Source organism: Phascolarctos cinereus, unplaced genomic scaffold (genome assembly GCF_003287225.1).
Source record: "Phascolarctos cinereus isolate Bilbo 61053 unplaced genomic scaffold, phaCin_HiC Scaffold_4;HRSCAF=312, whole genome shotgun sequence".
NCBI classification, from domain to species: Eukaryota; Metazoa; Chordata; class Mammalia; order Diprotodontia; family Phascolarctidae; genus Phascolarctos; species Phascolarctos cinereus.
The window spans coordinates 201,826,853-202,115,210 of NW_027555847.1; the positions used below are offsets into that span (position 1 = coordinate 201,826,853).

The 288,358-nt window shown below is 37.6% G+C and overlaps 4 protein-coding genes and 1 pseudogene across 4 annotated transcripts; 3 read left to right on the forward strand and 2 right to left on the reverse strand.

The window, feature by feature from the left end:
- Window positions 1–2,997: 2,997 nt before the first annotated feature.
- On the reverse strand, window positions 2,998–130,668 carry LOC110200851 (atrial natriuretic peptide receptor 1-like). The gene is made up of 25 exons (XM_078151924.1): window positions 130,524–130,668; window positions 130,041–130,146; window positions 118,269–118,406; window positions 112,943–112,946; window positions 109,215–109,345; window positions 104,588–104,685; window positions 97,128–97,230; window positions 93,653–93,798; window positions 91,576–91,648; window positions 89,403–89,424; window positions 82,515–82,646; window positions 77,771–77,857; window positions 75,839–75,982; window positions 75,080–75,201; window positions 72,335–72,476; window positions 63,031–63,079; window positions 55,911–56,015; window positions 42,992–43,111; window positions 42,575–42,668; window positions 38,143–38,230; window positions 36,753–36,892; window positions 26,468–26,620; window positions 18,657–18,755; window positions 10,443–10,534; window positions 2,998–4,880 (listed from the first exon to the last, which is right to left on the reverse strand). Exons 1-25 carry the CDS (start codon window positions 130,563–130,565, stop codon window positions 4,719–4,721), a joined length of 2,592 nt encoding a protein of 863 aa, XP_078008050.1. The 5' UTR covers window positions 130,566–130,668; the 3' UTR covers window positions 2,998–4,718.
- Window positions 130,669–145,909: 15,241 nt separating this feature from the next.
- PTGR1 (prostaglandin reductase 1) lies at window positions 145,910–190,849 on the forward strand. The gene is made up of 10 exons (XM_020976216.1): window positions 145,910–146,017; window positions 151,298–151,413; window positions 155,802–155,847; window positions 160,725–160,784; window positions 165,341–165,508; window positions 170,996–171,113; window positions 171,860–172,015; window positions 180,755–180,860; window positions 187,487–187,608; window positions 190,620–190,849. Exons 2-10 carry the CDS (start codon window positions 151,308–151,310, stop codon window positions 190,728–190,730), a joined length of 993 nt encoding a protein of 330 aa, XP_020831875.1. The 5' UTR covers window positions 145,910–146,017; window positions 151,298–151,307; the 3' UTR covers window positions 190,731–190,849.
- Window positions 190,850–200,290: 9,441 nt separating this feature from the next.
- On the forward strand, window positions 200,291–218,363 carry LOC110200848 (uncharacterized). Its single transcript, XM_020976233.2, has 6 exons — window positions 200,291–200,465; window positions 202,623–203,183; window positions 204,095–204,189; window positions 211,452–211,578; window positions 212,149–212,247; window positions 216,552–218,363. Exons 2-6 carry the CDS (start codon window positions 202,766–202,768, stop codon window positions 217,868–217,870), a joined length of 2,058 nt encoding a protein of 685 aa, XP_020831892.1. The 5' UTR covers window positions 200,291–200,465; window positions 202,623–202,765; the 3' UTR covers window positions 217,871–218,363.
- Window positions 218,364–256,275: 37,912 nt separating this feature from the next.
- LOC110200831 (uncharacterized) lies at window positions 256,276–257,450 on the forward strand (annotated as a pseudogene).
- Window positions 257,451–263,360: 5,910 nt separating this feature from the next.
- Window positions 263,361–284,048, reverse strand: LOC110200837 (uncharacterized). The gene is given in 7 exon segments (XM_020976219.2): window positions 263,361–263,638; window positions 263,640–265,540; window positions 267,434–267,529; window positions 268,087–268,213; window positions 277,291–277,379; window positions 280,356–280,839; window positions 283,715–284,048. Coding segments are annotated over 6 exon segments (2,673 nt in total). The 5' UTR covers window positions 280,759–280,839; window positions 283,715–284,048; the 3' UTR covers window positions 263,361–263,581.
- Window positions 284,049–288,358: the final 4,310 nt, after the last annotated feature.

The window sequence follows — 288,358 nt, forward strand, 5'->3', positions numbered from 1 at the left end:
TTATTTTTGCTTTAAGATGGAAGAGAGAGATTTATCATTTTCGAAGTTTCCAACTAATTCATAAAAGTTTAGTGATTATTCTTCTTAACACCAGGATAAATTTTAATCTTTTTTTTTTAAGGGTTAAGTGACTTGCCCAGGGTCACACAGGTAGTAAGTGTCAAGTGATTGGTCTGAGGCCAGATTTGAACTCAGGTCCTTCTGACTTCAGGGCCTGTACTCGATCCACTGTGCCACCTAGCTGCCCCAATCAGGATAAATTTTAAACCGCTTTTAAAAAGGGGAAATATTTTTTGAAAGAAATCCATAAAAATCTCTTGTGCGATTTTTAGAAGGCCTGCTAAATTTTCATTTGCAAGATAATTTATTACTAAATTATCACAATGAGCTGTAAAGCAGAAGAGATCTTGCTGTTTTGATCTGAATGTGTAGTCATCCCATAACCTAAGCAAGTGTTAAATTGGTTTTGAACTTATCATATGTACAAGATTCAATTCCTGAAGTATCTCATTCTTCCAGAGTGAGTATAATTAGAAAAGGATAAGCAAGATTGTAAAACAAGGATATAAATCTATCAAGTTGTGAGGTTAGTCAGGAACCTCTTTGTTTTGTTTAAGCTGAGATAGGATTGCAGGACACGAATCGGGGTCAGGATATCCTATCGCTGGCTTATTTTCATGTCTACATAACAAATCTACAAATACAAGCAGCATGATCAGAAAGATACCTGGAAAAACTACATCCATATTAAGAGATAAAATAATACAGGGATTTTATGAGATATACTTGTTTAACAAGTAGAAGTGAAAGCTTTCTTTTTTTATTCCTCACTGGTGGGGGAAAAGTGAGAAAGAAAATAAATGCCTGTTAAACAAAAATGAAGATAGAAGTAAAAAAAGAATATACAGTTAAAAAGCAAACTACAAAAAGTAGAATCAATTGACCATCAAGAGGCAACATAATATGGTGGGAAACACACTCATTTGGGAATAAAAAGACTTGGATTTTTGCCCAAGGTTTGACACTAATTTGCTTTGAAAGCTTGGCTAAAGTTACTTTACCTTTCTGGGGCTCCTATATGAAATGAAAGAGTTAAACAAGATGAACTTAAAGATCCCTCCTAATTCTGATTTATGAAATTTTATGCTCAGCATTTAAAGAGTCAAATCTCAAGAAGATTCACTCCTGCTCTAAGCATCTTTTCAGCATTTTAATATGAAAGGACTTGCAAGACACACCATTTAACACATGCACTATACATTATGTTTTACACTCAGAAAAAAGCAATTGTTCAGGAACTATAAGGGAGAGAGCAATCACCAATGATATGTTTCAGGCTGAACTGGTTTTTCTAATTACAAGGCACCTATGAAAAACAGCAATTGGATTACCTCTAAAATGTGTAATCAACATCTGTGTAATCAACATCTTTAAAAATATTAATACTCAAAACTTTCTTCTGAACTGTTGGTAAACTGATTCCCACTCTCCTCTTGTAGATAGGGCAAGTTTTGGTTTAGATTGTAACCTAAGAATGGGGAAGCTGGTATCTCTCCAAACAGCCTTTGCTCAGTTAAATGACACCTCCCCCCCGCCCCCATTAAAGCTTTCAGGTAATGTCAAAGGATAGAAAAATCAATCTGAAGCCCCTAAAGGACATCAGTTCTAATGATTTCATCTTGCTCCTGCCTTGATATCTAACTGGATCCAGCTTCTAGTTCTGACAGTGTGATGTAATGATTAGAAAGCTGGCCTACAATCCGGGAAAACCTGTGTTCAAATCCTGCTCCTTATGCATACTTTGTGACTCTAGAAATCACTTAAATGCTCAATATTCTAGACAAAAATTCTGTTAACACCGTAAGTTGCAGAGAAGGTGACCACTGGCACTGCTCAAGGGAATTTCCCACACCAATGAAATCATAGTTTGAGTTCCTGTCCTGGATTTCCTTTTTATCATAATCTTCCTTGCCTTTATAACAGAATCCCCATTTAGCTTGTGCTGGCTGACAAGAGAGATAAATGTGTTATTTACAGAGACAGAACCAGACCTGCTCATAGAACACTTCTCAAATATACCAAATTAATGACTCTATAGAAGAGTTTTTAACCTAAGGTTCCTGAACATTTTTTTGGTAGTATGATGCTATATTTCATTTTAATTTGGTTTCCTTTGTAATTGTGGATATTTTATTTTATGCCTTTAAATACATTATTCTGAAAAGGGGTCAATAGGCTCCACCAGATGGCCAAATTGGCCCAATGCACATAAAAGGGTGAAAAAAGTGATAGATTGTTTAAGAAACAAACCAGAATTTCTATATCCCAGTGAGTTAGTACCCTTCAAAATAGTTCCCCTGAGAAATAATACGTTTATTGCTTCCAGTGCTTAAAAGGATTTTGGACATAGTCGTAAAAGTCTGTGAAACCATCTTTTGAATAATTTCAATGGTGTTGGGTATACATCCTTTCAAGGGTATATCTCACTTTAGAGCAAAGGGCCAAAAGACACTCAGAATTCAGTCTAATGAATAAAGAAAATGATCAAGCCCCAAAATGCCTTTGATAAGTAAAAATGAGGCACAAATATGCTATAACAAGACTGATAGTGTTCTAAGGTTTGACCACTCATTCATAACACTGTAAGTTTTGTAGCATAATTGCTAAAACATGCAGAGGAAAAAAAGACAGCTAGATGGTAAGTGAATAGAATGCCAGGCCTGGAGTCAGGCAGACCTGGGTTCAAATTTGAATTCACACACTTACTGGCTGTGTGACCTGGGACAAGTCACTTAACCTGTTTGCCGTAGTTTCCTCATCTATAAAATGAACTGGAGAAAGAAATAGCAAACCACTCCAGCATCTTTGCTAAGAAAACCCTAAATGGAGTAACAGAGAATCATACTCGATTGAAAAACAACTGAACAACAACAGAGAAAAAAATCTAGTTTAATTATTTTCTTGTCACACCCTATATTGTGAATTCTCAGCATAACATAGACTCTCAGAATTGGAAGAAACCTCAAAAATCACCTAGTCTAACATATCTAAACAGAAATCTCTCCCCTCTACATCTGCCAGCTGGCTTTTCTGTCTTCCTTCAAGACTCAGCTCAAATCCTGCCTTCTACAGGGGGTCTCTTCCAGTCTTGCTCCCCACCTCCCCTTTCTCCACTGCTATCACTTTCCCTCTGAGATGACTGTTTTACACTGTATGAATCCTGTACAGATATAGTTGTTTGTATTTGCATACTGTATCTATCCCAAGGCATTATCTTGATGGTAAAGATCATGATTTTTGCCTCTCCTTGTACTTAGCACAGTGCCTGGGGCATAGTAAGGGCTTATAAATGTTTTTGATGATAATGAACAAGTGAACAGAAACTTCTTGAAGAATTCTAACGGCGGTGAACCCACTGTTTCCTTAAGAAGTTTTTATATATTTCTAATTGTAGGGTTTTTTTACCTCACATCAAGCCAAATACTCCTCTCTGCAACTTCCAAACACTGCTTCCAGTTCTGCCCTCTGGGACCCATCAGAACAAGTCTGATCTGTCTTTTACATGACAGTACCTCAAATACTAAAAGACATTTACCATGCCCCACCTAAATCTCTTCTCCAGGCTAAACACCCTCAGCTTCTTCAACTGGTTTCTATGTGCTGGCCTTTCAGTCCTATCAAAATAAAATTCTAGTCCCATCAAAATAAACATTAAAATCTATTTAAATGCCAACAGAATACAAAACACCTCCATTGGCCTGCCATTTCTACCTGAAATTTCAGCCTTTATTTCAGTGCTTTGGGTTAAAACATTGAATGCTACCATTAAGATGCAAATATGCTAGGGTAGGAAGAGTAACACATTAAGTTGTTATCTAGCATTGACAACTTGGCGAAAAAAAATAATCAGTGTATCAGAAAATGGACTAGTCTCAGAATCAGGTCAGCTGGGTTCTAATTCTAGCTCTTCACTAAATAGCTTTGTGACTTTGGGCAAATCATTTAACCTTGCCGGACTGCCCACTTTACACATTGATAAAATGAAGTAGATGGATCGAAAGATTTTTAAAGTCCTTTCCAATCCTAACCTCTGTGTTTCTGTAATTAGTAAGTCACCTAAGGGATAATGCAGAATAGAATATAGGATGGATACGTTTTGATAGGGAAGCTGGAGGAAGGAAGAAAGGATCTGTAACATATGCTGTAAATGTGGTATCTCAGGAGAGATACTGAGCAGCTAGGGAATACTAATCAGGCACTAGATACCTAGAGGTTAGAAAAGGGGGAGGTGGAATGCCATAAGAAATAAACTTTGCCTACTTTACAATTTTGCCCAGGGTCAGCCCTCCAGGGAGATACTCAGTGAAATCAAAGAGGTAGCTTCACAGGTCTGCTCAAAATTGGGAAGCCTCATCTCCAGAGACACAGAAGACCTCTTCTTTTTGCTGAGCAGTCTGTCACTGCCAGAGAATTGTACTTGTATTACTGCCAGAAATGGGGGAAAATAAGAAAGGGAAAACGAAAGACAGGCTGAGCTATGATTAATAACCTTTCAAGGATTCAGATGGTGTAAGGGAAAAGGAATCCATCCTTCCTTTGTTTCCAAAAGTGCCATTACAATAGGAACTTCAGGCCTCTCTGGATCTCGTGAGAGATGTATGACAAGTTGATTTAACTCTGAAAGAGTCAGAAACTGGAACTGGAACAAAGAAATGACTTTAAGCTGGACTGGAGAGTGGCTCGACAGTTAAGACTCCTGGAATCATATTAAAAGTGTTCCTCTCTGGGTCTTGAATGTTGGCAGTGGTGCTGGAGGTTCCCTCTAGGGTTGCAGTAGACTTCTTTCCTTCCAACCAATAGGTTACCATTGTTCCTTTCCCCTAGGGAAAACAACAAGAGATTTTTAATTAGGGAAGTAATAGCTACTCTGCCAGAAAGTTGAGCACAGAAAATGATGGACTCATAAATTTATGGGACATGACACCACACATCTTTAAGCATATCCTAGGGAACCCTGAAGACTCAAGGGAATGGGCACTCCCATCAAGATTTTTCTTTAATTGGCTTTCAGGTTCCCAATGGAGTGCACTTCCTGCTTTCAGGGCAAGGATGTTTTTAGTGGGCAAGAAGCCAAAGTTACTGTCTAATGAGGTAAGGTTGCCAGCATACAGACATAGAGGCCCTGATTGTCAGCTAATTTCGTAGGTAGGACATAATAGGGAAGAGGGTGAATGAACTTTGCCCCGACTGACATAGGGGTCCTTCTATGTGAGCTAAAAAAGAAGTATGATTGAGGAGCTTTATAGCACTTTTATCTGTCCCTAATGACAGTCACTAAGCAGGCAGAGATCATAAATGGGAAAACTTATGCCATTCCATCAACCAAAGATCAGTCACTCTCACATAGTATAGAATGTACAGGTCACTACTTTAGCTCACAATCTAGATCAACTCTATCTTCAGACATCGCTTTAATGCAAACTGCAGCAGAAGAGAGGGTCTATGCAGAAGTTCTTATTTGGAAGTCAGTGACCTTGGTGGGGGGGTTTTTAACCTTTGGGTAACTGTATTCCAATATAACTGCTTTCCTTTGTAATCCTGTTTTTTATTTAATGTATTTAAAAGCATTCTTCTGAGCAGGGGTCCCTAGGCTTGATCAGACTGCCAAAGTGGTGCCTGATACACAAAAGGTGAAGACTCCTTGCTCTAAGGTACACAAGTTAATTGCTATTCATCTCAAAGGAGTGAAATAGGAATTTTCACAAAGACAGATGGAAGGACAAAAACGAATTTTAGAGTTGTCACAGGAATTGATTGCTTATCTTCCACATCTCTGAGAAATATGAGGGTACAACATAGTCAAAGGGAGACAGCACTGGTTTGAAGCCAGAGAACAAAAGTTCAAATCCGACCTTTGGCACTTTTTGCATAACTTTGGGCAAGTCACTTAATTCCTCTGGGTCTCAGTATCCTCATCTATAAAATGAGTATGTTGAACTAAATGGCCTCTGAGGTTCCTTCCAACTCTAAGCCTATGGTACCAGGGTGTTACCATAGCACTCCCTCAGAAAAAAAATCCCCATTATTGTCAGGTTCTATCAATAACTGCTAAGTGGCACAGTGAATAGAGTGCTGGGCCTGAAGTCAGCAGGACCTGAGTTCAAATGCAGCCTGAGAGAGTCCTTAGCTGTATGACCCTAGACAAGTCACTCAACCTCTGTCTAACTCAGTTTCCTCAACTATAAAATGGGGATAATAATAGCACCTACCTTCCAGGGTTGTTGTGAGGCTCAAACAAAATATTTGAAAAACACTTAGCACAATGCCTGGCATATGCTATACACTTAGTAAATTCTTCCTTCTTTACTTCCTTTCTTCCTTCCTTTTTTTCTTCTTTCCTTTCACAGAAACACCCCTGAGAAGTATTTGGGCAGTACCTATTAAGAACTGAAAATCTATACATTTGGTACTATTTGTTTAGCATGTTATAGAGAATACTTCTGGATAGAGGAAATAAAGTAAAGGAACTGGATTTAAATATTGCCTGTGATACTGACAAGCAGAATAACACTGGACAAGTCATTTAATCTCTGTGGGTCTCAGTTAACTCATCTATAAAATAATGAGGGAGGGTTGTACTAGATGACCTCTAAGGTTGCTTCCAGATCAAAATCTGTAATTCTATGGGATTCAAAGTCATTTCTTGACTATGTATATAAGATCCCCTAGAATATAAACTCCATGAGAAAAAGAACTATTTTAAAGTTTTTTTAAAAATTGTATCCCCAGCTCTAAATCACTATTGATTAAAGAAATGCGAATCAAAACAACTCTGAGGTACCACATCACACCTATCAGATTGGCTAACATGACAAAACAGGACAATGATAAATGTTGGAGAAGATGTGGGAAAATTGGAACGCTAATGCATTGCTGGTGGAGTTGTGAAATGATCCAACCATTTTGGAGAGCAATTTGGAACTATGCCCAAAGGGCTATAAAAATGTGCATACCTTTTGACTCAGCAACACCATTTCTAGGTCTGTAATCCAAGGAGATCATACAAATAGGGAAAGGACCCATATGTAGAAAAATATTTATAGCAGCTCTTATTGTGGTGGCAAAGAATTGTAAATTGAGGGAATGCCCATCAATTGAGGAATGGCTGAACAAGTTGTGATATATGAATGTAATGGAATACTGTTGTGCTATAAGAAATGATGAGCAGGCAGACTTCAGAAAAACCTGGGAAGACTTGTATGGACTGATGCTGAGTGAAATAAGCAGAACCAGGAAAATGATGAACACAACAGTAACAGCCACATTGCATGATGACTAACATTGATAGACTTAACCCTTCTCAGCAATGCAAAGATTTAAGGCATCTCCAAAGGCTTCATGATGGAAAAAGCTATCCACATCCAAAGAAAGAACTATGGAGTTTGAATGCAGATCAAAGCATACTATTTGCTATTTTTTTCTTCTGTTTTGTTGTCTTTTCTCTTGTGGTTCCTCCTATTGGTTCTAATTCTTCCTTACAACATCACTAATGTGAAAATATGTTTAATAGGAACGTATATGTATAGCCTATGTTAGATTGTGTGCCATCTTGGGGAGGAAAAGGGAGAAAAATTTACAACTCAAAAGCTTATGGAAGTTGATAAATCAAAATAAATTAATTATAAAAAATAAATTGTATCCCCAGTTGCTTAGCACAGACTTATATATACTAAGCATTAATAAGTACTTGTTGATTGATTGTCTCCAACACAATGGCACCTAGCTTCACCTTGCTCAACACTCTGCCCCTCTGCCCCTAGCTAACCTCCATCAAACATTGGCCCCTCCAACCAGTTATATAACCTGATACTCAAACACCCAGCAGCTTCATAGGCAAAATTCATTGCTCCCCTCCCCACTATCTATTATTCCTCACACCTGGACTCCCATCCCACCCCAGTCTCCTGGCTACTGAAGATTCTGTGCTACTGGACAGAGGTCAATGAGGTTCCCTACTTTTCTTTCTTCATTCCTTTCCCTCTTTCTTTTTAGGGATTGGAAAGGGTGGGAAATAATGCTCAGAATGAACAGGTGTGGATGGGTTGCAATCTGAACTGCAAATCTCATTACATTCTTTTTTTCCCTTCCAAACCACCCTTCTTCTGAACTCTCCTATTTCCATCAAGGGCTCCTTCCAGTCTTTGAGGTACTCCACCTCCTGGCTCTTCAGTCAACTGAAGCTGCTTTCTTCACAATTACTAATGAGCTTTAATTGTCAAATCCAGTGATATTCTCAGTCCTGATTCTTCTTGCCCTCTATCCAGCATTTGACATTCTAGACTATCTTCTTTCTTAGATACTCTCTGCCCTGTGGGTTGCTGAAAACTGTGTTTGTCACTTACAAAAACTTTAATGTCTTCATATTTTAAAAATTGGAAACATGGTTTTCTAACTCATTTAAAAATCTTCCAAATGGGGGCAGCTAGGTGGCGCAGTGGATAGAGCACCGGCCCCGAAGTTAGGAGGACCTGAGTTCAAATCTGGCCTCAGACCAAACACTTGACACTTACTAACTGTGTGACCCTGGGCAAGTCACTTAACCCCAATTGCCTTTAAAAAAAATCTTCCAAATGATGAGTTTCAGTGGCTTTTGAACCGATTTATTAAAAATATAAAACTGTAATATGGTCCAATTAGTTTGCAGTAAGAGTTGATTGACATCAGGGAAGATGGAAACTTACTAACCAAATTTCAACAAAACTTTTGCATAACTGGCAGACAAGATTGAAAAATGAGTATCATAATTCAGTAACCACAGTCAGTGATGCATTTCCTCCATTTGGATTATATATCTTTGTGAGGTATCTTTTCCAACTGTAACAGCTATTCAAATCAAATATTAAATAAACTGAACTTCAAACCAGACCTTCGGACCACTGTATCACAAAATGTTAAACCATGCTTTTCAAAGATTGTGAAGTATATTCGCATTTCTCTCACCACAAATATCATTTTAATATTTTAGTGAGAACAAAAAGTTGCTATTAAAATAAAATACTTTTAAAACTTTATTTTGGGGCAGCTAAGTGGCGCAGTAGATAGAGCACTGGCCCTGAAGTCAGGAGGACCTAAGTTCAAATCCGGCCTCAGACCGAACACTTGACACTTACTAGCTATGTGACCCTGGGTGAGTCACTTAACCCCAATTGGCTAAAAAAAAAACCCTTTATTTTATATTTATCCCATTATTTTTATAAATTTTATAATGGAAACAGTTATGATCACAGTCATAAATATGTAATATATAAGTGTATTATATATTATACATAGATATGTATATCTAGATGTATATGTATGTGTACATATATCTATAAATGCTGTTTGTTCTTCATTCTCAAAGAGGACCATGACATCTAGGTAAAAGAGACTATTCTCTGTCTCATTTCTTACCTAACCTTAATCACTGAAATGAGCTTTGCCTCAGTCAGACTGCTCAAACTGAGACCTGTTAAAGACCTTACCTTAAAAAGGCCAAGGTCTCCCACTGCATCCAGGACCATACACACACACACACACACACACACACACACATACACACACACACACACACACAAAATGAATGTATGTGATCCTTTTACCTCTGGAGGAAATAGAAGGATTAAATACTAGATTGATAAATAAGCCCTGGAAGGAAGAAATGTCATTTATGAGCCAGTGCAACCATTAACACAATGATTTAGTAGGAATATTTTAAAACTAGATACGAGGAGGGCATTGTAGAAAAGTGGGAAGAGCATTGAACTTCTACCCCTAATAACTGACTTTATACGGTGCCTAAATTTTGGAAAATGCTTTACATATCACTTAAGCCAAAAAGTTCAGAGTCATAATTTTAGACCTGCAACGGAAGTTAACTAGTCCAGCCTTCTTATTTTATATCAGAGAGGTAAAGTGACTTGCCCAAGTTCATACAAATAGTAACTAGAAGAGGATTCAAACTCAGATTCTAGCCTGGGCTCTACCACATACCAACTATACAACCTTGATTGAATAATTTCACTTGTATGAGTGAATTTAAAAAGTGAGGGAGTTAGTCACCCAAATCTTTTCCTATTCTAAAATTCTGAGACAATGTCCTGAGATAAGGTCCACTGATACCCTTGGAAAGTCAAGAGAAATCGAGGAAGAATTCTAACATGTGAGGTTGTTCAGGTGGTTCACCTGATTCTGCTTTGTCCACAAAGTCCTTTTCACCTTTTTCTTCCGCTTTTCAGTGAATTCCAAAAACAAATTGGACTTTTTATTGATAAAGGAAAAAAAGCATAGGATTTCCAAATTCTTTTTGACATATTATCTCAGATAGCACAAATACGACAAGATATCCAGTTGGCTCTCTTCCCACATACCTGCCAGTCCACCAGAAATGCTGGGAGATCACTTACCTTGACCTGCAAGTTTCCACGGCAAACTAACGTATAGTCTCCAATTTGCTCCAACAGTTGGTAGGCACTGGAACTACATTGGATTTTAAGAGCTGGCAAAGACAAAGGATACAGAGAATGATCCAACTATCAAGGTTCTGCTCTTCAGTTCCGCTGTCCCCTACTTGTTATTTCTTGCTCTCTCTCCTTAAATTATCTTGTATTTACTTACCTATATACAAGTTGCATCTCCCAGGAGAATGTAAACGCCTTGAGAAGAGGAACAGTTTCATTTTTGTCTTTACATCCCTATTACATAATACCATATACAAACTAGATGCTTAATAAATGTTTATTGTTGTTGTTAAGTCATGTCCCATTCTTTTTTTTTTTTGCTTAGGCAATTGGGGTTAAATGACTTGCCCAGGGTCACACAGCTAATAAGTGTCAAGTGTCTGAGGCTGGATTTGAACCCAGGTCCTCCTGACTCCAAGGCCAGAGCTCTATCCACTGCACCATCTAGCTGCTCCAGTCATGTCCCATTCTTTGTGACTCTGTGGATTGTACTATCCATAAAGTTTTCTTAGCAAAGATACTACAGTGGTTTGCCATTTCCTTCTCCAGCTTATTTTACACATAAGGAAACAAAGAAAAAGCTGGGTTTAAGTGACTTTGCCCAGAATCATACAGCTAGTAAGTGTCTGAGGCCAGATTTGAACTCAGATCCTCCAGACTCTAGGGCCAACACTAGATCCACTGTGCCACCTAGCTGCCCCACTGAGCCACCTAGCTCCTTCTAAAGCTTATTTGATTGAATCAAATTTGAAACAGGCACAAGGTCTTAAGATTCCCATGAACCTGACATATTCTCCACTATACCTCACATCTGATTTTATCTTTTCTTTTGTCATCTGGTAGGGGCTGTTGACATGACAGCCATGCATACTCAAATGCTGAAACAGGACTGTGATTTTATCAATTTGGAAATTCCCTTCAAAGATACAGATTGCAACCCATAACTGTTGGTTCTGGGTGACTCTTATCCATGTTCTCTTATTAGTTCATTATGACAGTAGGGTAGTGAGGGAGACGGGGGAGATGGTCTACTCAACATGTTAGAATTCTTCCTCAATTTCTCTTGACTTTCCAAGGATACCAGTGGAACACTCTGGTTATTCACCTGATTCCACACCCTCACCACGTGACCAATCTATCTTCACTTCCTATCATACAATTTCCTGACAGTATCTTCTATTCCCACTTTGGGTCCCTCATTGGTTATATGTTATAACTTATTCACAACCACCATATGACTCTCCGTTGCTTTTCATGTGACATTTATTTTTTAAATCTTTGGAATCTACTGTATTCTACCTCTTGTTACCAGATAGCAAAACTCACACAATACTGGTATTAATAAGTACTTTGCTTTTATAAGAAGTTTGAGGTAACTAAAGGAGCTTTCCAATTTCCCAAAGGCAATTCAATTCATTCCCCTTCTTGTGTTCAACTGTAGCTATAATCTGTTATCCATCTGAACTGTTTCTCTCAGACATATTATTGGACAAGTTATATAAGTTGTCCATCTAAACCCATGTTGCAATCTGGGCAATTAGTATTCTTCACTTCATCTTTTCTGTGTGGATAGTTAGGCCAAACCCCTTTGAATGGTTACAGATCTGTTCAAAGAGACCATTTCAGAGGACTTGATACAATTAGTATGTCATTCAAAACAGATGCATCTGGAAGTCTTCACCATCCACAAGGAATCACTCTTGGCTTCTGCCCTGGACCTCCTCTATCAAAGTAGTAATCATAGTTAGTGGGCATATATCTCCCTATTTTATGCCTCCCCTGATATTTATGATTAGATGGTTACTCAACTGAGTTAATTCTGTTATATCTATCCAAAAATATCCAGGAATTATTTTGATGTATGGATGGGAGACACCTTGCTGAAAAAAAAAAGCTTTTAAGGCAACATTTCACTGTACTGAATCAAATTTTTTTTTTTTACTAATCAACAAACAACAAGCACAGTGGGAGCTTACATCCTCTACACACTTCAGTCAATTGTGACATGGTAAAGATGCAGTCCATTGTTGAACTGCTCATCAAAACTTGCATGTTCCCTACTACTATCCTCATTGAGGATGCCCTTGATCAGGCCCATGGGCCACGTGTAGCCCACCACATTGGGCAGCCCATGAAAAATATAGAAGATGAAAAAGAAAATAAAGACGTAACAAGTGCTTTGTCTGTGCCCCACTTCCCCTGCCTTCCACTAGTCACTATTGTGCCCACCATGTAATTTGGCAGGTGGGTTACGACTGTGCACTCTCCCTTGTTTGTCATGTGACCTGTGGCAACCAACCATCTTCAGTATGTCCCTAGTCTGGGATGAGGGGGGAATAGATTCTTTTCGCTGTGTTTTCAGTTGTTACTGGCATTGAACAAGGACAAGCAATGCAGCTGATGGCCACTATGCAAAGAATGGCAACAACATGAGGGCTTCTTCCCCTCCCTCAATGCACGGCCGCCTTCTAAGTTACATGAGTGTCTGGCACCCTCTCCAAGGTCAGACTTCGGTTCAGTATTTCTTTGTATGTGAGCAGTTGCTATGGAGATTTTTTGGTTCAATATTAAAGTTTTGAGGTTGACTTCATAAAATGGGTGATAAAAAGAATCGGAAGATGGAATCAGAACATAGAATGTTTAATCAAGAGTGGACAAATAGATATTTGTTTACTTACATGATAGACAAAATATTGTACCTTGTTTCTGAGAAGTAGTAGCTGTTCTGAAGGAATACAATCTTCATCACCATTTTGAATTAAAACATCCAGACTTAAGCAAATTGGACATCAATGAAAAACAAATTAAAGTGTCCAAATTGTTAAAAATCTCAGTGGGGAATAAAGGTTTTTCAGGAAAGTAAACTCAGAAAATGAGGTGGCTTACTAAGGTTAGCTTTTAGATTTCTAAAGAAATTGATGTTGCAGGGAAGTCTTTTACTGAAGGTGACTTCATAAAGAAGTGCTTGCTGATTGCAATTTCTGGATTATGTCCCAATTAAAAAAGTGTTTTTGAGAAATAGTTTAATCATTAATTATACCTTTACTTGGAAAGTGAGCCACTAAAAACCTATCTGTGGCCCAAAGAAGTTTAGCCTATTTTAATTTTGGCCCCTACCTACTGCCAAGTGGTGCAGGTCTGCCCTTGATTCATAAAGATTTTGTTAATGATAGCAGTTGACATATTGATGTTCTCTTAGTCACTTTATTTTTTTGGTATTAAGGGTTGAGATTTCCATGCCTTTGTTATCTAACATGGTTGTTGTTGTCCAGTCATTTCAGTCACATCCAACTCTTCATGACCCCATTTGGGGTTTTCTTGGCAAAGATGCTGGTGTGGTTTACCATTTCCTTCTCCAGCCCATTTTATAGATGAGAAACTGAGGCAAAAAGGGTTAAGTGACTTGCTCAGGGTCACACAGATAGTAAGTGTGTGAAGCCAAATTTGAACTCTGGAAGATAATCTTCCTGATCCTGGGCCCAGTGATTTATCCCATGCTTGCACAAGGATTTCGGGCACTCCATGAAAAATGTAGAGGATATGGAAAAAAGATAAAGATGTAATGAATGTTTTGTCCATGCCTCACCTAACCCACCTTCCACTAGTCACTATTGTGCCATTATACAACTTGGTGTGTGGGTTGCCACTGCACACTCTCCCCTGTTTGTCATGTGACCTGTGGCAACTAACCATCATCAGTCTATCTCTAGTCTGAGAGGAGTAAGAGTTGTATCTTTTCACCATGTTTTTGGTGGTTACTAAATGTTAACAGTAAGAAAACCTGAAAAATAATTTGTACTGCTTAGCAAAGTAATTTTTTTAACATTAATATGATTTCATGATAAATAAAAATCTCAAGTAATAAGTAGGGGCAGCTAGATGGTGCAGTGGATAGAGCACCAGTCCTGGATTCAGGAGGACCTGAGTTCAAATGTGACCGCAGACACATAACCCTAGCTGTGTGACCCTGGGAAAGTCACTTAACCCAATGCCTAGCCAAAAAAAAAAAAGTAATAAGTGTAATTAATTTTCATTGAAATTTCCCTTTTTAAAATATGGTTTATTTGCAACATAGTTTAATCATTAATTATACCTTTATTTGGAAAGTGAGTCACTAAAAACCTGTCTATGGCCTGAAGAAGTTTAGCCTATTTTAATTTTAGCGCCTGTCTACCACCAAGTTGTGCAGTTCTGATCTCCACTGTGCCACCTAGGTGCAGTACCTTGGTACTTCGGCCTCCTTCAAATGCTTTGTATATCAATTTCTTCACATTCTCATAATTATGTGTGGAGAGATTCAGCACAGATCTACACATACTTAGTCTAATCAAACTACTGTTTACTTCTTTGTTCTCTTTAATTCCATTGCTAAATGGCACCTTCCAAGTCATTTGAAACTTCCAAATCACTCCAGGAAACAATGGTCTATGTCTCATTTTCTTGGCCAATCAAGAAAACCTGCCCTTTTTGAACCAGATACCTTCACCTAAGTAGTCTACTCTTAATTGTCTATGGATATTGGGGACAAAGAAAGAATGGATAAGTGAAATTACCAAATAACACCACAATCTGTTTAGCCATCCTCTCCAGTAAACTCTACTAATCCTCTACTAATTCTATTACAAGCGATGGAGGTAAGTTGTCAGAGTTTCAGTTCCAACTATTGATCATGCCTGCCTACTCTCTAAATACAAATCTTTAAGACTTTCTAGTTACAAATTTGTATGAAAAACATTTAAGATGAGGAAAATGACCCAAAGTTAGGCAGAGAAGACAAAGAAATGAAAACAAAGAGACTCTCATTTCTACAGGCTTTGAATAAATGAGTAGACCCTACACTGGTTTTTTTTTTTTCCCAAGTGGGAAAAAATAGGGGGATTTATTTCCCATAATGTGGGATAACAGCACTTTAAGTACAACTTAACATTGTATTTTTAGATTACAATAGTGTGTACTTGAAGCACTTCGTGCCTCAAAACACTCAGTTTTGTGGAGGGGACAAGAAAAAGTAGCAAACAGGTAAGGAATAATTGGTATGTGCAGGCCAGGATATGTACTTTCCTGAAATGGGAAACAACTGAACTTGAAATTCCATGGCAATAGGCACAGAAGACTGGGGACAGAGTTCTTGAATAAATTACTCCTCTCTGTATAGTCTATGGACCAGCCAAACGGCCTTTCTTGTATTCCTCACAGTCTATCTCTAATCTCTATGTATTTTCACTGACTGAATGTAAACTTATTTACATATATATAAATATAAGCATATTTTAGAATAAATATGTGAACAACATAAATTTTTATATGTGTGTGAAAACATATTTTATATACATATAATTGTATTTATTTTAAAATATAAATGTATAAATATTTAAATGCACTTATATTATGATTTATATATTATACACAATTATTTTTGTGATGAAAACATCAATTTTATATTAAATATAAAATATGGGAATATTTTATATTAAATATAAAATATGGGAATATTTTATATTAAATATAAAATATGGGAATATTTTATATTAAATATAAAATATGGGAATATTTTATATTAAATTTTGATCTACAAATTTAGTTCATATCAAATATAAACACTTTATAGTAAATATAAATCTATGGATATGTTTTATATTAAATACAAATGTATGAATATATTTTATATTAATGTGACAATTAAATATATTTTATACAAATATATAGGACTACACAGAATGTATGTGTGTATATATTCTGTATGGAATTCTATATTCATATATATGTATATTCTGTATAGTCCTATATATTGAATACATTTATGATTTACATATTATATTATATAATATGATGTGTTTTATTATATTACCACATAGTACATAAATACAATGTTGTATATAACATATTATTATATATTATATTGCTATATAATGTTCCATGCATATATATATACATATATATACATATATACGTATATGTATATATATATATACATATATATATATATATATATTCTGTATAGCCCTTTATACGTATGTAAGGATGGGGTCACCCAGATATTTTAACTGGGTCAATCAGAGATATGACCAAGATGTAAATAAGACCTAGATATTACCATTGAGTCACCCCACACCACTTGAAATAACTATCTTAATCAGGTGAGAACACCTCTATTGAATCAATCAATCAATTAATCAAGGGCATTAAACTAAGTGTCCTTGAAAGCCTTGGGATGAAATGGAGTGAAACTACACAGAAGGCTTGTTGAAAGAACTTAGCTTGAAAAAGCTCAGCCATGTCCTTTGTATAAATGAGCAGACTACTTAGGAATCCAGAAGATTTGAGCAAGTAGCAAGGAGGAAGCAGCCCAGCCAAATCTCTGAGAGCAAATTGCTTTGTAAGGGGATTCGTAGAGCCCCTGTCTACTTTCCCTCCTCTTCCCTTCACCAGAGGAAAACCTTATGAACCTAGGAAGGTCAGATGATTTGGAATCCAAGGACAAACTAGACTCATAGAGGAAAGGTAGCTTCAAGGACTCTACAAAGAGAGTAGAAGAAAAGTTATAGCATACCTAAAAGGAATATCTTCAAGACTCCAGCAAAAGCAATTCTAGGAGTTGTAAGTTACTTTTTGTCACATGTGTTCTAAGCTTGAGCCCACTTTCCCCTAGACTCTGTAGATACTCATGAGAGAGTGTGTCACAGACATGGGAGGGGGGCACAAGGTATGTTTTGTATCAGTGATTCTTACTATGCATCTTAGTAAGTGTTCCTAAGTAAAAGCTAATTAAGTCTGGCTGACTAATTGATATTAGTAAATAGACACTGGGTGAAGAATACCAGGTTTTTGAGCTATATAGCACTGGAAAAACACAAAGGTTAACTCAACATTCAGAGAACATTCAGAGTCACTTTAGTGACTCATCCTGCCAATGTGAAGAGAGTGTTGGAGGAGTAGTTCCAGAGAATGTGCTATGTTACATGTTGTCTCCACCAGCAGAATGTAAACTACTTGAGAGTGGAGATTATTTCAGTCTTGCTATTTGTATCCCCAGCACCTAGCAAAGTGCCTGACATGTAATTTAATTGATTGACCTTGAAGAAATCACTCAAAATCTTAGGAAATCCTCTGCAGAACGAGAGGGATGAATCAAATGATCTTTAAGGTTTCACCCAGCTCTAATAAATACTTAGGTGGCTTCTCAAGAGGTATATAATGGCATGTTAATCATTAACATATAATAAATATAATAAGGAACAGTGACTGCCATCTTTTTAACACCTTCAAATGCTATAAAAGAGTTATAGCTCAAAATCAACACCTTAAATCAAAGGTGTACATTTCATGGAATTACAGAAAACTTTACTAGCCTAATGGATAAAGAACATTTCTTTCTATGAGCCTTTCTTAGTGAAGAATTATGCCTTTCCCTTGAATCAAATCTGCCTGGTGGCCCAAGTCCAAAGGAGGAAAATGGAAAGTTCTAAAGAATTCTGTAAAAGACTGTGTATATTCTGAAAAGAGATGTACCAGAGAGTACATTTTCCTGTATCACACTGCTCTTTAGGAGAACTCAACATTGTTCTTTGTCCTTGTTTTTCAAAGAGGACCAATAACATCATAGGCGATGTCTTGACTCATGTGTGAATTGGATTTAAGTGAAGCAGAGTTGCACAAAGTTGCCAGCCTTACTCTCTTTTCCAGAGTCATCAAAGTCCAGGGTCAAAACAAAAGTCAGGATGACTGAAGATAGCCTGCAATGTAGTGGATGACTTTGGTGTCTTTGATTCCTGACCAAGCTGTAAGCAATCCACAGTGCCTGCTTCAGCTGCCTTTGTGGCTGTTGGAACAAACTATTTTCATCTGCCCATTCTACTGGGGAAAGTCTTCAAAGGCTTGGGGTAGACACTCTGCTAACTTACCAGCAGGTTTGTGGCCTACTGGTTACCCTCAACCTGGTTTAGCTCGTCTGCCCATATGATTTACCAGCATGTGGCCATTGCACATGTTGCAGCTTCTTGGAACCACAGGTGAGAGGTGAGTGCCAAGTGGACACCACATGTGAATAAGCAGGTCTGAAAAAGGCTCAGCAAGCCCTCATACCAGGGGATAGTCCTCTCTGAATACCCCTACACCCCAAGAACTCAACATGTAAACCCTGCAAATAGTAGTCACTTATACCTTCACTTGTTGACTCCATTCTGGATGCTGTATTCACAGTGTCTCCAAATAAACAGTATCGGGGCATTTTGGTTCCAACAACTCCAGCAACCACTGGCCCTAATGAAAAAATCCATACATTGGAAAAATGTAAGAATAACAGCCAAGTTCAAATAAAGCCAAGGAAAATACACCCTTGGATACTGTCTTTGAAGCTTAGACACATCATTATTCTCTGCTCCCTAATGAATGCAAAATGAGCAAGGTTTGATATTAAAATGAAAATTCTTGCAATTGTTGCACATTAAGATGAGAAGTATTAAGGGATTCTGCCGAGGTAATTTGTATTCTACATTACCCATTTAATCATGGGACTAGGAAAATATGCTGTGAGAAGGGAAAAAAAAGGAGGATGAGAGGGAGAAAACAAATCATTAAAAGTTGGAACAGTGACCTCAAAGTCCTCAGATTGTGGCTGTGCAATAATATCTTATTCATGGAGTCAGAGTCTGGCAATGCACTCCTCCTGGGAACCATAGCAAGAGACAGGGCCAACACAGAACCTGGATGTCAGTGCTCAAGTGATTATACAGGATATGTAATATCAAACATTCCAATGAGGACTTTGTAGTAAATTTATCCAATGAGGACAATGTAGTAAAGGTGTGGAACTAACCGATTTAGGATTATGCAAAGAAAAGGGACAAACTGAAGCCTGAAACCTGCAATGGACCACCACAAGAATGAATCAAAAGCCAGGGAAAGAGAAATGAGGAATGAGGTAGGATCTAATACCAGCCACCTTGTCCAAATAAGCAGACAACATTAAATGGCACCTAGATTTCAGAGTGAACTACAGAGGATCACTTTACTCTGATGTACCCCATATATCCAATGAGTTGCAAAATCAAATAATTTCTCCTTTAATCTAGCAATATCACCAATAGAACTTTAACCCAAAGAAATCAAGGAAAGAGGAAAAGGTGCTCCACATATAGAGACATGGCTATATAAATATATGTAGTTATAAACCAATCATAATCTGTGTGTACTAGTTGTAAGCCTTCTGAAAACTCACATTGAATGTTGGAGTCAATGTTTTTAGCCCTGGGGTAAGTGAAATGAATGAATGAAAAATCATTTATTAAGTTCTAATTATGTTCAAAGCTCTCTGATAAATGCATTCAAGTGCTAATTATATACAAAGCACTCTAATAAATGCTAAAAATACAAATAGAAAAGCAAGATTGTCTCTGCCAGGGGAGAGTGGAGCCTGCTCCAACCGGAGTAGATTGTTCAATTTTCAGGGTGAGCTTTTACACTTCAGAAACTGACAAACACTTAAGTCAGGGATTGATTTACTATTTTGTTGACTGTCTAGACCTAAGAAAGTTATAGAAAAATATGAATAAAGTAGATTAAACTTAAAAGTGTGTTATATGTACATGTTTTTACCATGGAGCCAGGTGTCAAACATTTACCAGCACACCCCTTGCTCCCTGCCCTCAAGTCCACATTCTAACAAGGATAGACAACACATACAGGGGGTTTCCACTGTGAGTTAGATGGAAAGACCCAGGAATCCTTAGGGTACAGTTGCAAGGCAGATGGTAACCCATCTTCCATTAAAAAGTTTCTGATATTGAAGCATTTGATGGTTCCAAGAACTCTCTGGATCTTATGGGATCCTAGGATCATAGATTTAAAGCTGGCCCTTAGGGGCCATTGAGCCCAATGCCCTGACTCCAAAGATGAGGAAACAGAAGCACAGAGAGGTTCAATGACTTATCTGAGGTCACACAGCTATTAAGTGTTTGAGGCAAGATTTAAATCCAGGACTTCCTGACTCTAAGTCCAATGCCCTATTCCACACTGCCTCAACAGTCAGAAGGCCTAGCTATATGACCTTAAGCAAATCAATCAACCTCCCTGCACTTTGGTTTCCTCATCTGTTTTGCCCAACTAACAATTTTGTTGTGAAGTTCAAAGGAGAAACTGAAAGCATTTTATAAATGATATCATAGCTATAACAGTGTAAGGTAATACTTGAGTTTCTAGCAAGAATCAGTAAATGATTCATTGAACTGACACCATGCAAGTCATATCTGTTGAGTGTAGAATGATTTAAATTATATGAGAGAATCCTTGGAAGGTGAAAGAATGAGAGGCAATGTAGGGTACAGATACAATCCCACCACAACAAATAAAAATATCCTACATGTAAAAAATACTCTAATGACAGGAAAATAAAAATTGACAGAACCCAAAACAAGAGAGTTTTTACAGAAACAAAATCCTGAAGACCATTTCACCAGTCCATCATTTCTGGTATTCCTGCACCTGATTTCCCCCCGCCCCTGCCACCACAAACCAAGGCTTTACTGCCCACAATAGCCCCAAGATCCATGTAACTGGCCACAATTTTAGGCATCAACTTTTGAAGCTGACTCCTTGGCAGTATCCCAGGGGGTACTCTCCTCCCAATAAGGGTTGAGGCTCATGAATTAGACCAGCCCTTAAGTTCAAGAGGAAGGAAAGAAAGTAGCCATAGAAAAGTACGGAGTCCAGGGAGAAGGCTGTGGGAAAGGGAAGAAGTAATTAGGGCAGCTAGGTAGCACAGTGGATAGAGTGCCAGGCCTAGAGTCAGGAAGACCTGAATTCCTGGCCTCAGACACTTACTAGCTGTGTGACTTTGGCCAAATCACAAAACCCTGTTTGCCTCAGTTTCCTCACCTGTAAAATGAGAAGGAAATAGCAAACCACTCCATTATCTTTGCCAAGAAAACTCCAAATGGAGTCACAAAGAGTCAGACACAATTAAAAAACAACTCAACAATAGCAACAATTAGTGTGATCCTGGTTACAACTTATGATACAGTGGAAAGAACATTGGCTCTGGAGACAGAAATCCTGGCCTCAAATCCTTTCTATGATGCTTACTGCCTATGTGACCTTGGGTAAGTCATTTTGCCTCCATGGGCCTCAGTTCCCTTTCTGTTACATGAAAGCATTGAGTTAAAAGGACTCCGAGTTTCCTTCCAGTTCTAAATTCATTATTCTTTGACCAGGACACAGACAGCCATCCAGAGGAGGGAGAAAAAGGAGAAGAGGTCCAATTGCAATGGCTTCTCAAAGTTTTCCCTGAGTAATGTTCTAGGGTAGCATCTTCCAATTTGTTTCTGACCACCACTCAAGATTTGGCTAAGGAAATGAAGAAAGAAAATAACAGAAAAGAAAGTGAAACCCAGAAAATGGGGATTTAGAAAAGAAGAAAAGAAATCCAAATTCAGTGGCATTTCAGAAAACTCTCAATAGCAGGGTACCCAAGGATCGCTCTGGTCTGAAAGAACATAGCATAGGCAGGAGGCTTTGGGGGAGGGGCATAACATATTAAGCCTAGATCAAATTTATCCAGTATGATAGGGAAAGTAAAAAGCACCTATGGAGCAAAGATGCCATAGAAAGATCAGAAGAATGACTAACAAAAATCTGTGGAAAACCTGCTTGAAGTTAAGAAATGAGCAAAAAATTAAAGGAAAGTTAAATCAAATACTTTGATATAAAGAAAATTGAGTTAATAATTCCTTGAGGGAAAGGGAATTATTTCAACAAATTCTGCAAGTCCCTTCATTTCAAATGACTGTAGCAATAAAAAAAAAAAACACTGAATGGTTTGGAAGAATTAAATGAAAATATCAATGAAATAAGGATACAATTTGAATTATTAAGGAATTAATCAACAAGTCTATCAGGAGAAGAGAATCTAGAAAAAAGGGTGAGACATTTTAAAGTAACAATTTATCTGGAAAATAACAGGATGACCAAATCAGAATGTAGAAAATGCAGACAGAAGGAAAACTAATTATCAAAAGATAATATAATTGGAAGAACTTATGAGAGCTTTACAAATGAGAATGTTGAACTTAAAAATAGTATGTGAAGAGATTGTAGGTATTCCCAAAAAAATTATGGAAAAAAACCTTATACAATATTTCCGGAAAACACATAGGAAAATTGCCCAGAAATATTGGAGACAGATGGAAACATAAAAATTGAGAGAATCTGCACAAGATCAATAGAAATCAACCCCAAATTTGGCTCACTGAGCAATATCATAGTCAAATTTTGGAATTACAAAATCAAAGAACAAGCAATGAAAAGCTTTTTCCAAGTGCAACTAATTAGCATAACACAGAATTACTTCTCATTAACAAGAAAAAATCTAAGGAAATTGTAGAATGATATTCTGAAAAGCAAAGAGGATCAAATGGTACTCCAAAATAGCATATAATTACATCTTTATACCACTTTAAGGTTTGCAGAGCACCTTGCATGTTATCTCATTTCATCTTCACAACAACCCTACCAGTGAAATGTTAGTATCTTCCCCTTTTGCATGTGAGGAAACAGGCTCAGAGAGGTTAAATGACTTGCCCAGGGTCATATAGCTAGTAAATGCCTGATCCAAGATTCAGAATCAGGTCTTCCTAAAATCACATCCATCACTGTACCTATGTCACCACCTCTTGCCTACCTGAGGCAAAATATTAATGAAAATACTGTATGTTAAGCAAAGAAGAATAATTTGAGTCATCCTTTCAAAAGAATTCAGAAGCAAAAAAAGTATTCTACAAACTAATCTAAGAGAATAAAGCAATATAAATAGTGGAGATGTAATACCCAGCATTTCTCTCCATTGGGATAAAGAAACCGGGAAAATATTGGTTTAAAAAAAAAACTTAGAAAGGAGAACTAAATGGCAGCCTTTCAATTTATTTGCCTGCCTTTGGGGTTGAGGGAGAACAGGAAAAGAATATTTGGAGAGAGAAAAGGAAGATCACAGAATGGGGAACGGGAAATAGGTCCCATCAGCAGAAAGAAAATATTCTAGTAGTGTCCTGAGGTGGTTCTACAGAGGCAGGAGGGGATGAGTTTACAAACATACAACGAATTTCATTGGAGATACATAAACACGTCAGAAGATCAGTTTCTTCAAGCCAAGGTCATGCATGTTGGTATCCAATGAAGGGTGGATGTGTTAGAATGCTGGTGGGAATCAGAAGGGGAGTGGATGCCTTAAAGAGAGATAAACAGGGAGTCATATGCTCAAAGGGAGGTTGGCATGAATGAAAATAGATAAATAAGGAGGAAAAAAGTCAAAAACCAGTATCAGCCCTCCTTGGACTTGGTTCCCATTACAACCTGCTGCATGAAAACTGAAATTCCTGGAATTGGGTTCTATAGTCTCCTTGAAGGGAGAGAAGTCATAAAACAGATGGAATTAAAACAACATTTCATGGAAGGAATGTCACAAATTAATGTCAGATGAATTTAAGAAAAAAGGATAGGGAAAAAACAGGGAGATAAGGAACTACTCTAATCTGAACTGGGAAAGAGAAGGGTAAAACAAATGAAAGAGACAATAAAAATATAATCAAACTCAATAAATTAATCAGGAGGGAGAGAAGTTGAGGGAAGGAGAATGAAATCAAATTAGAATACCCAATAAGAGGAGAAAATCAAATTAGCAAAAGAAAAATTTTAAAGGTGAATTCATAAGAGAGAGAAAACAATTATCAGAAACTACTATACAGAATTTCACAGCTATTTTTACATTTTTATGTTTATCAATTCCCTTTATTTATAAATCATATCTGGTTTAGTAATTTTATATTGATTTAAATATAAGTAAATAAGAGTAATTATTAATGGTAAAGTAGGTTACTCTAGTTCACTGAATAATATTTAATGATTTGGAGAAGGGCTAAAGCTAATTGGTTAATTAATGAATAAGATTGCAAATTCATTAATGAAAAATTATTCTACATATCCATAGACCTCTAAGGAGCTCAGAATTAACAAATTAGATACACAGTAATGACTACAGTGGTAGATTGAAGTTGGATGAACTTCCAGTGATTGTAGTTAGACCCCAGATCTTGTTAATACTGTTATATATTAATAAAATCAGTGAAGATTGAATAGGAAGAGAAACTGTAAAGTGACAACAGCAACAACAACAATGACAAAAACCCTTGCATCAAATACCATTGATAAAAGTCTAATATCTCAATAGGTAAACTGTCAAAGGGACACAAATCAAGTTTTCAGGAGAACTGCAATTTATAAATGATCATTTGAAAACATGCCTCAGATTACTATAGTAGGAAAGATACAAATTAAAATAATTTTAAGATTTTACCTCACACCCTGAAAATTGGCAAAGATGACAAAAAATGAAAATGGTCAACGTTGGAAGAGTTATAGGGAAACAGGCATAGCAATACACCCTTAGGTTGCTTTGGTTTGTTGCATTCTGGGCATCAATTCAGAACTATGCAAGAAAAATGACTAAACTGTTCATATCCTTTGTACTACCAATCCCATTAACTGGCATATGTTCCATGAAAGTCAAAGACAGATTCAATATAAATTAACATATTCTTTATTCTTTATAGTAGAAAAAAAACTATAAATAGAATGTGTGCCCATCAATTGGGAGTTGGCTGTGAGTGGAGGTGGAGAGAAACTGTGACATGTGAATGTAACATAATATTACTGTACAACAAGAAATAATTAATATTAGAAATTCAGAAAAACAAAGGAAGATTTGCATGAACTGATGCAAAGAGTATATAATTACTACAATAATGTTAATGGAAAAGATCATGAAAAGGTAGAATTCTGAGTACCTGAAGAACCAATAATGGTCCTAAAAAACAGAAAATTAAACTTATTAAACTTGTATCAGAGAGGCAGTGAACTACTAGGGTGTAATGTTGTTATGTATTGTCAGATTTAGTCTATAGTGAGTATTTTTGTTTATTAAAAAAAGATTAATATTTAAGCAAAAATAGTGCCCCATGGACACGATTACTGTATCTTTAAAAGGGACTAGACTCTTGAGAAAGAGGTATTCTGTCAATCTTAAGGGAATTAACTATCCTGGGGGAGGAGGGAAAAGAGTGTGAGTCACTATGAGAAAAAATTAGAATTTCTTTCCTGAGACACTGTGTGAATTAACTGTCAAGGGGAAAGCAGTTGAAGAAATGTTTCGAGAGGACTGCACATAACTGTTATTTTGTGATGATATATCATGAAAATAATTTCCAAGAGACCTGAATTGCTATCCTAAGGGAATTGCATTTCCATAATTGAGTAGTCATTAGCAGAGTGGATGAGAATGTGGTATTCCGCATAGTGGTGCATTGACAAACATTTAATAAATGGTTCTCAAAAAATGTACACATGATATATCTTTAAGTTTAATCTGTGTTATTAATAGTTTCTCCATCACTTTCTTCAGTCTAGGCATTCAACAAAACAATAAATGAATTCCTGATTTGTAGCCTTTCACAGATTCCAAGGTCTAGTTACTCACATTGAAAATTTAACAATTGACTCCCAGGAGCCAGTATGGAGCTGGCTTCCTCCAGCATACCCTTGACTCTACCTTTCTTCTCTTTGATTTTGGAGGAACAGGGGTTATTGAGACTCATTTTAGCAGGTTTATCATATTAATATTTAAGCCCCATGGCAGTATATGATACAGAAATACTTAAATATTTTGAGGTAAGAGAAAGAGGAACAGAGAATGGATATGAATAGTACCATAAATATTTTCTGTGTTTATATGGATAAAGTGGATAGTTGAGGTAATTATTCAAGTGATTTGGGGGAAATACTGATCATTGAAAGGAGAAAGAGTGATGGAGAGCAAAATTCATTCAGCTTATCTTTCTCTGTAAATATACTGGATAAATACTCAATTCTACTTTACTTGCTTTTGTAAACAAAGTCACACTGCCTCCCGCTTCACTGGAATTTCTTACCTGAATGGATCCCAGCACGTATCATCAGCTGGACATTGGGTTTATGGGGAATCTTAAATGTCTTGCACACAGCTACCAAATCCAGTGCCATGCTAGCTATTTGCCCAGCATGGAGAATGCCATTCATTTTGGGCACTCCTGATACGACCATGTCTGAAACACACAGATGGAACACTTGAGAAAGCATTTTAAAAGTATGCACACTTCAGATATTACTTGTCTTCTTGTTTCTATGCCTTCCTTTTACATTTCAGCTATGGTTCTAAAGATCTACTTAGGGCAGAGATCCCAGAAAATTAATTCTAGGTAAGTATCTAAGAGAGCTATAAAGCCCTTGGGGGAAGGGGAGGGTAATGGAGAGGATGGAGGTAATCTCCACTATGCTTTAGCACACCCCGGATCATTTTCAATGAGAGAACAGATTACCACTTAGAAGCAGCAGTGCCAGCTTCTTGTGCCTGAAGAGCATTATTCCCTCTTCTCTTTGTTGAGTAAACACTATCACACTCAGACACAAGTTATTGGCATACGCACCTCATTCTGTGGACTCTGGCTCTGGTTTTCTGACAAACTATGAATTTTTTTCCGTATTATGGTCAGGCAACTATCTATGCAGTATTGTATTTCTCTTCTCTCTGACACACACATTAGAAATATAGGGGTTTGGGCCAATGATAGTGGGACTTGGGAAATAATTAAATACAATCTGATTCATTATAAATACTTATGTAGGCACTTGTTGACTAATAAATGTTTGTTGACTGATTCTTTGAGACCTTTTAGTGTATACAAGTAGTTACTGAATAACAATCCAATGTCCTAGAAAGAGTCAGGGCAGCTTTCAAAAGTGTGGAAAAACACAACAAAGGTACAGACATAATGATAATGACTTTTGTAGAAGTGAATTGGGAGAAGGGGAGGTGGTGACTATAACTAAGGGTTGAACAAGGTATTAACAAGGCTGCCTTTCCTGATTCTAGCAAATCAGCAAATTATTTAGGTGCTTTGGGGTTAACAAAGCCATGTATAACTCAGGGCTCCCAAGCTTTGAGATAAGTCATCCCCTATTGGCCACTGAGCAGGAAAAGCTGATGATTCATTGGCTCTTTTAAAAATGAATGATTCTACCTCTCAAAATCTCTTCTTCCTTATACTCCCCATGTAGAAAGCAATTTTCCCACCAGGAACATCTGGAGGGGGTCATCCTTTCTCTAACTCCATCAGAAATGGCAAACTGTTGAGCATATCACAGTTGAATCCTGCCTCTGTGACTCTGATCCTGGTTTTGGGGCTGCTTCTTTACTTGTTCTCTCCTGATCTTAGGTGAATGAATATCATTCCCAAGATGGTAATGTCCAGGCTTGAGGTCCATCTTATAAGTTTGACAATCCTGAGACCTCTTCAGAGTTGACTGGTAGGAAAGACATTCTCAGCAACCAGGTCAATGCTCTTCGACAAGATAACTCCCAAAGAGAAGAGACCAAACCCTAGCCTGGCTGACCAGAGGACATCTACCATGGCTGGGGTGGAGAACATGCTGGGAGTAGAGCAAAGGGAAGAACTGAATCTGGATGAAATATAAATATCAAAACCTCCACTCCACTCTTCACTCAGGAGTGAATTTACCTGAAGTTCCTGCCTCTAAGGGAAATGTCTTCTGTTCTTTACTCAAACAACCTCCTTTCTATTACTTATATTTATTTATTCATGACTTGGACTTTTGTCAAAGGGAAACCTCAGATTCAGTTTTCTATGCTTTGGGAAGTTTATAGAATATAATGGTCCATAAGATTCTTTTTCATTTAGCTCAGAAGCCCCCAGACAGGATGGAATCCTGATGAATTATACAGATATTCCAAATTTCTGTCTACTTTGTTGGTCATTCTGTCTTTAGAAACAGTTGCATCTTTTATCTAACCATAGAATTAAAAATTGATCAAACAGAAATTAAAAGTACAGCTTTAAAGCACAGGAAATCTTTGTATGTACTCTCCCAATGGGAGAAAGTATAGGCAAACTGGAAACAGTATATTAGGAACCACACAAGTTCTCTCCAAATGGGGGATGGGGGTGTGGAGGGGAGTGAAGTTTGACCATTAGACCTGTCTCCTGCCTCAACTGCAGGCATATCCCATCTGACCATAGCCATTCCATTCGATGAGGCTTCAAATGTAACTTCCTCTAATCTTCACCCAGATCACCTGGTGCTCTGACTCTCCATCATCTCCATTCACCCTCAGCTTGTAATATTGAAAGTGAAAGCTCCCCTAAAATTTCAGCTTCTCAAACTCCTGCATTATCTCTTGTTTCAATACTCCAGATGTGGAGGAATTCTCGTACAACAACCAGTGCGTGCGCGCACACACACACACACACACACACACACACACACACACACATCTTTGTACCTCTCTCTAGTAAGAGCCCAAAAAGGCAAGTTTTTGTTCTAGCTCAGAGAATTTTATCTTCCAGACTGAAAATTTTCTGTGTCAGAGAGCTACATACTGTTATACTTTCTTAGATCCATGATATCACTGACATGGCTATTTCCTCTACTGGTATTCACCAAAATCCATTTAGGATTCTCATGCCATGCAATTCTTGTCCACGTTCTAAATATTCCTAAATCATACCTACTCAATGCCTTGTACTTTTTCTATAAGAACATATTGAGGAGGCAGAGCTAAGATGGCAGAGTAAAAGCAACGACTTACTTGAGCTCTCCCACAAAGCCCTCTAAATACCTGTAAAAAATGGCTCTAAACAAATTCTAGAGCAGCAGAACCCATAAAAAGATGGAATGAAACAAATTTCCAGCCCAAGACAACCTGGATGGTTGATAGGAAAGGTCTATTGCACCAGGCTGGGAAAGGAGTGCAGTTCAGCACAGGCCAGACCAGGCATCAGCAAACCTGGAGCAGGCCTCAGGGGACTGAATCACAGGAAGCTATGGTGGTTTCCAGACTTCTCAACCCACAAACACCAAAGACAATTTAGAAGGTCAGTAGGAAAGGTCTGTGACAGCAGTGAGAGAAAAGCTTGGTCGCAGCCCCAGTCCCAGCATAGCTCTGAGGTGGTGGTTGCTTCCAGAGCTCTTGGCCCAGAGATGGAGGGGGAATAGAGTGGATGATCAGAGGGAGATTACAGGGATCTCTTCACTGGTGCTGAAGCAGGACTCTGCTTTGTCCATGCTTGGATCTGGGTCACAGTCTTGGGTGGAGGTCCTGGGGCAAGGAGGAGTGCCAGCATGGAGAAGCTTGTGGCAGCAGTAAAGAGGGAATCTTCCTGCCAGTTTCAAGGCAGAAAAGAGTCTTTGTGGTCACTCACAGACCACAGCCCAGGCCAGGAAAGAAGTAAACACTTCACCTTTGATTATGCCACCTTGGAAGAACTGAAAATTTACAGGTCCCTAGAAGTATCTCTGAAAACAGCTACACAAAACCCCTGAAGATTGGGACAGTACATTCTCCACACTGGAAGCAGAGCCCTACCTTAACAAAGAGTTTAAAACTCAAGTAATTGGGTGGGATCATGAGCAAACAGCTCAAAAAAAGTCAGACCATAGAATCTTATTTTGGTGATAAAGAAGATCAAAACATACAACTAGAAGAAGACAACAGAGTCAAAGCTCCTACATCCAAAGCCTCCAAGAAAAATATGAATCAGTCCCAGGCCATCGAAGAGCTCAAAAAGGATTTTGAGAAGCAAGTAAGAGAAATAGAGGAAAAACTGGGAAGAGAAATGAGAGTGATGCAAGAAAATCATGAAAAACAAGTCAACAGCTTGCTAAAGGAGACCTAAAAAAAAAAATACTGAAGAGAATAACACCTTAAAAAATAGACTAACCTAAATGGCAAAAGAGGTCCAAAAAACCAATGAGGAGAAGAATGCCCTTAAAAAGCAGAATTGGCCAAATGGGAAAGGAGGTACAAAAGCTCACCAAAGGAAATAATTTCCTAAAAATTAGACTGAAACAAATGGAAGCTAATGACTCTTTGAGAAATCAAGAAGTTATAAAACAAAACCAAAAGAATGAAAAAAAAATAGAAGACAATCTGAAATATCTCAGTGGAAAAACAACTGACCTGGAAAAATAGATCTAGGAGAGAAAATTTAAAAATAATTGGACTACCTGAAAGCCATGATAACAAAAAGGGCCTAGACATCATCTTTCAAGAAATTATCAAGGAAAACTGCCCTAATATTCTAGAACCAGAGGGTAAAATAGAAATAGAAAGAACCCACCAATCACTTCCTGAAAGAGATCCCCAAAGGAAAACTCTTAGGAATATTATAGCCAAATTCCAAAGTTCCCAGGTCGAGAAAATATTGCAAGCATCCAGAAAGAAACAATTAATGTATTGTGTAAACACAATCAGGATAACGCAAGATTTAGCAGCTTCTACGTTAGGGGACTAAAGGGCTTAGAAAATATGATACTCTGGAGGTCAAAGGAGATAGGATTACAACCAAGAATCACCTACTCAGCAAAACTGAGTATAATCTTTCAAGGGAAAAAATGGATATTCAGTGAAAATAGAGGACTTTCAAGCATTCTTGAGGAAAAGACCAGAGCTGAATAGAAAATTTGATTTTCAAATACAAGACTCAAGAGAAGCATGAAAAGGTAAACAGGAAAGATAAATCATTAGGGATTTATTAAATTGAACTGTTTACATTCCTACATGGAAAGATGATATTTGCAACTCATGAGACCTTTGTCAGTATTAGGGTAGTGGGAGGGCAAAAATTATATGTATAGACAGACAGACAGACAGACAAATAGATAGATAGATAGATAGATAGATAGATAGATAGATAGATAGATAGATAGATAGATAGATAGAGGGCACAGGGTCAATTGAAGATGAAGGGGTGATATCTAAAAATAAAATTAAGGGGTGAAAAAGGATTATACTGGGAGAAGGACAAAGGAAAAGGCAGAATGGGGTAAATAATCTCACATAAAACAGACAAGAAAAAGCTTTTACAGTGGAGGGGAAGTGGGGGAAGGTGAGAGGGAATGAGTGAATCTTATTGTCATCAGATTTGACTTAAGGAGTGAATAACATACACACTCAATTGGGTATGGAAATCTATCTTACCCTATAGGAAAATAGAGGGGAAGGGGATAAGGAGGGGGGAGATGATAAAAAGGAGGGCAGATTGGGGGAGGGGATAATCAGAAGCAAACACTTCTGAGGAGGGACAGGGTCAAAAGAGAGAACAGAATAAATGGGTGGTAGGATAGGATGAAGGAAAATATACTTAGTTTTTCACAACATGACTACTATGGAAGTGTTTTGCATGACTACACATGTATAATCTGTATTGAGTTCCTGGCCTTCTCAATGAGGGTGAGTGGGGAGGGAGGAAAGGAGAAAATGTGGAACCCAAAGTTTTAAAAACAAATGTTAAAAATTGTTTTCACATGCAACTGGGAAATAAGACATATTGGCAATGGAGTATAGAAATCTATCCTGCCCTACAGGAAAATTGAAGGGGGAGGGGATAAGAGAAGTGGGGGGGAGTGGTGATAGAAGGTAGGGAAGATTAGAGGAAGGGGTATTCAGAATACATGCCATCTTGGGGTGGTGGAGGATTGAGAAGGGTAGAAAATTTGGAACTCAAAATCTTGTGGAAGTGAATGTTTAAAACTAAAAATAAATTAATAATAATTTTTTATGAAAAGAATATATTGTGAATTGAATATGCTGTGAATACTAATGCAACTTGGACTTTCAATCTATAATCCATAATTCTCAATGTATGATTGATTCATTTCTTTTTCAGGTCTTGTGTACTTTATGGAGTCTTTTGTATCACTACTTGTATACAAGTCATCATTGGTAATATGGAAATACATCAAAGAAAACAGACAACAAATAGATATGAAATGGACCAGATCTGCCAGTATTATTTCTTTAGCAAGTTATTTTCTTCATGGATAAGATTCGAAGAGCCACATTTGGACTCTAACACCTCAAGACATGATGAAGATATAGAAATGTCTCTCAAAAAAAGGAAGACAAAAACAGTAGCTGTAACTGACCAAGTACACTCAGACGAAATCCATGCTGGATGTGACACAATTTTTAAAAAATATTTCAATGAATAATTTTTCAGATAGTTTGAAGAGGATAAAGTTTCAAAAGAATGGGAGTAATTACAGGTGATATTATTACACAGAGAGAAAGACACACACACAAAGAAGGAATGAAGATGTTATCAATAACCACTGAAGTAATTTAGGGATAACAAATAAAGATTTCAAGAACCCAACTGATGACCTACTTATCTGACAAAATTCTAGCACAGGAAGAAACAATTATATCTATCTATTTATCTGTATCTGTATATGTAATATAATAAATCATATATGTATGTATGTGTAAATATAGCTCTCTTAATACTAATGGTAGGGATGTTTTATATGTATATATGTATGTAAATATGTATATACATACATAAAATCCCTAGCCATTACAGCTAATGAATTTGACCTATGCAACTGTGGGGAGAGGTCTCATGATACAGTAGAAAAGGTACTGGATTGAAGTCAAAGGATTTGGGTTCAAACCCTAGCTTTGTTCTTTATTGCCTAGAGAACTTGGGAAAATCACATTCTCCTCTGCGCCTTTTTTCTCATATGTAAAATGAGAGTATTGGATTAGATGACCTCATGATTTCCAAGGATCCTTTCAGTTCTAAATCTATAACCTATGATCTGCTCAGACAAATTTTTGTCCTGTTAACTTTTTAAAAAATCCTAGAACAGTGTAATCCAACCTTGTTTCACATTTTCCATAATAGTTTATTTTATAATAGCTGCTTGATTGAAAAGTATTTATAAAAGTTATTAAAGATAACATTGCCACAAATAATATTAAGCCAAACCCAGAGTGGCAATTAAGCTAGATGCTAGAAACTAATAAATCTAGCAGTTCTTTGGTTCTTAGGTTTATATGGCTTTAAGTCTCAAATTCAGACTCAGGAGTTCACATTTAAAAGTAAGTTCCTTTCCTCTTTCCTCCTATATCTTTTCCTACCCTATTCATGTTACTGAAAGTTAAGCTGAAATTTAGGAGAAAGTTTTGACATATGTATGCATAAAAAGAAAGAAAAAAACCTTCCCAAAATCTTTACTGATTTATTTGTCTTCTTCAAGGTCTATACTATTATGTTAAATCACCTCATTTAATAACAACTTTGTGAAATACTTGGTCCTCTCACTGTATGTGATTGCCATCTTTAGATTCTCTTCCTCCCCATCCCCCCACTCCATGAAGATATAGGACAATCTCTTCTCTCTTTCACATCTGCCATCAGGGACCCAGATACAGTGGCTTTCAATCCACAGCAGTCTAGGAGCAGAATCCAACATCACTAGTTAGACAAACTTTTTTCCTGTCAAGTCATTGTGCTGCTGAGAACTTTTCACTGTGGGGCAGTGGAATCTATGTTCACATTAAAGTGAGCAAAAGCTTTTCCTTGTCTCAGCAGCAGTTTTGTTTGGAGATGAGACTACTATACGGTCACTACAGGGTTTGTATGATGTACTTATACAGGGTGATTCATGTTTTTTCTATACCTTATCCAAGCATATGGCTAAGGGAGAATAGTATGGTAATTATTCATACCAGAGGAGCAAGATCCCAGAATCAAGAGAAGAGAGCAGGGCAGGGAAGGAAGTAAGAGTCAGTCCTGCTTAAGCAGTCCAAGAAGTAAAACGCTGCCAAACCACACTTTTCTGTTCCCAGAAACCCTATCACTCCAAGTCACACTTCCATCTCCAAGGCTAGGTCTTAGTATCTCTGTTGCTGAAACTCTGGTATCTGCGTCCCCCAAATCAGCTTTTCTAGCTCCTGGTTAGGCTCAAACATGCAGCTCACAATAGAAGATACCACATTACTATCTGGAAAAGAATTTGGGCTTGGCGATCCTTTGCAAGTTTCCAAACCCTGCTGTTATCTCCACAATTTCCTTGGAAGGTTTTGTGGCACTTTTGATTTCCCTCATCCTATGTTAAGAATCTTGAGTTCTGAAACGGGGATGCATTGCAGAGGAGTAATAGATGTATGGCATCATCCTAACTCCAGAATCAGTGTGATGCAGTGGAATTAGCAATGAACTCGAGAGAGGGCTCAACTTGTCATCACTGAATGTGAGTTCAAATCTTGACCCTGCCACTTTCTACCTATGTGACCTTGGGCATGAAACTTACCATTTCTGATCTGCAGTTTCTTCGTCTATAAATTGAGGGGGTTGGACTAGATAACTATTAAGGCTCCTTCTAGTTTTGCTTTTTGTTCCCTTGTCCCTAAACAAGAGGAAATCTAAGGCAGCTTCACTGAGATGCCAGCCACTGCGTTTTCCAAGAAATCTGAATCTTACATAAAATGCAGTATCTCTATTTTAGATAACATCACCATACATTAAAAAAACTGTTGGTACGCAACGATAAAAAAGGAAGTACTCAGGCCCTTAGACACTTATCTTACATGAGCTTCTGCTGTTCTTTATAGTACAAAATTGATTGGCTTCACTTTAATTGATAGACTGTTACGACTGTTCTCTTCAAATTTAGGATCACAGAATCACATATTTAGAACTGGATGGGAACCTGGAGTTCATCTAGTCTAACCCTCTCCTTTTACAAATAAGGAAACTAAGGCAAAAGAAAGTAAGTGTCTGGTCTAAGATCACACTAAATGATCCAGCTCCACTGAACTCCAAATCCAGTGTTATTACATATGACTGTAGAAATGGGTTAAACTATATTCCATTTCTGACTATATGCCTAAGGTATCCTTATATAGCTTTATGAATACTGTCCCTCACCCTCACAACATATAACACATAGAGCTATTAGATAATTGAGGAACCAGACAAAATAATAGGATCAAGTCAATGGTTTTCCTAATATGGATCCATCCTTGTATCACTGATATAAATCCGAACTTGATCATAATGAATACTTTTTTTCATAAAAATAAGACAAAATAAACATACAGCTACTATTGGATCTAATCAGGGAGCCATTGATTTTGACATTTTGGTCAATGATTTGTTTGTATGTGTTTGTATGTGTATGTATGTGTGTGTGTGTGTGTGTGTGTGTGATTGTGCTCATGCATGCATGCACTCCCTTGTGTGCTCCAGTGTTCTTTTCTCCAGTAGATTGCTTCCTTTCTTATCCTGGACACATTAATTTTGTTTGCACAAAAGCTCTCCCAATTCACATTATTAAAATTATCTATTTTATCTGTTGTAATTGTCTCTATCCCTTATATTAAGAATTTGCCTCTTATCCATAGTTTTGAAAGGTATACGATCTCTTCATTTTTTCTGGTCTGTTTTTTTATGCTCATGTATGTTCATATGGTCATATAGCCATTTTGAAATTTTTGTGAAATGGGGTTTAAAATCTTGGTCTAAGAATAATTTTGGCCAGATTGTTTTCCGGTTTTTCCAGTAATACCTATCAAATAAAGAGTTTTTCCCTACATATAGGTGATTTCAGGTTTATTCAACTTTAGGTAATTGAGTTCCATTATTTCTGATTCTCTCTTTTTCATTGGGGAGTGCCCTAAGAAATAACTGTTCAGATGAACAGCATTAACTACATCAGCTTACAGTTAAATAAAAAGTTAACTACCATCAACTTAATAAGTCAGTGTTTTCCAGCAATAAATGGGAAACAAAAGAAAAACTAATGTTAGAATGAAAAAAAATTGACTTAAAATAAGTGACATATCCTTTTATTATAACTTATTAAGAGATTTATCATTCGACCAATTTGTCATATTGTAATTCTAGATTTGTTTTAAATTTTCAAGTAATACTACAAATTCACTTTCAGGGGCTAACTTTTAAAAGCTAGCATTTCTTCCATATTTATTTCTATAAATATATTTAAATTAAGAAAAAATATAAAATGGTTGTTTTTATAGTAATCTAAATACTTGTCACTGATTCACTGCCTACTCTTTTGAAAACCATTCAACCACCATCTTGCCAAGGTAAATATGAATAAACTAAGGGACAGGGAATCTGTACCTTTGTATCTTTGGGTGTCTGGGAATCTTACTTCAAGAAATAAAATTAGAAAATAAGTTAGCAAGAGAGCATTACTGAGTGCTTCCTTCATAATAAAATTGCCCTTAATAAGGTAGGTTGAATTTTCATATACACTAATTATTGGCTCCCATTCATCTCCAGTTTTATTCCAATTACAATTCGTTATTAATATCCCTAGGGAAACATCAGTTTGGTAATTACTCACATGCATCTCCTATTGTCTCCACTTTGTAGACATCATAGCTATCTATAATCTCGTCAAAGTTAGTATATAACTTGTTGAGGAAGTCTACAACTTGATATGGTGTGCTGGTGCTAGATAGTTGAGTGAAGCCAACAATATCACTGGAGAGGCACAGGGGAAAGAAAATAGTTAAGTCAGGCAAGGCATGTGACAAGTTCTGATAAGCATAGCTGCCTTCTTGTTCAGCACCATTTCCTTCAGCTTTAAGAAACACAACTCAGAGGGATTCAGCTGGTGACCAGCTGAATGTTTTAAAATAAAGTTATTATGCTTTTTGCAAGATTACAATGGTATAACCAAAGCCCTCCCTCAGTCTGCCCAAATGGAAGGAAAATTAGCTCCAAACAGACTGTCTCAGTTTCCCCTTATCAATTAGTTTACTTGAATATTTAAAAATTTGTATGTACAGAGGCAGTTATAAAAGGCTGAACAATTTTTTAAAGGAAATCTATTTGTTTAGACTAAAGTTTCCAAATACATAACACATACATGATAGATCCCAGCACCAAGCACAGTGTGCCCTGCACACAGTTGATATTTAATAAATATCTGTTTAATTGAATTGTTAAAGAATCGAATCCTTTTTCAGTTGGTTTTCAGTGCCTCTATTATTTTTACGTAGACATTAGTTTGGTGCTGTCTTGGGTGTTAGATAGGGGTTCTCCAATATTACCATGGAAGGCACCTCATCAATGATTATGAACAAGTTACTTGATCTCTATGCCTCAATTTCTCTATCTGTTCAATTAATATAATGACATTAACTCTTAGTATTTCTTATATGTTTTGGGTTTAACAAGATGCTCTTACATAAATACAACTTCAGGCATTTCCACATGAGTGTTCAGAGCTGAGATTTTATGGATTTTTCTCAGAAATTCAAAGTTGCCCCCAAGCAAAACGAATTCTTCTCAGCTTCAGTGATGATACTGAAATTACCAATGTTCCCTTTGTTATTGCAGTGAAAAACTGAGTGACCTATTTACTTAAAATTTTAAAATATACATTTTCTGGAGGCCAAAATGAACCTTTCTAGAGTAATTTCCTGCTGTTTTTGCTAAAATGTATTCCTTTTAGCTCACTGAAGCTAGTTTATTTTTATGTTACATCTGCCTTAAAAGAAAAAAAATGAAACAAAACACTTATAACGAAATCACACCAATCAATTTTGAGTGCTATTTAAGTGGCAGTCTATAAATTTCTGCTGATATTTTATTTAAATAGCTGCATTTTATTCTCCATTTGTAGACATTATGTATGCCTCACCTTATAAAAGCAATACACAAATTGTAGAACTAGCTATATTACTGCATTTTGAAATGTAATTCTAAATCAAGTCACATTAACATACCTGAAAAAGATGGTTGCACTTAAGTAACTTTGGGCTTGTGGGAGTTTGCCTTGTCTTAGGTCGTCTGCAACTTGTTTGGGTAACATACCTGTTTTTGGATGTGAAAGATAATTGGTAATTATCATATCTTCATGAGAAGATGATCCTAACAGCCTTCTCTGTCTCTCTGTCTCTCTCTTTCTCTCTCTCTCTCTACCCTCCTCCTCCTCCTTTCCTCTCCTCTCTTCTCTCCCTGTAGAACATTACTATTTATCATCAGCAATTGCTTCCAAATAATGGAAGTAGGTCACTTAAAATTATGTTCCCAGTTGTAACAGATCTGTACTGATCCATATACACTCTTGTGACTAATATCATACTTTGTAAAGATGGAGTTAAAGGTAAAGCAGAGACTATGGCACAGAAAGATCATAACTGGCATGATGGGGATGGGATCTGAACCCCTAAAAGGAAAAGACCACATCTTTAGGATCTGGACCCCAAAAAGGAAAAACTCTGGACTTTTACACCTGGCCAAATCTCTGGTGCTCACTTGAGGCTAGAATCCTACCAACTGGCCTTTCATTGTGGCTACACCCAATCTCCCAATTCTGTTCTGTTACCTCTCAATTGCCCCTGGCCACTTCTCAGTCTTAATCCTATATAGACTCCATTCTCCCTTGGCCAAGTGGTCCAGGTCCCTAGCCTTTTGTTTATCCCACCTTACTGGCCACTCCATCCAGATCTTCCTTAAACCCCTCCTCCAGTCACCCCAAACTACTTGACCACTTCTAGATCCCTCCCACAGACTTTCTGTATATAAGGTCTATCTTGTCTCTAGTAAGGCGCTCAGATTCTTATAATCTAGCCAAATGTTCAGATTCTGAAGATCTGGCTCACCTGCATTAGTGATACAAATGTTTAGATTCCTCAAGAGTCTGGTCAATGTGGCAGATGTTATGATAAACCTTGTCTTTGGCTGAAAGAAGGCTTGGGTCAAATTCTTTTGGACAGGACCCATGTGTTGTGATTTTGAGGTCCCAGCACCCTTAGCATCTAAACCTCAACAGGCATATCTGGGACTTAAACCTCACGCTCTAATCCAAAGAGCAAAGCAGGCATTCATTACTTTGATTTATCATTTCCCTCCTTCCCCACTCTTTCTGTGTCCACCTGGTGGAATTGTTCTGTGAACTGATATTGAACAAAGTCAGTCAAACACAGTTCCTACATTCCAGGAGTCTGCAATGCCATAGACATTTTTTCTTTTAATTTATTTTCAATTTATGGAATAAAACAAGCATTTCCATAACATAGTGCAATAAAATAGATGATTGCAACTGAAACTGTAAATCTACTATGGACAACTTGCTATTCCTTCAAATATACAACAAAATATCATGTGAATTTCTTTTTTTCCTCTTTTTTATCTTCCCTTCCCCCATACTATAGAGATTGCTACCATCAGACACAATTAGGTATATACACATACATACATACATACATATACATATACATGTATATAATTATTCTATACATCTATTTATCAGCTCTTTCTCTGGATGCAGATAGTATCTTTCCTCATATGTCCTTTATAGTTAATTTGGGTATTTATGATAGACAAAATAACTTATTCACTCCAAGTTGTTCTTAAAACAATATTGCTGTTACTATATACAGTGTTCTCTTGGTTCTATTCATTTCACTCTCCATTATTTTTTGCAAGTCTTTGCATGTTTTTCTAAAATCATTGAAGTCATCATTTTTTATAGCACAAAAACATTCTATCACAATGCTATAAACATGTTAATCATTCAGAGAACTTATGGTTTTTGAGCCCTTGACATGCATTTTGTTCTTAAACTTAAAAGAAATACCACCCCAAAACAAAGGCTGTTTTTCTGTTTGTTTCTATATGAGCAGTTTTTGTGTTTTCCTCCCTTCCTAGACCTGTCTATTGAAATGTATGAGAAGTCTTAGAGCTCACAAAAGAAGGATTTCTGTGCTAACTACAGGGTAGAAACTATAACAAACATAGCGATCTACTGAGTACATTTAGTACTCATTTGGTTTGCAAGAGGCATAAGATCCCCTGGAGGGATAGAGGATGAATATTTATTTGAGTCTAATTATAGCAAAAAAAAATCTGACTTTACCATTATTTTAGTATGTGAAATAAGGTAATATTTTCATAACTCCTTCAGGAATTTCTATTTTACTAGGTTATAGTTCATATACATATTCATAATATGCTCTGGTAGTATGCTAAATGCTTTTTAAATGCTGTATACCACTGTTCTTTTGTGAAGAACTTCATTAATCACTGATTGGACATTTAATATATTTTCTTGTGTACTGTGGCTATACTGATTTGAGACATGTATTCAAAGGAGAATATTGATGATAATTGAAGTTTTTCATGGCTGAGAGTCATATTTACAAGTTTTCAGCCATGGTGAATGCTTCAGTCCTTCTAAGTTATAATCTATAAAAACAGCTCTAGAAAATTTGAATTTGATTCAACTTACTTGCTTTTCCACATTAGCTGGTATCTTTACAAGAGGACCAACCAACCCACTGACTCAGTCAGTTATAGCAAAAATTTAGCCAATTTTATATGACTCTGTCAAATCAGGTAAGCGATATATAGATACAACCTGTTTTTATCCTCCACATATGCTATATTCATTTGTTACTCAAAGTTTTTCTTCATGCTGTTCTTTTACCTGGAATGCCCTCTTTACAACAGACTCCACAAATTATATGCATCTTCAAGGCTCGGTTCAAGTCTTATTTCTCAGCATAACCTTTCCCAATAACACCAGTTCATGTTGATGCTAAATTATTCTAAACCTTTCCTTAGATCCAAAAGTCCTACATGGCTCCATTGCTTCAATGAAGCTTAATATTAAAAGACCATTCAGGTAACTTCTTTTTTATCATCCTTTGATCTCTTATAACAAATAGAAAGCTTAGTTAACTTGGGATTTGCTAGATTTTTTTCTCAAAGACCAAGCCTTAAACTCAATTCATTCTGGACCTCATGGATTGGACAGCAATAGGTCCCTTCCCTAGCACCACTTAATAGTTATATTTTGAGCTCTCCAGGTTCAGAGTGAATGTAAATAGTAACTGTTTCACTTTTGGTCAGAGACCCTGAGGGTCTTTCCCTCCCAGTTTGATTTATTTCTAATTGAAGGGGCCATACCTTGACTCATTTCTTAAGGAGGACTATTCATGGAAAAGGCATTGCCTCACTCAAAGTGAGAACCTGAACAGACTTCAAATCTTAAAGGTTAAAAAGGCCAAAGTCTCCCACTGCATCCTGGGCCATCTCCAGTCATCTTGATCAATATATAGCCACTGGCCCCAAATGGCTCTAGAGGAGAAAGTGAGGCTGGTGACTTTGCACAGCCCTCCTTCACTCAAATCAAAGTCAATGGCAAGTTATGTCATCATCTCCCTGATGTCATGGTCCTCTTTGAGAACAAAGGACAAACCACAACCTGTGAACACTTAGTTCAACTGCAACTGCTGCCTCTTTTGGCACTTGAAATTAATTTTGAGCATTTTCTGACTTTCTTAGATCTCATCCAGCTTCTAATTCTTCTAGTTTTCCTTTCTCTCCTTGCTACTCCTTGAACAAAACACTTCATCTTCCTACTCCATTCATTTTTCAAGGGCTATCTCCACCATGCCTGGAATTCACTTACTCCTCATTTCCATTTCCTGGTTTCCCTGGCATCCTTCAAGGCCCATATAAAGTCTCACCATCTACAAGAAGTCTTTCCCAATCCCTCCTCATGTTAGTGCCTTTCCCTAAATCTCCAATTTATATTCTATATATCTTGTCTATAGATCGTTATTTGTATGTCCTCTCTCTCATTAGTCTGAGCTCCTTGAGAGTGGGAACTGTTTTTTGGCTTTCTTTGTAATCCAAGGACATAGCCCAGTGCCTAGCATGTAACAGGCACTTAATAATGCTAGTTGACTGAATGACTAATTCTCTTTTCCATCACTTATCTGACTTTCTGTTTACTGATAGGCTTGCAGTGAGCACGGTGTTTAAGTCAACTCATTAGATTTGTTCGATAAACCTAACCTTTCCACGAAATTTATCTGCTACAATCACCTACGGAGTGTTAGGTAAGCATTTCTCCACACTGGTAACAATTGTTCTATCTGAGAATAACTAGAAGTGATTCCTCCCTCCTTGAATTTCTCGGGCCAGTCCATTTGACCTCTTTTTCCTGTACTTGATTGTATTCTAATATATTATAGGTTTTTGTGTGTGTATTTTCCTCTGTTGAGCACTAGGGTTGCCTTATTTTATTTTTTTATCCTTATTGGTTAACAATGTGCCTTACATGTAGCTGATGCTTGATGTATTGAATGTAGTTGAATTTATATAAAATCAGTATAGTTTTCTTCATTTGAATAAGTAAATACTTACTATACAGCAAACGATCAGTCTTTTGTTTTTCATGCATTAGATCCTGGGTTCTTTCAACCACCAACACTTCTAGGTGTTTATTGTACTTTTCCATCTAAGCATCACAAAAAGAAATTGTTACAAAGAATCATTTTGTCCTCTATATAGAATCCATTGGATTTGTTGAAAGACTCCTAAATTGATAGTTGCCTGGAAACAGAGGAGATTCCTTAAAGGAACCTTGCCTTTGGAAGCAACATCCCTTTAAGATTCAATGTAACACATGCCTGTGGAGAACTCTGACTTTACTTTATAGTGGGTGGATCACCCAGATTAATTCTTGACATAGTAATACTAGAAAGTTGCATTATGCAAGCTCATGTTTTCATAAGTTTCAAGGTTGGCTCTTAATGAGATCTGAGCATTTTCCAAACTCACCAAAGTCATCATCATGTCCACTGGACTAACTTTGTTGGGATTCATCTTGTACAGAAGCTTCTTGATTTGTTCAAATGTTGGTCTTTGGGATGGGTTATTTTTCTTGCACTTTCTGATTAGCTGCATTGGTTAGAAAGAGCAGGTAAACATTATAATTAAATGTCATTCTAGATAGAAAGGGGCAGCTAAGTGGTGCAGTGGATAAAGTGCTGTTCCTGGAGTCAGGAGGACCTGAGTTCAAATCCAGCCTCAGACACTACCTGTGTAACCCTGAGCAAGTTACTTATCCCTGTCTTCCTTAGTTCCTCATCTGTAAAGTGAGCTGGAGAAGAAAATGGCAAACCACTCCAATATCTTTGCCAAGAAAACCCCAAATCACACAGAGAGTCAGACATGACTGAAATGACAAAACAACAAAAATGTATATTAATGTATATTATGTCATAATCCTCAACTACACTCTAAACTACAAATTAACATGGATGTAATGAAATACTACTGTAGTGTAAGAGATGATAAATATGAAGAATTCAGAGAAATGGATTTGATGCAGAGTGAAGTAAACAGAAACAGGATAACAATATACACAATGACTACAACAATGCAGAAAGAATGGCAGCAATAACAAATAATAATTAAGTTTGACTACAGAAAATAATTGAGCAAATATGCCTCCTTCCTTTCTTTGTAGAAGTAGGAGACTACTCTTGTGGAAAATTGCACATATCGTCAGATATGGTAACTTTGTTCAAAGTCCGTCTAAGCTCATGTTCATTGCTTCCATTACACCATCTATCTCCTTCTACTTTTGCCTTCAATCTTTTCCAAGATCAGGGTCTTTTCCAAAGAGTCCTGTTTTCTCATTATGTGACCAAATATTTAAGCTTAATCTTCAGTATTTGTTCTTCCAACAAATAGTCTGAATTAATTTCTTCATGTATTGACTGATTTGATCTCCTTGCTGTCCAAAGGACTTTCAAAAGTCTTCTCCAGCATCACAATTTAAAAGTGTCCATTGGCAGCCCTCAGCTTTCCTTATAGTCCATCTCTCAAAGCCATACTAGTAGCCATGCTGCTGGAAAAACCATAGCTTTGATTATGTGAACCTTTGTTGGCAAAGGGATGTCTCTCTTTTTAAGTATGCTGTCCAGATTTGCCATAGCTTTCCTTCCAAGGAGAAGCACATCTTTTAATTTCATTGCTGCAGCCATCATCTGCAGTGACCTTTGAGCCCAAGAATATAAAATTTCATGCTTCTTCCATTTTTTTTATCCCTCTATTTACCAAGAAGTGACCAGGAAGTGATGGGACCAGTTGCCATGATCTTAGTTTTTTTAATGTTTAGCTTCAAACCAGCTTTTATACTCACCTCTTTTCTTCATCAAGAGGCTTCTTAATTCTTCCTCACTTTGTGCCATCAGAGCAGTATTATTTGCATATCTGAATTGTTTTATGTTTCTCCCAGCAAACTTAATTCTTGCTTTTGATTCATCCATCCTGGCATTTCACATGACATGCTCTATATATAAGTTAAATAAATAAGGTGACAATATATAGCACTTACAACCAATCAGTTGTCCCATTGCTTCTGGCCCTGCATACAGGTTCCTCAGGAGATATGTAATATGACCTAGGACTCCCATCTCTTTGAGGACTTGTGACATTTTGTGGTGATCCATGCAGGCAAAGGTTTTAGTGTGGTCAGTGAAACTGAAGTAGATGTGGGTTTTTTGTTTTTGTTTTTTTGGAACTTTCTTGCCTTCTCTATAATCCAGTGAATGTTGGCATTGGTTTCTAGTTCCTCTGCTCTTTCAAAACCAGCCTTCACTTCTAGGAATTCTTAGTTCACATATTGCTGAAGCCTAGCTTGGAGAATCTTAAGTACAGCCTTGCTGGTGTGTGAAATGAATGTAATTGTACAGTAATTTGAACATTCTTTGGCATTGCCCTTTTTTATAATTGGGATAGAAACTGATCTTTTCAAATCCATTGGCCATTATTGAGTTTTCCAAATTTGCTGGCATATTGAGTGCAGCACTTTAACAGCATCCTCTTTTAGGATTTTAAATAACTCAGCTGGAATTTCATTACCCCACTAGCCAACCTGGGGAGCTTGGTGCTATTACTATTACTCACATTTTATAGATGAGAAAACTGAGGCAGATAGTGATTAAGTGAGTCACAAAGCTAGTAAATGGAATTCATTGGATTTGAACTCAAATCTTCCTGACTCCAAGCCCCAGCCTTCTATCTATCCATTGAATCACCTATGAAACAATCCCTATTTGCAATAAGCTTACATTCTGAATGGGGAGACAACAAAGACATTTTGTTGTCTAAAAATATTTTGCTGTCTAAAAATATTTACAGCATAAATACAAAACTGATAAATATATGTGAAATAGCTAAATGCAAGGAGAAAGGATGCTAGCAGTTAGGGAGGGGAAGGTAGATCATGAAAGGCTTAACATAAAAGTAGGTACTTAAACTGCATCTTAAAAGAAAGAGGAATTATATGAAGCAGAAACAAAGAAGGAGTGTGTTTCAGGCATATGGGACATCCAGCACAAAGGCAGAAAGACAGAATGGGGTGTCTTGTGAAGAACAGAGAAAAAGTCAGTTTGAGTAAATTGCAGAGTGTGATATGGGAAATAACATCCAATAAGGCTAGAGTTTATATTTTATCTCAGAGGCCTCTGGAATTGATCGAGTAGGAAAGTAACAAGATCAGTTGTATGCTCAAGAAAAATTTATTTGTAAATGTTATTATTTGTAAAATTTATTAATTCTAAATTTTATTTATAAATTTTATTTATTTTAACAAGGGCCATCCCCCAAATGATAAATGGTCAAAGCTCATGAATGGGTAGTTCTCAAATGGAGTGCAAGCTATAAACAATATAAAAATGCTCTACATCACTAATAACTAGAGAAATACCAATTAAAACAACTTTGAAATTCTACCTACAGATTGGCAAAATTGACAAACAAGAAAAACAGTAATTTTTGGAGAAGTTGTAGAACTCAAACACATAAATGTAATGGAGCTATGAACTGGTTCAATTATTCTGGAAAATAATTTGAAACTATATCAAAAAATTAACTGAACTATACATACCCTGTGACTCATTCATAATTCCAAGGAAATCAAGAATAAAGGGAAAAGGACCTATTTTACAAGAATATTTGTAATAGTACTTTTTGTAGTAGCAAAGAACTGGAAACAAAATAGAAGCACCCATAAACTGGAAAATGACTGAAAAATTGTGAATGGTATATTCTTGCACAAGAAAAAAAATAATGAATGATGGATTCAGAGAAACATGAGAAGGCTTTTATTAACTAAAGCAAGGTCAAATAAGCAGAACTAGGCACACAATTTGTGTGATGACAACAAATAATATGAAGAAAAACAGTTTTTTAAGATCTCAGAATTATGCTCAGAATGACAGACAATAGTGATTTCAAAAAACCTATGAGGATACATACCTCTCACCTCTTTAAAGAGTTAACAGACTACAGATTGAGAATGAAATGTGTATTCTCAAACATAACCAATGCATTGTTTTGCTAGACTATACATATTTAGCACAAGGAAATGCTTCACCTCAAGTAGGTGGGAGCCAAAGCAAAAAGGATCACCAGTAAATTTTAAATTACTTTAAATTAAATTAAATTAAATTACTTTAAATTTCACAGAATAAAACAAAAAAGGGACAGAAGGGAACACAGACAAATAGTGCAGTTTTGTAACTATCTTGTTACAGAAAGGGATAAATACTGGACCCAGAATTCCATTGTTTAGAGAACTATTAGGGGAAGTAACTTCCTCTACCAATGCAGGTTGGCTTTGTCTCTGCAATGTCTACTCTTATATGCCTGTATTTATATAAGCAACTTGCCCAGGGTCTCAGGATATGTTAGAGGCAGTATTTAAATGCAGATCTTTCTGGCTTTGAGGCAAACACTGTTTCTCTTAGTCTCTGTCTCTATCTATGTCTCTGTCTCGATAGATAGATAGATAAATAATATACATTGATATATGGACTTTTTTATTAATATTTTTCTTATTCTTTTTGGTATACTGAGATTTTCATGTTTATTGGAAAGTTCAAATTTTTTTAAAAAACCATAAATTCAATTTTTAAAAACTAGACTGGACTGTGTTGGGAGGTAGTGGATTTCACCTCACCAGAATTCTTTGAGGAAAAACTGGATTGCAGACAGGATTCTTGTTTAGGTATTGATTGGACTGGATGGCCTCTGAGCTCCTTCCTACCTTCAAGTTCTGTGGTTCTGTATGATTCTATGACTTTCTCAGTATCAAATCAAATCTAGACCTACTTACTCCCCATCCAGTACTCAACACCACATTTCCATTGCCTTTACTGAACTTACTCATACTTCTCATCTTCCCCTCTAACTTCCTCACTAGTCTTCTCTAATGCTTTAGAAAGGTAAATAAATATAATCAGTTAAAATACCCCTAAAATGATACTTACTAATCAACTGACCATTTCACAAGCATTGTTGTCTAAACATTTTTTAGTCTTGTCCAACTCTTTGTGACCCCATTTGGGGCTTTCTTGGCAAAGATACTGAAGTGATTTGCCATTTCCTTCTCCAGTTCGTTTTACAGATAAAGAAACTGAAGCAAACAAGATTGAGTGGCTTGTCCAGAGTCACACAGGTAGTAAGTGTCTGAGGCTCTGTCCATTACTCTAACCCTATTGCATTTAATAAGGGCCTATTACATGCCAGACACTACACTAAACACGGAGATACAAAGAAAAAAGTGAGACAGTACTTGCCTTTAAGGAGAAAACAACATGTGTGCATGTTAGCATGTATAAAATATATTCCCAATAATTACAAGGTAATTTCATTGGTGGTGTATAGATTGGACTTTAAAGAAAGCTAGGAGCAGCTAGGTGGTGTAGAGGATAGAATAAAGGGCCTGGAATCAGGAAGACTCATCTTCCTGAGTTCAAATCTGGTCTCAGACACTTACTAACTATATGACCTTGGGCAATTTCCCCATCTGTAAAATGAGCTGGAGAAGGAAATAGCAAACCACTCCAATACCTTTACCAAGAAAACCCCAAATGGGGTCACAAAGAATCAGGCATGACTGATAAATGACTGAAAGATAATAAGGGATTCTAGGATGTAGAGGTGAGGAGAGAATGGATTTTAGGCACAGAAAAAGCCTGTGCAAAGACGCAGGTACAGGAAGTGGATGCCATGTGTCAAGGACAGCAAGAAGTACAAGTTAACTGGACTCAAGTGTGCAAGAAGTAATCTTATGTAAATAAATAAATAAAGGCCAAAAGGGGATTGGAGTCAGGTTGTAAAGGGCTCCAGAAGCTAAATTTGTTTAGTTCTTACAGTTGTGTCTACTCTTTGGGACGCCATTTAGGGATTTTTTTGGCAAAAGATACTGGAGTGGTTTGTCATTTCCTTCTCCAGATCATTTTAGAGATGAGGAAACTGAGGCAAACAGGGTGAAGTGACTTGGCCAGGATAATACAGCTAATAAGTATTTGAGACCAGATTTGAACTCAGGAAAATATCTTCCTGATTCCAGGCCCCTGCACTCTATCCACTGCACCACCCACCTGCCCTAGATGCCAAACAGAGATATTTATATTTGACCCTAGAAGTAATAGGGAGTCCCATGAACTTATCGAATAAGGAAGTAACATGGCTAAACTTGGACTTTGGGAAAATCACTTTGGAAGCTTTGTGAAGGATGGATCTCTGAGTGGCCCATCATATTTCTGTTGTACTTTTTGGTCAAAAATGCTTTTCATGATGTTCACAACTCCCTCATGAAGTAGGAAACATGCAGTATTTTACAGATGAGGAAATTGTAGCTAAGTGATGGTACATAACTTGTCCAACAGCGAGTATCAGAACAAATTTGACCTGGTGCAGTGCTTGCCATTATATTATAACATCTCTCACACATCATATTGACATTTTACACCATATGTAGAATATAACTCCTTAGGGTCATTGACCACCTGCTGAATGATGTGTTTTTTGTAACCCTGAAACACAATAGGAATCCTGGCATTTTCTTCTTACCAGGGGTTACTAGGCTTTCCAGAAATTTTCACTCCAGCAAACTTTGGAAAGGCTCATCCTCATCCAGAATCTGAATCTTTGATCATAGGCATTGCCTTTAAACATTCTACAGCCTGTTACATAATATATATCATTATACTCTATGATAAGTGTCTTGGACTGCCAAAATGTCTAGGAATCCACTGTCATCCTAAACACCAAAAATCTATTGAGCCCCTACCATTTGATACATGCTGTCCTGAGTACTGAATCAAGCAGATTAAATATAATAGTACAACTCCTAAAGGGCATGACCTTCTGATATAAATATTATTAATGGTCATTAATGGGATATACGGATGTTGCTTCTGCATTTCACTCAATCAGAGGTTGGAGTCAGAGAAATAGTTTTTCCACAAAAAGTCTAGTGGAAAGGAATGCAGTCTAGGGGCTAGGTGGAAGTTGAACAAAGGGAGTTATATTAGAATAAGAATACACTCTTGGTGGTAAATAGACTAGAAGGTGGGAAAACCAGTTCTTGAGGTTAAGGTAGAGATTAACATCAAAAAGGGTGTCCCAAATAAGTGCCAGAGAAAGTGGGGCATGGGAGATGTAATTAGGGGCAGAGACTCACATGGGGAAATTAGGATCTTCAGGTAGGCTGTAACCTCTATGGTACCCAATGAATGGGGAAACAGGAAGGAAATTTGAATGGGGAATAGGGAACAAAAAGGTGTGCATTTGTCGATATGTGTGCTCTCACATGTGTGCTTTCACACATGCGGGAAACCTGGCCTTTCCAGGTGGTTAATAAAGCTTCTTCCTGATTCAATAATGGCTTCATGGAATTTGTGATATTGATAAAGATAACACAAGCCTAATGAAGGAGGCTCAGATAATTATGCATCTCAAATAAGGGTTCTCATTTCACCCTTTCTGACTGAATAGCACTTTATACTCCTCTGCACACTTCTATTTCAATTTGCATTATAATTATCTGTCTACCTATATTATCTTCCTTATTAAACTGTAAATTTAAGAGCAAAGACTATTCCTTATTTATCTTGGTATGTCCTATTCCCCACCCTCTCCTCCAGTCAGGGAGATCCACACCTTGGCAAATAGTCTGTAATTTAGTCTTAGAGAATTTTCTGAGGCTCAATTACTCAGTGTAATTTCCCATGGCCACCACAACTGGATTTATTTGTACCTAGATCTTCCTAACTCTAAGTCTGTCCATCTACCCACTATATCATACTCTAGCTCTAAGAAGCTATATTGCATTTAATGTACATGTTATTGTTGTTATTTAGTCATTTTAGTTGTATCCAACTCTTTGTGATCCCATTTGAGGCTTTCTTGGCAAAGATACTGAAGTGGTTTGCCATTTCCTTCTCCAGCTCACTTTACAGATGAGGAAACTGAGGCAAACAAAGTGAAGTGACTTGCCCAGGGTCACACAGGTAGTAAGTGTCTGGTGCCAGATTTGAATTCAGAGGCATGAGTCTTCCTGACTCCTAGCTGCCCGACTTGGAACATAGCAAACACTTAATAAATGCTTGTTCCCTCCCTTCTCTTATAAAATGGAGTTCTCAAAACTAAATAGAACACTTCAAAACTAATCTTCTTAGGGCAGAGTATACATTGGGAAGGGTGGGGAGACCCTTTCAATCAACAGTAATTTATTAAGCACTTACTCTGCACCAGATACTGTTCCAGGCCTGTGGTACAAAGGCAAAAACAAGCAGCCTTGTTGTGGTCTAGAGGTGCTAGGAACCCCAAAATGCAAGGGTACAGAGTAGGGTCTACTGCAAAGAATTCAACCACTTAAGCCTTCTTTCAGTCAGAGACAAAGTTTATTGTGTTGCCAATAGAAGTGGGTGGGATTCTAAGAATCTGCCCATTTGATGAGGATTAAATTGGTATTTGAATATCTGGATAGAATTAAGGAGTGGCAAGCAGCCTGGGGTGGGCCAGGTACAGGCAATGAGGACCGCAATGAAAAGGCAGTTAAAAGCATTATTGACTGGAATGGGCCAGGTGCCTTGAGCAAACACCGGGAGATCTGGGTTGCTGAAATTTGTGGGAAAGTTCAGGGACCTTTCAGGGGTTTATAATTAGTACACCATCATTCCCCCCTCAAACAAATGGGACCCAAAATCTTTTGTGGTAAAGGAGGAAGGTCTTGGCTTCTGAAACTGCTTCCTGCTAGCAAGGGGCATAGAGATGTCCCTGCCTTGAGGCAAGAGTTTGACTGGAACCAAGCATAGGCTGCATCCAGTGGGCAAAAGGGGGCGGGGTGGACATATTGGCTTTTGTTTTGTTTGCTACCAACTGTAGGTAAATGGCCTATAGTCTAGAAGACACAAATCTGACAAGCAAGTCTGACAAGCTAGTTCAATATGTATATATTGAATTATAGATAGATAGATAGATAGATAGATAGATAGATAGATATAGAGAGAAGTAAAAGTGATGTCAGAATGAGGAAAAACAAAGAAAGAAATCAAGAGCCCCATCAGAATACATTTGACCTACAAGATTATCTGATCTTATTACTTCCCCAAGCTTCCATTCTGATTCTAATTCCTTTGTAGGATCAGATGCTATTGGGAAGTAACAACGCTTTTGCAGGTAAAAGATTGAACCCCTGGGTTCAATATTTACACAAATTAATTTACCAGAGACTTTTACTCCAATTATAACCAAAGAGTTAGGAGGATATTTAAGTAATGACTTAAGCCAAATATCCATTTTTCTATAGGTTACTTCCCTCTAAGAAAACTGATTGCACTAAAATTCTCTTCCCCAAACCAAACTGAAGATGTTTCTGATTTAATTTCAGTTGTTTGGGATATAGAAAGGGAAGCATAAGCTGAATAGCTCAGATTTTAAACACACATTTTATTATCCCAGCCTTAGTCTATGGGATAATAATTCACATGACTATGCAGGCAGGCAGATGACAAGCCCAAGTAAAAATTTACTGACCATTTGCTCTAATTATAGAAATTTGTTATAAAAGGATAAAGCTGGGATAAGATTCATCAATTCCATGTCATAGCTAGACTCAGGAATAGCCAGGTGGGTAACATTCCTTTTCAAAGAAAAATAATGGGGAAACGGAACCAGGAGGATCCCATCTTAGACTAAGGCTAATATTGTCCTCTCAGCTTTTCCAGATGCAGACTTCTACCTGTATCACATTCTCTCTGAGTAGCTTGTGGCATTTCTCTCAGATGGTGTATTATTAAATATTGATTATTGGATGGATTATTATGATCTATTAGACAATTCAAAATCAGTTATAGTCCCATGAGCTTTTACCTCAAACAGCAAGTTTCACTAATCACCACTTGAGGAAAAATTTACCAAGATTTACATCTCAAATTTAAATTTGTCCAGTGTAAAAGCCAATCTTTTAAAGATCATTTCTATATACTTGCAAATTTTCAACAAGCCAAGTTCATTGTTTAGGAACTCCATAACCTAAACAAGCTTTTTGGCAAGTTTACAAAATAAAGGAGGATTGACAGGGACCCCAGAGGAGGGGCTTCCTGTTCACCCCATCTACCCTTAGAGCTTCTGTGGACTGTACCTTTTCACTAGCCCTAAGGACTGCTCTGAATGGGCAGAACCAATGTAGATGAGACTTTCATCCCCTCCTTTCCATACACACAGTAATCAATTACCAGCTTTAGGTTTTAGCATTAAAACAATAACCAAGAATCACAATTTTCATAAGCGATACCCAAATTGTTTTAGCTATAACACAAACAATAAACTTCAGATGACATCAACTGCATTTCCAGATTATCTAAAAATTATTGATAGGATGGTCTTATCAATTGCAGAGGCTGGCTGACTTCTTTACCTCGACCTATCCCCCTTCCCTTTCTCCCCACAGCTGCTGGGGGAGTGGTGATGGGGTGTGGTGGTGATGGTGGTGGTGGTGGTGAGCAGGATGTGTTGAACCTGAGTGATACTTTCAGGCTTTCTGAGTGGCTACAGGGTGCCCAGGGGCCAGGGACATTACCAGTGGGGCCCCACTGTAACTGCTGCCCCTCCCCCCTCCTTCCTTTCACCAGGTTGGGGAAGGTAATGCAATTTCCCTACCATTCTCTTAGTCTGATCTGGGACAGATCAGAAAAACCCAGGGCTTTTCGAAATCCCTGCACTGACATATTCTCTTGACTCAAGGGAAGGGAGTCGGGGAAGGTAGTGACTGAGATTATAAAGACATTATAAGGACTCCTTAATGATCAATCACAAAACCTCCAGAATCTGCTAAGATGTTTTTAGCTGTTCGAACTTTTCACTGTAGTCTTAGCCTGGTCAGAGCCAGGACTACAGGAAGAAGAGTCTTAAGAATTTTTATTTTGAACTTTTGCAATTTTTCTTGGTCCTCTAGACCATATTGAGGCCAGGAACAACAATTTTCTTGGTCCTCCAAATCATATTTAGGTAAGGCACAAAGCTTTCCATTTCAAGGTCTTGGAGACCAAGCTTTTTCCAGTTCTAAACTAGCGACAAATCTTGGGGAAATCCCACTGAGTCTGGCTTCAAGGATTCCAGTATCCATGAGGCTGGAAGAGAAGGGGAATCCTGCAAGTATAGGCATAAGAATGGAGAGTCCCTCTGTGAAGGAGGGTACCAGGGTGTAGAGGGAGGAAGTAAGCATCAGGAAACCAAAAAGCACCTGCAGTTTTCCCAATTCCCTAGCATCTGCTTTGGAAGGTGTGTTTAGGTCTGAGATAACTTCTTAACCATCTGAACCAAATAGAACCTGAGAGCATCAGGCCCAAAAAACACCTCCAAGCCTTCCTAGGTGCTTGAAGAGTGACCCCAACTGCAGAGTGAGAAAGAGATAGAAAGGAGGGGAGGCTTACATACTTTTCAGTCTTGCCTGGAGAATAGCTTGAGATTAGGCAGTTTCCCATTCCCATTGGCAATGTCCCTGGTCCCTGGGCACCTTATAGCCTACCCAGAAAGCCTGGAAGTATCACCCAGGTCAGGGAACCAAAGTATTGAGGTCTAGGAGTGCTGGGACTCTGAAATTTAAGGGCAGAAGATGTGGGTCCTGCCTTCAAAGAATTCAACCACTCAAGCTTTCTTTCAGTCCAAATAGTGAGTTTATAAAGACACTGGTTAGGATTCCTAGGGAATCTGCTCATTTGATGAGGATAATATTGGTACTTCTATACAGATAGATTGTGAGAAGATCTGGATGGGATTAAGGAGTGGCAAGTAGCCTGCGGTGGGCCAGGTAAAGACAATGAGGGTAGAAGTGAAAGGACAGCTAAAAGGATTATTGACTAGCATGGGTAAGGGTGCTTCAGGCAAATGCCAGGGATCTGGGTTCAGGAGCTGGGTTCAGGAGTGGGGTTCCTGAAATTTGTGGGAAAGTTCAGGGACCTTTTAGGGGTTCATCATTAGCACCTCATCAGCCTCTGGCCTCAAAGAGTTTACCATCCATCAGGGAAAACAAGAAGTATACATACATACATACATACACACGCAAATTTGGAAAAGATAAATTTTTTGTGAGAAAGAACTCTGATGGGGTGGAGGGAGGAAGAATCAGGAAAGGCCTCATGTAAAAAGGGATGCTGAAACTGAACTTTAAAGAAAACTGAGGATTCCAAGTAGAAGAGAGTGCTTTCTAGACATAGAAGACAGCCAGTCCAAGGGCACAGAGATGCAAAATGTTCTTACTCTAGACACTATATTTCTATTTATTACTTTTGGTAAGTAATAATAATAATAACAATAATAAGAGCTAACATTTATATACATTTACTATGTGCTAGGCACTGTGCTAACAGTTATATCATTTGACCCTCACAACAACCCTGGGAGGCAGGAGCTATTATTATCTCCATTTACAAGTGAGGAAACTGAGACCAGCAGAGGTTTAAGTGACTTGCACAAGGACACACAGCTAGTATCTGAGACCTGAATTGAACCCATGTCTTCCTGACTAAGTGGCACAGTGGATAAAGCACTAAGCTTGAAATCAGAAATACTCATCTTTATGAGTTCAAATCTGGTCTCACTTGCTAGTTCATTTACTTGCCCAAGTTCCTCATCTGTAAAATGAGTTGGAGAAGGAAATGGTAAACTGCTCCAGTATCTTTGCTAACAAAACCCCATAATGGGGTCACAGAGAATTGGACATGACTGAAACAACTCACCAAGAACAACTTCCTGACTCCAGGCTCAGTGCTCTAGCCATTGAACCACCAGCTGCTTCTATAAGCAATTTGGGCAAGTCCCTTTTCAGTGGGGAATTTGGAGAGAATCTCTACCTCAACATCAGTTATTAAAAAGAAGTGTTTATTTTCCCCTCTGAAGAGCTCCGAGTGTTTTTTCCTGTGGTAATACTAAATGAGCTGGGCTAAGTTCTTCTCTGAAGCAGTGGGCACAAAATAAAGCAGAATGCCTCATTCTAAGACATGCCTTCTTCTTTCTGACCCACCCCAACCGAATCCCAACAGCATAGAAAGACCATCCTGTTCATCCCCCAAGATGAGAGTTAAAGGAAGTTCCATGGCCTGCCAACATCAGGCAGATGGAACCACATGCCTCACCAACCAGAAGCACTGTAACATGTACCAGAAAACAAAATAGGCACTCTGTACAATAGACATCAGTGAAGAAAGAGATCTGATCTATCTAGTTTCCAGGACCTTGTTATCTAGAATTGTAGACAAAGTCACAACTTCGTGTTTTCCAAAAATGCATGGAAACATCAAGAATTATTACATGGAAGAACAGGATATAACTCTTCTCAAGAAATGAAATAAATTTGAGTAGCCAGTCTCTAGAAGACAGATGGTACATCTCTTACCTCTACATACTCTGAGGGGCAAGGGCAGGAATTTTCTGACTTGCCAGTAATTAATTCTTGTAGAGGGAGGCACAAAGCATAATCCATTGAGTGAGACTCTTCTCTCTGAAAAGAAAAAGATGAGAAAAATGGACCAATTTAGTATTATAAGGAACCAATAAGGAAGCATACAACTAATGTCACCAGAGTAAAACAATACATTTATAGCCATTTGAAAGCTAATTTGAGCTCCATTGATCTAATTCTTTCAATTGCATGAAAACAGGGAGTAAGAAGACCTTACTTCTAATTTAGTCCTGCCACCCAGCTCCCTGTGTATGTACTCTTTTCTTTTCTTTTCTTTTCTTTTCTTTTCTTTTCTTTTCTTTTCTTTTCTTTTCTTTTGTATTTTGCTAGGCAATGGGGTTAAGTGACTTGCCCAGGGTCACACAGCTAGTGAGTGTTAAGTGTTTGAGGCTGGATTTGAACTCAGGTCCTCCTGACTCCAGGGCTGGTGCTCTATCCACTGTGCCACCTAGCAGCAAGTGCGTACTCTTGAATAAGCAGCTTCATGTCCCTGTGTTTCACTTTCTGCCTTTGTAAATGAGGGAGAGGGACTAGATCAGGAATTCTGCCTGGGGTCCATGAATAGATAGATAGATAGATAGATAGATAGATAGATAGATAGATAGATAGATAGATAGATATAAAGATATACATATATATTCATATATACATATATGAGTGTGCATGTGTGTATGCATAAATGCATGTGTATGTGTCTATACGCACCTGTATGTATATGTATGTGTTTGCATGTGTATATATGCAATATGTGCCCATACATGCATATTTAACATATACACACTTTACATATATATAAAAATTTGTTTTCCTTTGTAATCCTATGTATTTAATTTTATGCATTCAAAAACATTATTCTGAGGAGACCAGAGGCTTCATCAGACTGCCAAACACACAAAAAAGATGAATAACTCCTGGATAATATGGTCTCTAAGGTCCTGCCTACCTCTAAAACCCCATCAAATTGTGAATAGTAGGATTTTCAGAGTGAGAGCTCTGTGTTGTGGAGAGCTACCACTTCACTTGTGAACTATCCATCATAACTAGCACTAAAGAAAATATATCTGTTTTTAATTCGTTTCCTACCTTCCTAACTGCAGCCACCACTTGCTCACATTGCAATGGCTCATTATGACCTGTCAATCAATCAGTCAACAAGAATTTATTAATTCCTGTATTATGTACCAGGCACTGTCCTAGGTGCTAGAGATTCAAACACAGAAAATGAAAGAATCCCAACTCTCAGGGTGCTGACAGAATCAGATCAAGGCCTACATTTCTCAGTTTGTCAGTCAGAATTCTCAATCAATTGGTCTCACTTTAACTGTACAATTGTATGTATCACTACTTCCTAACACATTTTCTTTCCAATAAGTCTGTTTTCATTACTATAATCCCTTCCATATTCACGCTCACCCCCATCCCCTACTTCATTCTCCCTACACACACACACACACACACACACACACACACACACACACACACACCATGATCACTGCTGTGGTTTTGTGTGTGGGAATACAACCTCATAGAATTAGAGAATGTCAAGGCCAAAAAGAACCTCGAGGATCAGCTCTGCCAGGAGCTCTTAACCTTTCTCGTGTCACAGACCGATTTGGCAGTTCTGTAAAGCCTATGTGGACGATTCTCAGAGAAATGTTTTTAAAAGCATGAAATAAAGAACAAAGGATTACAAAGGAAATCACACACTGAAATACAGTTATCTATCTATCTATGTCTATTTCTCTATATGTATAAATTTATAATATATATAAATATATATACATATATATATATATATATATGTATATATTAAACTGAGTTGTTTGACCCCAGGTTAAGAACTCCCAATTGGTTTCAGCTACCTCATTTAATAGAATAACAAATCAAGACCCAGAAGAGACTCATTACTCTAGGATGTTCTAGGGTTACCTCACTGCTCAGTATAGAAGTGACCTCTGAATCCATGCTTCTCTGGTACATCTGACTATATCAACCATCAGAGATTTACAATTTCAGTCAATCCTCATGGAGAGCAACAGTTTCGACTTAGTATATGGAGAAGCATACCTTAGTTGCAAGATGGATTGTAATTAATTCATTTGCTGCAAAATATATTTCTTAGAGATCAAGTAAGAGGATAAGATGGAAATAATTAAATTGGGCAAATTTCAGTAGTATAGTTTCCATAAAACACCCCCTTCATCACTGTCACAATAGGAGAATTGTTCCTACCTTGGGTACCAAGCATATTTTCTGATTGTGTCCTATTCCTTCTTTTCCCCCTCTTACCTTTTTTTATTGCTTTAACCTGGCAGTACTGAAATAAATCTATAACATATCTGATTGGTCTGATTTTCTTTGCCAGCTGCTAGAATATCTTTGTTATACTGTTCTAAGAAATTCATATGTGCTAAACAAGATTTTTTTTATTTCTGGCACTGGTATCCAAGCAATTTTTCAAGTAATCAAATGAAAGAACTGCAAGAAAATATCCTTTCCTCTGTCCTCCTCATCTACTTTGCCCTCATAGACATAATTTGTGAAGGTAGCTAAGGGTAATGGAAAGTCCTCAGGACTTAGAATCAGAAGGTTTTGGTTCTAATCCTGATTCTGCTACTCACTTATTAGTTGGATGACCTTGGGCAATCTCTTTGAGTTATGGTCTCCTCACCTGTAAAATTTATATAATAATTCTTTTTCTTCTTCCTTATATCATTTTAAGGAGGATATGAGGCAATGCCTGGAGAGTACTTTGTTAGAAAGTACTATACAAATGAAAGTAATTAGGATTTTATCTTTGTTGCAATACGTGGCTTGTGTATGGACCATAGAACATAAGATTTAGAACTGGAAGAAATAATAGAGGTTATCTAGTTCAGGGCTTCTAAAACTTTCCACTCATGACCCCTTCAACACTTCTTGAACTGTGGGTCGTGACCCCAGATAGGTTCACAACCCACAGTTTAACAGACTCATTTTATTGAAGAGGGAACGGAGTCCCAGGGAGATTTGGCATAGTGGATAAAGCACAGGACTTGGAAGCAAGAAGATTTGAATTTGAATTCTCCTTCATCACTTAGTAGCTGTATGGCTCTGGGCAAGTTATTTCTATTTGCCTCAGTTTCCTCATCTGTAAAATGGAGATAATAATAGCCCCTACTTTACAGGGTTGTTATGAAGATCAAATGAATAGATAGAGAGAAGATGTAGAGATAGATAGATATAGATATATGTATATATGTGTATATATATGTATATATATATGTGTGTGTATATATTATATACATACACACACACACACATGTTTACAGCACTTTGTAAACCTTAAAGCACTAAATAAGTGCCAGCTATTATTATTATTTATTGTCTAAGGTCATACAGGTAGTAAGTGACAAAGGTAAGATTTAAACCGTAGTCTGATTTACAAGTCATTGCTCTTTCCACTGTATCACCTTGATGTTGTAATTATATAGGTTGTTTTCCAGATTCTGTTGAGTTCACTTTGTGTCAGTCCATATAGATTTTCCCATGCTTTTTATATTCATCATATCCATTTCTCTTATAATACAATAATATTACATTATATTAACATACCACAACTTTTTCTCCAACTGATGGATCTTTACCTTATTTCTAGTTTTTTTTCTAATTCAAAAAGTGCTCCTTTATTACAGCAACTTATCACAAGAATAACATACTATAACCAGGTAGAATTTATACCAGGAATGCAGGGCTGGTTCAATATTAGGAAAACTATCAGCAGAATTGACCATATGAATAATAAAACAAACAGAAATTATATGATTATCCCAATAGATGCAGAAAAAGCTTTTGACAAAATACAACACCCATTCCTACTGAAAACACTAGAGAGTATAGGAATAAATGGAATCTTCCTTAAAATGGTAAGTAGCATCTACATAAAACCATCAGCAACCATTATATGCAATGGGGATAAGCTAGAAGCATTTCCAAGAAAATTGGTGGTGAAACAAGGATGTTCATTATCAGCACTGTTATTCAGTATGGTACAAGAAACATCAGTAGCAATAAGAGAAGAAAAAGAAATGGAAGGAATTAGAATAGGCAAAGAAGAAACAAAGCTATCACTTTGTAGATGATATGATGATATACTTAGAAAAACTACTTGAAATAATAAACAACTTCAGCAAAGTTGCAGAATAGAAAATAAACCCACATAAATCATTGGCATTTCTTTATATTACTAACAAAGCCCAACAGCAAGAGATAAGAAGAGAAATTCCATTTAAAGTTACTGAAGACATTATAAAATATTTGGGAGCCTACCTGCCAAATTCTACCTGCCAAAACAAACCCAAGAACCAAATGAACACAATTACAAAACACTTTTCCCACAAATAAAGTCAAATCTAAATAACTGGAAAAACACCAGTTGCTCATGGGTAGGCCAAGATAATATAATACAAATGACAATTCTACCTAACTTAATTTACTTATTCAGTGCCATACCAATCAAACTACCAAAAATTATTTTATAGAGCTAGAAAAAATAATAACAAAATTCATCTGGTACAACAAAAGGTCCAGAATATCAAAAGAACTGATGAAAAGAAATGCAAGGGAAGATGGCCTAGCCATAGCAGATTTTAAATTGTATTATAAAGCAGCAATCATCAGAACTACTTGGTAAAAACTCAAAGGCCTAAGAAGTTATTGTTCATAATTCAAAATAAATTAATTGAAAAATTGAAAAAAAAAGAAATAGAGTGGTGGATCAGTGGATTAGGCTAGGTACACTAGACACTGCAATCAATGACTATAGTAATCTACTGTTTGATAAACCCAAAGACTCCAACACCTGGGATAATAATTCACTATTTGACAAATACTGCTGGGAAAACTGGAAAACAGTGTAGTAGAAATTAGGCATAGATCAACATCTTACACCATATACTAAGATAAGATCAAAATGGGTACATGATTTAGATATAAAGGCTGATACTATAAGCAAACTGAGAGAGCAAGGAATAGCTTACATGTCAGATTTATGGAGAATGGAAGAATTTATAACCAAACAATAGACAGAGAACATTATGAACTGCTAAATGGATAATTTTACATTAAATTAAATTGAAAAGTTTTTGCACCAACAAAGCCAATGAAACCAAAATTAGGAGGGAAGCAGAAAGCTGGGAAAGAATTTTTACAACCAGTATCTCTGATAAAGGCCTCATTTCTCAAATATATAGAGAACTGAGTCAAATTTGTAAGAATACAAGTCATTCTCCAATTGGCAAATGGTCAAAGGATATGAATAGGCAGTTTTCAGATGAGGAAATTAGAGCTATCTATAGCCATATGAAAAAATGCTCTAAATCACTATTGGTTAGAGAAATACAAATCAATATAACTCTTAGGTACCACATCACACTAACAGATTGGCTAACATGACAAAACAGGAAAATGATAAATGCTAGAGAATATGTGGGGGAAATTGGAACACGAATGCATTGTTGGTAGAGTTGTGAACTAATCTGACCAGTGGAGAACAATTTGCTACTATGCCCAAAGGACTATAAAATTGTGCATACCCTTTGATTCAGCAACACAAATTCTAGGTTTGTATCACAAAAAGATCATACAAATGGTAAAAGGACTCACATGTACAAAAGTATTTATAGCAGCTCTTTTTGTGGTGGCAAAGAATTGGAAATTGAGGGGATGACCATCAGTTGGGGAATAGCTGAACAAGTTGTGGTAGAATGTAGTGGAATACTATTGTGCTATAAGAAATGATGAGCAGGCAGACTGCAGAAAACCTGGAAAGACTTATATGAACTGATGCTGAGTGAAGTGAGTAGAAGCAGGAGAACACTGTACACAGTAATAGCTGCAATGTGCGATGACTAACTTTGATAGATATATCTCTTTTTAGCAATGCAAGGATCAAAGACAACTCCAAAGGACTCATGATGAAAAATGCTGTCCACATCCAGAAAAAGAACTATGGAGTGTGAATGCAGATTGAAAGATATTATTAGCTCTCTCTCTTTTCTTTCTTTTTTTTTGTTTGTTTCTTCTTTCTTGTGGTTTCTCCCATTGGTTCTAATTCTTCTTTACAACGCAACTAATGTAAAAATAGGTTCAATATGAATGCATATGTAGAGCTTATATCAAATTGCATGCCATCTTGGAGTGGGGGGAGGGGAGAGACGGGGAGAAAATTTGAGATTCAAAATCTTATGGAAGGGCATATTGAAAACTAAGTGCTCCTTTTAATATTTTGGTACAGTAAATGTTTATTGATTCCTACATGGATCCTTTTTTAAAAATCATTGACTTCCTTTAGGTTTATGCCTAGTCATGGAATCTCTGGGTCAAAAAGTAAAACATTTCTGTCACTTCCTTTACAAACAATTTCCCAAAGGGAGGGAAAAATCCTTGGGTTAAAATACGTGTGTGTGTGTGTGTGTGTGTGTGTGTGTGTGTGTGCATGTGTGTGTGTGTGTGCATGCGTGTATGTGTGTGTGTGTGTGTGTGTGTGTGTGTGTGTGTGTGTGTGTATAAAAAGGCCATGTCCTATGGAATTAAGTTCAAATTTGGCTTCGGGTTTGTTTTTTATCATCACAGATCGAAATGCAGGCAAACTTATTAAATCTCAGAGGATGAGAGTGTTTTAAATGAAGCAGGAGTATTTTTAGTACCACTGTCTTCAAATTCAATACTCCTGACTCTTTGGAGTTGGGTGGTGGAGTGGGGAAGAAGAGAAGAGTAAAGCAGGAAGATAATCCTTAACACTCAAAAACCCTAAAATTTATACTATAGGATTTAATTTTTCTTCATCTCTTTCTGTCTCTTCAAACCCAAAGCCTTTGCCATTCAAAATATATGCTCTTTTAAAATTTTCATGAGTAAATCAGAGATAGCACTGTTCCCTGAATAGGGCATTACATGGGAACTGGAGAAAATTTCATTATGCTGTATGCTATGTCACAGATTTGTTTGCTTGAAAAATTTAAGAAATGGATTTTTAATGTTTTTTTAAAATGTTAAAGAGTTCCCAGGGTCTTACCTGCACTAGGTCACTTCTTGTGGCAATCTCCAATAAAATGATGGCATAGCTACAAAACGGTACAAATGTCATTTTAATATGAAAACTCTGGTCCTACACACAAATACATTGTAAAGAATTCACACAGGTTACTTGCCTTTTGTCCAAATAAAGAATTTTCATGGAAAACATTTTTCAGATAAGTTCTACTATTCTCCAATGAATAAATTTTCCAGATTAAAAAACAAACAAACAAAACCTTCTATGGGGCTACTCTTTCACAGAACACAATTAAAATTTGTCCTCAAATTAAAATACATATTATATATATGCCACTACTAAAGATAAACTTGGGGGCAATTTCTGGGATCAAAGAACGAAATGTATTAGCAAATTAATTCACTAATTGTATTTCTAATATAAAATAAAATAATTAAAGTAAGAATCTTATATAGGATTTAGGATTGGAAAGGACCTTAATGATAATCTAGTCTAGCCTTTTTCATTTATTACAGTGTTTTGAAGACTATTAGAGAATAGGCTTGAACTCACAGGTATATACCACTTTTATTTCTTACCAATGACTGGATAGTAGGTCAATATTTTTATACAAAGAATTATAATGACATGTAGGTTCTCACCTAAGCAAACAAGAAATAATAATAGCTGATATTTACATACCTGTTTTAAGGTTTGCAAAACATTTTAAATACAGTATGTCATTTGAGCCTCACAACAACCCTGAGGTAAGTGCCATCATCCTCATCATTGTCTTCATCATCATCATCCCCATTTTGGGGATGAGAAATCAGAGAGGTCAAGTGCCTTGCCCACAGTCACAGTCAAATCAATATCAGAATCAAGTTAAGTATAATACTTACTCAATAAATACTTGTAAGTACTCATAAGTAAGTAAGCACTTACTCAAGTAAGTCTTTGGGACTTATACCTAGGGCTTCATGATTCTGAGACTCTCTCTCTCTCTCTCTCTCTCTCTCTCTCTCTCTCTCTCTCTCACACACACACACACACACACACACACACACACACACACACACACCCTATGCCTTTTTATATATGTGAACTTGATCTTTGACTCTACACTGGACTTTTTGTTCTAGTCTAGCCAGTCCCTAGATGCCTCCAAATTTACAACCCCTTCATTCTTCCTGGTTCTTTTATTTGGAAAGCCCTTTCCCATTCCTGTCTACCAAATTTACACCTTGTCAGTCCAGGCCTTCTCAAGCACTCCCTTCTCTGTAAAAGCCTTCCCTGACATCTGCAGCCCACAATGAACCAGTTTCCTCTTTGTGATCTTCAATAATCTCTACTGTCTATATCATAAATCTTAGCCTTAAAATATTTTCTTTTTTCCCTAATGGCATCCCATATGTCATGTATGTTAATCTTGCCTGTGTAACCAAAATAAATCTTGAAATACAGGCTTTTTTATGCTTGTCTTAATTCTTCTTTTTCTTTTTTTAAAATTTTTATTAAATTATTCATTTTTAGTTTTCAACATTAATTTCCACAAGACTTTGAGTTCCAAATTTTCTCCCCATCTCACCCCTTCCCTTATCCCAAGAAGGCATGCATTCTGAATACCTCTTCCCCTAATCTGCCCTCCCTTCTATCATCCCCCCTTCTCTTATCTCCTTCCCCTTCTATTTTCCTGTGGGGCAGGATAGTTCTCTACCCCATCGCCTGTATATCTTATTTCCCAGTTGCGTGTAAAAACAATTTTTAACATTTGTTTTTAAAACTTTGGGTTCCAAATTCTTTCCCTTCATCCCTCCCTACTTTTCCTCATTGAGAAGGCAAGCAACTCAATACAGGCTATACATGTGTAGACATGCAACACTTCCATAGTAGTCATGTTGTGAAAGACTAACTACATTTCCTTTCATCCTATCTCCCCCCTCACCCCCCGTTTATTCTATTCTCTCTTTTGACCCTGTTCCTCCTCAGAAGTGTTTGCTTCTGATTACCCCCTCCCTCAATCTGCCCTTTCTTCTATCATCCCTCTGCTCTCTTATCCCTTTCCCCCCTATTTTCCTGTAGGGTAAGATAGATTTCCATATCCAGTTGAGTGTGTATGTTATTCCCTCCTTATACCAAATCCAGTGTGAATAAGATTCACTCATTCCCTCTCACCTTCCCCCACTTCCCCTCCACTGTAAAAGCTTTTTCTTGTCTATTTTATGTGAGATAATTTACCCCATTCTACCTCTCCCTTTGTCCTTCTCCCAGTATAATCCTCTCTCACCCCTTAATTTTATTTTTTAGATATCACCTCTTCATTTTCAACTCACTCTGTGCCCTCTATCTATCTACCTAGCTATACATATATTTTTTTCCTCCAACTACCCTAGTACTGAAAAAGGTCTCATGAGTTACAAATATCATCTTTCCATGTAGGAATGTAAACAGTTCAACTTTAATAAGTCCCTTATGATTTCTCTTTCCTCTTTACCTTTTCGTGCTTCTCTTGAGTCTTGTATTTGAAAATCAAATTTTCTGTTCAGCTCTAGTCTTTTTATCAAGAATGTTTGAAAGTCCTCTATTTCATTGAATATCCATTTTTTTGCCCTGAAGGATTATACTCAGTTTCGCTGGGTGATTCTTGATTGTAATCCTATCTACTTTGGCCTCCAGAATATCATATTCCAAGCCCTGCAGTCCCTTAATGTAGAAGCTGTTAAATCTTGTGTTATCCTGATTGTGTTTCCACAATACATGAATTGTTTGTTTCTGACTGCTTGCAATATTTTCTCCTTGACCTGGGAACTCTGGAATTTGGCTACAATATTCCTAGGAGTTTTCCTTTGGGGATCTCTTTCAGGCTGGACTCTTTCAATCTCTATTTTACCCTCTGGTTCTAGAATATCAGGGCAGCTTTCCTTGATAATTTCTTAAAAGATGATGTCTAGGCTCTTTTTTTTGATCATGGCTTTCGGGTACTCCATTCATTTTTAAATTATCTCTCCTAGCTCTATTTTTCTAGGTCAGTTGTTTTTCCAATGAGATATTTCACATTGTCTTTTATTTTTTTCATTCTTTTGGTTTTGTTTTACAATTTCTTGATTTCTCATAAAGTCACAAACTTTAATTTTGCTCCATTCTAATTTGTAAGGAAGTATTTTCTTCAGTGAGCTTTTGGACTTCCTTTTCCATTTGGCCAATTCTGCTTTTTAAGGTATTCATCTCCTTATTGGCTTTTTTGACCTCTTTTGCCATTTAGGTTAGTCTATTTTTTAAGGTGTTATTTTCTTCAGTATTTTTGGGGGGTCTCCTTTAGCAAACTGTTGACTTGTTTTTCATGATTTTCTTGCATCGCCCTCATTTCTCTTCCCAGTTTTTCCTCTATTTCTCTTACTTGCTTCTCAAAATCCTTTTTGAGCTCTTCCATGGCTGGGACTGATTCATATTTTTCTTGGAGGCTTTGGATGTAGGAGCTTTGACTCTGTTGTCTTCTTCTAGTTGTATGTTTTGATCTTCTTTATCACCAAAGTAATATTCTATGGTCTGACTTTTTTTGAGCTGTTTGCTCATGATCCCAACCAATTACTTGAGTTTTAAACTCTTTGTTAAGGTAAGGGTCTGCTTCCAGTGTAGAGAATGTACTGTCCCAATCTTCGGGGATTTTGTGGAGATGTTTGCAGAGATACTTCTAGGGACCTGTAAATTTTCAGTTCTTCCAAGGTGGTATGATCAAGGGTGAAGTGTTTACTTCTTTCCTGGCCTGGGCTGTGGTCTATGAGTGACCACAAGCACTCTTTTTTACCTTGAAACTGTCAGGGGGGTTCCCTCTTTACTGCTGCCGCAAGCTCCTCCATGCTACCACTCCTCCTTGCCCCAGGACCGCCACTCAGAATCGTGACCCAGATCCAAGCATCAACAAAGCGAGGGAATCCTGCCTCAGCACCAGCAGAGAGATCCCTGCAATTCCCTTCTGATCAGCCACTAGATCCTCCCTCTGTCTGTGGACTGAGAGCTTCTGAAGCAGCTGCCACACCTGGGGCTATACTGGGACCGGGGCTGGGACCAAGCTCTTGTCTCTCACTGTGGTGAGACAGCTCCTTCCTACTGACCTTCTAAGTTGTCTGTGGTGTTTGTGGGTTGAGAAGTCTTGAAACTGCCACAGCTTCCCTTGATTCAATCCCCTGAGGACTGCTCAAGATTCACTGAGGCCTGGTCTTTGCCTGCATGGCCCACGCTAAACTGCACTCCTCTCCCAGCCTGGCACAACAGACCTTTCCAATCAACCATCCAGGTTGTCTTGGGCTGGAAATTTGTTTCACTCTGTCTTTTTGTGGGTTCTGTTGCTCTAGAATTTGTTTAGAGCCATTTTTTACAGGTTTTTGGATGAGTTTGGGAGAGAGCTTAATCAGGTCACTGCTTTTACCACTGAAAAGAATTATGGAGGTCATTCATTCCAACACCTTCACTTTACAAATGAAGAATTTGTGACCCAGAGAGGTTAAGTAACTTGTGGAAGGTCATATAGGTAAGAAATGTCAGAGCCAGTATTCAGCCCAAGTCCTCTGACTGTAAATCCATTACTCTTTCCACTGAACCACGTTGCCTCCCTGAAAATATTGAAAATATTTTGTTCTGTTTTATCTGTCTTCATTATTGCTTAACTGTACCCTTCTTAGCCTTTTCCTTCTTTATTCCATTACTGTGTTTCAAAAAGAGCCCTATTCCTTTTACCTATCTCGCCACTACAAGTTCTCCACTGGGCTTTGGGCTTATTCTCTAGTTTTTATCTAGCAAAAACCTCATCTCCTCTTTCAGTAAGTATGGCACCACTTACAGAAAGGAAGACACAACATTTCTGTATTTCTCTTCAACGCTCTGTGATAAGATTACTTCTTATTTTCTCTCCCCATCTAGAAAGATTTGAACTGTCTTGGTTTCTAGAAGAGGATATTTTTCTCACTTGGTGTAATAGGTGAAAAGTCTCTAATTTCCCCCCTTTCAGGGTGCTATCAGTCAGAGACCTTGTTTTACTTGAATCTGTGTACAATACTAAGGTCAATGTCAGGACTAAAGGCAATTACACCATTAAGTCCCCTCCTTCCCCTCCTCTACCCTTCCCTCATACACATACTGGGGCAGGCCTACACAACCTGTGGTCACAGACTGTTGGGCAGCCGACAAAAAAAAGGAAAGGAAAACATCTACATTTTTCACTAGCCACCCAAAATCCTTTGGCAGGCCACAGGTAGTGCAGGCCTGCACTAGGGAAAGAACTCGACATTGGAAAACTTGGGAAACTTTTGGCCCTAATTCCAGAAGAACTCTTTTCCACCCTGAAGACAGAAACACAATCCCTAGAACCTACTTCTGAGAAGTTTTCGAACACATTGGTCAAAGACTTCGTACTTCTTGTTCTTCAGTCATTTTTCAGTCATGTCTGATTCTTTGTGACCCTATTTGCCATTTCCTTCTGCAGCTCCTTTTACAGATAAGAAATGAGGCAAACAGGATTAAGGGACTTACCCAGGGTCACATAGCTTGTAAATGTCTGAGGCCAAATTTGAATTCAGGAAGATGAGTCTTCTTGACTTTAGGCCTGGCACTCTATCCACTGTGCCACCTACCTCTCCCTTGGCTAACCAGATGTCTATAAAACTAGGCTACCATGCCTTTCAGTGGACGGCATAAATTTCTGCAGCATAAATTTTTCATCTTAGACTTTGTTTTTGAAGTTTGCTGTCAGTAAATCATCTTTTTTGAACTATAGGAAAGCAGTTAAACATGGAAAAAATAGAGGTTTTTAGAAATATAAATGTGTAGTTAGAAATTTGGAAAGTTTCAGAAAGCAAACCATTTTCTTATAGTTGAGGGGCACACACCTGCCTTACAGTCTAGACCACAATATTTTGTTCTCAGGCCCCAGTGAGTTGTCTTTTTCAAGAGGCAAAAGCAGGTAAAGAGAATTGATGCACAACCAAGGCATTCTGCTATAACGTGGTTGCAGCATATCTAAATTGCCAAGGCAACTCTTTTGAAAGTTGGATATTCTGCTTAAGAGCTAGGTGTCACAGTGGACAGAGCTCTGGACCTAGAGCCAAGAAAACCTGAGCTCAAATCCAGCCTCAGACACTTACTAGCTATGTGACCCTGGGTATATTCCTTAACCCTGCTTGCCTTAGTTCCCTCATCTGTAAAACGAACTGGAGAAGGAAATGGCAAACAAATAACATCTTGCTAAGAAAATCTCAAATGGGTTCATGAAGAATCAGACACAACTAAAAAACAATAAACATTATGTATGAAATTTGGGTAGCTGCCACCTAGTGAATCTGGCTTTAGGTGAATTACTTCTGGCATAGGTAACCACAAGAAAGCAGGAATAAAACTTTGCATATAGGAGATTCTTAGTAAATGGCTGTTGAATGATTGTCCTAGGTGCTTTATGTGTATAGCAGGTGCATCACAACATAGCAGTAGCAAACAGGCAAGGCTCAGTATGAATGTGCCCATTGTAGTGAGAATAAGTTTTATTACCTTAATAAGATACTAAGAATAAGTTAGTCAGCTTAGGATAAGTAACTCCATTTTGTCTTAATCCCCTATTTTGTGATTGAGTTGTTTTGGGGGTAAGTTGTTTTTTTTTTCTGTAAAATATTTTTCAATAATGAAATAAGAGCTTGAGTAGTATGATGCAGCAAACAACATGTGTATATTCTTAAATAACAGATAGACATATGTGGACCTTCTGATAAGAAAGACCACCAATATAAATATATTACAAACAACTTTTCAGTAATTTATGTAACAAACTACCAATCAAATTATATCATATAAACAACTTTACAACACCCCTAGCTAGAACCATAAAAAATGCACTGGAAACTCCAGGCATCAACCTGTTCCTATGGCTCAACCAGGATTAGCTACCACATTTCCCATGTTAGACTGAAACAGCCAGAGTTCTTTTGTGGGCAGTGCTGACTGACAGACACTTACCTAATGACCACCTCAGAGGGAGACACATGGCCTGTGGCTGGGCAGAGAAGGAACCTTGTCAAAGTCTAGTATAAATATCTCTCAGAACCTCTAAGAATCAGGCTGTTAGTGGATATTGTTTGCATAACTTGATTGCATATATTAGAGGTATATTTTAATTAGTGTTTCTGTCCACCAGTTAGCATAAATAAAGGTAATTTGGTTATGTGAGCACACCCTGTTTTATGCCCATACGCAGGCAAAGCAACATGAGCACTGAGGATTAGAAAAGAGAGAACAAAGAGGATACAACAGAGAATAGGTAAAACCAACCTACTTATTCTCTTCTATCATTGGCCCTTGAAGGGAGATTAATAGCCAGGCAAACCTAGCTCTCTTTGGGGAAAATAATATTCTGTGTGTCATTATTCAAAGGACTGAGGTATAGAACAATGTGCACACTCTATCCAAAATGAAGGTGACCATCACAGAGAGAGAAGAAAGTTAGAGTGACTAGAGCTATGAGAGCACCCAGTATCTCTTGCATTGATCATCACAGTGTAAGCAACAACAATTAATTGTTAAGGAAGTACTTTTTCTCAGCTCCTGAATGGGAGTCACTGAGAGCTATATTTCTGATATTTTGCCCTTCTACTGTTTAGGTGACTTGGATATGACCTGGGATTCAGATTATTAATACGATTATACTTTCTTTTGCTACCTTGATTATATTCTTTCTAAAGTAATGAGACCTACTGAAAAGAATCATACTTTAGCAAGTAGGTAGGGGCTGGTGCTAAGTTTAATTGATAGATATATTCCTTGGCACAGAGTTTAAGAACGACAGCATAAACACTCCCTCACTCTCCCCCACTCCTGCAACTATCAAGTGATTAATAACCTTGCGGCTACTAATGTGCAGGAACAGGCTAGATGATACTTATAATGCCTTCGTAGTAAGAGGCAAAAATATTACAAACAACTTTATCAGTAATTTATGTAGCAAATTAACAATCAAATTATATCATAAACATATTGTTAAAAAACAAAAAATAAATATGATTAATGTACAATATTTTTACAAACAATATTATACTTACTTTATAGAAGATTTTAAAGAAATAGAAACATCTAGGTATAATTTAACTTACCACCTTCTACTAAATTTGAAGGGCAACTAATTATTGTATAACTTTTTCCTTTGAGATGAAAATTTTAAATGTTTCTCACTAATACTTTGAGTGTTCGAATGGCATCTGTCTTCTCTCTCTACCTAGTTTCTGGCTATTTCATCCACTTTAACCCACTTTGATCTGCTCTATCTATTTTGTGGAATAAGGGGCATCAGAGTAGTATCAATATCCTTAGCTATCTATCATGTTTACAACTTATAAGAGACAAAAAGTTAATGACCTTCATTGTTAAGACATTCTATAAATCCAGTTACTCCAGAGAGGTGCCTTTTTTTATGTAATACCAAGCTTTCTATGAATTTGGGGTTTTTTTTATATTCCTCCAATCTATCACAGGTACTATTTTTCACTTGTGCACAAACATGTCACAGGATCATCAATGAGTTTACATCTAAGCTTGCAATGTCCTTTTTCCAATAACGAAAAGATTTCATTGGCCAACATACTTCTTTTTCAGTTTTTGTCCCCCACCTGCTTAAAAACTCCCCTTTCCAACAGTGTGTATTTCATTTTGTTATGGGGGGGCAGCTAAGTGACACAGTGGATAGAGCACTGGTCCTGGAGTCAGGAGGACCTAAGTTCAAATCCAGCCTCAGACATTTGACACTTAACTAGCTATATGACCCTGGGCAAGTCACTTAACTCCATTTCCTAGCAAAAAATATATATTTTTTTTCTCTACAGCAAAAGACAACAATATGAAATGAATCTTGCATTATAATAATGTACCTGATATCATACTATCAAGCAAATGCTCTCAATCTTCCCTGTTTTTGTACAAAATGTGAGGCTTTCTCTAGAAGCAGAATGAATGTATTAGTAACGGGCATATTAAATTATGGAAGACTTGGGTTCACTTGCTGACTTGGACACTATCTGTCTGTCCATGAACAAGTCACTTAACTTTTTTCAAACTCAGTTTCCTTACTTCTGACAGGCTAATAATGGCACTTGCTTCACGGAGTTCTTGAGAGGATCAAATGAGCTAACATATGTACATAGTTCTTTGTAAGGTTAAAAAAATAAAAAAGCACTGCCTGCCAAAGCAATCACACTGAGATCTGTATGTGTAGCTTCCCTTAGAGGCTTAAAATGGTGGATTCCAGAATATCAAAGAAACTTCTGTCCAAATATGGTCCTTGATACATAGTTCGTCAGAAGAGGCCATGGATCACCTGTATACATCTCCCAGTGCAGATGGTTCCCAGTTTGGCACTAACTGAGCTTCTGGAGCCAGATACATTTGCCTCAGGTGCTGTTGATATGAATTAAAACCTTCAGACATATTTTCCTCTCGGTATGATTTTAATCCAAAGTCTACCATTAAGGAAAGAAAGAAGTACTTAATTAGGATTCATGTAATCGTACAATTGCATATTATCACATTAATGTCATAACAATCAATCTAAAATGATGGCGATTTAGATGTCTATGGTACATAAAAATCTTAATGTCAAAAACAACCTAAGAGCACGTAGAGTACCCTAGCTGTTAAGGAAGTACTAATGTAACAAATAATGAATGCACTCAAACTGCAGTCTAAGAAAATTGTTTCTGTGGTCCATGGAATAAATACGTTATGATGTGGAATAAAGGGAAGAAAGGAGGTGAAAGAAGTGCTCCATTCCTCCCCCCCTTTGTAGAAGTGAGGGGTTTATGGGTGTGAAACACTGAACATACTGTCGGTAAACATACTGAGTAGTTAATAGTTTTGTTAGTTTTGCTAAATTGATTGTTTGTTGTTACAAGAGATGGCTTGCAAGGTGGGAGATTGGAAAGAGAAAGAGATTTAAGAATTAAGGTAGTATAAAAACAAAAGATAGGGGAAAGGATAGAAATAGAACCTGTCCTCATTTTTATTGTCATAGGAAAATCCCAAGTGAGGAAACCCCCCCTGCAGGTCAGCACCTTCTCTGCAAAGTAAATGGCCCGTTACCATTCCTAAAGCAGGGAAGTATCTGACTAAAAGATATAATTTCTCAGATTTTCTCTAGATTATTTAAATGTAGACTTTCTGCATTGCAGATTCCTCACAACCAGGTCTTAGATTATTGACAGGAGGTCTGAGTGAGGAAAGATCAGGACCAGTGTGTCTATATTAAAGAATGCATTCAAAACATACATAAAAATACTTTTGAATCATCCCTTGTTTGTTTATATTTTTTCTCTCTTTTATTAAAATTACTAAAAAATATGTGCATACATGATATATACTATATATAAAATTACTATATACAGTAACTAATAAAAATATGTGTATATGTATATACATTAAATATATACATGATTATATATTATCTTTCCACATACAACAATGTCAGACTAAAAGCTTCTGTCAGCATAATTTGCTGAAACCCATTAACATAGTTCTCCAAGAGACAAGGAGCCTGGAAATATCATTTCATTGTACTAATAAAGTTATCTTCCTATTAGGATCAGCTCAAGCACTTTACAATGCTTTTCCTCATCCACCCCGGTTGTTAGCACCCTTTTCCCCTTTATATTCATTTTGTGTGTGTGTGTGTGTGTGTAGATATGCATATGCATATACATATATATGTATATGTGTATACATATCTATATATCTATATATATCTATATGTAGATATATATCTATATAGATATAGATATAGATATAGACATAGACATAGACATAGACATAGACATAGACACAGACACAGACACAGACACAGACACAGACACAGACACAGACACAGACACAGACACAGACACAGACATAGATATAGATATAGATATAGATATAGATATAGATATAGATATAGATATAGATATATTTGTTTTCCTCCAGTAGAATATAAGCTTCATGAGGACAGGGAGTGGTTATTTTTTTCCCTTTATATCCCCACTGCCTAGCATATAGTATACTTAATAAATGCTTTTGGAATGAACAAATGAGACTCAGTGAAGAAGGCTTACTAAATTCCCAGGTTAGGTTTGATGCTTCCAGAGTGTATAGGTGAGTTTATGTTATTACCAAAAGAATGTTCCCTATCATTCCCCTTTCCTCTTCCCTCCCCGTCATCTCCTCCAACTCTTTCAGCAGACTTCTCAGAAAATATGAGCAAGTTTAGCTGGTACAATTCAAAAGGGCAGTATTAGATCAAAATGGAATTCCCAGCTTCATAATCACTTTCTCTTCATACTATTAAATTCTGTGTATGGAGCAAGAGAAGTCACCAACACAGACTAACAGAGGCACACAGCCACACTCCTCCCATGCCACAATGAAGACATAGAAAAGGAAGGAAACCCAAGATTAATCAGTATATCTTACCACTCAATGCACGTGAGCGTATTCCAGTCTCTACCCAGCAAGCATTCATGCTGCATTATCTGCCCATGCCAGGTAGTATGCATTTCACTATGTCACCAAGTAATGTCTTAACTTTATATATATATCAGACTACTCACATATCAACCCAGCACTGGAACAATCCAATCACTCCTTTCTTCAGTTGCCCTCTCAACTCAGGGAACTTTCCCTCTGTGTAGGAACAATAGCACTTACTGTCTTTCTCTTTAGCTCTGCTCCCTAAATCTCAACAACATTCTGATCTCTTTAGGACACTTACTCCTTATTTCCTATCTCCTTCATAAATCACAATCACACATAAATCAGCTCTGTTCTTTGATTTCACTACCTACGAAATGGAAGTGGTGCCATAAGCTACATTCACCAACAAGAAGAATTCTTATTCTGTGTAGATCTCTGCATTATGCAGTGGGTGAGGTACAAATTTCAGATGGAAAACTTTCCTTCCCCTTAGGGGGTTTATTTGTTTGATAGGAAATTATCATGAGGTGGAAGCACTATAAGGATCAAACACATCAGGTTGAAGGATGGAAAATACTCAATTGACATGAAAAACACATCCCAAGCATTCGTTGGATCCCTTTACCTGAAATTTTGCACACCCATCGGTCATCTATCACACAGTTGGTAGACTTCAGACGTCCATGGAATATCTTGTGCTGATGGAGATAAGCCATTCCATGGGCAATGTCTGTAGCAAAAGAAAACCTGAAACACAAATAAGGGCCTGGAGTGATCACAGCATAAAACCATGGACCAGTCTCCAAAAGACAGCATTCAAGCAAAGTTATACAATAGAAACAAAGCTCGAAATCACAGAATCTTAGCCTTGGAAGGGGAACTGTTTCAACTTGGTTCCTGAACAGATATTCTCTCTATGAAATCTCCAATAAGTGATCATCTGACCCCTTCCAGACCACCACCCCAACCCCAAATCCCTATATGCCCAGATATTTGGATAATAATTATTTTAGTGTTGTTCTGATTTAATTCCCAACAAGGAGGTGGTCATAGCAATAACTTGGACAAATGGAGAAAGAGCTAGAGAGGAATAATAATTCGTGTGAATATTTTGCCAAACCCTACTTAATTTAACCTCCCACGTATGGTGGATGTGCACTAATTCACCTACTCTGTGAGATTGAAGAGGTTTGGGGGGGGAAAGGAAAATGTTGCCTAGCAACCTGGATCACAGCTGCTTCCAGTATAACTCCTTGGGGACAGCAGCAGATAGCAAGCAATTAATTATATACGTTAACAATAATGAAGCATAGTCACAGGATTTCACAACTCAGTGGCCAACCTAATTGTCATATCTCCATTCATTCCATCATTCATCTTGTACCTGAAACCCCAGTTGATAGGAATGTCCTCACTGAGCAGAACATCATTCAAGCTTCCCTTTGGACAGTACTCAGTCACAATGGCAATGTTAGGCTCTTCGATGCAGCCTCCAAGGAATTTACAAATATTTGGGTGATCCAGTTCTCTACAAAAATCAATATAAATGAGATAGGGTCTGTCTAGGGCATATTTCCTAATTCCCCTTTTTCCCTTAGTTTTTTCTGACAATATACATTCCACCTCCCATCTCTATGCCTTTGCACAGGTTGCTTATCATGCCTGGAATGCTCTCCCTTTTTATTTTAAAATAAAGTGCTTGATCAAGAAGCGTTGTTAAGTGCCTACCTCACAGTTAACTACAAGGCAGAGAGGGCATTCATTATTCCATCTATTGGTCTGCTTAGTTTGTACTTGAAACAAAATATTCCAGCTTACAGTACCCCCTGGTATCCCTAGCTTCCTTTCGTGTATTGGTTTCCCCCATTAGATTGTAAGCTCCTTGAGGACAGAGACTGTCTTATTTTTTTTTTAAATTTGTATTCCTACAAGTTAGTGCAGTGCCTGACACATAGTAGGCATATAAGAAATTTTTATCGAACTGAATTAAATAGAAGGTTGAATTTGACCTACATCTTGAAGGAAATGAAGAACATGAAATACCTAGTTTCCTTCAAGGCTCAGGTGTCACTTCCTGTATGAGACCTTTACTGATCCCCAGTTGGAGATCCCATCCAGCTTTGCTGGGAATTATATTTTCTTTGTTTATATTTTACATATACTTATCTGTGCACATGCTTTCGCCACTCAATAAAAGGTTAAGCTCCATAAGCACAGGGGCTGTTCCTTTTTTTTCTTTTTTCTTTTTTATCCTTAGTACCTCGAAAAGTGCCTGGCCCATAATAAGCACTTAAATGTTTGCTGAATTGAATTAAATTGAATATAAAGGAAAGAATGTACTTTTAGAGCTAGCTATTGGTGTTAAAACATATGTCAAAAAACATTTGAACAGCCAAACAGTGTGATGTGACCCTAATATATATAAGAGAACAACTTTGAAAAAAATGGTTATTAATTCTGATTAAGGTCTTATCATCTGCAGCCATTACTACTTTGCTTCATAAGGAGATTTGAATGCTAAGGCAAAAACCTAGAAGTATTCAGGGCTGAAAATAAACAAGCTGCAAAACAGCAAGATAAGAAATACATTCCTCTTACTCCTTAATACTCTGTAAAAAGTCTGCAATACCAGACACATTTCATTTATTATTGAGGGTGAAAGCCACTCAGGGGAAAAGTAATAGCAGGGTAGCACAGGAAAAGGAAAATTCTCATCTCTGAGGAAAACATGCCTCCCAAATATTAGTAGTGGTTCTGCTACCCATTTTACCCAGTGGTTCTGAAAACAAATGGCAATTTTTCCCCCACAGGCTTATTGGGTACCAGTTTGCTTCTCCCCACACCTGATTCTGATGTATTAGCTTTCATTGAGATTAACATCCCTTGGACAAGGTCTGGATTCCTCTTTTCAAAATTTCATTAGCTGGATGCTGACACTAACAATGTTGATTACCAAAATTCTTCACTGTCAGCAAAACAAAATATTGTAGCTTTTATGAAAATCTGGCAATTTCGTCCAGTCAGAATTTCATTACCTTCTTCCCACTCCCACCTCCAATCTAGAAATCCTTGGTTCAAATTTTAAAATGGTATTTTCCAAAGTATAACTCAGTAACATTACTTTTCAAGTTCTTTCTAAAGTTCCCGGAAACAATCATTCAATCAGTAAGCATTTATTAACCACTGGGTAAAATGGGTAGCAGAACCTAGAGAGGTTAATTCAACTTCCTCATCTGTAAAAAGTGAATAGGTTGATCTCTAAAGGTCCTCCCAATTTGAAATCCTACAATTCTATTATCCAACATTTTCTATTTACCTTACTTGCTTCACTTCTTTACGTATTATCTTGGAGAGTTTAAATGTCTTCTTTGTTATTTTCTTGATGGCTACAATCTTTCCATCACTGCAATGAGAGAGGAAAAAGTTATTTAGATCCTAATTATATGAGAACAATATTATTCTCATTTTTTCAGGAGGACCAAGCTAGGGGATAATATGTAGAGTGCAGTCCTAAAAAAAAAGAAGCCAGTTTGATCCCCCAAGTATTTTGAGCAAGTATTTTGTGGAAGATGCTCTTCAGTTGTCTGGAGAGGTCTGAAAGAGAAGGTTGTAACTTGCCATAGCTTTGTACTTGTAGTAGAAAGCAATATTATCCAGCACATATACTAATCCTGACTTTTCCTTTAGGTCTTCCATAAAAACAGAGTAAAAGAATAGAGAGCACTAGACAAAGAGAGACTAAAGGCAAGAATTGTACTGAGTAAAGCTGCAGTAGTAGGGAAAGAAGGGGCAGTAAAAGAAGGAGGAGTCAGGAAAGAAATATGGCTAACAAAATATTTTCCATGGGTCATAATCTTCATACATCCAGACACTGAGCAGCTAGATGATCTGTCCACATTACTACTCCTTCCCCGGTTCCATTTTGCACTTACTAATTCTCCAAAGATCATAGATTTTGGATTGGAAGGAATGTCCATTGAGTCCAACCACACACACACACACACACACACACACACACACACACACATTTTCCAGATGAGGAATCCAGTGTCATACAACTACTAAATGTCTGAGGCAGAATTTGTGCCTAGAGTCCTTCTATTATTGGGTTGTTAGGTTCTCTGCCACAGCACAGTCATTAATGATTCGAAGGTAAGCCAGGCTGAACCTGAAGACTAGCAGTTCACACAAAGGAAGGAACCAAGACCTTTCCCATCTCCCACCTCTTCAAATAAAAATTGTTCTCTGAAGGAATACATGGTGTAGGATTTAAAGAATTCCTCTACCACCTCTAGATCTCCTTCTTTTTAAGGTGAGGCTTATAACTGATAGCCTTCAGTGATGTAAATAATTCCACTAAGTTGCTTAAGAGATATTCTTAAGGGAACTTAATTAGAGAGAAAATAGAGCACTTTATGGCTCCTGAAGGATATAGCTAGTTGGCATAGTGAATACAGTGCTGGGCCTGGAGTCAGGAAGATTCATCTTCCTGAGTTCAAATCTGGCCTAAGACACTTACAAGCTGTATGATCCTGGGCAATCACTTAACACTCTTTGCCTCAGTTCCTTATCTGTAAAATGAACTGGAGAAGGAAATGGCAAACCACTCCAGTATCTCTGCCAAGAAACCCCAAATGGGGTCACAAAGAGTTGGACACAACTGAAACAACTCAATAAGAACAAAAAGTGTGTGAGGCAGGATTAGAACTCAGGATCTTACCTTGAAGCCCAGTGTTCTATCTACTATACCACTCAGCTGTCCAATGCTAATGGCATGTATTTCTTCACACTTGTCATCCAAGTGTGGAGCAATGGAGGGGGTAGGGGTTGGTCAGGGAATGATGGAAACAAGTGACAACCATCAGGGCAAACAAATAGGTAAATGTATTTGGGGGGAAAGGCTGAAATGAGGCTGGAAGCCAATTCCCCACAAATCCTGAAAGAATTCTGTTAGAAGTGGAGCCATCTAGTCCAATTAATTCATTTAAAGAAAAGGAAATAGAAGCCTAGGAGAGAGGAAGTCACTTGCCCAAGGTCACAGAGAAAGGACTTTGTCCAATTCTCCCATTTTAAAGAGAAACCACCCCAGATTTAGTGGCAGACAGGGGCTAAAGGTCTAGTTCACCAGCAAGTGTTCTTTCAGCCAAGCTGTTGAAGTTTGGTCTTACTTCAAGGGCATCAAGCCCCATAGAACAGTGGTCCTTGGCCTCATGATTCAGGACATACAATTTAGCAAGGAAGGTGGAAAACGGATGGGTGTTGGGGGTAGTTCAGTTCAATTCTATCAGACAGGCTCTGGCTGCAACTTCACCTCACCTCTGGATTCCATCTAGTTTTAAAAAAACAATAAGTTCGAGAAGCCTGAAAAGGCAAATCTTGTAGGGAAAGGAAAAGTCCCTGGGATGGGAGATGTAGAAGGATAGAAGGGTCCAAAGGAAAGAATGACCCCTCCAATCAGGAACAAGACTATATACAATCTTGGACTTTGCCCTGCCTGAAGTCCTGCTACCCTCCCTCCTCTTTGAAGAAAGCTCTGAGAGATAATCCCTGAAAAGCCACCTGCATTCCAGGCCAGGACGGGAGGCCAGACCTCAAGTCTATCAGCCAAGACAACCATTTTCTTTCTTTGTTTTTTTTTTTGTTGGGCAATGGGGGTTAAGTGACTTGCCCAGGGTCACAGCTAATAAGTGTTATGTGTCTGAGGCCAGATTTGAATTCAGGTCCTTCTGAATCCAGGGCCAGTGCTCTATCCACTGCACTACCTAGCTGCCCCTAACAACCACTTTCCAAACCCACCATTGTCAGATGAAACCTGAAAGATAGATCCAGAGCTGCAGTCATGTTACTTCCCTGTAAAAATCTCCCTCTGGCCCTCCACTGAAAAAATTCTGCAAATGGCTTCGGCATCTCAGTACTTTACTGGGTAAAATGTCCAAGGAGGAGAATAATACAAAACTCTGTGAGTTTTCTGAGAAATGGAATCTTCCAAACTTCCTCCAGAGATGTTTGGACTGCTTTCCCCTTTCCATGCTTTTGTTCACATTGTTCACCTAGAATACTCACATTATCATCTCTCTATTAAAGCTCTACTCATTCTTTCGAACTTCAGCTCAGGTTCCACGGCCTCCCTGATCTCTACCCTCCTCTCAACAAACAGCACTTTGTTGGTACCTCTCCTGTGCATTACATTCTGATTCCATTAAAGCAGTGTTTTCTTCCCCAAGTAAAACATGTTTGCCAAGACTCTAAGTTTTTAAAATGAGGAAGAAAAATGAAAAAATAGCCATTTTTGAAAACTTTTAAGTTTATTATTTTTAAGTACTTTAAAAACTGAAGAAGTTGAAGTATATGTAGCATATATGTAAATGGATGAGAGATACATACATTGCCTAAAAAGATATATATATATACATAGATGATAGATGGATCAATAGATGGGTAGATGATGATGGAGAGAGAGAGAGAGAGAGAGAGAGAGAGAAAGAGACGGAGAGGGAGAAGGAGAGACAGGGAGAAACAGAGAGAGAGAGAGAGAGAGAGAGAGAGAAAGAGATGAGATGAGACATTCAGTATCATGGATACAGAGTTGGTCTCAGAATCAGATTTGTGCTCAAGTCCAGCTGCTGATGAATACTGGCTGTGACCCTTTAACCTCTCTTTGTTCTAGCAATTCTCCAAGACTATAAATTGCACAAAAGGTGGCAACCGTATCCACATTGGTAAAGAAAGTTTCTCACAGGAAGCTCAGTACAATAATGAAATCAGCCTATCATATGCTATAGCTACATAGTTATATTGAAGGGGGGGAGTGGAGGGTGGGGTGAAGAGGGTGATTTATAGATTCGTGTAGGTAAACCACACTATATTAAGGAAAAAGCAAAACTCAAATGAACTTCAGCAATAAGGCACACAAATTAGGTAGCGTCACTAAATGCAAACTATTCATTTGCATCTGCTTACTAATCAAAAAAACAAGGAGTAGAGAGGACTTGAGATAACCTTTCTGTAAGCAGGTCAAGGCAAGGCAAAGGCATGTCTGAAGTTGTTGAAATGGTCATCTGTTCACTTCATTCTCAGCTGTAACCTCAAAAGCTCAAAGTGAACATGCAGATGTGTGATGTCTGAAAATTTTGTCAACGATCATCAACTGAGGGAGGTTAAGTGATAGGTTAGGTGACCTGACCAGGATCACATAGTGCCTCTGTTGTTGCTGCGGGTTTTTTTTTTATCCCAACTTGTGATTTCATTGGTATGAGGAGGGAAAAAGTCCCTTTTGCCATAAAGCTCTCTCTCTCTCTCTCTCTCTCTCTCTCTCTCTCTCTCTGAAAATTATGGTTTTAATATGAGTAGCATAGAGAATTATTAGCTATTACCTGCCTGTTTCCAGCAAACAACATGTGTGTCTCTGTATTTGGCTCTTTTGGGGATAAGGAACTCCCTGACTCCTTTTGGCCATACACAGGCAGGGAATGTCTGCTACATAGCTTTAGGGAATTGCTCCTGCTGAGGGAGGTACTGACAGGTTAAGTGACCTGTACAGGATCATATAGTGTGGTCAAAGACAAGATTTGAACCCAAGTACTGATTCTAAGGTGGCCTTTTTATCTGCTCCATCACAATGCCTCATACTGACTAAAAAATCATGCACACAACAACACTGGTTACCTGTGAACCCTGTTTTATCTCTACTTGAGGGCAGGGACTGTTTCCTATTCATCTCTGTATCTGAAGTGCCTAGCACAGTCATTTAGAAATGTTTGTTTCAATGAATTGTAACTAATAACTGTTAAAAAAAATTACTTGTATAACTTATCATAATCATCCATGTCACATTGCTGTCTCTAATCTAATAATCCATTTATATAGAAAAGACAATCTAATACTTTAAGAGGAATACCCAGGCTCTTCCCTGGTGAGAACAGAATCTTCTATCCAGGGAATAGTAGTTATGTCTTCTGCTTAAAAGAAGGTTAAGCGAGCTAGTGTTAAGCAACATAAATTGGAAGTATCCTTACCCTGTACAGAGACAACAACAACAACAACAAACAGAGAAATCTTACTATATCCCCGTCTGGGTGAAGTACTGTTTTTTAGAAGCATAGAGAGTAGTTGTGCAAGAGCTGATGGCAGTAATGGAACCAATGTTGGAGCTGCTGGCCACAAGTGGCATGCTGCTGTCACTCCCCATCCGCCTCCATGGATCTAAGTGAAAGAAATAAAACAGCAGCAGTCAATCAGGATCTGAGGCTAAGGAGTGACCAAAAAATGGGAAGTTGATGAGGGGAAATCCCAAACTCTTCTCTTGAACAGAGGCAACATGGATATATTCAATAATCAATAATCAATTTATTAAGTGCCTACTCTGTGCCAGGCAACATGCTAAGTGCTGAGGACAGAAAAAAAGAAAAAAGAAATGCAATCCCCAACCTCAAGGAGCTTATTATCTGATGGGGGAAGACAACAAACAAAAGGAAACTGGAAAAACTGGAAGAGTAATTAGAACATGGTGCATGGGAGAGGTACAAACCAAGTACTTGAGAAATCTCAGCTTACTAAGGTAGAAGACAACTTTTTTATTTGGCATTGTGCAACTTACAAGTCCATCCGGGATGCTTAAAGTGTCTAAAGAGTGTACTAATGGCAAACTACACAATGGATAATTTATAAAGAAAAGCTGAGCTGAATTAATCTGCCTTAAGAAAAAGTAAAACCAGCTATTAGCATTGTAATAACAACAACAACAATAGCTAACATTTATGCAGATCATTGAGATTTGCAAAATGCTTTCTATGTATTATCTAATTAGTTCCTTACAATAGTCTTGTGAAATAGTCACTATTATTATTATTATTGTTTCCATTTTGCAGATAAGGAAAATGAGGCTAAGAGAAGCTAAGCAACTTGCCCAGGGTTACACATGGCTAATAAGTGTCTGATGTGGGGTTTGAATTTAGGTCTTCCCAGCTCAAGGCCCACTGTACCACATAGCTGACTCATCTATTTCCTAAAGCCTTCATTGAAACACACACACACACACACACACACACACACACAAACCAATATACTACTATTTCCTAGTCATCAAACAGTACAGAGTTGTACTTTGAAAAATTAGACTTTGCTCAGATTCAGACCACTTTGAGAATACTGAAAGCTTGCAGGTTCCCAGTCTACACCTGAGATCCTGGAATAACACAACATCCAATATTCCAAGAAAGCAGCAACAGGATCAAAACAGACCTTCTCTCTAGATATGCTGCAGAGTACATCCTAAGTTCAAGTTGGAAGTCAGGAAGTAAGCTGGAACAATGGGCAAAACCAAAAGAATCATCATTAGCTATTATGATGGCAGAGATACTCAAGCCAAAATGCAAAAGAAGAAATTACTCCAAAACATCAGTAAGCAATGTCTATGAGAAAATAACAGATTGGGCACAAACTCAACTAAAATTCCTGGAAGAGATAAAGTAAGAGTTTTTTAAGAGGTAAAATATTTTTATAAATACAACAAAAGTGCTTAAGGAAAAATTGGAAAAGAAATAAGAGCTATGAAATAAAGAATTAGAATGGGAATTAACAGTTTGATACAAAATCTTGCCCAAGAAACAAATTCCCTGAAAAGTAAGGTGGACTAAATAGAAGTCAATGACTTCATGAGGCAACAAGAAATGTAAAAACAAAGTCAGAGGCTGAAAAAGTATAAGAAAATATAAGTATCTCATAGCAAAACCAACTAAACTAGAAAACAGATTGAAGAGAAAAATTTAAGATTCACTAGATTATCTGAACCCCACAGCCAAAAAGGAGAGCCTAGACATCATATTTCAAGAAACCTTAGAAGAAAATTGCACACATCTCTTAGTACCAGAGGGCAAAGTGGAAATAGAAAGAATCTACTGTTCACCTCTTGAAAGAAACCTCAAAATGAAAAATCTCTGCAACGTGACAGACAAAGCCCAGACCTTCTAAGTCAAAGAAAAAATACTTCAAAAAGTCAGAAGAAAGAATTCATGTACTTAGGAGTCACAGTCAGTATCACAAACAATTTAGCAACCACCACTATGAAGGATCAGACAACTTGGAATATGATATTCCAGAAAGCAAAGGATGTGAGATTACAACCAAAAAATAACCTACCCAGCAAAAGTACAGTGCTACGGGGGAAAAAGGAATCTTTAATGAATTAGAGGATTTCTGAGCATTTCTGGTGGAAAGACCAGAGCTACATAAAACTCTGAAGTTTAGACATCATACTGAAGAGAAACATTAAAAAAAACCCAATAAAACATAAAACAAAAAGAACCATAAAATATAAATGAACAATGATAAAGGACTAAACAAGAATAAACTGCTGACATTCAAATACTATCATCAAGCTTCAAAAAGAGAGTCCAATTAGACAAGGCCCAGGCATAAGGAAAAAACAAAAAAAGAAGAAAAAAGGAATACACTGGCAGAGAGCAGGGAGACAGAAGGGAAAGGAAAGTTAGGGGAAATTACTTCACATAATCAGGATGCAAAAGTAGATAATTACACAAAAAAGAAGGAGGTGGGAGGCATGTCTTCACTGTCATCTGAACTGGTCAAAATAAGGAAGAATATGGAGAGGGAGGGAGAGAGGAAGGCAAAGAGAAAGTGAGAGTTGGATACAAAAATCCATTTCACTCAACAGGAAAAGAGGAGATAAAAGGGAGAAGGAGATGGAAAATTAGAGGAAGGGTAGATTAATTAGTCTTAAGCAAAACAAATGCTAAAGACGTACAAAAAAAATCTAAAGCTCTTTTGTTTTTTTAAAATTTATTTTATTTTTAATTTGTGGAATAAAACAAGAATTTCTATAACATAGTACAATAAAAAAGATGATTGCATATGAAACTGCAAACCTATTATGCTCAACTTGTTATTCCTTTCAAATATACAACAAAATTATGTGTAATTTTTTTTCCCTTTTTTTTCATTTCCAACCCCACCCCCCACCCCTGCCCCAGAGATGGCTCTCTATAAGTTAGGAAATAGCTGACACATATCTGTATATAAATGTGAAGGAATACTATTGTGCTGAATTCTTATCAGTGTAATGATCAACTAGGGTTCCAGAGAACTAACAGTGAAATGTGGCACCTACCGCCTGATAGAAAGGTGAAGGACTCAGAATGCAGAATGAACCAATTATTTTTTAAGCATGGTCAATGTGGAAATTTGTTTTGATAGACTATGTACGTATGTAATGAGTTTTATCTTTCTTGTTTTCTTAAGATCAAAGATTAGGAATGAGGGAAAGGGAGGAAGAAGATCTTGGCTGATTAAAACAAATTGTGTGTGTGTGTGTGTGTGTGTGTGTGTGTGTGTGTATGTGTACCAGGTACTGTGCTAGGTGCTATAACGACAAAGAAAAAAATCAAAAGGCCCTTGCCTTCAAGTAGCTTATATCTATGGGGCAAAATGTGTATTTAAAATCACATATAGAACATAGATCAAATAAATACAAGCTAGTTGTAGGGAAGGGACACTAAGTTTGTTCTTCATTCTTGAAGAGGACCATGACATCAGGGAGTTGATGACATGACTTGTAATTTACTTTAATTTGAGGGAGGAAGGGTTGTACAAGGTCACCAGCCAGCCTCACTTTCTCCTCCAGAGCTATCTGGGTCTAGTGGCGAGATATAGATCAGGACAACTGCAGATGGCCCCAGATGCACTGAGAGACCTTGGCCTTTTTAAGCTGAGGTCTTCTCAAGTTCTCACTTTGAGTGAAGCAACACCAATTCAGTGGATAGGCCTCTTTAAGCAGTGAGTCAAGGGATGGCTAATTTAATAATAATTAAAAAAAAATCAAACTGGGAGACCCTCAGGGTTGCTCACCAAAAGAGAAACAGCTTCTATTTACCTTCCCTCTGAACCAGGAGGACCCAAAAATAACCATTAAGTGATGGAAAGATCAAGAAAGGCTTCATTTAGAAAGCAGTACTTCAGCTGAGTCTTACAGGACACTAGGAATTCTAAGAGGCTGAGTACAGAGGAAGGTGCCCATAATGGGCATTACAAAGGCAAGAAGACGGGAGACAGAGTGTTGTACATACAGAACAGTAAGAAAGTGAACTTGGTGGGACCATAGAAGGTGTTATAAAACTTGGAAGGTGGGAAATGGCCAAGTTGAAAAGAAGTTTAAATTCCAGGCAGGACAGTTTATTCATGATCCTGGAAGTAACAGGAAATCACTAGAGTTTATTAAGTAGGGGAGTACCATAGTCAGACCTGTGCTTTAGAAAAATCATTTTAACAGTTCTATGAATGATGGATTTGAGAGGAGAGAGACTTGAAGCAGGGAGACCAATTAGGAAGTTATTGCAATTGCCTAGAGGAGAGGTGATAAGTACTAAATTAGAGTGGTAGGTATAGGAATGGAGAGAAGGGGAAGGGTGCAAGAGATGAAGGAAGAAACTACAAAAAATGGCAACTGACTGGATATGTAGTTAACGAGAATAAGGAATCAAGGATATCAAGGTTGCAAAGTTGAGTGACTGGAAGGATGGTAGTACCTGCAACAGAAATAAGGAAGTCTGGAAAAGTGTTCAGTTTGAGGAGAGAGATAATGAACTGTTTTTGACATGTTGAGTCTGAGAAGTCTATGAAATAACCAGTTCAAAATGTATAACAGGAAATTGATGATGTAAGACTGGAGATAGAATATATGGATGTGAGAATCATCCATACAGAGATTACAATTAAAACCATGGGAGCTGATGAGATCACCAAGTGAGAGAGTATAGAGAAGTTTCCCGATTGAAAAAAAAAAAAGAAATCTGTCTGGTTTAGGGAATTTCTCGGAGAACTTGCAGCTGGTTGACTCTGCTCTGGGCTTGACTCTCTTATCCAGCCTAATACACCCTCCCTGCCTTTTCTGAGAACTTCCATGCCTCACGCTGAAAACTCATTGGCCAACCAATCAGATGCACTTGAATGAGGGCTTATCTTTCACCTATAAAATTTGTGAATTAGTCAGTCAGGCAACAAGCACCTACTTTGTGCCAGACTCCATCATCAAGTTGCTCTTAGGCAGATGAGACAAACGTCTCATTGTATTGAGTATCATTGATTGACTAGGAGTTGTGTCAAGAGCTCAATAAAACAGGTATGCCAAATTTCATGTCAGTTTCTTCTAGGAAAATTGGTCTAGAGACCATAATTCCTAAGAGTCTAGAGGTTTCCATGGTTGTTTCTTTATTTGTCCTTGCCCTCCCTGCTCCCATCCCAAGAATATTGTTAGGCTTTGAGGCAGCTAGACGGTGGGGTAGATAGAGCAGCGGGCCCAGAATCAAGAAGACTTGAGTTCAAATTTGGCCACATACTCCACTAGTTTGGTGACCCTGGGCAAGTAATTTAACTTCTGACTATCTCAATTTCTTCATCTGTAAACTAGGGATAATAATAGCACCTACCTCATAGGGTTGTTGTGAGTGTCAAATGATATAATATTTGTAAAGCACCTGGCAAGTTGTAGATATAGTAGGCACCTAATAAATGCTGATTCCCTTCCTCTTTTCCTTCATGGGAGTTAAGACTCCTACCATAAAGTTCTAAGAGCTTTATACATTATTGGCCTGTCTGAAATCTGAAACCCACTCTGAGTCCCAAAGTTGCTTCTGATGGGAACAAATATAACAACATTCATTTCAAAAAGCATTTATTAAGCATCTCCCTTGCGGTAAGCATTGTTCTAGAGGCAAAAATAAAGACAGTCTCTGCTCTCAAGGGGCTTACATTGGCAGAGGTGTGGGGGGGGTGGAGGTGGGGAATGGACATTTATACAGATAAGTAAACATGAAATCTATCCAAAGCAGATACAAAGTACTTCTGGGGAGAAGTAGAGCACTAATAATTGTGGGGATCAGGATAGGCCTCATTTAAAGTGTTTAATGAGTTAGTTTCGGTATCATTCAAATGGCAGTGCCTCACGCCATCAGTTTATCACATTTGAAAGGAAGGACTAAAATGGCTCTGGCTACATGAGTGGAATAAAGTCTTATTTCTATTAATTCAGAAGTTGACATTAGGCATGGAAAAGAGACATGATCTTTTCAGCCAGACCTTGTGAAGGAAAAACTTGAAATGTTTCTATCTCCTTAGGCACTATGGTCATAGCTGACAGTAGGGAGAGTATTGGCATGGCTCCCAGAACACTATATGGCAGGCAACACAAAGAAGCCCTTGGCTCACTTGGTGCTCATCAATAAGGGCTGGCTCTACCTTCTTTGAGGGAGGCAGGGAGTATGGGTGACACAAAAGCCTTAAATCCATGAGCCAGGTGAAAAGGCCACTCAACCAGAAGGAAAGGGACCTAAATAGTACCACAATAAATGTTGAGAGTAATGAGGTCTGTGCTACTTTGTTATCATTTCACACCAATACTATAATTAATAGATATTATTGGGGTTTGCTAGGACCAGCTCATCCTGGTCCTTTCAAATTGTCCATCAGCAGGAACAAATATGATCTTATCAGTCGAAATGACATTAAAGAAGAAACATTGAAATCTGCTTTGCTGCTGCAGCCTAAGGAATACAGAATCTTTCCATCTGACTTGTAGCTGAAACCTTCCACATGTGGTATTTCCCCCATTTCAATGTGAGCTCCTTGAGAGCTGGAGCTGTCTTTTTTCTATCTGTATCTTCAGATCTTAGCACAGTGATTTGCATAAAGTAAGTACATAATAAATGCTTCATTCCATCACCCAATTCCATTAGTCACTTACTCCTCCCTATTTATGCTCATCTCCAGGATAATCAAATTTGGCTTATTTATTGGGAACCACATGACCCACCCACTCTCCTTTGTCAGTCATCTCTCACCTCCTCACATTGAACCTCCTCTATCAATCCATTCTTCCCAATCTCTTCCAAACTCCTGGACCTTGAAACTGATCAATGAACTCAGAACCTGATCTGCACATGTTCTTTCTTCCCTCTTGGTCTAAAACCCCAAATGTTAAATTTGGCACCTGCAGCCTATGACTTGAATGTCTCTCTTAAGACAATTGGATCCTCCCAACACATCCTCCTAATATTCATTGACTCTTCCTGGCTGTTCTACCTGACTCAATGTATCCCAATTCATCTACAGCCATCAGAGGACATTTAAGGCTACCTTGTATCTAATCCAGGTAATCCAGTGGACAAAATGGCATCCTGTAACTTGGTCCTATTTAGGAGCGTAAATTTTTATTTGTGCCATTTACTGTCACACAACCATAGCTACTACAAGGAAAGAGTAGACTACATAATCTTGATCATGTAAACTTGGGTTTAGAATACATTATAGTCTTTTAAAATATAAATTTACTAGCCTAATCATCTTATAATTAGAATAACATTCAAGTTAATTGTAATTCCCTGAGCAGCAACAGCTTAACAAGGGGAATACATGGCTAGAGTATATTAAAGTCAGTTGCAAATGCAATTTTATTGATATAATTCAGTTGTACATTATCTGATTTGGGGCATTAGCCAAAAGAGCTCATTCTTAAAAAGAGGGTTCTACTTAACCAGAAGGTAATTCATCCTATAAGGTAATGAGCATTTAAACATTTTTCACCCTATGGAAGGATGGAGCAATCTGGAAACTGCCTATACTTGTCATAATTTTCTGGAGACAAGCTCCATCCTGATCCTTGTACTTTTTCCCTCCTTCGCTCCCCCTTCAAACTCCCATAGCATTTTCTTTATGCACTTATGTCTTATTTATATTTGCATTTTACTGGACATTCAAAGAATGCTTTAAAGGAAATAATGATTCCTAAAAAATATCCTGTAGTTATAATTTGTATAGAAAAGAATTACCTGTGTATGAGCTGTATATCCGTATTAGATTAGAAGCTCTATAAGGGCACAGAACTTGTCTTGTTTAATCTTTGTATCTCCCCCAATGCCTAGCTCAATGATATGCCCATAATAGACGCTCAACAAATATCTGAAGAGCTAATTGAATCAGAGACAGATCAGCCTTACTAAACAACTTTTTTCCTATGGAACAAGAAGACTGGTTGTGGCATAAAGCTTTATCCCCGAGAAGTAGATTTTATATACATATATGTGTGTGTGTGTGTGTGTATACACATATATGTGTGTGTGTGTGTGTATGCATGTGTATGTGTATATATATGTATACATTATATTCAGTGATACCTGAGTGATAAGAACACAACCTCAATTCTATGTCTCTGACCTAAGCAGTGGGGTTTCCATGAGAACTCACAGAGACTCCCTTCTCAGGAGAGCTTGAATGCACCATAGTATGGAGAAATGGATCCTGGGACTCTTGGAAACTGATAATAAGAAGCACTAGGTTAAATAGATGGAATCATTGTCAAGAGAACTGAAGAAAGAGAAGTCTTTCAGGGCATTTGTGTAATCTGAACTGGAGTTGTGATACTAATGTGATTCTAATTCATGATACTAAGTTGTGATACTAATGAGTTGTGATGATGCTCAATGCTTTATTTACACCTATTTTTACTCTTTTACACTTTATTTACTTATATATAGTAGCATGGAGAAAGTCTTTTTTAAGTGGAATGAACTTGAATTTGATTTCCGAAACTCCAGACAGCATTCACAGAATGCTATAAGGAAATAAAGATTCTTAAAGAACCCACCTATTGTGAAAATTTTTATCAGCTTCCAAATAGAGAATTTACCTTTTGGCCTGTCTCCATCCCACTCCTCATTTTCCCAGTTGTATTGGTAGTTAACTACAAAAATGTATTTGAGGGAAGATAGATAAACTTCTGTGATGTCCTTGCAAAAAAGTTAAAAGTTCTTATGACAAAAGTAATTTTTCACTCATCCTTGTCTCCAGTGAGCATTTTACAGCTAAATGAAAGACACAGGTGGCAAATTTTCATGTATTCATGCATCTTGGGTTACTTTCCGATAGCCTTGCGTAGAGATGAATTAATGTGATTTTGGACCAAAGGGTCACATGAACAGAGCTATTAAGACAAAATAACATGAATCCAACCATACAGCCTGTCTTATGTAAATTTTCATTCAGCTTCTTTTTAAGTTATGAAGATACAAACTGTAGGTGGCTTGGAAAAACTATTGCCTATAGTCATTTACAAACCTTGTTTGATGCGGGTGAAATCTATAATCCAGCTTTCATCCCAAAACATCTTTTGCTTCTGATACCAAAACCACTAAAAACAAAACATCCATAATAAGGAAACTGTCCATCAAAAAATGTATTAAGCACTTATTAGATTCCATACATTGTACTAAGTTTTGAGAATACAAAGAAAGACACAAACACAGCCCCCACCCCCAGGGAGCTCACATTCTAATGAACAAACAACAAATATTTGGACTGTTGTGCTATGAAAATTATGAGCATTTCATGCATAGCTCACACTAGTGGGCATTGTCATTGCTAAAACTCATAAAGATAATATTATTAAATAAAGACAAGCTGATTATAAATAATCCAATAGAGGAACCTATGTATAAACAATAATAAAAATGAAAAACTAATAAACGGAACAGTTGAGATAATGCCAGTTTACTTGAAATCACTTTCGTGCGCCTCTACATACTTTGCCTCCATATTAAGATAATAAGATTGGTAATAAAAATTGCTGACACTTGGGTAGCTAGCACTTTGCATGCATTATCTCATTTAATACTACTGACTTTCCTCTCTTCTGATATATTTGGAAAATTTGAAAGGAGGAAGACTATGGCACAGGTAAATGAGTAATAGGCCTCAAATACAATCTCTTTTATCTGAAATAATGAAAAGGAACATGATCTCAATAACCCCAAACAGCAGGATATCCTAAATTATTAATATTTGGCTTTGGAATACATTATACAAATTTTGGAGGTTAGCTTCCCTACTTTAGGTGGAGGTGCTTCCCTATTTTAGAATAAGATCCAAATGAATTCACATTTCCTAAATATATACTAATTGACTGCAGGGGAAATACTGAGAAACCACAGTGGACTACACAGGTCAGATAAGTGACTAGTGAACAAGCTTTTTATATGTTTCCTTTGCGTGTTGTTTTCTTTTCGTATATATTTTTCATGTCTCTGTATTACACGATAAAAAAAAATTTAAGTGTCCCTCTGTACAGTGGAAAGAGTACACTGGATGTAGGATCAGAGGATCTGGGTTCAAATCCTACCTCTTATGGTTACCACATGTGTAATCTTTAAATCACTTAAAGTCCCTGGGCTTCAGTTTCTTCATCTGTAAAATGAGAAGGTTGGACTTGAGGCCCTCTAAGTTCCCTCCCAGGTCTAAATCAGTGCTCCTATAATCTTCTGAGATGCTACAACACGTTGTATTGTGCTCTGTACATAGTTGTAATAAATCAAGTCCTTTGGGAGTTAGGGACAACATTCCATCTAACTTCCAACAGTATTTGTGAAATGGCCCACTTTTGTAAAGCACAGTGCAAGTCTCAGGCTACCAGGAGTAATGTGCTACTGGAAAGGCAACAGAAGAAAACATTGAAGATCATCAATGAGTGATCATCTATGTGAGGGAGCAATATAAATAAGTGAAGAGAGAAAGTGTGTGAAGAAAGAGGGGCAAATCACTTTAAAAGGCTCTTATTTCATCAAGAAATTATAGCATTTGAGTTAGAAGGGACCTCAGAGACCATCCAATCCAAACCTCTCATTTTACAGAAGAGGAGACCCAAAAAAGTTAAATGAGCAAACAACTTGCCCAAGGTAAGAAGTTCCAGATGTCAAATTTGAATCCAGGTCCCCTGACTCTCACCCCACTAATCTTTACACTCTACTATCCTGCCTCATTCCTCCTGGGATCTCACATAAGCATCACCTTCCTCTTTTCAGCTCTCCTTAATTCAGCTAAATGAAGCCAAAACCAAATGGAGAGGGGAGCAGTTATTGGATGAGTCTGGGCTATGACAAACAACATTTGGAATTACTGGGGCCAATCACAGTTACTCTGTCTCCTAAAGAGGGCTTGAATTACATGGAAGAATAGTGATTTGCCCAAGGTCAAACAACTGGTTAGAGGCAGATCTGGAGGTAGGAGGCTAGATTTAGAAACTCTAGACATCTTTCTATCAAACCATTCTACGTGTGATGAGATGGCAGGTCTAGACAAAGGAGAAAGCTAGAAAACAAGTAGCTAAGGAAAAATAACACAATTGTTAAGCAAAACCTACCATGATTGTCAGAATGAAAGCAGTACAAACCAAACAGATTGGCAAAGCAGTGGCTACCCAGACATCTGTAGTAAGTGGGCATTCCCCACAGTCCACTGGGCATATGGAACATCCCTCATCCTCTTCACACAGGCCATCCCCGCATACTGAACAGAAGGGAGAAAGAACAACAACAGAATGTTAGGAAATGAATAATTTCAGAGCCAAAGAGAGGAGAGCCAATAAAACAAAAAGCAGAGTATGGCCTAGGGGGCATGGAGCCCTGGGTTCTAATTAATGGTAAACCAGGCCCTGACACTGACTAGAGTGGGCCAAGCATTTCATTTCTCAGTATCTCATTTTAATAAATTATAAAATGGGGATGGGGGCAGATGATCTCAAAAGTCTTTTCCAGCTTCAACCTCCTATGATAGGGGCTTATAGTGCCAAGCTTTATTCCGAATATTTTTCTAAGGAGACAGTGTGGTGTCATGGGAAAAAACCATGAGATTCAGAGTTAAAGAAGCTAGGGTTGAATTATTGTTCTGTTACTTATTATCTATGTGATCTTGGTCAAGTCACAACTTTCTTGGGCCTCAGTATCCTCCTCTGTAAAAATTAGAGGGTTGAACTAGATGATTGTAAATAAATGTTCCATCCAGCTTTGACTCCTATGAATTCTAATTCTATTATTTTTTTTCACCCAACATTTATGCTGTTTCCAAAGTGACTCAGTTTATAAAAACAAAGTAAAAAACTATGTCTTGCTTATTTGGGTAGTTCTCCAGGACATTTTGCATTTCACTGAACAAGAATAAAAACTTGTAATTTATAATGGTAAATTGATGAGAACTTTCACACCGATTTCTTTGTAAATTTCTTCTAGTTCTATTTCTAACAGTATCCTCAGAGCATGTTTAGAATGAAGCTATTCTATCCCCAAAACTCCTCTTTCTGGGATAGATGAGTAACTTTCTCCAAAAATGTACTAAATGGCTCTCATTGGTCTCAATGCAGCACCATTTAGAATGTTAGCACATCAGTGAATGAAATAATTTCTGATCATTTCAGAAGTTATTACAGTTACTGGGTAGTAGCTTAAGTACTGGGACAATTTAGTCCAATGGAACAAATAATATTCCAAGGACTGATTATACAAGAATTCAACATGACTCCCTTCTAAGGGCCTTGCAATTGGCATCGGACAAGGCCCAACCCACGCCTAGTCTGGCAGTAAGTAAGAACATGTAGCTCAGAATGCATTCCTGCTGGCAGAGAAGTGGCTTCAGTCTTCCATGGTGCCAAGGGTATGGTTTGTAATTACTTTCAGAAGCCCTCAGGGGTTCTGGCAGTTTCCTAAAAGACACTGAACACAAACACTATTCAGACATATAGGTTAGTTTTAACCTTCTTGTACTCCGGTGATCTGTGTGATATCAAAAATAGACATTTCTGGGGCAGCTAGGTGGCCCAGTAGATAGAGCACCAGCTCTGGAGTGAGGAGGACCTGAGTTCAAATATGGCCTCAGGCACCTAACACTTACTAGCAGTGTGACTCTGGGCAAGTCATTTAACCCCAATTGCCTCATCAAAAAAAAAAAAACCAGACATTTCTTCAAACTACTATGGTATCTCAGAGACCACTGCCTCTCCTGAGTCTAAGGTTAAACCATCTGTTACAGGGTCTTTCTATTGGACTCCCATAGAAGCCACCATGTGGAAAAACTACAAGGATCTATTCATAAACCTTGAGGGCAGTTGTATATGCAACACACTTCCTTGAGGACTCAAGGTCATGCTGCTTGGCATCCATCCTGTGCTTAGGAATCCTGTTGACTAGAGTCATATTGAATATAGAATGAGGCCAGCATTTATAACAGAATTTATCTGTAAGCTCCAGTCTGTGTGCATGGCAGCCATCAATGGGGTCTGAGTCACTACCTATTGTCTTCTCAATGTAGAGCACACATTTAATGGTACAGGAATACTCTACTAGCCTTTCCTTACTGCTACAGAATATCAAGCAGACTCACCAGAGAGTCTGAGACAGGGGCCTATGAACATGTATCAATAAGAACTGAGAAAAAGAATCTATTAAAGACACTTCACTCCTTTGACCCAGAAATATCACTACTATGTCTATATCCCAAAGAAATGAAAGAAAAGATAAAAGGACCTATATGTACTAAAATATGTATACCAGCTCTTTTTGTGGTGACAAAGAATTGGAAACTGAAGAGATGCCCATTAATTGGGAAATGGCTGTGGTATGTGATTCTGATTGGAATACTATTGTGCTATAAGAAATAATGAGGGGATGGTTTCAGAAAAACCTGGGAAGACTTATATGAACTTATGCAAGGTGAAGTGAGCAGAACCAGAAGAACATTGTACACAGTAACAGAAATATTGTTAACAATAAACAACTGTGAAAGCCACTCTGATCAATACAATGATATAAGACAATTCCAAAGGACCCATGATGAAAAATGCTATCCACTTCCAGAGAGAGAGAAATGATGAACTCTGAGTGCAGATTAAAGCATACTTTTTTCACTTTGTTTTTCTTGCTTGTTTTTCCAGCATGGCTAATAGGGAAATATGTTTTACATGACTTCATATGTATAATTAATACCACATTGCTTTCCTCCTCAATAGGTGAGGGAGGAGCTAGAGAAAGGGAGAGAATTTGAAACTCAAATTTTAAAAAAATGAATGTTAAAAATAAATAAATAAATTTTAAAAGAGAAAGACTTCACTGTAGGGGACAGACTTACTTTTATTTATCCCATTTTAAACTATGCCTTTTGTTTTTATCCTTATCTAAACTTATCCCTCTCCTCTTCCCCAGTGATCCATCTCTCATAATAATGCTTTTAAAAGAAAAAGACAAAAAGCAATTCAACAAAATCAGCAACATATCAGCTACTGACAGTATATGCAATATTTGTGGAAGATTTAAGTAAACAAAAAAAAATTAGAACTATGAAACTGATGGGGATCTTAGGAATCAACTAGACTAACCACGTTGGTTTACAGAGAGAATGGAAGAGGGAAAGAAGGGAGGTTGGGGGACAGAGTTGGAATCAGTAGCAGCAGAAATCTGGGTTCAAATCCTGCTACTGATGCTTGCTAGTTGTGTCATCATAATCAAGTCACTTAATTTTTTAGAATCTCAGTTTCTTGTCTATAAAATGGGAATGATAATAACTGCTATACCTGCCTCCTAGGTAGGCTCCAAAAAGATATTGTATGTCAAGTACTTTTTCAACTCTAAAAGACTATGTAAATGTCAGCTGTTATTACAATCCAGGTCACACGACTCCTAGTTCTGTCCTATTACAAAGTGCCTCCACAGAGACTTAAATAGGAAATCTCTGAAACAGTTCCCTTGAGAAAAGTTCACAGTTAGTGGCCCATCATGGCCAATGATCATTCACACACCCCAGGACAAATGCCACAGACCCTTTCTTTGTGCGATAAGAAACTATCTTACCTGTTGCATGCAGTACTGTGGTTTGGGCTTCCAAAGCTACCTGCATCTTTCCAACTCTGATATGAGCAATAAGAGAAGTCACACCCACATGGACTAACACAACCTAGAAAAGAAAAAGACAAACAATAGTAAACAGCATGACTCCAGCGTTGTTAATTCATTCATTTCCCTTTGTTCATGGGATGGTGCTTTCAAAGGATAATAATGATCCATATCTGCCTCCCAGGCACTTGGATCAGTAGCATCAAACTCTGCCTCCCATTCAAATGAACAAAACATACAGAACATTAAGGTCACCCTATGAGTACTGAATCGGTACAAACTGAATTTGATTCTTCAACTTGCAGCTCTACTTAGCTGCTGAAAATAACTTCTTTCTTAAGGGGACACTTGACAGTGAGAAATGACTGCTCTCATTTCTCTTGATCTTGACCTTACAACATTACTTGGGAATACAAGTTTCAGAACAGATGTACACAGTCAGATGCATGTATTATCACACACTAAGAATGGGAATGGAACCTATGTCTTTTCCTCTGCCTCCCCAAAGGATTTACTGGGAAAACATCTTAGATCATCTGGCCTCCTATTCTTCAAAATCACAAGAGAAGGCTCTTCCACGTCTACTATTATATGTGCAAATTTCTCTCAATTTATTGGATTTTAATATTTAATTCATTGCTTCCCCAAAACTAGACTGTGTGTACTCTTGATCTCATCTCTCCTGTCTTCTCCAGAAGATCATCATCACTATAATTCCTCCTCTTTCTCTACTATTCAAGTTCTCCTTATCCACTGGTTTATTGCTTGCTGTCTGTAAATATTCACATGTCATCCATCCTAGAAAACCCCTGCTAGCTCCTACCATTCCCTCAAAATATTGTCTTATGTCTCTCTAGATTCTTGGCTTCTGAGTTCATCACTTAATTGAAAGTGCTCTTTTCAAAGTTACTGATGATCTCTTAATTGCCAGATCTAAGGACCTTTTCCCAATCCTCATCTTTTTCAACCACTCTGAAGCATTTAACACCATTGTTCACCCTTCAACACTCTCTCCTCTCTGTATTTTTGTGATTATTTGTTTCTTCTTGTTATCTTCCTGCTTGTATGACTACTCCTCACTCTTTCTTGCTGGATCATCATCCATCTTATGCCCCCTTAACTCTGAGTATGCCTCCAAATCTCTGTCTTGGGCTATCTTCTCTTTCCACACTTTCTCACTTGGTGACCTCTGTAGCTCACATAGATTTCCCTGTCATCTCTATGATTTCTAAATCTATAAATCCAGTACTAGCCTCTTTCCTAAGTTCCATCATACATCTTCAGTCACTTATTGTACCTTTCAAAGTCACACTCAGTACATCCAAAGTAAAACTCAATACAGTATTTCTCCAAAAACACACTCTGCTTCCAAACTTCTCTAATTCCATTTGAAGTCACCATCAACTTTCTCAATGTTAATGTTATCCTAGATTCCTCATTCTCACTCACCCAATACATCCACTCAGTCACCAAATCTTATCCATTCTTTCTTCCTCTTTGTTCTTAATCGCATTATTCATTCAGCATAGGAAAACCTCATTTTATGGAATGAATGCCTTCCTGGAAAGTTGCCTTAGAAGATTTTTATAAACTTATATAGAACAAAGTAATCATAATCAGGTGAACAATTTATACAATGATCACAATAATGTACATGAAAACAACTTTAGAACTTTGATTAATGCTGTGACCAATTGTGAATTTAAAAGGATCAATGATGAAGCATGTCTCTACTTTCTTGTCATAGAGATAGTCGATTATAGGTGTGAAATGAGCCATATTTTTCCAGAAATGACCATGTTAATTTGTTTTGCTTAACTGTACTTCTTTGTTATAATGAGGAACTCTATTAGAAGAGACAGTCGTTGGTAAGTAACAAAAAATGTTTCCTTAAATTTATCTGTCTTTTCACATTTCCTTTTTAATATCTATTCTGTTTTCCCCAGTTGATCTTCAATGGGTATATTTCTTTGAAATATATTTTGGTCATAAGATGTAAGTCAAATTCAAGAATTCAGCAAACTTCTTAAAATCATATAACTTAAGGAGAAAACAATTTTCAAAAACATCATGATTAAACAGTTCTAGTTAATTTTGAATTCATATTGTGCATTCTGTATGGCAAAATGACTTAAAAATCTAAGGAACAAACAACAATTACAGCTTAAGAACAGAACTCACTATATTGAAAAACCACTCAGTTTCTAAACAGCCCTTCCTCAGTTATGGTATGGCTAAGGTAACTAAGGTTTCTTTTCTTGTTCAGAATCTGTTTCCCAGCAGTTTGTGTGTAATAAGTTGTTAGCTTATAGAAATGAGTAGATTGACCTGGGTGAGTGAGGAGATGGGGAAAAATAGTGTAGAGATTAAGGGTATAAAATACAGTAATAAATAGATAAGCAATAATAGCAATCATTTACATATTCCTTTCTCTTTTACAAAGTGTCTTCCCAGGCATTCTCTTGGGTGATTAGTAGAACAATTTGAGGCAGACAGAGCAGGTATTTAGATGAAGAAATTATTAGGTATTATAGATGAAGAAATTAAGATTCAAAGGTGCTTTGAATTTTTTCAGGTTCAAATGGTAAGCAGCAAAGTTGGGTCTAGTACTCAAATCTCCCAGCCCTGATCTACCAGTGACCTTTCTACTACACAATGCTACCAAAGTTCGTGGTGGGGCTGTGAAAATGTGTTTCATATATTGCTAGGCAGCCCAAGAGAAAGGCAAGAAAAAGTGACTTTGGAGTCAGAGGACTTGGGTTTCTTTCCTAGATGCCATTCACTCTATTTGGGTGATCTTGAATAGTTACAGTCTTTCTGGGACATTGCTTCCTCATCTGTAAAATGAGGATCAACTCTAAACCTATGGCCCCATTGTACCATTTTCTAGTAGCAAAACGTTATCAAATGTGAAGTGAGGCTTTCAAGATCCTGTATTCATATTTTTCGTAATGAACAAAAAATGGTTTTTATTGATAGACAAAGTGTTCATTATAAGGAAGTGCAGAGGGAGGAGATAATTTCATAAGAAGAAATGCCTCCTAGCAGACAGAAGGGGGAAAAGAAGAGAAACTCGATACAGGGGTCCTGAGAAGAATCTAGGAGAATCACCAGACTAGGCAGTAGCAATAGTAAAGGCTATTTCCAAAATGTTCTAGATGATAGTTAGGCATCTTGGGAATTGTGGCATGTACTTCCCACCCCCCTCCTACCCTCTCTAGCCTAGGAGAAGATAGAGGAATCATGTGATTTGGGATTTGGGGGTATGATGTCTAACACTTGCAGTGTAACACCTAAGGACTAATACTTTATAGCTGTGTGAGTATGAGCAATTCATTCAACATCTCTTTGTTTCCTTGCCTGTAAAAGAGAAATAATGCATACTTGTAAATTGCTTGTAAAAGGGAAATAATAAAACTTGCAATACAGATCTCACAGAACAATTATGATGAAAGGAATTTCTAAATCTTAAAGTACTATATGAACTGAGGCTATTATTATTATTACTTTAAGGGATACTAGTTTCTTTCTCTCTGATTAAAAAAGAAAAAGAAAAGACAATTTCAATCTAAAAGCTAGGCAGTTCACTTGAAAAAAGGGCAGAGGGGTCATCAAGGCAGTATAATGAGGAATATTTTCACCTGGAGCAATACAGTTGAGGAAATGAGGGGGTGCATCATGGGGTGGGGAACAAACAGAGGTCAGTCCTCCTATGGATGGAGCTTTGCCAAGGAAAATAAGATGGTTGGGGCCCCCATGACAGGAGCACCATTACAATGAAATCCTGGCCACAGGGTGGTTGCGTTGCTTATGGTAAAATGTTGATAAAGGATGGGAGAATCACCACTGAAGAAAAATGCACAAATTGATCATCTTCCCCCATGTGTCTTCTATCTATCAGGGGCAAATCTAGTTATAGTTCAGCTTCTGGAGATGAGATGAAAGTGAGCCAGCCATCCTGGGGACAAAACAGAGGGCACCTCTATGAAGTATAACCACTATTACTATGGTTTAGTTTGTGATAATTACAGCTGGCATTTATACATCACTTTAAAGCTTTCAAAGCATTTTACATATATTATCACTTTGAAGCATCACAACAACCCTACGAAATAGGTACTATTACCCTCATTTTACAAATAAAGGAAACTGAGACTGAGACAAATTAAGTGACTTGTCCAGGGTCACACACCTGGCAAGGATCTAAGGCAAGATATGAACTCATTTCTACCTGATTCCAGGTTCGGGACCATTCATAGTATCATCTAACTGCCTACAACAGTGGATCCTGGTGACTTTCTTAACTATTTACAGTGCATACCTTTACATTCTCACACTGCAATAGATTTTGCACCCTAACCAGCTGCCTATCTATCATACTGAAAAACTGCTATAGAGAAAGAACACATATAGAGAAAGTCCCCAAGCCTAGACTTGAAATCTAAGGAAGAAAAAAGTCCTCATTTCTTGAAGCAAGGGATGGGGGGGACTAGATTTATGATTTTATAATTCCCAATAAGGAAACTCTCTTCATAGAGATTGTGCCATCTGCTCTGCTTAGTCTTAGAAAGTTGCTTAGGGCCCTGAGACGTTAAATGATTTTCCATGGGTCACACAGCTGGTTTGCGTCAGAGGAAAGACTTAAATCTAGGGGGCGGCTCTCTATCCACTGCTTCTCAGTACCTGGTTGACAGCTTCAAATGACAGAGAGTTTTCTCCACAGGAACCCTGGTCTATAGAACTTATGGTATTTATCCACAAGAGTAAATGAAATCATAGGGAGTACCAATTTACAAAAACACGTGGCCTAATGGACCTTAAATTCAGCTGATGTATATCAAATCTGATTTCTCAGTTATTTAACAGAAAATACTAATAGATATATTTCCTACTGATGAAATATAACTATATTACAGGGAGTTTTGGAAATAGGTTGTCAGACTAGATCCCCGAACAGACATCACAGCACAGCAGGTTTATTTCTGACTATACTTGAATTTGTTGGTGAAAGCAAGGGTCTCAGCATTGTTTTTCCCCTGGGGCTTTCTCTAGCAATTGTACCTATAACTCTAAGCTCAGGCAAGCTGCCCAAATTTTTCTGACGGTTTATAAGTCCAATATGATGGAAGTGACAGAATAATGAGATTATCACTAGAAAAAAAGTATCCTTCCTAACCTTTAGCTGTCCAGAAATGTCTATTTAGGGTAGTTTTTAAGGTATGAATGAACAAATACAAAATGTATTCAGCATCTAATGGTATCATAGCCTTATTTTCCACAAGATTTCTGAGTGAAAAAATTTAATAGACTCCTTTTTTCCACTTTAATTCTATGTACAAAGAGGAATACATTGACCTCCCTTGAAAATAATAATATGACCCATCTCAGCACACAAAACCAAAGCCACACAGATGCGTGCTTATACTATACCCCTAAGTACCAGCTGATTGGCCTGGGAATTCTAACTTTGTGAGTGATAGAAAGTGCTGGGATTGCAGTCAAGAAGACATTCCCTGGAGACTTACTTAACAGGGGCTAAACAGTAAGCTTCCATGGAACGTTCTGGCAAGAGCACACCCCTGTGGAGTACTGAGCCGGCACTGTAGCCTTTTCAGCTCAGTACTGAAGGCTTTGGCATGACCCTGAGTGGATCTTTGGTCCTTCCCCCACCTGGTGACAGCTGGAGAGGAAGAGCAATATATCAGTTAAAAAGAAGGGAGAGCTTTCAGCTTCCTTTGACTCAGTGTCATTTGATCAGCTTCCTGTGAGCAATGAGGAGGAGGAGCAGTACCTTCTCCTTCACCCTGGCAGCACGAAGGCTGGAAGGCTGCGGCCGCATGGCCACTAAACAAAGGCTTGGCTAGATGAACTGAGCCTGAGACTTGAACCCCGGCTGCCTTTTCTGCTTTGGGTTTCTTTCCTCAGTACAAGTGACTGAATGGTGATCCTGAGACAGAACCAGTTTTCTGAGTTCAAAAAGTCAACAACGATTCTTATTGTTACAATTCTATGAGCTGTTGCAAAATGAAGTAAAAAAAAAACAGGGAAACAATATATACAGCTGACTACAACAATATAAAAAAGGCGAGGGGACAAAACCGAACACTGTGCAAATATAATAACCTCAGTCTGACCTCTCTCCCCTCTTGGCAGAGTAGGCGACTTGGAACGCCAAATACGTGTATGTACATGCTGTCAAGTACGGTAAATATGTTGCTTGGTTTTGCTAAATGTTAGGGTTTTTTTTAAATCTTTGTTACAATGTATGACTTTCTAGGGAATGGGAAGAACATAAAAAATAATGTGTTATAAAACAGGCATCATAGGATCAAACCTTCAATGCTAAAAGAGACCTTACAGGACAGCTAGTCTAACACTTGCAGGTTTTGCAGGTTAGGAAACTGAGGTCCAGAGAGCTTAAGTGACTTTCCCAAGGTCACACAGGTAGTAAGTAGGAGAGTCAGAATTTGAACCCAGGTCCTTTGACTACAAATTTAAGAGTTTTCCCCCTGTGCCAAGCTGTTGTTTGTTTGTCTGTTTTTTTAAGGTGGGGAAAAGAGAGAAGAGGGAAGCAAAAGGCTTCACCTGAAGTCATAGATGAGTTATAATTCTAAAGCATTCTGTACATGGGCAGAAGGGAAATAAGAAACACAACTCAGGTGTCACCCTGAAGTTAGTCATATCCTCTGTTAAAATTAGTTGGTATTACTTTACCTAGATAAATTTGTATTTACTTATTTGTGTTTACTCCTCCTGCCCCCTCATCTAAGTAGAATGTAAGCTTCTTGAGAACAAGGAAAGTTTTGTTTTTGTATCCAGAACTTAGTACATAGTAAGTGCTTAATAAATGCTTGTTTAATTGAATTTGAATGGATTGGATTGGATTGGACTAGATCAGATTGGATTGGGAAAGCAAAGCAGAAGGAAGTCATTTTATACTGTGGTGGCTTGACTTGATTCAAATTGCTCTTTGAAGTAATTAATAAGATTATCTGTAGAGGTACTTCAAGAAAGAGACACCAGAATTGGTCCTATGGAAGCACTTCTAGCACTAGGGATAGACTTATCAAAGAGAGGCTCATTGCAATGAAGGTTTCCAGACAAGGTCCTCAAGGGATCGTTTATTCACATTTATATAGTGCTTTAACATTTACAGCATACTATGTATGCTTATATATATAGTCATAGGGAAAGATTTGGGGGTGCTAAAATTTGATTTCCATATGTCAAAATCTTGACCCTATATTTGCAGCTTTTTTTGACCATCTGTTTTCCTTGTTTTCCAAACACCTTCTGTCAGAATATCCCATATCTGACACACAATCACTCTCTATGATTGGAACACTCTGAATCTCATTCTTCTCTACTGAGGCCATCACAATGTTCACACAGCTCAGGAGTCCACAGACAGATGATACCTTGGCTGTCCAGTTTCTCTGTGTCATTTTCCCAGCAGTAGATAGGGTGTGAGTAAATATCTGTCCATCATCAGGGATCCATGGGCCACATATTCTACCTTTCCCCTTCACAAAAAAAAAAAAAGATAAGCTGGTTTATTAGCTACAGAGACAGGCAAGAGAACTGATTAGATCAAGTTGACTGAACAGTGAAAAGCAAGTGAAAAAGAGGGGGGAAAATGTTATCACCAATGGAATCATTTAAACCCCATCTTCTGATAAAGGCTAAGCTTTCAACAAAATGTGCTAGAATCATTCTGAAGAGCTCTAAGAATGGCCCTGTTATTTCAGTCCCTTTGTTTCTTCCTCTAATGCACTCAGAAATCTTTTTTTTTGCTCCAAACACATTTCATGCCTTTTGTTCTCAAAGAACATCACATACCATTCTGTAGAATCATTATCCTGAGCAAGTAAATGTTATATTCTACCTGCCCACTGAAAAGCATTTGATTTGGATTTTTTTTTTGTTTTTGTTAGAAAACAGCAGGAGGCCTCCTAGAACAGCCATAGTAGTTTCCACCTTTCAAGTAGGTTATTCTGGGAAGCTAGCTCCTAGCAACTTAGGAGTCAATTGTTAAATTTTCAATGTGAATATTTATACTTCAGAAACTGGCAAATGCTACAAATTAGGGTTTGATTTATTGTTCGTTGATTATGCGGACTTCAGAAAGTGATGGATAAAATGCTAATGATGCAGATTAAATTTAAAAGTGTGTCCTGTATACATTTGAGGGGGGGAGGGCTGGTTATTTAACATTTACCAGCACACCGCCGATTATCACCAAAACAAAAGTCCTGGACCAGGCTACATTTCTACCACACTACATTTGAAGGTAAGTTTCTCTAAGGGATAGTGTTATTTTGGTCTTTGTATCTGCAGCATTCAGCACAGTGTCTAGCATTCACAGATGCTTAATAAATTGATTGATTGATTTGACTCATTCTTGCCTAGTGTTGAAATAATCACAGTATCTGGCATTTACATAGTGCTTTAATGTTTTTCAAGAATTTTTCATCATACATTATCTCATTTGATCTTCACAACAAACCAGTGAGGTAGGGTGCTATTATCATATCCATTTTACAGATGAAAAATTGAGACTCAGAGAAATTAATTGACCTACTCAAAATCACCCAACTAGTAACTGTATGAGGCAGAATTCAAACCCGTGTCTTACTGATTCAGTCCATCAACAAGTATTTCACAGGATCACAGATTTAGAGCTGAAAGGAACCTTAGAAGTCAAGTCTAACACTTGAATCTCAAAGAAGTTAAATAATTTACTCTGGGCCACATAGCCAGTAATTGTCTGAGGGGACAGGATTTGAATCCCTCTTCCTGACTCTAAGTGCCTTATATACTACAAGTAACATGCTTTGTAAATTGTATAAAAAGCTCTGTAAATTGGTAAATGTTTTATAAATTGTAAAGTTATATATGTGTGTGTATGTGTATAAATATGTGTGTGTATGTATAAGTATATATTGGGAAAGAAACTGCAAATTGAATAATGAACTCTACCTTTCTTCCTGAGAAAGAGAAATGTCTATCATTCTCTGAATGTTAGTGTATGTTTATATATTTGTGTATGTGTATATATATGTATATATGTGTGTGTATAAATAGATGTGTATATATATATATATATATATAATATCCATATATATCATTATTAAAGGCATAGCTTTAGAAATGGAAGAGAATTTAGAGGTCAACTAATCTAACTTCCTTCATTTTAGATATGAGGAAACAGAATCTCAGACCAGGATTCAAACCCAGGCCCTGGGACACTAAGTCCAGGACTTTCTGCACTGTTTCTTTTGTCAGAATTGGTTGACTTGATTCTAAATAGAGAGTTACAACTGAAATGTACCAAATAAATGAGCATTTACTCCAGTGGTATCAAACTCAAATAGAAACAAAGGTCACTAAACCAAAAATAAGGATCCTTAAGAGCTGCTTAGAAAACCAAATATTAACAATAAAACATTACCTATATTTTATTGTATTTTTATCAAGTATTTAAGTAGGCTTTTTGAATAAAAAACAAAAATTAATAATATAATAAAACATAGATTATGTTTTAAGTATCTTCCTCTGTTGAATGACAGGTACTTGGTTGAGTTAAAAATGTAGACACACTTTAGTTAAATACTGCAGGCTAGGGAGTGAATGAACCATTTTAAGGATGAATTTTATTTCATTTGTTCAATGGTTCATTTAAATGAACCATAATTGAGGATTAACATTTATTCTATCTATTTATTTATTCAGTGACTATGTCTATACATATATGCATATATGCTGCTTGATGATAACTGCTTAGGCTAACATTCAGAGAATGATAGACTTTTCTCTTTCTCAGGAAGAAAGGTAGAGTTCATTATTCAATTTGCAGTTTCTTTCCAAATACTTCTAAAAATTCACTTCATATGTAGAACTAAGGTTTTGATGGTGCATGTATATATATATAAATACATATATATGTGTGTATGTTATGAGATGCTCTTAGTCTATATCAGCAAACGACCTTTCTAAGCCTTTGTTTGACTACTTGAAAAGAATTATTGCTTCCTAAGATAGAAAGCAATAGAGTTATGCGTCTGGGTATTTCTACCTTACTCAGACCTGGAGGGAAGAAGCGTGTGATATGGTTAGATTTGTGCACAAATAACTTTGACAACTGGCTGGAGGGAGTGAGGCCAAGAGGTTAATTAGGAGGCTATTTCAATTGTCCAGGCAACAGGCTATGAGGGCCTGAACTGTGTGAGTGGAAAGGAAACATATACGAAATACCTTGTGAAGATTTGATCCAACAGATGGGTATGTGAGTTGAGAGTGAGGAATCAAGAATGATATCTGAGTTTCAAGCTTAAATGACTGACAGAATGACAATAAGAAAGTTGGGAAGAGGCACGATTTTGGGGGGAAAGATAATAAATTCTGTTCTGGACATATTGAGTTAGAGAGGCCTACATATCAATTGTCAATCTGAATTGATAAAGTAATTTCCTTACTTCGATTTCCCCATACCAATGAAAACGCAAGAGGTTGATTAAATTACGTATGTGTGTATACGTACATACATATATTTCATATATGTGTGTGTGTTGTTCCTAAATAGAGCCTCATAATTCTCTTCCAATGATTTCTATGAATCTGGCACTGGACCCTGGGTTTGGGCTGGTGACTATACTTTCCAAGGCTTTCCCCACAAAGGGAGGTTTGTAACTGTTGGGGGAAAAAAAATCCTATTCACCCACTTAACAAGTGCTTGAGTGTTTTCCAAGTGCATTGTGCTAGGTGTCCAAAAGATTACTTTGAAGTATAATATATCACCCCTGCCCACAAGAAGGTTACAATTTAATTGGAAAACAAAAGAAGGGAAACAGTAGTCATCATACTTTCTTAAAAATTTAAGTGCCCACTATATTCACAACATTGTTCACTCTGGCTGATACAAAGGATATAATCTTGTGGAAGATTCTGACTATATATAATGTTATAGTATAGTGCTTGATGAATACTAAGCACTGAATAAAAGCTTTTTCATTCTTTTATACTGAGTACAAGAATATGAATACAGTTACATATTAGAAACTATGTTGTTAGTTACAGGAATTAGAATACAAAGAAAGGAATAGATTCAGATGTGTTGTAGAGTAATAACTGGCAGTTCTAATGTTTAATGAGAGGCAATGTATAGTGGAGAAAGGACCTTGTAGCTGAGAGACCCAAATTTGAACCACAGACAGCTGGGTGTCATAATGGATAGAACCTGACTCATTCAAATCTGGCCTCAAATACTTACTGGATGTGTGACCCTGGGCAAGTCACTTAACTGTTTGCCTCAGTTCCTCATCTGTAAAATGATCTGGAGAATGAAATGGCAAAACACTCCAGTATCTTTGCAAAGACAAAAACAAAAACAAAAACAAAAAAACCTAATAGAGTCAGAAATAGTTGGACAACTGAATATAACTGAACACAAAATATGTGATCACAGGAGTCATTTCACCTTTCAAAACTTGTATTTCCCCATCTGTAAAGTTGTGATGATGGTACTTATAGTACCTATCATCCAAGGCTCTTAGGACAATTAAATGAGATAATGTAGGTAAAACGCTTTGTGAATATTAAAATGCCATTAAAGTCACTTGTTATTATTAAATAAATATTTATTAAGGTCCAACTCTGTTCTAGTCAACTTGCTACATATAATAAGAGCTAACTTATATAGTACTTCAAGGTTTGTAAAGTAGTTCACATAAATCAATTCATTTATTCCTCACAACATCCCTGTGAGGTAGATGCTCACCCATTTTAAAGGTGAGGACACTAAAACCAAGACAGGGTAAGTGACTTGCCCAGAGTCACACAGCTAGTAAGTGTCTGAGGCAGGATTCAAATTCAGGTCTTCTTGATTCCAAGTCTAGTACTCTGCCTACTATACCACCTCTGTCCCCAGCCCTGGAGATTAAAAATATTTAAAAGTCCTTCCCTCCAGGAGCTTATATAATCTTGTCATTCAATAAAAGGCTTCACCCCATAGAAAAAGCCTATAGAAATCATCACACTACTAATTGCTACTAACCATGAAAGCCAGAGGACAAGAATGAATGTTGGCATGGTGGACACAGCAGTTCTCTCCATTTGCTTCCTTCCAGTTGGCAGGGCACTCTACATCTTCACAGAATTTCTTTGCAGCAGTTGCATTGCTAGACAAACAAAATGTTTTAAGGTTGTTTTTTTTCTCTCATTTCCTCCTTGTACTATCCCTTTGTCCCCTTCCCTCCCTCATTTTTACAACTTGTGTTCCTAGATCCAAGAGAGGCCAATCCATGCCCTATTCATTAAACCACACGTAAAAGTAAAAATCAATAACCCGACATGGTTTATTTCAGTCACAACAAATAAGCCACATCTTTAATCTCTATTTTGATACCCAGACTTGGCTTCCTCTGATGGACACTGTCCCTTAGATGCTGATGCCTAAATGGAATAGCAAAAAGTTCTTCAAATAGCAGGTACAAAATGTGAAGCCTTATCTGAAAATTGAGCCAAACAACCCAATGTTAATCGTAGTGGACTTATAATAGGCTGGGCTAAATGAAACATTCTCTTGGGAATAAGAGTATTCCTTCTTTGTTGGAGATAACATACCTTTTCTGGAGCACCAAGTTGTAGGGGAAGATTCCACGAATGAAAGAACACTGACCCTCAGAGAAATTCGCACCATAAACAGCATGTAAGTATCAATTTAGCAAAACAATCAGCATTTCAAGAAGATGCCTTCTTACTTATTCCATTTGGGGTGACTATCTACATAGGCAAGGTAGAATGGAAGAATTCAGAGACCATTGGAAGGATTACATTGGAAGGAATTAATCTAGTCCAGCCACTTCATTTTACAGATAAGAATACTGCAACTCAAAGAGGTTCAACGATTTCCTAAGGTCACACAGAAGTGAGCAGGAATGTACAGTTAAATTTTAAAAAACCTGATAAATTTTGATAAAGGATATAACTAATTTTATCTAGTGTTTACCTACCAAAACAAAATACACAAATGAAACTCTTATTTTTTTTCAATGTTATTTAAGACTGCATCTCATTAATAGCTTCAACTCACCACTCGCCATTTTGGTTGTGTAGACACAGCCATATAGCAGGTGTCATACAGTGGCCAATCAGGAAAGTTGCAACTAGGAGGTGAACATGTGTTGATGTACAAAGAGCAAGAAACACTTGGTCCTTTGTTAATGGTGAAAATGGTTTCAGATAACATGTAAGCAACTCCCATCAAAACTGCAATAGACCTGAAAGCCCTGACAATCTCACTAGCTTAAGTACAACTTTTGTGGAGGGCACAAGCGTAATAACCATTTCTAACTCAAGATTGTTCACTAAATACTTTAATCCATTTTTATTCTTAATATACCAGTCAAATGATTTCTGGGGAGGTAAAATATTTGAAGAGACTTTGCTATTGAGTAACATTAACCATCAAGTCAAGGCAGAGATGAAGAGGGAGACTAATATAGTGAAAGGAACATTAGGTCAATATTATCCAGCTCAAACACTTATTAGCCATGTGGCTGAATAAGTTGCTTAATCTCTCATCTAAAAAACAGGGAGAATATTTCTTACAATAACTATTGAAGAAATAGTAATGATAACTAACATGAATATACTAATATAATACAACATATATTTTACTTATATGTGTGTACATATTACCATCATTGTTCCAATACTTCAAGGATTTATGATAGTATTGATGAGTACTCCCTTTACCAGTGAAGATTGAAATCTATCTATAATTTCTATAAATGGTCTTCAAGAATATCTGTGGCAAAATAATGATGATGATGATGATGATGATGATGACAAGCAGCCTTCAAACAATATGTTAATGTTCAGTTGTTTCAGTTGTGTCCAACTCTTTGTGACCCTATTTGGGGTTTTCTTAGCAAAGATACTGGAGGGGTCTGCCATTTTCTTCTCCATTTTACAGATGAGGAAACTGAGGCAAATTGGGTTAAGTGACTTGTCAGGGTCACATAGCCAGTAAGTGTCTGAAGCCATATTTGAACTTAGGAACATGAGTCTTCATGAATCCAGGCCGAGCATTCTATCCATTGTGCTCATAATTGCCCCAATATGTTGATGACCTTTTCCAAACTTAACCAAGCTGGTCCTCATAAGACAAATATAGTTCATCACTGGATATATATTCAGTGTCTTTCTAACTTGGTAAAACCCTCCAAAGTTTGAATTCTCTTGGTATATTATTTGGAAAACTACAGTAATCAACCAATGAGTGGGAATATAGTGGAACAGACCTGGATTCTACCCTGAGAATGCTTAGTGACTCTGGGATCTTCAACAAAACACTTATCCTCTCTGAGCTGCCATTTCCTTTTCTGTAAAATGTGAATAATAATACTTGCTCTGCCTACCTCATAGGATTTATGGTGAGTATAAAATAAAACAATGCATATGAAAACTCTTCATAAATCAATAGTGATAATGAAGACCATATGTAATTCCTAAGTCTGTGCTCCCTAAGAACACACCACCAAGCCAGGCAATTTGAAACTAAGGTAGCTTTGCTCTCTGTATCACTTTTGTGGTTTATCTGTTACTTTCATTTTCAATCTGAATAACATCATTCTACAGGAAAAAATTTTTGTTCAGGAGTCAAAAATGACAATTTTGGTTAATTCTTCACTATCCCATAATGCATTTCACATAATCTGAAAAACTGTGGTATTTTTTTCTAAATCATGTTCATAGCTGACTGAATCACAGCAATTTAAAAATACCTGAATTTTCCAATTAAGTTTTTAAAATAAAGGAAATCTATTTTATAATCTGGCTCAACTCTTACAATGAGTTTATCTTTGTGATTCATGCTATAGATGCTCTGCACAAATGTAAGAAGAAAAAGACTCAAATTAAAATGTCAAAAGAATTTCAATGAGGGAAAAGCAGTGTTTTCTATGTGAGTGATACAAATTCCTATTCTACTTATGTTGAAACTGGTTACAGTAGGTTTCAGAATTGGCTCAAGCCACTTAATTTGATTGAAATGGATGGACCATGTAGTCCTACCTGATTGGTATATGGGATCATTTAAAACAATAGATGAAAAAAATCTTAGCAAAATATTTCACCAGTTGGCTTCTGTTCTTTCCCTCCTTCCCTATGTAATCTCTCCTCCCATTTAAATTTTACACCATGATTTAATGAGTAGTTAGCTTCAACAAGGTTCTAGTACTCTAACAAAACCCATTAATTTATTTCACTGAATAGAAATCAGTAGTCAAAAAATGAAAAAGGAAAGAAGGGGCAGCTAGGTGGCACAGTGGATAGAGCACCAGCCCTGGAGTCAGGAGGACCTGAGTTCAAATCTGGCCTCAGACACATAATACTCACTAGCTGTGTGACCCTGGGCAAGCCACTTAACCCTGATTGCCTCCAAAAAAAAAGGTAAGACAGGGCTTTAAGGGAGCTGGTATTCTGTACAGATCATTTAATCTCTTGTATTTTTGAGCCTCCTTTGTTGTGGTATCAGTGGTTTCAGTCATGTCTGACGCTTCATGACTCCATTTGGGATTTTCTTTGCAAAATAATAGAATGGTTTGACATTTCCTTTTCCAGCTCATTTTATAGATGAGAGTTAAGTAATTTGCTCAGGGCCACACAGCTAAAAAGTTATCTGAAACCAGATCTGAACTCATCTTCCTGACTTCAGGGCCAGCATTCTATCCACCACACCACCTAACTGCCCTATTAAGCTTCCTTGTGACCTAACTTTTCAGCCTTGTCACTAAATTTCTAAAGATTTTTTACTCTCCTTTCTCTGGCTACACTGAAGGGCAACCATAGTTGTCAGTCAGTCAGTAAACATTTATTAAGCACCTACTATGGACCAGACAGCGTGCTAAGAGTTGGGAATACAAAGAAAGGTAAAAGGAAGTCTCTGCTCTCAGAGAGTTCAGGGTTGCTTCTGGGAGAAAAAGTGAAATTCAAGCATTCCACTGATATTCCTGGGAAAATGAATAGTGTAAATTCTTTCAAATGTACAATGACACAAAATATGGAGACATTTAGAAAGTTATTGGATTTTAAGGTTGAAAAGTATTTTTGAGATCTTTTATTCTACCTCCCTCAGTGAATAATTGAGAAAACTGAGGTCTTCAGATGCAAAGTGACTTGTCCATGGTCACACATTAAGTTAGTGAAAGAGCTGGGACTAGAAACCAGGTTCTTTAGACACCTAGGTGAGTGCACTTTCTATTATGCCATGTTCTCTTTCTTTATTAGTCATTTGCACTGATTAATTGTCAAGTGTGATAATGCTATCAATTGTCTTCCTTATTCATAGTATGCAGAATACAGTCATCCCTTTGACATGGGGGGAGGGAGGGGTTAGGGATGTGGTGCCTCATGTGAAAAGTCCAGGAAAAATTTTTTGGCCCTCCCTTCAAAACAGAGAAGAAGTCTGAATTAGGATGTTATTAAAAGATAAAATATGGGGAGAGGGCAGAGCCAAGATGGCAGAGTAAAGGCAGTGACTTTGCTTCAGCTCTCCCCCAAACCCTTCCAAATACTTGTAAAAAATGGCTCTAAACAAATTCTAGAACAGCAGAACCCATAAAAAGACAGAGTGAAACAAATTTCCAGCCTAAGACAACCTGGATGGTTGAATGGAAAAATCTATTGTGTCCGAGCTGAGAGAGGAATGCAGTTCAACATTGCTGCCCAGGCAAAAACAGGGCCTCAGTGAACCTGGAGCAGTCCTCAGGGAATTAAATCAAAGGAAGATGTGGTGATTTCCAGACTGCTTAACCCATAAATGCCAAATAAAACTTAGAAGGACAGTAGGAAAGCTGTGTCTGACCATGGTGAGAGAAGAGCTTGGTCCCAGCCCCAGTCCTGGCACAGCCAAGGAGTGGTGGCTGCTTCAGAAGCTCTCAGCCTACACACAAAGGGAGGGATCTAGTGCCTGATAAGAGGGGGATGGCAGAGATCTCTTTTCTGGCGCTGAGGCAGGATTCCCTTGCTTTGCCCATGTTTGGATCTGGGTCACAGTTCTGGGTGGCGGTCCTGGAGCAAGGAGGAGTGCTGGTGTGTGGGAGCTCATAGTGGTGATGAAGAAGGAATCCTTCTCATCACTCCAAGGTAGAAAAAAGTGCTTGTAGTCATTCATACACCAGAACCCAGGCCAGGAAAGATGTAAACACCCCTTAAGGTGTAAACAGCCCTTGGTCATACCACCTTGGAAAAACTGAAAATTTACAGATTCCTAGAAGTATCTCTGAAAACAACTACACAAAAACCCTGAAGCTTGGGACAGTACATTCTCCACACTGGAAGCAGACCCTTACCTTAACAAAGAGTTTAAAAGTCAAGTAATTGGCTGGGAATATCAGCAAACAGTGCAAAAAAAAGTCAGACCATAGAATTTTCTTTGGTGACAAAGAAGATCAAAACATACAACCAGAAGAAGACAATAAAGTCACAGCTTCTACATCCAAAGCCTCCAAGAAAAATATGAATCAGTCCCAGGCCTTGGAAAAGCTCAAAAAGGATTTTGAGAAGCAAGTAAGAGAAGTAGAGGAAAAACTGGGAAGAGAAATGAGAGTGATACAAGAAAATCATGAAAAACAAAGCAACAGCTTGCTAAAGGAGACCCCAAAAAATACTGAAGAAAATAACACCTTAAAAAATAGACTAACCCAAATGGCAAAAGAGGTCCAAAAAGCCAATGAGGAGAAGAATGCCTTAAAAAGCAGAATTGGCCAAATGGAAAAGGAAGTCCAAAAGCTCACTGAAGAAAATACTTCCTTACAAATTAGAATGGAGCAAATTAAAGTTTGTGACTTTATGAGAAATCAAGAAATTGTAAAACAAAACCAAAAGAATGAAAAAAATAAAAGACAATGTGAAATATCTCATTGGAAAAATAATTGACCTGAAAAATAGATCCAGGAGAGATAATTTAAAAATGATTGGACTACCTGAAAGCCATGATCAAAAAAAAAGAGCCTAGGCATCATCTTTCAAGAAATTATCAAGGAAAACTGCCCTGATTTTCTAGAACTAGAGGGTAAAATAGAAGTGGAAAGAATCCACAGATCACCTCCTAAAAGAGATCTCCAAAGGAAAACTCCTAGGAATATTATAGCCAAATTCCAGAGTTCCCAGGTCAAGGAGAAAATATTGCAAGTGGCCAGAAAGAAACAATTCAAGTATTGTGGAAACACAGTCAGGATAACACAAGATTTATCAGCTTCTACCTTAAGGGACTGGAGGGCTTAGAATATAATATTCTGGAGGTTAAAGGAGATAGAATTAAAGCCAAGAATCACCTACCCAGAAAAACTGAGTATGAGCCTTCAGGGGAAGAAATGGACATTTACGGAAATAGAGAACTTTCAAGTATTCTTGAGGAAAAGACCAGAGCTGAATAGAAAATTTGACTTTCAAATACAAGACTCAAGAGAAGAATGAAGAGGTGAGCAGGAAAGAGAAATCACAAGGGATTTATTAAAGTTGAATTGTTTAGATTCCTACGTGGAAAGATGATATTTGTAACTCATGAGACCTTTGTCAGCATTAGGGTACTTAGAGGGGGAAAAATTATACAGATAGATAGATAGATAGATAGATAGATAGATAGATAGATAGATAGATAGATACATGACACAGGGTGAGTTGAAGATGAAGGGGTGATATCTAAAAAATAAGATTAAGGGGTGAGAGAGGATTATACTGGGAGAAGGATGAAGGGAGAGGTAGAATGGGGTAAATTATCTTGCATAAAACAGACAAAAAGCTTTTACAGTGGAGGGGAAGTGGGGGAAGATGAGAGGGAATGAGTGAATCTTATTCTCACTGGATTTGGTATAAGGAGGGAATAACATACACACTCAACTGGGTGTGGAAATCTATCTTACCCTACAGGAAAATAGGAGGGAAGGGGATAAGAAAGCCCAGGGATGATAGAAGAGAAGGCAGATTGGGGGAGGGGGTAATCAGAAGCAAACACTTCTGAGGAGGGACAGGGTCAAAAGAGAATAGCATAAATGGAGGCGGGATAGGATGAAGGGAAATATAGCTAGTCTTTCACAACATGACTACTACGGAAGTGTTTTGCACGACTACACATGTATAACCTGTACTGAGTTGCTTGCCTTCTCAATGAGGGTGGGTAAGTAAGGGAGGGTGAAAATTTGGAACCCAAAGTTTTGAAAACAAATGTTAAAAATTGTTTTCAGATGCAACTGGGAAATAAGATATACAGGCAATGGGGTATAGAAATCTATCCTGCTCTACAGGAAAATAAAAGGTGAATGGGATAACAGAAGGAGGGTAGGGGTATTCAGAATGCATGCCTTCTTGGGGTGGGGGGAGGGTTGAGATGGGGAGAAAATTTGGAACTCAAAATCTTGTGGAAGTGAATGTTGAAAACTAAAAATAAATAAATTAATAAATGTTTGAGATATATACATACACACATATATGTATGTGTATATACATACACACAGACATACATACGTGTGTGTGTGTGTGTGTGTGTGTGTGTGTGTATAAAGAACATTCACACCTTGGAAGTTGGGAAATACTATAAAAAGCCATGACGGTAATTATTTTATTCCTTGCTTTAATATAAAACTATTTTCAAATAAATTATCTATTAACCTCAAGAAAATAAAATATGTTGATATTATACAATACTATATTTAAATTTTACGCACTTTTAAGTTTCTAAACTTTTTCTGTGTTGTCTACTGGCCTTCACATGTCATCTGTGGCTTCCCCAAAATTCCCATTAAATTTCTTATGCCAGTGCATGGATGGGGAAAGTTGCAATGTGGAAGGAATAGCTGTATATCATATCCTGTATGATTGTGAGTTTTAAATAGATGTTGTGCTTTCCACCACTGTTTTCTCACCATTCTTTTGGTACCATGTGTTATGTGTCTTTTCTTTTTTACTTTCTGTTAAAAGGGAGAAAGCCCTGAGAGGAAAGGGAGTAAAGAAAAATGGCTAATGCACTAAACTAAGAAAGTTTTCAGAGTGTTTTATCAAGCAGATGGGAGCTTCACTTCACTCTCTGGTAGAAAAATATCAAATCATTTCGTTCAGTTCCTTCAATTTAGTTTCAATTCATATCCATTACAATGAATTCAGTTAAAATGAATGCCAAAGGCATTGGTGCCTCAATTCATCCATTTTGTAGAATTGCATTGTATGTTGAATATCACTCAGAGTGGATGGGCCATCATGAGAAGCACAGGCCCTTTCCTCATCCCTCACCCTACGATGAAGTATATAGTTTTATCGAAGAAAAGATTCTTACTTTGGGCATAGTAGGGTCCATCTTAACAGCACCTCTTATCCTCACCCATTAACCCAAGCAGAGTGGTAAGAAAAGAAAGGGAAAAAGAGAGGGCTCCAGTTTAAGTCTGATCCAGGACAGGGTATAAAGATACAAGAAGCTTTATGCAGGGCTTTTCTGAAAGCAAATTCTTGAGATACCACCAACTAAAATTAACTACTAGAGTTCCCACTGATTTTGCTAATGATATTCAAGTAAACAGGATTTGACCTGTCATTTACAGCAAACTCTCAGTTAAGCAGGCATTTATCAGACACTTTATTAATTTTCCAGGTTTTATTTCTCTTGTTCTATCTTTGGGGCATTCCAGAGCTTATAGCATCTTAAATTGGAGGAGCAGGGAATAAGTGTACCTTTGGTTTTAAAAGGGGGGGGGGGGAACGGGTGAGTTGTAATAGGAAAGGATATTGAAGCCAAAATTGTCTGAAGTGATATATTTAGTTTATCTGAAGATGATATCCTCCACTATCAAAGATAATTTATGTGACTGATCCTTAGACAGAGACCCCTGGCTCATGTTACCTATTTGCACTAACTTTCCATTGATTGTAAAAAGATCTGTGAATATCCAAAACCAATCTGTTCAGATGGGAAGAGGTCTGAATTCAATAATCACATGCACTGCAATTTATTTCCACAAGTAGGTCATTGTTGCACTTATCAGAGAATACAGGAAATGCATACCATTGGTAAGTATTTTGAGACTTGAAGAAGCCCGTAGGCAAGGCTATACCTGTGGGAAAAGATTCCATTTCTGATAGCATAGTCATAAAAGTCATCTGAAGCAAAGACAGCATAGATCACATTAAAAGGTTCCCCACTGATAGCCTTCTCTGGTGGCCGCTGGACCCATGACATCTCTAGACCTAGAAAGAAAGCATAGCTAAATAGCATTAATTATTCCACACTAAACAATAGCACAGAACAAGATTTTAATGTGCTAACCCAGGAATTCTGAGTGCTTTATTTTTAAAAAATAATTTACAACGAAAGCGGATCAAGAACACAAAGAGCTGGTTTCCCACCCATTCAACCCCACCAGACCACCCCACCATTTTCACCAGAAATTACAATGTCAGTGTTACTGACTGCTGGCGGTACCCACTGATCACAACAAATTCTCAGTCTTCAGAAGAACAGTGTTTCCTAATGATTTCATGTGGCTTCTGAACAATAAATGTCCCCAAACTATTCTTTACACAAAAGAAGTTATAGCTCATCTTTGGAAGTCCAATTACAAAAGTGTGAGTCTGATTCCCTCCAGTAATAGAGAAGATGTTTCCTGACACTGGGCAATTTGTACTTGTAACAAAGAAAAATCAACATATTTGCTTTCTATTTTCAAATAAGAATGTTAACTTACATTGGCATGATGTTATTAATAATGGCTTAAAACACATTAAAAATCTCCTTTTAAAAAAAGATAGGCTAGCTCTTTCTACATGATTTTCATTCATACTTTAAAAAAAATCCAAAGCCATTTACAGTTGCTTCCCAGAAAATAAGAAAAAGTTAGAGAAACAAAAGCCAGATTGGTACTTACACTAAAAGGCTTCCTTGTTGTTGTTTTTTTTAAATACATGTTCTATTGATTTTGCTGTTGTTGTTCAGTCATTTCAACTCTTCACGACCCCACTGGGGGTTTTCTTAGCAAAGATACTGGAGTAGTTTATCATTTCTTTCTTCAGTCCATTTTACAGATGAGGAACTGGGGCAAACAGGGTTAAGTGACTTGCCTAGGGTCACATAGCTAGTAAGTGTCTGAAGTCAGATTTTAACTCAGGAAAATGAATCTTCCTGACTCCAGGTCCAGCACTCTGTGCCATGTAGCTGCCCTGTTTTATTGATACTTTTTAAAAATATTGCTGTCACTTCCCACGAAACAATGTTTCTGGGACTCAGTTTCTTCACCTGTAAAATGAGGGAACTAGACTGGTTGGCTTCTGAAGCCCCATTCTAGCTCTATAACTATGATCCCTTCCCCTCCAAAGAATTCCCCTGCTAAGCAAAGAAATTCAATTAAGCCAAACAAATCAACAGACTGACCACATATAACAGTACATTCTTCATCTCACACTCATGTGTCCGGTAGAAAGAGTGTAGGATTTGGAGTTGGAGGACCCCAAATTCTGGTGGTGGTTGTTGTTGTTGTTGTTTTCACTTTCTACCTATTTGAAGTTGGACAACTAACAACTTCTCTGGTGCTGGCCATAAAATACAAAGACGAAAACCTGAACATCAACTGTTATATTGTACTATAAAATCATGATGCCTTCAGGGATCATTGCAGATCATTGTCCCTGTACTAGATGTCCTCAAACTGGTTAGATTTGGAAATATTTGTATCTGCTCTTTCAGTCTTTTTTGTCTCCTCCCTTATAGCTGGGGCTATAAGCAATCACATATTATTGTACATATGCTTGCTTATAGCATCTACCACTCCCCTCCACTATATATGGGCTGGAAAACAAAATAGCCAAGACTTTGTCCAAAATAAGAATTAAAAGGTCTGAGTGAGGCCCCAGAGAAGGAGAAGGGGGAGGAAATATGCTTTATTTGGACCTACTATGTGCCAGGCACTGAACTGAGTGCTCTGTGTGTGTGTGTGTATGTGTATGTGTGTGTATATATATATATGTATATTATATATATGTATATGCATATATACATATATATGTATATTATAAATACACACACACACATATTATATATAATCTTATCCTCACAACAACCCTTTGAGATAGGTGCTATTATTACAGTTTTTACAGTTGAGGAAACTGAAGCTAAGCAACTTGCCCAGGATCACACAGCTTATAAATGTCTGAGACCAAATTTGAACTTAGGTCTTCCTGACTCCAGGCTAAGGATTCTATCCACTATACCACCAGCTGCCTCTACAGAAGTCTATCATTTGAATAAAGTACATGATTTTTAGTGCATGAATTCTAATGATTCTCTTTCATATTCTCAGGGTCCTTTTTTTTTTTGGCTTTCTGCTGAGTTCTCACCTGTGTTTCTCAATAGTTTGATTACTATATAAATAATGACTACTACTGTATATTGTTGTACTACTGAATATTGTCATTAAAACCTGTTAAAATTTCAAGTGATTAATTTCTTTTTACTCCCATTACCTCTCTCAATGGACTTAATTAAACTCCCAGAATACATAATAGAAAAAAAAGAAGATACTATGAAGAAAGCATATGGTAAAACATATACTTTCATTTAAATAAATAAATAAAGCCCAGATGTTGAGCTTTGAGGTATGTCCTTGGACAGATTCCCTAACCAACTCAAGGGTTCTTAACTTTTTTTATACCATAGACTCCTTTGGAAATCTGGTAAAGCCTTAAGATCTCCTTCTCAAAATAATGTCTGTTGCCATACAGACATTAAAGGAAATGCTTAATTTCATTTAGATATTAAGGAAAATAAAATGTTAATTTTTTTCATTCAAATACACTAAAATTTATCCAGTTAGGAAGCCATGCTCTAAGTTCTTGCAATTTGTGTGATATTCATAGTTTGAATGAGTTCTGTCATGAAGTCTGCTCCCATTTCACATGAGCAGAGCTGAAAGTAGTCCTAGAGGCCCAATGACAGCCCCTGATTTGTATGTAACAGTTAACATCCTACTTGACATTACCCTAAAATTCATAGTGGAAAAAATTTTGTTTGGAAAAGCATGTTGACTCTAAATCATGAGACTTGGAGTAGCCAATAGGCTACTCTTTCATAGGAAGTAAACAAGGACATATAAATTTTTTTATAAATGTACATATTTTTAATTCCAGAAAAGTGTGTTCTTTGGAGCCTGTAAGTATTTATTCTGTGATAACTCAAGTTGATTTATAGAGGATTAAAACCTCTGGTGGATAGTAGAATATTCAATTTTTAAACTTTGCCTACATTGCACAAATGCTTTGCCCCTGTTCTATCCTGGTTAGATCTGCGAAGAGAGTTTTGCAAAAGCCTTCCTTCTGAGATTACCTCCCCTCATTTACACTGTATAGATCTTGTATGTATATATCCTAATGTCTCTCCCATTCAAATGTGAGTTCATTGAGGGTAGAGGCCAGTTTTTGCCTTCTTTGTATCCTCAGTGTCTAGCACAGTGTCAGGGACACACTAAGCACTTAATAAATGCTCGTTGACTGACCAAATACAAAAGCAGTCAGGCTTCCCAAGAGAAAACAGCCATTTAGTATAACACAGGCAGGACTCCTATAGATTAAACAGGGATGTTTCTACAAGAATATTTATACTTTTCTGGGGGACCACAAGACCCACTCCTGGCATAAATTCCATTTCCTGTCAGCCTGCCACAGTGTCTGAATATTAGAGTCCTTCCTCTGGGTTAGTTCCTGGAAAGCCCCTATTAAAATGAAAACGTATTACCTAAATTGGGAAACATGTTGACCCATGTTATTGTGAGCTAGCTGCACTTTAGCCTTGATTACAGGTTATCAGAGCAACTGGCTTTAGAAAATAAGGCACTCAGGAAATGGGACAGATTTTGATGGAAAGGAGAGGGGAAGAGTCTTGGCACTGCTCAGCAAAGACAGGCAACCATGAAGTGCCACAATGAGGGCTTTGGTGAAGAGGGGTGAGGGTACAGGCAGTGCAGAATGAGGAAGGCAAAAGTTTCAAAGGCAAATACAAGAAAGACAAACAACCTACTTCAACATTTGTCTACAGTCAATTCTGGAAACAGATATTTGAAGTCATTATAACAATAGGCATTCCTCCCCCTCCCCCGCACAAAAAGCATCTTAGCTTCTGAGCATCCTCAGACTTAGTTTTCTACAGGGGCAAAGAGATGACTAGAAAGAATACAGCCAGAGACAAAAGCATTTAGCACAGATATTGAATTCAAAAAAGTTGTGGCAGTTCAGAGTCAGAAAGCTAAGAAGGGATGTGAAGAGCCACTGGGGAAACTACCACCAATATGATTTAGGTTTATCCTTGTTTCCTGGCTTTTTTGAATTTCCTTTCTTTATTAATCTCTCTCCCAACTCTGTTCTTTGATCATTTAAGGTTGTAAAAAACTGCTTACTTAAAAATGACCCTCACAAAGGTATAGGAATGGATCTTTACAAAACCATGTTGACTATTTCGAATCTTCATGAAAACAAAAAGCATAGAAGCAGGAAAAGCTGACTTGGGGCAAATGGCATGACAGATTTGGGTATCATATCTAAAATTCTTGCACTCAGTGCAGATAAATGTTACTATAACAACCTTAAAAATGTACATTTAATGTTTAGGTTTGGAATATATTAACACTTTAATATAAATCAAACTGTGTAGGCTTATTTTGCTTTAATTCTGACTTATTTAATTTCAATTTATTTTATATATGTGGAAAAACCTAGCTATGTTCTGTTAAGTTTAAGTTTCTTTGTAACTTCAAGCTCTTTAACAGATGGTAGCTTCCATTTAATTTTGTGAGTTAAAATAAGGGGGCCTCCTACTTCCCTGAGATCCAGGCCATCTTTGTTAACTCCTGTATCACCTTCATGCTCACTGTAATGCTTTAACAACCTTACACTTAGCCTGTCCTCCAGTTGTTCAGCCTCAGGAAGAATCATCTCTCATCCTCTCTAAAGCTATTTGTGTCCTTGACCCCATCCCTTCTCGACTTCTAGAGAATCATGCTGCTACACTTCTACCATCTTTCTCATTCTAAATTGCTGTCTTTGTCTCTGTGTCTCTGTCTCTTTCTATCTCTCACTGTCTCTTTCTGTCTCTACCTCTCTTTTTCTGTCTCTGTGTGTTCTCACTCGATCTCTCTCTCTCTTTCCTTCTTTCCCTCCTTTTGTCTCATCTCTCTGTCTTTGTCTCTGTCTTCCTGTCTTTGCTGCTGTCTATCTTTGTTTCAACATCTGTCTGTCTCTCTTTTCCTCTCTCTGCCTGTCTTGGTCTCTATTTCTCTCTGTCTGTCTGTCTGTCTGGTCTTTATCTATCTATCTATCTATCTCCCTTTTCTTATAGGTTGCTATCTCCTTCATCTATAAGTATTCTCCAGCTCTTCCTTTCCTTTCACTTTCACCTTTTCTTTCTACCTTCCTGCAGCCCCCTCCATTACTTATATTTTCTCTTTATGCACTCAATATTTAAGCCTCTGTAATCTGACTGTTATCTTCCCCTCTCCAAAGACATGTCTTTCTAAAAGATACTTTTTTTTGACAAATGCAATGTATTTTTTTTATCTCCTCAGATTCTCCTACACTTTAGTACACCACCTTAAAATTCTCCTACACATTGGTACACTTTCTTAAAATTCTTTCTTCGTGTGACTTCTGTGACATTACTGCTCTTGTTGTGTTATCCTATCCTATGTTATGCTAGATTTATCTCTATTTACTTGGCCCTTTATTTAGAGCCAGTAATATTATTTTGTCAATAGTTTGTCTATTTCACTGATTCCTTTTCTTCTCATCTCCATTAAATGTAAGCTTTCCTTGACATTTCTACTTGGTCCCATGCTTATTTCTCCATATAGTCTCTCTCCCCCCCGAATTTGTTCATTTTCATGGCTTCGCTTCTCCTTTCTGTGCTAATGACTCCCCAACCTTATTTGCTATTCCAATCAACCTAGACTACATACACCCTATCTTCCACACATAGTCTATCTGCTGCCACCTGCAAGGCTTTAGGCAGTCTATATAGGGCGCATAGAACAAATTCTCTAAGGAAAGTATTTTCTACCCATGGTCTCTTTGTTTTAAGTGCCTTTGACCTGCTATTGTGCTCGTTTGCTTAATTTGTGGCCATGTAGGACCTTGCCTTGGCTTCTGGCACTTCTGTATTTCCCAACTCCCAATTACTAAGCTAGCTTCTGAATACCAGTTTCCATTTCAGCTTCTAGCTTCTGAGCATTTTCTGGATCTAGCCTCCTCCGGTGATAACTCTTACCTTTCATTTTTTACCTTAATCTTCACTAGAGTTCTAGTTTGCCTGTACCATGTCAGGGTTCTACCCCTTTCTATCACGTTAGTATGACACTATATTGATGACATCATTTCCCAGTTACCCAATCTCAAAACATTTGATATGCTTCTCCTTCATGTCCCGTATCCAATCTTCCAACATCTTGTCAATGTTTCCTTTGAAATATTTCTTGTCTATTCACCACCAATGAAGTGGAAATTAAAACAATAATTAAGAGCTATGTTTCCTAACTGTATGCCAATAAATTTGAAAATCTTAGTGAAATGGATGAATATTTACAAAAATTTAAATTGCCCAGATTAACAGAAGAGGAAATAAAATACTTAAACAAGCCCATTTCAGAAAAGGAAATTGAACAAACCATCAATGAACTCTCTAATAAAAAATCTCCAGGGCCAGATGGATTTAAAAGTGAATTCTATCAAACATTTAAAGAATAATTAATTCCAATATTATATAGACTATTTGGGAAAATAGGCAAAGAAGGAGCCCTATCAAATTCTTTTTATGGTACAAATATGTTACTGATACCTAAAACTGGAAGAATCAAAACAGAGAAAGAAGATCATAGACCAATTTCCCTAATGAACATAGATGGAAAAATTTTCAATAAAATATTAGCAAAACAAATACAGTGACTTATCACTATGACCAGGTAGGATTTATACCAGGAATGTGGGACTGGTTCAATATTAGGAAAACTATCAGCATAATTGACCATATCAACAGCAAAACTAACAGAAACCATATGATTATCTTAATAGACGCAGAAAAAGCTTTTGACAAAATACAATACCCATTTGTATTAAAAATGCTAGAGAGCATAGGAATACAGGGAGTCTTCCTTAAAATGATAAGTAACATTACCTAACACCATCAGCAAGCATTATATGTAATGAGTATAAGCTAGAAGCATTTCCAATAAGATTAGAGGTGAAACAAGGATGTCCATCATCAGCACTGTTATTCAATATGGTACTAGAAAGGTTGGCTTTAGCAATGAGAAGAAAAAGAAATTGAAGGAATTAGAATAGGCAAAGAAGAAACTAAGTATCACTCTTTGCAGATTATACAATGATATACTTAGAGAATCCTAGCAAATCAAATAAAAAAACTGATTGAAATAATAAACAAATTGAGCAAACTTGTAGGATATAAATAAATCCACATAAATCATCAGCATTTCTATAAATTACTGACAAAGCGCAACATCAAGAGATAGAAAGAGAAATTCCATTTAAAGTTACTACAGACATTATAAAATATTTGAGAGCCTACCTGCCAAAGCAAACACAATTACAAAACACTTTTCAGTGTCAGATAATAAATAAATAATATCAGATCTAAATAATTGAAAAAACATCAGATGCTCATGGGTAAGCCAAGATAATATAATACAAATGACAATTCTACTTAAATCAATTTACTCATTCAGTGCCATACTAATCAAACTACCAAAAATTATTTTATAGAGCTAGAAAAAATAATAACAAAATTCATCCAGGAGAACAAAAGTCCAGAATATCAAAAGAATTAATGAAAAGAAATGCTAGGGAAGGTGCCCTAGCCATACCAGATCTTAAATTGTATTATAAAGCAGCAATCATCAAAACTACTTGGTACTGGCTAAGAAATAGAGTGGTGGATCTGTGGAAATAGGTTAGGTACACAAGACATAGTAGTCAGTGACTGTAGTAATCTACTGTTTGATAAACCCAAAGACTCCAGCTTCTGGGATAAGAACTCACTATTTGATAAAAACTTCTGGGAAAACTGGAAAACATTATGCAGAGGCTAGGCATAGACCAACATCTTACATTGTATACCAAAATAAAGTCAAAACGGGTTCATGATTTAGATATAGAGGCTGATACTATAAGCAAACCAGGAGAACAAGGAATAGTTTACTTCCAGATTTATGGAGAATGGAAGAATTTACGACCAAACAAGAGAAAAGAACATTAAGAAATGCAAAATGAATGATGCTGATTACATTAAATTGAAAAGTTTTTGCACAAACAAAGCCAATGGAACCAAGATTAGGAGGGAAGCAGAAAACTGGGAAAGAATTTTTACAACCAGGGTCTCTGACAAAGGCCTCGTTTCTCAAATATATAGAGAACTGAGTCAAATTTCTAAGAATGCAAGTAATTCTCCAATTGATAAGTAGTCAAAGGATATGAACAGGCAGTTTTCAGATGAAGAAATTAGAGCTATTAGTCATATGAAAAATGCTCTAAGTCACTGTTGATCAGAGAAATGCAAATCAAAATGACTTTGAGGTACCACATCACACGTATCAGATTGGCTACCATGACAAAACAAGAAAATGATAAATGCTAGAGAAAATGTGGAAAAACTGGAACACTAATGCATTGTTAGTAGAGTTGTGAAATGATCCAACCATTCTGGAAAGCAATTTGGAACTATGCCCAAAGGGCTATAAAACTATACGTGCTCTTTGACCCAACAACACCACTTCTAGATTTATATCCCAAAGAGATCATACAAATGGGAGAAGGACCCACATGTACAAAAATATTTATAACAGCTCTTTTTGTGGTGACAAAGAATTGGAAATTGAGGGTATGGCCATCAATAGGGGAATGGCTGAACAGGCTGTAGTATATTAATGTAATGGAATACTATTGTGATATAAGAAACGATGAGCAGTCAGACTACAGAAAAATCTAGAAAGACTTGAATGAAGTGATGCTGAGTGAAGTGAGCAGAACCAGGAGAACATTGTACACAGTAACAGCCACATTGGACAATGATTAACTTTGATAGATTCATCTCTTCTTAGCAACACAAGAATCTAAGACAACTCTAAAGGACTCATGATAGAAAATGTTGTCCACATCCAGAAAAAGAACTATGGGGTTTGAATATAGATTAAAGGATATTATTTGCTCTCTCTCTCTTTCTCTTTTTTTTTTTGCTTGTTTCTTCTTTCTCATTGTTTCTCTCATTGGTTCTACTTCTTTACAACATGACTAATATAAAAATAGGTTTAATATGAATGTAAATGTAGAGCCTATGTCAAATTGCATTCTGTCTTGTGACAAGAAGGGGAGAGATGGGAAGAAAATTTGAAACTCAAAATCTTATGAAACTGAATGTTGAAAACTAAAACTTAATTAATTGTTTTTAAAAAATATTTCTTATCTATCACTTCTACCAACTGATTGCCTCACCTCTTCCAAGAACTTAATCTCTGTTCTTCTCTTCTTGAGGTTTTCTCCTTCTAATCCATCCTGCATATTAGCATATTACTGCCAAACTAGTCCTTCTTAAACACAATATTCTGTTCTATTACAGGCTTTCACATAATTCTATTCCTACATTTCTGCGACTCATTCACTAACTAGTAAGTGCTCCCTCCCTCAGCCTTCTCCCTATTGCTCCTAGTTCTGCCCAGTAAGCCTAAACAAGATAAATTTCATCCCTCTTCCATATTACAGACTTTCAAATTCATGAAAAGAACTATTGCTCCCTTTTCTAGGCTAAATATCCCCAGTTTTTTTAACCCCTTTTAGCACTTCCTCAAGAGGTCCCCCAAAGCATAAATTTTTAGACTCATTAAAAAATGATAAACATATGAGCCTCTTTGGATGGCTAAATAACAATGAGGACAATAACAAGATTTTTTTTGTTGGTGCTGAATCCAAACAAACAGAATAAGAATATCATTGGAGGAAATTCTTTTCTACTATAATTTGCCCTGAGCGTTTTCTTATACAGTGGGAAATGACCTATACAGTTGGGTAATTTCAGTAAAAAGAAAAAATTATAATTTTCTTTCAAGAAAAAGGAAATCACAGTGAATAAGGCAATGGACCTTATATATGGCAAGTCTACAACATTTTGATTTATAAATCAAGCTCCTTTTGAATAAACCTGCACTTAAGTAAATGTAGCATATGGAATAATAAACTAATTTCAGGGTGGAAGCCTAATATAAAGAGAGAAGTGGACATTGGAGTCAAGACTCTGAAAGACTTAGGTTTTCCCTAAACTCTGCAACTTCTCAGCTGTGTAATTTCAGAGAAATCATTTCACCTCCGGTCCTTAGTATCTTAATCTGTAAAAGGGGGAAGGTTGGCCAGATGTTCAGTTCTGTTATTTGGGATTTATGTACACATGGTCATACTTATATTTGATGGTGACCCAAAAGATGTGGTAGTGGTACTGATGCTGCTAGTCATCTGTAAGGTTTTCAAAGGGAAATGGGGTACTTTGAGGATAGAGTGGGGAATAAGTAAAGCATTCAATTCTTACATGATACCAAAAGTAATGAGAAAATGGATGCGAGGAGAAATAGGGATAATTGTCATTATCTTGCTCTTAATGATGCCAGTGTGTGTGTGTGTGTGTGTGTGTGTGTGTGTGTGTGTGTGTGAAAATTCACTGGATGTTTTGAAAGTATGACAAAGAATAGATTAATGAACTAAAAGCAATTATATACCCACTACAATGACAGGAATTATGCAAGTACTTAGAAATGACACATTTCTCTATATGCATAATTGAAATCTTAAAGTTTTACCAAACCACTTTAAGTTGCCTGAACAAAATTGCTATTGATGTGGAAAATAGTCATCACAACACAAACGTATTGATGACATGTTAAATTTGAGCACCTGGCACACCAAATATTTTAAAACCTAATTGTCTAAGTCTCCAACCTATCAAATTATCTCTTTCACTTTAGGCACACAGCAGTTTATTGTTACTTTAATATAGCAGCTGGGGAGGGCAAGGACTACTCTATTTCCTTTCTATTAATCTTCTTGAATTAAAAGTGAGTGGATTTAGAAACCTTGAGTTACAGGATAGTATGGTTGATTCAGCTTCATTCATGATATAGATATAGATATAGATATAGATATAGATATAGATATAGATATAGATGTAGATGTAGATGTAGATGTAGATGTAGATATAGATATAGATATAGATATAGATATAGATATAGATATAGATATAGATATAGATATAGATATAGATATAGATATAGATATAGATATAGATATAGATATAGATATAGATATAGATATAGATATAGATATAGATATATGAAGAAATCTCTAGTTTAACCTATTTATTACTGGGCATCTCTTTTTAAAATCAAATCAATATAAAGAAATATGTACCATATCAATTTATCAGGAAGGATTCCTATATCTGACACATATAATTGCTGTTAAATGTCATGCTTGCAAATATGCAACGTTCAATTTCAGTTACTTTTGCTAACTTAAAGGGCCAGAATAAAAATCAATCACACCCAGTAGAAGTAATACAAATGTGGATGTGTTGATAACTAGCTACGAGTTTACCAGAAAACCAGCGCTGGAGGTCTGCGTTGACAACCCAGAGACACAGATGAATTCAGGACACTGCTGTCCCATATCTCTCTAGGTGTTTGCCCTCCTCCAAATTATGCACTCACGATCAAGGATAGCTTAGGGCAAAAGATTTTTAGACCAAAAAATAAAAAAGCAAACAGGGCACTGTTCCCACCAGAGTACCCCACTCACCTCCACAATCCAGCATATTCATCTCATCAGGTTTCTCCAGGGGCCAGCAGTCAAAATTGGTGTTGTCCAGGTCATGCCACCCGTGGGTGTTGGCAATTAGAAGCACCTGCCAGGGGGCCACATGAAATCTATAAGCCAAGTCTGTGCAAGAAGTCTATTTTCTTTCTTTTTTTGCATCTTTCCTACTCCCTACCCTTCTCACCAACTTTGGAGGAAAGTTTAGTGAGAAGCATGGAAGTTTAAAAATCAACCAGCCTTCAAAGATAGCTTTCCATGGGACACTCTGAACTGACTTGGAAAAGATTCATTTAGGTCCCTTCATACTGCTAAAGCTTTTAACCCATACTCAAATGATGGCCATTTCCCTCTCCCATACTGGTATTCCCTCTTCCCCTGTTGTAGAGTGCCATCCGATGATCCCAGACACCCAGGTCTTTTTCTAGTAGAGTATGCCCTCCTTCCCCAGCTGCTGCCCTCACCCACCAGTAAGCTAGAAAGGAAACTGAGCAGCAGAATAGCTTTCATGCTGCCTAGAAGGTAAAAGGATCCAGGAAGAGACTTCTGTTGTTTTGCACTCTCAGTGACAGTCTCCTCTTCCAGAGAGCTAACCTTTCTCTTCTCAGCTCTCCATCTCCCAGCCTATTTCTCCATTCTCTCTTGGGATAGAGGCAGCCACCAGCTGTGCCAAGGGGCGGCACTATTGGGTAATCCACTGTCCCTCCCCCCCCCTTCCTTGCAAGCTTTTCCACTCCCTCTTTCTGTTTGGAGGGCCAACCTTATGACCAACTAGCATCACCTCAGCACCTGGACAGCTCCTATGTCTCTAAGTGTTTTTTCCCAGGGGTTATTAGCTGTCTATTCTGCCTCATGTTCAATCTGTTATCTAAAAGTTTAAAGCTAAAAATTGAGGAGAAATTTAATTAGAATCCAACCTTTATAAGCTGATTGTCCTTTATATTCCTCTCCTCTTTTGATGTCGCCAAAATGGGACAATCACCTTCAAGAGCTGCAGGTTTTTAAGTTAGATAAGTAGAAAAGAAGTTTTCTACATATGGTCTTAATTTCAGGAACAACTACCGCTGTTCTCAACATAAATTAGCTATTCTCAACTTTAATTCATATATTTCTTGTATGATGAAAAGGGTATGCGATTTCATCAATGTGGATGTTTCCTTTCCCAATACAGAATGTATCCCTTCCAAGCCTTAAGTAAATAGTCTTTGTGAATTGCCATAGTATTAAAGATTAATCCCAAAGTGGCAACCATCTACTGGTGAGCTGCTCAGCATTTAGCTGGACTGATCTTTGGGTGACAGAAATTTAATAATAGAGCCAGAGTATTACCCAATGCCTTCTAGACTCCACACAATAAGGAGGCACTGAACTAGAATTTTAGTGTATTCAAATCCAAAATTATGGAATTGTAAACAGAATCAAGAACAACAAATCTCTACTACAACCTAGTCGTCTTTTAGAGAGGAAAGAAAAACTAAAGAATGCAAGTACCTCATTCCAAACACGTCCCTCAGAATATGAAACAGAATTGTGAATGTATTATGAATAAAAACTACTTCATGTACTTCATAAGGCATGGTAGGTTCTAGAATGGTGGGTTCCCAGCATAGAAAAGTCCAAAGAAGTGATGAGGGGTAGACAAAAAGAAAGAGGGGAAACTTTCTCTCCTTCCCAAGAGCAGTCTGACACAGAACAGTCTTATGGATCTTAAAGGAGTCAGAAAAAAAAAGGCTGTGGAATTTTTTTTGCTTCCATACATATCTATTCTTTCAACAAAAATTTATCATGTGCATCAACATTCTTGCTATAAATGAAACCAAAACACACTAGTAATTTGCAGCTAGATTGAATAATAGTTCATGGACTCTCCCCAAAGTAAATAAAGTTGTTGATAGAATCGGTTTCTTCATGTACTGCAATGGCAACAAGAAACTTAATTTCATTAGACCCTCTTTTGTGATGTTGACAATAAACATAAGCAAATAGAACACAACAATAACTGCTGCTTATGTATATGTGTCTATTGTAGACTACAAAGAGTGAATAGGAAGAAAACTTGACAAGATCTTCTAAATTAACACACACTTTGTAGAGGATGAAAAATGGAACAATATGAGCCATACCACTACACACACACACACACACACACACACACACACACACACACAAAGCAGCTGAGAAAATGAGTTCAGAGAAGATGGCATGATATCTAGATAAGCCAAATGATTCCAAAGAAGGAAACAGGTATTTATTAAACACCTACTATGTGCCAGCCATTGTGGAGAATTCTTTCCAAGTATTTGATGCTCACAACAGTCCTGGGAGGTGGGTTCTATTTTACATTTACATTTTATTTTTACATATACATTTTACAGTTGAAGGAACTAAGTTTAAGTGACTTGCTTAGGATCACACAGCTTGTAAGCATCTGAGGCCAAATTTGAACTCAGGCCTTCCTGACTCCAGGCCCAGCACTTTAGCCACTATACCACCTACCTAGCTTACTGAAGTGTATTTGTTCATGAGACTGGAAAGATAATAGAAAAACACAAGTAGAATTATCCTGCTATACTACTGCATTTCTACAATGACCTATTGAAAATGATGACAGAACAATTGCATTTGGAATCTATGATTATTTACCACAAGAGGAAGGAGGGGCGACCACTTCAGAAGATAAAGTCATGAACACCTTACCAAAAACATATAGAAGAAATTGATGCTTAGAGATTCCATTTTGAAGAATCTCCAGTCTGAGAAATACTAGTAGCTTCCCCCACCCCCCACCCGAGACCTATGATTTAATTGCTATTGGGAACTCCTAATGAGGTAACTTCCTCTACCATTGCAGATCAGCAACTGTTCTACAACTTAGAATTTTGAGGAGTTGCTTGGTGCAGGTGCTGTGCTTACCTAAACAGCCATGGTCTATCTCAAGTGCTGTGATGGGTTGACAAATCAGGTGGGAAGATGATGACATCACACCTCAATAGCCAATCCTCTACCCCAGAAGTATCAGCTGCCCACAACACTCTCAAGTGTGCCCAAACCAGATTAAAATATAATTGATAAATAGTTAACAAAGTAAATAAAAATAAAACAAAATACAGATAATATAACATCTTAAAACTAAGCCAATTTGTGGCCCTCAAAGATTCTTATGTAGTTTAGTTGGCCTTGTTTCATCTACATTTAACACCATTGATCTACACTATTCTTTTACTCATCGTTGCTAAACAGTGTCCAGTTCCACTCCCTCCCACCTCTGACTTCCTGTGGCTGCCCTGAGTGTCAATTTAGCTGTAACCTAACTGGAACCTAGGCACCCACAGTACCTATGCAGGCCCAGATCACCTCATTTCTGCAACAAATGCTGAGGTCTGCACCCTCCCCCCACCCTTTTCCTTTTTTATGGAACAGTAAGTTGAATCTCACAAGATGAATAGGCACAGATGGGATGCAATCTGCACTAGAATTATCATATTTCATATTTTCTTTTCCCTTCAAACCCATCCCTCTTTCAAACTTTCCTATTACTTTCCAGAACACCCTGCTTTCAACCACTGGATGTCAGCCTTTCATATTCACCATCTTTTATTTTATACACCCAATTGGTTGCAAATTTGTCATTTCTAACTCAATAACAACTCTCACATATATCTCCTTCTTTTACTGTACAGTCATCACCCTACCAGGTGATATCACTTTTCCCTTGGATTATTGAAATAGATTCCTAATTAACCTCATGTCTCCCTACTCCAACCTGGTCTTCACCCAACTATCACAGTTTCCCAAAGCATAGGTTTGACTATGTCATTCCCCTACAAATTAAACTCCAATAACTTCCTATTGATTCCAAGACCAAATTTTAGAAATCAAAGATTTTGCCTTCATGTCATACTTTTTATTTCAATTTTGTATAAAATCTCTGATGTATATGATTACTAGTATAGTAAGACATCAATTTAATATCTGTGACTAATATACATATATTAGGGGTGTGTGCTCAAAATTATTTTACTGATATGGATGTAAGGAGGAAAAAAGCTTAAAGACCACTAACAGGTCAAATAACTTATCAGTGGTTTCAAAGCCAGAGGAAAGTCTTGAAACCAGGTCTTCTGTAGCTTGAGAACACTTCTTTTTTTTTTTTTTGAGCTAGGCAATGGGGTTAAATGACTTGCCCAGGGTCACACAGCTAGTAAGTACCATGAGTTTGATGCCAGATTTGAACTCAGGTCCAAATCCAGAGCCCATGCTCTATCCACTACACCACCTAGCTGCCCCTTGAGAGCAGTTCTTTACCCAATGTACTACAACACTACCTTGTCTGAATAGTCTTCCAAATACCCGAGTGCTAGAATTTGTTTTGCTTAACTACATAGAGTTGTTTTTCTTTTTTTCAAAGGTGGCTTGAGAAGGTAGAAAGGAATGGGGTAGGAATAGGGTTGCCAAAAAAAAAAAGAAGAAGAAAAAGAAGAAAGGGCCATTGAAGCATTTTTATGTACGGAAGAGAACAGAAAGCAGGCCAGAAAAAAATCACAGGCAATCATGAGTTATTTAAGAGTTACAGATCAAATTTATTAGATACTTTAAAAGAACATGCTGTACACAAGAGAGATGTTCAGTTTCATGCACAGCCCTCTTTGTTTTATATACACACGCATATATACAGAAATGCAAATTGTTTTTGGTGTTAATGTTAAGTTCAAAATGGAAACATCAAATGGTCAATACCATAGAATAATTTTTTTTCTTCTAACTGGAGGTTTTGTTTTGTTTTTATTAATTAGATTCTAATAATGGAGAAAATGAATATTATTCCATGACTGCCACCTAGTGGTCAGAGTCTGAATATTGGAATTTTGAACTATTTGAAATCACAAAGCACTGGAAACCAGAAGGGGCTTTAGCAATTAACTAATCTAATCGCTTTATTTTAAAGAAAAGGAAATTGAGACCTAGAGAAGAAGTGACTTGTTCAAAATCACTTAGTTTGGCAGAGCTGAGAGTAGAGCCCATATCTCCTGACTCCCAGTACTGCATCCTTTCCAACATATCAAAATTTAAAGCAATTTTTGCAAGAAGAATTGTATGTTGCAAAAGGTAAAAATTAAGTTAAGAAAGTCTTTCCTGGAGGGGTGGAGCCAAGATGGCAGAGTAAAAGCACTGACTTGCTTGAGATCTCCCCCCAAACCCCTCCAAATATCTGTAAAAAAATGACTTTAAACAAATTCTAGAGCAGCAGAACCCACAAAAAGACAGTGAAACAAATTTCCAGCCCAAGACAACCTGGATGGCTGATAGGAAAGATCTGCTGTACCAGGCTGAGAGAGAAGCAAAGTCCAGAATGGGCTGGCCAGGCAAAGACAGGGCCCCAGCAGACCTGGAGCAGGCCTCAGGAATCTGAATCACAGACAGCGGTAGCAGTTTCCAGACTTCTCAACCCACAAACACCAAAGACAACTTAGAAAGTCTGTTCTCTACATATAATTTGGGATTATTATATCTATGCATCCCAAGTGTTTTATTGTTTGTTATTAAACATCGTAAAGCAAAATCATTTGTGCAATGTTGAATTTAGGAAGAGAAAAAAATCTGCTTAGCATGAGTATTAGTTATATCAAGTTGTGATGAATCTCTTATTGTTATCAGTGTGAGGTTATAATCAATACTTTTTATCTAGGATATGTTATCCTTGAAAGCTGAACCCACCTGAAGCTCTGATTATTGGAACTTGCTATTTTAAGACTTTATGGGACTGTTAACTGATATTATTCTTGAATCTGACTCCAGGTACGAGCATTAAGGAATGCTATTGAGCCAATGATCGATGGCGCCAGCGACCCTGTGGAGTTTCGCATCTACAAACGGCAAGGGGTGTTCTCATAGGAAAGATTGGGAGAAGGACTATTTGCATGAGCTGAGGTAGGATTCTCCTGACTCAATTTCCCCAATATGAATATCCCACCTAGCTGACTTTAAGCTTGGCCCAATGCAATTGGCCATTATATAACTTTTACCTGGAATTGACATAAAGTTAGGGAAGCATTATTCCCTTGTTGTATAGTTACGTCACTATTCTTCTTTTATAGAAAATTTCTATAACCAGAACAAGAGATCAGTAAAAAATATGAGCGCGATGCAAGTATGTGACATCTTGCTATTCTCAATATGAATGTGTAGTCATTCCATATCCCAAACAAGTGGGTAAATTTGTGTCTGGGCTTGTCATCTGCCTGCCTGCATAGTCATGTGAAAGATTAAATCCCTGGAATAAAACATTCTTTCTGAATGATGTGGAAATAATTAGACAAAGGGAAAAGACGTTTGTGAAACAAAGGTACAAACACAATGTTGAATCACTATCCCATACTGCTGAACTACTATTATAAAACGTGTGTTTAAGATCTGAGCTATTCAGCCTAAAATTATATTCTTTCTATATCCTAAACAACTTAGTAAATGGGTATCTGACCTAGTCATCTGCCTATTACTAGATAGATATATAGATAGATAGATAGATAGATAGATAGATAGATAGATAGATAGATATGCATGGAATTAAGATCTTTAAATTTCAAAATGATGTAAGAATAACTGGGTGTTGGTACAATCTATTTTAAAGGACCTAGCTGTTATTCTATTGATTACTGAAACTAGATCAGAATCATCTTCTGTTTGGTTTGAGGAAGAGAATCAATTTCCTTACAGGGAGGTAACTTATGGAATATTTTGACATTAATGCAAAAGTCAATTTTATTCAAAGTTTATTACTATTGTGGAAATAATACCTGTTCATACCATTTATATGTTTGTCCTATGGTACAAACATGTTTTATTATAAACAACTTATTGATATGCAGTGTTTTAGAATTAATTACTTAGTATCCTCCCAAGTCTTTTATGATAAATGCAGTAAAGTCAGACTCTTATAAGCAAATTCATTTGTATAACTATTGAACCCAAGAGTGGAAAGCTTCTACTTGCAAATGTGTTGTTATTTACATTTACATGTGTGAGGTTGGATCATCAACAGCATCTGATCTTCCTAAAGGAACTGGAATCAGAGTGAAAACTTGTGAGAAAATAACAAGATCAGATAATCCTGTATGTCAAAAGTAAATAAGAGCATCATGGGACTCTTGGTTTCTTTCTTTGTTTTCCCCCATTCTGACATCAACTTTAATGTTTCCTGTATTTGGGACCTGCGTATTGACCTTGCTTGTCAGATTTGTGTTTCCTAGACTATCGGCTGTCCACCTGCAGATGGTCATGCAACAAGAATACCAATCCTTTCCACACTCTCTTCATCCCCTAGATGCTGCCTGAGCCTGGTTTTACCTCCCTCCCACCCTCACTCAGACAGGGACAGCTCTATACTCCCTCCCAGTAGGAAGCAGCTCCAGAAGAAACCTTTTGGTTTGGGTGGATGTTTCTTGAGAGGGGAAATGATGTGACAGGAGTGTTCAAGGCAGGTGGAGCAAACAGGATGCAGGATGTGAGATATGAGACAGAATGCAGGATGTGACCAGCCAGAAAGTGCTCATAGATCACAATCTGACCTCAAGAAGACTATGCATTGAAGCCCCCCACAGTGGGCTTATCTGTATGCATTCACAAAGATACTGCAGACTACCTGACATTCCAGACATTCCAGAGCAGCGCTCCCCTTCCCCCTTTCTTGTTCCCCTTGCTTATGTATATGGACTACATGACATTCCAGAGCAGCTTTCCCCCTCCTCTTCTCCTGTTCCCCCTCCCATTTTTTTAAAGCCCCCCCTCACTCTATCCTGTCAAATTATGTATGGACCAGACACATAACCCAGCTCAGTGCTCTGTCTCCCATGGGGATCAGAGCCCACTGCGTACTATGGCCTCCTGTAAAGAACAGAGTCCACTGGGTACATCACCCCCAATAAATGCCTTTACTTCACTTGGAAATGGTCTTAGCAAATTCCTTAAGACAACACCATGGCACATGTGCCTATTCTGCACCACTAACTACTCTCTTGAGCCTGCTGATGCCTTTGTAATGTGTTAGGTCTGGCCAAAGCCTACCAATACCTATTAATTATACTGTGACTACTATTAATAATAATAGCATGTGGGATGCCACTCAAACTAAAAAACAAAACACAGAGGTATCCAAGGAGAAACAGAAAGTTAATTTATTATTTCAAATCTCGAGATTTGGGTGTCCCTCCACCAGTATGCTCTGATGCGGGAGACAAACACAGAAACAAAGAACCAGATTAAATAGCCCTAATGGGCAAATCCCCCCTCCCACCAACTGTCCATTATGAGAAACTCTACCATAGAATAAAGGAAATAGTATAAATCTCTATATTTCTCAGTTTGCTGAGATAATGTCAAAGAAGCAATTAAAAATGTGCAGTCAAGCTAGACGTTAGCCAGGTCACCATGACAGAAACATAGCTTACAAATGTAACAACTAAACAGACTTTAACTACTGATATATGTTGTACTGTGGAGCCAGGCCACCATGACAGAAAGATAGTTTACAAATGTTAACACCTAAGTGCAGGGGGGGAGGTTTCAAACTTTAGCTACTGATATGGCACTAAAAAAAAAAAGAACTTACAGAAATCTATACCTAACCCTATCCTACCTCCTGAACTTATTACCAGATTTAGGATAGTCTTATCCCAAACTTTAGTTACACTGAGAAGTCTTCACTGGGACATCCCATTCAGTAGCTAACATGATACCTCACTTTAAAGTATATAAAACACTTTACCTCATTTGAGCCAGAAAACAGTTCTGCCAGGTACTACAAGTGGTATTTTCTTCATTCTGTATAGATGAGGAAACTGAGACTCAGAGAAGATGTAAGTCTTGACCATTGTCACTCAGCTATTAAGTGTGAGTGGAAGGATTTGAAAGCAGGTCTGACTCCAAGTTCAACATTTAACCTATTACACCACTGCATTCATGAGCGCACACACGTCCATTTTACAAAAACAGGTTTGTCACAAAATAATTTTATAACAGGCTCTTTAGGGACATAGTTCAAGTGTATCACTTTATAAACAAAATTGGCTTTATGGGTTAATAATATTAAATAACATAATAGTTCAAAAGATTCATTCTTTGTCAATGGAGTCATCCAGATCACAACCCCACTCCCCACCCCAAAGCAGTTCAATGAATTGCAGATATAAAGATATGGATTACCAACCTTCTGATGCTGAGGTTTGTCAATCTTAACTAAACAGATCATTGTATTAAAATCTATTGCTGGGCCTCTCACAAAGCCATTTCCATCCGAGCATGGCCTCCCACTTCTTGTTGCACTCTGCTGACTTAGCCTTCAAGATGACTTGGTCAATTCCATTCCACAATGAAGCATCAAAGTAAGACTTTGGGTATTATGATTTTTTTTTATTTTGAAAATGAAAAATGTCTGAAAATACACAACAGGGCAAATTTCAGTAAAATAAGAAAGTAAAATGTCTATTTTAGCCACTTTGTGCCTATGTTGGAAAATATAGATTAAAAAATTAAATCAATCCAATTTTTATTTTAATTTGATTCTACAAAATCATTTCCAGGGAGCACCTATGTAAGGTAATAAGATTGAAAACTAGAAAGGACCACAGGGGTCATCTGTTCCAGAGGGATGTTATATTAAGTACCTTTGTTTATTATTTTTTTCTTTCTTATTAGGGAGGATTCCATTAAAAGGTAGGAGTGGACAGTGAAGAGAGAGATGTTTTCAGTAATTTCTATGATATAAAGAAAGAAAGCAATAATCGAATATATTTTAATTTAAAAAAGAAAAAAATAGGATATGTGTCAGATATAACCTATAAGCTTTTGGCTTCTTTCATTTTTTCTTTTTTACTTCTTTTTTTAATATTTTCCAGTATATTTTTCTCCATTCTCCCACACAAGCCCACTTTTGCACTGATTTCACTGAGTGTTAAAGTATATGTTGACTCTTAAAAAGAAAGGACTACGCCTTCTTGACTTGACTGCAGAGGAGTCTGAAGTATGGTGAAGTAAAAAATGAACCTTCTGTTTCACAAAATTTACTTACTGACTTCAACCTAAAAAAAAAAACAAAAACAAAAAAGGAAAACTTGAGCAGAAAGCAACAAAGCCAGGAGAGGCAGCAAGGCTTAGTGGAAAGAACCTCAAGTGGGAAGTGGTTTCAAATTAATCTTGGATTTGCATTACATTAAAGGTAAGGAAATTATTCTAAAGCCATTTATATTTTGATCATTTTTTCAGGCACGGAAGCCAGTGTTCTTCTTTACTGGTTAATGATTGCATATCTGCATGAATTACCTCTATGCCTCATGTACACAGTTTTTATCTGTTGAAAGTAAACAGCAATTTACCTACGAGTCACAATGACTAAGTAAAATTTTTCTCTACTGTCACTGGCCACCTTTTTCTGTGCCGTCCTGCTTCCCTCCCTTCTTCTCTTCCCTCCCAACCTCCCTTACCAAGTACCCACAAAAGTGAAAGCAAATCAGTATGGTTTAGAATAGGTACTGCTGATAAATTAGATAAAATATTAAGCACTTAGGTGAGGAAGAAGAGAATCCTAAATAAGAATGATCAGACTATAAAATGTTAAGCAGCCTCTGAGCAGAAACAACTGTGAAGCCAGAGACAGTCATGTTATATGTGTGTGTGTGTGTTTGCAATCTCAGAAGTCACCTTGTTTGACCTATACATGAGCATTACTTCTAATACATCTTGAGTGAGTGGTCATCCAGACCTTTTTGAAAACTTCCATTAATGGGGAACACCCTGCATCCTAAGGCATCTCAGTCCATCTTGAGACAGCTCTAATTAGGTTACTTCTTTATAACAAGCTATATCTAGGCACCATGGTTTAAGAGAGACGTTGATAAGCTGCTGTGTTCAGAAGAGAGCAAAGCTGGTGAAGAGCCTTGAGTCTATGTCCTAAGAGGAGGGGGTAAAGGAACTGGGAATGTTTAACCTAAAAAGAGTAGATTCAGGGGAACATGATAGTCAACTTCAATTATATGAAGGTCTATCATGTGGAAGAGGGAGGCATTACACTTTTCTGTTTGACCTCAGAAGAAACAACTAGGAGTAATAGATAGCAGCTGCAAAAATGCAAATTTAGGCTTAATATCAGTCAGACTGACAATCAACTAGCATGTGCCAGTTACTGTTATAAGCACTAGGGATATAAAGAAAGGGAAAAAATAGCTCCTACTTTCAAGGAGTTCACAATCTAATGGAGGAGACAATATACATATAACTTGAGGGAGTACTAGGATAGGCTCCTTGAAGAAGGGGGAAAAATCTGAGTTTGACAGCATGCACACAATTACCAGGACAATTATACTAAAACAGTATTCCAAATATCATGAATGAAGGCATTCTACCACAGCATCTGACAAAAAGTGTAAAAACATTTCAGGACCGGTATGAAAGAGTACATGGAGCAGTTAACCCATGATAAGATGTTCAGGAGAGAAAATAGAACTATAAAGGAATATGCCTAAGAATAAGTAATGAATGCCACTGTGACAGAAGTGACCTGAGAGAAATATTGAAGATCTGAGGAAATACAAAATTACATCCATATCTAGCCGATACATATAGTAGGAAACTTTAATGCTTTGAATACTTGAATACTGCCCAATTAAAGGTGACAAAAAAAGAAATATGCACATAGGAATCTTGGGATAATAAGCATATGAAGAATCCTAGATTCCCTTAATCAGGAAGTGAAAGTAAAAATTTTAATTTTACAGTAATCAAGAAGACAAAGGAGCTTTAATAAATAAAAATAAACTATTTAACATCAACTAAAACCTTTACTGAAGATATTTGAGAAATAGAGAAATTAGGGGTAAGATAGAACCCCTGAAGAAAGAGAAAGTGGGAAATTTCTGGCTATCTATATGACCACAGTGAGTCCCACACAATGGAAATAGGATTTGGATCAAACAAGACACAAGAAGTTTGAGCATCATTTATATAATGAAAGCTAGGAGTAACTGAAGTAGAAGTTGAAGTAGAAGTAACTGAAATTTTAGTATCATTTGTTCAAGCATTGCATGGGGGTTCATTAATTACTAGTGTAATTCATTCATTACCATCCCGTGAAACATGTGTAAATTTGCCTTTCCTGCTTCTGGCCTACCAAATGGCATACTCTTCGAATACTTCCAACCATATGATGATTCAGTACTGAATGAATGCTCGTTGGATATTTAGCATAACATAGCAAAATCTGAGTCCTAACTGGAAAGTCCAAAAACCTAGGTACTACCCTCCCGACCAATGTTGTGCTAAGAGAGCCAGCTCGTACCTCCTAACAAGAGCCAACTATTAAATTTTCAATGTAAGCATTCACACCTCAGAAACTGGTGGACTACAAATGCAAACCTATTTAATTGTTCAGTTGATTGGTTAGCCTTTAGAAAGTAAGACACAACATGTCTAATGTGAAAATAAGTTTAATAGGAATGTACATATAGAACTTATATCAGATTGCATCTTGTCTTGGGGAAGGAGGCAGAGAAGAAGGAAGAGAAAATTTAAAATTCAAAAGCTTTTGGAAGTAATTGTTGAAAACTAAAAATTAATTAATTAAAAAAGAAAAAGAAAAACAATATTAACAACATAAATTAAACTCAAAAGTGTATCATATGTACATTTTTTTTATGAGCCACTTTTAAAACATTTACCAACACATCCCAGCTCCCAGTCCATGAAAATGGGGTAGGGAAGGGACAGTTGCTACATCAATTAAAAAAGAAGAGATACTTTCTGGATTGTTTTCGTGTTTTGACTCTTATGTGGTGAATAGAGCTCTCTGTCATTTAATTCCTCCTCCCCCAACCCCATCAAGGGATAGAGGACGGGCAATGCTGTTTTCCCCTAACACTCCACACGAAGCATTGGTGACCTGGGCCCCTCGCTCCATCTTCCAAATATCATCCTTGAGAAGTATATGTCCATTCTCAGAGGTAACTTTTGAATTCAAGAGGTCTAGAGATCCTAGGTCTTAATGGAATAAACTGATGGCATTGGAAAAGACAACAACTTCCAAGAGAAGCCGAAGCCTCGCTCAACAAAAGACTTTGTGCTTCTGCAGACTGTACTTTGAAGAAATCAAGTCAACAAGCATTTATTAAGCATCTACTATGTACCAAGCACTGTGCTAAGACACAAAGAAAAGCAAAAAAAATCCCAACTCTAAATGGAGGAAACAACATGAAAACAACTATTTACAAACTTACACCCTAATGCTTTTATTCAACTACAAGAAGCATTTTGTACATCTATGTAACATGCTAATTATTAAATGTAAAACAATAATAGGATAGAAACTTTTCTAACACCACTGAAAATGATGAGAATAACAAGATGAATAACAATAATAATGGTAATGATGAGCAAGTTTTATTTATATATTATTTTATGGTAATAAAATGTTTCTAGAGAATCATACTGAGGCTCACAACAATGCAACAACAACAGCAATAGTTATATATCAGACCAGACCTGGTGTCAGGAAAACCTGGGTTCAATACCAGTCTCTACTCTGGGACCTTTGTTTCAGAAAGATACTTGTTAAAGAGGGTGTTTGAGGCCTATACCAAGGAATGGTCCTTCCCACTGTGGGTGTCATGCATATGCTTGCTATGTACTTCTTTGGCTCTGGATTAGCGGAAAACTACAACAGAAGAATCTAGATAATGTATTGAATTATCCCCAGCTGTTGGCAACTGGGATGCTATCTGGTATGTTCATAACAGGAATGATGACCCCCTGGAGAAAGAATCAGGTGTCTAATACAGATTCAAGCTTCTTCAGGAGAAACAAAATACACCAGGGCTTTAGACTGTGCCAAAAAAAAAAAAAACCCAAAACTGTATCGGGAAGCTAGAATGAGAGAAGAAGGTGTCACATCCCTGTCATGAATGAGGGAGTATAAATTGAGGGTGTGGGAGAACGCTTTCGTCACACTTTCCTCTGTGATGAAAGATACCTTTTTTTCTCTGTGAAAAAAGAGTTAATGATGTCATTGTGACTGGCTTAGAAAGCCCACAAATTAAGCCTCAGGAGTTACAGTCATGAGTAGATATGTATTTTCCCTACTCAAGGATTATCCCCTCAGAATCTGAAAGGGTGTTGTAGCCATGTGGCCACAATGACTGCCTCTATCTACCCCCAGCCCAGGAAAACTGTTTGGACTTGCCAGAGTGAATTCAGATTGGTGTGCGTGAATCAATCCAGAAAACAAGAATGGGGTTGTAGGTGCCATGCCAGGTGTCATACCCTTTACAATAATGGTATGCTACAATAGGGTTTACTACAGTAATGTTATAAAGGAATGTGGGAAGTAAAAGTTCTGATATACTCTGCACTGGTCAGATTACATCTGAAGTATGTGAGCACCACATTTAATGAAAGATACTGATAAACTGGACAGTGTCTAGATTAGGGCAACCAAAATGATGAACAATCAAAGGATCATGCCATATAACAATGAATTTAAGGAATCTGGGGTGTTTGACCAGAAGAGAAGACGCTTCAGGGAGAGTAGACAAGTTAACTGTTGCCAATTACTTGATAGGCTATTATGGGGGGGGAAAGGTTATATTTATTCTGTTTGGTCCCAGAATACAGAACTGGGAACAATGGGTAGGCGTTATAAAGAGACATATTTAGGCTTGATGTGATGAAAAACTTGCTAATAATTAGAAGCATCGGAAGGTAGAATTGTCTCTGACACATGTGGCTGTGTGCCCATGGATAAATCCTTTAACTTCTTCTTGCCCTCAGACAACTTTCTTACACTATTATTTGTAGAAGAGTTGGCCATTTGCTTTGATAGAATGACCTTCCTCTAGGGTGCCTATGTCACTGATATCATAGATCTAGTCCCAAATTTAAATACAAAATACATAATCAGAAATAAAATAACATCATCCCTTCCCTAGCTCCCTGTGCAAGAACTACTACAACAACTTCACAGGGACTAGTCACCTAAGCAAAAATGTTTGTAAAAGTTCCTATATGTTAAAAATGGTATTTTGTATAGGAGACTCTTGTTCAGGTATGGGTGGGATTCTGAGTTTTCTTCTCATCTAACATGGCATTAGAGGGATAACATAAGTTGATGCCTTATTGAAAAAAAATCCTCAGTACAAGAACTAAGGTTTTCTAATCCACTTTAACCTTGTTAACAGAGAATTAACCTTACAGAACCATATAGAAGATGAGAAAAGGATTCAGGAGAGCTTTATCAAATTTTTCCTGGGCTCACCAACTACAAAGCTATAATGGTGATTTTCTGTACCCAAAAATAAAAATGACTTCTCTCCTAGATTTGTTCTCCCCAGGCAAAGGTGATACTGTGGAACTTAACAGCACACTTGGTCTCTACCTTAACAGATGTATGTAGGTAAATTAAAACATAAAAAAAAATGCTGAATTTGGACAATATCAAAGAGAAAAATAATGGGGCTATGGGACAAAAAGTATTGATGTAAGCATTTCAGTGTAACAGTTCCCTAATAAGTAGATTAGAATCCTTAGATCTTGAACTCCCACCTGATAATCTACAGCCTGGTTTGCTGCCACCATACCCTTTCCTCTTCCATGTCATTCTAGTGTGTTAGGCTTTTGATGGAGGAAGGAGTGTAGACCCTTCCTTCAATCCAGCAAGGGATTTCTCTGTTACAGTTCCTCCCTCCTCTTTGCACTTTCCCTTATAATGACAATTCCACAGAAATGAAAAAAAAAAAAGGCTCCTTCTCCTCCTTGGAAAATTACTGCAGACTCCTGCTCATGCGTCAGAGAGTGTGGGAAAGGGCAAGCTCCAGAAGAAGCCCCACCTCTTAATAACTGAGTTATAAATACACTGTGCTGTAGTGTACTCTGCAGAGATCTTTCTTGCTGATTCTTTCTCTGGATTGCTTAACCTGTGGAGTTCTGTAAGTAAACACTTTTTCTGATAGTTTTTTTAAAAGTCTATTTTAGAGATTTATGCAAAAGTCACAGCCTTTAGTTCCTGGTCCAGAAGCAGGATTTCTGAGTTCTATATACAGATCTTTAATTTGACCTACTGAAATAGTTGAAATCTTAGTACTCTAGACACTGGAGTAATACACAAGACTAACATACTGAAATTATACCCAAACCTAGGAGAGTGTCTTGGTTTTTTGCGTGTGAGAATGTTTACCAAGATTGTAGCTTAGGTCACTAGTCCCTGTAACGTTGTTGTAGTTAGGTGCTAGAGAGGAGATGATATCATTTAATTTCTGACTGCATATTTTATATTTAATTTTAGGGCCAGATATGTGATATCATTGGCATAGGCCCCTGAAAGAAGGCCATTCTACCAAAGCAAATGACCAATTGTTCTACAACTAATAATCTTAGAAAGTTGTCTGAGGGCAATGAAAAGTTAAGGAATTTATCCAAGGGTACAGAGCCAGCCTGTGTCAGAGGTAGAAGTTTAACCAAGCTCTTGCTGACTTTGAGAGTAGCTCAATGTTCATGATGCTCTGATGCTTCTCTTAATTTTTTTTTTTACAACTTAATCAATGGCTTGGCAGATAAATAGATGAAATGAGGGAGGGGCAGGATGGGTTCTTGTTATCAAGTCATTGGTAATCTTTTTGAGGGTCCCGGTTATCTTTTAAGACAATGTCTATATTCTCTTTTACATCTGTGAGGGGCAAGAGAAGCTAAAGACAGAAAAGATTGCATGTATTAACCATACTGCCATAATTAGTAATTATAACCACTGTATATTAAGGGTTTGGTGGGGAGGAGAATATTCACTTGAGCTAAAATAGAAACCTGTATCTTCTCAATACCATGGTCATACAAAGCCCTCACCCACGTTTGAATTTCCCTGGAATATGACTTACGTGGATTCCCTTATCCTAATTGATTTACTACCTTTTGGCTTAGTTTCTGAACTAGTATGACTTTTATTAAAACAAAAGACAACATTGCTCACCTCAAGAGACAAATAAGAGGAAAGAAGCACATTACGGTGACTTGTACAATGAAAAGTTTTAGCCACAGCCCCACTTTTGAAATTCTGAAAAGCTCTTTTTTTTCAGTCCCCTCCTTGAAATCAATTATTTGTTACTGTTTGTTTGCTGTTTCACAATGCTTTGTGCTAAAGGCACAACCTTCCTATGACTCGTTAGGTGGAATTTTAGTTAAACAGTAAAGATACTGATAAGAAAAAAAAAAACCAGTATAGAAGTATGAAAAAGTAAATAACTTGTGATAACACAGCCACCTTGTGGTAACACTATTACCTAAGTTACCCTATTCTCCCTACCCATGATCCAGACACACTACACTTGGACAGAACATGTTATTACAGCTTTCCATAAGAGCTCACTTCATGCTGATATAAACTACATGAAGAAAAATACTAGTTAGATACTAGTTATCAGTTCAACTTCCTAAAAACTAACATTCCTAATGGCTAATATTCATATAATGCCTTAAAATTTATAAAAGTTCTTTATAAATAGTATTTCATTTTATCCTCAAAGCCATCTTAGGATGAAGGTACTATTGTTATCTCTAATTTATAGATGAAAAACTGAGGCATATAGAGGTTAAGTGATTTGCCTACGGTCACACACCTAGTAAATGCCTGAAGCAGTATTTCAATTCACTTTCCTGATTTCTAGTACTGCTACCAAGTTGCCTCAATAGAGCCCTCCTTTAAAGTTAAGAAGTACACACCAATATACTGACCAAAGAAGTTAGGCTAAATGACTTGCCTATGGTTACAGAAGTAATAAGTGGCAAAGTCTAGATTTGATCCCAAGTCTGACTCCAGATTGAGTGCTCGTCCCACTGTGTGGTGCTATGGGTACCCACATGCAATAAAATTTGATTGTGCCCTATAAAAATTACCAATATGAAAAATACAAAGAAATACAGGGAAATTTATGAAAAGTAATTCAGAGAGAAAAAAGGTAGAGTCAAAACAATACACATACTGACTACAACTTATCTCTAATAATGATAGAGGAAAAAAATCAGGAAAATTCACAAGGGAATAACTATTTCAATGGGAGAAAAATGAAAGTGAACAGGGTATTTTTGTTATGATCTTGTTAAAGTTAATGTATGTGGGGTTTTTAAAAACTGAACAATGAAGTTTATGCTTTCAAGTAAAATAATTTTCTACTCTTATTTCTCTTGAGCACTCAAAAGAAAACGGAAATGAACCAAGAGCACAAAAGAAGTCAGCTTGGTTTTCCCTTCTATTTTAAGTGGAGGAAATATTGCAAACTAAGAAAATAAATAAAGAATGGAAGCTGTTGGGTTGGTTTTGTTTTGGGTTTTTTTTTTCACCTTTAGAATTTATGGACTAAGAATAATAAAAACCAGTTAAGCAAAGGCTATGAATTGAAAGTTCACAGTGCCATCTTGTGGTTAAGTAGTATTAATATGACCTCTCCATAGAAGTCAGAGTTTCTTTAAAGGGAGAGACATAGTGTGCAAAAATTAGTTTGACCACATTAATTTGATTGAGAGTAAGGAAGCAGAAAAACTAGCAGTATCTTCACATTCACAGAGGCAATATTCATAGGATTTACAACTGGAAGGGACCATATCTAGACCAATTCTCACCCTACCTACATTTTATAGATGAAAAAACTAAGTTCTAGAAAGATAAAGTGACTACCTAAGGTGACACATTCAGTCAGTGGCAGAACTTGGATGCTTTGGGGGTTTTTTTGAGGCAACCAGGGTTAAGTGACTTGCCCAGGGTCACACAGCTAGTAAATGTCTAAGGCCAGACTTGGACTCAGATTCTGCTGACTTCAGGGCCAATACACTATCCATTGTGCCACCTAGCTGCCCCAGAGCTGGTATTCTAACATAAGCCCTCTATTCTGAATCCAGAATTTTCTGGGCCAGGCCACAGTTGCCCCTTCAGTGTTGCAAAATAAGAGCAACCATGGTAGGGTCTGTTTCTGTTAACTGCAATCACTCACCAAATACTTATTAAGTGCCTACTATGTTTCAGATACTGCTAGGAACTGGGAATACAAATGCAAAAGTGAAACAAACACTGCCCTCAAGAAGTGTACATTCTACCACAGATAAAGTTTTATGCAAAATAATACACAGTGATGAGGGAAGTAACAATTTGGGGGATCAGGAAAGGACTCTTAAGGGTGATACATCTTTAGTTGAGTCTTGAAGGGAGACAGGAATTCCAAGAAGCAAAGTCAAAGAATGATAGCATTCCAGGCAAGGGAGGAGAAGGTGAGATTTTATGCACAGGAATCATCAAGTAAACCAATTGGGTGGAACATAGGCCATTCACGGTGAAAACTCCCAATGCAAATCACCAAAGTCATATAAAAGGTGGCATTGTAGAGTGTGAAAGCTGAACGAGACCTTTAAAATTACATAATCTTCCCCTCTTGTTTTAGAGTTGAAACAATTTCCACAAATTTATTTTTTAAATTTATTTACTTATTCTTAGTTTTCAACATCTACCTCCATAAGATTTTGAGTTTCAAATTTTCTCCCCATCTCTCCCCTACCCCTACACCAAGACTGCATGCAATTTGATATAAGCTCTACATATACATTCATATTGAACCTATTTTTACATTAGTCATGTTGTAAAGAAGAACTAGAACCAATGGGAGAAACCATAAGAAAAAAGAAACAAAAAAAAAGAAAGAAAGAAAGAAAAAGAGAGAGAGAGCAAATAATATGCTTTGATCTGCATTCAGACTCCACAGTTCTTTTTCTGGATATGGACAGCATTTTCCATCACGAGTCCTTTGGAATTGTCTTGTATCCTTGCATTGCTAAGAAGAGCTGAGTCTATCCAAGTTAGTCATTGCACAACGTGGCCGTTACTGTGTACAATGTTCTCCTGGTTCTGCTCACTTCACTCAGCATCACTTCAAGTCTTTCCAGGTTTTTCTGAAGTCTGCCTGCTCATCATTTCTTATAGGACAACAGCATTCCATTACATTCATATACCACAACTTGTTCAGCCATTCCACAACTGTTGGGCATCCCCTCAATTTCCAATTCTTTGCCACGTCAAAAAGAACTGCTACAAATATTTTTGTACACGTGGGTCCTTTTCCCATTTGTATGATCTCTTTGAGATACAGATATAGGAATGGTATTGCTGACTCAAAGAGTATGTACAGTTTTATAGCCCTTTGGACATAGTTCCAAATTACTCTCCAGAATGGTTAGATCAGTTCACAACTCTATTACCAATGCATTAATGTTCCAGTTTTTCCACATCTCTAGCATTTATCATTTTCCTGCTCTGTCATGTTAGCCAATCTGATAGGCGTGATGTGGTACCTCAGAGCTGTTTTCATCTGCATTTCTCTAATCAATACTGCTTTAGAGCATTTTTTCACATGACTATAGATAGCTCTAATTTCTTCATCTGAAAACTGCCTGTACATACCCTTTGAGTGTTTGTCAATTGGGGAATGACTTATATTCTTACAAATTTGACTCAGTTCTCTATATATTTCAGAAATGTGGCCTTTATCAGAGACCCTGGTTGTAAAAATTCTTTCCCAGTTTTCTGCTTCCCTCCTAATCTTGGTTGCATTGGCTTTCTTTGTGCAAAAACTTTTCAACTTAATGTAATCAAAACTATCCATTTTGCATTTCATAATGTTCTCTATCTCTTGTTTGGTCATAAATTCTTCCATTCTCCATAAATCTAACAGGTAAACTATTCCTTGATCTCCTAGTTTGTTTATAACCTTTATATCTAAATAATGTGCCCATTTTGATTTTGTTTTGGTATACAGTGTAAGATGTTGGTCTATGCCTAGTTTCTGCCATACTCTTTTCCAGTTTTCCCAGCCATTTTTGTCAAATAATGAGTTCTTATCCCAGAAGATGGGGTCTTTGGGTTTATCAAACAGTAGATTACTATAGTCACACATTTCAGTGGAGAGTCAATGGCAAAGCCAGGACTCAAACTCAAATGCTTTGAGGCTAATTCCAGTGGGTTTTTTCCCCCACAACAACAGGCACAAGTGTATTTTGTGGGGACTGCTCCTCCTCACAGTGTGAATCATGATTCTCCCAAAAACCTGTATTTGTATGTAATCAATCAAAGGTCAAAAAAAAAAAGAGAGAATTGGGCTTTGGATAAAGGGTAAGTAACCATGGGGAAGCCAATTACTGGGTTGTAATTTAAAGATGTGTTTCTATTTCCATTCCAGGAGCTTCAGGATGGTTTATGCTAAGTGCTGGACACTGAAGAAGCACTTTGTAGGACTACCAAACAAAAGTGACTTTGAGCTAAAGGAGGTTGAGCTACCAGCCTTAAAAAATGGAGGTAAGTCGTATTTAATTTCTGGGCAGTCCAGTCAATTAGCATTTATTAAGAATCTATGTACTAGGGATTGTGCTAAGTGCTGGAGATACAAAGAAAGGCACAAAATAATCCCTTGTCTCAAGAAGTTCACACAGTCTAAGGGGGGAAATAACATGCAAACAACTACGTGTGTACAGACAAGCTGTATAGAGGATAAATTAAAAATCATCTCAGAGAGAAGACACTAAGATTGAGGAGGACTAGAAAAGGCTTCTAGCATAAGAGGGACGTTAGCTGATATTTGGAGGATGCCCAAAAACCAGGAGGCAGAAATGAGGAGGGAAACAATTCCAGACATAGTGAAAATGCTCAGATTAGGGAGATGGAGTGTATTATTCAAAGAACAAGAAGGCCAAATTCATTGTATCATAGTTGTGGATAGTAGGTGTAAGAAGATTAGAAAGGTAGGAAGGGGACAGATTATGAAGGGCTTTATAAGCCAGAGGGTTTTCTATATTTCATCCTGGAGGTAATAGGGATCCACTGCAGTTTATTAAATTGGAAAGGGACGTGTGATACGATCAGATCTACGCTTTTCTAAGAAGATCAAGATGGTGCCAGAGAACATGTCATTATTTTGTTCTCCTTAATGATGGAAATATTAATAATAATAATAATAATAATAATTAATGTTTTCCTTAATTAAGAAGTTTACTACCTAATTGGGGAGGATGAGAAGAGCAAAAATAGGTGAGAAGAGCAACATGAAAAGAGCAAATGGTTTGCAATAAGAAGACTTGGGCTTAAGTCCTAGTTCTAATAACTTACTAGCTGTATGACCTTGGGCAAGTCACTTAACAGCTCTGTGCCTCTGTTTCCTCATTCAAAAAACTGAGATATTAATACCATGATATGTTGGAAAGAGCATTGGACTTAGAATCAATTTAGTTCAATTTAATCAACCTTATTTAGGTTCCTCCTCTATAAAAAGCAAAAAAAAAATTGTGGGCTCTGGGGATAAAAAGACAATAATTAATACTTTTTCCTCAAGGAATTTATATTCAGAGTTAGAGTACTCACTCTGACACTTACTAAGTGACAGGAGGCCAGTCACTGAACCTCTCTTACTTCTTTTTTCCTCATTTATAAAAATGATATTTAAATGGCAGGGTATAAAGTTCATATCTTACTCTTAAGGGCAATAGTGGTAGCACAGGACTGACACGGTCAAATCTTTATCAAAAACAATTAATTTGGCAGCTATAGAAGGATGATATGTGTGTGTGTATGTATACACATACATATATACATATATGCACAATATGCATATATATACATACACACATGTATACACATATAGGTCACTGAACTATGGTAATGGCTTTGTGAACAAAGAGAAGGAGACAGATTCCCAAAATGTTATAGAGGAGAACTTACAAAACTTTGCAACTGGTTGAATGCAGGGGAAGGGCGGAAAGGGAAGAGAGAGAGAAACAAAAGTGAAGAGTGGAAAACAACTCTGAAATTTGAAAACTGGATGACTAGAATGATGGTGGTGCTCTCAGGACCAACGGAAGATCAGTGACTTGGGAGTCAGTGGACCTGGGTTTCCTATCCCACCCCTGACACTTACTTACCCAGGTGATCTTGTGCAAGTCATTTTAACCTCACTGGGCTTCAGTTTCCTCATCATTAAATTGTGGGGATTGGACTAGTTGGCCTCTACAGATCTGTTCCTCCCAGCTCTAAATCTATAATCCTGCAATCTAAAGAAATAGGGAAGTTTAGAGGAGCATTAGTTTTAGGGCAAACGATAATGAATTGTTAAGAAATTACTTTTGGGTGAAGCTAGGTGGTGCAGTGGATAGAGCACCAGCCCTGGAGTCAGGAGGACCTGAGCTCAAAGCCGATCTCAGACCAGACACTTGACACTTACTAACTGTGTGACCCCGGGCAAGTCACTTAATCCCAACTGCCTCACCAAAAAAAGAAAAAAGAAATTACTTTTAAGCCCACAAATCACTCTGTAAATGGAGGTTGGTGTGGTCAATACCTACTTAATAGAGTTGGTATGAGTATTAGGAAAATAATGCATATAAAAGTGTTTTGTCACAGTAAAGCACTGTAAAAATGATAGGTATTGTTGTTATTCAGAGATATTGGAAACTCCACGCTTAAAAAAAAATTCCATTGCATATCTTTCTATGACATGTCCTTCACAGTGAAAAGCAATCATACAATTAAGTAATTATGGTTGTAGTTCCAGGTATGCACTATTACTGCACCTTTCTTCCCAATTCTTCATCTTGAGTAAGACCCTGGTTAGCTTTTTTTTCCTCCTTCTTTTTGTCTCTTCTGCATGAGAGTTCCAAATCACTATTATAATGACTGGATGGGCCAGTTCACTTTTTTTCCAAGGAAAGAGCCTAATTTATGATGAGAAAACTCCTGATACCATTTTCATCATGGGCTTCAAGAAAGGTACATGGGTTTACTCTAGAAATAAGAATGGTTAGGCAAAGAGGGAGCTTGGCATCACAAATCTCTAATTCTAAAATGTCCTCAAAAAGCATAGTCAATATATACCTGATGTGCCAAAATAAAAATCAAATGCCCTTCTACGTAAGTGGAATCACACTACAGTGAATTCTTGGAACTCTCTTTGTTCCTGAATTTCATACAGTAAAAGCATCATATAGAATAACTTAAGGAACTTAGAATCCCAGAATCTCACAGGGGCCCTTCAAGACCATCTATTTGGTTGACCACGTCTAAACAAGAATCCTCTCTACAATAATGCCAACGGTGTTCTGCTTGAAGACTTCCTGTGAAGGAAAAAATACTACTTCCCTACGTAGTCCACTCTGAAGCAGTTCTTTTTTTCAGCATAAGTTTTTAGTGGAATTTTCTGTTTCTTATATTGTCATAGTTATACCCAAGTATTCCTCCCCATCCCAGAAAACCATGTAACAAATATTTTTTCAGAGAGGAAAAAAAATCAGCACCTATTGGTTGAAAAAGTCCAAAAAGACATACAATGTGTAACACTGTGGACCTCTCACCTCCATGAAGGGATGGGATGGGGGTGTCCCCTCATATCTCTGCATTCGAGTCCTGCTTGAGCTTTATAATTTTGTTATATTTATTTTGATTTTTTTTGGTGTGTAATTGTTCTTTCCATATGTATAGTTTTCTTGGCTCTGTTTATTTCACTCTACATCAGTTCATATATTCTATATGAACTACTATATATTCACACATCATTGCTATAGTGCAATAACATTCCATTATATACATGCCCTACAGTTTGTTTAGCTGTTTCCCAGTTGATGGGAATCAACTTTGTTTCCAATTCTTGGCTATCATAAAAAGTGCTGCCATAAATATTTTGTAACACATGAGGACTTTCTTATCAATGGCTTCTTTGGCTTATAAGCCCAGTAATGAAGTCTCAAGTTCAAATAGTATAAACAATTTAGTCACTTTATTTCCATAATTTCAAGTTCTTTTCCAGAATGGCTGAACCATTTCACAGCTCTACCAAAAATGTATTAATGTGCCTATCATTCTACAACCCCTTAAAAACTTCTTATTGCCATTTTTGTCATTTTTGCTGGTTTTTAGGGTGTGAAATGAAACCTCCAGATTGTTTTGGTTTGCATTTCTCTTTTTATTAGTGATGTAGAGTATTCTTTCATGTGGTTGTGAAAACTTTGCAATTCTTTATTTGAGAACTATTTGTTCATATCCTTTAACCATTTATTTATTGGGCAATGGTTCTTAGTCACATATATGTATATGTGTATATACATACATATATATGCATATATATCTCATGAATAACAAATCTTTATCAGACAAATTTGATGCAAAGATTTTTTTTCCCATTCTACAACTTTGCTTCTTATCTTACATACATCAGTGTTGTCTGCGCAAAAGCTTTTCAATTTCATGTAATCAAGGTTATCTATTTTGTCTTTTATACTTCCATTTATCTCTTTTGGTTAAGAACACATATCCAACTCATATTTGTAAGAGTTTCACAAAGTTTTATTATTTACCTGTGTCCCTCCCCAGGAAGATAACTGAACCTCCTAGTGGCCATCTGCTGCAATAACCCTCAATGAACATGTGTATGTGTAAGTCAGGAGTCTGTAGCTGTGAGTTTGTGAACTTTAAAAAAAAACATTTTATAAATGTATTTCAGTACAATTAATGTCTTTGTAATCCTATGTTTTTTATTTCATGCATTTAAAAACAATGTTCTGAGAAGGGGTTTATAGGTTTCACCAGATTGCAAAAGAGGACTAGGACATGCTAAAAGTTTAGAATCCCTGTTCTAAGTAAGCATACTGTATTAAAAGTATTTTTGTTCTTAAGTTAATAAGTTCTGAAATTTTGTTTTGCAGAAGTCCTCCTTGAAGCTTTGTTCCTCAGCCTTGACCCCTACATGAGGTATTATTTTTTTAAAGCATAAAATCCTTTAAAATACCTTTTGGCATAAAAATGTTCTCATAGCAGTCTGTTTGTTCTTTCTACTGTAATCTGTGGCTCAGAGTCCTCAAAGCTCTGGTTTCACATGGACTAGGTTTGTCCTTGGGGATTATCTCAAAAAAAGTCATTATCCTTGGCATAAGACATCCCACTCATATATTAACTACTTGGGGTAGTGTTTTAATATAATTTGTGTCTAGCTGATGTGTGTTGTTGTTGTGTTGTTGTTCAGTCATGTCCAACTCTTTGTGACCCCATTTGGGGTGTTCTTGGCAAAAATACTAGAGTGGTTTTTCCATTTCCTTCTCCAGCTCATTTCACAGTTTAGGAAACTGAGGCAAACAGGGTCAAGTGATTTGCCCTGTCTGAGTACCTGAGGCCAGATTTGAACTCTGGTATTCCTGACTTCACGCCTGGCCCTCTATCCACTGACACCTAGTTGCCCCAGCTGCTGTGTAGGCTTCTACAAATATGGGTAACCTAATTCCTTTACAAGTACTCAGTGCAAAAAAAAGATATAGATAGATAGATAGATACACATACATACATGCATGTGTGTATTATGTACATGTTGTGCATGCATACATACACACATACAAACACACATGTGCATGTATGGATGCAGATTGATGAGATGTAGTGTATGACCTGGCATGATATGACACGACATGACATGATACATGATACGATATGATATGATATGATATGATATGATATGATATGATATGATATGATATGATATGATAAAGGCAGCATTTATTTAATTCCCTGGAACTTTTTGGTCTTAAGACTCCTTTGTACTCTCAAAAATTATTGGTTTTTGTTTATGTGGGATATATATGTGTGTATATGTATATATGCACATACATGTATATAATTTATATATGTGTATATGAATTTTCCCTATTAGAAATTAAATATCTTGTTATTATTATGAAAATACTTTTAAACTCAGGGACCCCCAGAGGTTGCTAGACTACACTTTGAGAACAGCTGCCATAGAGAATACAGCAGATGCAAAGGATGCACCCACATGAGCCTATAAATAAATATGGGAAACAAAATATCCACAATAGTTCATAAGTAATCAGCACAATTCTCTTCCTTCTCTTGTGAATGTCACTTTTCCAAAGGGTCCTACACAGCCCCTTCCAGAATCATGGTGCCACTCCGTAGTTTGGACTCTCCCTGTAAGGCAGACACACGCTGGAGCTGCTGAACTGTGTAAATCACTTACAGTGATAACAAGGAACAAAATACAGATCTTCTGCCCTCTACTTCCATGTCGTGGCTTTAAGTCCTTTATTATTTCCCCATTTGGAAAACGGGTGAAGGAAGGAGGTGGGATAATATTCAAGGCAACCTTCAAAGGTAGCACTGCCCAAGAAATCTCCTTTCACTGGAAGACCTCCTAGCAAATCAAGTTTTTCCACCTCCAACACACCCTCATCATAGGAGATTCAGAAACATGGTCCATATACTCCCCTCTCAGACCCAGAGTACAAGCACAAGATAGCTTCTGCTAGGCATTTGTGCAAGAACTCTTGATATCCCACCACCACCCAGGCTGCTTCCATCTTTGGGGCTAGAAAAAATCCAGCCCCATTTTCCAGTCTTTGAACTATATTCTGAGAGTGAAACAGAGTCAGAAGGTACCAGGAATTCCCTCTCAAGCCATGTCAACAGAAAGATGCAGCTTCCAATAAGTTTCTGCTGAAAGGCAACTATTATTGATCCCTGGTAAGGGAAGAAAAGGAAGAAATACCCTCCTTCCTATCCACCTGTACTAAGGAAAAAGGGTACAAGGGATAGATAGATGCATGGATAGTTAGAAAGATAAATGAATGAATAAATAAATCAATGGATGATTGGATAAATGGATTGATTAATTAATAGCATTTATATAGCACTTTAAGGTTGGCAAAGCCCTTCATAAATATCATCTCATTTGATCTTCACAACAACCGTGGGAGGCAGATGCTATTATATTCCCTGTTTTACAGTTGAATAAAATGAGGTAAAATGATCTGTCCAAGATCACACAGCTAATAAATATGTGAGGTCGAATTTTAACTCAGATCTTCCTCACCATAGGCCCGACATTCTACATACTATGCCATCTAGCCACTTCAAAGAAAGATCTGTGGGGCATTCTCTGCAAGCTACCATAGACCAGCAGCCATTCTGAAAATAATCTATTCATCTTCCCAAGAATCTTATCCAATCAAATAATTATGGTAACAATTCTAGTCACTAAAACCCATACTTTGAAAGCACCAAGGGGTTGCTTTAAATGAGCTAAATCATTCTGGGACAACCAAAGTTCACAAGATTCAATCAATAGTTGTCCTGGTCCTCCCTGCAAGGACAATGGCCATATCCCCAGTTCATAAAGAGAGGTACTTTCAAAAATCCCAGATAAGGTTTATCACTCTGCAAGCCCATGCTTTGATCAAGTGAACGTCCACAAGAAACTGAGAAGAGGATAAGAGGAAGAAGTGGGAAAATTCAAATCACTCTAGCAAAAGATTTTAGCATCCGAAGGAGTTAGAAGAAAGAAGACATTCACAATTTGCCTTAGCTATGGAATACTTTCATTTATCTATACTAACATTCTTCCCACTTTCACACAATCTACAATTAACTGTAGTAAAATATTTATGTTCTCAAATCCCTTAGACTGAAGACCACTTTAGGAACCTACTCCCTCTCGCTACTAGAGTGGAAAAAACAAAAACAATACAACCTCACCACCTAATGCTCCCCACCCCCAGAATAAGTCAGCTACAATTATATTTGGCCTAGATCTATACCATAACCAATGTTTTATTATATTCATTTACAAATTAAAATCTGCAGTAGAAAATGCTTTTTTAAGAAAACATCCCCTTTATTTTGTGAGAGTACAACAAAAATTTATTTAAGGTCATATTCAGGTCAACAAAAATTTATTAAATATTTTCTATGTGACAGGCATTATGTTAGATGTTGGGCATACAAAAAAAGACAAAAATGCAGTCTCTTCCCTCTAATATTACATTCTAATGAGGGAGAAAACATGCAAACAAAATACATACAAAATATATACAAAGAAAGAATGCAGTCTGAGAGAAGACCTCCTAAAGTACATCAAATTTAAGCTGAGTTTTGAAAGGAAGCCAGGGAAGCCAAAGACAAAGGGGAGAAGGTAAAGCATCCCAGTCCCTGGGAAAGGACAGAAGAAAAGGAGAGAGGGAGGGAGGAAGAAAAGATTTATTAAACACCTCCTGTGTGTCAGGCACAGTGCTAAATGCTTTACAAATATTATCTCATTTGATCCGCACAACAATGCTGAGGAGTAGGTACTGTTATTATCCTCATTTTAGAGATGAAGGGGAAGCTAGGTGGCACAGCAGATAAAGCATCAGGCCTGGAGTCTGGCAGACCTCAGCTCAAATCTAGCCTTAGACATTTACTGAGTGACCCTCAGCAAGTCCATTAACTCTGTTCGCATCAGTTTCATCACCTTTGAAATGAGCTGAAGAAGGAAATGGCAAACCACTCTAGTATTTTTGCCAAGAAAACCCTAAAAGGGATCACAAAGAGTCAGAAACAACTGAACAACAACAACATAGATGGGGAAACTGAAGCAGAAAGAGATGAAATGAATTAATTGCTCACAGTCACACAACTACAGAAGTGTATGAGTTCAAATTTGAACTTAGATCTCAGTGCTCCATACAAAGGTACAGAAACGGGATGAAATGCCATATTTGAGGAACTGTAAGTAAGCCAGTGTTGCTGGAATATAAAGTATATGAAGAAGAATAAAATGTAAGAAGTCTAGAAAAGTAGGAAGGACACAGGTTATGATGAGCTTTAAATGTCAACTAAAGGAGTATATACTATATGCTATGAGTAAAAGCAAGCTGCTGGAGCTCCTTGAGCAGAAGGTTGACATGGTCATACCTACTCTTTAGAAAACAATATCATTGGTATGTAGGATATATACACTTATGTATGTATCCTTGATTACTCATATGTGTATACATGCATTGTGCATATACATGCATGTACATGTGTGCATGTGTGTGTGAACATATGCAGTCGTATATGTGTGTTGTGTTTTATGAACACAACATTGTGTTTATATTGTGTGGTATACATGTGTTGATGTGTATATATGCATAATATAAATGTGTATGCACAGGTGCACACATATATACATACATACACATAGAGAAAACCAGTCTCTGAGACAGATAAAGAGAGAGAGAGAGACAGAGAGAGAGACAGAGAGAGAGAGAGAGAGACAGAGAGACAGAGAGATGTCGAAGACTGGATTTCTCTGTCTCGCCCAGGCTGAAATGCCATTCATCACTTATCTCCACTGATGCTTGGGACAACTGGTTAGCTTAAGCCTGCTCAGAACTTCTGATCTCCTGTACTGCAGCCTCTTTTTCCCCAGTAGCAGTGATTATAGGAGTGCACCACCACATCCAGCCAGAGGCTGCAGCTTGAAGAATATTATTAGAAACTCATTTGTGAATGTAAATGATACCAAACTCATTGGTTATTTCAGCAAAGGGGGGAGGCGGGTATTTACCAAACTAGTTCTTTGGCATCAGGCACAGCAGACATATTTATGTCATTTTGCCATCATGTTGACATCATCTGAGTAGTTTTTCAGAACCATTTCAGAGTGACAGGTACAGATTCCTTCTTCCCAGATTTTATGAAATAACCACAAATTGAATATGAACAGGCTTTTCATTGTTACTTCAAACCCAAGGTAAAATATTCCAATTTACCAGGGATATATTAAAAAATGTATTACTATAGATGTTTCTATTTTTCAGACTTGGTGCGAAGGTTTATTTGAAGGAGGGTGATACAATTATGGGAAGCCAAGTTGCCAGGTACTTAACTACTTTTGGTTTGTCTGTGTGCTCTTCAAAAAAAAAAAAGCTGGGGGCCCTTTTGTGTGACCTCAACCTTGAGTCTCTGAATCTTTAGAGTCTTTCTGAAACACTCTCTTTGTCACATTGCTCCACCTCCCCCCACCCCCGCCCCAACCATGGAAACACATACATACCTTTGCTTGCTAAGTTTCCTCTCTTCTCAATTATTCAAAATACATGAAAAATTCTTCAACTTTTCTCATAAATCAGGAAGAAGGGTGGAATTTTCCCCTATCTAGGTTTAATTTACCATGATTCCTATGTCCATTGACATCACTACTAAATTCTTGTACTTGGAACAAAAGTTATTTATGTTTGCATTTATTTATTAAGGGTTTTTCCATTTGTATTCATTCTCCAGATAGATAGATAGATAGATAGATAGATAGATAGATAGATAGATAGATAGATAGACAGACATAGATACATATATGTATGTGTGTGTATAAACACACACACACACACACCATTTGGCTTAAATGATAAACTATTAGATTAATTGGATTGGGGTATATTATTGGGTTCCTTAGAGTCATAATCAATTAGTATTTTTAAGCATCTTCTAGATATAAGGCACTGTGCTAACATGCTGTGTATATAAGACAAAATTAAATAGTCTCTACTCTTAAAACACTTATATTCTAATGAGAGAGAGAACCTATACATATAAGTATATAAAGAATATATAAAATTAATAAAAGGCAGTTCTGGGATAACTAATAATAATTATTACAATATTAGCTGACATTGACATGGTGCTTTAAGGTTTGCAAAGTGCTTTACAGGGGCAACTAGGTGACATAGTAGACAGAGCATTGGCTCTGGAGTCAGGAGGACCTGAATTTAAACCTGGGCTCAGACATTTACTAGTTGTGTGACCCTGGGCAAGTCACTTGATCCCAAATGCCTCCCAAAAACAAAATGCTCTACAAATAGTATTTCATTTGATCCTCATAACAATTGTGGGGGAGGTGCTATTATTATCCTCATTTCACAGCTGCAAAACAGAGACAAACAATGGTTAAAAGACTTATCCAAAGTCACACAGTAACTAACTAAGGCAGAATTTTAACTCAGGCCTTCCTAACTCTAGGTCCAGCATTCTATCCACTGTATTACTTAGCTAGTAGCTAGTAGGAATAGCTGGGGAGATCACAAAAGACTTCATGTAGAAGGTGGTGCTTCAACTGAATCTTAAAGTTTCCTTCAGGGAAGTTGTAAAGCATCCATTGGGGATTCCAAAAGGCAGGGATGGAAAGACCGTTTGGCCCAGACATGGTAGACAATTAGTGCAAAGATTTAAATATAGGATAAAGAGTATGATATGAAAGGAACAGTGCCAAAGGACAGTATAGCTAAAATTTTGAGCTCATGGAAGTTATTAAAGTATTTTTTAAAAACTCTAAAGGTAGAAAGGACCCAGGTTACGAAGAAATGAAAATGCCAAACAGATTTTCTTTGATCCCAGTGTAAACAGAGAGTCACTGGAAAACTCCAGAGAGTAGGAGGTGGATGACATGGTCAGACCTGTACTTTTGGAAAATCACTTTAGGGCTATTGGAAAGGGGAGACACTTGAGGCAGGGGGTATAAGTTGAAGGCTTTTGCCAACAAAAGGTAATAAGGCCCTGAACTAGGGTGGTGGCCATGTGAGTGGAAAGAAGATGAAATAAGCAAGAGACATTATGGAGACAGAAACAAGATTTGACAGCTGGTTGTGGCATGAGGGACAGTGAGGAGTCAAGGATGACATCAAGATTACAAACCTGGGTTGCTGGAAAGATGTGGAGGGAAGGGTATGAAGGGAAGAGAAAGAAACAAGCATTTATTGAACAGCTTCTATGTACCAGGCACTGCGTGAAGATTTTTAAACTATGATCTTGTTTAATCCTCACCACAGCCCTGGGAGGTAGGTATTACTATTATCCCTTTTACAACTGAGGAAACTGAGGCAGGTAGAGATTAAGTGACTTGCCTGAGATTATACCACTATTAAGTGTCTGAGAATGGATTTGAACTCAAATCTCCCCTGACTCCAGGCTTAGCACGCTATCCACTGGGCTATCCAGCTGGCACAGCGCTCTTAACAATTACAGGTTTTGGAAGAGAAAATGAATTGGGTTGAAGAGAGGAGGGAAATGTAACTTCTTTTTCGGATTTACTGAGTTTGACATGCCTACAGCACATCCATTTCAAATGTCTAGCTTGTCATACAGGACCAGAGCTCAAAAGAATGCTACTCTAACTAAACTAACTGTGTGAACACAAGATGACCTAATATCTCTGGGCTTTAAATCTCCAATCTATAAAATAATAGAGTTGAACTAGATGCTTCTTAAGGTAATTCTTTGAGCTCTTCCAATTGTCTGCCCCCCAGACAAGGCTCAGTTAGTCTTAGTAGTCTTATTTTCTCTCATTTTCTTGTATCTGAATTTCAAAAAACGTTTCCAAAAAAGCAGCACTTGGAATTTTACCTGTCACTTGTGGCCTGAAAAGGAGATGCCTTCCCACAAGGAGCCCCTGCTCTGGACTCAGGTTTAGTCCTCAGGGAGCCTGACTCCAAGGAGAGGCTTTTTCTCATCTCTCTGGGTAAGCATGACTCATATTTATGGTCTCCCCTAAAAGTGATTAACAGGGTCTGTGTACCGATTGTAAAAAGTAGATATCAGGTACTGGGTAACTATTGTCTTTATCACAAAAGAAATTATTAAAAACACAAAAGACTCACAAACAAAGTTATAAAACAATAATCTATTACAACTTTTATATTCTGTTGGGAAGTAAAGACAACTTTGTAGTTGGCTGGAATAGATATATTCACTTTGTATCTGTAATCTCCTGGCAATTCACAGTGTCAGATCCACTGATGAGCTAGGCATGACCCTTTAATCCTTTTAGGTCCTGGATACTGCTGCTGGTGATCATCTTCTCTAAGAAGTATAGTTACAGAAAACTTCTCCCTCAGTGGGGCCAACACTGACTAGGATACTCCCAACCTCTTGAACTCACTACCAGGGCTGAAAAATTCCATTCTGAGGATTATGTTCAGTGATTGGGGCTTAGGGAAAGAAAGACAAAAGTACTTGAGACCCAGTCTCAGGCTCATCTAGGCAAGCACATGTTCTTGCTACCATATGTTCATGTTGTAGTTATTCTTGCTGTTGAGTGAGAAGAGAAGGGAAATTGTTGCTCCCCTCACTGGAAATTCACTGGATCTGTGTACAGAGAGGGTAGTCCAAATGAGATAAGAGGTGGAACCTTTCCACAAGTCATAAAGCCTACTAAACAAGTACATGCCTGCACAGGAATCTATTCCTTTATAATGCTCAGTGTCCAATCTTCTTTGACACAGCCTCCAGGGGGCTGTGTCATAGGGGCACATGGGAACAAATCAAGATTATCATACCCTAAGCAAGAGGCCAATATGTCTAGTGATCCCCAAAACCAAAGTGATGGGTTCACTGCTATATAAGGTGCAATAGAAAATTTGATCCCCAAAGACCTAGTTCTATGACCTAGATCATCAAAAACATGCTGACCCTCACAGAGGAAGAAGCAACTCTGCTGATCTTTTGCCATCTTTCTTGCCACACCCTTCACCCTGTTTCTCAGATCTTTTCTTCAGAGATGAATGTAACTTCCCAAATTTTCTTACTTTACTTGTGGTATGGTATGGCCTAAATATATTATGATCCTTATTACTAGCCTTCATCACTTTCCCTATTTCTGTGTATTTTTAAAAAATATTAAAATAACACTGAACATCAGTGCAAGTAAATAAACTTTCTTTAAGACTAAGGGTAATCTCTCTACTTGCCCATTTTATCCCATTCCATTCCATTGTTTGCAGTGTCTTACTCCAGCAGTCACACCATCTTTATCATACATTTTCATTCTTTCCCTTTCCACTGATTTCTTATCTACAAATATACTCAGTTCTCGCCAGCCTTAAAAAAGAACTCTTTCCTTGACCCTCCTAACCCTTCCAGCTTCTGTTTCATCTTTCTCTTCCCCTTCATTGTTAAACTTGTCTTCTTTTGTCATTTTAAAAAGTTTTTGATGGCCTTTCTTTTTATACAACAATCATTTCCTAATTATTTTTACACTCACATAAAACTCTCACTGCTAAACAATTTTTTTTTAATTGTGTACAAAGATGGCTTCACTTCCTCATTACCTGCTCTATCCCCAAGTTTTTGTAATGTGTCTTCTGCTTCCCAGTGTACTAGTGTTTTCTCTAAGGTCACCAATGACCTCTCAATAACTAAAAGTTGTCAAAGTGGGTGGGAGTTAGACTGAGTCTAAAAGAGCTAAAAAAAAAAAAGAGCAAAGAAATCAAGACTTGTTAATGCAAGTTACTGTTAATATAGTTTTTGGATAAACCTTAACATTCAATAGTTGCATTACCACACCAGTATTCTTATGAACACTAAACAGTTATCTTCCCATTTCTCTTAGAAAAAGAGAGAAGGAGAATTTTATAAATTTCACTGATTTGAATACTTTTTCTTTCAGAGTTGTGGAAAGTAAGAACTCAGCCTTTCCAGTAGGTAGCACTGTGGTGGCTCGTTCTGGATGGACAACCCACTCCATCTCTGATGGAAAAGACCTAGAGACTTTGCTTGCTGAGTGGCCAGACAAGTTACCTATATCTTTGGCTCTGGGGACCATTGGCATGCCAGGGTGAGTCATCTGGATTTGTTTCATTTAATTCAACACAGTAAAATTCAACTGTCCCAGGCTATTAATCTGGGAAAATATGCTTCTCAGAAATGTAAAAATTATCCGAAGGGAAGGGATTTTGTGCTTTGCAAAGCAAAAGGAATGAGAGCAAGAGAAAGACTAGGGGAAATAGGCTTATGCTATTAGATACAGCATAAGGGCTTAGAAGAGGTGAGGAGAAAGTAGGGCAAAGAGATAATAGTAGTAGCATGTAACCTCTAGCACAGGCACTACTGAGAGAATAAGAAAGGGCATGGAAGGTATGGTCAAAAAGATGCACCTGTTAACTGACTTTGTAGCAGTCATTATTACTTAAGCTTTGATGTGCTTTGTGCCTCAGATAGATTACAGTGCAACCTAGCACAAAAGATTTTCTCTGGGACATGTCCAACATACAGAAACACAAATATAGAAACACAGAGAAAGCCACATAAGTAACTAGACTGCCCAGAGTCATATGGCTGTGCCATGAAAAACTCTCTGTTGGCTCTCTAGCTTTCCCTCTTTCTAATACAATTAGTTCTGTAGCCATTGTATAAAGGCAAATTTAGGAATACCAATCCAGAGGCCCAGACTCACCCTGATTACAAGCATCCTGCAGGCAGCCTGTGAGTGTATGGGGGGGGGGGCTGATACTTACACTGGGGTTATATTCAATAGTTCTTGTCATTTCTACCTTCCATGGCTCAATTGCCTAGCCTTCCAAAGTAGCTGTTTCATGTATTTTCTACTTTAAAAAATAAGTAGTGACATCACCATGTCATAAAATTCTCACAAACTGTCTTGGATGACGTCATTGTACTGAGATAATCCCCATTCACTTCTGCCCCCTAAAATGTTCCCTTCCCCTATAACATGTCCTCAGTGAGATCTCTGGGTACCTCCCCTCCTCTCATACCCACACATTTTGCTGACTCCCTGACATACACACACACACGCCAGAAATATATTAAAGAAGTTAAATTTGGCAGAAGTTATGTCAGTCATTGGTTTATGTTTTTAATGTGTCAAATTTGGTTGAAATTAGGTATCCCTCTACCTAATGTTAATAAACTGAGAAAAATGATGAGGTGAAACACAATTATATGATGTAATTGTTTCCATAATTACAGTGTTATAAATGGAAAATTGGATATCAAGTAGTCAAATCAGGCTATAAATGCATAAATGCAGAGATCTGAGACCATAATAGGGGAAAATGAGGAGTAGGCTGGGCAGAGAAGGATTGCTTAGACACAATACCAGATATGATATAGAAACTGGGAACCCCAATTCATCAGAGGGATCTCTGAGGTTTGTAACTCAAAGATGAGAAGTATGTATGAATTTATGTGAAAGTAAATTATCACCAAAGTTAAATAATAATAATAATAATAATAGTGACTTTTATAGCACTTCAAAGTTTTCAAAGTGCTTTACATATGTTATCCCACTTGATCATCACAACAACCCTATGAGTCAGGTGCTATTATTATCCCCATCTTACAGAGGAGAAAACTGAGACTTACAGAGATTAAGTGACTTCCCCAGGATCAGACAGTAGATGTCTGACATGAGATTTAAACTCACATCCCCAAGTCTATTGATCTATTTGATGTACCATCTAGCTGCAAAAGCAATCTGGTGAAGTCCTAGAAAGGGAATGAGAAGACAAACTATCTCTTTCCTCTCCTAGAATCTCTTAAACTCTATTTTAAGATCCAGCTAGAAAACACAGAATGACAGTATCTCAGTGTTGGAAAGAACTTCAGAGTTACAAGTAAGGCATCCAGCCATTGTTTGAAGCCCTCTGGTGAAGGCAACACCATAGCTCCAAAGAAACATCAATTCTACTACAGGATAGCTCTGGTTATTAGCAAGTCAATCAAATCTAAACCTGCCTCTTTGAAATTTCCATCCTTTGGTCTAATTGGAAGGATAAGGAAGGGGGGAATGGAAGGGGAGTGGAACAAGTCTAATCCCTTTTCCAGGTGACAGCCTTTCAAAAATACTGGAAGGCAACATCAGTTGGTACCCCTAACTTTTCCCTTTTTCAGACTAAAGGTCTCCAGTATCTTCTGCAATTCTCATAAGACATGACCTTGTGGCCCCTAATCAATGTCCTTCATGAAATGTGAAATCTAGAAAGTTTTGAATATTGTCTCTCAAAACAAGCATTTGAAATGCCCACAGCTGGATTCAATCCATTTCTCCCAGAGGAACAGAGCAATGGAAAAAATGCTGAGCCCTAGTACAAAAACATTGAAGCTGGAAGACAGTAGATTAGAGCCTGAACTTGTAGGTTTAACATACAAATTTCCCTATTGAAGAGCCTGGAAGACCAGAGCAACAAAAGGGATAGCAACTTTGAACTTGTACAAGTGAGGCAAAAAGCTGTTAAAACTTGAAGATTTTTTTTTCCTTTTCTGTTTTCCTTTATGTTCCAGAAGTAAATAGGTGGAAAATAGCACTTGAAGGCTCTTTGTTATGAATAGAACTCCAACTGTTTATGTAAAGCCTTTAAAATCTTTTGTGGTATTTAATTATCCTAGTGAAAAACAGAGACTGACAGGAATGTGGGGTTTCAGTTCCATTCCCCAAGAGCGTGGCCCTGGGGCGGGACAGCTGCTTCCCGAGCTTCCGGCCCACAGACTGAAGGGGAATCCAGTGGCTGATCAGAGAGGGATCTCTTTGCCAGTGCTCAGGCAGGAATCTCTTGCTTTGCCCCTGTTTGGATCTGGGTCACTGTTCTGGGCGGTGGTGCTGGGGTGAGGAGGAACGCTGGCGTGGTAGAGCTTGGAGTGGCTGTGGAGAGGAACCCTTCCTCACAGTTACAGGACAGAAAGGAATACTTGTGGTCACAGGCCAGGAAAGGAGAAAACACCTCACCCCTTATCATTCCACCTTGCAAGAACTGAAAATTTAGAGGTCCCTACAAGTATCTCTGAAAACAGCTGTACAAACCCCTGAAGCTTGGGACAATACATTCTCCACATTGGAAGCAGACTCTTACCTTAACAAAGAGTTTAAAACTCAAGTAATTGGCTGGGATCATGAGCAAGCAGCGCAAAAAGAGTCAGACCACAGAATTGTACTTTGGTGAAAAAGAAGATCAAAATATACAACCAGAAGAAGACAACAAAGTCAAAGCTCCTACATCCAAAGCCTCCAAGAAAAATATGAATCCGTCCCAGGCCTTGGAAGAGCTCAAAAAGGATTTTGAGAAGCAAGTAAGGGAAGCAGAGGAAAAACTGGGAAGAGAAATGAGAGTGATGCAAGAAAATCATGAAAAACAAGTCAACAGCTTGCTAAAGGAGACCCAAAAAAATACTGAAGAAAATAACACCTTAAAAAATAGCCTAACCCAAATGGCAAAAGAGGTCCAAAAAGCCAATGAGGAGAAGAATGCCCTAAAAAGAAAAATTGGCCAAATGGAAAAGGAAGTCCAAAAGCTTACTGAAGAAAATACTTCCTTAAAAATTAGAATAGAGCAACTGGAAGATAGTGACTTTATGAGAAATCACGACACAGTAGAACAAATCCAAAAGAATGAAAAATTAGAAAACAATGTGAAATATCTCATTGGAAAAACAACTGACCTGGAAAATAGATCCAGGAGAGAGAATTTAAAAATTATTGGACTATCTGAAAGCCATGATCAAAAAAAGAGCCTAGACATCATCTTTCAAGGAAAACTGCCCTGATATATTAGAACTGGAGGGCAAAATAGAAATTGACAGAATCCACAGATCTCCTCCTGAAAGAGATCCCCAAATGAAAACTCCTAGGAATATTGTAGCCAAATTCCAGAGTTCCCAGGTCAAGGACATTAAAGGACCACAGGGCATGGAATATAATATTCCAGAGGGCAAAGGAGATAGGATTAAACCAAGAATCACCTACCCAGCAAAACTGAGTATAATCCTCAGGGGGGAAAATGGTCATTCAGTGAAATAGAGGACTTTCAAGCATTCTTGATGAAAAGACCAGAGCTGAATAGAAAATTTGACTTCCAAATACAGGACTCAAGTGGAACATGAAGAGGTAAACAGGAAAGAGAAATCATAAGAGACTTATTAAGATTGAACTGTTTTACATTCCTGCATGGAAAGATGATGTATATGTAGATAGATAGATAGATAGATAGATAGATAGATAGATAGATAGATAGATAGATAGAGAGCACAGGGTGAGTTGAAGATTAAGGGGTCATATCTGGAGAATAAAATTAAGGGATGAGAGAGGAGAAGAAGAAAGGGAGAGGTAGAATGGGGTAAACTATCTCACAAAAAAAAAACAGAAAGAAAAGTCTCTTACAGTGGAGGGGAAACAGGAAGGTGAGAGAGAATGAGTGAATCTTATTCTCATAGGATTTGGCTTAAGGAGGGAATAACAAACACATTTAATTGGGTATGCAAATCTGTCTTACCCTACAAGAGAGCAGGGGGATGATAGAGAGGAGGGTAGATTGGGAAAGGGAGTATTCAGAAGTAAATACCTCTGAGGAGGGACAGGGTCAAAAGAAAGAATAGAATAAATGGGAGGGCAGGATAGGAGTAAGGGAAATAGAGTTAGTTTTTCACAACATGTCTACTATGGACGTGTTTTGCATAACTGCACGTGTACAACCTATATTGAGTTGCTTGCCTTTTCAATGAGGGTGGGTGGGGATGGAGGAAGAGAGAAAATTTGAAACCTAAAGTTTTAAAAACATATGTTTTTAAAAAATGTTTTCACATGCTACTGGGAAATAAGAAATACAGGAAATGGGGTACAGAAGTCTATCCTGCCCTACAGGAAAATAGAAGGGGAAGGGGATAAGAGAAGGGGAGAGAGATAGAAGAGAGGACAGACTAGGGGAAGAGGTATTCAGAATGCATGCCATCTTGGGGTGGGAGGAGTGGGGAGATGGGGTATAAATTTGGAATTCAAAAACTTGTGGGAGTGAATGTTGAAGCTAAAAATAAATAAATTTATATTAAAAAATTTTTTTAAGTTAAAAAAAAAAGTAAAAGAAAAACAGAGACTGAAACTGAGATACCAGGATGACTTCTGATCCATTAAAGCATGTTGCAATTGGTACTTGAATTGTTAATGACATTACTGTGAAATAACAGATTTCTGTGGAATATGCTTTTATTTCTAAATGGCTTACTAGCAGTTTCTAGACACCAGTATTCTAATATTTAAATGCACAATTGTTTCTAAAAAGAACACCCATCATCTATCCTGGGAATCATAAAGGGGTGCATTAGAGGACATAATAAAAGATTAATAGCATGAGGGAATACCAAGTAAAGATTGCTTTTTCTATATCTACTTCCCTTTTTTCCTTCCCCTTCTCCTCTTCCCATTCATCCCATCCATCCCATCCCTTCATGAACTAAAGCGAAGAGACTTTTATTGCTTTATTTGATTAATGAAGTCCATACATTGCAGTTACCAGGATGTTTGCTTGCCTCTCCTCAGCTTAACAGCCTACTTTGGGCTCCTTCACATCTGTGCTCCGAAGGAGGGAGACACTGTGATGGTCAATGCAGCCGCAGGAGCAGTGGGCTCAGTGGTAGGACAGATTGCCAAGATCAAAGTAAGTGATAGGACAAGTCACTTTGCATGTCAGGGCCTCATTTACCTCATCTGTAAAGTGAAAGGATTGGCTAATGTTTTCCTTAAGATCCCTTCCAGTCTGGAAATTCAATGACTGTGAAGCTATTATTCCATCATTCATTTCAAATAGAAGAGATCATTTACCCTGTCAAAATATGAATTGGAAGAGAGGGACCATGGGGAATCAGATCCGAGTCCTTTTAAGATAAATTATATGCTGTTATTTGTGAAATCATCACACTCAAGTCCAAACTGTATTTCTCTAACACAGGAGTCCTTAGTCTTTTTTGTGTCCTGGGATTGGCAGTCTGGCGATGCCTGTGGACCCCTTTTCAGAATGCTTTTAAGTGACTAAAAATAAAATACATAGGATTTCAAAGGAAATCACTACCTTGGTCATTTCACTTTTTTTTTTTAAGTAAGGGCATATTCAACACTCTAACAGCCTACCAAAGAGATGGTGGCATCTCTGTTCTGGGGTTTTGTTGCATGAACAAGCCCAACAATAAAGTATTGAATAATCTTGAATGGTACAGGCCTCGCATTGCCTCCTGGTTGGAAGATTCTATGAATACTTAAAATTTCTAAAGCCTTTTTCTTCCAAAGAAATGGAGCTGCTATTTAGAGTGACTTGGAATTCTTCTGGGGCTAGGTAAGATTGAGTTATAGGCCATCTTTGAGTCTTTTAAAAAAGTAAGTAGTTTCTTTTTCTCCTTTTCTCTTTAGGGCTGCAAAGTGGTTGGCTCTGCTGGCTCAGATGAAAAGGTTGCATTCCTTAAAAAAGTTGGTTTTGATGTTGCCTTTAACTATAAGACAGTAGGATCTTTAGAAGAAACACTGAAGAAAGCTTCTCCAGATGGCTATGATTGCTATTTTGACAATGTAAGTCCAAATCATTTTCACCAAAGAGGGCATCACCTTAACCCATCACAACAAAGCACTGCGCCTGGGTAGACATTTCATGGATCCTCATATGTGGAAGAGAAGAAAGTTGTAGAAAGGGTTGTATGAGGGTTTTACAAAGTCTCATTAAGCTTGTTCCCATGCCCTTGTGTGGGACAAAGGAATGAAGATTTCTCCTGTGATTAATCCAGAGAGCTGTTATAGAAATTCAAATCCATTCTCAGGGAGCCAGTAGCTTTGATTTGCCTGTGAAGTAAAAATTATTCATAAACTTTATATTTGGGAGACTTTGAGGGGATTTTGCAATTATTTCAGAAAAACCCAGAAGGTAGACAATTCCTGGTGTACTTGAAGAGTCCTTCTATGAGAGAGAAACCTCCAACTTTGCCCTGCCTCTCTGGTGTGGGAAGTCTCAGTTTCTACTATGGAAGCCTTTCAGCCCCAACCCATGACAGGTTCCACCCACAGGACCACTTAAAGAATTGGACATAAGAATGAACCTTTAAAAAAAATTTATTTATTTCTGAGGTTTTATATATAGCTGTTTCAGTGAATGCTAATGCATCTCTGCAGTGGAAGTTGCACTTAGTAAGTGCTTAAGACATATGAAAATTAATGAAGTCATGATACAACTCATCTCTATTCACAGAATCTCAAGAGTTGGAAGTTATCTCAGAGGCCATCTAGTCTAACCTATCCTTCAGAAGGAATCCCCTTTACAGCATCCATGGTCATCCAATCTCCACTCAAAGATCTCTATTGATGATCTCTATTGTTATCTGCTATATATCTCGAGGTAGCCCATTCAACTTTTAAGCAATTCTATTTGACAAGAAGCTCTTCATCACATCAAGGCAAAATCTGCCTCTTTTCAAGGCATTTTTTTCCTAGTTCTATCCTCTGTAGTCAAACAGAACAAAGCTAGTCCCCTTTTGTTCAGCATTTCAATTGTGTTCAACTCTTTGTGACCCCATTTAGGGTTTTCTTGGCAAAGATACTTGGAGTGGTTTGCCATTTCCTTCTCCAGTTCGTTTTGTAAATAAAAAACTAGGGCAAACAGGGTGAAGTGACTTGCCCTAAGTCATACAGCTAGTAAGTGTCAGAAGCTGGATTTGAACTCAGGAAGATGAGTCTTCCTGGTTTCAGGCCTGGCTCTCTATCCACTGTACCACCTAGCTTCCCCTATAACTATCCTTCAAATATCTAAAAGCTATTGTGTCCCACTTTTACCCTTCAAGTGTTCTCTAAGTCAAACATTCCTAGATACTTCAATAGGTTCTAATATGGTATTGTCTCCAGGAACTTACCATCCTGGTCACCTCTTCTGGATACAATTTCATCTTCTCAACATTCTTAAAATTTGGTACCCAGAATTTAACACAATATTTCAGATATAGTCTGACCAAGGCAAAGTATAACAGTGCTATCAACTCCTTCATTATAGACATGATATATAGCTATCAATGAAGCCTAAGATACAATTGGCTTTTTGTTCTCTCTTTCCATGTCATGCTTTGCTTTTGATGACTATTGAGCTTGAATTCATTAAAATTCTCAGACTTTTTCCCTCAAAAATTTATCCTCATTAGGTTTCATCTCATTAGATTTGGCCTATCACTCTAACCTATCAAGAATTTCTGAGATCCTGAATCATCCTGTAAATGTGTTAGCTATGCCTCCTAGCTTGTGTCATCAAATCATTAAACATTCATTAAGTGCCTACTATATGCCAGGCACTGTGCTAAACCCTGGGGATATAAAGAAAGAAGAAAAAAATTCTTGCCTTTAAGGTGCTTAAGGTGTCAAGAAGACAACATGAAAATAACACTATGCAAACAAGATGTATGAGGGTCAATTATGAGAAAGTCTTTTTACAGAAGACAGGATTTTACTGAGACCCGAAGGAAGAGACAAAAGAGGAGAAGATTTCAGGCTAAAATGTTCGTAAGCATGAAACATTATGTTTTCATCCATTTCATTGACAAGTGCAAGGTCAAGGGTAGTTCCCTGAGGAACTCTAGAGACCTCTCTCTTGATGTCTCATTAACAACTACTCTTTGGGTGCAATCATTCAACTAGATCCAAGTCTGCCTAAAGCTATTGTAATCTAACAGTCATCCATTCACCTTGTCTACAAGTATAATATGAGAAAAATTACCAAGTGCTTTGCTGAAATACAGATATACTATGTCTTTGCTGATCTATCAATCAAATTACCATGTAAGAGATATATGATGATAAGTTAACATATTCCTAATGAAGTTCTGTATGCTTCTCTTCTATATGCATATAAATCATCCTTTTAACCATGCATAACACTGCCGTCTAGAATTTTGCTAGGAATCAAATTTAAACTCACTGGTCTACAGTTTGGAGAAGCTAGGCTATTTCCTTTTTAAAAGAAGAACATCTGTTCATCTCCATTCTCTGGCTTATGTAAGGAAAGAAATGTTTCTAGACAAAGTGGAAGAAACATCCCAGCAAGGAAGCCAGAAAAAAATAATCCTGAGGTGATGGAGATAAATCAGTATTAAGAGGAAGATGAATAAAAGCACATGGTGAACAAGCAAAGAAAAACAGACAGAGAAACTCTGAATTATTCTATGCATTCTAAGATTGAATCCCCAGAGGACAGATGCTATTCCCTGGTTCTAAAGGCTCCTTGCCTTTCCTATTTATGTATGACCTTCAAAAGAAAGAGGTCATATGATAGAGAGCTGGCCTTTGAGCTAGAAAGCCCTGGGTTCAAGTCTTATCACTGACACACACTGGCTGTCTGATTCTAGACAAGTCACTTAACCTCTAATGTTTTAGGCTACTGCTAAAATTATAACTTGCAAGGAAGGTGCCAACTTGACTTAATAGAGGAAATTCCCTTATCTGGAAGTTCTCTATAAGAATTAAAACTTAGGTCTAGTCCCTATCCCTAACCCAATAACCTTGGGTAAATCACCAAATCTCTAAACTAAGGAGGCTGGACTAAATGATCTTGAAGGTCTCTCCCAGATCTAAGTTCTATGAGCCTATGAAGTCCAGAATATGTTAAACATATAAATTAAGAGGTAATGAATCACTTGGTCAAAATAATTCACTGAAATGTTCTATTAAAACCAGGCAGTGCTGTTACATTTTCACAACTACAGAATTTAATTCAAAAAATTAATTTCACTTAAAGAAATCTGATTTCGAGGCATCTAGGTGGCACAATGCATAGGGCACTGGCCCTGGAGTCAGGAAGACCTCAGATACTTACTAGCTGTGTGACCTTGGGTACATCATTTAACCCCTATTGCCTCCAAAAAAAAAACTGATTTATACATATCCTTTTGGGAATAAGCCTATTGTATGAATCAAATTATCCATTAAAAAAATTGGTTTTCTGTGTGCAGTACCCACTCTGGGATATTCTTCCAACTTGAGCTCATCTTCCAAGGTCTACCCCCCAGAGGGCAGTTGCTACTCCTATTCTCTAAAGTATCCTCTGGGTCTGAACTTCTGCCACTATAGCCATGAACTCCCACTGGTGTACTTCCCATTGTGCCAATATACACAATGAGCTCTTAACAAAAGTTTTTAATAAGATGGCATAGCAAAAACATTAGCTACAAAACATTCCTCCAATAAGCCTGGATCATACTCTCACAGAAAACCACGTATCAGAGTGAGGATTCTGGAAGATGATGGAGTAGGTCAGAAAATTCCAAGCTCTCCAATTTTCCCCCACAGACAAGACAAAATAGTGCTTCAGGGTGAACATAGAATGGTAAAAGTAAACGAGAGTTGTGGCAGAACAGTAGTCCTCCTGGGACAACCAGGAGAAGACTGGAGGAAAAATCCTAGGACCAAGGTTTGGTCCCTGTGAAGTGTAAACACCTCCAGGCTAGTTCTGCTGAAACAGCAAGTGGTGAGCCCTGGGGCTAGCTGGGTTAGAAGGTAGTCTCAGCCCCACCCATAGGAATTTTTACCTCCTGGACAGTGTGAGGAGTCAGGTATCTGAGCTGGGGAAGATTGAGGGAACCTTTGCTGATAAACGATGGCAGACCCAGCTGTGCTACCCAGACATGGCCCTGGATGAGAAGGAACCAGCATACCCCTGGTGAGTGCAAAAGCAGTGGGGTGGGAACACTGCTGGCTGTGGGGACTGACAGGAGAGCAAAGTTTTTGGTTTTGGTTCCAGGCCATAGGGGAGAACTGAAGGAATGTCTAAAGCCACAGGCACCATCCCCGATGCCCCAGGAATACAGGTGATTACAACAAGAAGCTGCTACAATTTTTTTTTAAATGAGCAGGCAAAGGAGAAAGAACTCAACTACATAAAGTTACTAGGGGAATAAAGGAGACTGGGGTTCATCTTCAGAGGAGGATACTGAAGCAAACTAAGCAAAGAGTAATGTCAAAAGGTCACCTGCCCTGAAAGAATTCATAGAACTTTTAAAAGACTTTAAAAATCAAATGAGAGAGATTGAGGGAAATTTTTTTTAAAATAAGAACAATCCAAGAAAAACAAGAAGATTATGAAAAGAAAGTAAACCAACTGGAAAAGGAGATCCAGAATCTTAAAGAAGAAAATGACTCCTTGAAATGAGAAGTGGGCAAGGGAAGCTAGCAAAGTTATAAGAGACCAAGAAAAAATAAAACAAAATATAAAGAATGAAAAAAAATAGAAGAGAATGTGAACCATCTCGCAAGAAAAAGAACTGATCTGGAGAACAGATCAAGAAGAGAAAACATAAGAATAAGCAGACTACCTGAAAGCTGTGATCAAAAAAAAGAAAAAGAATCTTGATACAATAATACAAGAAATAATTAAAGAAAATTGTCCTGAAACCTTAGAATAAGAGGGAGAAGTAGAAATAGAAAAAAATTCATCAATCACCACCTGAAAAAATCCTACGAGGAAAACCTACAGAAATATCATAGTCAAATTCTGACACCCTCCAGCTTAAGGAGAAAATAGTTTGAGCTACAAGAAAAAAAAAGAATTTAAATACGGTAGAGCCACAGTTGGAATCACACAAGACCTAACAGCAGTGACCCTTAAAGACCCATGGGTCTTGGAACACTGTATATTGAAGAGCAAAAGAACATGGTTTGTGGCTGAAAATATCATACCCAGCAAAGTTAAGCATAATCCTCAATGAAAAAAAAGTGAATATTCAATGAATTGCCAGACTTTCATGATTTTGTTGCCAAAAAAACCTTGAACTTAATAGAAGATTTGACACACAAGATCTAAGAGAAATATAAGGTACACATCAAAGACTAATCACAAGGGACTCAATAAGGACAGACTGTTGACTTTTTATATGAGGAAATATAAAATATATGTCTAAGATTTTTATTAGTAATTGGGTAATTTGAAAGAAAGATTGGGGTAGACCTGAGTATGATGTGATTCTAAAAATTAAGACAATTTAGGAAAAGGTAAAAAAAAGTTATGATCTTATACAAATGAGGTGTGAGAGGAAGAACTTTCACAGAGAAATTAGATGGGGCAGGAGGGCTGGTAGTTGTGAAACCCTACTCTCATCAGGAATGGGTGAAAGAGGGAACAACACACACACATATGTATGTATATATGTATAAAAATCTTCTAAATTCAGAAATAAATAAATAGGCTAGGAGATAGGAAGGGGGGAGATAATAAAAAAGGGATTTTTAGAGGGAACCCTACTCACATCAGATCTGGGTTAAAGAGAGAACAATATATACATTTAGAAAGGAATAAGAGTCTTCTAAAGTTAGAAAGAAATAAGAGGGTAAGGGAATAGGATAAAGGGGGATAAAATTATCCTAGATTATTATCCTAGAATTATCCTAGATTAACAGGAATGGGATATGTGAGTGTGTGTGTGTGTGTGTGTGTGTGTGTATGTATTTGGAAGGCTATAAAAGTCTTCTAAATTCAGAGAGAAACAAGACAGTAAGGGGAAAGCATGGGGGTGGGTAATGGATAAGGGAGCAATCTTTGGTGGGGGTAGGGTAAGTAATAGGAGGGCAAGGTAGCATGTAGAAGTAAAGTAGAACAGTGAGGAGGAATAGGAAATAAGAGATACAAATACAAAATAAAGATCAGGAGTAGATTTATTAGGAAAAAGAGCAGGGATAGTAACCATGATCTCAGACAAAGTTAGAGGTAAAATAGACTTAATCAAAAGAGAAAACTAGGGAAGCTACTCTATAAGTCAGCCATATTAATCAATATTGCTTTAGACTATTTAAAATAACTAGTCAGTACAAGGTTGGAATGTTGCTGTAGTGTAGGAAATGATGAGTTGGTGGACTTAGAAAAATATGGAAAGACTTGGACTGATGAAGGAAGATGTGTGATAGCCACCTTCAGAGAAACTAAAGACAAACAAGTATAGTACGGTCTTACATTGATATGTATGAATGTATATATGTATATATGAGTATAATTATAGATATCTAAGTATATGTATGTGTATGTAAGTGCATGTGTGTATGTGTATATGTATGTATATATATATGTTTGTGTGTATATGTATTATGTGTGTTTATGTGTATACACACACATACACACACACTTGTAGACTTGGAGGGGGAGGGGAAAAAAGAACAAAGTAAAAAGTACACAGCACAGAACAAAAGAAAACTTACAAGGAAACAAAGAAAAGATGGACAGCTCTGAACACATGTGTAGTATTTATTATATAAGCCTTTTTTTGAAATGGAAATTTATTGCTATATATTTTGAATCCTCTCTTACATTCTGCTGTTCACATAGTAATGCTTTTTTTTCTTTTCTTCTTTTGTATTTAAGTTTTAGCATTTAAGTTTATAATGTTTCTTTTTATTTTCTTATTGTGCATTTCAGTTTCAGCATTTAAGTTTACAATAAATTAATTTAAAAAATAAAAAAAACCACATATTTATGGGAGGAGTAGGTATAAACTTTGAATATGCTGGAGGTGAGGAATATGTGAAGGGAACATGTGTCTGAGCTGACTCACATTTCCAGAACTTCAGGGTCTTGGTGTCCATTCTATCCCAGTGGAGTCCTTATTATCAGGAGTTAACCCCCAATCAAAACATCTCAGCTAGAAGTGCTACTCAGCTGTGTTCCCAGAGTTTGCTCCTCTCTAGATTGCTGGCACTATTGCTCTAGAGTTCATAACCAGCCAGGAGTCATACTCCTTGACACTACTTCGTCCCCTGTGTGACTGCCTTGCCATATCCATGTCTGATCAGAGGGAGTGTTTTTGTTCCCATAGGCACGTGCCAAACTCTGTACACCTGACTCTATAGTTGGTGAGTGGGATGTTCCTTCTGACAGAGTGGCCTTGCTGCTATGTCCATGGAGAAAGAGAGAAACATCTCTTCCCTGAAATAGAGGTCTCTTTCATAGGAAGCTTTCATCCTACATTCACCTAAACTACTGAACTCAGCTAGGACTTAACTGTTTAACTGCTGAAAGCCCTGCAAACGAGTGTTTAATATTAACTTATTGAAGAAGAATATTCACACTTCACATAGGGATCAGAGAGTATTAATACCTTATTAAACACATTAAATAAATCTTACCATCTGAGACCATTTCCCACAATTACATCAACTGGGTTAGCTGGTTGTTGTCCATCATTCTCAAAAAGGACCAAAATGACATTACTATGTTAGAGTCAAATTATAGTGTATCCGTCTATGGCTGATCAGACCTATACGAGCTCTGAATGCTCTACTGTAGGTAGGGCACAAATATGAGAACACTTGGAATGGATTCTCTAAATTTATGCATTTCAAGTTTCTTTTGAGCTATTTCAATTCTGCTTTGCTCATAGAGCATATCACCCTCTCTGATGAGGTCAGTCCCTTGATAGGCAGTCCTGTGCCAGTGTCTCCTATATCACACAATTCCAAGTTCTTAAGAGAGATCTTGAGAGTGTCCTTGTATCACTTCTTCTGACTACTATGTGAGCATTTGCCCTGTGTGAGTTCTCCATAAAATAATCTTTTTGGCAAACGTATGTTTGGCATCCAAACAACATGGCCAGCCCATAGGAGTTGCATTCTCTGCAGTAGAGTTTGAATGCTTGGCAGTTTAGTTTGAGAAAGTACCTCAGTCTGCTATTTTATCCTGCTAGGTGATCTTCAGAATCTTCCTAAGACAATTCAAATGGAAATGATTCCATTTTCTGGCATGCAGTTGGTATAATGTCCAGGTTTCACAAGTGTACAACAATAAGGTCAGCACAACTGCGTAGACCTTCAGTTTGGTAATAGAGTGTGTTCAAAGAAGACTAGTACTTCTGGTTTGAGGACTGCAGAGCCCTTATCAGAGCTGCTTTCCACCTTTGGAGTCCGCCTGATTCACTTAACTCTCACCTATGGCTACAAGAAGCTGTAGCATGCACAGCAGCCATCCCCTGGGAAATCATTTTGGCAGACAGGCAAAATCAAGTGAGAAGAGGGGTTAAGACTAAATGTCCTTTCCATTACATGTATATCATAGATAATTCACAAATCTTATGAATGAGTGTTTGAACATAACACTCTGGTCATAGAGTTCTAGAGCTACCCACAGAAGGCATGCTAAAAATGCACTCGCTGGCTAGAAGAGGAAAGACAAATTACTGCTCTATTCTTCTACTATTTTGTTAAGTCAATAACTACTTGGGAATCTCAGTGGCCATAAGACAGGAATTACACTGATACTTGTAAATATTGATCTTTACTCTGGTTTTGTCTTTGATGCTTTAGGTAGGTGGAACATTTACAAATGCAGTTATCCCCCAGATGAAGAAATTTGGAAAAATTGCTATATGTGGAGCCATTTCCACGTACAACAGTGAAGAGCCTCAACAAGGTAAGGTAATAACGTACAGTCACAGATGTGGGTTGAACAAGTAAAATTGCATGAACATGATAATATGCCCATACCTTTGGGCATGGATAATTGTGTTATAGGAAATAACTCCATTTTAAAATAAGCTTCTATTGTGGTATAAACAGGCAGCTATGTTTAACCACATCCTTCATCCCAGTTCTTGTGTAAAGGAGAGTCAAAAAACAAGACAATCTAGCCTTTCTCAGACTTCTGAGGTCAAAAACAGACTAACAAATTAGAAAGTATCTGACTGATCCTCTGAAATATAACAAAATATCCCCGAGGCCAGTTACTTACCAACTTAAACCCAGAATGACTATGTATTAGCTGTATACTGTAAGTAGCTGTGGAAAATCGTTTGCATTGAAAAACTATTTGCCTTATAAGGATGAACCTTCCCAGTGGACTAATTGATCTTTCTCTTTGCTTTGGGTTGTCACTATAGATAAAATAAATTCCAAATTGTAAACAGTTTTATTGCCATGAGAGTTTAATCCATATCAGCATTTCCCCAAAACACCATCCTATCTGATTGTTCCATTCACCTCTTCGTTTCTGACTGTGGTCAACAACAAGGCCTCTGGCTTCCTCCCTTCCCTTTCTCTACCTCCTATTTCTAATTTCTCTTTTGAATGGAGTAGGGGGAAACAATATAGAATAAGGAAAGTCTCATTCTCTTCTTTGACATTTCTCTTACCTTTAAAAGGTCTCTTTCAATTTAATTTAATGGCTATTTTAGGAACAACTCTGACCACTTGGCTTATTTTGACCTCTTTTCCACTTAAAGAATACTAATGCCTCTCTCAGTGAACCTGGAGCAGTCCTAAGGGGATTGAATCAAGGGGAGTTGTGTCAGTTTCTAGACTTCTCAACCCACAAACACCAAAGACAATTTAGAAGGTCAGTAGGAAAGGTCTGTCAGACCTCAGTGAGGGAGGAGCTAAGTCAGGCCCCAGTACTGGTATAGCCCCAGGGTGGCAGCTATCTCAGGAGCCCTTGGCCTATAGACAGAGGGGGAATCTAGTGGCTGATCAGAGGGGCATTGCAGGGATCTCTTTGCTGGCACTGAGGCAGGATTCTCTTGCTTTACCTGTACTTGGATCTGGGTCCCAGCTCTGAGTGGCACTCCTGGGGTGAGAAGGAGTGCTGGGATGGTGGAGCTTGTGGTGGTGGTAAAAAGGGAATCCTTCTCACAGTTCCAAGGCAGAAAAGAGTGCTTATGGTCACTCATAGACCAGAGCACAGGCCAGGAAAGGAATAAACACCTCGCCCTTGATCGTACCACCTTGGAAGAACTGAAAATTTACAGGTCCTAGAAGTATCTCTGAAAACAGCTGCACAAAACCCCCCAAAGCTTGGGACAGTACATTATCCACACTGGAAACAAACCCCTACCTTAACAAAGAGTTTAAAACTCAAGTAATTGGCTAGGGACATGAACAAACAGCACAAGAAAAATCAGACCATAGAATCTTACTTTGGTGACAAAGAGATCAAAATATACAACCAGAAGACAATAAAGTCAAAGCTCCTACATCCAAAACTTTCAGGAAAAATGTGAATCAGTCCCAGGCCATGGAAGAGCTCAAAAAGGATTTTGAGAAGCAAGTAAGAAGAGTAGAGGAAAAACAGGGAAGAGAAATTAGATTGATGCAAGAAAATCATGAAAAACAAGTCAACAGCTTGCTAAAGGAGACCCCAAAAATACTGAAGAAAATAACACCTTAAAAAATAGCCTAACCCAAATGGCAAAAGAGGTACAAAAAGCCAATGAGGAGAAGAATGCCTTAAAAAGCAGAATTGGCCAAATGGAAAAGGAAGTCCAAAAGCTTACTGAAAAAAAATACTTCCTTAAAAATTAGAATGGAGCAAATGGAAGCTAGTGACTTTATGAGGAATCAAGAAATTGTAAAACAAAAGCAAAAGAATGACAAAATAGAAGACAATGTGAAATATCTCATTGGAAAAACAACTGACCTGGAAAACAGATCCAGGAGAGATCATTTAAAAATTATTGGACTACCTGAAATCCATGATCAAGAAAAGAGCCTAGACATCATCTGTCAAGAAATTATCAAGGAAAACTGCCCTGATTTTCTAGAACCAAAGGGTAAAATAGAAATGGAAAGAATCCACTGATCACCTCCTAAAAGAGATCCCCGAAGGAAAACTCCTAGGAATATTATAGCCAAATTCCAGAATTTCCAGGTCAAGGAGAAAATATTGTAAGCAGCCAGAAACAAACATTTCAAATCTTGTGGAAACACAATTTCAGGCTTCTATATTAAGAGACTAGAGGGCTTGGAATATAATATTATGGAGGTCAAAGGAGAGAGGATTACAACCAAGAATCACCTACCCAGCAAAACTGAGTATAATCCTTCAGGGGAAAAATGGATATTCAGTGAAATAGAGGACTTTCAAGCATTCTTGATGAAAAGACCAGAGCTGAATAGAAAATTTGACTTTCAAATACAAGACTCAAGAGACGCATGAGAAAGTAAACAGGAAAGAGAAATCATAAGGGACTTATTAAAGTTGAACTGTTTACATTCCTGCATGGAGATGATATTTGTACCTCATGAGACCTTTGTCAGTAGTAGGGTAGTTGGAGAGAAAAAAATTATGTGGATAGATAGATAGATAGATAGATAGATAGATAGATAGATAGATAGATGGCACAGGGTGAGTTGAAGATGAAGGAGTGATCTCTAAAAATAAAATTAAGGGGTGAGAGAGGATTATACTGGGAGAAGGAGAAAGGGAGAGGTAGAATGGGATAGATTATCTCACATAAAACAGACAAGAAAAAGCTTTTACAGTGGAGGGGAAGTGGGGGAAGGTGAGAGGGAATGAGTGAATCTTATTCTCATCAGATTTGGCTTAAGGAGGGAATAACATATACACTCAATTCGTTATGGAAACCTATCTTACCCTATAGGAAAATGGAGGGGGGGAAGGGGACAAGAGGGAGGACGATGGTAGAAGGGAGGGCAGATTGGGGGAGGGGGTAACCAGAAGCAAACACTTCTGAGAAGGGACAGGTTTAAAAGAGAGAATAGAATAAATGGGGGGAGTAGGATAGGATAAAAAAAAAGAATAGTAATGCCTCCTTTCCAAAATATGGGATGACATGCTAAGAGTCTTCAAGTATATGAAAAGGCTTTATTTGCCCAGAGGGTAGTAAGCAGTTGTTTTTCCTCTCTACTGAAGATAGAATGAAATGGAACCAAATGAAGCAGAAGCAAATTAATTTAGGTAAAAGAAAGAATTCTCTAAAAACTAGATAGCGGAGGTAAGACTAGAAATAAAGTAGGAAGTTACCTACAATGCAATATGCTAGGAGTGAGGTAGAGGGGAAAAGATACTAGAAGGCACAAGGAGGAGCACTTCTCAATATACTTTTTATAAATGCATGTTTTTAATGTCAGAAAATTCTGCTATCCTGGTTATTTTGTTAAGAAAGTGCCAAGCCCCCTATCACAATAGGAAAGGCATTTAATGGGCCCATAGGGGACACAATTTTCAAACTTTCCCCTAGAGTACATAGTCCTAGCTATGGTGATAGGAGCAGAGACTGGGCCTGTGATTCCATAAACATAGGGAACTTTCAGGTGAGGAACTCCCTTGACCAATATAGATTAGCACTTTCTCTGAAACTTATAGTGAAGAGAGTTGCCTGGAGTACTAAGAGTTTACGTGTTGCCCAGAGTCACTCAGTCAGTCTGTGTAAGAGGTGGAACTGGAACCCAGGTTTTCCTGGCAAGGTGGGCTCTCTGTGCACTGCTACAAGCTGCCCCCAAGCTATGGTACAAGGGGCCAAAGACTGTAGCTAGCAGGTGACTCAGGTGGCTTGTTCAATTTCTCTTCTCAGAGTTATTTCAGGCCCTCTACAATTTGTTTTTACCTTTTCAGGATTATTTCATACTATTCTCCTTTGCAAACTCTACATTCCAGACCAACTGGACTACTAACTTGTCCTTCAACTCAACACTCCATCTCCTATCTTCATGTATTCACACAAATTCAGAAAGTACTCCTTTATCATCTCTGCCTCTCAGAGAAAGTATATATGGAATGATTTTACATATATATGTTTATAAATATACATATATATACATATATTACATATTTGTGTCTAATGGTAGCCATCTGTAGGGTAGAAATGGGGAAGGAGGGAAGAAAAAAAGGAAAAAAAGATAACTTTATTATATATTTAAAAGGAATAGCAAGTTGTATATAATAGATTTGCAGTTTCATGTACAATCATCTTTTTTATTATACTATGTTATAGGAATACTGGTTTTATTCCACAAATTAAAAATTAAAAAATTTAATACCTTTGTTTTTAAAACCCTTTGTAAAGCCATCCCTGATTCCCCAAGGTATTAGGGCTCTTTCTCCCTCTATTTTCCTTATTTGTAAACATGTTGTATTTCCTCTCCCCCCTCCCAATAGAATATAAGCCCTTTGAAGTCAGGGACTGCTTCCATTTTGTCATCATATCAATCAGCAAGCATATAATAAGTAAATACTATGTGCTAGGCACTGGTGGAACATACTGGTGGAACATAAAGACAAAAATAAAAACAGTCCCTCCCCTCATGGATCTTATAAGCTTTGACGAAGGCAACAAAAAACTAAGTATGCAAAATTAAAATCAGGTTAATTTAGGGCAGGAGGAGGCACTAGTAATTAGAAGCTCAGGGAAATTAAGACAGGGCTCCTGTAGAAAGTGATACTTGAGTAGAGCTTTGAAGGAAGTTAGGGATTCTAAGAGGCAGGGCTGAGGAGGGAGTGCATTCACAAGCACAGGAGATAGGCTATGCATAGGTCTGAGAAAGGAAACAGTGTCATATAAAAATAGCAAGAAGGCCAGATTATTAGGACTGAAGATTTAGTGGAAAGCAACATATTATAAGGCTGGAAAGGTAAGCTGGAGCCAAATTGTGAAGGGTTTTAAATCCCAAATAGAGGAGTTTGTTTGTTCAGGCCCTCCTAGTGGTAATAGGAAGCCCCTGGAGTTTATTGAGGGACATGGCTAAACCAATAAAGGATGGATTAGAAAGAGGGAAAACACAAGGCAGGGAGACACCCAGATAAGAGAGAACGAGGAGGTGAACCAGGATGGCTATGTAAATAGGAAGAATATTTGAAAAAGAAAGAAACAAAGTTCAAGAGATGCTGTGGAGGTAGATATGATAAGATTTGGCAACTAAATGGATATGTGGACAGTGAGGAGCTAAGGATGACTCTGAGATTGTGAATGTGAGCAATTAAAAGGATGGTGGTAACTTTGACAGAAACAGGCAAGTGAGGCAGAGGGGTAAGTTACGGGAGGTGGAAATAACAAGTTCTGTTTTGGACATTTCCCTAGGTGTTTAATAAATGTTTATTGATTTGGATTGAAGTATAATAACCTAGAGAACCACTTGCCTGAGATTCTTTGTAGTAATGATCAGACAATCTCCACAGTTCTCTTTCAGTGGTCTGGTTTTATGCTACAGTGCAAGTCAGCCACTGACAACCCAAATAAGAAACAACCACACTCCTACACCAATTAAGAGGCTTATCCACCCCACTTAACCTTTATTTGGGCTCTTTGTGTAGCTGGGCAACAATTTTCCTAGAAGTAATTAGAAGATAATGATACTAATCTTTTAAAAAATTGTATTTAATATGCTTTAACAAGGCCCTTTGTCTTTATCTCATAGTAATTTCTGGGTAAGAGAAAGAACACTGGGCCTGGAGTCAAGATGACCTGAGTTCAAATCCAGACTCAGATATTTACTATCTGTGTGACTCTATGTTTCCTCAACTGCAAAATGAGGATAATTATAGTACCAACCTCACATGGTTGTCGTGAAGATCAAATGAGATAATATTTGTAAAGTGCTTATCACAGTGCCTGGCACACAGTAAGCATTATATAAATGGTTCTCGCTTTCCCTACCCACTCCAGCTTATAACATCCATTATGCCAAAGAAAAACTTTTAAGGAACACTCTTACCAGCAGAGTAACTGAATCTCACAATGCATATAACATTCTGCCCTCGTAGTCCTCTGCCTCTGATATAAAAAGAGAAGCATGTTTCTTTAACTGTTCTCTAGAACCATCCCTGGTTTTTCACTTATTAGGAATTTAGCTTACTTTTAATGATCTTTTATTTACATTGTTGTAGTTATTATTTATATTATTCTTTTGGTTCTGCTCATTTCACTCTGTGCCAGTTCATTGAAAACTTCCCATGTTTCCCTGAACTCCTCATATCTGGCATTTCTTGCCATGTGATAATACTATACTACATTCATATACCATATTATATTTTTAACTATTCCCCAGTTGGTGGGCACCCACTGGGTTTCCAAAGAGTACTACTATTAATATTTTGGTATTTTTTGGACTTCTGTTTCTGTCTTTGACTTCTTGGGTTTATATGCTCAGTAATATTACTGGGTCAAAGCATATGGACAATTTAGAATGAAATTGATATTTGATAGAAAATGTTAAGCTTTCTTTGTTTTTCCTAACCTTTTCTTTTCCTGTGTGCTTATTAAGCTTTATCATTAATTATGTAAATATGCCGTGTGCTCTTCCTTACAGGAATCTATATCCAACTTCCCTTTATCTATAATGAGCTACGTATGGAAGGATTTATTTTCAGTCGCTGGCAAGGAGACATCCGCCAGAAAGCTCTAAAAGACTTGTTGAAATGGGTCTTAGAGGTAAGACAGTACAACCGAGATACCTCTCTTCTGGAAGTTAATGCTGGAATTTTCTATGACAACTCCTTCCATAGATATATTTCTTTTATACACAGTCTAAGAATTATACGAACTTGGGATCTTTAAGCTTTTACAATGGTGTATCTTGGCAGACTGTACCAAACAACTCATTCTCTCACAGGTCCTTTGAAAACAGAAATAAAAAAATTTTATCTTAAAAGTTAAAACTTCCAATTTACTTCAAAATGCCTCATTGTGATATGGGGATAACTCTGATTATGTCTGTGAAGCTCAAGTTCTGGCAGGCTTTTTTGGCAGAGTACTGACTGTCAGTACCATCCAAGCTAAATTCAGTATCTGCTCTGCAAGGAATAGCATAGGTAAACAGAGTAAATCATTAACTAAAAGCTGGCCACCGGATGATGGTTTGTCAATGCCAGCAAAGAAAATTACAAAGTGGGGCTTAGTCCTGGGTATTCCCTTTCAACTTCTTCAATAATTCTGAAGTAGAGTGAAAGGAAAAGGAAAAGTTTCTAAGAATTACATAGTTTTTAAACTATAAATATTAATTTAGTCAACTAATTAATTTAGTCAACTTAATCTAACTGTTGATGTGAAATCCTTGTCGAGTGATCAAATGCACATAACTCTGGAGAAAATAAATCATCATATGAACATTAATGTTCTTATTAAAAATAAAACCAGGAGACAAATGGAAATAGTAGTTAAAGAGAAAGATGGCTCATAGGTCCTTCTTGGAAAAACAATGACAGGAACTAATAGAGTATGCATTCACAGGCTACAATAAACATTTTAAGGGATGCTGTGGTCATCATATTGAAGTGCACAAGATGAGCATTTCTAAAAGACCAACATGAGGATAATTGTGGCTTGTGTGCCAGCTTCTGTTGCAAAGGATATGAAAATAGAGGATGTGAAGAACTTGACAGGAGCATTCAAATTATATCAATATGTACTTTAATACCTGATGATGTCAAAGCAAAGGAGTGCACTGTAGAAGATGATGAAACATAGACTGGAAAATATTGTTCAGGTATATTCAATGAAAGAGATGAAAGGCTTACAGACTACACAGATGAATCACACAAATATGTCCAAAACACCTTAAAGAAGAAAGTTATGGGGCAGCTAGGTGGCACAGTGGATAGAGCACTGGTCCTGGATTCAGGAGGACCTGAGTTCAAATCCGGCCTCAGACACATAACACTTACTAACTGTGTGACCCTGGGCAAGTCACTTAACCCCATTGTCTAATAAAAAAAGAAGAAGAAGAAAGCTATAAGGCAATGGACATTGTGAACATAGAATTACATCACAAAAGAAGTGAAATGTATTATACCTTGACTCATTCAGGAGACATTTCCAAACTGAATGCTTGTGTAGAGTTGGATCATTGACTTGTTAAAGCAAAACAAAAAATTAATACTAAATTAGAATAAGAGAAGGAGGCATATTTGAGAGAACTTGCAAAGGTGAAATTGACATTATATTATACGTGGGGGTAAGAATGAAGACAGGAAGATGATACCTAGGTTGCAAGCCTAGGAAATGAGGAGATGGTGGTACCCTCAACAGTCATAGGGCAGTTTAAAGGGGATGGGATTAGATGGAAAGATAGTAAGTTCCATTTTGGATATATTGAGTTTAATATGTCCACTGGACATCAATTTGAGATGTCTGCAAGGCAATTCGAACTATGAGATTGGAGGTCAGCCGAGAGGTTAGGGTAGGATAGGTGGATTTGAGAATGATCAACAAAGAGATGATTAAATCCAAAAGAGCTGATGAGGTCACAAAGTGAAGTAGCATAGAAAGAGAGGAGAGCCATATGGGACACCTGTGGTCGGAAGATGTGTTCCGTAAGAGGAAACAGCAAAGGAGACTGAGAAGGATCAGTCCGATAAATAAGAAGAGAACCAAGAGAGAGTGGCCTCCCTTTAAAACTATAAGTCACAGATAAGGTATCAACCTGAATTGGTAGAGGGAATATATTCACCAGGGAGTTCCCTATGCCAGTGAGATCACAGGTTCAGCTCCTATCATTACATTCTTAGAGCTTACAATTTAATAGTTATAGATATGGCATGTCTCATAGCTTTCTATGCTCCATGATGCCATGCAAAATGGGATTTTAAGAAATATTTATTGATTTAATTAGGTTATGGTTCAGTCATTTCAGTCATATCTAACTCTTCATGACCTCATTTGGGATTTTCTTGGCAAAGATACTGGAGTAGTTTGCCATTTCCTTCTCCAGTTCATTTCACAGGCAAACAAGGTTAAGTGACTTGCCCAGTCAAACAGCTAGTAAGTGTCTCAGGCTGGATTTGAACTCAAGCATTCCTGACTCCAGACCTGGCACTCTATCCACTGCACACCTAGCTGCCCTTATTAACTGGGACATGGTTGTAATTTGGAGTTGGTTTATTCCCGTTGAGAAGGAATTTATAATTTTCATATTAATCGATATGATATGTGTAATGAATATGCTAATATAGTTTTCTCAAGAGCTGCCTCTCTGGCTCAGGAGTCAGAGCTCACAATGCAGCTTAAACTGACTAATCAAAACTCTGACAATGCTCACAATCACTGAACTGTGAGTGAAGTGAATCAAAAATTGTAGAACCTATTCCCATCACAGAACTCATTCTATACTCCAGGGGAGGTGGTCACAATCCCCAAAGACTTGACTCCAGAATTTTTGTGTTGTGGGACTTGTGGGTTTCTCATGGAAAACAATTGTCTGTTTGTAATCCACCTTCCTCCCTCCTTCCCATCTTGTGATTTAAGTATGTAATCTGGGTTTCACTTCAGCAAAGAGAACATTCCTCACTCTAAAACTGATTAAACTACTTGATTAATGACTGATTCAACTATCTGGTTACTGGTACCCCCCTGCTTTATGTGACTCTGAGCACTCTTGGGTTAGAGACTGGCTCAGTAAAAATCCTATTAAAATCTTTTATTTTGTTTGTTCGCTCTTCCCACAGGGCAAAATCCAGTACCGAGAATACATCACCGAAGGTTTTGAAAATATGCCAGCAGCGTTCATAGGAATGTTAAAAGGAGAGAATTTGGGGAAAACATTAGTGAAAGTATGAGTGACCCAAGAGTACATCACACTGGAAATCTGGAGAACATATTAGTGTGTTTAAGTTCCCTAAAACCTTGTGGAAATATGTGCCTATTGTATTAAAATACTAAGAAACACCAACTGTAATTAATTCTGTGTTTAGTCTACTTAACAAAATGTGTTAAAAATTTGTTATATAAAAATAACGAGAAATGAAAATTCTTTAGTCAATGAACAAACACCCATCCCTACCTCCTAACTACAGCCCTCTTCAGGATAGTCTAACTGCAAGATATAAGATTATAATAATAACAGCTCATATTTAACAGCATTTTGTAATTTCCAAAGGCCCTTTGCTCACTCACCTATGAGGCAGACAGTACAAGTTTATTTCTACCCATTTTACAGATAAGGAAACTGAGGCTTAGAGAAAGTTTTAAATGAGAACACACAGATGACGGCAGAACTAAAACTTAAATTCAGGTTTCTAGGGATTGATCACCCTGATGAAAAAGACTTCCACAAAAACTTATTTAAAAAACAAACAAAAGCATTGATCACATATGTCCTTTAGCAAGGGACCAATGCCTGTGACACACCTGCAGGGGCAGCTGGGTGACACAGTGGATGGGCTCCTGGGCAGGGAGTTAGAAAAACATGAGTTCAAGTCTAGCCTAAGACACTTGCTAGCTGTGTGACACTGGGCAAGTCTCGTCTGTAAAACGGGGATAATAATAATAATACATACCTCCCAGGGTTGTTGTAAGTATTAAATTAAAACATAATTTTAAAGTGCTTAGCACAGTGCCTGGCACATAGTAAGCCCTATATAAATGTTAGTTATTGTTATTTATTGTTATTAGGGGTCAGAGCACATGATTAGTTCCATAAGAAGTGCCAACAATCCATCAGAGGACTCCCTGCTACAAGATCATGGTGTCTGGTTACGTACCAGAGGTTATATCTAGTTCAACCTCTTCATTTTGCCAATGAGAAAACTGAGGCTTAGGGAAATTTGACTTGGGTAAGGTCACATTATCATCAAAGGACAGTGATGTGGCCATGCCTGTAACTTCAAAATATCACTTTGGCAGCAATTCTAATTTGCTTCTGTTCTCAATTTGCTAAAAGAATAACATGGGATATACTGATTAAGACTTGACTACAGAGAAAAACATTGTCCCATAGCAACAAACCTGATATTTGGCAATTTCTGTAACCCACAAGGTTTGCACACTTCCCCATTTTCTTTTCTGCTGATGAATGCTGCTGATTGACTTTGTACTATAAACAAGCCTAAAAAACTATAAAAACCTCATTTGTACTCTAAGAAGTTGAAACTGCTACCAGCCCAAGCAGTTCTGCTTAGCATACTAATAAATTCCTTTCCCTTTCATTCTGGCTTCTCACTTTGACCTCCCTTCCCCAATCTTGCACACTTCATGGTATATGAGATACTCCCTAGAATCTCATGGAACCCAGGCTGGGAAGTTTCCCCATGGTACTTTTGCTAGATACACGTATGAGGACTATGGGCCATATACTGCAAATACCAGGGGAAATGGCATTTATTAACAAGGAATAATGAACAATTTCAGTGACCAATTAAAGGATCAATATCTTTCCCCATCCTAAAGCACTGGGGAATAAAGATACAAAGAACTGTTCTAATGGAGGGCATATTTTGACTGGTATATGCCTTTTCAAGCAGTAGTGAAAGATTTCAAGAAGACTCCTATTAGATGCATTAAATACATTGTAATAGCTAGTAACTGTGGAGTTTCCAGCATTTGGTGGTATGCAGAAGACTTTTCTCTTTCTATGAATTAGCAGAAAGAATTTGCTTTGGTAAAACCTTGACTGAAAGAGAAAGCCATGTTTGAACAGAAAAAATTCTAGAGGAACCTTACTAAACTTGATATAATGAAAAAGATAATCAGACACGTAAGGAACATAAAAACATGCCTTAAAAACAAGCAAGATGTCCTAGATTTGTTTTTAGTTGTGTATAAGGAAACATTCCCTAAGTGTAAAGCTTCAGGCTTGCTTTATAGGCAAGGAAGATACTGAACAATCCTGAACATTGGGACTAGAGCGACTTTTGGACCCTATGTGTCTTTCACTAGAGGTCAATGGGTAGCATTTCTAAGCAGCAGTGGAAATATTTCAAGAAGATACCTATTAGCTCTAGAGGAAGGCAGCAGTTTCTTCTGGGTCTTGGAATATTTCTAGGAAAGGGACTTTTGCTGAAATCCCCATGCTTCAGGGTAAGTGCAGAGGACTTTCATTCAAAGGAAATGCTTATTCAAGCCAGAATGAGGTAAAAAACATTGAATTCAACAGTGCACTGCCATTAAATGAGATACAAGAAGATGACTTTTCAGCATTTTGTTGGGAAACAGAAAGGCATGAAGGCTGACCCATGTGATTTAAGTCCCTTTCTATTTTTTGCTGATCTATCAATGCCTATCTCTAGTTGGATCAAACGAACCGCTTTTCTCAAAAGGAAAAACTTAGTGTGCAAAGTGTGGTAATTCTTCAGGTACTGTTTTGTTTCATTAGACTCCATGCATTGCAATAGCTAGAAACTGTGGAGTTTCTAGCATTTGGTGGTGCACTGAAGATTTTTCTCTTTCCTCAAATTGACAGAAAGGATTTGCTTTGGTAAAATCTTGACTGAAAGAGAAAATCCCATTTGGATAGAAAAGAGTCTATACTTACTACCTTACTAAATTTGATATGATGAAAAAGATAATCAGAATCAAGGAATGTAAAGACATGTCTTCAAAACCCACAAGATGTCCTAGATTTGTGCTTAGTTACATTTAAGGAAACATTCCCTATGTGTAAAGCTTTATGCTAGTTTTATAGGTGAGGAAGATACTGAACTACATTATTTACCATAGTGACTAAAGCAACTTTGGAACCTATGTTTCTTTCACTTGATGTCAATAGGTAGCCCTTCCAAGCAGTAGTAGAAAGATTTCAAGAAGATACCTATTAAATATAGAGGAAGGTAACAATTTCTGCAGGACCTTGGAATATTCTTTGGAAAGGGGACTTTTCCTGCAATTCCCCATGGGGTGAGGTTGAGTGTAGAAGACAGTCTTTCAAAGGAAATGCTTATTCAAAGCAAAATCAAGTGAAATAAATTGAATCCCGTGATACATTGCCAAGACAAAAGAAGATGACTTTTCAAAGTTTTGTTGGAAAAAAAGAAAGACATGAAGTATGATTCATGTTGTGTAAGTCCCTTTTCTATTTTTGCTGGTCTGTCAATGCCTATCCTAAGTTGTGTCAAACAAAATGCTTTTCTCAAAAGGAAAAACTTAGAGGGCAAAGTGTGGTAATTCCTAAGGAATTATTTTGTTTCGTTGGATTCAATGCATTGCAGTACCTAGAAACTATGGAGATTCTAGTATTTGGTGGTGACCTAAAGACTTTTTTCTTCCCCTGAACTGGAGTGAAGGATTGGCTTTGGTAAAACTTTGACTGAAAGAGAAAATCCTGTTTGGATGGAAAAAGATTCTATGGGAACCTTACCAAACTCGATATAATGAAAAAAATAATCCAAATCAAGGAAGATAAAGACATGCCTTCAAAACCTGCAAGACGTCCTTGATTTGTATTTAGTTGCATTTAAAGAAACATTCCCTTTGTGTAAAGGTTTAGCCTAACTTTGTGAGTAAGGAAGATACTGAACTGCCTTACTTAACCTTGAGACTAAAGAAACTTTGGACTCCATGTGTCTTACACTGGATGTCAACAGGCAGCCTTTTGAAGAAGTAGCGGAAAGATTTCAGGAAGACTCCTATTGGATCTAGAAAAGGTAGTAATTTTTGTAGGACCTTGGATTATTCTTTGGGAAAGGGACTCTTGGTGCAATTCCCGTGCTTCAGGTTGACCGCAGAAGTCATTGTTTCAAAGGAAAAGCTTTCACATAATCAAGTAAAAGACACACAACCATTAAATAATTCAAGGGTGCACAACCATTAAATAATATACAAAAAAGATGATTTTTGAAAGTTTTGTTGGGAAAAAGAAAATCATGAAGCCTGACCTATGCCGTTAATTCATTTTTCTATTTTTGCAGGACTGTCAATTCCTATCTCTGGTTGTGTCAAATGAAATGCTTTTCTCAAAAGGAAAATCTTAGAGTACAAAGTGTGGTAATTTCTCAGGAATTGTTTTATTTCATTGGATTCCATGGATTGTAATAGTTAGACATTGCAGAGCTTCCAACATTTGGTGGTGTGCTGAAGACTTTTTTCTTCTGAATTGGCAGAAATTATTTCATTTGGTAAAACCTTGACTGAAAGAGAAAATACATCTGATTGGGAAAAGTCTATAGGAACCTAACTAAACTCAATATAATGAAAAAGATAATCAGAATGGAGGAGGATAAAGATACGCCTTCAAAACCCGCAAGATGTCCTAGATTTGTATTTACTTGTATAAAAGAAACATTCCCTATGAGTAAAGCTTTAAGTTAGTTCAATAGGAAAGGAAGATACTGAACTGCCTTACTTACCGTTGTGAGTAAAATAACTTTGGACTTTATGTATCTTTCACTGGATGTTAATAGGCAGCCTTTCCAAGTAGTAGTGGAAAGATTTCAAGAACACACCTATTAGATTTAGAGGAAGGTAATAATTTCAGCAGGAATTTGGAATATTTTTGGGAAGTAGGCTTCAGGTTAAGTGCAGAGGACATTCTATCAAAGGAAATGCTTATTCAAAACAGAATCAAGTAAAAGACATTGAATTCAATGGTGAATTGCCATCAAATGGGATACAAGAAGATGACTTTGCAAAGTTTCACTGGAAAACAGAAAGTAATGAAACCTAAACTAGGTTGTTTAAGTCCCTTTTCTATTTTTCCTGGCCTATCAATTTCAATCTCTAACTATGTCAAATGAAAGGCTTTTCATAAAAAGAAAAACTTAGAGGGCGAAGTATAGTAATTCCTCAGGATTTTGTTTCATTGGATTTCATGCATGGCAATAGCTAGAAACTGTGAAACTTTTAGCATTTGGTGGTACGCTGAAGGCTTTTCTCTCTTCCTGAATTGGCAGAAAGGATTTGCTTTGGTAAAATTTTGACTGAAAGAGAATACTGAATTTGAATGGGAAAAAGTCTATGTGAACCTCAATAAATTCGATGTAATGAAAAAGATTGTCAGAATCAAGGATGATGAAGACATGAAAACCTGAAAGATGTCCAAGATTTCCGTGGAGTAGTGTTTAAGGAAACATTCCCTGAATGTAAAGCTTTGGCAACTTTGCACACTATATATCTTACACTGGATGTCAATAGGCATATTTTCAAAGAGTAATGGAAAGATTTCAAGAAGACTCCTATTAGATCAAGTGGAAGGTAATAATTTTTTCTGGATCTTGGACTATTCTTTTGGAAAGCAACTTTTACTGAAAACTCATTGTTTCAGGTTGAATGGAGAAGGCATTTTTTCAAAGGAAAAGCCTATTCAAATGAGAATCAAGTAAAAGACATCGAATTGAAGGATACATTGCCATTAAAGTAAGAAATAAGAAGATGATTTTTGAAACCTTTGCTGGAAAAAGAATGGTATGTATCCTTATTTATGTTGCTGATGTCCCTCTTCTGTTATTGCCTATCTCTGGATGGGTCAAGTGAAACATTTTTTCATAGGGAAAAATTTAGAGTGTAAAGTATGGGAATTCCTCAGAACTTGTTTTGTTTTATTAGATTCAATGCATGGCAAAAGCCAGAGACTGTGGAGCTTTCTGCATTTGGTAATGGCGTTAAGATTTTTCTCTTTCCCTGAATTTTCAGAATTGATTTGCTTTGGTCCAGCCTTGACTGAAAGAGAAAACCACTTTTGGAGTGAAAAAATGTCTACAGGAACCTTAATAAACTCGATAAAATCAAGAAGATTATTAGAATCAAGCAAATTAAAGATGTGACCACAAAGTCTGCACGATGTCCTAGGCTTCTGTAGAGTTGCATTTAAGGAAACATTTGCTGAGTGTAAAGCTCCACGTTATAACTTCAGAAGCTATTGAGGCTGTGGAGAAAGTTGCTGTTGCTGCTTCCTGTGGCAACAGGGCCACCATGCTGAAGAGGTCTAGAGGCTTGGGGTGCTGCTGGGAACCCCGAGATTGTGACACCAATCCCTGGCTGAATGAATTCAATTTAAGTCTTCTTCCAGCCAGAGAAAAAGTTTATTAGTGATAAATCATATAGGCCAGGTGACACCTGTAAGGAAGAGGGCATGAGAAAAGCTCAGCCTTTGGGGCATGAGAGATTCTCAGCATCTGAATGGGGGCCAGGGTAGATCCCACATATACTCAAAGTAACTTTGGGTGGCCAGGGAAGGGGCTGGGAAAAGAGTCCAGGCAAGAACTCCTACCAGAAGGCCCAAGAGACCTAATAGACCATGGGAATAGATAACTAAGGGAACTAGAAGGTAGAAGCCCAAAAGGCATCTTCAGAAGATCAAAAGGTGGGGCCAGGGCTTTCAAAGGGAAATGAGGGGAGTCGACAAGGAACCTAAAAGTTTAAGGGTTTTCTGGGACCCATAGACAAACGGGAGCCAGACTCTTTTTATGACAAGGGGCAAAGGTGCATCTGAATAAGATCAAAAGGTAGGGCTAAGGCCCTCAAAGGGAGATGAGGAGCTGGGGCCTCAGAAAAATGGGAGCCAGATTCCCTTGGGGCAAGGGGCTAAGATCTGGGCTTGGGCCCATACCCCATCAATGCTGCTCTTCCTCTTCATCCTCACCTTAGTTTTTAATCCTCCTCCTCATCAGCTCCTGGTGTGTTCTTCGCATCTTCCTTGAAGCATACCTTCATATGTCACTATAGAACAATTTGGTACCCTACCTGTCTTATGTTGAATGTCAGTGGTCATACGTTCAATGAGGTAAGGAATAATTTCAAGAAGACAACAGTTTGCTCTCCTGGAAGTCAGCAGTTTCTGCAGCCCCCGGGATATCCTTTGCCAAAAGGACTTTTCCTTAAATCCACTTGCTACAGGTTGCTGAAGAAGTCATTCTTTCCATGGAAAAGCCTATTCAAGGCAGAATTAAGTCAAAGACATTGAATTCAATGGTGCATTGCTGTTAAAGGGAGAAAGAAAAGGAGGACTTTTGCTCTTTTCTCATGAAGAGATTGGTATGAAGTCATATTGATGTCAATGATGTCCCTTCTCCAATTTTGTGGGTTTATCAATGCCTGTCTCTAGATGGCTCAACCAAAGGCCATCCTTCTGTGGAAATCCTAAGAGGAGAAAGGACAGGAATTCCTCATGCCTTGTTTGGTTTCATTAGATTCAATGTATTGCAATAGTTACAAACTGTTAAGCTTTCTGGCTTAGTTGGTTGCCTTGAGACCTGTTCTTTCCCTTGATTTGCATAATGGATTGGCTTCGATAAACCCTTATCTGGAAGAGTAAAAGACATTTGATTGGAACAAAGGCTGTAGGAATTTCAATAAACTCGATATAATGCACAATATTAACAGAATAGAAGAATATAAAGATGTGTCCTGACCACCTGCAAGATGTCCAAGATTGATGGGCAGCTTCCTGGAAGGATACCTTCTGTTTGTCAGTATTGAACAATTTGGTACTCTACTTTTCTTACACTAGATGTTAGTGGTCATACATTCAATGAGTAAAGGAAAGATTTCCAGTAGACACTTTTTAGAACAAATGAAGGCAGCAAGGTCTGAAGGTCCTTGAAATGTTCTCTGGGAAAGGGACTTTTGCTGCAATCCACTTACTACAGGTTGAAGGAAGAAGTCGTACAAATAATTATGTGAAATGGAAGGAGGGGCATGCAAATAACTAGGTATATGAAAGGTATATACAGAGTAGACAGAAGGTAATCACAGAGGGATTGACTGGCACCTGGAAAGTCTTCCTGCAGGAGATAGGCTTTGAGCTGAATCTCAAAGGAAGTCAGTGAAGGGTAGGAGATGGAGGTGAGGAGGGAAAGTATTCCAAGCATCTGGCATAGCTAAGGCAAATACAAGAAGCTGGGAGACTGGAGTCATGTGTAAGGAACAACACATAGGCTAGTATGGGTGGATTGAAGAGTACATGGACTGGAAAGGTAGGAAGAAGCCAGGCTGTGAAGGGCTTTAGATACACACATAGGATTTCATATTTGATTCTGGAAGTAATAGGGAGTCACTGGAGTTTGTTGAGTGTATGTGTGTGGTGGTGTTGGGGGAGGAGGGGCAGGATATATGGTCAGATCAATGATTTAGGAAAAGCGCCTTGTCATCTGAATGAAAGATGAATTGGCATGGGTGGAGAAAGGGCAGGGAGACCAATTAGAAGACTATTGCAACAGTACAGGGGGAAAAAAAAAGAGCTGCAGACCTGCAAGAGTGCAGTGGCTATGTGAGTTGAGAGACGGGTCTTTTACAAGAGCTGTGGACAATAGATTTTATATGGAGGGTGAGAATAAGGAGCCAAGGATGAAAGTTTGGGAGAGTGGAAGGTTTAGGGAGAAAGATATTGAGTTCTATTTTGCACATATTGAGTTTGAGGTGCTTATATGACAACCAGTTGGAGAAGTTCAATAGGCAGTTGGTGATGTGGAACTATATACACCTCAGGAGAGAGACTGAGAATGGATAATTGTACCTTGGAATCATCAGCATGGCAGTGAATGAGATCACCTACCAAAAAAGTAGGAAAAAAAGAAAATCTCAAGAAAAAAGCCTTGGGGGATTTCCTTGCTGAGTGGATATGATTGAAGATGGAACAAAGGCAACTGAGGAATTAGGTAAGAGGTGAACCAGGAGAAAGCAACGTCATCAAAACCTAGGAAAGAGTTTAATCCACAGCATCAAAGTTTGCAGACAGTCAAGCAGGGTGAAGATTTAAGAAAGGCCATTAAGACTCGACAATTTAGAGGATCATCACTAACTCATGAGTACAGCAAGCTGTAGAATGTATTTCCTGTATTCTTGGCACTTGAGGCATATTATTTAACTTAGAATATTGATTTCGTTTGTGAGTACTTTTTCTTGGCCCCCAACCTGGAATCTCACTCGTGCTGAGAGAATTTCACTGGTGGAGAGAGAGTTTCAGGTGAATGGTGAGGTTAGAAGCCACACTGCAGAGGCAAGAGGAGGGGAAGTAGAGGCACCCAGAGCAGGGGGCTTTGAATTTAATGTCTTTATTTCTTATGTGCAAAGTAAAATGTAAAACTTATTTCCTTTCTTGCTGAATAGAGGAAGTTTTTTTTCCTTATATGCATATTAATGGAAAACTGAAGAATATATTTCCTTTCATAATGAATTGAGAATAGGAGAAAGTTGTACTGAAAACTAAGGGATAAGAGGCCCGAAAAAGTTTAGGAACTACCCTGTGCTTTTAGAAACAGTGCTTGCCTCAGTTTCCTCATCTGTAAAATGAGCTGGAGAAGGAAATAGCAAACCACTCCAGTATGGAAACCCCAATTGCGGTGACGGAAGAGTCGGACACGACTGCAAAGATTGAACACCAGTTGAGAACCCAGGAGAGTGAAGGGAAGGTGCTTTTACAGAGGTTTCTGGGAATCGTAGTTCCGAGACCACGAACTGGCGACCGGCAACGATGAAGCTGAGTGCGCACGATCCTACCCATTACGGTAACTGCCTCCCCAGCAGCTGTTCCAGTGAGCTTTTGGGGCCTGGGAGAAGTCAGAGCGACCCCGCCAGTCCAGGTGTCCAACCCCTAAACTCGACTCCCCGCAGCGTGATTGGGTCCGGCGTGATCTGGCAGCAGTGTAAGGAGTTCACGTGTGTGCGTGCGTGCGTACGTATGTGTGTGTGGTGTGTGCGTGTGCACTTTTGTGTGTCCTGGGGGTCTCGCTTCTAGGCAAGCAGAGGAAAACCTCAGCCCGGTTCATTTGCCTTGGGAGCGCTGCGAGAAGGACCCGGGGGAGCCTCGCACTGGGGAGGAGGAGGGTGGACCCGGGAAGCGCTGTGGACTCAAGAGGCGCCCTCCGCCTTCTGCATAGTTTTCCCTTCACCTGCCCATTTTCCCTTTCAGATTCTTCGGGGCCACAGACGCTGCACATCCCTGGCGGGGAGGAGGGGAGCAGTAAATAGAAAAGGAGGGGGGGAAGGATAAAAGAAAAGGAGAGAGGGTTGTGTGAATTTTCACTCTGCCCAGATTTGGAATTAGGCTTCTTGGTGACAATTGGAGTAGATGGATTGGGACTCTTCAGTTTAGCAGGGTTTCTTAACCCTGTATGTGTGTGTCTGTGTGTTATTGTTGTTGTTTTTTAAATTTAGAATTGTATTTCAATACAATTGGGTTTTTTAAATAAATTTTATTTTATGCATGTAAAAACATTATTCTGAGGAGTCCAAAAGCTTCATCCAACTTCCAGAGCAGTACATGACACAAAAGAGGGTGTGGCCTTTCTCTTCCCTGTTTCCTTAGCATTTGAGAGGTATTATTTAGCCTCCAATATTAATTTCGTTTGTGAGTACTTTTCTTTGGCACCCAACCTGGAATTTTCACTGGTGTTGAAACTCTCTCTTCTCGGATGGCTAGGTACTTGCTGTTCGACTGAGAGGAGATGGCATTCTTAACCTGTAGGCCATGAGCTCCTACTGTTTTTTAAAACATAAAAAAACCAAGACATTTTGATCAGTGTATTTTATAATTTTATATATGTGAGTATATAATTGATTTCTTTTAGATATTTTTTATGCATTTAAAACATTATAACAAAGGAGTCCACAGGTGTCACCAAACTTGGGAAGGGGTGCATGACACAAAAGAAGGTAAATTGTGAGGGATATCGAGAGGTTAAATGATCTGCCTAGGCTCATAACCAATAAGTGTCAGAAGTAAGACTTGAACCCCTGTCTTCCTGACTGGGAGACTGATTTTGTATTCACTGAGCCAGGTAGCCTCTTAGGACACAAATCACTTGTGAGTACACACAGTACCTTGGGTCACTCCTAAATATTGCCTCTGATTCTGTCATACTCAAAAGGGGTTTTAAAAGAGTGCACAAATTTTCAGTGTACTAATTGAAAGTTGCTAACCTTGATTTTAAAACGACAAATCAAAGGCTAGTTCCCATTTTTCCACAGAAGTGTACATTTAGGAACCTCCCCTACCTGAACTACCTAGGTTTTTCTAGTAAAGGAATGTGGGAATTCCTCAAATTGTGAGTGGTTTTCTTGACTGTTAAGGTACTTTCCAAATAGGCCCCTATATTGTGTGCAATGAGTGAACATATTTTTTAATGGTTTTATTCATCACCTTGTAGGTAAGTACAGTCTTTCCCAGTTTTTGATTCTTTGATCCAAACCTGTACTCTTAGCCAGTTTCTTTGATGTTTCCAATGACATTTCTACATTCAACAAACATTTATACAGTACTCACTATGTGTGCAAAGCCTAATACCGAGTGCTATGTCAGATTAATGGAGGAATAAGATAGTCTCTGTCCTTGTAAATTTTGTTTATAATGAGGGGAATGCATGTATCTTTCAGCTCTGAGTGGCATAGATGTGATAGGAGGCAAAATCAATTTCTGTATTTGTCTCTATCTGTATCTTTTATAGACCAAGAGACCTAGATACATTTGACTAGATCTATGTATATTTGACTAGACCAAGTCAAATTTCAAGTCTTGGTCCTGCTATTTTTACTTGTATGAAGTTGAGTGAATTATGCTGGCTAAATCTTAGTTTCTTCATCTGTGTGATGCAGATGATTAGATTTATACTATGTAGTTGATGGTGTGATTGTGAGGAAATTTATGTAAATTGTAAAGCACTAAATACCTATGAACAATTATTATGTATACTTGAGCCAATGCTGAAAGCTAAATATCTTTCTTAACAACAATATCCCACTGCAGCCCGTTAATCACTTTGTTTGTAGTTTGCATGTCTACAGTGTCTTATCGATCTCTACAGGGTCAGATGATATTACTGGTGCTTCTGGGTCTCCCCAGCCGACCATGATGAATTTCTACCTACAGTATACATCAGGGATGTCTGTAGGTGTTCAACTTGAAAGGAAATGACTCCTTGCTAAGAATACAGATTTGAAGTCCCTCATGATTGTCTCCAATGGAAAGATGCTGACCCTGAATAAGATGATGACTCTAAGTCCCCAAATCCTGGATGTATATGAACAAGATAGATTACTGAGAGCAGATGCCCCCAAGGAAAGGGTAACCATTCTAGGAAAAGAGAAATTTAACCATGAGGCTTCTCGCCAGAACTTCAGATTTTTCCCGTACCCAGAGAAAGCTGGACCCCGTGAGGCTGTGAACCAGCTCTGGGAACTCTGCCTTCAGTGGCTGAGGCCAGAGATTCACACAAAGGAGCAGATCCTGGAGCTGCTGGTGCTGGAGCAATTCCTGACCATCTTGCCCAGTGAGATCCGGATTTGGGTGAAGTCACAACATCCAGAGAACATTGAGGAGGTGGTCACTATGGTGGAGGATTTGACCCAGATGCTTGAGGAAGAAGGTGAGAGTTACAGAAGAAAGAGAGTAAAGTCTTTTCAGGACATGAGAACAGGAAATGTGTAACTTGAGGTATCCTTGGAGAAACAGTAGTGAAAGGAAGAAACAGTAGAGGAGAAGGGAGATCTCTGGATTGATGGAGGAGAAGAGGCAAGCACCATCTACTTTGTGGGTGCTGAGAACCTTTTTAGCCTCAACGTTAGTATTCTATCTCATTTATCTAATTCAATCCCCTCCTTACAGCTTTACAAAGCATGTTTTTTACTGGCTATTTTTTTTGGTGGAAAAGCAAGGAACAGTAAACTCTTTAGCTCTTCTGTGAACTTTCACAGCTTACTTTCAAAGGTTTATTGGAATTGCCATCCGTCAACCAATGACTCTGAACATTGGGTTCCATAATAATACCTTGAAATTATAAAGTTTTTTTATCCTTTGAAGATCTCTGTGGGCTAAATAATTACAACTATCACAATTTTAAAAATTGGAAAAATGAAGGTAAATATAATCAACTGGCTTACTCAGGATTACATAAGTAAGGCAATAATTAAGGTTGGTCTTGGTCCCAGGTCTGTTTACTTCAACCTTTTATTTTTTATTTTAATGATAAATAGAAGATATTAAACTCTTCTGAATTAATTTAATGTAAAAGGAACCTAGCAAATTGATCATTTCATATTTTCTCATTGAGTGGAGATGTTTCTGTTGCAAAGAATTTTATTACACATTCCAGAGGACATATTAGATTAGAGACAGAATTGTGAAATTAAACCACATGTCTTAAATCCCAAACCAGACTTCTGTCCTTGGAACCTATTTAGACCACACAGACAAACTCAGGGCCCCAGGTAGCATTATCCTCTTTTAATTTTTCTGAGCTTGTAGACTAATCTTATTTCCATACTTCCTCCTTCCCAGCTCTCTGTTCTCAAGATTCTGTCCTTCCCCAAGAGGGAGACAGAGACAGAGAAAGAGAAGGAATGCTGACTGTGATCCCAATAAGCAGATCTCAGGTAAGTTAATTTCCTCTCCCTTTTCTGAAGAGTTGGTTGTGTTGGTAGACACTTTTCCTTCCTTTTCCCTGGAGTTTCTTTGTCCAAAAAGAAACTTACAAAGAGGTCTGAACCCCTCTTTTTGGGTCACAGGAGACTAGGCATATCTTAGTAGATGATGGACACTATAGAGCAGTACTCATTTACTAGTACCTTCTTTTCTCTACCCAGCATTTACTTCTGTCTGCTTTGTGCTCAGTACTATAATAATCATCCTGAAGTTTACAAAAAGTCTTGGATTCCAAGACTTCACAGTGCCAGAAGGTGTGATACAGAAAGTAAATTCTATATGAGATCAAAGAATGAAGAGATCTACATGGATTGAAGAACAATCCTGAGAGATGACTAAAATTTAATTAAATACGGCATATGGGACAGTAGATTCCAGATGTAGGTAATACCATAAGCTCATGCGTAGAAGTGGACTTGAACATGTTTTCTGCAGTAGCCATTGTAATATAGTGGCCTGGCTAGATTAGAAAGGTAAGATAGTGGGGAGCTAGGTTTGAAGATGGTCTCTCAAATGCCATTGTGACTTCATGTTGGAGCCAGTAGAGAACCATTCAAGTTTTCTGAGAAGGCAATTGAAATTATGAAAATAGAGTGTTAGGAATAAATGATGATTGTTTGGAGGGTAGGGTGAAAGATAATGAAGAGTCGAATTGCCTGGAATAATGATGTTATGTGTAGTTTTCTTGAGTTTGTCTGACTGACTATTTCAGGCTGTTGAGAACAGGACATTCTACTAACCCTTATCAGGTCAAGCTTCTTTCATACCCAGAGTTCAGTTCATCTGGACAGCCCTGCATTTATATGGTTCTGAACCTTCTAGCTAGCTGACAGGAGCAAGCAGCTGCCTAGTAGATCTCCAACTAGAGCAGGCCTGCACCTATACTCACATTAGGACTGAGATCATGAAAAGTTCAAACTGGGGTGGGGGGGGAGGGAAAGGAGAGCGGGAAGGGGGCCGAAGCAACAATCAGACTTTTCCCTAGATCAGACCCCTTAAGACATGCTGAAAATTTATAAATACCCAGCCTGAGCTACCACTTAGATCTTTGAAGAACACAATAGTCTACCCAGAAAAAAGCAGCAGCCAAATCCCAGAGAATGAATAGCATGACCAAACAAGGCCCCAAACATTCCCCTCAGAAATGTGCAGAGCCTGTTCCTAACATAAAATCCCAATTCAGGAAGTAGGTTTGAAACAATGAGTAACCAAAGACACCCACAAAAAAAGAGCCATTATGGAGCCAGGGATGCCAAAGACACAAACCTCTAAGAAGGGGTTAATTCCAAAACATCTATAAGCAAAGCCTCAAAGAAAAAACTTGGCCACAAGGTCATGTAGAATTCTTGGAAAAAATGAAGAAAGAGTTTAAAAATCGTAAATTAAATGAAAGCTTTAGAGAAAAGAATTGAGAGCAATAGTGGAAAGACTTAGAAGAACTAACAAGTTAGTATGAGATACAAAACCTTACCCAAGGAACAGATTCCCTAAAAATTAGAATGAACCAAACAGAAGTTAATAAATCCACAAGACAACAAGAAATACTAAAAACAAAGCCAAAAGCCTGGAAAAAAAATAAAGGAAAATGTAAGTTACCTAATATAAAAAAAAACTGACTTGTAATGAGATCAAAGTGAAGTCTAACTATCACTGGATATGAAAAAGCCCAAAACAACTCAAAAAAACGTTTTAATACCATATCTAAAAAATGATGAATGAAGTCCAGACTTATTAGAACCAGAAAGAAAAATGAAAATAGAAAAGAATCCTCTGGTCCCCCTCTGAAAGAAACCACAGAATGAAAACTTCCAGGATCGCCCTAGCCAAAATCCAGAGCTCCCAGCTTAAACAAAATTTACTTCAATTTCTAGAAAGAACATTCACGTACCAAGGAGCCTTTGTCAGGATCACACAAGATTTAGCAGCTGCCATAATGAAAAAGTGGAGAGCTTGGAATACAGTATTCCAAAAGGCAAAAGATATAACCAACAATAATAACTCAGTAAACTATACTAAGTAAAACAGTGTGATCCTATAGAGGGAAAAAAAAATGGACCTTTGGTGAGATAGATGACTTTCGCAAGAGGAAAATTTAGTTTGTTACATACTTTCATCAACAAAAAAAGAGAACAGATAAGTGAATTGGGCATGCAGCTAAAAAACTACAAAACTAACATTAAAAAAAACAACAAACAACAAAATAGAAATTCTGAGAAAATTAATTTGATTTTTTTTAAAGAGTAAAAAAATGAAAAGGAATTCACAAGTAAATAAAAAAGACAATTATTAGAAAGTATTTTGTCCAAATATATACCAATAAAACCAACAACTTAAATGAAATTCATGAATATTTGCAGAAATGAAAACCAAAATAGGAAACCGACATAACCCAATCTCAGAATAAAGATATTAAATAAGCCAAAAACTAACTCCCAGGGTGCAGGGGTTAGGAATCCCTCAGATGAGATGGATTTACAAGAGAATTCTATGAAACACTCAGAGAACAATCAATTACAGTATTATATAAACTGCAAAAATATCCTCCAAATTCTATTTTAAAACTGTGATCTCTATATGTAAACTAAGGAGAGACAAAGCGGGGGGGGGGGAGCGGGGAATTAAGACTGATAGCCCTCGTGTATGTTAATGCATAAATTTTAAATAAAATGTTAACAAAGGCTATAGAAGCACATCACAAAGATTACATATAGTTATTAGATGTATACCAGAAATGGATGGTTGGTTTTTTATTAGGAAAATTGCCTACGTAATAGACCATATTAATAACAAGAACAACAAAAATCATATAAATTTAAAAATTTCTGACAAGCTATACCCATTCCTGTTTAAAAATACATTAATAAATGGACCTTTCCTTAATATAAATAGTATCTATTTAAAACTTAAGAACCAATATTATGTGTAATAGGGATAAATTAGAGGCCTTTCCAGTTAGGTGAGGGGTAAAAGCAAGGATGTCTATTATCACTACTACTATTTAATTAGAAATGCTAGCTAATGACAAGAAGAAAATAGTAAATAAACCTTAGCAAAGAGGAAGCAAAACTGTTGCGGGGGGGGGGGGGCTCAGACTGCATAACAGTTTATTTAGAAAATCCTGAGTCAACTGAAAATTAATTGAAACAACTGAGGACTTTAGTAAAATCAAAGGATATAAAATACATCAATATTATTATTTCTATATATTACCAAGAAAACTCAGCAAAAAAAAAAAGAAATTCCATTTAAAATAATTACAAAATATATAAAATACTTGGAGAGTCTACCTACCAAGACACATACAAGAACTATACAAATACAACTACAAAACACTCTGTAGAAATAAAGACAAACGTAAATAACTGAAGAAATATTCATTGTTTATGGACATCTATGTCTTAAAAATGACAATACTACCCAAATTAATTTACTTATTTAATGCCATACCTATTAAACTACAAAATGATCATCTTATGGAGCTAGGAAAAAAATAATAAAACTTACCTGGAGGAACAAAAAATCAAGAATCTCAAGGAAAATACTGAAAAAAAATGGGAAAGAACAGAGTGTGACAGTAATCTTAAGCAATATGACAAAGCAATAATCATAAAAAGAATTGTTAGTGTTTAAAATATATAGATAGAGGCTGATTAGTGGAGCAGATTAGATATGGAACATATGGTAGCAACCCCAAAATCCCAACAATTAGGATTAGTACTCTCTATTTGACAAAAACTAATAGAAAAACTAGAAAACAGTCCGCTAAAAATTAGGTTTAGACCAACAGTCACACTGTATACCAAGACAAGGTCTGAATAGATAATCACTAAGATATGAAAGGTCATGTCAAAAAAACTGAAGAATGAGGAAGAAATTAACTTTTAGATCTATAGATAGAAAAAATTCATGCCCAAACAAGGAATAGAAAGGATTACATAAGATAAAGTTGACAATTTTCAATACAGAAAAAAAAAAAGGCAGAGAAGTGAAACAGTTAACTGGGGAGAAATCATTTTAGCAAGTTTCTCTGATAATAGTGTGATTCTTTCCCAATTGATAGATGGTCCAAAGATATAAAGAGGAAGTTTTCCAGAAGAAGAAAGAAATCCAAGCTATCAACAATGATATTTTTTTAAAAAGATCCAAATCATTATTAATTAGAGATAATTAAAGCAATTCTAAGTATAAAAGGAAAATGAGAAATGTTAGTGGTGCTACAGGAAAACAAGTCCACTAATGCATTCTACAAAACTGCTTAGAACTTCAAATGGAGAATGGCTTACCAACTCATCATATATGGTATCATATGTAATGGAATATTTTGAGGCCATAAGAGATGGTGAAAGGGACAGTTTCAAGAGACACCTGGGAAGACATGTATGAATCAATGTAGATTGAAATGAGTAAAAACAGAACAATATATACATTAACAACAGCATTGTAAAGAAAACCAATGTTGAATGGCTTAAAAACTTTGATCAGTGAAGTGACCAAATCATAGTTCCAGAGGACTGATGATGACGAATGAGGCTACCCACCTACTGTCAGAGAAGCAAGGGATTCACCATGCAAAATGAGGTGTACATTCATAGACATGACCCAAGCAGGAATTTGTTTTGTTTGATCATGTCTGTTTGTTAAAAGGATTTGTTTTTTTTTCTTTTCATTTGGGGGAATAGGGATGAGAGGAGAGAAAATAAATGGCTTTCAATTGAAAAAAGTTAAAATGTTTAAAATTTCATACGTTTTTGTTATAGATTCATAGGGCTTTATTATCTTTGATGTTATGAAATAGCATAATCAGTTCTCAGTTCTTACTGTTGATATAGAGCAGGATACTGTGGGAAAATCAAATTTAGAAATAATCATCAAACCGTATTTTTGTCATCGAACTCCTAGTATTCTCTTAATAGAATTTATAGTAATTGGCAAAAATGGACCCTGCCGTTCCTGTGGTGCAATAAGTAATAAAGTACTAAGTAAAATAAAATATAGATAGAGAAAATATATATATATATATATATATATAAATAAAAAGATAGAGAAAGATAGAGATTCTAAAGACCTGTATGATCCACAATTTGAATAATACAATCCCCTCAAAATAATTAAGTTCAACTATATTAATAATGCAATTTTATTAAACTACAATGTATAGTAGAAAGAGAATTGAAGCCAGAGGTAGCACACCTTAATTCCACTTATACAAACTAGCCAAGTGACCCTGAGCAAGTCAGTTAATTTCTCTGGGCTTCTATTTTTTCACCTGTAAAATGAGGGCTATGTGATCTCTAAGGAACCTTCCATTTCTGGCATTTTATTCTTTTAAATATATGATCGTGAGTCTATTTAACTACTCCATCTTTCTCAGTTTTCTTATTTGTGTGAAAATCCATGTGTCTGAACAGGCACATTACTCCATTGTGGGTGAACCGGTAAATGGCTATTCTGGAATATTCTGGAATTCAATTTGGAGTCATAATACAAAAAGTTATTTAACAGTATATGCCCTTTGACCCAGACATAGGCTTATGCCCAAAAGAGATCAAGAAAGAGGGAAAAGTCATATATGTATGAAATTATTTATAAAACTCTTTTTGTCAGGGCAAAAAAAAAACCTAGAAAGCCCATCAATTGGGGAATGGATGAACAAATTATGGTATCTGAATATGATAAATGTTATTGTGCTGTAAGAAATGAGGAAAGAGATGATTTCAAGGAAACATAGCCATATATGAACTGATGCAGAATGAATCAGAATCAGAACAATTTCTACCATAACATGAATATTCTAAAAATGAACAATTTTGGAGAGTTATAAACTGATAAAGAATGAAATAAGCAGAACCAGAACAATTTATACAATAACAAGACAGTAAAAACAGTATTAAAGGTATAAGAACGATGATCAATACAGTGACCACCCATGATTCCAGAGAATTAATGATGAAACATACTATCTACCTCCTGACAGAGAAGTGATAGATCTTGGGTACAGAATAAAACATGTTTTTAGATACAGACAATGATGAGATTTGTTTTCTGCTTCACTATGCCCTTTTGTTACAGGAATTTGTTTTGGTTTATTTTTTTTCATTGAGGAGAGAGGTGGGAAGGAGAGAGAATTGATTTCTGTTCATTTTTTTATTTAAAAATGGGGTGTTGTTATAGTTGTGAAATGTTGCATGATTTTGTAAATGAGGTCACTATATTATTACTTTTGTTTAATTGTTTTGCTTTACTACGAGACCTCTCATAGAATGATAATAATCTGTAACTTTTTTAATATTAAAAAAAAAAGCCCATGGGCCCAGGAGGTGAAGGGTGAAGGTTGACGCCTTCATCTTCTAAAAAGTCTCAATTCTGGGTCACATGCACCTGGTTCATGTCCTGGGGTATCCTGACCCCAGAGTAAAGAGATCAAGCACTTCTCACACACTATAGCTTTTTACCATCCCTTTCCCCTTCCATGGAGCCCCAGAGACAATCTTTTATACCCTAAGAATAGCTCTTGCATAGTGCCAATCAAAAGCATTTATTAAGTGCTTACTATATTCCTTCATAAAAGGGATTAACAGAGTCCCTAATAAGAGGGTAGATACTTTGTACAAATAGATCAGATATAGGAAAGCTATTTCCTTCCCTATCAAAGAAATGCTTAACCCAAAACTCACAAGCACACACTGATAGATATTTAAAACACTATACAGTAACCCATCACATTATACGCTTCTACAAATGATTGATGGGCAACTAGGTGGCACAATGGATAGGGTACCAGACCTGGAGTCAGGAAGACCTGAATTCAAATCCAGCCTCAGACAAGTGGCAAGACACTTACTGGGCAAGTCACTTAACCTTGATTGACTCCGTTTCCTCATCTGTAAAATGAGCTAAAGAAGGCAGTGGCAAACCACTCTAATATCTTTGCCAAGAAAACCCTTAATGGGATCATGAAGAGTCATACATGACTGAAATGACTGAACTAAAACATAAATAAGAACTTAAATATAAAAATATGAAATACATAGTGAGACTACTAAATAGGCATTTCGCCTTCACCTGGGCTCTCTCCATCTTGTCCAAGATTATATATTACAACTGACAGAAATTAGAAAAGGGAATTCTCTTGTTAGGAAGAGAGTGATAGAGGAGAAGTTGTAAGTATTTCAGGGAGTCTCATGAATGAGCACAAATGTGTTTGGTGTTTCAGAAATCAGTGACATTTAAGGATGTGGCTCCAGATTTTACCTGGGAAGAGTGGGCACAACTGAACCCTGTTGAACAGGCCCTCTGCAGAGAAGTGCTACTGGAAACTTATAGGAACCTAGTTTTTCTTGGTAAATATTTCCCTTATTACTCCAAATCTTTACTTTGGTGGTATTTTTACTTTGTAGATTTTTTAAAACCATGGGATATTCAAAGTATTTAGCTGAATTTGGTCTTAATTTGTAGAAAATACGTTCTAAAATGCTTTTGGACCAATCAACAAGATACTTATTGTATGTTTCTAAATGAAAAATAAATCTCTTTGCCTTAGAGAAATAAAAATGAGATAACTTAACTCATTCATATCCCTGATGCTGCATTTTCCACACGCTCTACTCCTCTACACGTCAAACACTGTCTGCTGATACCGAGTACAGATAACTCAGCGGAGAAATCTATACCCTCCTAGAAGGAAAGATTAGTAACTTAAGTACCTTTCTCAATCTAAATCCACTCCATGGACACTTAGACTTTGTGGGAACATGATATTGGATACTCTTCCGAAGTCCTTTGAACTGCTCTTTGGACCTTCTTAGCATATCCGCTCTTCTTTAAATATGAAGGAGCCTGAATTATATTCTGGCATGTCTCTTTTTTTAGGAGAAAAAACAATGTCTATTTCACTTCTTTTCCATGAACAGGTCTTTCAGCAACCTCCAAACCAGATGTTATCTCTCAGTTGGAAGATGGAAAAGTTCCAGGGATGTTGGGTAGTGAAACTCCAAAAGGCACCAGTTCATGTGAGTGAATGAAAACAATTCTTACAAGCAACAGATTGGGCAGTGCAGTTAGTGAAGGAGAATACGCTTCTGAAATGCTGGCCTAGGAAGTTCTCCTCAAAGTCTTTCAGGAGTGAGAAGAAGAGCAGAGGCTCATTTGAACTCTCATATGTTTTTTCATTGTCAGAAAATAGTTTATTCCTGTGCCTCTGCTTCCAAATTCCCATTCCCTTCTTAACCTCCTGAAAGGTGGCTTCTACCTCCATTTATTTTATGGAAACTGTTTCTTCTGTATGTTCTTTTCATATTTAACCTCCCTGCCTCCTTTGATGGTACTGAGTAGAATCACAGAGGCTATCAAATCCAGCCTATATCTGAAAAAAGATCTTCCCTTTCCCTGGGAGTTATCACCCTGTCTCCATTTGAAGAACTGTTATGAAGAATACACTATATCCAGAGGCATCTCATTACACTTTAGTCAGAGGTGTTTTAATTTACCTTTTAGGTCAAGTGGAGTACCATTGGTGGATGATGATATAATAAACGTATTGTTGTAGAAATTTAATCTGACAATTGAGTGTAAGATACATTGGAAGAGTACAGGTGTAAGGTGAAGAGGTCTTACATTCTAATCCTGTTCTCATTAATATTTGCTTTATATCTACTTTGTGTAACCTCTGCCTTTGTTTCCTTTTCCCTTTTCTAAGTCTCTTCATAGATAGAAAGTCTATATATGGGAACAATCAATACTGACAATAACTCACAATTATATGGCATGTTTTGCTTTTTTAACCTCTTTTTACTAACAACCTCTTTTGTCTTGAGGTTGCTAGTAAAAAAAAATCTGCATATTATGCTGTAATTGAGACATTGTGATGATTCAGAGTTAGAAAACTTGATTTCAAATCTTGGTTCTGCCATTTATAATCTGTGTAACTTTGATCACTTAGCCTCTCTAGACTTTATTTTTTTCACCTTTTAAGTGAAGAGAATGGATTATAAGACTTCTGAAGTCACTTTCTGCTCTAAATTTTTGATGCTATGATATAAATGAGTATATGTAACTAGCTCACTCTATGTAAGCATGTGTTTTAGTGTCCTACTTATTTTTCCAGAGAAGTAAGGGTTACTTTGGGAGTTTGTAGAAAATAATTAATGTTGAGGATTGATCAGATTCTTATATTCACATTATTTTCTACATTTAACAGCAATTATTCTCCAAGTGAGTCATTAGTAATAAATTACTCTGTAGTCCAGCCTAATGAAGGAAAAAAACAGGCCACATTCATAAAACTTAGAAATCTAAATTTCACTGAAGGATGTTCTTTATAGCCAATAGAGATCTCAGCTGTGGTAAAGCTAAGATGATTTGCTCCTCAGGTCAGTGTTTTAAGTTTGGTGTCTACCAGTTGAGACCACAGGGACTCAATATGCCAGATCAGCCAGTGGAGGACAGGAGGATGAGAAAGGGCAGCAGCTCCTCAAGGATCTCTGTTGATAAAGTGGTGGATGGTGACCACCATAGGTTTCAAAGAAGGTTGCAGGACCAGAGAAGGGTTTCCTTCTGCTACCTGGACAGCATGAAGTAAAGTGAAGAAGAGGGAGAATAGCAGTTCAGAATCCTTCCAAAGATGGCAGCAGCCAATTATTAAGCGTCTCCTCAGTGCCAAGCACTGTTCTAGGACCTGGAAATACAGATTCTTTTGGGAGAAACAACACATGCAGAAGTAAGTGGGCATAAAAGGGAATGGGGAGGCAGCTGGAGGAATCAGGAAAGGCTTCATGTGGAAGGTGTTGTTAAACAGTCATCTGAAGGGATTAAGGGATTCTAAGAGGTATAAGTGAGGCAGTATATTTCAGACATGGGGAGCAACCAGTGCAGACTCATAGAAGTGGGAGATAAAGTCTAATATGTGAGGAACATCAAGGAGGCCAGTTTGGCTGGGACTAAAAGTGCATGAAGGGGAGTAATATATAATAAGTTTGGAAAGGTAGGTTAAGGCCAGGTTGTAAGAAGCTTTGAAAGCTATAAAGAGGTGGTATCTTAAAGGCAAGAGGAAGCCATTGGAGTTCATTTAGTTGGGGAGTGATATAGGCAAACCTATACTTAAGGAAAAAGGGCAGCTAAGTGTTGCAGTGGATAGAGCACTGGGCTGGGAATCAGGAAGACTCATCTTCCAGAGTTCAAATCTGGCCTCAGACACTTACAAGCTGTGTGACCTTGGGCAAGTCACTTAACCCTGTTTGCCTCAGTTTCCTCATCTGTAAAATTAGCTGGAGAAGGAAATGGTAAACCACTCCAATATTTTTGCCAAGAAGACCCTAAATGCGGTCCCAAAGAATTGGACATGACTGAAAAAACAACAATATGAGGAAAATCATTTTGTCATTAATGCAGAGAATATGTTGAAAGGGGGAAAAACCTGAAGCAGAGACACAAGTTAGGAAACTTTCAACAGAAATGGAAAATTTTGGAAAGGTTTGGGGTGGGGTGGGGGGAAGATAATGAGTTCATTTTTTGATATGTTGAGTTTGAGATGCCTCTGGGACGTTTAGTTTGAAATATCTAATCAGCATTTGGAGTTGAATGACTGACACGCAGAAGAGAGATTAAGGTTGGACTGGGCAGTAATTTGTATAAAGATGATAACCAAATCCCAGGAACCAGAATTCACCAAATGAGAGAATAGAGAGAATAAAAGAACCAGGACAGAGCCTTGAAGAAAACCCAAGGTTAGCAATGTAGATATGGTTGATAAACGAACAAAAGAGACTGAAAAAAGAGGAAGAAAACCAAGAGAGAACAATGTCATGAAAACCCAGAGAGAGAGTATCTAAGAGGTCAACAGTATTAAATGTTTCAGAGAAATCTAGAAGGAGGAGGATTGAGGAAAGAGCAACAGATAGAGCAGTTTCAGTTGAGTGATAAGGTCAGAAGCCAGATTGCAAAAGGCTGAGAAGTAAACTAGAGAGGAAATAGCTTTTACTTGTGGTTTGACTGTGAAGCGAAGGAAATATGTAGGGGTTATCTGGAAGAGTTGGTATTGTCTATGAGGTCTTTTTCAAGGTGGAGGAGACTTTCCAAGGCTGCCTATAGGTAACAGGGAAGGAACCAATAGATAGGGAGAAATTGAAGATTAGAGACCAAGAGGGGATGATCATGGGGGCAGTCTGCCGGAGGATGCAAGAAGGATGCAATCAAGGGCCCATGTAAAGGGGTTGGCCTTAGCAAGAAATCTTTTTTAAAGACTACAGTAAAGGAGAAGATGAGTGATGACGTCAAGTGATTTTGTGATATAGAAAAGGGGAACTTGTGGTGAATGGTCTGTTTTCTCAGTAAAGTATGATTTAACATCCCCAGCTGAGGGAGAAGGGATTACCTGGAGGATAGAAGGAAAGGTGTAGAACAGTTGCTGGGGCAAGTGAGATAGAGACTCAATTAGGGAAAAGTAAATAACTGTCTTCCTGTGGTGAAGGCTCAGTTTAGACTAAATGACATAAATTTGTAGTGAATCCAGTCTGCTAGGTTGGATTTAGAGATAGAGATAAGAGTAATTGGCATAGAGATAATTAAATACATAGAATATGATGAGGTCACAAAGTGAGAAAGCATAGAGAAGGAATAGAAGAAAGTTCATGAGTTTTCCCTTTTTATACAAAAAGTTCCATCTATGATACTTTGCAGATTCTAGAGTAGTGATCATCTCAATGGGATGGTGAGAGTGAGAGTAGAGAGTTCATCAGTCTCTCTGTTTAGCATTTTAAAGCTATCACCTATGAGAACTAGTGTGCTACAAAAATTACTTCAATTGGTCTGGCCAGCTAATTATCACAATTTCAGAAATGGAGAGTTTTTGTAAAGGGCTTTATGGATTGAAGGGGAGAACATGGGTAAGCAGAAGACAAAATATCCTAAGCTGTTTTTTTTTCCCTGTTGCTAACTAGCTTGATCACCAAAAAAAAAAAAGAAAAGAAAAAGAGAAAAAAAAAGAATTTAAATAAATTTAACGTATTTTACTTTAGACCAGAGACTCCTAATACTTTTTGTGTCATGGACTCTTTGGCAGTCTAGTGAAGACTATTAGCTATGTCTCAGAATGTTTTTAAATACCTAAAATAAAATGCATAGGATTACAAAGGAAACTAATTTTATTGAAATATAATCATTAAAATACTATTAAAAACAAGTTCATAGACCACCAAGTTATGAATCCCTGTCTTAGACATTTTTTCCACTTTGTTATTCTATTCCAGTGGCAACAGTTTTTTTTTCCTTCTGGCATGAGGAAAATTTACATATATACATATATTTTTTTTTCTTTCAGATTGGAACACTGTGCCTAAAGCCAAAGATTCAGTTACAAAATGGGACACTTTTGCAAAAGAATCATCTCAGAGGGTGATAATGGAAAGATCCACAAGGCATTGCTGTTGGCACTCTGAACTGGGAGAATCCTTTATACATTATGATACATTAGTAAGGCAACACATCCACCAGGAGAAACTGGTAAAGCAATCAACAATCACATCTCAACAAATATCAAGTAAGGAAAGAAGCTTTGAAAGAAATGAATTTGGGAAAAACTTCAGTCTAAGGTCAATCCTAGTTACACAGGAGAGAGTTCCTACAGTAAAGAGTCTTTGTAAGTGTCATATGTATGGAAAGAGCTTCAAAAATGATTCGTACCTAATTAAGTGCCCAAGGATCTATGCAGGAAAGAAATCTTTTAAGTATACTGAATGTGGGAAAACCTTCAGCCAGATTTCACAATTTAATCTTCATCAGAAAATTCATTCAGAAGAGAAACCCTATAAATGTAATGAATGTGGAAGAGCCTTCACCAAGCGGGCAAATCTTACTCAACATCAAAAAATTCATTCTGGAGAAAAACCCTATAAATGTAATGAATGTGGGAAAACTTTTAATAAACGAGCAAACCTTACTCAGCATCAGAAAATTCATTCTGGAGAGAAACCCCATAAATGTAATGAATGTGGGAAAGCCTTCTCCATCAGATCACATCTTACTCAACATCAGAGAATTCATTCTGGAGAGAAACCCTATAAGTGTAATGAATGTGGGAAAGCTTTTACTCAGAAGACACACCTTAATAAACATAAACATACTCATATTGGAGAAAAGCCATTTAAATGTACTGAATGTGGAAAAGCATTCAGTCTAATTTCACAACTTAATCTTCATCAGAGGATTCATTCTGAAGAGAATCCCTATAAATGTAGTGAATGTGGTAAAGCCTTCACTGTCAGATCACGGCTTGCTGAACATCAAAGAATTCATGCTGGTGAAAAACCTTATAAATGTAACGAGTGTGGGAAAGCTTTTACCAAGCGGGCAAACCTTACTCAACACCAGCATATTCATGTTGGGGAGAAACCATTCAAGTGTAATGAATGTACAAAAGCCTTTAGCTATATTTCACAATTTAATCTTCATCAAAGAATTCATTCTGGAGAGAAGCCATATAAATGTAGTGAATGTGGGAAAGCCTTCACCAAGCGGGCAAATCTTAATCAACATCAGAAAATTCATTCTGGAGAGAAACCCTATATATGTAGTGAATGTGGGAAAGCCTTCACCATCAGGTCTCGCCTTACTCAGCATCATAGAATTCACTCTGGATAGAAATCCTGTAAATGTAATCCATTTGGGAAAGCCTTTCCCACCAGGTCTCATCTTACTTAACATCAAAGAATTCACATTATAGAGTAACATTATTAAAAATGCAGATGATCAGAAAGGTCTCTGTTGTGTGGCAGTAGTATGACCTGAGAACATACTCCTCAGCATCAAAGGAGGTGTATTGAATATTGAACTTCATAAATTTAATGACTATTCTAATCTTTAGCCAGAGTTCATTTCTTTCTTGAAATCACAGAATATCAAAATTTGTAACATGAATTCATTTCATTTAAAAACAAAAACCTAAGAACTGGAAGGGACCACCAGAATCATCCAATTTAAGCAATAACTGATCAAGAATACCTTCTGTAACATTCCTAACAAGTGATTATCCAGACTGTGTGAAGACCTACAATGAAGGAAAACCTTCCAAAGCAACCCATTCCCCTTTTGGAATAGCTCACATCATTAAATTTTTCCTTCCATGAAACCTAAATCTGAGTTTTTGCAACTTCTAGTCATTGCTCCTAGTTGTCTCTCAGGCCAAGTGAAACAATGTGATAATTGATTAGCAAGGGCTTTGTCCTGGTTCTTCTACTTTCTCTCCATTCTTTTTCAGATATCTCATCAACTACCATAGCTTCAATCATTAAGCTACATGATAGGCCTTCAGATATTTAAAGACAGCTTTCATGTTTGCTTTGTCTTTTTGTTCTTCAGGTCAAACCTTCCCATTTACTTCAGTTCTTATTTGGCATGTTATCCTGTCCTCCCACTGTCCTGATCACATTCTTCTGGAGATGTTAAATTTGTTTATGTCTTTTCTAAAATGTGGTACTTGAGATGAGGCCTGACTGGGATAGAATGTAGTGGAACTATTAGCTTCCTCATCTGAGATATTATTTCACTCTTAATGAAGCTTTTTATTGCCAAGGCATACTGTTGTCTCATTGAGTTTTCAGTCCACATATCCCTCCAGATCTTATTCACAGGAACTGATCTCTCCACACAACACACACACTTCTTTGGTATTTATAGAGTTGGTTTTTCAAACCCAGCTGTGGAACTTTACATTCATACTGATTGTTTCATTGTATTTGGTTTATCCTACAGCCTGTTGAGATTTTTCTGAATCTAGATTCTCAACTGACATGTTAGTTATCTGTTGTAGTATTATGTCATTGTCTAGCTTGACAAGCATACCACCCAATGCCATCTTCCAAGTGACTGATAAAAACGTTTGGTAGCAGAAGGCCAAGAACAAATCTGTGAGACACTACTTAGTAAGTAACTTCTTTCAAATAAATATCAATCAGTTATTGAGTATACTTTGACCATGGTTGGTCATTTGGGTCCATGTCTACCTACTGTATTTTTATCTAGCATATATAGCTCAATCTCATCCACAAGGACAGTATGTATAGTGGTCACACTACCCACACAACTGCACTTTTCCAGTATCATTTTCAGGTTCACCAATCATACTTTCCCCTCTTAGCATTCCTATCTATTAAAATGTAAGCTTCTTGAGAGAAAGGGCTCTCTTGCTTTTGTATTTTTACCACTGCCAGTTAGCAAAGGGTCCAGCATGTAGACACAATAAATGTTTGTTGATTGATCAGCATGGGTATTCACAAGACTTTGGTCCTGGGCCTTCTGCTTTCTCATAGTTCTTTCAGCTGTCTCAATTACGTGGGTTCAAGTATTATCTCCCTGCTGATGACTCCCAAATACATAATCTTTCTTCTGAATTTCAGTCCTTCAATGTCAACTACTTACTAAACAGTTCCATATAGATGTCATGTTAGCTTCTATAACTCAGAATGTTAAAAAAAAGTTAACTTAGCATTTTCTTCCCAAACTGGGATATCCCACAAATTTGCCTATTTTTGTCCAAGGCATTACCATCCCTACACTTGCTCAGTTTCTTAGCCTCAGTGTTATCCTTGACTCTTCCCTGTCCCTTACCCCATTCTCCCTTCCCCCAAATCCAGTCATTTACTAAATCTTGTTGATTTTATACAGGCAACATTTTGTCTTGCATTAATCCCCTCTTTTTCATTCACATAGCCATTACATTAATTCAAACTCTCATTACTCCTCTCCTGAGATGCTAAAAATGACCTAATTATCTTCTTGTTTCCAATCTTTCTTCCTCTTCAAACCATCCTCTAAAAAGCTGTTAGAATAATATTCCTAAGGCACAGGTCAAACCATGTCTCTCCCCTGCTTAATCCCTCAGTGATTCTCAGTTGCCGATAGGATATAATGTAAATTCATTAGCCTGGGTACTATATCTGAGGGGAGCTTTTTCTCAGACACGGGAAAGGTGATCAGTCACTAAGACTTGTTCTGCCATTTAGTAGCTATAGCTCCTCAGAGAAATGAAAGACTGCCTGCACACTAACCTGATATATCCTAGCAAGGTTTATTGAAGGCTATTTTTCATAGCTAGCCAGGATCCTGTATAGCTAACTAAAGGATGAATACGTAGGCATGGTAGTTTTCTTTCAAGTGCTTCTAGAACTGGAGGACTTAACCTTTTTTGTGTAGTGAACCCCTGTGGCAGTTTAGTGAAGGCTGTGGACCCTTTCTCAAAATAGCATTTTTAAATGCATAAAACCAAATATATAGTGTTACAAAAGAAGCCAATTATTTTTAAACGCAGTTATTGTATGTGCATGTGTGTGCATGTGTCTGTGTATACACACACGCGCGCACACACACACACACACCCCAAGCTGATAGACCCCGAGTTAAAAATCCTTGTTCTAGAAAGAAGAATGTGTCTTTCTCTAGCCCTATAGGTAAAGAGAGTCTTATGCTTGCCATCTGTGCCATGAAAGTACATAGCTCCTCAGACTGCTTTATGAGACACAGTAGCATAAAAATGGCTTTCCAGCCTTCCCCCTAAATACAGAATGTCTCATCTCTGATGTGTGTTGCTGCAGCTTCACTGATTTTCCTGTATCCCGTGTATTCTGGGGCAGTGATTGATGAGGATGCAAGGTATTGTCTCTTGTCTCTGATCCCAAATCTTTATTTTGTGATCATTGAACGTTACACTATGTTGAGGCAAAGAAAAGGAAAAAAAAAAAGAAAATAGAAAGAGTGGCTCATTCCATGATTGACCTTGCAAATTTAATGTTCATTACACAGACATTTGGGCTTCTTGTCATGGTCTTGGCTGGCATCTATGACATTTTTTAAACTGTATAATCCCAGAGCTGAGGGTAAAAATAATAGCAAAAACCAAAGATTTTGTCCACAACTTTAGGTTCTCAACTCTTCAACCTCTTAAGCCAGTCTCTGAATTTTAAAGCATGCTATCAGAAGTCTAAGGAACAAATCACAGAACTAATCATAATTCTAATTTCAGTCTCTAGTGTACGCAGTTTCTAGGAAGACGTATATTTAGTTGGGAGAGAGAAAGAAGTCTGTTGGAGAGTCAATAAGAAGAGCAGGCAGTAAAGGTTGTGTGTACAACCCTTAAACAGTGTGTACAAATGTAAAGATTTCCTAATACGATTAGTTATGTTATGTCTGTGGCAGAAAAGAAAGCAATTCTCACTAAGGATAGGCCAACATGTAAAAAGTGCCTTGTTTTGTTATTGCTTGGATCTACGTGTGTTCATCATTCTGTCATAATTCTGATATCACCGCTTAAGTAATGGTTCCCTTGAGGGGCATCTAGGTGGCACAGTGGATAGAACACTGGCCCTGAAGTCAGGAGGACCTGAGTTCAAATCCGGCCTCAGACCAAATACTTGACACTTACTAGCTATGTGACCCTGGGCAAGTCATTTAACCCCAAATGCCTTAAAAAAAAAAAAAGTAATGATACCCTTTACACATTTTTTAGCTGTTTATATTTTAGAGATTGATAATAATGAATATCCTACTAAAGGCTACTGGAAGAATGGCTTCCCAAACTGGCCCTTTGGGATGACCTCAGTTTGTACAATGATGACAGTTACCAGTTCAATATTTGCATGCCAATAACTTTTACAATATTCAGTTATCCCGTTTTTTGCATCTTGATCTCATTCCAAATATTCAAAGTTCATGTGATCTGCAATATTTTTAAGAGGAGCTCTGTGTTCTTTCCTCATGTCTTAGGGTCCTCAAAGGTGGCACTACAAACTCCCTCTTTCAAATGAGTTGTTAGAAGATCTGAATGTATTTAGAATCAAATCAAATCTAATAAACTACTACAAAATGAACATTCACCCACATGAGGGAAAGGGCTCAAATAGTCTTAGGTATAGGGCAGAGGTTGTTAACCTTTTTTGTATCATGGCCTACTTTGGTAGTGTAGTAAAGCCTATGGACTCCTCAACGTAATGTTTTTTAAATGTGTAGAATAAAATATATAGGACTACAAAGGAAACATATTGAAATAGTTACCAAAAAAAAATCAAGCTTGCAGACCCCAGATTAAGAGCCCCTGGTAGAGAGGGAAAATATTCACATAGACAAGCTTTTATTTTAATATATATATTTACAAAATCCATGTAGCCTTTTTAACTTCCCAGTTATGTTCAGTATTTCTATTCAAATGTATGAGTTTTCTTTTCCCTATATTTTCCAACTCCTCTGAAACTTCATGAAAGTTGTCTTTCTTTCATAAATATTGACAGCAGATAGGACCATATACAAATAGACACATAAGCTGGATATGATTTATGCAAGGGCTCATGTACTTTGCAATTACTGGAGAAATATTTTCTCAAACCAAATTAACCCATGACACACTGACATACCTACATTTAAACATTAGACATAGGGCCACAGAAGCTTTTATAATAATCATTTGTTAGACAGAGGGTACCAAGTCCCTCAACTGAATGTTCACATCATGATTGCTTCAATATCTTTTCCAAATCCATATCAGGATTTTAGCAGCTATGAAATTAAGCTTAAAAATAATTGGGAAGTTTTCCCCATCATCTACTAATCTCATGTGATGTAATTATTCATAATTTAGGGCTACTATTACACGAACACAGTAAGCAGGAGGCTGACTCCGACTTAAAGAAATAGCTGCTGATAGAATAACAGTTATAGAAACACCCTTTAAGTGAAACAAAAAATTGCAATAGATATTTCTCATATATTATCTTAATCAGTCTTTCCATAATTCTGTGAGGTAGACAAGATAAACTACAACAGATGCAGAAAAATGAGAACCAAGAGGTTTTAGTTATGTGGCTAACAAGCATAGACATCTTAAACTCAACATGTCCCAAACAACTCATTATCTTCTCCCCATAACACCACTCCTCTTCCTAATTTCCTTATTATGTTGAGGGTACTACCATCCTCTCTGGCTCAAAACCTAAGTGTCATCTTTGACTCCTCATTCTCATCACCCATCTCCAATCTTTTGCTTAAGTTCTTTAGAATCCACCTCCACAATATCTCATATGGCGCTGTCTCTCCTCTGACACTGCCATGACCCTGGGAAAGGCCCTCATCATCTCATACCGGGATTGTTGCCTTTTGGGTAATCTCCTTGCCTCAAATTTCTCCCGCTACAGCCCATCCTCCACCCAGCTATTCAAGTGATCTTCCTAAAGTACAAGTCTGACCATGTTGCACCACCACCACTCCCCTCAATTCAGTAAACTCTAGTGGCGCTGTAGTATCTTCAGGATCAAATACAAAATCTTCTATTTGGCTTTTAAAGCCCTCCGTAACTTAAATTAGGCATGGAGAAACTTTTCATGTTAGAAGGCCACATTAATATTCAGCTATAATCAAATAAGGCCATATTCAAGAAACTTCAATTAGATATACTTTAAAATGTACATTATTTTGTAAAAATCTAACCAATATGTACTTAATAATTTCAAAAAATGAAAACTCTTCATTTTAAAGTTAACTAACCTTTTAATGACTTTGTTGTGTCTGCTTTTTGTTAGAAATTATTTGAATATTTGGTTGAAGCATGGAGGTCCACAGTTTCAGTTGATCCTCTAGATGGCTATCAGTCATTTGTGACCTTGAGGGAATCTTGTTTTGGGTAAGGTAGGAGAATGTAGATTCACAGCAATAAGTGGTTGTAAGGCAAGAAAGCATTTTTTGGGCATGTTGCCAAAGTCATGGATGTTCTACTGTATTTTTCCATATTTCAATTGGATCTTTCTTAGCATCAAATAATAGCTTTAAGATGTCGTCTACTGAGAGCTCAATCAATTCCATCTGTTGTTCTTTAGGTGCCTTGGTAATATCAACTAGGTGAAGCTGAAATGCTAATTTGAGTATGATGTCATGATTCTCAAAGTCAGTGTATTCTCCAATTAATAGGTCTATAACAGCTGCATATTCTTCAAATGATTTGCATATATCATCCTGCTCATCAATGACCTTTGCTAACTAGGGGAAATGTTCAACTGAAATTTCCTTTTGAAGAAAAAGTGTTTTGAAAAAAGATAGCATTTTTCAAAATGCTTTGACTTTTTGCCCCATATTATATGTATACTTAGTTTTACCTTGCAAAGAAATATTCAAGTCACTTTGATTTGACATGATATCACACAGAAATGCAGCATTCCTATAGAAATTTTCTTTCAATAATTCACACTTCCTATTCTATTTTTCATGAAATTTAACTATCTATTCTCCCAGAAATAAACTTTTGGCTAACACCTGCCCCCTCAATAGCCAATATGCTTTAGAATGATATGGCAAATCCACACTGAATACATCATCTTTCAACTTTATCAGGTTATGAAACTGAAGATGCCATGTTGCATTTGTACGAATATAGTTAAATATTTATAACTTGTTGCAAAGTGTCACTTAAAATAGTAGCTTTAGCACAGAGATTTTGCTGATGCAAGACAGAAATGAGAGCATCTGGATTTGTTAACACTTATTTTTATCTGTGCAGTAAGCCCTTCATGTTTTCCTGTCATGGAAGGTGCACCGTCTACACATACACTCACTAAATTTACCAAATTCAGTTCAACTTCACAACATTTATCTTGAGAGCTACTGAAGATATCTATTCCCTGTGTTCTGTTCGCAGGAGTGCCCAAAGTAACTCTTCATGGCATAGAAAATCTTCTTTTATCACCCAAATGAAGTCTAAAACCTGCACCAAGTCAGTAGTATCAGTTGATTTATCCAAAACGATTAAATAATATACATTTTCCTTTTGAAGTATTGCATGAAGTTGTTCTGTTAAGTTCAAGGCCAATTCATGCTGCTGATCAGTTATGGTTCTCCTTGGAAGATGCAGTTGTTTGTACTAAATGTTATCAGGGTCTAGGCATCCTACGACTTCAACAATGCATTCCTTCACAATTTTCACACCACTAAATTCCCTTTTTTCCCCCAAGTAGATAAGCTATTTTATAAGTTGATTTAGTGGCATTATTTTCAGGTCTTATTGCTGCTTGAAAGAATTGTCTTTGCTTTTGCTTTTCATCTTCTAATTTCTGCAATACAATGCCTCTCCCTCTAATTTAAAATATTTGTGGTCCTTATAAGTGTTGTAATGTTAATGGGCATTGAATTTTTTTAATGTTGATATTACAATATCACAAAGCAAGCAAATCATCTCATCTTTACCAGAAACACAATAATATTGCAATTCCCAATCCTCATTTAAAAAAAAATCTGTTTTCTTCAGCTTTCTCTTGGTTTTCTTTGACATGATGGGCTGTTTAGCAGACAGAATTAAAAAATACTGTCGATCTGTGCAACTATTCACAAATTCCACCTCAAACAGAAACACAGTGTACCATTAAAGCTGATAACAGATTGGCGTACTCGACTCCCATATACTCTCACCAACCAACCTCATGCGGTAGTGGCACCAGTCAGGTGGGGGAAGTTGGAACTAAATAATGAGCATAGCAGCCATCAAGTTAGCCCTTATGGCTTTATAATATTCTAATTGTGACAGTCAATCTGGGAGGATTATTTCATTGAAACTTATTTTATTCTTTGGTATTTTAAATATGTTCATTTTAAAAATAAAATAAAAATATAAAAGATGAACAAAAATGTATTAGTAATAAAAATAAAAGGATTTGTTCTGTAAAATTTGGATTCAGTCAAAAAGCCACACTTAAGGACCTAGAAGGTGACATGTGGCCTTAAGGCTGTAGGCTCCTTACCTCTGACTTACACTCTTTCTACCTTTCCAGTTTTCTTTAACTTTATTCCCCCTTAAAGCACTCTATGATTCAGTCAGGTATGTGTTTATACAAACATATATACATATATATAATACATATGTACATGTATATATTATACATACATATATATAACATATATAGGTATATGTATACCTATATATGTATACATATATACATACATATATGTATACATATATATACACAAACATATATAGGCATGTGTTTATACAAACACATATATATAAGACGTATATATACATATATATGGATATGTAAATGTACGTGTGTATACAATATATATAAATATATGTATTGCATATATATGTAGATGTAGGTGTATATATACATATTTTTAAATTATATGATGTGCAAATTTATATATAATGATATGTATGTGTGTGTATATATTTCATATATATATGTATATATTTGTAGTACATAGTTGTTTGCATTCTATCTTCCCCATCATATTATAAGCTCCTTGAGGCCAGTGACTTGTTTTGCCTTCCTTTGTATCCTTAGGGCTTAGCAAGTGCCTGGTACATAGTAAGCACTTAATAAATGCTTATTGTTGAGAAAGCCTGAACCCATCTCTTCTTTGTCAAAATTCAACATTCCTTTTAATGTTGCCAGTACCTATTTTTTTCCTGAAACAAAAGTCTATTATTTTTATTTTTTCTTTTAAAATTTGGTATTTCATTTTTTCCCCAGTTACATGTAAAAAACAATTTTTAACATTCATTTTGAAAACTTCCTCCCTCCCTATGCAACCTCATTGAGAAAGCAAGCAATTCAATATAGGTTATACATGTGTAGCCATGCAAAACACTTCCATAATACTCATGTTGTAAAAGACTACCTATATTTCCCTCCCTCTTATCCCACCCCCCCATTTATTCTATTCTCTCCTTTGACCCTGTCCCTCCTCAAAAGTGCTTGCTTCTGATTACCCCCTCCCCTAATCTGCCTTCCCTTCCATCACCCCTTTTCTCTTATCCCCTTCCCCCCTACTTTCCTATAGGGTAAGATAGATTTCTACACCTAATTGAGTGTGTATGTTACTCCCTCCTTAAACCAAATCCAATAAGAGTAAAGTTCACTCATTCCCTCTCACCTCTCCCCTTTTCCTCTCCACTGTGAAAGCTTTTTCTTGCTCTTTTGAAATAATTTACCCCATTCTGCCTCTCCTCTTCTCCTTCTCCCAGTACATTCCTCTCTCTCACCCCTTAATTTTATTTTTTAGATATCATCCCTTCATATTCAACTAACACCTGTGCCCTCTGTCTATATATACTCCTTCTAGCTACCCTAGTAATGAGAAAGGTCTTATGAGTTACAAACATCATCTTTCCAAGTAGGAATGTAAACGGTTTAACCTTAATAAGTCCCTTATGATTTCTCTTTCCTTGTTACCTTTTTATGTATCTCTTGAGTCAAATACAATTTCAAATACAATTTGAAAGTCAAATTTTCTATTTAATGCTGGTCTTTTCTCAAGAATTCATGAAATTCCTCTATTTCATTGAATATCAGTTTTTTCCCCTCATGGATTAAATTCAGTTTTGCTAGGTAAGTGATTTTTGGTTTTAATCTTAGCTCCTTTGATCTCTGGAATATCATATTCCAAGCTCTCTAATCTTTTAATGTAGAAGCTGCTAAATCTTGTGCTATCCTGATTGTGGTTCCACAATACTTGAATTGTTTCTTTCTGGCTGCTTACAGTATTTTCTTCTTGACCTGAGAGTTTTCCTTTTTGGGATCTCTTTCAGGAGGTGATTAATAGATTCTTTCAATTTCTACTTTACCCTCTGGTTCTAGAATATCAGGGTAGTTTTCCTTGATAATTTCTTGAAAGATGATGTCTAGGCTCTTTTATTGACCATGGCTTTCAGGTAGTCCAATAATTTTTAAATTATCTCTCCTGGATCTATTTTCCAAGTCAGTTGTTTTTCCAGTGAGATATTTCACATCATCTTCTATTTTGTTATTCTTTTGGTTTTGTTTTATAATTTCTTAATTTCTCATAGAGTCATTAGCTTCCACTTGCTCCATTCTAATTTTTAGTGAATTATTTTCCTCATAGAGCTTTTAGACCTCCTTTTCCATTTGGCCAATTCTGCTTTTTAAGGCATTCTTTTCCTCATTGGCTTTTTTGGATCTCTTTTGCCATTTGGTCTAGTCTATTTTTCAAGGTGTTATTTTCTTCAGTATTTGGGTCTCTTTTAGCAAGCTGTTGACTCATTTTTCATGATTTTCTTGCATCACTCTCAATTCTCTTCCCAATTTTTCCTCTACTTTTCTTACTTGCTTTTCAAAATCCTTTTTGAGCTCTTCCATGGGCTGAGACCAATTCATATTTTTCTTGGAGGCTTTGAGTGTAGGAGCTTTGACTTTGTTGTCTTCTTCTGAGTGTGTTTTTGATCTTTCTTGTCACCAAAGTCAGTTTCTATAGTCTATGGAGTTTTTCATACTATTTGCTCATGTTCTCAGCCAGTTATTTGACTTTTAAGCTCTTTGTTAAGGTAGGGCTCTGTTTCCAGTGTGGAGGGTGAACTGTCCCAAGCTTCAGGGATTTTGTGCAGCTGTTTTCAGAGATACTTCTAGAGACCTGGAAATTTTCAGTTTTCCAAGGTGGTATGATCTAAGGAGAGATGTTTACTCCTCTCCTGGCCTATGCTCTTGTCTGTGAGTGACCACAGGTACTCTTTTCTGCTCTGTAACTGTGAGGACAGTTCCCTTTCCACTGCTGCCACAAGCTCTGCTATGCTAGTATGCCCCCTCACCCCAGGACTGCCACCCAAGGTGTGACCCATATCCAAGTATGAGTCCTGCTTCAATGATAGCAAAGAGACCCCCATAATATCCTTTTGACCAGTTGTTCGGTCCTCTTACCATATGTGGACTGAGAGCTCCAGAAGCTGTCACTGCCACTGCTGATTCAGTCATTCCCAGGGCTCCTGGTTTCCTGGGGCCAGGGCTGTGTTGGGCCCAGGGCTGGATTGGGCTCCTCTCACGCAAGTCCAACAGACCTTTCCTACTGACCTTCTAAGTTGTCTTTAGCATTTGTGGGCTGAGAAGTCTGGAAACTGCCACTGCTGCCAGTGATTCAGTCCCCTGAGGCCTGGTCCAGGTTTGCTAGGGCCTGGTCTACACTGCTGCGGCCTACACTAGGCTGCACTTCTCTCTCAGCCTGGTACAACAGACCTTTCCTGTCGACCTTCCTTGTCTTGGGCTGGAAATTTTTTCCACTCTCACTTTTTGTGTGTTCTGCTGCTCTAGAATTTGCTTAGAGTCATTTTTTAAAGGTATTTGGAGGGGTTTGGGGGAGAGCTCAGGTGAATCCCTGCCTTTACCATGCCATCTTGGCTCCACCCCTGCTAGCACCTTTTAAACAGTTGTGGATAGAGGCTTCTTGTTGCTAATTTCTTGAAACTGAAACTATTTTTGGCCTTGGATTTCTCTTTAAAACTTTTTTCCTATTCTTGTAAGAATTTTTTTAATAGCACCATGCCAAGGTTCTAAGTTCTCCAAAACTTAAAAGGTTATTAAAGGAATTATTTTTAAATACCAGAACTGTCTGTTTTGTTAATATTTTACATTTATATTAAGAGTAGACAGACTCAAGATGATGTATATCAGATTTTTATATGAAGATTGTTTATTTTGCAATTTCAATAACAATAGCTAGCAATTACGTAGCACCCACTGTGTGCCGAGCACTTTAAAAATATCTCATTTAATCCTCACAACAACCTTGGAAGGTAAGTGCTATTATTCTCCTCATTTTACAACTGAGGAAACTAAGGCAGATAGAGGGAACATGATTGGCCTAGGATCACACAGCTAATGGGATGACCCAGATTTGAACTTAGGTCTTCCTGACTCCAGGCTTACTGCTCTGGCCACTGTACCTCCTACCTGACACTATAACTGAAGTAATCAAACAACTGATGAACATTTATTAAGTGCATGCTGTGTGCCAGACCCTGAGCTAAGCATTGGAAATACAGAAAGAGGCAAAAGACAATCCCTGCCATGAAGGAGTCTGCAATATAATGGGGAAGATAACATGCACACAAACCAAGCTATATACAGGATAAATGGGAAATAATTAACAGAAGGAAGACACTAGAATTAAGATAAATTGGGGAAGGCTTCCAGTAAAACATGAGATTTTAGTTAGGCCTTAAAGGAAGCCAGGAAGGTCAGTAGCTTGATCAGAGGAGGGAGAGTATTCCAGGCATGGGGGGCAGCCATAGAAAATGCTGGATCCAAGAGATAGAGCATCTTGTTCTTAGAACAGTCAAGAGGCCAGTGCCACTAGATTAAAGAGTACATGGTGGGAAGTAAGGTGTAAGAAGGCTGGAAAAGTAGGAGAGGGCTGGGTTATGAAGGGCTTTGATTGCCTAGAAGACCATTTTGTATTTGATCCTAGTGGCAATAGGGACCGTTGAGTTTATTGAGTGGGGGTGGGTGGGTAGGTAGGGTTTGACATGAATTTTAGGAAAATCACTTTAGTGGCTGAATGGAGGTTGGATTGGAGTGGGGAGACACGTGAAGTAGGCAGACTCACCAGCAGGCTATTGTAGTAATCAAGGCATGAAGTGATGAGGGTCTGCAGCAGTACAGGGGTAGCAGAGTCAGAAGAGAAGAGAGGGCAAGGGATTTTGCAAAGGTGAAATCTACATGCTTTGGCAAGAAATTAGATAGACAGGTAAGAGTCCAGGATGACTCCTACGTTGTGACCCTGAGGGACTGAGGTTGGGGGGATGGTGTCATCCTCTACAATAATAGGGAAAGTAGGAGGTGGGGGAAGGTTTAGGGGGAAAGATAATGAGTTTCATTTTGGACATACTGTGTTTAAAAGGTTTACTTGACATCCAGTTTGAGATGTCTGAAAGGCAGTTAGAGATACAAGATTGGAGGTCAGTAGAAAGTTTGGGGAGGGGCAGCTAGGTGGTACAGTAGATACAGCTCCAGCCTTGGAGTCAGCAGGACCTGAGCTCAAAACCGGCCTCTGTGTGACCCTGGGCAAGTCACTTAATCCTGATTGCCTCACCAAAAAGCAAAACAAGAAAGAAAGAAAGAAAGAAAGAAAGAAAGAAAGAAAGAAAGAAAGAAAGAAAGAAAGAAAGAAAGAAAGAAAGAAAGAAAGAAAGAAAGAAAGAAAGAAAGAAAGAAAGAAAGAAAGAAAGAAAGAAAGAAAGAAGAAGAAAGAAAAAGTTTGAGGCAGGAAAGGTAGATTTAAGAATCATCAGCATAAAGATGATGATTAAATCCATGGGAGCTGATGAGATCACCAAGTGAAATAGTATAGGGAAGAAGAGAAAAAGATCTGGGACAGAATCCCAAGGGACACTTATGGTTAGAAAGGATGATCTGGGAGAGTTTCCAGCAAAAGAAACAGAGAAGTAGGAGAACCAGGAGAAAGTGGTGTTCTGAAAATCTAGAGAGAAGAGAGTATCAAGGACTAGAGAATGATCAACAGTGTCAAAGGCTGCAGAGGTCAGGGAGAGTGAGCTAAGAAAAGCCATAGGATTTAGCAACTAGGAGATCATTATTAACTTTGGAGAGAGTAGTTTTGGTAGATTAATGAGATCAAAAGCAGGATTATAAGAGGTTAAGAAGAGAACAAGAAAGAAAGTGGAGGGACCTATTGTAGATGGCTTTTTTAAAGGGGTCAGCTACAGAAAGCAGAGGAGATATAGGACAATAGTTAGCAGGGATGGAAAGCTTAAGTGAGGATATTTTTTCAAGATGTGGGAGGCATGGTCATGTTTCTAGGCAGTAGGGAATGAGGTAGTAGACAGGGAGTGATTGAGAAAAATGAAAGAGTGGGGCAATCTGTTGGAAGAGATCAGTTGGAATAGAATCATTTGAACAAATAGAGAGGTTAGCCTAAGGAGTCACCTTTCATGTGAGACATGTGAGGGGTGAAGAAGGAGATAGTGGCAGAAGGCTATATGAGTAATAGGAGATGAGGAAAAAGGGACCGAAGAGGAAGCTTATGGTGAATAGTCTCAATTTTTTTCTATAACAAGGTTCTCAGCTGACAGAGTGGGGGTAGGGGAAGCCATAGGTTTGAGGGGAGATGAATAGGTTTGGAAGAAAACCACTATGGAGAGTAGGATAGTGAGTTGATGAAAGAGGTATAGAAAGACTGCCTAGCAGCAGTGAGGGCCCAGTTGAGGTTGTGTAATACAAGTTTGTAATGGACCCAGTCAGAATAGTTGCATGTTTTCTCCATCTTCATTTAGTAGCACATGCATCTCAAATCATACCACCCAAAATTTCCCATTTCACACACATAAAGACAGTATCAGTACATCTAGTCAAGACATTCCCCTGAACTATTCAGGGGAATGCATGGACAGAATGACTTACACGTGTTCCAAATGTCTTACAAACTTGGAATCCTTTAGCATTAGCAATAGTGTACCTTGGCATATTGTACCCAGCTACTTAAATTTCTTCCCTGACTTCCTTCAACTTCCAGCTAAAATCTCACTTCTATAGGAAGACTGTTCTGATCCCCCTTCATTCTGATGGTGTCCCTCTGTTGATTATTTCTCATTTATCTTGTATATATTTTGTTTGTGCTTGTTACTTGCATGTTATTATCCCATTAGACTGTGAGCTCTTTGATGTCAGGGACTGTCTTTTACCTTTTCTTGTATCCCCAGTGCTTAGTACAGTGCCTGGAATGTAGTAGGCACTTAATTAGAAAGTTGTGGTTGTAGGTTTGTCATTCTCTAAGAGGACCATGCCATCAGGGAGATGATGATGTGACTTGCAATTGAATTTGAATTGAGTGAAGAAGGGTTGTGAAGCCAGCAGCCTTACTTTCTCCTCCAGAGCCATCTGGGTCCAGTGGCCAGATATCAATCAAGACAACTGAATCAGAAAGTAATGTGAGGCTCAAATGAGATAATGGATATAAAGCATTTTGCAAAACACTCCTGAAGCTTAATAAATGTTTATTGACTGACTGAATAATGTAATGAAATACTATAAATCCATCTCAGAAGAGTAAGTTGCCTTAAAAAAAAATAAACTTTTATTGCTGTCTTTTCTTTTCCTGTAATCTAACACACCCACCTTCCTTTCTTCCCTCTCAGGGACATCCCAGATAACAAAGAATTTAGTAGATTGCTTTGAAGGGAGGCAGCATGGTGAAGTGGAAAGAGTGGTGAAAGTGATGTCATGACACCAGAATTCCAATCTTACCACTATTATTGTATGGCCTGTATGACCCTGGGCTAGTCACTTAAATTCTTTGGGCCTCATCTGGAAAATGAGGAGATTGGCCTAAATTACTTCTTAGGTTCCTTTCCATTTCCATAGAGCTATGATCCTATCATCTTAATTAAGACCTCTAGGAGGGGGGAGGGGAATGTGAAGGAAGCAGAATCGGAAGAATGGAGTACAAACTAACTACAATCATTTGAGGGAAAAGTGAATGAGAAAAATGGAGAAAGCCTGAGTTCAACGTTAGAGAGACGTTGATCATTTGAAATTAAATTATGTGTTAAAATTAGACATCACTGTCATAACCCCTAAGCGTTTATTTGTTTTGAGAGGGGAAAAGGTTTAGCACTGAAAGGTTAAATGATCTGTCCATGTCAGTCTGTGTCTCGTAGGATGGACATAAAATGTTTTATTAGAAATTTAATAAATAATCATCAATAATATCAATAAAATTAGTCCTGCCCTTATTTTTACTGATGTTTAATGTTAAGTTCGTAAAAATGAATGAATGAATGAATAAACGAATAAATAAATAGATGAGTAAATAAATAAAAACAAATAAATGAATGAATGAATAAACCTTTAAAAAAAAAAAAGATGCTGGAAAGTGCGTGGCTAGCGAATTCTAGGAAATGTAGTCCCGAAAGAGGTTTGCTCTTGTTTCTTCCTCCCCCGCTTCCTCCAACCCCCGCCACCCCCATTATACAGCAGAAGCTGCCCCTAGGGGTACTTCGTGACCACCATTACCGTAAATGTCTCAGTGGAAGCGGCTCTACTTTGCGGTAGACGCGTTGCGCTCCAGTCGGCGGACCCAGCAGCAGTCTCAGTGGAAGGAGTTGGGAGGAAGTGGGGGGAGGTGGTGATAGCAGTAGTGGCTGGTGGGTGTGTGTGTGTGTGTGTGTGTGTGTGTGTGTGTGTGTGAGAGAGAGAGAGAGGTGTATGTATGGGTGTGTGGGAATGGTTGTGGAGTGTGTGTGACGGGTAAGGGTGCATATGTGTGTGGTTGTGAAGAAGGATGTGTGTATATAGTATGAGTGTGTGGGTTTGGTTGTGAGGTGTGGTGTAGCGGTGGGAGAGGATGTGTGTTATGCGTGGGTGTGTGCGTGATGTGTGGCATGTGTGGATGTATGCGTATGTATGGGTGTGATTGTGGGCTGAGGGGGTATATATGAATGGGGATGTGACTGTGGGATGTGGGTGTGTATGGGAGTGTGAGCCTAGCTGTGGGGAAGATGTGTGTATATTTTATGGGTGTGTCAGTGTGATTGTGTTGTCTTATATAGTCAAAATATCTTTTTTATGTTTTATGATCTTTGTCAGCCGTGCTTCCCCTAGCGTAAATGTAAAAGCAGTCTGACCTAATTCTCTTCGATGTGACCTTTTATATTTAGTTTCTTTTCCATTTGCTTTTATTGTAGTATATGACATAAGATGTTGGTCTAAATATTACTTTTGCTGAACTGCTTTCTACTTTTTCCAGCATCTTTTGTTATGAAGAGGACTTCTCCAATATTTTATGTTCTTGATTTGATCAAACACATTGCTACATTTTTATTTCATCTCTTTCACTGATCTACTTTTCTGTTTTTAATCAGTGCTCCTTACTTTTTTTCTCCCTATTATTTCCCCTTGAGATTCTAGATCAGGGGTGGGGAACCTGCGGCCTTGAGGCTATATGTGGCTCTCTAGGTCCTCGAGGGAGGCCCTTTGACTGAATCCAAATCCCCTTTAATAAAAGGATTTGTTCACTAAAACTTGGAGTCAGTCAAAAGGCTGCACCTAAGGACCTAGAAGGCCATAGTTTCCCCACCCCTGTTCTAGATCTTTTGTCCTTTCCAATGAATTTTATTTTTGTTTTGTCTGTTTTTAGAAAATATCCTTTAAATCTGTAAATTAGTTCTGGTAGTATTGTTATTTTTATTATGTTGGGTTGGCCCAACCACAAGCAGTGAATATCTCTATGATTATTTGTCTTTATTTCTGTAAAGAATGTTTTTGTAGCTGTGTTTAAATAAATCTTGTGTCTTAATAGGTTAACTTTGAGAAATGTAATGCATTTTTTAGTCATTCTGAATGAAATTTCTATTTTCTTCCTTGTTTTTTGTTAGCACTATACCAAACAAAAAGCATTTATTAAGCACTTGTGCTTGGCACTGGATATCAAATACAGAAGTGAGACAGTGCCTACTTAAGGAGATTACATTCTGTTGAGGGGATGTAACATATTCATAGATAAATAGATACTGGAGGTATACAAAATGAATACACAGTGATAGGGAAAGAGGCATTAACAAGTCAGAAACTTGGAAAGGCTCCTTGAAGGAAGTGGCATGTGGAGCTGAGTTTTAAAGTTTTAAAGAAGAGGTAGAGATTCCAGAAGTTGAAAGTGAGGATGCAGAGCTTTACAGGCTTGGGGAACAGCATGTTGCAGAAGACACAAGTGGGAGATGGAATGCTATGTACTGTATTGTGGGTGGAAGGAGGGAACAGGACAATAAATAGGCTACTTCACTGGAGCAGAGAGTAAGTGTAGGGAAGTAATATCTAATCAGTCTGGAAAGATAGGCTGGAGTCAGATTGTGAAAGGCTTTAAATGTGAAACAGAAGACACTGTAGAGAAACACTGATAGCTTTTCATATTTAATTTGCATCCTGCTGCCTTACTGAAACTAAAACCTCAATTTATTCACTGATTCTATGGAATTTTCTAGGTTCACTATCATGTCATTTGCAATTAGGGATAGTTTAGTGCTGTTTATGCTGCTAATTTTGTTCCCTGATCTTATTTCTATAACTAGCATTTCTCAAATTATTCAAGGGGCAGCTAGATGGCACAGTGGATAGTGCACTGGCACTGGATTCAGGAGGACCTGAGTTCAAATCCAACCTCAGACATATAAATACTAGCTGTGTGACCCTGGGCAAGTCACTTAACCCCATTGCCTAGCCAAAAGAAAAAAAATTATGTTGTTCAGGTGGGAAGAGGTAACAGTCTTTCTTTGCTTCATTTTTTTTTTACTGGGAAAGCTTCTAATATTTTCCCAGTACAAATAATGCTAGTTTTGGAGTTTTTAATGTGTGCTTTTGATCATTTTTTCTGAGATTTTTTATTTTTATTTTCAGTTCCAAATTCTTTTCCCTCCCTCCACTCTTCACACCCATTAAGAAAGCAAGAAATATGTCTATCATACAAATGAAGGGCGATACTAAACACTGACACATTAGCCATGTTTTTAAAAAAGGCAAGGAAAAATGAAGAGAAAAAAAGATACTTTAATCTTTACTCTGAGTCAATCAGTTTTCTATCTGGAGGTAGGTAGCATTTTTCATCATGAATCTTGTGGTGAGTCACTGTATGGATCAGTTACTAAATCTTTCACAGTTGATTATCTTTGCAATATTACTGTTACTGTGTACATTGTTTTGGTTCTGCTCAATTTACTTTGCATCAGTTCATACAAGTCTTCCCAGGTTTTCCTGAAGCCTTCTCCTTCATGATTTTTTACAGTAAAATAGTATTCCATCACAATCATATTCCATAACTTGTTCAGCCATTCCCCAATTGATGGGCATCCCATAGATATCCAGCTTTTTCCACCACAAAAAAAAGTTACTATAAATATTTTTGTACATATGGGTCCTTTCTGCTTTTTTCTTTGATCTCTTTGAAATATATAGACCTAGTAATGGTAATGCTGGGTCAAAGGGTATGTGCAGTCTCATAGCCCTTTTAGGCATAGTTCCAAATTGTTCTCCAGAATTGGAGACTAGTTGGACTAGTTCATGTCTCCACCAGTAGTGCATTAGTGTACCTATTTTCCTATATCCCCTCCAGAATTTGTCCTTTAAATTTACTCTCTTGTCCAATGTGATATCTCCCTCAAGGAGTTACTGTGTCAGCTGCTTAATAGCACAGATGGTGTTAGGGGCTTTGCTCTGTTCAGGTTCCATGTTAGGACAAAATGAGACATTAGGCTTCTCTGGTTTGGGGCCTCTCTTGTCTCCATGTGGAAATAAATGTGTCCAGTCAGCTAAGCAGGATATAATGAAGGATATAGAGATTGGCATGGTCTTCAGAAAACTATCAAATTGGAGAGACCCCAGCTCCACCTGTGTGGGACTTTTCGTGCCCTTAGGTTACCAGAAAGCTAGGTTAAGGGAGATAGAGGCCAATCAAATTCCAAGGATAGATTTATTGCCTTTTGGGAAAATTAACAATCTGTGTTGTGAGAAGCAAGGAAAACAAATCCCTATTGCAGTAAGTGAGGGGACTCTGGTCCTACTACAAATGGGTCCTTTTTTTTATATTCCTAGTGCCTTGCATGGGATTTTAATGAGTACTCAATCCATGAATGGATTGGATTGGATTGAACTGGACATAGTATAATGTATTAAAGACCTCACTGGAAGTCAAGAGATCTGTATTCAGGTGCTGGTTGTGCTACATACTTGTAAGTATCTGAGTGTCCTTTTTTTAGCTGAACAATGAAAAGCATATTTGTACTCCCTAGCTAAAAGGTAATTAAGAAGAAACTGTTCTTTTAAAACAGGTTATAACCAGTAGCATTTGTGTATGTTTGAACCAATGCTGAGACCATAACAGTTTGCTTAGGAAGTGTACTCCACTGTGCACTACTTTGTGGATGATATACATGTCCATGATCTCCGAAGGGCGCTGACATCAGATGGTACGACTACAATTTCTGGATTCCTGCAGCTGACCATGATGCATCTATGCCCACTATATCTTTGAGGAATGTTTACAGATTTCCAGTCTGTAAGGAACTGACATTCTTTTGATTATGACATTATTATGAAGAATAAGAGGATAATGCCAGATGGAGACATACTGGCCTTGAATAAGATGATTATCATCTCCCTCAACCCCCAGATGTTGGCTATATATGAACAAAACAGGTTACTGAGAATAGATTCTCCTGGGGATCAGATAACCATCCTAGGAAGAGTTAAATTTAATGCAGAAGATTCTCGCCAAACCTTCAGATGTTTTCCTTACCCAGAGAATGTGGAACCTTGTGAAGTTGTGGGCCAGTTCTGGGGACTCTGCCTTCAGTAGCTGAGACCAGAGATTCACACAAAGGAGCAGGTCCTAGAGCTACTGGTACTGGAGCAGTTCCTGACCATCTTGCCCAGCGAGATCAGGATTTGGGTGAAGTTGCAGCATCCAAAGAGGATTAAAGAGGTGGTCACCTTGGTGGAAGATTTGACTCAAATCCTTGAAGAGGAAAGTAAGAATTATACAGGGGAAAATATAGAGGGTTAAATTTCTTCAGGATGTGAAAAGGGATAATAATCAACACAGTGATAAGGGTCCTTGGAAAACAAAAGGGAAAGAAGGAAACATTAGGAAGGAAAGGGAAATCTCTAGATTGGTGGTAAGTGAACAGGCATTGCCTACCTTATGGGGACAGTGAGCGAGAATCTTTTTTACCTCAACATTGTTCCCTTGTCTCATGTTATCCAACCTAGGCCCTTCTTTGCAGTGGATAGCACTTCAATTTTCAAAATATTTTCAAAGCATTTGGTAATGATAATAATGATGTTCCTAAAAGCGGGTAGGATTTGTTTAGTTAGAGAAAATGAGGAACTTTATTCCAAGGGGAAAAGACTAGCACAAACACATGATCAGAAATAGATGTGAATATGATATCTACAGTAATATCTATGGCAGCAAGGTGATGCAGTGGATAGAGCCCAAGGCCTAGAGTTAGGAAGACTGAGTTCAAATCTATCCTCAGACATTTACTGTGTAATCATGAGCAAGTCACTTAACCTTTGCCTGCCTTAGTTACTTCAGCTCTAAAATGGGCATAACAATAGCACCTACCTCCCAGGTTTATTGTGAGGATCCCTTAACACAATGCCTGGTACACAGTAGACACTTAAATTGTTGTTCCCATTTCCCTCGCCATCTCCCATCCACGGACCAGTGTGAATGTAATTACCTAACTGGAACAGAAGGCTTGTGGAAGGGAATTTTAAATGGCTGTGTCTCATGCAGGAGACAATGAAGAGCTATTTAAGTTTTTTGAGAACAGAATTTAAATGAGGAAAATACTGTGTTATGAAGAAGTGGTGAGCTGGGGAACTAAGGATACAGAATCTTCATTTGTTCTTAGATGTGGTCAGTATGTTGGTTGGTTTTAATGTTTCTTGGTTTTGTTTTTTTACAAGGAAAGGCTTTGTTATAAGGAAAGGCTCATTGAGTAGGAGAATAAGAAGGGGTATGTTTAGAAATGAATGTTAAATAAAAACAGAAGGCATCAATAAAAAAAATAGAAGAGTCAAAGACAACTCCAGGATTTTGAGCCTGGGACGCTGGTAGAAGAGAGTCACAAGCAGTAATCTTACAGTTCTTAGGCTGACTATTGTAGATTGTTATGAGCAGATTGGCCAACTATGAGCCGTATCTCTTTCCCCTACTCATGTCAATTCTTCACAGAGAGCATATTTCCTGCCTCTTTGAAGAACTGACATGCGAAGGAGAAAGAGATATGGCTCATCCTTGTTCTCAAAAAGCTTATATTATACTGGGAGACAAGTACATAAGTGTATGAAGAATAAATAAAAAGAGAATAAACACAAAATATTTAAATACAAGGTAGACTGGAAAGGCAAACACTAGCAGTTGGGGATAACAGGAAAGGCTTCATGTAGAAAATAGTGGAGAAGGGGTGGGGTCAAGATGGTGGAGGAAAGGAAAACATTTTTGCCTAAGTCATTCAGCATCTCTTCTACAACAACTTAAAAGAATGCAGCAGACTGAATTTTGATTGGGAAATTGAAGATAAAATCAGTGAGTAATTTTTCCATTCTGGGCCAGCTTAGAAAGACAAACAGAAAGGTCTATGGACACTGGGGCAAAGGCTAGCCAGAAGTGCAGTTACAGAGGTGGCAGTGGTGGGGTGCCAGTGGCAGTGCCCAGGGATAGTAAAGGGGCTGAGACTCAGTACCAGTGTAGGAAGCACCACGAAGAAAGAGATCACAGAGGACACCTGAACTAACACTGGGAACAGGATTTGGTGCCAACTGGCAGCTCTGCTGCCTGTTACCCAGTTAGGCCCTAGCTGTGTACAGAGGAAAAATTAAGTTTCATAAACTTAGTTCTTGAGACTCTGAGCCCAAGAACAGACCAAGGACTTGGCTCTAACCTTTCCCTAGCACATAAACCTGCAGTGGAATGACCAGGGCAGGAGACCAAGACGAAAACCAATCACTCTGAACCTGCAGAACCCCACAGCAGGCTAACAATGAGTGAGACCAGTAACAGTCCACTGCAGCTCAGCCTTGCACAAGCCAACAGACCCAAACTTTGGCGAGAAACTTACAGTGTTCAGATCTGGATAGTGAACAGACCTCTCCTCTCCACTTTGAAAGTGTCAAAAAATTGGACCCCTCAGAATGAGCTATGAGAGAAGCAGGAGGACATAAAATGACAGTCATTCTAGCCAGACATTTCCTCCCAGAAGTGAGCAGAGAACTGACATAACAGAACACTGACATAAAGTCCATAGTCAAGGAGTAGGCTGGAAGAATGAGCAAACAAAAAAAAAAGACCATTAAGAGCTACTGTGATGATAGGGAACCTCAAGACACAAAACACAGAAGAAAACAATGACTTGAAAACATCTACAATTGAAATCTCAAATAAAATGCAGATTGGACACAAGCCCAACAAGAAAATGGTGCTTAAGCTACATATGGAAAGAAGAGAGAGATTTTGTTGGATTGAGGTGTGAAGAGAATTCAGGCATTGACTATGGATTATGGAAATATGCATAAATGAGAGATAGGGTGCCATGTGTGAGGAATGGCCTTCTGCCAATTTGGCTGGATGGCACAGGGCAGGGGTGTGTGTGTGTGTGTGTGTGTGTGTGTGTGTGTGTGTGTGTGTGTGTGTGTGTGTGTGTGAACTAAAGTATAGTGAAGAAAGGAGAATAAATACTTCGGAAGAGGAGGAAACTTTAAGTAACTGACTCCCTGAAAACTGAATGGAGCAAACAGAACTCAAAGAGTCCATGAGACAACTAGAAATAGTAAAAAACAACAACAAAAAAGAAAGATTTTTTAAAAGGTCAAAAAATAGAAATGTTAGGTATATACTATGAAAAATTAATGAAAATAATGACCTGGAAATCAAATTAAAGAGACATAATTGAAGAATGATTTGACTCCCCGAATGACCAAACAAAAGAGCAGGATGCCATATTCCAAAAATAGTAAAAAGTGAAAACTGCCCAGATTTACTAGAACCAGAGGGTTTAGAAAGAGGAAATAGGAAGAATCTGCCAGTCATCCTGAAAGAAACCCCCAAATCAGATTTCCTAATAATGTCATAGCTAAAATCTGGAGCTTCTAGATCAAACAACAAAAAGTACTGCAAATGTTATTCTGTGCAAATCATTTAACCCCACTCAGTCTAGGTTTCCTTATCTATAAAATGAGAATAATAATAGCACCTACCTCACAGGATTATTGTGAGGATCTAGTGAAATAAGGTAATAAAGTACTTTCCAAAATTTAAAGCATTGGTTTTTAAAATTTCATTTTATAACTAATGAGCATTTATTTTCTCCCCCCCATTTAAAGAAAAAAAGAACAAACACCCTGAAACAAATATGTATAGTCAAGCAAAACACATTTTCATGTTAGCTATATCCCAAAAATATGTCTTAATTTTCATACTCATCTGACTGTCAAGAAGTGAGTAAGCACAGATTATCTTTACCGGTACTCTAAAATTGTAGCTGATCATTGCATGATATGATATCTTAGGTCTTTCAAAGAAGTTTGTCTTTACGATGTTACTGTACAAATCGTTTTACACCTTTCACTTATCATTAGTTTGTTATTTTTTCGAGGTTTCTCTGAAACTGTCCCTTTTATCATTTCTAATGAGAAGATATATTCATTCTGTGACATTTGTATATCATAATTTCTCCAGCCACTGCTCATTTGATAGTTTCTAGTTCTTTGCCATTTTAAAGAGCTGCTATAATTATTTTTGTAACATAGGCCTCTTTGTCTTTGATTTTTTTATTGAATATGCAGACTTAGTATCATGGGCCAAAGAGTATACACAGTTCGGTGACTTTTCAGTCATAGTTCCAAATTGCTTTCCAGAATGGCTGGACTGTTTCACAGCTATAAAAAAGTGCATTAATATACCTGTTTTCCCACAGCCCCTCCAACTTCAGAGTTGCTTTAATTTACATTTCTCTAATAGTGATGTGGAACATTTTTTCATATGGCTACAGATAGCTTGGATATCTTCCTTTGAGAAATTCCTATTCATATCCTTTGAACACTTAATCAGGGAATGATTCTTATAAAATTTGAAGGAGTTCCTTATATATCTTAGAAATGAAACCTTTGTGAGAGAAATTTGCTACAAAGGTTTTTTTTCCACTTCCATTTAACTATTTCCCTTCTTGTTCTAACTTTTCTTTTATTTGGACAAAAACTTATGCAATCAAAATTGTACATTTTTTCTGTTATCCTCTCCACCCCTTGTTTGGTCATAAACCCATCCCCTATCCATAGATCTGAAAGTAAAATTTATTGTTCCTCTAATTTGTTTGTGATGTGACATTTTATATTTCTCATGTGTCATTTAGAGTTAATCTCAGTTTATGATATGAAGTGTTGACCTAAACCCAGTTGCTGCTATATTACTTCTCAGTTTTCCCATGTAAGAGTTAAAATCAAGGTAGACAGAGGCACAGAGTTCACAGCATGATCAATTTATTAGTAAAGGGTAAATATACCAATAAATAGGATCTCAGCTTCCCTGGTTAATATCCTAAATGAGGAGGCAGCTCTCTTTTATAGTTTTGGGGAGTACAGAAAAAAGGAAGTTTAGCATCATAGATGGAAGAAAATATGATTGTGTGGAAATTTGGGAATGAGGGCTAGCAACAAAGTCCCCTTTCCTCCTGTGACTGAGTGTTGTTTGAGTATGACTGCGTGTTGTTTGAGTATGACTGCATCTGCAAGGATAGACATAGCAAACCACACTTCTTTGCATAACAAATTAGACATCCTTGAAGGTAGCTTGGTGGTATAAAGATATTAGACCAGCCTTGGTGTCGGCCTGCTTCCTTCAAGTGCAATAGAGTTCCCTGACACAAAAATGGAACAGCGGGGGCGGAGCCAAGATGGCAGCATGAAAGCAGTGACTTGCTTGAGCTCTCCCCCAAACCCCTCCAAATACCTGTAAAAAAAATTGGCTCTAAACAAATTCTAAAGCAGCAGAACCCACAAAAAAGACAGAGTGAAACAAATTTCCAGCCCAAGACAGTTTGGATGGTTGATCAGAAAGACATATTGCACAAGGATGGGGACGGGGAGCAAGAGGAGCACAGTTCGGGGTGGGCGCGCAGGCCGCAGCAAACCTGGAGCAGGATTCACAGGCAGCTATGGCAGTTTCCTGACTCCTCAATCCATGAATGCAGAAGACAACTTAGAACGTCAGTGGGAAAAGTCTGTTTCTGTGGTGCTGAGAGAGGAGCTAGATCAGAGCCAGCTCCAGGGTGCATAGCACAGAACCGGGGCGCTGGGGCGGTGGCTGTGTTCTGAGCTTCCGGCCCACAGACTGAGGGGGAATCAAGTGGCTGATCAGAGGGGGACCGGCAGGGATCTCTTTGCTGGTGCTGAGGCAGGAATCTCTTGCTTTGCACCTGCTTGGATCTGGGTCACAGTTCTAGGTGGCAGTCCTGGGGTGAGGAGGAGCACTGGCACATAGAGCTTGTAGTGGCTGTGGAAAGGAAACCCTACTCACAATTCCAAGAGAGAAAAGACTGCTTGTGGCCGATCACTCAAAGACAAGAGCACAGGCCAGGAAAAGAGTAAACATCTCGCCCCTTATCATACCACCTTGGAAGAAGTGAAAATTTACAGGTCCCTAGAAGTATCTCTGAAAACAGCTGTACAAACCCCTGAAACTTGGGACAGTACATTCTCCACACTGGAAGCAGACTGTTACCTTAACAAAGAGTTTAAAACTCAAGTAGTTGGCTGAGATCATGAGCAAACCTCATAAAAAGAGTCAGACTATAGTATCTTACTTTGGTGACAAAGAAGATGAAAACATACAACCAGAAGAAGACAACAAAGTCAAAGGTCCCACATTCAAAGCCTCCAAGAAACATGTGAATCCATTCCAGGCCTTGGAAGAGCTCAAAAGGGATTTTGAGAAGCAAGTAAGAGAAGCAGAGGAAAAACTGGGAAGAGAAATGAGAGTGATGCAAGAAAATCATGAAAAACAAGTCAACAGCTTGCTAAAGGAGACCCAAAAAAATACTGAAGAAAATAACACCTTAAAAAAATAGCCTAACCCAAATGGCAAAAGAGGCCCAAAAAGCCAATGAGGAGAAGAATGCCCTAAACAGCAAAACTGGCGAAATGGAAAAGGAAGTCCAAAAGATTACTGAAGAAAATACTTCCTTAAAAATTAGAATAGAGCAATTGGAAGATAGTGACTTAATGAGAAATCAAGACACAGTAGAAGAAATCCAAACGAATGAAAAATTAGAAAACAGTGTGAAATATCTCATTGGAAAAACAACTGACCTGGAAAATAGATCCAGGAGACAGAATTTAAAAATTATGGGACTATCTGAAAACCATGATCAAAAAAAGAGCTTAGACATCATCTTTCAAGAAATTATCAAGGAAAACTGCCCTGATATTTTAGAATCAGAGGACAAAATAGAAATTGAAAGAATCCACCGATCTCCCCCTGAAAGAGATTCCCAAATGAAAACTCCTAGGAATATTGTAGCCAAATTCCAGAGTTCCCAGGTCAAGGAGAAAATATTACAAGCTTCCAGAAAGAAACAATTCAAGTATGGTGGAAACACAATCAGGATAACACAACATTTAGCAGCTTCTACATTAAGGGACTGCAGGGCATGGAATATAAATTCCAGAGGGCAAAGGAGATAGGATTACAACCAAGAATCACCTATCCAGCAAAACTGAGTATAATCCTTCAGGGGAAAAAAATGGTCTTTCAGTGAAATAAAGGACTTTCAAGCATTCTTGATGAAAAGACCAGAGCTGAATAGAAATTTTGACTTTCAAATACAAGACTCAAGTGGAACATGAGGAGGTAAACAGGAAAGAGAAATCATAAGAGACTTATTAAGGCTGAACTGTTTACATTCCTGCATGGAAAGATGATATTTATAACTCATGAGACCTTTGTCAGTATTAGGGTGGTGGGAGAGGAAAAAATTATATGGATAGATAGATAGATAGATAGATAGATAGATAGATAGATAGATAGATAGATAGATGGTACAGGGTGAGTTGAAGATGAAGGGGTGATATCTGGAGAATAAAATTAAGGGTGAGAGAGGATTACTAGGAGAAGAGAAAGGGAGAGGTAGAATGGGGTACATATCTCACACAAAACAGACAAGAAGGGGTTCTTACAGTGGAGGGGAAACATAGGAAGGTGAGAGGAAATGAGGGAATCTTATTCTCAAAGGATTTGGCTTAAGGAGGGAATAACATACACACTCAGTTGGGTATGGAAATCTGTCTTACCCTACAGGAAAATAGGGGAGGAAGGGGACAAGAGAGCAGGGGCATGATGGAGAGAAGGACAGATTGGGAAAGTATAATCAGAAGGAAGTACTTCTGAGGAGGGTCAGGGTCAAAAGAAAGAATAGAATAGATGGGAGGGCAGGATAGGATTAAGGGAAATAGAGTTAGTTTTTCACATGTCTACTATGGAAGTGTTTTGCATAACTGCACATGTATGGCCTGTATTGAGTTGCTTGCCTTTTCAGTGAGGGTGGGTGGGGTGGGAGGAAGGGAGAAGGTTTGGAACCCGGAGTTTTAGAAACACATGTGAAGCTGGGAAATAAGAAATACAGGAAATGAGGTACAGAAATCTATCCTGCCCTGCAGGAAAGTGGAAGGGGAAGGGGATAAGAGAAGGGGTGGGGAGAGATAGAAGGGAGGGCAGATTAGGGGAAGGGGTATTCAGAATGTGTGCCATCTTGGGGTGGGGGGAGGGGCAAGATGGGGTGAAAATTTGGAATTCAAAATCTTGTGGAAGTAAATGTTGAAAACTAAAAGTAAATAAATTTATATTTTAAAAAAATGGAACAGTGATTAACAAGAGAACTGGATTTCTAAACTCAATGCATTACAAACCAGCTGAATTCTGAACTAAGTTCAGAGACAAAGAACCATGACTTAAGCAGTTACAGGACAAAATCAACTAAATGTAAATAGGATCAATTAAAAAATTATGCAGAATCAAGCTGATTATTTCACCCAGCAGTATCGAACACCTAGCTACTAGATTTGTTTGCTTATGTATGTTGTGTCCCTTATCTATAACACAGAAAAAACTTTTTTTTAACTCAGCACTAAATTGTTTTGATGATTACTGCTTTGTATATAGTTTGAGATCTAGTACTGCTAGGGTCCAGCCCCTCCCCCTTTTTTCCCCATTATTTCTCTTGATATGATGAATTTGGTTATAATTTTTTCTAAACCCATGAAATAACCCTTTAGTAGTTTGATTGATTTGACACTGAATAAATAAATTTACTTTTTTTTCCCTCTCTTTTTAGGCAACTGGGGTTAAGTGACTTGCTCAGGGTCACACAGCTAGTGTCAAGTGTTTGGTCTCAGGCCACATTTGAACTCAGGTCCTCCTGACGTCAGGGCTGGTGCTCTATCCACTGCGCCACCTAGCTGCCTCAAAATAAATTAATTTAGATAGCATTGTAACTTTTATTATATTAGCTTGGCCTGCCCATGAGCAATTAATATTTTTCCAAGTCATTTAGGTCTGTCTTTATTTCCATAAAGTGTTTTGTATTTGTATTCATATAGTTTCATTATATATCTTGTGGGCATACTCTTAAATGTTTTATACATTCCATAATTGTTTTAAATGTAATTTATCTTTCCATTTTTCTGCTGGGTTATGCTGATTTTACATATATATAATATATTTATATGATTTATGTAGATTTATTTTATGTTCTGTCACTGTTGACATTATTGCTCCATTTCATTTTCAAATTATTTTTTTCCTCTCCTCCCCAGGAAGAAAAACAAAACTCCTCTTATAAACATGTTTAATCAAGCAAAACTCCCCAAAGGCAATATTAAAAAATGTCTCTATCTGCAGTCAATTACCTGTCAGGAAGTGGACAGCGTATTTCATCATGGGTCCTCTGGAATTGTGGTTGGTTAGAATTCTAAAATCAAAGTTGTTTGTCTTTACAATAACATTATTGTAGAAATTATTATGACTCTACTAACTTTACTCTCCCAGGTTTTTCTAAAACCATTCCCTTCATCATTTCTTGTGGCACAGTAGTATTTCATTATATTCATATATCTTAATTTGTTCAGCCATTCCCCAATTGATAGGCACTTCCTCATTTGACAATTCTTAGCTACACAAAAAGAGCTACTGTGTATATTTTTATACATAAGTTCTTTCCCTTTTTCTTTGATCCCTTTGGAGTACAGACCTAATATTTGAACCACTGGGTCAAAGAGCATGCACAATTAAATAACTTTTTGGGAATAGTTGCAAATTGCTTTCCAGAATGACTGGACCAATTCACTGTTTCACTAACAGTGCATTAATTAACCCGTTTTTTTCCATAGCCCTTTGAACATTTATCATTTTCCTCTTCTCAGCTCTCCAAACCTCACAGGAGTGAGTTGGAACCTCAGCTTTGTTTTAATTTGTATGTATAGTGATTTAGGGCATTTTTATCAATGTCTACTTGGATTTTTTTTCATCTGAAAAGCCCCTGTTCGTATCCTCTGACCATTTATCAGTTGGAGAATTGCACTTATTCTTGTAAATTTAAACCAATTCCCTTTATTTCTTATAAATGAGACCTTTATCAGAGAAATTTGCTTCAGGAATTTTTCCCCATTTACCTGCTTGTCTTCTACTTTTAGCCACAGTGGTGATATTAAAATAAAAATTATCAATAATTTTTAAACTGTTTTTAAATGGTAATGAGCAATCTTAGTTCCAGGCAAATGATAATTAAGCATAGTTCTGTCTTAGAGGACCATGCATGTAAAATGTGGCATACACTGTCAAGCATGGTCATTGTATCCATTGTCTTTACTTAAATGTTTTTTCTTTGATGAAAAAGAGGATTTAATGGAAAGTGTCAATTTAAGAACAAATAACTGTAGTGTAAAAAAAAAGGCACCAGTAATACTTTTTAAAGAAAGATAATGACAGTGACATTCCTCTATTATGTCTTCTGGCAATGTAAAGTGTTAAATGTGAAGTGATAAATAAATATCAATCAAAGAAAATTATTTGTCCTCACTGTGCAACCTGAACCATATCAGAACCACTTTCTATATTTTTTATTAATTTGTTCAAAACTATCCACCTCAGTATATGAGTAATGAAGGTAGCTAATTTTAGAAAAGCATTAATGTTTTTTGGTGTTTCAGGAATTAATGACTCTGAAAGATATAGGTCCAGACTTTACCTGGGAAGAGTGGATACAACTGGATCTTGTTCAGCAGGACTTATACAGGGATATGCTGTTGGAGAACTACAGAAATTTGATTTTGCTTGGTAAATCTTCTCCTTATAACTCAGCCTTTACTTTGGAGTGTTTTAACCTTGCTGATTTTTAAGGACTGTGGAATGTCAAAAGTGTTTTGTCAAGTTTTGTCTTATTGTGTATTAGTCAGAAATTTTTAACCTCTTGGAAACAATGAACAAATTTTTTCTGCATCGTTTTCCCTAGTAAAATGTCTTTGCCTTGGAGAACTAAATACTCTACCTCTGATACTGTCATTTCCCTATCAGCCATTCATTCCTTTGTGTCCAGAATTCTCTGCTAAGATTCCAAGTCAGGCCTTTTTACAGGAGTGAAGGATTTGTAGCCTGCTAGCAGAAGGGGCAAATGAGCTAGGGACCATAGGATCATAATGTAGCTTGAAAGGACCTAAAAGGTCATTTTTGCAGATGGTAAAATTCAGGCCCAGATAAGTGACTTGTCCTGGTCACACATCTGTAAGCTGTCAAATGCAGTATTTGAATCCGGGTTGTTTGACTCCAGAGCTATAGATACTTCCATTGTATTATTCTGCCTAAGGACTTTTTTCTGCACAAATCAACTCCCTCATCCATCCCATTATGTTCCCAGGGAAAAGAATACTGAATACCCATCAGAAGTCCTTTGAATAACTCCTTTCTTAGTATTTTCTTCATTAATATGAAAGATCCTGATGCAGTAATTCTTTTTCAGTAGCTGAGATACCGATTTTGCTTTTCTTTTATATGAGCAGGACTTTCAGCTTCCAAACCAGATGTGACCTCCCAGTTGGAGAATGGGGAATTATCATGGATGCTTAAGAATGAAGACACAAGAGGGGGGGCGGAACCAAGATGGCAGAGTAAAAAGCAGTGACTTGCTTGAGCTCTCCCCCACACCCCTCCAAATACCTGTAAAAAATGGCTCTAAACAAATTCTATAGCAGCAGAACTCACAAAAAGACAGAGTGAAACAAATTTCCAGCCCAAGACAACCTAGATGGTTGATCTTAAAAGATATATCATGTTGGGTGGGGGAGGAACACAGTTCGGCAGGGGTACACAGGCAAAACAGGCCTCAGTGAACCTGGAGTGGTCCTCAGAGGACTGAATCACAGGCAGCTGTGGCGGTTTCCGGACTTCTCAACCCACAAATGCCAAAGACAACTTAGAAGGTCAATAGGAAAAGTCTGTGACTGTGATGAGAGAGAGAAGCACAGTCCCAGGCCCAGTACTTGTGTGTGCTTCCAGGCCAAAGACTGAGAGGGAATCAAGTGGCTGATCAGAGGGGGGATTGCAGGGATCTCTTTGCTGGTGCAGAATTCTCTTGCTTTGCACCTGTTTGGATCTGGGTCACAGTTCTGGGTGGCGGTCCTGGGGCAAGGAGGAGTGCTGGCGTGGTAGAACTTGCTTGTAGTGATGGTGCAGAGAAAAACCTCCTCACAGTTCTAAGGCAGAAAAGAGTGTTTGTGGTCACTCATAGACCACAGCCCAGGACAGGAAAGGAATAAACATCTTGCCCCTTATCATACCACCTTGGAAGAACTGAAAATTTACAGGTCCTTAGAAGTATCTCTGAAAACAGCTGCACAAAACCCCCAAAGTTTGGGACAGTATATTCTCCACACTGGAAGCAGACCCCTACCTTAACAAAGAGTTTATAACTCAGGTAATTGACTGGGATCATGAGCAAGCCTCGCAAAAAAAGTCAGATCATAGAATCTTTCTTTGGTGACAAAGATCAAAACCACACTCAGAAGAAGACAACAAAGTCAAAGCTCCTACATCCAAAGCCTCCAAGACAAATACGAATCAGTCCCAGGCCATGGAAGAGCTCAAAAAGGATTTTGAAAAGCAAGTAAGAGAAGTAGAGGAAAAACTGGGAAGAGAAATGAGAGTGATGCAAGAAAATCATGGAAAACAAGTCAACAGCCTGCTAAAGGAGACCCAAAAAAATACTGAAGAAAATAACACCTTAAAAATAAGCTAACCCAAATGGCAAAAGAGGTCCAAAAAGCCCATGAGGAGAAGAATGCCTTAAAAAGCAAAACTGACCAAATGGAAAAGGGAGTCCAAAACCTTACTGAAGAAAATACTTCCTTAAAAATTAGAATAGAGCAATTGAAAGCTAGTGACTTTATGAGAAATCAAGACACTGTTTAAAAAAAAAAAGAATGAAAAAACAGAAGACAATGTAAAATGTCTTATTGGAAAAACAACTTGACCTGGAAAATAGATCTAGGAGAGAGAATTTAAAAATTATTGGACTATCTGAAAACTATGATCAAAAAAAGAGACATCATCTTTCAAGAAATTATCAAGGAAAACTGCCCTGATATTTTAGAATCAGAGGGCAAAATAGAAATTGAAAGAATACACCAATCATCTACTGAAAGAGATCCCCAAAGGAAAACTCTTAGTATTATTGTAGCCAAATTCTAGAGTTCCCAAGTCAAGGAGAAGATATTGCAAGCAGCCAGAAAGAAAAAATTCAAGTATTGTGGAAACAAAATCAGGATAACACAAGTTTTAGCAGTTTCTACAGTAAGGGACCGCAGGGCTTGGAATATGATATTCCAGAGGGCAAAGGAGATAAGATTACAACCAAGAATCACCTACCCAGCAAAACTGAGTATAATCCTTCAGGGGAAAAAATGGGGTACTCAGTGAAATAGAGGACTTTCAAGCATACTTGATGAAAAGACCACAGCAGGATAAAAAATTTGACTTTCAAATATAAGACTCAAGAGAAACATGAAGAGGTAAACAGGAAAGAGAAATCATAAGGGACTTATTAAGGTTGAACTGTTTACATTACTGCATGGAAAGATGATATTTGTAACTCATGAAACCTTTGTCAGTATTAGGGTGGTGGGAGAGGAAAAAATTATATGGATGGATAGATAGATGGATAGATAGATAGATAGATAGATAGATAGATAGATAGATAGATAGATAGATAGATAGATAGATGGCACAGGGTGAGTTGAAGATGAAGGGGTGATGTCTGGAGAATAAAATTAAAAGGTGAGAGAGGATTATACTGGGAGAAGAGAAAGGGAGAGGTAGAATGGGTAAATTATCTCACATAAAACAGACAAGAAAAGGCTTTTACAGTAGAGGGAAAATTGGGGAAGGTGAGAGGGAGTGAGTGAATCTTATTCTCAATGGATTTGGCATAAGGAGGGAATAACATATACACTCAATTGGGTATGGAAATCTATTTTACCCTACAGGAAAATAGGTGGCGGAAGGGGTCAAGAGAACAGGGGGATGATAGAGGGGAGGGCAGATTGGGGAGGAGGCAGTCAGAAGCAAACACTTCTAAGGAGGGACAGGGTCAAAAGAGAGAGTAGAATAAATTGGGGGGCAGGATAGGGTTAAGGGAAATATACTTAGTTTTTCACAACATGACTACCATGGAAGTGTTTTGCATGACTACACATGTATAACCTGCCTTCTCAATGAGGATGGGTGGAGAGGGAGAAAGGGAGAAAATTTGGAACCCAAAGTTTTAAAAACAAATGTTAAAAAAAATTGTTTTCACATGCAACTAGGAAATCAGATATACAGGAAATGGGGTATAGAAATCTATCCTGCCCTACAGGAAAATTGAAGGGGAAAGGGATAAGAAAAGGAGGGGAGAGATAGAAGGGAGGGCAGATTAGGGGAAGGGGTATTCAGAATGCATGCTATCTTGGGGTAGGGGGAGGGATGAGATGGGGAGAAAATTTGGAACTCGAAATCTTGTGGAAGTGAATGTTGATAACTAAAAGTAAATTAATTTTAAAAATTATAACTATTAAAAAAAGCAGACAAAAAAAAAGAATGAAGACAAAAGAAACATCTGTCCATGTGAAGTGAATGAAAAGTTAGCACTTAACACTGTGAGCAACAGCTCATCTGGTTAGTCAGGGAGAAAGCTCCTTTCAAAATTCTTCTAGTCTATGAAGAAGGTCAGAGGCTGTGCTGAATTCTACATGTATTCTGTATCAAAAAGTGGTATTTGCCCACTGCCTCCACTTCTTCAACCCAATTCTCTTAGCATACCGGAGCACGACTTCTGCCCCTCATTTCTTTTTTTGAACTAAACCTATGATTTCATTATGAGATGTGTGAGAGTCAGGTAAAGGTTAAATTTCCACAGAGAAAGAGAATAATGCAGAGATTTAAAGAACAAAGGTCCCAGGAAGTGGTACACTGTAGGTGGGTTGTGCTTGACCAATAGGAAGTAAGTGGATTGTTCCAAGAAGACCCCAAAATCAAGGTAAGGGTCAGGCCAGCTCAGACCAGTTGGGGTCAACCTGAGGACACCTGAAAAGTGCTAGTACACCTGCTTCATGAGCTTCATTACTATTATCTGACACACTCCGCATAAAATTGGAGCCTGATTAACGAGTCATGGGATGTATGACCAGGGGAGGGGGAACATACTTGAGCATGTCAAGGGGAAACATGTTAGGAGGGGTGTGGCCTGGGAAGGGATGGACCAATCCCGGCCTGGGAGGTTTCGGGCTGAATTCAACTGCATAAAAGCACACTTGCCCTTACACTCAGGGCCCACCCCTTCTGAAGAGGGGTGGAGCCTGCTTCTGGCCAGAAAGGTCTAAATCCTCTGGACTTTCTTTATAATAAATTTTCTTGATACTAAATTTTTGGTGTCAAGTCTATTTCTAACAGATGGAAGCTTTCAAAGAGGCAACTCCCTCCTCCAATGCAGATGGGTACTTGCTATGCCATATAACCCAGGTACCTTTTATAGTTTTATAGTTATAAAAAGGTCCCTGGGGCACTAATAAGTTGAAAATTGCTCAGGGTCACACAGCTAGTATTTTTTAGAGGTAGGATTTAAACCTAGGCTCCTAACTCTATCCACTGTGCCACACTATCTTTTTTACTTTATGGAAATTGCTCCTAAACCTCATCACTGATTTCGTATAAATGCTTTAATGCAGAGAAAGTGGTTTCCTCACCACAACTCTGTGAGTAAAGTAGTATAATTATTATCACCATTATCATTTTCTTGATGAGGAAACAGGTTCTCAAAGAAGTTAAGCGCTTTTCTCATGGTCAAATAGCTAATAAACAACAGAACTTGGAATAGAATACAGGTCTTTTGTCTCCAGTTCCAGAGCTCTTTGCATCGCAAGAAATAGTATAAGCTTCGTACAATCTATCTCACAAAGAAAGCATGCTATTTAAATACCAGTCAGCTAGCATTTATTAAGCATTTACTATCTGCCATACACTTGTTGATAGCCCTCAAATACTTGCCACTGTAAAGAGGTTCAGAGTGTAGGTAGAGATTACTCTGCGTCCCTAAATACCTTTCTCTGCACAAAACTCCCCAGCTCATCTCATTATGTTTTCAGGGAACAGAATACTGAATACCCATCAGAAGTCCTTTGAATTACTCTGCCATTTCTTAGTATCTTCTTCATTAAATATGAAAGACCCTGGTTATATTATGGAGTAATTCTTTTTCAGTAGCTCAAACATCCATTTTGCTTTTCTTTTACATGAGCAGGGCTTCCTGGTTTTCCAAACCAGATGTAGTCTCCCAGTTGGAGAATGGGAAATTTTCATGGATTGTTAAAAAAGAAGACACAAGAAACATCTGTCCATGTGAGTGAATGAAAAGCTAGTACTTTCATTGTGAGCAATACCTCATCTGATTAGTCAAGGAGAAAGCATTATACTCCATAAAATAATCAAAGTCTTTCATATTTAATGAAGAATATACTAAGAAATACCAAAGTAATTGAAAGGACTTCTGACAGGTATTATAATAATTAAATACAAAGCCTATTTCATAGTCTGCATACTAAATCTTAGTGTCTCATTTGATGGCATTGAGCAGAATCACAAATTATCTGAGTTGAAAGAGACCACGGAGAACATTTAGTCTATTCCATATCTACATAAGAAGTCCCTGTATAGCACTCTCAAGAAAAACTCACCACTTTTGCTTGAATACCTCTTCTAAAGAGAAACCCACTACGTCCGTTCCACTTTTGGCCTAATAATTTTATTTACCTTACAGGCCAAATGGAAGGACATTCATTGGTGGTTTATGATATGATATAACTAGTATTATGGTAAGTGTAATGAGAAGCAACATGGCAAAATGGATGCCTCAGAGCTACAAAGACCTGGTTTCAAGGTCTACCTGACACACCCTGGTTGTGTGACCTTGGGCGATTCATTTAACCTCACGGTGTTCCAGGCAGTTCTTGAAAACTATAAATTGTAGAAAAGATACAAATTGATAATTTGTAACTCCTTACCCAGGAGTTATCTATGCATTTGGAATCACAGGCCTAGGCCATTAATTTTGATAATTCTATGCAAGATACATTGAAAAGTAATAAAAAAAATAAACCTACAGAGATCATCAAGTCTGATATTTAAAATATATAGCAAATCAACAATACATAAAGACAAAGAGCCATTACCCAATTGGAAAGTAATTAAAGGATTAGAATTTTTCTGAAATAAAAATGAAATGATTAAGTCATGTAAAAATTCTGAGATCCAATCTCACATCCATCAAATTGTAGAAGACGATAAAAGACAAAAGTATTTTATGTTGGAGGGACTGTGCACACTAATGCACTACTGGTAGAAAGAACTGTGCAAGAATGGAACTCAAAACTTTTTGAAAAAATGAATGTTAAAAATTACTTTTACATGTAGTTGGGGAAAAATAAAATATTAGTTTTTTTTAAAAAAGAGATCAGTTTTAAAAACTTATTCAAGGAAAGTCATTAAAGTTCCTACCCTTTGACCCAGTGATCCCACTACTAAGCAAATATGAAGATGTCAAAGACAGAAATAAATATAGCACCTATATGCTAAAATCTCCATAGCAACACAACGAAAAACAGGAAACAAAGTCAGTGCTCAAATATCAACAAAAAATTGAAATAAACTGTGGAATATACATGCAATGGAATATTATTGCATTGTAAGGAAGAACAAATATGAGAAACTAAGAAAAACATGAGCTCATGATCCTTGTTCACTTTCCTTCACTCTGAACCTCTTTACAATGGCAAGTATTTGAGACTATCCAGTGTCCGAAAGACAGTAAATGCTTAATAAATGTTAATTGACTGACATTTAAATAGCATGCTTTCTTTTGAATTAGGTTGTATAAAGCCTACATACTCTCAGTTCTAATCCAAGTTCTGTTATTTACTAGTTATTTGACCATGAGAAAAGCACTCAACTTCTTTGAGAACCTCAGTTTCCTCATCAAGAAAATGGTAATGATGATATTAATTGTATTACCTTCCTCACAGGAAAGCAGTATCTCTACATTAAAGCATTTATATAAATATGAACTAATTCATTAAAGACATCTTCCCATTTTGTTATTCTGTTCCTACAATAGCTCTCTTTCTTCTACCATAAAGAGATTTATATTTTTATATTTCTTTTATACTTTTTTATATTTCTTTCAGATTGGAAAACAAGGCTTCCATCATAGGAGTCTATTCTAAAGCAGAAAACTTCTGTGGAAGAGTCATTTCAGGAGATGATAATGGAAAGAACTACAAGACATACTTGCTGGAACTCCAAACCAAAAGAATCCTTTAAATGTTATGGCAGACTAGTGAGGCAGCACGGTCACCAGGAGAAACATTCGAAGCAAGTCACAGTCACATATTACGAAACATCAAGTAAAGAAAGAAGCTCTGAAAGTAATGAATGTGAGAGAAGCTTCAGTCTGAGATCAATCCTGGGTACACAACAAATAGTTTCTATAGTAAGAAGTCTCCATAAATATGATACTTACAGCATTAGAGGTGATTTGCATCTAACTGAATGTCCAAAAATCTTCACAATAAATAAACCTGTTAACTATAATGAATTTGGGAAAGACCTGAACCTGATTTTATAGCTTAATGTTCAGAAAATTCATGCAGAAAACCAGACCTACAAATGTAACCAATGTGAGACAACTTTTAACAAGCAGGCACACCTTACTCAGCACCAGAAAATTCATTCTGGAGAGAAATCCTATACATGTAATGAATGTGGGAAAACTTTCACTCAGAGGACACATCTTACTCAACCATCAGCATACTCACAATGGAGAGAAACCATTTAAGTGTACTGCATGTGAAAAAGCCTTCAGTCTAATTTCACAACTTAATTTTCACCAAAGAATTCATTCTGAAGAGAACTCCTATAAGTGTAGTGAAGGTGGTAAAGCCTTCACCTTCAAATCACAACTTAATGAAGATCAGATGATTCATGCTGGAAGGAAACCTTATAAATGTAATCAGTGTGGGAAAACCTTTAAAAAGCAATCAAATCTTACTCAACATGAATATACTCATATTGGAGAAAAATCATTTAAGTGTAATGAATGTGGTAAAGTCTATAACTCCTTTTCACAATTTAATCTTCATCAAAGAATTCGTTCTGGTGAAAAACCCTATAAATGTAATGAATGTGGGAAAGCCTTCATTAAGTGATCAAATCTTATTCAACATCAGGAAATTCATGCTGGAGAAAAACCCTACAAACGTAACGATTGTGGGAAAGCCTTTACCAAACATTCAAAGCTCAGCAAATTCATGCTGGAGAAAAATCCTAGGAACACAATCGATGTGAGAAGGCTTTGCTCAGCAGCTCACAACTTCCTGAACATCTGAGAATTCATAAAGAAGAACAATATTATTAAAAGTAATAATGGTAATAACTTAGTTGAGGATGAACTGCTGATTTGTTAAGAAATTCAGGAAAGAGTAAATTAGAAGAAACTGGGTTTAAACTAGTGGTGTCAAATTCAAATAGAAATAGGACCACTAAACTGTACATAAGGATCCCCATGGACTACATATTGACTTAGTTTTAAATGTAATGTCGTCTATATTTTATTGAATTTTTATTTATTTTGTTAAATATTTCCCAGTTACATTTTAATCTGGTTTGGACTGCACTCAAAATTGTTGTGAGCCATGTGTTTGACATCTCTGGTTTAAACACCTTACACAATATGTCACAAATGAGCTCAGAATGGATATGTGACCTGAGTATTAAAAGTCACATCAAAAAAACTAGGTAAAGTATCTTTTACAGCCATGATAAGGGTGAGAAGTCTTTAAGCAAACAAAAAATAGTGGCAATCACAAAAAAAAGATAAATAATTTCAATTATATGAAACTGAAAAGCTTTTTCACACATAAAATCAGTGGACTTAGAACAAGAAGGGAAATGGTTTATTGGGGGGGGGACTTTGTATCAACTCTGATAAAAATTTGATAGCTAAAATATGTATGGAGCTGACACAAATATATTAGTCCAAGATTTATTTCCCAGTGAATAAGTGATCCATATGAAAAACTGCTCCACACTCCAAGCCATTTCCAAATCATTACACCTGCACTCCAGCCATTCTCCTTATTCCCCAGCTTACTAGGGAGATTTTGTAATTAAACCTTCATCTTATCTTGCCAGGAACTGGGCCTCCAGAACACTTTCTGGCCCAGCCAATACACATATGCCTCTGCCCAGTACCCACTGTCTAGTTGCCCTTTATGTATTGTCTTCCTTCATTAGAATGTAATATGTTCCTTAAGGGAAGGGATTTTCTTGCTTCCTTATGTTTGTCTACCCAGCACTTAATATTTCATCATTTATTCATTCACTAATAAAAAGAGAATTACAAATCAAAACACTGAGGTTTTACCTCAGACTTACAAAACTGTCATAAATAAGAAAAGTGAGAATGGTAAATGTTGAATGGATTGTGCAAAGATGGGTACACTGAAACCACTACTGGTGTCTAACCATTTGGAATTAAAATTTTAAATTAATTAAAATGTCCACATTCTTTGACCAAGAAACATCACTGCTAAACACCTATTCCAAGGTCAAAGATGGAAAATTCTCATTTATACCAAAATATTTATAGCAACACTTTTTTGTAGTAGCAGAGAATTGTAATATATTACATTTATGCAACACAATTTGTTTAACATTTACTCCAATGAAATGGTGTGTGTTGTGTATTTGGTATAACGTCAGAAGAAATTATGAAGAATATGAACAAGTAGGGATAATCATATTAATGGGTTGAAAGTGAAGTAGAGGGGTAGCTAGGTGGCACAGTGGATAGAGCACTGGCCCTGAAGTCAGGAGGACCTGAGTTCAAATCCGGCCTCAGACCAAACACTTGACACTTACTAGCTGTCACCTGGGCTAGTCACCCCAATTGCCTAAAAATTAAAAAAAAAATTTTTTTAAAAAAGAAAGTGAAGTGGAACCAAGATAATATAATGGTAATAATGGAAATGAGAAGAACAAAAAAAAATTAAACTAAAGACTATGAAATTATAATGACCAAGACTGGCTCTGGCAAGCAGATATAAGAATGTACCTCCCTTCCTTCTTTCCAGAGGCAGAAAACTATAGAGGTGCAACATATCATATGTTGTCAGAATTGCTTTATGTGTTGGTTAGTTTTACAGAAACATTTTTTCCTATGTGTTCTTAAATATAAAGGATGGCACTCTGGATAGAGGAATATATTAGAAAATGAAGTTGATGTAAAAGCAAAAAAAAATCAATAAAATTTTAAAAATAAATAAAAGTAATGATAGTGAGTCTTCAAATTGATGGTACATCTTACCACGAAAGCAAGCATACTGAAAAAAAAAACCCTCTGAAAATGTAATGAATGTGTTGTTCTGTGCTTTGGCCAGCTTATGCCTCGCACAGAATATCAGAATCTGTCTGCAATTTAAATTCATTGCCCCAAATACTTCTTTCTTTGTTAAGTAAAACAAACAAAATAAGAAAACCTAAGAACTGGAAAAGACCCCTAAGGCTATCCAGTCCAACCCATAGCCAAGCAAGCATCCCTTCTACAAAACACATAAATGATCACCTAGACTCCGACTGAAAATTTCTAATGAAGGAGAAAACACTGCTTTCCAAGGCAGCCCAATCCATATTTGTGTGGCTCTTGCTTTTGAGAAAATTTTTCTTATATCAAGCCTAAGTCTGTCTCTTTTTAGCTTTCATCCATTGCAGTTTTGCTTTCTAAAGCCATGCAGAACAAGTCTGTCTCTCTTAACAGCCCTTCAGATAATAGAAAAGTTATTATGTCCCACAAAAGTCTTTTGTCCAGGTTAAATATGCCTACTTCCTTTTACTGATCATCATACTCTCCAATCTTTTCACCATTACCATCAACCTCTAATGGGTATGCTTAAGCTTTTCTTTCCCAAAATGAACTCCAGATGTGATCCAACCAGGGCAAAATGTGTGCCTCTCAACAAATGCAGTCTGTACCGCCATTAGCTTTTCAGGTTCTTTTGTTTCTGCCATATCACACTGTTGACTCACTGAGTTTGCAGTCTATTAATGCCCCTCCATCTTTAAAACTCATAAACACATACCCTACTTCTCTAGTCATGTGTCACCACCACGTATTTTCAAAGTTGCTCTTTTTGAGGCTGACTGCAGACTTTTACATTTAGTAAACTTCACCTTCCTTGATTTGACCTATTGTTCTATTCTATTGAGATCAGTTTGGAATTAGACTTGTACGTATATATATATATGTACCTACATATATATATGTAGGTACATATATGTGTACATATATATGTATGTATATGTGTGTGTATACATATATACTACCAGATTATTAAGCATACCACATGCCTTCTTCAATGTCATTAACAGAAAATTTTTAACAATATACAGCCAAGGACAGCATATCTGCATCCACATTAATTTTCCCTGATCAGTAATGTATGCTGTGATTCAATTGGCTAATGCTTCCACCTATCATTGGAAACCAATATCTAACTTGGTATTGGTCAGAATGTGAATAGATCATTGTTATTCCACACTTGCAACTTCCCTTTTATATACAGTCATTGAATTTATGAGTAACAACCCATTTTAAAGAATTGTAGATTGTGTATGGGATAATGAGTCTGACTGTCTTTTAAGCCTCTGCTGGCAAAAGTAACTGGTTTTTGATGACCACCACCCTCTTGGAATAAAACTGTTCCTAAGTTCTCTAAAGCTGACACCGAAGTGTGTAGTACAAAAGGCTCAGTCTACCTAGGCCTAATGTTCTTATGACCAAACTTCTGAAACCCTGTTCAGATCTATCTGCCCACTGGTCTCAAAAAGGGTTTTCTGATTTTAACGTAACTGTATTTCTTGCCCTTCTACCTATCTCTTCAGTCACGTATGCTCAAATGACATCATTCAATGGCTTAGGAATAGCAACATAGTTTCTAACAAATTTTGTGGTTAACACCTGCCAAATCTCAGAAAAGTCACTAGATCTTGAAAGTTCAGAAGTGCTTCTTTCTCATACTTTGTTGCAATACTATGCTATCAATATACTTGACAAAACCGGCACTTTTCAAATCAAAACTTTAGGACATTTTTCCCAAGCAAAGACTTTCATCAGTCTTTATTCATGTTCTTCAATGATTTTCCTAAAGACAATGATGTCATCAAGTTACACCAGCACTTACAAATAGCTCTATCTCTGACTGTGTTCTCCACTAATCTTTGGAAAGTGGTAGATGGCTACAAGATACCTTGAGGTATATGGCCAAACTGGTAAAAACCCAGCCAAGCAGATGAAAGAAGTCTTTTTATTTGCCATAGGAATCTAGTAACAGTCACTGAACATAGAAACTACTAAGAACAATTGGTTGACTTAAACCAAAAATTCAGAGCACTGGTCCACTTCAAACTCTTGGTATGGTATACTGGGCCATTTTGGTGCTTTTGTCCAAAGCCCAGTAGTCTTACACACAAAAGATTCTATTCTTTGGTAGTACCCCCTTATGGCCAGTTTTAATGGAATATAAATGCCTTTCTGGTCTTTCTCCTGATGGCAGTATTCATAGGACATCTGTCTCACACCTTTCCAGGTGGAACAGGTCTATTCCAGGTCTACGTCCCACCAGATTTTTTAAGTTTCTCCATTTAACAGTGCACCTACAGGGCTGTCCTCTTGCTTAGTTTCCTTAAACCATGCATGAATAGATGTTCCTAAGGTGATGGAGTGGCATATATGAGTGGGCCTTTTATTGAGCTTTTCCATTAGCTCATATGCTTTCATGAGCTGTTTTAATTTCTTACATGACCAATGCGGCATTTTGCTACAGCATCATTTAGGGATACCAGTTCACTACTTGGTTTAATCTGTTCCTTTTTTTTTTTTTAAGGACTAACCCTTTCTGTACTAGGCTAACAAAGTGTCTCTCTACCCATGCCAAAAATTGAGATGGTAATTTCCCTTTGTACTGAATACTGCCAAATTCTGAAGGTACCATATCCTCTGATACTTCAAAGAGACACAGAACATCTCAATCTTTTAAATATTCTAAATATGTGATTCTGGGGTTTCTATAGATCCCACAAGTAATCAAATATGGGGCCTTTGGGATTTTCCATCAAATAGCCCATCATTTCTTTATCTGATGCTTGCCAGCCCTTTAGTAGTAGCTTTATTGAACATGTGGCCCAGATCTATGCTGAGTTCCTTTATCTGTAACATGCTTTCAAGTGATACAATCAGAAGGTCTGGCTTTCACATGACATGCCAATGAACCAATTAGAGATTTCCACTAGAGTAGACCTAGCTTGAGGTACTCATGCAATTGTCACACTGCTACCTGGCAGAAGGAAGTCAGCCTTTCATATAGGGCCAGGTAAAGCTTTACCCAGAAAACATGGAATTATCATTCACAAATGAAATCTGATGATAACAAACTGTTTAGTTTTCTGTGAAAGCTCAAGCGCTGTAAAATGTTGTACCTCAACTTTTCTGTTACATCAGCTTCATTAATGAATATTGTTATATTTCTATAGTGCTTTTCCAATTCTGAGAATAGATTACTAGCTAGCTCCCTGGTACTACTCTCTATCTGAATTTTATCAAGTATTTTTTAAGTGGTCAAATGAAAGAGTAATTCAAAGAACACATCCTTAATGGATTTTCCTAACTTCATTCCAATAGAGACTATTCCACAGTCCTTCAATTCTTTCACTTTGTCAGAAGATCATAGATTTTGAGATGAATAGGATCTCAGAGACCATCAAGTCCAAAACCTTTCATTGTACACATGAGGAAACAAAGGCACAAATCAATTAAGTGATTTGCCCAGAGTCACACAGCTGATGTCTAAGGTCACATTTGAACCCAAGTCTATGAGAACTATAAGAACTCCAAATCTAGTGCTGAGTCCACTATACCCCAATGCGTTTCAAGACTTCTATTCCATCCTCAGTTCCATACATGGAGTCTACTTCATATATCCATAATTCTTAATAAATGCTAAAATTCATCAAGTGATATATTCTTTAAGTATCACACTTATATTTTCACAATACTGATTCATAATACCAACATTTAATGTATTATCAAAAGGCAAATCACCAACTGACAAAATAATTTAGTCAAACTCCAAGACAATGATGTTTGTAAAATATCAGCAAAAAGAATTACACAAACTAGCAGTAATAATAGCAACAACACGTGTTAACAATTTATTAATTACCAGCAAAGTGGACAAGCAAATAAAGATGCCACAAGAGCAATGACATTTCACTTGCACAGCAGAACAAAGAAATGCTGTAGACATGAGACTAGTTAGTTTTCAGCAAAGTGTTTTAACTTACTTCATTTGTAATTTGTAATTCACAAATATTCATTAAATGCCTATGATGTACAAAGCATTCCTCTTATGTGGAATAACAAGTGCTCTGGGTAAAGCTTTTTCCATATACCTTACACTTAAAGTGATTTGACTCCATTATAACTAAGTTGGTGGTGAATAAGTTGTGTCTTCCGGCTAAAAGCTTTCCCACATTCAACACATTTGTAGGATTTCTCTCCAGAATGAATTCTCTGATGTTGGGTAAGGCTTGTCCGAGGGGTGAAGGCTTTCCCACACTCACTATATTTACAAGATTTTGTTCCAGAATGAATTCTCTGATGTCTAGCAAGTCTTTTCTGCTGGGCAAAGGATTTTCCACATTCCTTACACTTAAATGGTTTTGCTCCACCACACTGATGTTGAGTAAAGTGTGTCCTCACACTAAAAGCTTTCCCACATTCAATACATTTATAGGATTTCTTTCCAGAATGAATTCTCTGATGTTTAGTAAGGCATGTCCTCTTAGTGAAGACTTGATCACATTCACTACATTTGTAAGATTTCTCTACAAAATGAATTTTCTGATGCCTAGAAAGGTTTGTCTTTAGGTTAAAAGCTTTCTCACAAACATTACATATATAAGGTTTCTCTCCAGAATGAATTTTCTGATGTTGAGTAAGATTTGCCCTATAGGTAAAGGCTTTCCCACAATCATTACATGTATACGGTTTCTTTCCAGAATGAATTCTCTGATGTTCAGTCAGATAAGCCTTCTGGGTAAAGACTATCCCACAATCATTACATTTATAGGATTTCTCTCCAGGATGAATTTTTTGATGTTGAGGAAGGTCTGGCTTCTGGGAGATAACTTTTCTAAAACCATTAGGTTTAAAGAATTCTTCTCCAAGGTGACTGACTTGATGTTGAGAAAGTTGTGTCTTCATAGTGAAGACCTTTTCACAATCATTACACTTATAGAATTTCTCTACAGAATGAATTTTCTGATGTCGAGAAAGGTTTGTTTTTAGAGAAAAGGCTTTCCCACATTCATTACATTTATGGGCTTTCTCTCCAGAATGAATTTTCAGATGTTGAGAAAGGTTTGTCCTCAAGCTGAAGATTTTCCCACAATAATTACATGTATAGAATTTCTTTCCAAAATGAATTACTTGATGAATATTAAGCTGTGAACTCTGGATAAAGGCATTTCCACATTCATAACACTTAAATAGTTTATCTCCACTATGAGTGAACTGATGTTGAATAAGATGTGCCATCTGGGTGAAGCCTCTGCCACATTCATTACATTTATAAGGTTTCTCTCCAAAATGAATTTGCTGATGTTCAATAAGGTCTGCCTGTTTGTCATAGGTTTTCCCGCATTCATTACACTTATGGAATTTCTCTCCAGAATGATTAGCATTATGAAGATTAAACTGTGAAATGTGACTGAAAACCTTCCCACATTTATTACATTTATAAGGTTCCTCTCTAGGAAGAATTCTATGATGTTCAGTAAGGTTCGCCCACTTTTTGTAGGCTTTCCCACATTCATTGTACATATGGTAGTTCTCTCCAGAATCATTGGTATGATGCACATTACGCTGTGAAATCTGGTTACAGGCTTTCCCAAATTCTTTATATTTTAATCTATACTTCCCTATGTACATTCTTTGACATTTATTTGGTTTTGAATTATCTTTGAAGGTCTTTCCACATGTATCATTATTATAAAGACCGTTTTCTTTCTGCTGTGTAATTAGGGTTGACCTTAGAATAAAGCATCCCCTAAACTGATTAATTACAGAGTCTCCTGCTTTATTTACAGTTTCTTCATGTGTGATTATTATTTGTTTCAAATGTGTTTCCTGGTGGTCCTGCTGCCTTTCTAGTGAGCCATGATATTCAATGGTTTCATTGCCCATTTCAGGATCCAAGGAACTATGCTCTGTAGTTTTTTCCATTATTGTCTCCTGAGATGATTCTTCCACAGAACATTCCCCCTTTGGATCTGATTCTTTGGCTTCAGGTTCAATGTCCTTGTCTGAAAGAAATTTAAAAATATAAATGTCTCGTTAGCTAGAAGAGAGAAGATTGCTGTCATGGCAATGGAAAAACAAAATGGGAAAAATACCTCTTGAAATAACTCATATTTGGGGCAGGCAGGTGGCACGTGGATAGAGCACCGGCCTTGGAGTCAGGAGGACCTGAGTTCAAATCCGGTCTCAGAGCCGACACTTGACACTTACTACCTGTGTGACCCTGGGCAAGTCACTTAACCCCAACTGCCTCGCAAAGAAAGAAAGAGAAAGAACTCATATTCTACAGCCTCTTTAATAGCAACAAAGTACTTTCCTCACAGAATCACTGAGAGATATATATTACAAGTTTTATCATCATAAAGAACTCTATTCTACTCCATGCTCTACCTTCTCACTACCCTGGCAAACAAAAAAGTTTGGGCTGGGACAGCAGGGAAACAACAAAATGAAATGCAACAGAGCTCAGTCAGATAACTGAGTAACAAAGAGTACTGGGGCAGAACAAGTATATGGCTGTATGCCCCTTCACAAAGACTGAAAGAGCCTAGCATCTATCTGGAGCCAGTCCTATCCTCTCAGAAGTCATCTGGGGCTGAGACTGAAATCATAAAATGGTGAATTATCCAGTGAGGGAGGAGGCTGACACAGCTGTAAGGTCCAGCATTCAGAGAAACCACAATCAAAGGAAGAGAAGTCAGAGAGTAGGTGATAAAGACTATATGGGAAAAAAGACTGAAACTGCCAAAAATCTCAGGAAGAAGAAAACTCTAATTAAAGATCTTGAAGCATAAGCAGATAAGCCAGCAAGGAAGATATTAATAACAAAAGAGAAAAAGTTGAATCTATGGTGACAAGTTTTATTAAAGGAACAAAAATGAGAATAACTCATTAGAAATGCAAATATAAAGATGTAAAGAATGATCTGAAAGAACAGAAGCAAAAAGCAAATATGATCTGCATACAAGCAAAATATATTGATATGGAAGACACGATGTGTAGAGACAACTTAAGAATTATAGGTATCCAAGAATAAAAATGAAAAAAAATACTTGAATACTGTAACGCAAGAAATAATATAAGAAAAACTACCTAGAACTTACAAACACAGAAAACTTCACCCTTGGATTCTATTACACTGTATTTTTCACATGTGTCAGATTAAATTATAGCATTAATTTTACCTAGTCACAATACAATATCCTTACACTTTACCTATAAATTAAATAATAACTCCTTAACTAAAAATAAAATGGGCCGACTCAGGAGGCTGCATGTTCCTTTTCATGAAAAATATTCAAGCAAGGCTGAATTACAGTCAGTGGCCATGTCATAGAGAGTATTCCTGTTCAAGTATGAGTTGAAGTAAATGGCCTCTAAGGTCCCTTTCAATTCTGATATTCTGTGATTCTACTCAACACCATCTAAGAAGGCAAAGAATTTTAATATAAGGATTACAAAAAGATCCCTAGATTTAAACAGGAGAAGCCAGCGATGACTTTTAAGTGCAACTTTCATAATATAATCAGGCTAAAAAGTCAGGTTTCAGAATTTAAAGAAAGCAAAGTGACCAAAATAAAGTTACTTAACTTCTGAGCATCAGTGTCCTCATTTGTAAAATGAGACAGTTGGAGTTGGCCTCTAAGACTCCTTACAGCTCTAAATCTATGATCCTAGGAATGAATGTTGAGGATTCAAGGCACTAGGCACACATTACTTGTTGATAATGTAAATATATGCAATAGTTCAAACCAGTTGGCTTCACCCCTTTTCCAAAAACCTGGAAAGTTTTATGGAGGGGTTGCTGGAGCAATATTTTAAAAATGTTTTCTGCCTGACTAACCATCTAAGTAGAAACTGGTTATTAATTCCCATTTGATAGTTTTTCGTTCACTTACCTGGACAGACACCTCTTGGGGCTTCACTCCTCGGCAACCATGGCATTTCTCCATGCTCCAACTGGGAGATCACATCTGATTTAGAATTTGAAAGTCCTATACATTGAAAAGAAAAGCAAAATGGACACTCACACGACAGAAGAAGTCATTTTAGAATATGATCCAAATAGTTATGGAAAAAATCTGGAGAAAATTTGCTAAGGACACTCAAAGGGTACTTAAAAAGATTTTAGAAGCATATTCAGTAATGGATTTTTAAAAGTTATAGAGAAAATAGACACAGAATTGATTTCAGTTCAGAAAGACACTTAAGTCCTCACTCAGAGTCCTCCACTCTTAGAGGTATCTATACTAGGATCCTGGCAGAAAATCTTGGACAGAGAGAAGCAGATGATTGGGAAAGGATATTATCAGGGATAGCAATGGGCAAGGGAAGTGGCTCCATTTTTAGTTCTACAAGGTAAAAGATTTTTAGCCAGGGAAGAATGAAAATAAAAATCCTGTGAAGTGACCCAAAATGAACTAAAATTTTCTGGTTCCTATATAGTAACACAAAATTGAGCTAAGTACTTCTGATATTATATAGGTTTTAATAATCAGTGAAGCAAAAACATCCCAAAGTAAAAATTGGGAGTCACAAAGGAAAGATTTACCAACAAAGGCCAAGTTGCTATAGTTTTCCATCAGCACATCCCTACAGAGGTCCTGCTGACCAGGGTCCAATTGTGCCCACTCTTCCCAAGTGAAGTCTGGAGCCACATCCTGGAATGTGACGGTTTCCTGAAAGAGCAAACACATTTCTGCTTACCTGGTACAAGCTCCCTTACAACACTAGTGATGAAGAATGGTAGCAGTAGAGAAATGAATAGGGTACATAATAAGTAACAGTCATTTTTAGCATGCAGACTGATCCCAAATCATTTGTCTATCTATAATGTACATAGTTTTATTTAACCCTTTATGGCAAACATGAAAGAAGAATGTGACAAAACCTATACTCTTAAGGAACTTGGAATTTTTTTTAAAAAAACCAATGAACCAATGGGAACCTACCTTTCATAATCAGCACTACTGGTTATTTTGCTGAAGGATCCTCAGGTGCACATAGTGGATAATGCTATTAACTTGGTGAAAAATTAATTCATGCTTTCCTTCCAAAATTCCATAAGGCCACCAATTTAACAAAAGTCATCATAAGATGTATTTGGTTAATATCAATCATATCATCTTATGATATTATATGATGAGACATATCAATCATACTTCAAATATTAATTTCCAATTGAACAAAATGTAGCAATTCTACTCAACTATGAAAGATTATTCATTTGTTCATTTTTTCAATAAAAACACAATTCTCAGACATTTTCTAATTAGAAAAATTTTCTCATCACGTATTTATTAACATCTACTAAGTACCAACACTCTGCTGGAGGGAAAGGATATAAACACAGGAAAAAAACTATACCTGTCCTCCAGGAGTATAGTCTTTTGGGAATATAAAAAATTAGAGATAATACGTACAAAACATATACAATAAAAAATAAGAAGTAACTAAGGGAGGATGAGTGTGAAGAATGCTAACAATTATGGAAACTAGGGAAGGCATGCTATAGGAGGTAGTACTTGAGCTGAAATTTGAATGCATCTACATATTTCTGGAAACTATAAGTGAGGAATGAAAACATTTCAGTCATGGAGAGTAGCCTGTGAAAGATACGCAGGTAGGAGATGGAATTAACAAAAGTGACAAAACAGAAGGCCAGTTTGACTAAAATGTAATTTTAATGTTTGCCAGCCAAAACCTACATAGGTTTTGATTTTCCATTCATATTTATATACTGTGAGGAAGGGTGAGACAGACTAGGAAGGAGCATGGCCATGATGGTCCAATAGGGATGACAGAGGTTTGCATTCTATATATGGAAGAGACACATGGAGATGATCAAGGAGGTATAAGACCTTGTGAACTGGAGAAAAGGGAGGGAGGGAGGAAAAGGAAGAGAACGAAATGTGCATTTATATAGTACCTACTATGTGCCAGGCACATGCAAATATTATCTCATTTGATCAGGAAGGCTATAAGTCTAGCTAAGTAAATGGGGCTCCACAATCTGGAATCTGGACCAGACTGAAGGCACAGAATACAAGTGTGTTCTAGAAACAGGACCCAAATATGGTGTTTGTATAAAATCTGTATAAAATCTGACAGTTGTCATCTTTGGTGTTTGACCAACCAAAGAAGGACAATGTGGTTGAGGTTGGAAGTATGATTAAGAAGGACAAGCAAAAGTTATTGTTCAGAGTAATAAGGCTAGAGAGACTGATTATCTAGAGGAATAAAAATACATATAGTATGGGCACCCAGGAATAGAAGACTAGAGAAGCTCAGCCTCAGAGGAACTCTGATAGAGTTTCAAGTTTTTTTGGGAAAGCATTTGAAGGGATGAAAGGGTAGAGAAGAATCAAAGTCAGCTAGGAACAAGATACTTAACTGCTGTTCAGACCTCTGTCTTGGTTACACACAGATAAGACACTCGAACCTGAGACTGGGTAATAGAAATGTGAACTGAGCATTTTAGGATTACAAATGTCCTCACATAAGCTCATCAGAGAAGACCCACTCCAAGTGTTAGGGGACTTTCTTCCCTTTCCCCTGACACCTTAAGGATACTATAGGGCACTCAAGCTGTCTAGCTAATACTTATATACACTGCTTTAAGGTTTGCAAAGTTCTTTAGATATGGAAACTCTAGTATTATTCACACACTCAGGGATTTCAAAGGGAAAAGGAGGAGGAGGGAAGACTATTCTTCACTTGTTTCAAGTCACTGCCTAATCCGTAAAAACAAGTTGAAAAATTTCTTGGAAATTATAACTATTGATAAGTTACCAGGTACTCCTTCTTTAGTTAGAAATGAAGTCGAATACTGCCAAGTAAGTTAAAGTTACATTTCCAAGAATATTGCTTGGAGTAATTTCCACTCTAAGCAGCTGAACTTGGATAACTACCACACTAAAACCAATGGATTCTCTTAACTGTTCCCTATTTTCAGAGTTTAAAAAAACCAGATTTCTTCTTTTCAAAAAAGCTAGCAATATGTGAAATTTGTGGAGAGTAACTGTCTAAAGAGTATAGAGGCCTAAGAAAATCTTTTTATTATGATGTACAATGTGAGTAGAAGGTTGACAGCATCCATGATGAACTCAGGCTCCCTGAGGCAGGAGGGCTCCCAATTCACTTTCCATTCAAGAGAAAATGAATTCAGAGCATGGGAGAGACATGGCCCAGAAATGGGGATAAGCAGACCGATCTATTCCTAACAATCTGACATAGCTCTATAGTCAGCCTCACATAGCCATGATCGCAACATATAATGCCATTCTTCTAGTCTGGAAAGTTAGAAATACTAGAGTTGATTTTGACTCTTCTTTACCCTTTCATCCCTTCAAATGTCTTCCCCAAAAAACTTAAAGCACTATCCACTGCCTCCTAAATAAAATTCAAACTGCTCAAGCCAGTATTCAATATTTTCTTCAAACCTAGCTTGAAGAGAATATTGAATACTGCCTTGAGTATTAAAAAACTATTTAAAAAGCCTTCTACTCTAGCCAGGAAAGTATATTATTCACACTAGTTATCACAGATAACATGTTCCTTATCTTCTCTGTGTTTGTCCTATTCTTTTCACTTAAAATCTATTTCCCTATCCTTCCTAGTAAAATACAATCATTTTTTCATAATCTACTTCCTACACTGCAACCCATTCTTGATCTCTCCCTTAACTGATAGCACTTTCTTTCTGGATTATGCATTGTGGGATTCAGTTATGCACTTTCACTTATTTTCCTTTTTTCCTATCTGTAATCTTGTCATTACAACAAGGCTATAATTTCTTTGATTCCACAGACTGTGTTTATGTTTCTTTTATATCCATCAGAGTGACTGCCGCTACAATAAACATATAATAGTTACAAACGAAACTTGGGTAGAAAAGGGAGGACACAGCAAAACAAGGGAATATTCCCTATAGGATCCATCATCTTCAGAAGCACAGCATAGGTCCAATTTAATTTAAAGAAAATTTAATTAATTTTAAATTTAAAGAAAACAACAGAAGTTTGAAACTTTTAGATCATATGACCAACAAAATGAAGATATTTTCTGTGCTTCCTACATCCAGAACCTCTCCAAAACAGAAATTATCTGTCAAAGATAAAGAAACTTCATCAATTTCCACGGTCTAGGACACTTAGAATCCAAAAGAAGATTAAAAAAAAAAGCTGCAGAAGTTTACTTGGATAGTTTGCTCAGGAAGCAACCAAAAAATGGCCAGCGTTGTGTCAGCGCTCCAGGCTGCAGAACCAGCCAGGGCTACAACAGACAAGTACTGCTATAGCACCAGCATGGTCTCTGCAGAAGAGCAGAACAGAAAAGCAGGACCGATGTTCAAGCTATCAAAAGACATCAAACCTCACACCCCACAAAACCCTTCCTCCCAGAGCCTCAGAGACCCAAATCAACCTCATAGCACCACATGGTAGCTCTCTGCTAGTACTGGACCACAGTAGTAAGTGGAACTGGACACTGAAATAAGACATTCAGAAAAGTGGCAGGGAGGATCTGGGGAGAACTCAGTATCCAGCGAGCCAGTTCCAAAAGTTACTTGGGCCAGAGATCTAGGCTGCTAAACTGTGAATTGCCCAGTGTGGGAGGAGGCTGAGATACTTCAAGATTCAAGGAAACCACTATCAGAGGGGAAGGAGGAAAATAAGGAGAAAAAAAAAAATCCACTGACACTACCAAAGATTTCAGGAAGAAGAAAACTCAAAGACTTTAAACATAAGCAGACATATTAACAGAGAAAACATCAATAGCAGAAGGATGAACAAATACTACAAAACAAAGGGAAACCATTCAACATTTGATGAGACAGAGGACTCTGTGGAATTTGAGAACGTGGAACCACAACACACTGTTGTTGAGTGGTTTAAAAGAGAAATGAGAATTTTGAAAGCAGAATTAATGACTTGCTCAACAAAAATAATGGGCAGAATAGCAAAACCTGAATCTGTGATGGCAAGTCTCAGCAAACAAGAGAGGACAATAAATTGGGAATACAAATACACAGAAGTGAAGGACAATCTAGAGGAAGAGAAGCAAAAAAAACAATTAACATCAAAAGATAATATGCTCACTATCCAAAGAAGACATAGTGATCTCCAAGACAAGATGCATACAGACAATGTAAGGATCATAGGTCTCCCAGAAGACAAGACAAAAAAACCTCAGCAATAAGTAATACAAGAGAACTGCCCAATCCTTCTGAGACCAGAAAATAAAATACCAATTAAAAGAATTAATAGATCCCTCCAGGAAAAAATAAAAAAAAACCAAGGCTGCCAATTTCAAGATATATAGTAGACATATTTAACGATTCAATTCAGAAACAAGTTCTGCAAGCCATCAGGCAAAAGGCTATCAAAATCAAAGAAAAGGAAATTCAAATAGTACAAAACTATTCTGCACCCACCAGAAAATGTAGGAGGGAAATGGAATAATGTGTTCCGAAGAACAATGAAGCTCATGATGCAGGCCTAAAATAAGCACAAAAGAGGAAATATTAAAAATTAGAGAAGAAATAGATAAATTAGAAACAAAAAAACATATAAACCATAAAAAGTAAATTCTAGTTCTTTGAAAATGCTAATAAAATTGATCAATATTTAGCTGTCATTAAAAAGAAGAGGGTTATTAAATCAATAAAATAGTAAATGAACAAAGTGAAATCACAACAAAAATAGAATAAAAAGAATAATCATAAAGTATTACGCACAGGTATGTGGTAACATAACTGAAAACAAAAAAGAAAGAAGTGGCCCAATAAAAAGTACCCAAATTGTGAGATATCAGAAAAAGATCTTAAATAACCCAATCTCAGAGAAGGAAATACAACTGTGATGTATAAAAAGTTTGAGAGACATAGTTTCTGGGTAGTTAATCATTTTATTAATCATGCTAGCATATAATTAATAAAAGGGGTTACTAACACTCTCAAATGCCAAAGACCTCTTATGGAACCCACTCAACACTTATATGCCCTTGGAAGAGTGTATGTTCCTGATGATGGCAATTGATTCTGTTTGGTTAACAAGTAGTGAGAGTGAATGAGGTGGACCTATTCTAAAGAGAGGCTGGGGAGAGGAGGTGAAACATGACTTTGATCAAGTCCTTCACTTCCAAATCATCCCCAGCCTTGAGCAATCTAAACAAAGGATCACCCAAACCTAAGTAGAATATAATGGGCTGGAATTCAACTTAGATTAAATTCTTTGTAAAGTTTTCAAACTGGGTGAAACAACAACTCCAACTATGTAGGTAAGATAGTCTAGGTGGAGTAAATTTTTCGGAAAGATCAGAGATAATAATTTGCTATTTAATAATCATTTCTCTCAGATCTAACTGTAAAGAAACTATGAAAGATAAAAACTCCCAGTTCTGATGGATCCACAGGAGAATTCCATCAAACTTTTAAAGAACACTTAGTCTCCAGACTTCATAAATTATTCTTAAAAATTGAGAAAGAAAGCACTCTACCAGAATCCTTTTATGAGACAAATATAGTCCTAATACCAAAGGAATACCATGAAATGATAAAACATAGAAGGAAAATCATAGGCTAATATTATTAATGAATACTGACTCAAAAATTTTTAAACAAAAATCTGTCAGATTACAGCAATTTATCCAAGAAATCACTCATTATGACAAAGAGATTTAATGCTAGGGATGCAAGAATGGTTCAACACTAGGAAAACAATCAACATAATTAATCATATTAAAAACCAAAACATGAAAAATCTTATGATTGTTTAAATAGATTCAGAAAAAGCCTTTGACAAAGTATAGCACTATTCTATGCTAAAAATCCTACACAGTATAGGTATAAAGGGACTTTTTTAAAATATCATAAAAATATCATCTAAAACCAAAAGCAAGCATCATATGCAATACACCAAAACCTTTTTCAGTAAATATAGGAGTGAAGCAAAGATGCCCATTCTCTCCACTATTATTTGACATAGTTCTGGAAATACCAGCAACATCAATAAGAGAAAGAAACTAAAGTCATAAAGATAGTTAGGAAGAGATAAAAAATATCTCTATTTGCTAATGATATGATGGTATACTTGAAAAATCTTAGGGAATCAGCAAACTGAGACTAACTGAGACAATTAGAAGCTTCAGCAAAGTCACAGGCTACAAAAGCAAACCTCAAAAACCAATAGCACTTCTGTATAATAATAACGGAGTAGGGAGCAAGACTTAACTAGCGGTCTGGGTCCTCAACCCTAGCAATAAGAGACCCAGCAGGAACACTGACATCATTTGAAAAATATGCCAGCAGGAGCTCTCAGGCTATCCCCTTCCTGACAAGCCCCTGGGAGGGAATAAAATGCCCAGATTGCAACAGCACAAATGCTGACCAGGCATAAGAAGGCCCTTTATGACTTACTGGGGCAGTACCCTGCCTCTCCATTACTGTGCAATTAAGAGAGAGAGAGAGAGAGAGAGAAAGAAAGAGAGAGAAAGAGAGAGAGAGAGAGAGAGAGAGAGAGAGAGAGAGAGTGTGTGTGTGTGTGTGCGTGTGTGTGTGTGTGTGTGTGTGTACACCCCACCCTATCCAGTCATTCCCATCCCTGTGACTTTCCTTCCTTGCAAGGCTAATAAACAGTTGTGGTAGTCAGTATTTCCAGGTGTCTCTCCTTCCTTGAGGAATCTGAACCCAATGGCAAGTTTAGCTAGATCACCAAGAAGCAAAAATAGAAATGCAAATATCATTAAAAATAACTACAAACTGCATAAAATATATCAGGATCAACCTAGAAAAGCACACAAAAGACTTGTGTAGATTCAGTTACAAAGTGCTTCTTAAAGAAATAAAGAACAACCTAAATAGCAAAAGGAATATTCAGTACTCAAGGTTAGGCTGTGCCAATATAATAAAAATGCCAATTCTGTCAAAGTCAATTAACATTTTTAATGCTATACCAACCAAACTGCCAAAGGGACACTACATAGAATTTAATAAAAATAATTACAAAATGCATTTGGAAAAACAAAAGATCTAGAATATCAAGGGAAATTATGTAAAGAAAGCACTTCCAGATTTCAAATCATATTAAAAATCAGCAATAATCAAAATCATCTGGCATTTGTTTAAAAAATAAAAGAGAGAGAGAGAGATAAATAAGAAACACACTAGAAAGAAATAATTAGAAACCACAGAACTCAAAAACACAGTGTTTGACAAAACAGAAAACATAAATTACCTAGGAAAACACTCTGTAAAAAAAAAACTCCAAAAGCTTGAAAAACAAAAAGCGGCCTGGCAGAAATCAGATTTAGGCCAATACCTCATATATACCACATTCCAAAATATATTATAAATGGATATGTGACCTTAATATAAAGGATCATACTTTTAAAAAATTAGAAGGGAAACAATCATATACTTCTCACAGCTCTGGGTAGAAGATCTATTCTTAACCAAATAAATGACAGAAGCAATTACATGAAACTGAAAAGCTTCTACACAGACAAAATTAATGCATCTAGAATGAAAAGGGAAGTGGTTGAATGGGGAAAAAAAATCTTTATATCAAATTTCTCTGATAAAAGTTTGGTATCCAATGTATATAAACAGTGCTTACTTAGCACAGTACCTGGCACACGGTAGGAGCTTGATAAATGTTTACTGATTAACAATAAATATATGATTAAAAGTAATTTCTTAATATATAAGTGGTCAAAAGATATGAACAGATGGTTCTCAAAAGAACTCCTTAAGTATTCACAACTACAAGAGAATACCCCAAATCATTAATAATAAGAGAAATGAAAATCAAAACAACCCTGAGGTTTCTCTTCCCAATCTGCAAATTGGCAATGACAAAAAAAAAAAAGATGGCAACAGTTAATGTTGAAAGGGTTGTGAAACGACAGGTACACTAATACACTGTTGGTGGTGCTATTAAATGGCACAACCATTTTGTAAAACAATTTGGAATTATGCAAATAAAGAGACTAAAATGGTCATACTCTTTGAACCACTGTTATTGGGCTACAGCCCAAGGAGATGATCAACATGAAGAATATCCCCATATACTCCAAAACATTTATAGTGGCACTTCTTGCGATAGCAAAGAATTAGAAACAAAGTAGATGCCATCAATTCAGGAATGGCCAAACAAACTGTTAAAGGAAGTGTGTGATGAATACAAAGAAGCATGGAAAGATCTATATGAATTGATGCAGAGTGAAGCAAACAGAACCAAGAAAACAACATACACAATAACTACAGCAATGTAAACAGAAAGAACCAACCCACCAAAAAATCAAAAGTGAATGAAACACACCACAATGGCTTCACCAAAAAAGAAAATGACCATCAAAAAAAAAAAAAGTGAACGTAACAAAATTATAAAGATCAAACATCACTCAAATGAAGAGATACGACAGAACACTCCCAAACCATCTTCATGCAGGTGGGAGGTCCCCAGGTATTATACCATGTTTTCAGACTTTTTCCATACATTGAGTAGTTGTGTTGATTTTTTTTTCTGTTAAAAAATATTACTTGTAATATGATATGGCTCTCTTGGAATAACTATAAATAATGTAGGAAACAAATAATACTAATAAAAACTTATGGGGGGGGAAGAAAACAATAGGAATTTGCATCTCTGGACAGGCCTTTCCTGGGAAGAAAAACCACAGGGCAAAAGGATGGAAAAGTATCCATACTGAGGCCTAAGATGGCATTGCAGGAAAGACAAAGGACATTTCAACTTACCTGAAATCTGGCTATTGGTAACACAGAAGATATTCCTGCCTTCTCTGTGCTTCCCTCTTGGAGAACAGAAGAATCCTGAGAAATCGGAGCTAGGTAGACAAAAGGATGGAAAAATAATCAGTGACTAGGCTATAACAAATTCAAAGCAAAATGGCAGTGCCACATGGGGCCTTGACTTGATGTCCCTGTGACGACAGCAGGTTTTAAGGTCTGGGCTACTGAAATAGTCTTTCTGAGGCCTACACTATTGCAATAACCTTCTGGCTGGTTTTCCTGACTCAATTCTCTCCCCATTTAATCCATACCTCATTCAGCTATCAATTTGATCTTCCTAATGTAGAGTTTGACCACCTCACCCCCCCACACACTTCCTATCTGATAAACTCTAGTGGTTCCCTCAAACCTCTCAGATAAATTTTTTAATTCTGTTTTGCTTTTAAAACCCTACGCAGACCTTTCCTACCTTTCCAGTGTTCTTATACTTTATTCTCCTCCACATACTTTACAATACGGTAACTCTGGCCTTCCTGCTGTTACTCACCCAGGACTCCTGTTAGTCACCCAACTCTTGGCATTTTCACATACTGTTTCATATAATGGAATGCTCTCCCTCCTCATCTCCACCTTCAGCAAGAATGCCCTTTAATGCTAGTGCCTTCCCTCTGAGATTATCTCCAATTCATCCTGTATATATCTTGTTTGTACACAGTTGTTTGCAAGTTGTCTCCCCAATTAGATTGTGAACTCTTGTTTTTGTCTTCCTTTGTCTCCCTAGCACTCAGCCAAATGCCTGGCACTATAGTAGGCACTGAATAAATGCTTGTTGACTTGATTAAGGAGAGAATGACAGTTTGAAAATCAAGATACCTGGACTAGTTTCACCATTATATCTCCAATTTGATGTATAATCAGTTCACTGAAAAAATTGCTTCCCAGAAAATGGAGAACTTTCTATTTATTACACAGCAAGTAATAACTTGTGATAACAGCACGATTCCAGGTAAGGAAACCTGGAATCAAGATCAAGCTTAATCACTTCCTTGATGTATAAACCTGAGCATGTCAATTGATCATACTACACCTTAGTTTTTCTCATCAGTAAAAGTGGGCTAGTCATATCTGCTTCGCTCATCTCAACAGGCAATTAAAGAATTAAAAAGCATGATAAATACAAACTTTTATTGCTGAACACTATCATTCCCCACTCCCTCATACCAGACCACTGTCAGCCTTATTCTGCCTAAGTGTCTATCCTATTCTACCCATCCTTCCACTATGCCTTCTTGAAGCCTCATTCTATTTTTATCATGTTAAACCTAATTTCATCTTTGAAATTACAGAAACTTCTTTCCACAAGACCTTGCATTCCTAACCATCCATACTTGTACTAAATGTATCTTCTTTCATTTTCCTTGACACACTGGGTCAGGAAGACGAGTAGCCATGTTTCTTACTTTTTACTGACATTTCCAGACATTCCTAATATGATCACTCTGTAACATGTCCTCTTCTGAGGTTCATTCTTTCCAGATATACCACCATGTCCATCCTGGTTACCAGCAATGGGTTAGGCTCTCCACCCTTCTTTCTCAAGGAGTTCACAGTCTTTCTCTCTATTCCAACCTATGTCCTTATATTTAGGGACTTTAATTTACATGCTGATGTTCTCTCAGTTAACTTTGCTTACCAGTTTATCCACCTCAATAACTCCTATAATCTAAATTCTCACTCAGTAACAACCACACACAGGCAGAGTCAGGTCCTTGATTTTATCATCTTCCACAGGTGTTCTGCCTCCATAAATTATAACTCTGAAATTTCTCTCATCTCCTCTTCTTCCATCTCCCCCTGTGCCTCACTCCTTCTAAATCTATTTTTAACCTCACCACTTCCCATCATTCTTATTTTTCCCTTATTTCATAGGATTACATCATCCCTCTTCTGGTCTCATTTTCTTCCCCTCTAAAATCTTGACTATTTAGCTAGCCAGTTTATTGTCCTTGATCCTTGAATCTCACGTCTCATTCTCCTATTGCCACTCAACTCTTTCCAAACCCAGCCCTGGAGTACTTTCCCCAATTGCCTTCTTAGCTCCTACTGTGGTGCTTTTATATGCCAAAAGAATTCAAACAACAATCCTGACTAGGTTAACTAAAAATGAATCTTTAAATCTGAATTCTGCCTTTATTGCTACAGACACAGCCTTTTATTCTTCCCTAAAAATCTACTATCGCACTCCCCACAGAGATTGTTCCAAACCTCTCCTCTTTTCAAGACACCTAAGCCACCTCCCACTTCTTCTTAACAGAGGACCTTGCCTCATAATTCCCAGAAAAAACAGAGGCCATCTGTCCCTAGTTTCTTCTTCCGGTTCACATTTCAAATCTCCTCAAAAGCATGTATCTCCCATTCTCTCCTCCTCTGCTCTGATTTCAAAGGATAATCTGGCCCTTCCCCTTGCCAACTTAAATCCCTAAAAAACATTCACATAACCCTACTATCCCCTCAAATTATTGCTCTATATCTTTCCTCCTGGTGACAGTGAAATTCCTAGAAAAAATTGTCCATACCCATTGCTACCTTGAAGTCTAGCTTCCATCCCTACCACTTGACAAAAACTGCTCTTCACTGATAACTTTTCTATTGCTAAATCCAATAAAGAAACTTTTTTTTTCCCATTAAAAATCTCTTTATTGCCAATGCCAATAGACTTTTCTCAGTCTTCACCCTTCTTGACCTCCTTATGCAGTATTTAACAATGTCAACCACCTCTTCTGGGATATTTTCTCTTCCCTGGGTTTTTGTGTTACTTCTACTGCATTGTTCTCCTAGTTTTTTAATTGATCCTTCTCAGTCTCCACCTAAGGCATATGCAAATAACACAGGTCTCCATCTTTTTTTTTTTTTTTTGCTCTATGCTCTCTTTCAGTGATATCTGCTTCCTCAAACCTATCCATCAAGGGACCTTCTCCTCTGGAAGGGCCCCTCTATCTGTGTTGTGTATTTTTCCCACTTGTACCCTGAAGAGACTTTGCTCTCTCCCTCTATCCTTCTGCAGCTCTCACCTTCCTCCTTAAGCATTTGAGTCAAATCCTCCACCAAGGTGACTGCCTCCTCAATGTTCTCCGGATGCTGTGACTTCACCCAAATCCGGATCTCACTGGGCAAGATGGTCAGGAATTGTTCCAGTACCAGCAGCTCCAGGATCTGCTCCTTTGTGTGAATCTCTGGCCTCAGCCACTGAAGGCAGAGTTCCCTGAGTTGGTTCACAGCCTCACGGGGTCCAGCTTTCTCTGGGTATAGAAAACATCTAAAGTTCTGGCAAGACCTTTCAGGGTTAAATTTTTTTCTTTGTAAGGTGGTTACCTGTTCCCTCAAATCATCTCTATTTTGCTCATGTTGAGGGCTCAGAGACATGGTCATTACGTTATTCAGGGCTGGCATCTGTCCATCAAGGACTGATATCATGGACTTCAGATCCACCTTCTCACTCAAGGACAAGTTCTCTTCAGATTTAGGATGGTCATCTATACATAGTCCTGAAGTTTGCTGTGGGCAGAGATATAGCATAATTAGGTGGGGGGACAAAGATTCCTCAGTCACACCATTTTACCTACAAAGGGTCTTGGGGGCAGCTGGGTGGCACAGTGGATAGAGTCTGGGCTGGAGTCAGTAAACTTGTTAAACTGACTAAAAAAGTCAATGTAAATTAAATTAACTATTATTATTATTACTATAGAGATTGTTAAATGATTGTGGACATACAAATGGCCCACAAAGTTAATTAGTAGCTGGGCAGCTAGGTGGTGCAGTGGATAGAGCACCTGCCCTGAAGTCAGGAGGACCTGCATTCAAATTCGGCCTCAGACCAAACATTTGACATTTATTAGCTGTGTGACCCTGGGCAAGTCACTTAAGCCCAATTGCCTAAAAAAAATTTTTAAATTTAAAAAAAAAATTATTAGCCAACAGTGGAATACTGCCATTAAGGAAGGTATTAAGCTCACAGCATTGGCTCAAACATATAAAGTGACTCCTAGTTATAGTGTTTTTTAATTTACAGAAGAGTTTCCTTAACCTATGATATAGTAGGTACAAGCCTATCATTTGCATTGTACAGTTGAAGAAATTGAAATTCACTTGGATTAACTGACTTACCCAAGGTCATAAAAAAAAAGCAACAGAACCAGTTCTTGAACAAAGATCTTTGGACTCTTTGTTCAATGCTCTTTACACTAAAACTGTATCTCTCTATAGAAATACATACATAACAGAAAGAAAATAAATTCTCTTTCCCACCACATCCCAGCTACTCAGAATTGAAAAATAAATGCCTTTAACTGTATCTTTTTTTTTCCTATGAATCTGCCATAGGACCTGATATAACATTTTGAACATAGTATACCATATCATTTTTTTTATCACTGTTTGTTGAATGTCATTTGAAACAGATATGTCCAAAAAAAGCAGCAAAAGTTCTGAATCAATGAAACCATAACTGGAACAAAATGCATTCATTTACAAGATATCCAATTTTGACTCGGCGGGAGAAAACACTGTGCTAGAAGGATTTAATTGTTTCACTTAATAACTGCATTAGTATGCCAATATGCATAGAAAACTAGTACTTGGAGAAAGCAGTCCTCTCTTACCAAAAATGAAATATTGCGGGTCCCAAGTAACAGCTCTATGTGAAAAAAGAGAATTGTGAGAGATGATCTCTCAGAACTGAAGCCTCCTCAAAGGGTCATTAGTTCTTGTTAATGGTTCTTGCATTGTTGCTTTCCAAACCCCTCCCCCGCTCAGACCCTGTTTTTAAGTAAGTAGCAAAAAGAATGGCCCTCCCCACAACCTGAACTGCTTGCCCTTGCAAAACTTCCCGCCTTTTCTTGTCTCTGGGCAAACTTGTGTAAGTGACTTTGTTCTCTGTTGCCGGGGAAGATGTTCACGAATAGAATGGGATAAGGGGAAGGGGGTTAGGGAGGAGGAGTTCCAGTTAGGGTGTAAAATAAGGCTTCCTGGCCGGCAAAGGCGTCTAGGAGCAGTACCCTTTCTCATGAGAAAGTAATGAACTTCTTTCTACTTCCAAGGCATCTAAGTCCTTTTTTTTTATTTTGAGTAAGTGGGCTCTGTCCCACACAGAATCAATCTTTAAATTATTTTAAGACCACCATCTAGCTCCAAAATTTGCCATGAAAGTCAGTCCATCAATAAGCACTTTGTTAAACTGGTTGCATACCAGGCATTGTGATTGATAAGAACTGGGAATATAAAGAAAGGCGTCTTACAGATATGCAAAAACAGTCTCTATTTTTAGGGAGCTCCCATTCTAAAGGAGGAGGCAAACATGAAAACAGCTGTGTACAAACAAGGCATGCATGGAACTGACGCTAGCAACGTGAGAGGTATCAGGAAAGGCCCTCTGCAGAAGGCGGGAAAGGAAACCAGGAAAAGCAAAGACCGGAGGAAGACAGCATTGCAGGCAAGTGAAAAGGGAGGGAGACTGGCAAGAGAGCGTCAAGGAGACTGGATACAAAGTGTGGTGCGGAAGAGGAGCAGCAAGTAGACCAGGGCGGCGTGAAGAAAGAATAGCGTCTATTGCTATTCAGTCGTGTTTGTGATATGGTGGACCATACCCTCCTGGTGTTTTCTTAGCAAAGATACTGGAGTAGTTTGTCATTTCCTTCTCCAATGGATTAAGGCAAACAGAGGTTAAGTGACTTGCCCAGGGTCACACAGCTAGGAAGTGTCCAAGTTAGCATTTGAATTCAGGTCTTCTGACCCCAGGCTCTGCTCTACCCACTGAACCACCTGGCTGCCTCCAAATAAAGTGTAAGAAGACCAACTATAGATAGTATAACCACAGACGCAGGCACAGATATGGCAGTGTGCTCAACTGATGAAAATTCCCCATCTACGGGAGGCTTAACCCTGAAGCGGGAGTTGTAACAAGACTGGCCCTGGGGGAACGTGCCAGAACATAGTCACACTAGGAAAGGATCAGATTGTGAAATGCTTTAAATGCCAGGCATAAGACTTAATATTTGATCCCGGAGGCAATAGGGAGCCATTGGAGCTTATTGAGGAGGGGAAAACGACGGGAACGGAGAAAATATTTGGGAGCCATTTAAGGTTACTTTTAAGTACTCGCCAAAGAAAACACTAATATGAGGTTAAATTCTAGCCCTCAAGGAAGAAGGGAAAGAAAGTACCATTTTTCTGAAATTCAAAAGAACCGGAAAGAAAATGCACCGCAGGCAGAGGAAGGCGAACCTGCACCGGGGCCGAGCTGGCCTCGGGGGTCACACACCCCCGCCCACAGCCCCCAGGTCTGCCTTCGCCCACGAAGCCAGGGACCACCAGGCAGCCTCTCCCCAAATACGAGCGGGATAGAACTCCACCCTCCCTCCCCTTTCTTCTCTACCTTTTCCTCCAGTCCACCCGGCCGGCGTCTCTCTCTCCCCTCCCGGGGACCCGAGGTCTCGGGCAGAGCCGGAGAACAGCGCTGGGAAAACACCTGGAAGACCCGTAGTACGGAAAGCAACTTGGGGCAAAAAATCACGAAGCGGAATTTGCCTGGAGCTTTTGCCTCATCGGGGTCCAGAGACACGGACGCTGCACCCCTCCCCCAGCCAAAGAACCTGCCTGCAGCGATGCCCGAAGCGCTCCAGCTCTTGGAGCCTCGGGGCCCTCGCCACCTGTGGGTCGAGTCTCCCCTGAGCTTCTCCGCGAGTTCACCACACCCCGCTAGTGTGAGACTGAGGGCAACCTAACTGCGCGCGCACCCAGAGGGGTGTGGCCTGAGTCCACTCTTCCCGGGAACTACGTCTCCCAGAAGACTCTAGGCACATGCTTCTTAGGTGCAGTTTCTGCAGCTTGAGGGAAAAAAAACCTAGATTTGGAGTCAAAAGCCTTTTTTTTTTTTTAATTTTCTCCTCTCCAAAATGAGGGAGTTAGACTAAATTATCCAAATTCCCTTCCAGTTCTAACATTCTGTCATGATGAAATGTCTTAGCCCTTAGCACGGTAACTGGTAGACTGACTAGAGAGAGAAACTAAAGTATAAAAAAGTTGTGACTTCACTAGAGACATACAGCATTAGCTTATTAAAGGATGAAAACTTGGACCCGAACTCAGGTCTCCTGTGAACTAGATGTCCTCTAAGGTACCTTCCAGTTCAAAATTTATTGCTCTATGTTGGATTGTTTTGGGAATAGTGGAACTGCAGTATACCAAAGTATAAAGCAATAGGTAGAGCAGCAAGCAGTAGGGATCACTTTTTTCTTTTTTTTGTTTTTTAAGGCAATTGGGTTAAGTAATTTGCCCAGGGTTACACAGCTAGTTAAGCGTGTCAAGTGTTTGGTCTGAGGCCAGATTTGAACTTAGTTACTCCTGACTTCAGGGCCAGTGTTCTATCCATTGCACCACACTAGCTGCCCCTCAATAGAGATCACTTTTATCTTTCAGGAAAAAGGCAAAGGTAGAAGAACTACATTTCCCATGATGCTTTGCCATAGCCTACCTAAAAGTAGAGGTGTTACACTAATGAAGAGGTTTGGGGTGCTGGGACCCCAAGAATGCCAAGGCACTATCGCCTAGAATGAATTCACACACTCAGACTTTCTCTTAGTCAAGTGGAAAAAGTTTATTGCGATGCCAATACAAGCGGGCAAGAGTTCTTAGGAAACCTGCAAGCTAGTGAGGAGGATGCTGGAGCTTATATGGAAAATACAAAGGATGCTAATTAGGTAGTGTAGGGACCTCAAGGGACATATTGGGGGTCCAGGTGTCTTTGGGAGCCAGGGCCTATAATCTGTGGATGGGAAAATACAGGGAATCTGCATAGATAATTTTGTTGTGTTAACAAGATTTAACCTGAGAGTGCTCAGAGTCCCACAAAACAACAGTTCTGGAGTTAAGCCTTTGGGGGTTGTGACCACCTCCCCTAGGGTATAGAACCAGAGTTCTGTGACTGGAACAGGTTCTACAATCTTTGATTCAATTCACTTAATGTCTAGTGATCATGAGCTTTGTCAGAGTTTTGATTAATCAGTTTAAGCTGCATTGTGAGCTCTCACTCCCAAGTCAGAGAGGCAGCTCTTGAGAAAACTAAATTATTAGTGTATTCATTACACATGTCATATCGATTGATATGAAAATTATAAATTCCTTTCTCAGCTGACACCAGACATTGAGGGAGAAAAAACAGTTTTTGTTTAGTTACCCTCTGGCATGGACCTTGGGGATCTGATGTGTGGGAGAGTCCTTGGGCCAGCCTGGGACAAAAAAATCTTTGGGCCAGTATCCCTGTATCTGTTTTGATAAGGGAATGTTTTTTTGCAACAAGGGAAGATTTTCTCACAGGACAGGGGCCTACTGAGAGTTTGGGGAGGTTTCCAGACACATGATCTTAGGGCTGAGGCCCTAATGCTATTAAAAATGCAACTGTGACAATTGTAAAGGAATATGGAAAGATATTAAATAACCCAGATTAAAGTCAGGAAAATCACCAGACAGGAAAGGATTTTATGACATAGGATGAGGAAAACAAAAGGAATTCTTTATGTTTTAAAGATTTAAGGACAGGGCAAGGGGACACAGGTTAGAGATAAAGGATAAAGGCAGGTTAAAGATTAGAGACAGGGTGGAGCACAGCATAAGGGAGACAAAAGCAATTTTTTTGGTGGTTAAGGAGAAGTTTTATAGTATTTCAAGATAAGGGGAGAAGGACTTTAGTATGCCCTCAAATTACAGGATCTCCAAAGTACTGGAAAAGCAACCCTTAATATTCGTTTCTATCCACATCAGGAACAGATATAATTATAGCCCAGTACCTCCTGTCTTTGAGGAGGGCAGAGTGTTTAGCCTCCACCTTCTGCTTCTCCTCCTGGCAGGAATTAAAGTCTCTCTTGGAGAAGGGTGGGTGGGAGGGAAGAAGACTCCCTTTGAGCCATTCAGTGACACCTTCAGGTTAAAAGGTAGGGTTGTGTGTGTGTGTGGACAGCCTTCTCCACACTCATAAATACATAAATATTAATTCTGATTTTCCCAGTTTTTTCCAGAAGTTGTTTCCTTCAGCAACCTGAAGTGGGGTTGGCCTCTTCCATCTTCTCTCTCAAAACTGGATGCCAGAAGCTCCCGGAGAGGCTGCAGAGCTCAAAGAGGCCCCAAAAAAGACCTCTCAGCAACTACGTCCCACTCCCCTCAAGCTAAGAAAGACATTTATCTCCACTAACAAGGAGAGTCACATATCAGTAGGCTTTGGGAACTGAGTGTAGCAACATACCCACCAATGGGGTCTTAGTCCTCAGAGTGAATTTCCCATTTGCCAGTCCCATTTTAGACTATATGGAAAATATAATTGGAATTTATGCATTACAAATGAAAATAAACAAGTTAAGATAGCAGAAGATTAGAGGGAATAATGCAGAAATTATTTTAAGTTTTTTTGAAGGTTAAAAATGGTTATTAAAAACAATTTTAAATTATGTAAAATTGAATTTAAGGCAACTGGAGGAAGGAAAGGGCATTAACACTTAGCAGGGTTAGATTTCCTAAGGTTACCCCTCTTGATGGAAAAGTGCTGCTGCCACTGTTTGTCCTTTGTTCTGGAAGAGGACCATGACATCAGGAAGGTGATGACATGACATGCAAGTGAATTGGATTTAAGTGAGGGACAGCTGTGTAAAGTCACCAGCCTCACTTTCTCTTCCAGAGCCATCTGGGTTCCGTGGTCAGATATGGATCAGTACAACTGAAGATGGCCCAGGATGCAGTGGGGGATCTTGGCCTCTTCAAGCTAAGGTCTCAATTTGACTGAGGCAGCGCCCATTCAGTAATTAAGACTTAAAAAATGAGGCAAAGAATGGCCTCTTAAAAAAAAATAGATCTGGGAGGGGAAGATCCTCAGGGTTTCTGGCCTAAACAGAAACAATTGTTATTTACATTCATTCTGAGCCTACTGGAGGCAAAGAGGACATTTTAGGCATGAGGGACAAATTGTGCAAATGCACAGAGGAGGGAGATAGAGTGCAGAGTTCAAGGATCAGTCAATATTCCAGATTAGTTGGAATGTAGAGTATGTAAAAGTGAGGACTATAAAGTAAGGTTGGAAAAGTAAATTGGAGCCAAACTGTGGAAGCCCTTAAATGCCCTGCTGAGGAGGGTATATTTTATTTTAAAGACAGTAGACACTGAATACTTCAGAGTAGAAGTAAAATGGTCAGATATGTGTCTTGGAAGATTACGTTGGCAGCTGTGTGGTGGATCATTGGGAGAGGAAAGACCAAAAACAAGGAGGCTATTATAATAGTGCAAGTGAAGAGTTGTTGAAAGGCTCTTGAACCCCAGTGATCAACTTATGAATGAAGATAAGCTACAGAAGAATCTTTTGAGGCTTCCTGTAAGGAGAGTGGAAAGTAATAAGCTCTAAGCAGGGAATAACCAAATTAATACAATTACAGAAAAAGAATCCCATCTGCTATGTAGAATTGACACACACCTACATATAATTATAGCTGACATTTATAAAGCTGAGGAAAATGATTATTAATAAGCAATGATTTGGGGAAATCCAGAGTTTCCCCCCTTTTTCTAAAGTCCTGATTTGTAAAGTTCAGCCTCTTGAAGGCTACATGTTCCAAGCCCCTCTTGTTCTGATGGGGCGCTAATGATGGACCCCTAAAAGGCCGTGGACTTTCCAGATGGTTCAGGTCCCTGGTGTTCACCTGGGGCACCCAACCCTTCCCAGTTAATAATCCTTTCAACTGCCCTTTCACTGTGGCCCTCATTGTCTGCACCTGGCGTCACCCTATATTTCCACTCCTTAATTCCATCTAGACCCCTTCTCTGCTACCTCCCAGTCACCCCTAAGCTATTGGCCACACTATAAAAAAAGGTCAGTCAGGAATACCAAATTACAAATGGGATGTCCCAGTGAAGACTTCTCAGTGTAACTAAAGTTTGGGATAAGACTATTCTAAATCTGGTAATAAGTTCAGGAGGTAGGATAGGGTTAAGCATAGATTTCTGTAAGTTCCTTTTTTTAGTGCCATATCACTAGCTAAAG

Excerpts from the sequence above, each read along its gene's own strand:
- PTGR1 (XM_020976216.1), top strand. The coding sequence starts at position 151,308 with ATGGTTTATGCTAAGTGCTGGACACTGAAGAAGCACTTTGTAGGACTA. Across the intron at positions 171,114-171,859 it reads GACAGATTGCCAAGATCAAA|GGCTGCAAAGTGGTTGGCTC; the intron begins GTAAGTGATAGG and ends TTTTCTCTTTAG. Across the intron at positions 187,609-190,619 it reads TGTTGAAATGGGTCTTAGAG|GGCAAAATCCAGTACCGAGA; the intron begins GTAAGACAGTAC and ends CTCTTCCCACAG.
- LOC110200848 (XM_020976233.2), top strand. The coding sequence starts at position 202,766 with ATGATTGTCTCCAATGGAAAGATGCTGACCCTGAATAAGATGATGACT. Across the intron at positions 203,184-204,094 it reads CCAGATGCTTGAGGAAGAAG|CTCTCTGTTCTCAAGATTCT; the intron begins GTGAGAGTTACA and ends CCTCCTTCCCAG. Across the intron at positions 211,579-212,148 it reads TAGGAACCTAGTTTTTCTTG|GTCTTTCAGCAACCTCCAAA; the intron begins GTAAATATTTCC and ends TTCCATGAACAG.
- LOC110200851 (XM_078151924.1), bottom strand. The coding sequence starts at position 130,565 with ATGAAAGCTATTCTGCTGCTCAGTTTCCTTTCTAGCTTACTG. Across the intron at positions 63,080-72,334 it reads GCACTGGGAGATGTATACAG|CTATGCCATCATTTTATTGG; the intron begins GTGATCCATGGC and ends ACCGTTTTGTAG. Across the intron at positions 36,893-38,142 it reads AGTGCAACCATCTTTTTCAG|TGATATTGTTGGCTTCACTC; the intron begins GTATGTTAATGT and ends GTGCCTCTCCAG.